At 41.5% G+C, this 203,272-nt stretch overlaps 8 protein-coding genes and 6 long non-coding RNA genes across 24 annotated transcripts; 10 read left to right on the forward strand and 4 right to left on the reverse strand.

Annotated features, from left to right (window-relative positions):
• Positions 1-19,497: 19,497 nt before the first annotated feature.
• LOC136017531 (uncharacterized) lies at positions 19,498-20,916 on the forward strand. The gene is made up of 3 exons (XR_010613948.1): positions 19,498-19,723; positions 19,868-20,002; positions 20,696-20,916. It is a non-coding gene; the product is annotated as an uncharacterized LOC136017531 (long non-coding RNA).
• Positions 20,917-24,916: 4,000 nt separating this feature from the next.
• Positions 24,917-44,431, forward strand: SPTY2D1 (SPT2 chromatin protein domain containing 1). Its single transcript, XM_065682841.1, has 6 exons — positions 24,917-25,266; positions 33,875-33,989; positions 35,429-37,051; positions 37,839-37,992; positions 38,634-38,711; positions 40,785-44,431. Exons 1-6 carry the CDS (start codon positions 25,207-25,209, stop codon positions 40,879-40,881), a joined length of 2,127 nt encoding a protein of 708 aa, XP_065538913.1. The 5' UTR covers positions 24,917-25,206; the 3' UTR covers positions 40,882-44,431.
• On the reverse strand, positions 31,756-48,969 carry LOC136016127 (uncharacterized). The gene is made up of 3 exons (XR_010613503.1): positions 48,817-48,969; positions 32,884-32,957; positions 31,756-31,909 (listed from the first exon to the last, which is right to left on the reverse strand). It is a non-coding gene; the product is annotated as an uncharacterized LOC136016127 (long non-coding RNA).
• A 10,159-nt stretch (positions 48,970-59,128) lies between these two features.
• Positions 59,129-79,305, forward strand: UEVLD (UEV and lactate/malate dehyrogenase domains). Of its 4 annotated transcripts, none has more exons than XM_065682842.1 (13): positions 59,129-59,235; positions 61,397-61,481; positions 62,114-62,176; positions 62,922-63,085; positions 64,071-64,206; positions 65,375-65,499; positions 66,120-66,225; positions 70,141-70,311; positions 71,246-71,419; positions 71,994-72,078; positions 72,544-72,667; positions 74,013-74,173; positions 79,221-79,305. In XM_065682842.1, exons 1-13 carry the CDS (start codon positions 59,194-59,196, stop codon positions 79,237-79,239), a joined length of 1,455 nt encoding a protein of 484 aa, XP_065538914.1. In that variant the 5' UTR covers positions 59,129-59,193; the 3' UTR covers positions 79,240-79,305. The 4 variants fall into 4 exon arrangements, with proteins under 4 accessions (XP_065538914.1, XP_065538916.1, XP_065538917.1 ...); XM_065682843.1 differs by lacking the exon at positions 59,129-59,235 and adding an exon at positions 59,508-59,526; XM_065682844.1 differs by lacking the exons at positions 71,994-72,078; positions 72,544-72,667; positions 74,013-74,173; positions 79,221-79,305 and having other exon boundaries at positions 70,141-70,517; positions 71,246-71,333.
• On the forward strand, positions 76,121-95,079 carry TSG101 (tumor susceptibility 101). The gene is made up of 10 exons (XM_065682847.1): positions 76,121-76,268; positions 79,221-79,305; positions 81,096-81,161; positions 81,741-81,904; positions 82,885-83,011; positions 85,574-85,640; positions 87,314-87,405; positions 91,596-91,798; positions 93,231-93,470; positions 94,742-95,079. The coding sequence occupies exons 1-10, from the start codon at positions 76,227-76,229 to the stop codon at positions 94,829-94,831; spliced, it is 1,176 nt and encodes a 391-aa protein (XP_065538919.1). The 5' UTR covers positions 76,121-76,226; the 3' UTR covers positions 94,832-95,079.
• A 1,641-nt stretch (positions 95,080-96,720) lies between these two features.
• LOC136016130 (L-lactate dehydrogenase A chain) lies at positions 96,721-103,344 on the reverse strand. Of its 2 annotated transcripts, none has more exons than XM_065682848.1 (8): positions 103,253-103,344; positions 101,607-101,741; positions 100,748-100,865; positions 99,805-99,978; positions 99,182-99,355; positions 98,239-98,356; positions 97,702-97,825; positions 96,721-97,532 (listed from the first exon to the last, which is right to left on the reverse strand). In XM_065682848.1, exons 2-8 carry the CDS (start codon positions 101,730-101,732, stop codon positions 97,368-97,370), a joined length of 999 nt encoding a protein of 332 aa, XP_065538920.1. In that variant the 5' UTR covers positions 101,733-101,741; positions 103,253-103,344; the 3' UTR covers positions 96,721-97,367. The 2 variants fall into 2 exon arrangements, with proteins under 2 accessions (XP_065538920.1, XP_065538921.1); XM_065682849.1 differs by having other exon boundaries at positions 101,607-101,738; positions 103,253-103,342.
• An 8,406-nt stretch (positions 103,345-111,750) lies between these two features.
• LOC136016136 (uncharacterized) lies at positions 111,751-116,619 on the forward strand. Of its 2 annotated transcripts, XR_010613505.1 has the most exons (4): positions 111,757-111,823; positions 112,440-112,574; positions 112,845-113,014; positions 114,904-116,619. It is a non-coding gene; the product is annotated as an uncharacterized LOC136016136 (long non-coding RNA). The 2 variants fall into 2 exon arrangements; XR_010613506.1 differs by lacking the exon at positions 112,440-112,574 and having other exon boundaries at positions 111,751-111,823.
• An 11,609-nt stretch (positions 116,620-128,228) lies between these two features.
• On the reverse strand, positions 128,229-153,567 carry GTF2H1 (general transcription factor IIH subunit 1). 3 transcript variants are annotated; one of them, XM_065682853.1, is made up of 17 exons: positions 153,254-153,566; positions 152,219-152,309; positions 150,149-150,222; positions 148,960-149,128; positions 146,919-147,111; positions 144,258-144,420; positions 142,529-142,622; positions 141,631-141,780; positions 140,040-140,119; positions 138,623-138,750; positions 137,395-137,482; positions 136,011-136,096; positions 135,062-135,179; positions 134,123-134,213; positions 132,538-132,653; positions 131,569-131,661; positions 128,229-130,957 (listed from the first exon to the last, which is right to left on the reverse strand). In XM_065682853.1, exons 4-17 carry the CDS (start codon positions 149,111-149,113, stop codon positions 130,871-130,873), a joined length of 1,641 nt encoding a protein of 546 aa, XP_065538925.1. In that variant the 5' UTR covers positions 149,114-149,128; positions 150,149-150,222; positions 152,219-152,309; positions 153,254-153,566; the 3' UTR covers positions 128,229-130,870. The 3 variants fall into 3 exon arrangements, with proteins under 3 accessions (XP_065538925.1, XP_065538924.1, XP_065538926.1); XM_065682852.1 differs by lacking the exon at positions 152,219-152,309; XM_065682854.1 differs by lacking the exons at positions 150,149-150,222; positions 152,219-152,309 and having other exon boundaries at positions 153,254-153,567.
• LOC136016138 (uncharacterized) lies at positions 147,641-149,939 on the forward strand. Its single transcript, XR_010613508.1, has 3 exons — positions 147,641-147,707; positions 149,437-149,561; positions 149,815-149,939. It is a non-coding gene; the product is annotated as an uncharacterized LOC136016138 (long non-coding RNA).
• A 405-nt stretch (positions 153,568-153,972) lies between the features above and the next one.
• On the forward strand, positions 153,973-180,647 carry HPS5 (HPS5 biogenesis of lysosomal organelles complex 2 subunit 2). Of its 2 annotated transcripts, XM_065682851.1 has the most exons (23): positions 153,973-154,289; positions 155,499-155,665; positions 156,163-156,273; positions 156,964-157,028; positions 157,650-157,842; positions 159,310-159,447; positions 160,734-160,945; positions 161,278-161,349; positions 161,581-161,669; positions 163,385-163,563; positions 163,790-163,948; positions 165,378-165,537; positions 167,828-167,951; positions 169,721-169,867; positions 170,936-171,010; positions 171,528-172,135; positions 173,466-173,589; positions 173,751-173,906; positions 174,433-174,552; positions 174,870-174,983; positions 175,305-175,411; positions 176,105-176,390; positions 177,395-180,647. In XM_065682851.1, exons 2-23 carry the CDS (start codon positions 155,558-155,560, stop codon positions 177,453-177,455), a joined length of 3,408 nt encoding a protein of 1,135 aa, XP_065538923.1. In that variant the 5' UTR covers positions 153,973-154,289; positions 155,499-155,557; the 3' UTR covers positions 177,456-180,647. The 2 variants fall into 2 exon arrangements, with proteins under 2 accessions (XP_065538923.1, XP_065538922.1); XM_065682850.1 differs by lacking the exons at positions 153,973-154,289; positions 155,499-155,665; positions 156,163-156,273; positions 156,964-157,028; positions 159,310-159,447 and having other exon boundaries at positions 157,700-157,842; positions 160,730-160,945.
• LOC136016135 (uncharacterized) lies at positions 172,388-180,681 on the reverse strand. The gene is made up of 2 exons (XR_010613504.1): positions 176,948-180,681; positions 172,388-176,813 (listed from the first exon to the last, which is right to left on the reverse strand). It is a non-coding gene; the product is annotated as an uncharacterized LOC136016135 (long non-coding RNA).
• Positions 180,682-184,194: 3,513 nt separating this feature from the next.
• LOC136016134 (serum amyloid A protein) lies at positions 184,195-185,913 on the forward strand. The gene is made up of 4 exons (XM_065682859.1): positions 184,195-184,302; positions 184,648-184,766; positions 185,086-185,224; positions 185,696-185,913. Exons 2-4 carry the CDS (start codon positions 184,664-184,666, stop codon positions 185,835-185,837), a joined length of 384 nt encoding a protein of 127 aa, XP_065538931.1. The 5' UTR covers positions 184,195-184,302; positions 184,648-184,663; the 3' UTR covers positions 185,838-185,913.
• An 89-nt stretch (positions 185,914-186,002) lies between these two features.
• SAAL1 (serum amyloid A like 1) lies at positions 186,003-195,895 on the forward strand. 3 transcript variants are annotated; one of them, XM_065682856.1, is made up of 12 exons: positions 186,003-186,457; positions 186,657-186,770; positions 188,065-188,148; positions 189,627-189,706; positions 190,082-190,141; positions 190,315-190,430; positions 191,540-191,723; positions 191,981-192,063; positions 192,208-192,396; positions 192,918-193,114; positions 193,661-193,753; positions 194,306-195,895. In XM_065682856.1, the coding sequence occupies exons 1-12, from the start codon at positions 186,296-186,298 to the stop codon at positions 194,396-194,398; spliced, it is 1,455 nt and encodes a 484-aa protein (XP_065538928.1). In that variant the 5' UTR covers positions 186,003-186,295; the 3' UTR covers positions 194,399-195,895. The 3 variants fall into 3 exon arrangements, with proteins under 3 accessions (XP_065538928.1, XP_065538929.1, XP_065538930.1); XM_065682857.1 differs by having other exon boundaries at positions 186,003-186,442; XM_065682858.1 differs by having other exon boundaries at positions 186,003-186,409.
• A 1,426-nt stretch (positions 195,896-197,321) lies between these two features.
• Positions 197,322-202,146, forward strand: LOC136016137 (uncharacterized). The gene is made up of 2 exons (XR_010613507.1): positions 197,322-198,029; positions 200,842-202,146. It is a non-coding gene; the product is annotated as an uncharacterized LOC136016137 (long non-coding RNA).
• The last annotated feature ends 1,126 nt before the right edge of the window (positions 202,147-203,272 follow it).

The following is a 203,272-nucleotide window of genomic DNA, read 5'->3' on the forward strand; positions in this document are numbered from 1 at the left end:
CAGGGGCCCACAGTGGACACCAGCCACAAGGTTTCCTCTGTCAGCTTGGCCCCTGGGTTACTCATAAGCTCTCAACCTGTCCATCGCTATGTTTCAAAGACAGTTCTGTGAAATCAACCCATTTTTTTACATGGAGGGCAACCCCCCTGCCCCTTCATCCTTGCCTGTCCATTCTGAACAGTTTATAGCCATTGACTGCAGAGCTCCAGTTGTGTGACTGGTCCCACCACGTTCCAGTGACAGCAAGTGACAGCAATTAGATCACAGCTTTCTAGCTGCACAGTGGGTTCCAACTCCTCCTGTTTGTTACCCAACAAAATGTTTTATATCTTTGCACTGCCCCTTTAAAGCTATTGCATGTAGCATGTAACAAGTTAAAAGCAGTTGAGAAGAGTTCCGCACAAGCTCTTAAATAAAGTTAAAAATCCAGAACAGCCTACCTCGAATAAAAATTCTGATATGGTTACAGTTTCTGTTCCATCCTCAGTCAGATGCCCCATTTCCCAGGTTAGAAACCCACCAGAAAGAGCTCTGATTCATCTAGTGATCAATTCATGTGTGATTAGTGATATATTTCTGTACAACCAGGAGGTGATCATAGCTGGAGAGTTACAACATGCACATACAAAAAAAAAAAGAGGTGAAGGCTAGTCCTGGGAAACATCAAGGGATTATTTGTAGGGAAAGAACATGACACAATTAAATGGTTAGATTACAAACAGAATATAGGTAGGGCAAATGCTTTAATGTTGGTTTTCGTTAAAGCAATCTAACTAAGCATCTGGCAGAAAAACTATACTCGTGATAGAGCCATAGAGTGGTTTGGGTTGGAAAGGACCTTAAGATCGTCTAGTTCCAACCCCCCTGCCATAGGCAGGGACACCACACACTAGAACACGTCACCCAAGGCTCTTTGAGGAAAAAGATGGAGAGGATCCTAGCCCAACCCAACACTAAGTGCCAGTTGCTGGTGAATAAGACAAACTTTTGGTAGTATTTCAGGTTTTGGTGGGCTTACACCCATCATGAATACATGGTGTCACCCAGGATGAGGGCCAGCCAGAAGCTGGGAGGGGAGCAAGGAAGTGGCCTGGAAAAGGTTCATGGTGGTCATTAGACACATAGTAACCTGATGTTGTTCATCTTAGGTTTTCAAAGGTGACTGGTGGCTTTCAGTGGATGGTCTAGCTACCTGAAGTACCTATTTTTTAGAGAGCGTTTTCAGAAGTTCTGCTCTGTTATCCAGCATTTTCCAGTGGCCCTCTATAAATTGCAGTATCCAAAGTCAGTTGTGACTTCAAAGCCTTGTCTGTGAGCAACAGGTATTTTCTGAACTACCCTAAAATCAGTGTGAGTCACTAATGAGTTCAGATAAAGTTTTTTACCACAATGTTTATTTAAAGCCAATCACTGTTACATTTCCCAAAGGAAAACACTGCCAGCACTGTCAGCAAGCGATACATTGATTTTAAATCAGCAAGGCTGCCATTGATCTTAGCAGCTATTTATTGCACTTGTTCCCTGCAGCCACTTTCTAATGGAATTTTAACAGTTCAGTAGGGCCGCTTGAAGGTCTCGAAGAAGCAAGGGAAAAATGCATCTCTGTCAGGAAGAACCTCCCCAAGATGATGTCTTCGCTCACAACCATCAGACAATAAGAGTGGTGCACTTCTTGAGTTTTGTTGAATCCTAATGATTCATTTTCGAGACATACATAGTTCTTACCTTATTCAGCTTGTCCTGGCAATATATACATAGTTTCCCCTCTGTCTCATTAAATCCCTGCACTGCTGTTTGCTGGAGGCTGGGAATATACAAAGCAAGTACGTGTAGCCTCCTTGCCTCTTCTGGGTTCCACAGGAGTTAGCTGCTGTTGGCTTCAGGATAGCCAAACCCTTAGACTGGCACAGTACATCTGCCCTTGCATTAGAAATAATGTTGTAAGAACTGGTCTGAACATGGCTCTGCTTTCTTTCCTGTAGAACATTGCCTTTTTCATCTGAGTTAAAATCTTGCACCAGAAGGACAACTTTTTGATTGGGTATTCCATTGCCAGTGGCTTAACAAGAAACAACATGACAAGCATTCTTCTATGACAAAAACTATGACTGTTACCAGTCTGACCCTGTTTTCTTGCTTGTGATCTCAGCTCTGAAAGTGTTGCACAGGTTTTCAGGCAACAAAGAAAAGAAGTGGAAAGGGAACAATGAATGTAAAATATTTAAGAAAAATGTAGTTTATGGTAAAACTGAAAGGGATAGTGCTTGGGTTGGGCTGGAAGAGGTGGCCAGTGTACACTCTGAGTTGCGCTGGTGGCCTGCCTTCGGTGTCGGAAGAGCAATGGCCAGCTTCATGCCGTGGCTCCTTTCTGTTTTGAAACTGCTACATGCACAGCAGTACTGCTGGGGCCATTACATCCCTGTGCCCATCAGGCAGGTGTCCATACCCCTGTCTGGTTGGCCGGGTCTGCTGAAAAGCAGTATGCACACCAAACGGCACCACAGGACACAGAGACCCTCCTTGATGTACATGGCCTCAGGCGTTCCTGAGGAACAATGTAAATGCCAAACCTAAGGAAAGGGTTCATGAGGTCTGTACAAATAGCACAACCACACTTTCCTTCTTACACATGCATAATGTACATTACATACAAACTACAAGTAACATAAACACTTGACAAGTACCTGTAATTTTAGCTGAGACGGCCTGTAAGTGTGCTGTGTTGTATTTCTTTGCATACTGTAGACTGCAATATAATCTAGCAGATCATGAAGCATCAGGGCAAACTCACACTTTGACTAAGTGGTGGTGTCCATCACTGGCAAACCTCCACCACCTGGCATTGAGCAGAACCCAGTAGATGTTCTGAGCCACTCTGGCACTATTCTTGCATGTTATGGCAAGGACCAGAAAAATAATAGGATTTTGTGAGATTTCTGAGCTCCTTTTGGGAGGTCTGGTTTATACGCATGGGTAGAAGGATGCCATATGACAGAGAGCAAGAGGGAAGGTAGGAGGCAGCGTGTTCTAGTAAATAAGAATTAGATGGAACCTGGGTTTTCAGCCAGGCTCCTTTACTGACTCGACAGATGATCATGAGCACACTTTGTATTTTTCACACCAGTCTACATCATGAAACAGTGGTTGAAAGCTGTCTTCAAGCCTGTCTTTTCCCTTTGTAGCAAACTAAGCTTGAATACAGCTAAACCCAGATAAAGCATATTCCTTTTTTTTTTTTTGGAACTACTTGTTTCACCTGTGATTAAGCAAAGCTGTAGTGCTCAGGGGTACAGCCCACAGGCGGCTAAAAGCGTGCTGGTGGGCAGTGGAGGCGTTTGAAGCAGAGCCCTGCTGTGAACACAGCAGGGGCTGGGGGCAGCTGCTCTGGAGCTGGCTGCACTGCTCAGTTTCTGGCTAATACCCGGCCGTGGCTTTTTGGACCTTCACAATGGTGCTACAGTTCCCTGTCACTATGGAAACCGTTTCTTGAAAAGGGACTAGTTTTAAAAAAGTGAATTGAAACCAAAATTTGTCCTTTGTGTCCGTCCCTGGCTCTGGGGTTCCCCTGGGAACAGGAGAAAGCTCCTGGAGGCTGGCCTGCCTCCTCAAAACCCAGACACAGGTTCCCCTTCGGGAGAGAGCCACAGATGAACCAGCAGCTCATTTTTCCACAGATATGGGCAAAAACCATGACAGCTGTCAAGTCAGCAGGAAAGAAAGACCCCCAAAATAGCTTGAGAGAAACCAACACCACTGTCAAAGCAACATAGTGCCTGTCCCTCCTGCCATGACACAGCCCACCAGGGAGAGCCCCAGGGCATGCAGTAAGACAGTGTACAGCTCACACAGGTTCACCTGAGAGTGTTAAACAACTTCAGGAGATGTTTCTTTAAATTGCTCTGTTCTCTACAGTCTTTGCAAAGCTGAGATATGGGAGCAAGCAGAACTGTGCAGTTATTGAAGGAACAGGATAACGGGGGGGGGCTTTCCCCTGGGTATGTGCTCAGCATACCTGACTGCTGGCCTTTTACAGTCTAATTCAAACCCATCAGAAATACAAGGTAACCAAAAGGGTTTTCCTCTCCATGTGTGGGCTGTTAAAAGGTCCTTACTGAAAATGGCTTTGTCTCAGAGCCTACAGTTCAGACTTAGCTGCGTTCATAAGGCTCTGGATAGGTCGTGCTTGGCTCCAGCGAGCCAGCCATGAGAAAAGAAACCCAGCATTTTAGGCCTCACTGCAAAAATCACACAAGCGACCTGCATGTGGGTGCTGGTCCCACATGGTGGCACAGCCCTCATTTTTGTGGTCAGTATGGTCACTGCCCAGCATTAGAGGATCACACCTGAATCTTAACACTAACACCATCACCTGGGAGTCACAAAGCACTTGTAGCCTGTATTGTCAGCCCTTGAGGTGTTGCTGGAACATGGAAGCCCTTTGCAGAGGCTCAGTGACAACAGACAAGCACCTCAGTCCATGCCATGCCTGCTCCTTTCCTTCATTTCGTAACTGGGCATGTAGCTCTCTGTGGAGCTCTGCTGAATTCAAGACTAAAAACTGAGGCCTGGAGAAGGCCAGGAGGGGGCAATGAGCAGCCTGAGGTGGAGAAAGGAGAGGGAGGGTTTCATGTGAACTTTGGCACTGGAGGAAATCCTCACATTGCTATCTTTCTGAGATGAGTTCAGGAAGCCCTTCACAGGGCAATACCCCACTTGCAGCCCTTACAGACACCTAATCAGAAGGTGCCAGGGAGCAGGATGTGAATCAGAGTGATTCATTTCCATATACAATTGTGACACGGAAGTGAAGACTCCCCTAGGGAAGACTCAGAAACCAAGCCAAGTAACTACAAAGAGCTGGAAGGACAAGGCACAGTATTTCCTTCTCCCTCTGAAATTTCAGCACCCAAACCCCATTCCCTCGTCACATCCTGAAACAATAAATTCATGTTTAGGACAAAGAAGTGGGGGAATAGAAATGTCACAGCCCCATACAGTACTGACCCAGTAAAACCAGTAGAAGCAGAAGGCGGGCCTGCTTTTTCCAACAAACTTAATGCTGCTCAACTATCATGTGCCCATGCTGGATGGCTTGGACCTCTCAAGCCTTTTCACCATCCCTTCCCACTTGCTGTGCCAGCATCTTGCCATGGAGCCCACAGCTCTGCAAAGAACCTGCAAGAAGCCTGGAGAGAATTGTGAGTCCATGTGGGAAGATGCCATTGCAATGAGGCTCCTGCTCCTGCAGAATTACGGTGCAGAGCTTGCTCCAGAGCACAGAGTTGATTCCCAGCCCAGATGTTGGAGCCTGACCCTTGCCGAAGGCCAACACACCATCCCCAGGGCAGGTGGGAACCTGTATGATGCAGTCAGGAACTGCTGGAAAGGACAAAGTCAGTGATGGAAAGGGCTTTCTGAGCCCCAGGTACCCCCAGGAACCCATGGACCTAAGGCATGAGCCAGCAGCTGCCAACCCATGTAAGGGAGCCTTTGCAGGCCCCTTCTGCTCGCATTTATTTTTGGTGTGTTTTGCTTTCTGTCCCTTAGGGCTTTGTCTGTTCCTGGGCATGCGGTCAGGCCCTGGGCACTTTGCCAGCAGTGCAGTTCAGCATTGCTGGTCACGCCGAGCTCCAGCCTGGGAACTTCTGCTCCTAGCATGGTTGCTCCAGTCTCTTCCAGCCAGAGCTACATGGTGGCAGTTTTCAACAAGCAAATGCAGACTGACCTGCACCCCTGCAGCCTTTGTGGTGATGCTCATTGCTCATCCTATTCAGAAGCGTGTTTGGAAAAGAGAAGCAAGGCAGGATCCACATTCAGCTCTTCTCAGTCTGCCAACATATCAGGAAAGGAGAGACTAGAGAATAGTTTAGGACAGCTACTAGCATTGCTCTTCTACCTGGAATAGCACTTTTTTGCGTAAGAATGTCCTAGATGCAGCGATACACAAACCTGGGAGGAGCTCCTTTTCCATCAACACTGCTCCTGTGCTTCACCTGTTTTGAATTGCTAAGCTGGAGGGCATAGCCTTGAATTCAGGCCAGCATTTCTTTACCAAAAATATCTGTGATAGCAACCTCAAAGACAATGATTTCCCCTGCCACCCGTAGTGGGGTTTGTGTTAAACATTTCCGTATGCTACTGAGCCATTAGACTTCAAAGTACTTTAGCATATGTGGTTCCCATATCTGCACAGGAAGGACAAATAACTGCAAATAGAGGGCATGAATCTCCTGATGGGAAGGAGAGACACTGACTCTGGTATCAGTCCTTTCCACCTGGTGCACCAAGGCTTTACCATAGCTTCTAAGAGCAGAGAGTGAAGCCAGTAGGAGATTTTAGGTTAAGCAGCAATGCAGTAGCAACAGGCGGGCACAACAAGGCTGCTAGGCTGCCTTACCACCCCACCTCCTGAGGCATCAGCTAGAGGAAGGACAGCAAGCTCATGTTTGCCCCCCTACAGGCTCTGTCCCAAGACATCAGAATGAGAGGTAATTCAATCTGTATTTTTTGTTCTTGCAAATATGGAAATATTTTAAGCTCATCTGGGACTTTTTCAGCTCCTTCAGGGTATGCCTTAAAAATGTCCAAGCTTCAGACATTTGCCTGTGGGCAAAATGCAGAGGAACATTAGAAATAAGATCAGAAGTAGGCAAAGCTGACATACCTGATGTCTTTGGAAAACAGTTTCAGGCCCTGAAAAAGATAAAAATGTGGTTACCAGTGGCTGCCTCTGACTGTCTTACCAGAAGACTGCTTTTTAACAAGCACTTTTCATTTTAGGAAAGAGTAAAACAGTTGCACCTTGCTCACTGGACCATCAGCAATCTGTGTGATCGTTGCCCTTTTGCTTGTCCTGTGCCTCCCTTTTGCAAGACTGAGGTGGTTAAATGAGAATTTTTATTTAGACTCTTGAAGATTTTTAGCTAAAGAATAAAAAGTGTTTTACAGAGGAGGATCTGGATGGTGCCTACTAATTCCTGTCCCTATTAGTAACCAGCTGCATGAGGCAAGTTAATTTAGAAATCCCTATTTTGGCAGTTGAGAATTAGGCAGCTTTTAGGAACTGAAGTCTAAGACAATTATTCAGAAAGCACGAAGTCACTCTTATTGATCAGGTAAATAACATGTCCTTGCAATTACCATCTTCTGTATGTCTGCTAAGCACAAAGCTAGGTTGGCTTTCTCCTAATCTTTCCTCCTTAGGGCAAAAAGAAATGCAAATAGAAGATAATGAAGATTATCTTCTTTGGGAGAAGTCCAAATGAGACTTTAGAAGTCCAAAGTGCTTCTCTGCACTAGTATCAGTATTTTATATCAGATAAATAGTATTTACAAATTCTGGAGGTTTAACAGTCATTTGTTTTCCTGAGGTGGAAACAGTCAGAAGATGACAATGTGGTTTTGCTGTGAAGTGAATGTGCTGAGGGCAGCTCATGTGTCTGTCCAGAACTGCTGACTTTAGGGTGCACTGTTAAGTGCCTGCTTTCATCTTATGATAATTCATGTGTGTTCGTGCTGCTGCTGTGAAAAAAATACAGCTCTTTTAGCAGTTCAGGATAATGTTGTATTTATGTGAGAGCATGGTATACTTTCCAGCAGGGACAGTGCAGTAGCACTAATGTTTTGGCTTGAGTAATTAATGGGAATAAGGATTTGCCTCAACTTGAGCTGGGATTTCTATGTTTTTACTACACTCAGTCACAGATGGCTGCTTTCGAGCAGAACTTCTGGGCAGCAGAAGTCCCTTCAGCTCAAGCCTCTCCAAGGCTGGATATTGCAGTGCATGTAATAATGTTGAAAAGTGGAATGGCAAAAGGATTAGGAGACTTTGAGCCATGTGAGACATGGACACATGATCTCTTGCGGTGACTCTTCTTCTCAGGGAACACTGGAAAGTCTTGTTCATTGCTGTCAGTCGCCGAGTCCGTAATGGCTGCAGTGCAAGCATGGGATTGACAGAAACACCCAGGAGTGAGCCCTTCCTTTTGGATTAATGTTCTGCCTCCTGTAATCCTTGTGTAAGTTAAGGAAATGACTAGAGAATCTTGTACAGGTACACATGCTGTTGCGTCTCAGCAGAACGAGGCATAGGTGGGAGCGGGGAGGGGGACAGACAGTAAACCTGCACTTACGTTACCTGCGTTTACATCTCAGTTCTGCCACAAACCACCCATTTGTCTCTCACTGTCTCTCTCTTGCTGGGTACGTGAGAGAGGCACAGTGCAACCTGTGCTGTGGCTGGAATTTCTAAGTCCTCTTGTGATAAATGTAGTATAGACATTTACGTTCCAGCGTTGTGCCTACAAGGGTTTGCATTTCTGTATCGGTATCATCAGTTCAATGAAGCCAGCTGAAGTAACAGTAGAAACACAGTAAAACAGATGTTCTCCATTTAAACTCCTTGACCCGTGCCTATTAAAGCATTTAGTGGAGGTCTGATCTGTAGCCTACTCAATTTAATGCAAGTCTGTGCATTCACCTCCATGGGCCTCAGATCAAAACCAATGAAATTAATTACAGAAACTATTTTCAGGAAAGAAACAATAAAAAGAAAAGCATTGTACTGGAGGATGCAGAAGAGAATGACAGCAACAAAGCTTAATCACTCAGAACTGCTTAGAGGCTTTTTTTCTAGTTAACTATCAAAAATGTTAGTGAAAATGTGAATAGGATGGCAGGAAAATTAGATTTTTTTGTATAAAATTATTAGATTAGATTAGACACTACACACTGACTTCTGAATAACTGCATATAATTGACTTTAAAGCAATAAACGGACGAAGACAATGACCAACCTGTTGTTAAGAATAAGGCTGCAAGCAAAGATGGAAAGATGGAACAGCCTTGCTAAGGTACAGGCCAAAGGCACTAATTCGACTGCTCTTGTCTAAGGCAGTGGCTTCAGAAGATACAGTATTTGGCAGCAGTATCAGTTACTGATATTTTCCTTCTCAACTCCTGGGGTTCCTTCATTTCACCCCTTGCTCCTGCCTGCCCTTGTGCCAGCACAGACCTCAGTACAGCCTTTGCTTGAGCCACATGGGGAAACTGATTCCACTTTCAAACTTGCATACACAGAGACAAGCAAACATGTTTTGCTGGGTTATTTTTTAACCCAAATTGCATCCCAGTCTAGCTCAGAGCATGGGCTTCCAAGAGCTGGTGTTGACACCAGCACCAGGATAGCACAAGGTGAGGACAGGCAGGGTGGCTGGGATGAGCATGGAGCAGGGGCTGGCAGGGCAGCCCTGAGGCACCAGCCAGCCTTCAGCATTTCAAATCAGCCTCTCCTTCGCTAACAGGTCCAAAAAGCTTTCACATGATCCAAAGATCACCAGAGAATTCTTGGTTTTCCATTTGTTTGTTTGTTTTAAGGCAGTCAAATGGTGGTTTTACAGTAACCATTTACTTTAAAAATTGTTTAACCTTGTAGGAAGTGATGGAGTGTTGATTACTCATTCACTGAAATTCAGGAGTCCGAATATAAATTCTCCTCACACTCCCATTCCTAGCATGTCATTATTCCAATTAGGAGAGTGTTTAAGGTATTTAAATCATCTCCCATGCAGCTACATGTATGAGAAAATGTATTCACTCAGTATAATAATGCAATTGTGCCTTTACTCTCAGATGGCAAAAGAGGGTTCTTGGAGCCATTTTGAGAAACAGTAACTGAAAAGCAAAGGCAGTTGAACAGATTGGGCATGAGAAAACATAAAATCAAATAGCAAATGTGAAAAAGCCCCTCCACACGTGCAGACAGCAGAGAGCAAAGCAGCTGTGTGAGATGAGAAACTACATCGCTCCACCAGCTAAGGAAATATGTCAGTTTGAGTTGACTCTTTCAAACTGGCCAAGAGAACAGAGCATGCGTGGACTGATGCTCTTCTGACTTTCACTGATCAAAGCAACTATGCTCAAGCAACTAATTTCAGTACAGGTACACTAACGTAAAAATTATCTACATGAAAAGAGGCTCAGGCCCAAAAGAATAGGTGCAAAACCTGGCAGTCAGCCCGTGTACTTTTGTAACAGCCATAACATTTTTGTGGTGCTGACCTAAAAAAACACATAGTCCCAGCGACAATTATTCACAGCACAGGCACTGGTACGTTTACTGTACAGCCAAAAGAGCAGCAGCAGAGGAGGTCTGTATTTTAAGCAAAGGGAACAAAACAACATTTTTGCAGTTGTTTATGTTTGTTTGCTCTATAAATACTGAGCCAGGATTCCTTTCGGGCCAGTCTGCGGATCCAATTAATTTGCTTTTCAGTTTCATTTTTGTGGCTATAAGTTAGGAGGTGACTTAAGGTTGCCATACACAGCAGCCACAGCTGCTAAAAATAGACCGCAATAACGTAATAGATACAACAGTGTTTAACCACCTCATTTCCCTATACCTCAGCTCTTTGAAGTCCCTGTACTTAGGCAGATCCGTGTATTTGAAGGCATGTAAACCTGCTGTGGCTGTGAATTATCATGTCCAGAGTAATATGGGGAAGGAGATGAAAACAGCATGTCCAAGAGGCATCCTGAACTGCTGAACAGACACATGGCTGAACATCATCCTGTCCCATAGCAATTGGTGGGGAAATGTTTTCCTTTGGGAAAGCTGGGATTTCAGCCTTTCCAGTGTTACATGGCATTGATTTCAATTGAAAAGCTATTAAAAGAGCAGTCTCTAAAATTAAGACAGAAAAGAAAGAAAAGGTTGTGATGGGAATCAACACAATGTGATTTTGATGGATTTTTTCTTGCAAAGTCACAAACCTAGAAATAGGTCTTACAAAGCAAACTAAAAATTCTGCCCCTTCCAATAGTGGGCCATGGCCATTTTTACCCTTAAAATTTTCAGGCCATCAGATATAAAACAGCTCTGAAGAAGAGCTAGTAACTCCCTGCTGGGCCAGGGGACTCCAAGCAAGGTCTGCAGTGGGTGCCCTGAGCAGAGAACAGTGCATCAGTGCCCTTGGAGCAGCTCAGTAAGTAGCCTGAGACCTTTCCAGCTGCTTTCCAGTGGCAGAATCAATATTTTACCCACTCCCTGCTGCTCTTCTCTGGGTAACTGAGATCCAGAAGTGGCCTGGATGGAGCAGAAGAGCAGCTACTAAGCCAGGATGTTGGGCCAAAAGGGACAGGAGAGCTATAGGAGGTGGGGATAATGCTGGAGAAAGTCAGGGAAGGTCTAAAATAGTGGGAGTAGAGGTGTTTAATTATGCACATGTGTCAAAGTAGACACAGGAGAGGCCAAAGTAGGGCCAGTTAATGGGACCTCCTGCCCCAGAAGCTGCTTTCTGATATTGCAACTAGGAGCAGTTCGTGACTGGCAAGCAAAGGTGACCTAAACAGCACTATTTATACTGTTCTGCTTGGCATGTTCTCTTTCTCAGACCAAGAAAAGAAGATGCTTTCATAGGAAAAGCACACAATGTTTGGTTTTGCGCAAGAAGAGGCAACATTTATAAGTTGGAAGGATGCCAGTCGGTAGGGTAGGGATGCAGCAGCAATCTCTGCCATTAATGGTCTCTCAATTTTTTCAAGTGGTGCCTACCTAAAGTTACTTGTCCAACTTCATCAGTAAAATCAGCAGCAGTGCAGGAGGTAGCTTGTGTTTCCTTGCTCTCTGACAGTTGTCATCTTCTTCTTTACGGGGGGAGAGGTAGAAATTTCTTGGTTGGTGGAGGGGAGGCAAACAGGGCAACACTGAGGGCCTGAGAGCATGGCAGGACAAATATTATCAGGAAGCCAAGGGTATGCAACTCCAGAAGTGAGCAATGCAGAACCTGTCATGATCCACCACAGCAGGGCTTTAGGTTTTTAGCTGCCTCTATTTAGGGTATTAATTTTGTATTTAAAGCCTTTAATATTGTGGTTATGGCACAGATTTGGCATTGATGCAATAGTCCTGGTGACCAGCTGAAGTCCTCTTTTCAGCCTCTCTTTCCTGGCATTTTTCTCATCTCTCTTTCTCCATCCCAACTCCATGTCTGGCTCTGCCAGTCCTCCCATGATCCCACAGGATCTCAGAGCAGCTGCTGACAGGTGGATGGAGATCCCTCACATTTGGTAAAATTGTAGCCTTACCTAGATGTGACATATCTGACAAAATATCCCATTCCTCCCAGACAGCCCTTTGCTCCTGTCCGTGTCTCCAGTGGCTGCCACCTAATCCATTCCTGCCATATCACTTCCTGCATGCAGGGGTATTTGCACGAGATGTGTTTGTAAGACCACATTGTGTGATGTGTTTGTGCTCTGGATTAGTTTAATGGAACCTGCAAGACAGTTTCCCATCTGGTAAACCATGTTTAAACAGTGAAAAACAAACACACTTTCTTATTGCTGCAGTCTGTTTACATCTGGTTGCTTAGCATTGTTCCTATCTGGTGTCCACTTTGCAGTGCTTCAGCAAGGTTGCCAAACAAACTGGCCAAAAATCAATTTAACAGAGATCAGAAAAAAATTAAAAATAAAAAAAAAAAGGAGAGATAACAGTGACTGATGGGCTGCACACACGGATCAATTTGGCACCTCCTCAAACTCCTCAGAGCCATCATTACATGCCAGAGTTGTGAATTTGCCCCAGACCTTATCAGCAAAGGTTTGAACGTGTCCCAGCTTGGTTGAAAGAGATTTTCTCCCCCCAATTTCAGGTAAGTAGATGAATGAGATGTCAATAGCAATGCCATACCCCAGGTTTAGCTCCAGAATCAGATTTCTCTGCCACAAAGCCAGGCTGTAGATTTCCCTTTTATTCCAAATAAAGATAAATCTTTTCCTTAAGTATTCACAGGTACTAGTCAAGCAGAGGCTCCCAAATCATAGAGATTTGAATTTAAATGCAGTAAAACTTTATTTTATAATGTTCATTTATACAGCAATGTAAGCATTTATATATACACATTTGCCTCAAATCTTTTCCCCTACCTTGCGGAAGTGATAGAGCTTCTAAGTGGGTTTTGGTGGTTTTTTTGATGTGGAAGATTCACGAAGCAGCAAACTTTCTGTAAGCACTCAAATTTGGAAAGAACAATGCTGCCCTTACTGGGGTTTGTTTTCTTTAATATCACAGCAGCTCATGTATTACATGACAACTGCCAGGAGGTGACATAAAATTGAGGACAACTAGAGTGAGGTAGAGAAAATTGCATTCTTCTAGAGGTCAGCGAAGAAAGAGAAAGAGCTCCCGTCGCCACTACCACTGCTGAGCAGTGGGGGAGAGGGCATGGCCAGCACAAGAGAGCTCCCAAGCCCTCTTAAGTTGTTCTGCACATCAGGAGATTCTCACTGCTTTAGGTTCAAAAAGCACGAACTAGAAGACCCAGTGGTTTGCTCTTTGTGTAGGCTTTGGAAAAATCTGGGGAGTTTATACTGAGCAGACATCAGGAAGGTCGTCTTTTTTGCACCTGACAGGGTCTTGACAATGATAGGATTTCAGTAAGGTATTATTCAGATTACAGAAATCAGTGAGGTCTCCCACTGACAAACTGGTTACCCAATGTTGCCTAGCTTGCGAAACACACACTTGGCTAAGAGCTTTACCTCACTAAGGACCTTGAGATTTGACCTTTAATTTTGAACGTGTGACTGTATAAACAAGCCGTCACAATTTGTCTGCACTGCGCTTGTCACAAAAACTATTCACACAGAAAGGACCTACAGGTAAGTAGCAGGCAGAGGCCATTCTTGTAACACCCTACCTTGGTGATTTCTCTGAGGGTAAGAGACCTCCTTACCTTACTACGCAGGTGGAAAGGTGCCCAGCTTTATCGCTGAGGCCCTAAGCACTCTGCAGGACACATAGGACAGCCTTTGACTTGGGTCTTTACATATCTGGGCATGTGGGACAATGCTCCGAAGTCAAGTGTTCCCCTGTTTAAGAGGTACTGTTGCTTCTGGAGTGCAGCATCACTGTTGCATAAGGCAAGAGTCACCATCAGTGGCCTGAGTAATGCTGCCTGCTTATATCATGTTTCAAAACATGCAAACAAATCTGTGGCCTTTGCTCCCAGCAGAAGTGTTGTGTGGATCTGAATGGAGATGGAAAGATTGGCTGGCAGGAGGGGACCTGTAGACCAGCTAAACCATTCACTACCGAGCAAGTAAACCAGGAAGCTTCTTAAGAAAAAATGCCTGTGTCAGACACTGCATTTCTCTAGCCCTGGACCCAACAGGGATCAGTATCCTTTGTTCCATTGCTCAAACATGGCAGCACCTTCAGGAGGAAGTGGCATTTATTAAGTGAATGCTGAGTAGCATCTGCAACATATATGATACTGGTGTCTTGGGTGTTATTATTAATATAATTGTTATATAAAAATATTAATTATATTATTTACCAGAAAGAAGGGTATCAATTCTCCACCTCTAGTTTGCTAATTATCAGGGAAGAGTTAAAACTGTAACTGCAACCTCAAAATCTGCAGCTACTTGTACCTTGTTGTTGGGTCAGCAATTTGCCTTATAAGGAGCCCTCACCCCCTCACCTCCTCACCTGTAGAGGAAAGTCCAAATACATATTCAGAAGGTTCTGGGGTAGTTCACCAAAAGGCAGAAGTGCAGAAACCCACGTAGGGGGGCAGCCTGGGAATACAGGCCAAAAAAGACACTGCAACATGCTGGAGACCTCTGCCTTCCAAGAAGACACTACAAGTCTTGACTTGTAACTTTGTAATGCCCCTCAACCATTTGAAACCCCAAATCATCCTTGGAGTGACATGAACTGAATCTTGCTGAATCTATGATTCAGTGCCATGGCTGTGCTGCTTCTTGCTATCCCTCTGATGCTGAAGAAAATGACTTGCCTATTATCTTTACTGCTAAAGCCTGGATTTCCTGTGCAGGGGAAGTCTTCATGTAAAACAGCAGAGAAAATGCTTTAAAGAAGAAGGAGAATGTGCTCAGATTGTGAAGCAGCTGATCTAAAGGCAACAAGACCCTTAGGGAACCCTGCGCCACAATAGTTGACATTTGGAGCAGGAAATGATGGTTTATTTAACTAACTGAGCTGAAAACTACCAGGGAATTTATACAAGGGAAACAGAATTAACAAGAGCATTTAGCTAGGACAGACATGAAGGCTAAAACCCCTATGATTGTGGGAAAGACTGAGATTTTTGCCGTCTGTAAGTGGAAGTGGCCTCTGCTTTGTGGTTAATCTATAAGACAGACCAGGTGGGCAAGAGATCCCCCCAGGGGTGTTCGTTTTGCTCATCAACATTGCTTCTTGCAGTCTCTGCTGCTTCTCTGCAGTTTCCCTTCCAGCCACAGACCTGCCTTGAAGCTTCTGAGATATAATAGCACAATTCTGCTCCTAAAGATGCATGTTTTTTCAAATGCTTCAGTAAAAATACCTTTGAACACACTTGCTAGTTAAAAGGGAGCTTTCTGTTCAAATAATGGTCTTTTTTCAGAGGTTTTCTTCACTCTTCTTACCAATATGCAGTAACTGTGATTTTTCACCTTCTGTGGTAGTGAATGATATCTAGGAGTTTGACTTTGCTAGAGGATCTGCCTACAGACAGCAAGGTGAGAGAAGAAAACCTCTCTAAATCAGATAACTTTAGTAACAGGAGAGGAAATGGAAGGAATGGCACAGCATAAAAGCATTCATTATTCATCAGTTAATATCAAGGGTGAAGGGGACAAAATATCTGTGAGCAGCTCTTGGGCTTCACAAGTGAAATCTGACTTTGCCAGAACCTGGATGTCTCTAGACAGAGATCCCATAGATGACGGGCTTGATCTATGATCTCCTCCATCATTGCCCAACAGGGACATTCCCATGGCCCAGCTTTCTTGCCTGTGTATCTCTCCCTTTCTCCCTCCATCCCTGCTGAGGGCCAAGGAGTCCGTGTTTTGGAACTGGCGTCCGTTGTCTCAGCTGCACTTGAGCCCATCCAACAGGCAAAATGGCAGGTAGCTGGCCTTCTGCAGAGCTGTCCTGGTTTCAGCTGTAACAGCTATTTTTTCTCCCTCCTAGCAAGTGATCCCAGCTGTTTGGCTTCCTAACCCTCAGAACCCTGCGTGGTTCTGACTTACTGGCTGGGTTTAGACCACGGCAAGAGCAGTGACCTTAACCTCCCTCTCCAGCCCCCTGGGAGAGCAGAGTTCAATGAACGACAGTCTGGCTGCACTGCTGAAAGCCGTGGCCTTAGGGGAACTAACTTGTTGTTGTTGTTAGGTTTGCTTCCAGCCGAATGGCTCCCAGTCGGCTTCATTGTGCAATCCTACAAATCCTGATGCCAGCACAAATAAGGGGTGATGGAAAAGCTAGCGATGCAGGCAAAGGGAGCAGAGGCTTCTTCTGTCAGCAGCTGCGCTGGCTTAGGCCATCCACAAACACATTTGGGATGCCTGCTCCAAGAAAAGCTTGATGCAATCATGTTGAATGTGAAACCCTGTGAGATGATTATTCAGACTTTCCTGCAGTTCTCACAGATCCTAGCATGGGCTTGCTTCTTCCTGTACTGCACTCGGCTCACTTTCCGTGTGCTGCATACTTTTTAGGTATTCACATGGCACTATCTGGAGGAGAGTGCTTCAAAGGGGAATGACTTTGTTACACCAAATCATCTTCTGCTGAGCACCACCAAATCATCGCAACCTTGGACAACCGATCAACTGACTTTGTGTTATTTATGCTGTTCTAAAGGCTACATTTCAAAACCGGAAATGTATGGATTGGCAAAGCTGACAACAATTCATTCTGCTCAAGCTGTTTAATAACATCACACAGACCCTGTTTGAAAAGCTTGCTTTCAAGGGAGGTAATTTAACCAACTTCCAGATTAACTCCCTCCTCAGTTACAGTGAACAAGAAGTCTTCAAATATTTAGCATCTAATTTACTCTAACAAGTCAAGGAAATAAGTGCTAAAACTCAAACTCCTGCCTGACAGTCTATTTGTAGCTCATCTTGTGGTAATGAGCCAGGTTCTTGCCTAGTATAAATGGACAAAAATCCACTTAAGCCATGCAAGAATGTTGATTTATGCTAGCTACAAATCTGACCTCTATTTTGGTATTTCATAGTAAGCTCCAATCCTCTTTGCACTGTTCATTTATTGAAATTGAGTTAGATTTACCGAAGTATGCTCTGACAAAATGGATGGCTTTTCCCTTAACTTTTTGTGCCAGGGGTAAAATGGTGGTCTATTTCAATGTAGAACTGTTAATAAGACAGTTTTGTTAAAGGAAAGTTGGAAATAATAGTAACATTCATTACAATGCCACACGTTTTTTATTTCTCAGTTACACCAAATGTGTACAATTTGATCCACAAGTTACAGCATCCTTCCATGAAGTCTGAGATAAACCTGCAGAATAGAGGTTGAAATAAATTTAGCTAACAAGCAATTCCGTATGAAGCCAAAGGATTTGAATGAATATACCCTTATGTTTGCTTAACTGAAACTACATTGCTCCAAATGACCTTATGTTCTTTATTTCTAAGTCCACAATCTCTGCACTGAGGCACAGACTTACCAAAGACAATAATCAAGAATTTATCTTATTAGTTTTAAATATCACACTCTCTATTTTTGACTATGCCAACTGCACAGTAAATACAGCTTAGCACTGCAGAGAACCACGCTGAGAAAACTGCGTGTGAGATTACACTGCTGTGACTTGCTCAATATGGGGGCTACACTCAAAAGACAGACCTCATGTGGGAAGCAGCAGCCTGTTCGCTAAATTCTGTTTCACATAGGTAACATCTGACGATGCTGTTTCCAGTCTGCACTACTGGCTTTTTATTAGCTTCCTGATGAAGTAGTTTGCGTTGAATTGTTTACAGCCCGGCCACTAGGTAAAGACTTCTCCTCTAACATGACAGTACACCCATAGGGATTTGACAAAGAAACATGAAGTGTGCCATGAATGAGGTATGAATGGCAATCTATTAGTGTGAAATCATCAAGAAATGGTAAGAATGGGCAAAGTAATGGCATGTGCAGCTTCTAAAGACACTGGGGTCTGGAAAACCAAGGGCTGCCTCCTGGGTGGATCTCAGACATATGCTGGAGGCAGTTTTTCTCCAGCCCTGACTCCTAGACCTATACCAGGGCTGGCTTGTCTCCAGCTGTGTTTCCTAGAAGCACCTTGGACTTACGCTGCAGCTTTGTCTTCAGCCGCACCTCCTGAGTGGACCATGGGCCTGTGTTGCAGCCTTGTTTCAAGCTATCTGTTTGTCCTGTCTCCTGCTACTCCTGGATAACCCCTGGACCTGATTCATTAACTTCACCTCGTTTGAGTCCATTGATGGACCCTTTAATCAATATGCGGATCTGCATGCCACATTAAGGGCATGTCAATGAAGGCACTGCTAACAAAGGGGTTCACCCTTGGTTCCTGGCTTTCACCTCAGAGTCCTGTCCAGGCTAAGAGGTCACGTGCATCTCCACCCTCATGCGCATGAAAGGAGTGAGAACAGTCCGTGAGAGAAAGTATGTGTAAAATCTGTTCAAGTATTGTGTCCAGCTCTAGGGACCCCAAGGTAAGGACATGTACCTGTCAAAGGGAGTTCAGAGGAGGGCCACAAGGTGGAGGTGGTCAGAGGGCTGGAGCACCTGCAGACAGGCTGAGAGAGCTTGTTCAGCCTGGAGAAGAGAAGGCTCTGGGGAGACTTTAGAGCAGTTTCCGGTAGTCAAAGGGGGCCTACAAGAAAGCTGGAGAAGCCCTTTTTACAAGGGCAAGTAGTGATAGAACAAGGGGGAATGGCTTTAAGCTGAAACAGGGGGGTTGAAACTAGGCAATCTTTAAGGTGCTTTCCAAAACAAACCATTCTGTGATTCTATGAAAATAAAATAATCTTTCCTTCTGTGCGGTTTTGCATTGAACTTTGCTATGTTAGGCAAACATAAGGAAAAGAAACACTCAGGCCAACACTGGTCTAATAGACAGGTGCAGGGTTTTTTGTACCTTTCATTCTGAAACTTGTTCCCTGATAATATACAAAGGAGACTGATTTATTAATCTTGGAGGGTGAGTGGTACTTAGTAATCTGGGCATGATTTTCTTCAAGACAGGGAGCAGATGAGATGAAGAGGTGCAACAGGTAAAGGAGCAGAGTTTCAAATAACAGTTCATTTTAGGTTGCTTCCATTTGCAGCTTATTATATTGTTTTTATTCTCGTGTAATATAGTAGAGATCTGTAAAAACAGCTAGGAGCCTAAGTTGCAGAAATGCCATAGCCCCCCAAAATTACACAGATCTTCAAATGAGGCTCTCAGCACTGTTTGGGAAATAAATCCAAATATTTCTCTAAGTGTTTGAAGAGAAGATGCTTTGGCTCCATAGCAATACGAGAAAATGTACAATCCAATTGATCCGCTTCAGATGCCACAACCATCTGCAACTGCATGTGGCATACACATATTTCTCAGCTTTGCAGGCATGTATGATTATGAAAAGCCTTGAATACTGTCAGTAAAATAGATAAACCTTTGGTGTGTTCTTTTGGTTGTTTACTTATGTCTCAGCAGCACTCTGTGGAAAGATCTCCTCCTGGAAGGCTCAGGCCGGGTGGCTCTGCGAAGACATTGTGTACAGAAGTGCCTGAGAAGCAGCCAATACGAACAACAACGGCTGGCACCGGGGGGGGTCACAGATGCTTGTCTGAACATAGTATGGTGCAACATCTCCAGGCAGCGTAGGCGCCCGCCGCCGCTGTACCAGAGACACGACCGCCATCTGCTGCCACAAACCCAGCCCGAGCCAGGTAGCGCAACCGAGGAACGGAAATCCCGCAGGAAGCCCCATGTCCGCGGCCCACCAGCGCTTCCCGTGGGCTTGCGCCTTAGTGTCTCGTCTGCATTATTTGTAGCGCTCCTCTCAGTTCTTACCTCTCATTTATTTCTGTCAGGTAGAAAAAGCAAACTCCTGTTACCGGTCGTATGAGCTGGCGTGCGGTTGGGCAGCTGGCCGCAACACTGCACTACATCCTCTGGGGATGCCACCTGCCATGTGCGATGGGGATGGAGAGGGACACATAGTCAAAGTAACTATACATATTCATATACCTACATATGTACGTATCTGTGCTCACAGCAGCTCAATAGTGCTAACAATTGCTTTCTATGCACCTGAAACACCATTTTCTCAGAGTTTATATTCCGTGCAAATACTTGGTCTCTTAGTTGGAAGCTTGGATGAAATGCAGACAGGGGTTTTGGTTGTGGGTATTTTCTAGGGCAGAGAGCTTGCCAGCACTGAATGCTGGATCTGATGGAAACAGCTCACTAAACTGGGGCAGTTGGCTCTCAGTCCAGGTTTACTTATCTGGATCTTCTCCCCAAAGGCTCATGTTTCTCCAGTGATCTAAATCCGCCTAATCACTAAGGAAAACCCTTATTGCTTTGCAGACTGTCTTACATATGTTGTTTGCTTTCCTATTAACTCTATAATATCTGTGCACTGTGCCTGCTGTTCAATATTTAGATACTGTTTTTTCCACATTTACTATGATGGTGATTTTTTTCATTGCCTTCTTTTTAGTAACTTTGGAAGGGAGTTTATTCTTATAAAATAATCCATCCTTTGCCTCATATTTTCAAAATTCTTATGAATATATTGCTTGCTTAAATAGCTCAACCTACTGTCCATGTATCCTGATACCACATATCAGAGAGGGTTTTTTGTCTATTTCCTGAAATAGTAGAAAATGCACAGATGCCAGATATCTCTGTTTTAGAAAGACTTCTAACACTGTCTCACATGGCCATGCATCTCACAAGCAAGTCCAGAAAAACACAAATGGATGAACACACAACCGGGAGGAAACTGGACCCACAGGATATTCGGCAAGAGTACGTTGTTGACTTGGCTGGATGCATCAAGCAGAATTCTGCAGGAGTATCTCCATTAAACAACTTGGATGGCAGAACAGACAATTTGCTTACCAAACCCACTGGCTTGGAGGGGCAGGAAGTTTTGCAGGATAAAGTTAGGATCACAATGAACCTGGAAAATTACGGGGGGGGGGGGGGGGAAGAAAATACAAAGGAGGTGCTTTCATTCTCTGAAAAATCACTAACATCAGGAATGGAGGTTGCGGAATTACTGGTCTGATGGCACCATTGAATAATCAGACTTGGTGGTTAGCGCAGATCACAAACCAAACAGGAGTCAGCCACACCACTACAAGAAAGGTAAATAGCACCAGGAGTTATACAAAAAATAATATCTTTTGCCATGCAAATGAAGCTATTCTTCTGTTATGCTTGGGGCCAGTAAACCTTCAGTTGGAGTACTGTCTTCTGCTTTAGGTAGAATAGGGAATTAGAGGTTTTATGAGGAAACATTGGAAGAATTGGAGTGGTTTGTCCTAGAGAAAGAGGAGACCCAGCAGGGGGCCCTAAATATGCGCTCTGTATTTCTAAGGGAGAGGCCAATAAATTCACCTGCTGAAAAGGCTCACTGGACAACAAAGATCTGGGTTAGATGTTTGAAACAGATGGCTCATGGTGCAGATAAAAAAAACAGTAAGAAAGATTACTGCAGGGCACAACAGCATTGGGTTTTGAGTTTTCAGGCACAGGCTGGACAAAGTATGTGTCAGAAATTACCTGAATACAATTGATCCTGCTTTTTGGCTGGGAGGAAGAGGGCAATTCCTATCCTTGTTTTTCTGATACTCCTGTTTGCACCCAAAGGTTGTAATTTAGACGTCAAGGTTAGATGTCAAAATTACATATTGTCAGTACCAGCTAATTACTATCCCAAGACTCTTGCTTTCCATTTCTGTTTAATATATCATTAGGGAAAAAAAAATCTTGTGGTTAATAATTCACATGAAAAGCAGTAATAAAGTAGGCTGGCACCATGCCATGAAAGCTTGATTTGTTCAAACCTGTGTTTTCCAAGTTGTAGGCTTCTTTTGAGCACATCCTGCCAATTTTGCTGATGCCTAAATGGCTGATGATCTAGAGACCTGTCTGTTGGCCATTAGGATGATTCAGTTCATTTAATAAAGGCCATATTGGAACACTCATTTAAGTTACTGCAGAAAGGATCCTGGGTGAACAGGGGAAAGGAAAACTAACACAAATATTACTCACCCAGAAAATGCTAAAACTCGGCCTCTGAACAGCTTTTGATATTTGACCTCTGCAGATGGCCTGTAATTAAGACTCTAATCCTTTTAACACTTAAGCACACTTCACTCAAAATTAATAGGATTAGTCACATGCCTGAAGCGTGCATGGCTGGGGTGAAAAACTTGTTGAGTGCAGCTGGTTAAAAACTTGCAGTGAAGACACTTTCTGGTGGAATACTGTCTTACGTTTTCTAAGTCTTTGCTAAACAGTTCTAGTCCCAAGTAATTTTCTAATGTGAAGGTATTTCATAAAAATTAACCAGGCTCCTGCTTAAAAAGTTACACACAAGAATAATAAATGGATCTGAACTTTTTCAAAAGCAGAAATTACAGGTTCTTGGGAGATTTGAGGGGAGTTATTTTGTTTTTACGGAAGATGTAGTTTTAAATTCACTGACTTTCATGAGTCTTTCAAAGTATATTTGGGGTTAAACATGCACAGAATCAGACAAGTCAGAGAGTTATGAAATGCGGAAGAAACATTTTCTATGTTGGTGCTTATTTAACAGGAATATCAGTTTGGCTTAAAAGCACAATTTGCTTCTTCTCCTGCTGCTGATAGACCAGCTGTAGTTGGGAATCCTGACAAGCCTGGTCTGGATCAGTTCATCACATTGAAAGCATATGCAAAGATTACAAAGAGTGAACACGATTTGGGAAGTGATTTAAGCCACAGGGAGGATAGAGCTGTAGGCATACATGGCATGGAGGTTCCCACTTGTTGTTGCACATCTGCCAGAAAAGAGACTGGACCACATCAAGGCATTGTGCTGGTGTGTGACATGCGCTAGAACTGGATTTAACTGCCACAGGTGCAATCTGAGAATCCTGACACAGCTCAGCGTCGCTTGCTGCTGCCCTATAAAATGCCTGCAGCATACATTTAGACAGCACTATTATTTCCCCCATTGGCCCTAACACAGATATGAACCCCCTCTGCTGAAGGACATGTGGTATCACACTATTGTCATAAACAGGAAAAGGTAAGGACTGTGGTTAAAGGTTTCCCAAAAGTGGCATGCAACAAACAGCTGCCATGCCATTTTTCCCTGATCTCTTTTAGATGCAGGGAGAGATTTTCCTCACTCATCTTCAGGACTGCAATCAGCAGAATAAAGACTGCATTTAGCCAAGTATTCCTGCCAATTCTCACAGGGACCAAAGTAAGCAAACATAAAAGCCACAGAGCAACAACCATGCTCTGTCAATACTGCTGTTGTTATACAGGAATCTGAGTCATACTAAAAGCCCTCTCTAGGAAGCAGCGCAGTGGAGATACAAGAAATTCAAGACAGAGCAGGGAAGTTCTGATTCAAGAAGCACCACAGCAGTGATGGGGTGGCAGATAAGACAACCAGAAAATGGCATCGTATCCTTGACAGCACCACCATGGGTAACAGAATGCCAAAACTGAGAGAAAGTTGGTGAACCACTCACTGCCTGTGAAGACAGGCTGGAAAGTCTTACAATTATAAAAATACTTAAACTGAAAATTTAAAGAAAGTAAAAATATAAAGAGGGCGGTAACCAGAAGAGGTGATCTAGGTCTGAGTCAGAAGTAAAACGTCAGTGCAGTGTCTTATGGAGGTAAGAATTAAAAGGGAAGAAAGATTAAGTTCTTACGGGACAAGGGTTTAAATCAGGACCGTGGCCCAGGAGAAAGCAGTGAGAGATCAGCGGAAGTGTCACCCTGCTTGCAATGCAAGCATCACAGAAACAACTTCAGGTCTCCCTTAGCTCAAGAACTACAAAAGCCCTGTGAGTTAACCGGTGTGATGCCTCACTCCAAATATTGTCCTGTTCCTCATCTCAGTTAGAGCCGCACTGGACACCTTTATGCCAGGCTGCAACATAGCTTATAGCTACACGCAGGAAAGGCATTTCAGATATGGAAAAAATAAGGTGAAGGCAGTGAAGAGGCAAAGGGAGATAGGAAAACGCAGGAACCTGGAGGAACAGAAAGTGAAAAGTGGTCAAGGAATAGCAATGTTAAAGAAGAATTTATGTTAAAGAAGGATGAAATAAAGAGGGGAGGGAAGGGAGAGTTTCCTTTCAGTGCCTGTGTTTCTCTAGAAGCAGTGCGTAGTAGAGGAATTTTTCAGAGGGATCTCAGGTAACAGCTCCTGAAATGAGCTGACAACTGGTACAAGGGAAGAGTCTTCAGTCAGCTGCATTCTTGCAGTTTTCCGGGTTGTGAGAGGCTTGGAAGAGTATTCAAACACACACAGAGGGTTTTGTTCGACCCCTCAGCACTGCTCTGGGAAGCCCTGTTTATCAGGAGGTATTCACGGGACCCGGGGCGTGCTGCTAGTGCAACCATGACATGCCTAGAAGCCAAGCGCTGCTTTTCAAGCCCCCATCAACCAAGGAGGGTCGTTGCGGAAACCTAGTACATACTTTTGGTACAGGGTTTCTGCTCGGCCATGGTCAGCTCGGCAGCTGACCTCCCTCCCCGGGAGTGCGAGAGGCACTGGGGCAGGTGCTGGGGAGCACCTCACCCCTCCCCCCAAACAGCTTTTCCCCTTCCAGACCCTACAAACCCCGCTGCCACCGGAGGAGCACGAGCTGTTGCTAAATCCAAAACACAACACTCGCCACCCGTGCTGCTCTATTGACCCGTCCGGAACAGCCAGCGCGCTGTTAGCCTGGGTGACACCGAGGTGCACGGCGGGCCGGCGGGGCACACCGCGGCCGAGGGCGGCGGACAGCGCGGGCCGGGGCGGGGCGGGGCGGGGCGGGGCGGGGCGGGGCGGGGCGGCCCCGCAGGCCGTTATTAGGCCTCGCCCGCTCCAGCCCCGGACCTCGCTGCTCCGCGGGGCCCCCGCAGAGGCGCCGCTGCGCGCCCCGGCGCGCCCCACCGCCCCGCCCCCTGCAGCGGACGCGTTTCCTGGGGCTAGGCGCCCGTCACGGTGGAAGTGACGCACAGGGCGGGTGACGCTGGCGCGAGGCGAGGTGATATAAAGGGTAGGCGGCGGCGGCCGGAAGCGAGCGGCGCTGAGCTGAGCTGAGGCGAGCGGCGGCTGGCAGCCGGTGGGCAGCGCTTCTGTCGGGCGCGGAGCGGAGCGGGAAGGAGGAGGGCGGGTGCCCCGGCCCCTCTCGACCCGGCCATGGATTTCCGCAATATTCTTGTGAAGGCCTCGGAGCAGCAGGGGCTGAACTCGGTGCCGGTGAGTTCGGGGGTCGTCGGGGCTGTTGGCGGGGAGGGCGGACTGTGTGAGGGCCGGGGCACGGTGACCGCTTACAGCCGCTGGGGCGGCGGTGCCCCCGGCTGCCTCACCTCGCGTGGCGCCGGGGGAGCGGTTACCGGAGCAGTGCGGGCGGAGCTGGTGGGCCCGGCAGTCCTGCGCTCCCCGCGCCGGGCGCTGAGGGTCCCGCTCGGGCCGCTGTCCCTCTCGTCGACCCCTGCCCCGGGGGCCGCCCGAGGAGGCCGGTGTACGGGCCTGGCAGGCCTTCGTGGAGACTGCCCGGCCGGCCTGGGGCCGCGCCTCCCTCCTCGCCGGCCGAGGTACTCGCTTTAGGGGACCGGAGAGGCGCCGGCGTGGGGGGGGCGATGAGGGGCCCCTCCTGTCAGTAGGTCCCGGCACGCTTGGGGCTGGGAAGGGGCTGCCGGGCTTTACGCTTTCTGGTCGCCGAAAACGCCGAGATCCCCAGAGCGAAAATGGTGGTGAAGGGGTTGTTGTTAAAAGTTGGATAAGCCCTTTTGTTTCCTCTGAAAACAGAAGTCTGCCACGTCTCAAATGCAGGTCGGAGACAAAGAATGTCTAGTTTGGGATGAATGTGCTATGTTGTCCAGTACCTTTGTATCCATTGCTAAGGAATAACAATTACATGGGGATGACTGGTGAAAGGCATTTGATTTGTTACGAATATTATTCTGAAGTTCGTATTTCAGCAGTTTGTACTTTAACTCGAGCTAAAAGTTTTATGTTGATTCAGTATGAAATAACCCACTTACTTGGCTGAATGAAGTCTGCTGCTAGGAAGGGCCTGTGGCCTATCGGTGCATTCATATACTGGATTTCATTCCTTTGACAGGACCCAAATTATAAGCCATGTGCTTATTTGGATAAAAAAAAAAATATTTTCTTTTTGGTAGCCACCAGTTAGAGAAACACTTTTCCTGTCTGTTCTTTAACTGGGTGCCAGTGTTCCATGTTTCTATGATTAGCTTGCTTGTACCAGTGTAAATGGGAGGGGTAGTTGTTTTTCTACAGTTTATCCTAAAAAGCAGAAAAAAGTGTACTCTTCAGTTCTGACATTGCTGAAATGGAGACAGTGTAGAGTTGAAAGTATCTCAGTTTCTGTACCACTCATAAAACTTTGGTAATGTTCACCAATACTGTGACTAGTTGACAATATGGACCAGCCATATAGTAGATAACTCATCAGCTATTACTGTGTTTTAAAAATCTGATAAAATCTATTCAATATTTAGCTTGATTTAGTTTGCCTCTTGACTCTACGTAGAGGTCTAGTTTGTAACATATCAAATGTATAAATACTTTAAGATAACTACATGTCTATTTATGAATCTTAAAACAACTTGTTCCATCAAATTGTCATTGGGATGTTGTAGTTCTTACTCCAGATGTTTAAAACTTATTTTTATCTACTTAGTTTGCTCTTGCAGCTTTAGTGTAGTATACTGCTATTTTTTGTCACAAATAGTTACAAGCCATGATGATGAATTGATGAAATCTGCTATGTTCTCTATTGCAGATGTGATGATAGAGAGAAGCAATCCTACTCATTGTACAGTGGATGACAGTTTTGTTACTCTTTTTAGTAAAGGCAAGATTAGGATTTGCCTACCTGATTAATTAAATCCATAGCTGGAGCAGTTCAGTTCTAGACCATGTAGCTTTTAACTGAAAAGCTGGCCTTAGTTTTCGAGCAAAAGTGGAGCTACACTTGGCACTGCCTGAGGTTGTCTGCAGCTGTTAAGCTTCAAAAGGGGGCTTGATCAATGGACATCAAAGTAACTCCAGATTAAAGCTTGTACATAAAACGTGCATATAAGAATATAATTAATCTTAAATATTTTTTATTAAAAATGCCATATAGGCCAATAACAAAACTTACTGGTGTGTCAAGTTAGCAGGTTTCCAGCAATGTCCATTCCTGGGTTAGTCACCATATTGCCTGAGTTTTTCTTTGAGATGCTTAGTTTAGTGCACTGTAAACTTTAAACATTCCATGCCTCTTTTAATGAAAAATAGTAACATGCACTACAGTACATATCTCAAAAGTAGAAACTATAGAAAAACTCTATTTAAGAGATAATATGGTCTTGTACTGTGGAAGAGGGGCCTGCATAAAACAGGTATTGCATCATGTCCCTGGAAAAACGGATCTGTTTGTTCATCTCCCTGTGGAAATCCAGATTCAGAAGGAACATTGTTGAAATCAGCCTTTCAATGCCCTATTAACTGCATCAAGTTTTGTTTCTAAATAAAACAGCAAGTATACGAACTAGTGTAAAGCTATTAATGATGTGTTGCTAATAATCTTCATAGCAGTTGCTGGAAAGAGCCCCAGTTTTTCCTCGCATAATGTTCCATAGGGACTCCTGTATTTTGTGTGTATATCTTGTTACATGTGTTCATGCTAGCAGCTTATTAGATTTCCAATATGGTCTTGCTTTGGTTAGACATGATGTCAATTAGGAGATCTAGTGTTTATTTTAGTAAGATTTTAATACTGTCTATGTTGCTCTTCACTTCTCTGTGAAACTGGTATATTCTGTTATATTGCAGTAAGTTTTATGTGACTTGATGGATGTGGGGAAGCACTTTGAGATGTTTGAATGGAAGAGACTCATAAAGCATAAAATTGTATTGCAGTTCAAAGAAAAAACAAAAGAACAAACACACACACACCCCCACTGAGCATAGTTGGAACTGTCATTCTTTTATTTCACCTTCTTTCTACTGTCATTAATAATTTATTAGAAATGATCTTGCATACCTTCCTGTTCCTTTTGACTGAGGCTGGATCTCTGGTGTAAAACATCTGGTACAGAATAGCATTCAACCCAGAACAGGTGACCCAAAACTGAAACAGCTGGGCAGCCACCTCAGCACTTGCTGAAGTCTCATTTTAAGTTGGACTAATAAGTAGTGAGTATTCAAAGTTACAAAATACCCTCTGGTAAAGTTGACAGATACTCCCAGCAACAGGGAACTAAGTATTTGGAAAGTAAAAGAGTAGCAAAGTCCCAGAGTGTGTTGAGAGGACCCTGTGTTTTTCAGAGCCTGCCCATGAAAATTGTCACCTGCAAGCTATGTTTTCTCCCATAGGGAAGAGAAGCTCTGCAAGAGAAATACTGAGAACAGCTGTGAAGTACCGATTGCTATTGTAGAATCAGACTCCTGTTTGATCGGTGTGCATGTATTTATTTATTGTTAAAACTTGTCTCAAAACGGGGCCTACAAATGCTTTGTATTCTATCAACATCCACACCAGGAGAACTGCTAGATACGTAATATAAAAAGTTGGCAAGGGTTAGAAGGGCATTTACTCTACTTGACAGAACTTGATAGCTAAGTTACAGGCACTTGCAAACATTTACTAAAATGCATAAAACTGTAGGCTTTTCCTATTCCTGGTGTCTACGTAAGTGAATAAGATGGGGACCACAATACCACTACAGAAAGGAAAGCATGAAGTGTTCTTCTGTTTCGTTTTCTTTTTACTGTGTGAAGCAACATTTAAGGGAAGAAATTTCTGCATTATTTTCAGCTAATGGTTCAGCACCTGTGTGGTGACAGCAGTTGCAAAATCTTAAGAAAACTGTGTTTGCATGTTTAGGAGTAAGAGGTGTGACCCTGTTGAATTGGCTTTGGGAGGTAACAGTATGAGCTGATAGTTAAAATACTCTTGTCAGTAAAGCCTTTCTCTTGGTATGGGTTAGAACCTGCAAGGAATTGAACAATTTTAAGTAAATGCTTGATAACTGCCATCTGTGTTGTCATAACTAGATATTCAAAACAGTAGTTGAGAGAGGATTATGTGCACATATTCTGATAAAGTCTAACTGCAGAGCCAGCTGTTGATTTAAAAAAAAAAAAACCCACAAAAAAAAACCTACCAAAAACCCAGCACGGTGTCTGCAGGAGCAGGCTGTGATAAGGCAGAGGCCCCTAGGCTGTTAACACAAATGACCACTTACAGTTTGGAAAACTGCCTTTTGAGGAACTAGTATTAGAGCATTGTGAGATGAGTGACACAAACAAGGATATATGTGTGGCTTAACTGGGTGAATGAACTGTTAGTGATGTTGCTAGCAAGTTATATCCTGAAGAGTATTTCAGGGGAAACAGGGACTTCCCATTGGAGAAGGCTGCATGTCTTGATGAATGGTAAGGAAAAACAGTTAAAGTGGTGTAACATCACACAGGGGCCACAACTTGCCAGAGAAAAACAAGCAAACAGAAACCCCCACCCTCTGGGAGCCTCTGCAACTTGCCCATGCTGGCTAGCACAAGTAGAATTTTCTTTACATTGTATATGCAAGCACATGGCAGAAATTATTAGCTGCAGAGGTGCTCTACCTGAGAATCAGGTTTGGCAGAATTGATAACTCATATCTTGTGTTGTTACCTTTGTAAATATTGATTCATGTGAAAAGCAACACTACTTCTCTTGCTTATATCTGGGTCTAAGCCTTTTAGGGCTTCATTTGGATGCCATGAAACTTACAGTTATTTTACAGAATCTGTTTTACAGTCCAAGATCTGATAATTGAATGCTGACCTCAAAACAGCTGCAACTGTATCAGGATCGTGTGCCATCTTTTAAAGAAAGTTAGTGATTTAAGTGCAAAACCTTGGCTGCAGGTTGCACAGTTAAACTTGGGACCTAGAGCTTACCTGTGGCTGACCACTAGATTGCTGGCATCTGCATTTAAGGGATGGATGTCTTGTGTATATGTACCTAAACTATATCTGATATATATCTCTCACAAGACAGTATGAATGTCTGTGAATGTGTAGGCACATACAGCCTCGTGAGGTTTTTAACTACCCTACCATATTAATACCAGGGATTTTTTTTTTTAATTCATTTCTTTGTTTTGAGGATACTTCTGTGCTTCTTTGTTACTCATGTAACTTTTTATGCTATGTAGCCCATGGAGGGCAAAAAATATTCAGGTTTTAGGGAGAAAACAAGTAAGATTTAGCACTGAAATGGACCTTACACCATACTTTAATTCTAAAAGCCCCATTAGTCAGATTCGGGGAGAGCCAGTTACTGGGTAAGTAGTTATGGCAAGATTTGCAGAGACGAAGGTAAAAAAAAAAAAGCGAAACCTCAGGAGAAATACTACTCACAGGTAGGAAAAGACTTGCTATTTCAGGAGAGTACACAATTGAAGAAAAGCACTTCCATGGCCTTTACTTTTTCCTTTGGGTAAAACAGTACCCACTTGGTGTATCTCAGCAGTATAGAGTTAGAGGTGTCATCAAGTGCTGCCCAGGGAAATCAGTGTTCTGGGAACAGTCTGAGCTGCTCTCTCCTACAGGCTAAACTTTTCTGTTTCTCTGTTGATTTAACCAACTTGGCAATAGCTATAAAAAGCCAGAATAGTGCAGGTGCTGCTTGGATGATAGTGATAAAGATTTACAAAATCAGTTTTCACAGTGTGGTGAACTCACTTGTGCAAAGATGAAACTCAGTAAATGAGCTTGACAGTAGTAGCTCCTTAATGTGATGAGGCAACATGTCAGGTTTTATGACTGCAGTGTACACTGCAGTCATATCTTTGTAATTTGGTTTTAGTAGTTTTGGAAATTACTTAAGGTGACTACAAGTAGGTGGGATTGCAGCTGCTGTTCCTGGAACCAGTTTTGGCAGCAGCTTAGAAATGAGTCTCCGAACCTTGCTTCTTAGTGCATGTATGTACAAGATAATGTATGGGTTTGCATGTTAGTAATTGAAGTAATCCAGGGGTCTCCTCATGTACTGCTGTTTCAGTAAATCAAATTAGAATGAAGGCTTCCATTGTGTGATACTGAAATCTAGGAAGCTATGATACTAGCTTGCCTGATTATTATTGCTTCTAAAACATTTGGAGGTAGGTGTTTTAACCACCAGATATTTTAATTTAAATTTTTAGTTAAGTTTTATAAGGCTACATGAGGATAGGAAGATATTTATGAAATCCTGACTTGTGTGGCTTTATTAATGATGTTGGTTTTATTTGGACCATATTTTATAGCTCTCATTTGGTGAGGCTCCAAACTTGCCATGCAGAAGATCTTGGCTTATGTTGTAATTTGTCTTGCTACTGAAATAAAAAGAAAAAAAAAAGAAAAAAAGAAAAACCCTAAGCCCTAGGGTTATGTTGGTTTTGTTGTGTGGCTTTTGTTGTTTTTTTAACATACTTTTCTGCTTTCCATCTGCTTCAGGGTTTAACTGGCTTCTATTGTATTTTCCTTTGCAAGTGTCTCTTTCTCATTGATTTTTCTTCTCCAGTCTGTTTGTGGAAGTTCCAGTCTGTTTCTTTCCATGTTATTCCAATAATTGGGACATTTAAGAAAGGTAATGTCTGAACAGGTGTAGCACACTAGTACAGGTGTTTGTTACAGATCTCCATAAGAAAGCTGCTTTCACTTGTAACATCGATTAGTATTTATTGGATATAAACAGGAGAAGCAAAAAAGGGGGATAGTATAGGTAACTTTACATCTGCACTGGACAGGCATCTGGGCATGACAAGCTGTGCAGATCATGTCTGTGGTGAGGATTGCTAGCATCTTCATAGCTCTTATAGGATGTTCTTGGAAGTAAGCAGCTCTGTTGTTTACTCTGCCAAGCAAAAGGGTGTTACATGAAAACATCCTGCTTTGCTTTAAGAAACAGACATAGAAACATACAATAGTTTGGGTTGAAAGAGACCTTTAACAGTAATCTAGTCCAACCTGCCCACAATGAGCAGGGACATCTTCAACTAGAGCAGGTGGCTCAGAGCCCCATCCAGCCTCACCTTAAATGTTGCCAGGGATGGCACATCTGCCACCTCTCTAGGCAGTCTGTTCTGGTGTTGCGCAGAGAGTACTCTTATAAAAACTTTTTCTTATATCTAGTCTGAATCCACCCTCTTTTAGTTTAAAGCCATTAGCCTTGTCTATTGCTACAGACCCTACTAAAAAGTTTGTCTGCATTTTTCGCATAAATCCCTTTTAAGCATTGAAAGACAGCAAGGTCTTCCACTGGAGCCTTCTCTTTTCCAGGCAAATTGCACCACATGCAGAACGTGTGATAGCCAGGTGCTATGTGGGAGCCGCACATTCTGTTGCCATTCGTCTGCTGAGTTCATCCAGTTGTCTTGGCTGATAAGTTATAGTAGTGTGCACACCTGCACCAGTTCAGGTCAGCTGGTATGTGGATCACTTAACTCCTTAATGTACAATAGTCTAAGATCGCTGCAGCAACAACTAAAATCAGTATCCCTGGGTTTAGATCCATCTACTAGTTCTGTTGGTGAAGTCAGTTCCAATTTACTTTTGGAGTAATTAATTTTTTTGAGTTGATATATTTATTCATTGAATAAGGCAACCTGAAACTGAGTGTCCACAAACAAAGCTGAAAGCCCTAATGGACCTGGAAACCTGTAGCCTGGGATTACACAGACTCTGGCAGCTTGGGCTTTAGTCTGCTTTTGTTTCTTGCTTGATTTAGAGACTAAAGCTGGACTGAAATATTTGTATTTCATTACTGATACAGTTGTTTCATTCCTTCTCAGTCCAATGCATTTCACTCATTTCTCTTGGTTTCCCTACCTGTCTTCTGGTTTCCTGTTCATTCCTTCAAAAGCTGAGTGGGCTCTTGTTGCGGATGACTGGAATGCACCTCACTAGAGAGAAGCAGCAATGTATTTTAGTGAGGTAAAGTAATAATTTTACAGAGCTCAATAAGTTCCATGGAATTTAACAAAGTTTAACAGTGGTTTGACAAGGTTCAGTAAGTTTGATGGCAAGGTTCACCTTATTAATTACTGCATGGAAAAAAAAATCTGAAGGAAAATTGAGTTCAGGTTGGGTGAGAATGATTCACACAGGGACCAGAGACACACAGAGTAAGGAGGTCTCTCCCATTGAATCATTAGGTTCAGAGTTGAATCCCCTTGCTTTCTGAACCACTTCTGGAGCCCAGATGTGGCTGGTTCCAGTCTTAGTCTCAGATCTGGTCCATGGTTTAGGTGTAATAGAATTATCCATGTAATGCTTATAATAACATTGAATAGCTATGTGGATTAGTAATGTTTCATAATACTAATTCAGCATGCTGTCAGTCACTGAGGATCTGTTGTAGGTAAGGGATCTCTCCACCTTGGGTAAGGAAGGATCTTTTAGTCTTGGGTAAGGGATCTCTAACCATGAGAGGTGTCCGTGCTCGGAGGAGTCACCAGACATGCAGTCCAGCTGCAGTTCAGGGAGAGCTCAGACTGGGCCCATCCTGATAATAGTGTTTTTTAGGGTGAAGTAAGTAGTTGGCTGCTAGTCAATAACATAAACAAGATGGGGGGGATTTCCAGCTTGCAGGTTCACCCCAAAGATATGAGGCCTGTTGCTCCTTAGCATGAAGCAAAGTACAGCTGGGAGTTTAGTGTATCCATCACAGCTCTGTTTCAGTGGGAATTCATGTGTGTTTATCCTGTACCATCCCTGCCTAAAGTCAAGTACATGACTGTTATGCAACTCATCAGGTTTAAAAACTTTTAAGATTTTTACATTTCTTAATTTTGCTGACATATTTCTTTGTTCTTTACAGAAAAGGTACAGTTTGGCTGTTGGTCCTCCCAAAAAGGTTCCAAAAGTCAAGGGTGTAGAGTCTGCAGCAGTTCAAGCATTCCTCAGACGGCAAGAAGAAGAGAAAAGAAAGAAAGGTAGCAGCTCAAAATATTTCCTGTGGGAGACTTCCATTGACCCTGAGACTCTGTCACCTTACTAGAAGCTCTAGCAAATACAGCTACACACCTGTTTCTGGAATTTATGTACCTAACATGCTGAGGGAAAGCCAGGACTAAGTAAAGATTAGGGACTTTTTGCATGACTTAAGTATCAGCTATACTAGTATTTACTGTTGGAGATGAGTAGTTAAGGAGAAGAGGTATTGCAAGAAATCATCTGGACTTTTGGTAACTTAACCTGGAAAAGCTTTGTGCATGATAAAAATGGTAAAAGTTCCTGTTGTTGTGTCTTAAGCTAGTGTATTGATACAGTCTGAATTTCACATTTGTAAGGCAGCAGCTTTGTTTGAGCCACAGTTTTTCCACTGTGGTGTATTTCCTTTAAATAGTCTGTAAAATAAGCTAATACTGTGTTGCTTCTGATGTTAATGCTTTGATAGAGGTAACCAAATCTGATGGACTGGATGACCCAGGTGTTATTCCTCCTCTTCTGGTCCTGTAATGAGCCTGCTCCTTATCCCTGTATTGTGGTCCAGCCAGAAGCAAGACTGAACATGAATTCCACACAGGCATGCATGCACGCACACTCTGTACAGTCATGGCCCTTGACAACAGAATAAGATAGGTAGGAGGTGGGGGGTGGTACCTTTACAGGCACCCAAAGCACGGGTAGCCCAATCCATTTTCTAGGAATTTATGCTTTTCCTGAGTATTTTCTGGTATTTGGCACCCACTCCCCTGGTCTGCCCAGTATCTGACATTCAGGCCTCTCATCCTATTCACCAGCTAGTTCAGCCTGAATTTTACATCAGCAGATCACATGCGGACTTGAGCTAGAGACCATAGCTGTGAAGAAATTAGCTAAAAACAGTTCAGTAAAAATATAGGACAGACTGTGGAGATAGGGCACAGTTCTCTGTCAGACAAATGTAGCCACCACCAGTTTGCTTATCTGCGGCTAGCTCCTCTCTCCCCTACACCCTTCTACACACACTCAGTGTGTTTTCCATTTCTTATCCCCCCAGTGCTCTCTGATTTTCTTGATTTCCTCATCTTCCCATAAACATCTGACAGTAAATTCTGTACTGTCTCAAGGTTCTCTTGCTCAGTCTCAGAACTCCCTCCATTACCCAGAAATTCCATAAGTCCTGTACCTCTTCACACAGTAGTTCTCCTTAGTTTGCATAGCTTTCTGGAGAGCTGCTTTGGTTGAATAACCTTAATGGGTTTTGCAGTAGCAGTATTTGACTTAATTGTTCACCTTTGTAAGAATAGCTTGTTCAGGTGGGTTAGCTATGGTCTGTTTTGAATAGCTGTTAGCCAGATATCTAAATTACTGTCCTAAATGTCTTATCTGGAAGAAATTTAAATAAAGGAGTGCTTTTGCATAACTTTCTCCTGGTTTTCTTGTACAGCACTGGAAGAAAGAAGAAAGAAAGAACAGCTCTTGGCTAGGCGCATTGAACTTAAACATGACAGAAAGGCAAGAGCTATGGCCTCACGGACAAAGGATAATTTTTATGGTTATAATGGCATTCCTGTTGAAGAGAAGCCTAAAAAGAGGAGGACTTGTGAAAATGTTGCTCAAGCTGCAGAGGCTGAGTATGCAACAGAAGAGGAAACTGAGCAACCTGAATATAGTCACACTGAATCTGAGCATGAGCAAGAAGAATATGAAGAGAAACCATCCAAAGCTGCAGTGAAACCAAAGGCACCTCCCAAAAGTGCACCAGCACCTCTGAACTTTGCAGAGCTCTTAAGGCTTGCTGAAAAAAAGCAGTATGAACCAGTGGAAATAAAACCAGTGAAAAAAGTAGAAGAGAGACCCAGAACAGCAGAAGAATTGAGAGAGAGGGAGTACTTAGGACGCAAAAACAAAAGAGTAGAAACGCACAGGAAAAGCGAGAAGGAGGTTAAGAATACAGGGATATCCAGTTCTTCCAAAAAAGTTACTTCTCAGAAAGAATCTGTGAATGCAAAGCTTAACAAAAGCTCAGCAGATAAACATTCCACACCAAAAAGCAGTCTGATGTCTTCTATGAGTGGTACTGATAAGAAATCCAAAACACCAGCATTGACTGAAAAATACTCACGGTCATCATCTTCCTCCAGATTTGATCAAATGGGAAAAAACTCACAAAATGGGTCCTTAAAAAGCTCTCCTGGTAGCAGTCATGGTAAATTACCTGTCAATGGTATTGGAAGGTCCGGCTCAAGTTCTCGTGTGCCACCCTCAAAAGCAGCAGCCAATGGGGCTCAGAGGCCTCTGTCTGCTAAAGAATCCAGCCTGAAAAAGTCTGCTCATATGAAATCAGTAAATACTGCATCTCTTCAGCATGGAATTAACTCCAACGCAAAGCGATCAGGCAGCAGCTTAGGAAAAGGAGGACCCGGGCATCCAGGTGGTGGTTCAAGTGCAGGACCTGGGCGATCGAGCAGCAATTCTGGTGTGGGACCTGGAAAGCCGGGAAGTGAATTAAGCCCAGGACCTGGACGACTGGGCAGTGGCTCAAGCACGAAACCTGGAAAGTCAGCAGGCAGCTCAAGCACAGGACCTGGGCGACCAGGCAGCAGCTCAGGCACGGGACTTGGACGACCAGGCAGCAGCTTGGGCACCGGGCCAGGAAGGCCAGGCGGGCCAGGAAGGCCAGGCAGGCCAGGCATCAGCACAAGCACAGGACCTGGGCGACCAGGCAGCAGCATGGGTACAGGACCAGGAAGGCCAGGCATCAGACCAAGTACTGGACCTGGGCGACCAGGCAGCAGCATGGGTACAGGACCAGGAAGGCCAGGAGTCAGTTCAGGCATGGGAGCCAAGCGACCAGGCAGCAGTTTGGGAACAGGACCAGGAAGGCCAGGCATCAGCCCAAGTGCGGGACCTGGGCGACCAGGCAGTGGTTTGGGCACTACTGTAAAACCGAAGTGTACTGTTGTATCAGAAACTATTTCTTCTAAAAACTTAGTAACAAGACCTAGCAATGGACAGATAAATGGCATGAGATCGTTTCAAGGTCATAGACCTGTGTTTCATCCACAAGGTATGAAATTCTAGAGCAAATATTTTTTCAGTTATTTGGTTTATATTTTGAATGTGTGTATGTCACTGAGGGCCTTTGACAATTAGAAGTGCAATTAGGAAGTCTTGGACAAAATACCATATTTAACAGTAGAATGTTTTTTTTCTGCTTTGCAATTTCTAGTTTATTTTTTACCTATGCTCATGTTTCTTGAAATCCAGACTGGGATGTGAAGTATTAACATGAAAGAAAACTAAGCAGCCTATGGTGGATGTTGATAAATGAATGCTGTTAGAAGGAAAAGAATTAAAGGATTCACTTCCTGTATTGTTTAATTATGCTTAGTCTTTGAAATTCTAGTGTCTTAAATAATGGGTGTTTAAAGTGGTACATAAACTAAAACCACAAAGCAAACCTGTGGCTGAAATGTACATATTTTGGAAAATTCACCTTAACAGTAAGCAAGCTGTTTGGAAAAGTTGTTTCTGAACAGGAACATGCAGCATGAACTCTAGCAAATAAGTGCCTAGAAAGCCCTGAACAAGAGCATAGACTTCTGCCTGGTAGTTTCCTCAGGATGGCATCATTGGTGATACTAAGATGTAATCTTCTAAAGCACAACTTAGGGGAAGTATTTCCTGTTACTGAGTTTCTGAGAATTGTTAGTTAACTTGGGGCAGAAGTTTTCCACCTTGAAGCCCGGAGCTGTAAAATTGCTGTGTCCAAAGCATACCAAGGGGAAGTACTGTCAAATCAATGTTATATTAATGCTATTAATTAATGATTTTTTCACTCTCCTGTCAATTAGGGCTTGGGAGACCACCTATTAGTTACAAGAGACAAATAGATGATGATGATGATGAATATGACTCTGAAATGGATGACTTTATTGAAGATGAAGGGGAACCCCAGGAAGAAATATCAAAACATATTCGGGAAATATTTGGCTATGACCGGAAGAGGTAAGAAAATGTTAATTTTAAGGTATTGCAGAACAAGCAACAGAACAACAGAAATCAATAGAGTTCAAATACAAATGTTTTTGAATTACAGGAAGTGCTGGTATCCAAAACTGGGTTTGCATTGCAGAAATTTAAGTCATTAGATCTGCTTCTGTGCTAAAGGGACCTTGAATTTTCACACTGCTGCCACGCTCAATAAAATTTGATGTAGTAGAACATAATTGGAAAACAATACGGCTTCCTCAATGTCTCACCTGTATAAATCATAGTAACTCCTTCCTGTTACTGGATTTAAAATGGTTTCTATAGCAGTCTGCAGTATTTCAGAATTCATCAAATGTAGCTGCCTGAATATGAACTGCTAAATGTAATAGTGTTAGCTACTCTGTAAGAGGATCTAACTTGATATGATTAGGACCTGCTGGGAAGCGAAGGCTGCTCTTTGGCTTATTTAAGTACTTCCCTCTCTGACAAAATATAAGAAAGCAAGCATTTTAAAGGCTTGTAGTTTAGATTCTTTCAAAACTTTAAAATCTGTGTGTGGCAAGGTAGTTACTTCTAAGAAGTGATGTGAATTCATAACTGAATTGTATGTGATTCTAGTTTTTTTAGTGTGCTGAAAACTAATATTTAATTTCCAGATACAAAGATGAAAGTGATTATGCCTTACGTTATATGGAGAGCAGCTGGAGAGAGCAACAGAAAGAAGAAGCTAGGAGGTATGCGTGAATTTAAAACTGATAGAAAGATGGAAGACCCCATTGCCAAGGCATGGGGCTGAACTAGAGTGGATATTTGCCACTTTTTATTGTGGAGATAAATATGCCTTAGTGTCATTTGTAAGAGAGCTTTGGTAAAGATAAAAGCCAGCCTGTGGTGGGTACAGTAAATGAATCTTGTATGTTCATTCTCATGCATCACGAACTCTGCTTATTAAAAACAAACAGAAAACCCCACGCAAAAATGCAAACTTATGCCCAAAAATCTGTTTAAAAATACTTGTGCTGAAATATGAAACCCATCAATTTGTCCCAAGCTTTAAAATATTCTGCTAGTTTGAGGACTGGAAGGAGGTGATTTGGTGGGGTTTTTTTGTTTTTTTTTTTTGGGGGGGTGTTATTTGTAGATGTGTTTGTGTGCATATTTCTTTGTCTGAAATACTCTGAACTTTTGCAATCAGTGATTTAGAATACAAATATTATATTTTCACTGGTTTTGCCCTCTATACCTATGCAACTCTTGTTACTATAAACCCTGTTCATAAACTGATTTACTTTTGATGGAACAAACTTTGTGTAAGTTATAAAAGGTTTTTGTAGATAGTGGAAAATATTGGAATATACTGAGCTAACAAATGGGGTTTGTTCAACTGAAACTTTTTTGTTATTCAGAAAGTGCCTTGAGCAGTGGAAACTTGCATCTTTTTGAAGTTACAGTCAGTGTCCTCATTTCTCCTTGTTCCTGGTGAATAGTTGCAGCTCATGCAAAGCTATAGTCTGTTAAATGGAGTTAAGAGGAAATAACTGTAATATTACAATGATATTGCTATTCACTGTAGTCTGTGAAGACCAAGAGTGAGGTTTTGTAGAATTGGAAATCTATGTGTGCAGCATAAAGGAAGGGGAGATAAGGAGCTTGAGTAAAATTGAGTTTAACTATTTTTCCATGCTCAGGTGCTTTTTAACTGGGAGTTTGGTTAAAAGCAACCTTGAAATTAGGAACTACTTCTAACCAAACAATCCTGCCAAAATTGTAGTTAAGTTCTAAGTTGAAATGAAAAAATGTTTCAAGCCAGTTCCATCACAAAAGATCCCTGATGTGTTTGTTTCTTATTCTTAATTGAAATGACTGCAGTTTCCTGAATTCGGGATAACTTTGCAGTGCTTGTTTAGGCATAAAATCCATTTTAGAGCCTGTACTGGAGCAGTTTAGCCCAAAAGAGTTGAATCCTCATTGTCATGTGGCTCAGCCTTTTGCATTGAGGTGCATGCTATGTTGGCTTATGTTGCTTCATAATGAACTATAAGTGTACAAATGCACTTGATAGGGCTGCAAAAGAAGCAATAGCTGATAAGGAAGTGGTAACTTTGTCACACCCGTTCCTAGTATCAAACCAACAAGACTATCCAGCCCTTACTTGTTGAAGAGGAGAACAGCTGTTGCAGATACTGTTCTCAGTATCACTTTCAACATACTGATCTCTAGGAAGCTGCAGAAATTATGCATGGATGTAGCTAAACATGTTTCTTCCATGGGCCCGTTCACAAGAGCTAGGTGGGGTGAGGATGGAGCAATGTTGTTTGTAGCTACCTCAATGGTGCCTCAAGCCAGAAAGCTGCAACAAATTGTTTACTTCACTACTGTTTGACATTATCTATTGTCTCCCTTGCCCGTGTAAAAGGTCTATTTAGGTGGCTCTCAGAAGGTGATGAGAGTCAGTCTATGACTTGTATGTAAGAGACACATTGGCAGGAATTGATGGAAGTGTTTCAGCAGCTTCTTTTCAGAAAAAAAAATACTTTTCATATTAAAATCACTTTTTGACCATCTTACTTTCTTAAAGTAACTTTTCCTTCCAGAGATTTTATTCTAATTTCATAATATCTTGATTTCTTAAAGCTGTATTCTTGCTATAATTTAAAAAAAAAAAAACAACTCTGATTGTTGAACTTTTTGAAAAGTTTTTGCTCAAATCGGATGTAATTTTAGCATTGTTTTTGTTGGGGGATGGATAAAAGTCAAGCTTCATGTTTCTTGAGTAGTAGTGTAAAGAATTTAATCTTATTTGGCAGCTTAAGGCTTGGTGTTCAGGAGGACTTAGAAGAATTGAGACGGGAAGAAGAAGAATTAAAACGCAAGAGACAGTCTAAGAAGATGAGGACACATTAACTGACTGGTGTTGACTTTGTCATGTTTCTGTTACCCTCTGCTTCCATACATCTCTTATTCTACTTCAGTTTCCATTTGCTTATTAGAGGGCAAATAATATTTAAAGGGATAAAGTACTGAAAAGCAAGGCTTTAGTTTGACTTAAATAAGATATTTATTTTTAATACTTGCCAGGGTTGTTTTTTATGAAGAAGTTAATGCACTAATGCATATTAAGTGGAATAAAATGAATAGATATTTCCATTGATTAAACCTGTTCAAGATGCCAGCAGAAATATTGACTAGCTATGCACTGACTCAGAACTAATCGGCATATAGAGGTAAACCAATTTTACATTCACTTGAAAGACTAGAATAGCATTCTTGTTCCTTAATATTTCTTGAGATTTAGAGAAATTGCTTTATATCCTATTCTCTCTCTCAACTTGAGCCTCGAAGTATTAAGATGTCGCCATCTCTTCAGAAGCAGCTCGGGTGTAAATTCGGCCCTTGCCACAGATGTTCAAAGCAATAAAGTGCTGCATATTTTCTGATTTGAAGACCCATAAAAACAATTTGAATCTCTTTATTTCTAAACCAAAAAGTGCATATCATTTGCAAACTGTTACAGACATGGCCAAAAGATTACATTGGGTTTTGCTGTGTCTGGAATTCCAATACAAATCTAATTCAGGATGATACATACACACCTTGAAAACAGGAGTTCCTAATGCTTGTATGTAACATGTGCTTTTGGGCTCAAGCATATGCTTGGAAGTTCTTTTCCTGCCCTGTAAATCTTCCCATTTGCTTAACAGCTTCTGCTGCTTTACAGACTGTGTTTGGTGCACGTTTTTTTCTTGCATTAAACATCCGATGTGTTAAATGATTTACAATGTGAAGCAGTCATTTATCTAATTAGGTTTACTATTTAGAAAGCACATCAGAATTAAGTTTTGTTAGAAAGTATTGGCAGCTCTTCAATATTAACAACTTCTTGTTGACTGGTTAATACTTATGATTAATTTCATCAAGCCAAAAAGCTAAAACGATATGTGCAGCAGGAAATCTAGTTCAGTTACTTACCTTAATGCCCATATTTGCACATTATTTCTAACTATGCACTTAAAGACTGTTTGTTTCAGTAACTGAATTTGTTTACAGTCAGCACAGGGCTTATGTAGGTCTACAGGAGTTGTACTGCAAGTCTGAAGCTCAAATCTGATGTTGTACCTACTTTTGATTTCCCCAGGTCGCCCTTCAAAGTTCACCAGTACCACTACTCAGCTTTGCCTCAAGCTCCAGGACTCCTTGATAGTACCTCTGGCTTCAGCTGCTGAGGCTGTTATGTTTTAATGCTAGGTGTACTTGGAAAAGTACAAAAAGGGAGGAAGTAAAGGAATACAAATGAAAAATTATTCCATAGGAAAGGTTCCCTTGTTTTTGTTTTTTTTTTTTTAATCAGGGCTATTCTGAACAATGCTGCTTTTAGGAAGCAGTTCAGATAGCAACCTGTAAGGAACGATCTTAGAAGCTGCTGAAGTTTAAACATCTGACTCTTAACGTAAGAAAAAACAGATTTGCCTTTTTAAGATGTTTTCTCTCAATGGTGTAGCATTTCACTGCCTCAGTAAAACACTGTCCTGAGTAAGCTATTGGCATAGATTCTATAATTCAGTATTATCTGACAGGGAGCCCAGATAAAGATACCATCACCCTTGCTCTCTATGTATTTTTTAACTTTCTATATTAACTAACAAAAACCATTTATCAGTGTATGCACTTGAGACCATGCAAGATAGCATAACGTTTCTGCTTGTCTAGAAGTGTGTTGTACTCACCCTGCTACATTGGGACTGTCTGAAAGTTTTCTGTTGTAGTTCCTAGAATTATCCACTCAAGACCGTGAACACTGGGACCATGATCAAGTTACTGGGTTTTTGCTTTTTAATTCTTTTTAGCTGGAGAAGGGCTCTAGGTCTGCCAACCCTGATAGCTAGATCAGCTGTGAGCAACTTCCTGCCTGGCTGGGAAAAGTCTCTTCTGAAGCAAAAGAAATACATTCAGAATTGGTTCAATTGGAAATTGAATCTGCATTTCAGATAAATACAGGTTAAATAAACCCCAGTTATTTCACCTTCCTGATTTTTATTATTTTTTTTTTTTAACCATGCAAGTTCAGTTAAATTTCTTAATCTGTAAAGCACTTTGTCATTTGTCTTTTAGATGGTGACTGGAATGTACTCTGCTAGCCTCCCTAAGACACTGTTACAACTGTTTCTTCACACAATGATCATTGCTTAAATTTTGTTGATTTCATGTGAAAAACTATTCAAGGACACCTTTGTAATTTTACAGTCAAGAAGTACTTTCTCATAATTGGCATGGGATGCTAATGGGTTTCAAATTTTGTACAAATGTTTGGGTTTTAATGTGTTTGCATTTGCTGCATATTTATAAATTGGCTATGAAGGAACTAAGGTCCTGGGTTCTAATTCCTGATCTTGTATCCAAAAACATGTTTACTGTTTGCCAGATTAATAGTATTAATCTAATGAGAGTACTTCAGTACTTGTCCAAAGTGCATCTGAATTTGAGGTTAAGAAAAACTGGAAGAATGCTTATATTGGTTTATGAGGATCTGATGTTAAACTAATGGTTTAATTGTATTTAATGAGATTCTGGTTTGGTTTTTAGACTCTTAATTCACTGTTTGACAATGTGCCTTTTTCACTAAATTGTGTCAAAAAAAAAATAATGAATGTAGGAGTATAAAAAGGTTGGTTGGTTTCTGCTATCTCAGATTCTATATCCTTAAACTTGATAGCATGAAATTACATACTTTTCATAAAACCCTTCCAGGTCTGGATTTGATTGCACAATTACAGTAGCTACTCCTTTACTGCTAATGCTAAATCAAATGAAGGGCACTTTCTATTGATGACTACTTTTTGAAAATGTCTTGTATTTACACTTGAACTGTATTTCACTTTACAGCGACGTCTTTTGGAGGCCAGGGTTTTGCATATCACAGGAAGCCTTAGTGTGCAACTCTGTGCTGTGCTTTAAAATAAAAAATCTTTCAAGAAGTATATGAGATCTCTATGGAAATCTGGATTTATTTTTGTGTAAAGCCCAAAGTATTGTCCAGGAAAACAAATTTTCTATTATTTTTGCATTTTGTAACATAATCTAGTAACTGATGCATATTTCTAGATAGAGCATATTTCTGGAGACCAAAACATGTCAGAAAGAAAATAAATATATGGAGAGACTGGTGTTTAAATTGTGATGAATGTACTATTTATTTTGGTGAGTGGGTTTGATGCAATATTAAAGCGTTAGTGTGTAAATAAGGGTGCTTCTAGTTTTAGCCAATGATTTTTTTTTTTCCTTTGGGGATATCATTTGTGCACAATGTCTTTTTACACAATGTGACAAATCAGGTTAAAAACTCGTACATGGCTTAACTGTTTTCCGGTGCTGTCAAAGTGTATACTTTTGCACACACCAAATGCATATAAGTTTTGCAGAGTATGTATACAATAAATTACAGGCATTAAACATTTTATTGCTATTTCTCACTGGTTTACTTTATGGAAGAGTCTTCAGAATTCTTCTCTCCCGGTTTCTTCTGAGCTGTCACGTACAACAGCATTAGGCTGAATGTCCTCCAAGAATTGTTCTCTTGTTCTCACGCAGCCAGCAAGAATGTATGAAACATTGAGTCATTTAAGCATTTGGAAAAGATCTGAAAATCATTGACATCTGCACTTCAGGCTTGTGACAGAATATATATTTGGAGGTCTATGCGTGTATTAGCATTCTATAACACAAGTGTACCAGTTGCCTGTAATCTTTTCTGTTGGGGTGTGGTGTTTCATCCTGTAGCTTCACAAAGAGTGTCCTTCTCAGATTCTCTTATTCCCATGTAAAGATTCTGAACCTTCTATGGAACAGCTTGCTGTTTCAGTGGGTGGAGGTAAATACCACTGACTGTTCTGATCAGCTAGTGCTGTGACCCACTTCCAAATAGATAAATGAATGCACATCAAAGAGAGCCCATCTGCCGTTCCTTTGAAACAGCAACACTTGCACTCTCTTGTGATTAAAAAAAAAAAAACCCAACCAAAAAAAACACTACTTTTAAATTATATTGCAAATTAGCATTTAGGCAGTGTCCTATGAGTACCTTGTTTTGAAGGCATGAAGTCTCACCTTCGTTGGAAATACCTGGTATGAAATTCCCTTCATTTTTAATGTATCTTAAATAGCTGTAGGCAGTCATTATCACTCATTATTTCAAAGCATATATATTTTGTTCGTGTGAAGGGTGATTCTACACTGTTAGTTGAGCCCAGCCATTAAAGCTGTACTTCTCTAGGAAGCAATAAATTATTTTACTCGGGTTTGGGGGGAAGGTGAGGAGGTGGAATACAGGTTTCCATTGTTTCAGGACAACTTCTTGTTGTAATTTATTTGAAATAACATTTTTAGTTCCACAGGACAGAACTGCTGTTTAGCCATCCCATAGAATGCCTTTTCTTACCACTTGAAAAGAATATGGAAGTGTTTCATTTTTCCATGCACCTATGGATCCAAAAAGCCTGTGACATACCATGCTTCACATGTGGGATGAAATCAGAGACAGAAGAGGTTCCTGAAGTAATATAACATATCACTAGTTGAGTCCTAACTTCTCTGTCCATAATGGATGAACGGTTTTGTTTTCCCAAATCATGTTTAATTTGCTTTGGGGACCTTCATGGGAGTCTTGGGTTTTGCCTATATCCTTTTTCCTGCCAAAATTATAATTTTTTTTCTTTTGCATGCTGACTGCAACTTCTGTCCAGTTTCTCAATGTTCCTCAGCTGAGGAAAGGCAAGTATCTGATGCCATCTCCTCTCATACTGTCTGTGTGAAAGCTGATAGCAATTGACAAAGAGAATTGAGAGCTTTCATAATTTTGGGGGTTTTTGTGTTTTTTGTGTTTTTTTCCCTTGTTAAAGGAATGGGCTTGACTCTGACTTAAAAAACACTGTGTAGTGTTCCAGGTTTTATAGCGCACTCAATAACTATGAGAGCGTACTTATGCATGCACTGAGTGCAAAAGGAGGTTTTTGAATGCCAATTTACTTAATCTCTTTTGTGGGCTCCCTCATGAGAGGTAAGTAGCTTCCTTGAATGATACAGCTAAGGATATATTATGTTTGATATGGATTTGTCCTCACTTGCATATCACAGTAACTCCTCCTTGTCAGCTTCTTCCAGATGTTGCGTTGCATGAATGCTCTGTGCTCGCTCAACACATCCAGTATGCCATAAGATGCGTCCAGGCAAAGAAGTGGTGTACATGTTAGAGCATTGCATCTGTCAATTGGCCTGCTGCTCTGCAATTGATAAAGTACTCTGCTTATCGTTGGTTTTGCACAGGATGGGCACTAATGTGACACAATCCACTTTACCTGGGTCTTGATTTCTAAATGTGCAGGAAGTCCATTTTTGAGACCTCTACAGTGGTGTCAAATGTGACCATAACTGATGGGTGGGCAGGCAGCCCAGTCATGTAAAGTGACTCTTCAGAGTTTATGCAGAGTGATGTGCTGCTGTTAATAACCCTCTTCCCCCAGTCAAAATGAGTGAACCAGCAAAGCCTTTATTAACCTGGCTTCTGTTTGCTAGCTGTGCATACAAAGAGAATGCGGTGATGGCAGTGTTTAGTCTGTGATCTGGCGCAGGGCTAAGGGGAGCCTTGTTTGTGAGTGGTGTGAGTTAATTTTTCCTGCAGGTTTCAGCATCTGTTTTGCGGGAGAGTATTTGCTGCTGTATGCAGTTGGCAATGAGGTCTCATGTACATCAAAACGGCTGGTTTTTATCCAGCCTTGACTGGATGGTGCTTTTGAATTGATAGTTATGATGTATAAAATGGTCACGGTATAGTTCACACATGCAGGTGACTTAATGGTTGTTTGGAACAAAGGTAAACACTGACATAAATAATGCTTTTGTAATATTTCCAAACCTGAACCAGTTTGGGTTTTGTGAGGAAACTGGCTCCTGCCATTTGTGTTGCAGTTAGTCTTCATTTATTCCTCAAACTTCAGTGTCTGTGACAATCACTCTAGCATATTTCAGAAGTGCAAATCTGCCCATTGCATTTCATATTTGTGTGTTCAACTTGTAATTTTCATTCCATTACTCACTACTTAATTTGGACAAATTATAATAATGTGTTATTTTCTCCACTGGAGACAATTCTTTGAAATGCTTCCTAAATCATAGTTTCAGGTTATTTAGGACCTTTTTCCCTTGGCTTTGCTCTAAGCTCACCTACCTTACAGATACAGGATGCCCACAGTAAGCAGAAGAATGAGACTAGTATTTAGAGTATGGAAGTTTAAGACAGTAAAAATGATGCTGTTTTGTGTGGAACTGAATAAAACTCAAAAGCCATGCTGTAGAAATTGCTCCATGTTCCATGAGATGGTAATTTTATTTTGTCTTCTCCCTTAGCACCTGAGAAACTGCAGCCTATTTTCTGTATAATTAAGCCATCTTTTCTACCATGTCTCAAAGAAAATATCTGAGAGGACCAATACCCCTGGTATAATGCTATGTTTTTCAATACATAGGGTGAGCTTTTATGCAGAACAGAATTATAATAAAATATGAGGTGAATGTATTGCTTGACAAATGCCCACTTGGAGAATTTTCTCTACCTTCTTTGGTAGGAACATATACAAAATGCTATGACCTCATTTGGAAGAACACAGCATTACCAGTTGAACTGGCTTTACCAGTTTGTGTTGAAAGTGTTGATAGGCATTTGAAAGCTTTTCTAGAGCAGAGACAGTGTTTGATAATACATGACTTGATCCTGTGTAAATGGATGGACTCTCAACCCCCTTAAACAAACCAGCAGTAGTTTGGTGCAGGCTCCAATGGAGGTAAAGGCCTGAACCATAGCTGGGCCAAGAACTCCTCTAAGAAACCCACAACAGGGCAGAGTGACCCAGTGAGCATCATTGTGATGTGTACAAGCTTGAAACACTGATCACGCGATTAACACAAGAATAGTGGTTAGTTTTTCCAAGACTCATTTATCAAGGAAAAAAGAAAGCTGTGGCTACAGAGGGTCTTATGCATACCTTTTCCATTGTATGCAATTTGACTACAAGCCAACTGCTTTATCCCATGGCATGGCAGCCTTCTTGGAGCTCTCCCTGTGCTAGGCAGCTTGGCTGTATAGTAGCAATCTCTCCTTGAGCTCAAGATAGCATATTTCTTACTGAGACTGGAATATCTTTCCTACCCAAGGCAGAGACCCCTTACTTGCAGCAGGTTCTCAGTAAGCTGCTGACAGCATGTTAAATTAATGCTGATTAAATCCATGTAGTCAATTCCTTTAGACATAAACTGTTGTCCAAGGCTGAGACTAAGATTAGACCTAGCTGCACCTAAGCTCCATGAATTCAGAAAGGGGGGAGATCAACTCTGAACCTCATGACTCAACAGAAGGGTCTCCCTTACACTTTTGTTTCTTTGGTCTTTGTGTAAATCATTCTAAATTGATTCTAATTTGACTCTGTTAAGTCTCACTTTTACAAATTCATATTAAAACCACTTTTGCTGATACATTTAACAGTGATTCTTTCAGTGACCTAAACCACTCATTCTGCAAGAAACTGGCGTAGTCATCAGGATCCTAAATCAGGATTCACAACATCCTGAAAGCTAAGCTTCATATTTTTACCACTAGAAATTATATAAACCCAGAATTCACATTGACTCAAAGATATGTTAGTCAGAACTCTGGCCAATAGACAAACAAATAGAATAAAAGAATGAATCTTCTTGTCACAGATTAAAATTTAGTATGTCCAGTAAAGGACATCTCATTACCACTTTGCTTGGCGTAGATGGTGTAAGGCAAGGTGTGTTTAAGACTGTACTTACCAGAATATCCTCACTGCTCATAGAGCTGTTGGTATCTCTCTATCTGGCCATGTTCAACTTCAGCACTATCCTGAGTGCTTCTGGCTTGCCTTGTCCTGCTTTGGCTGATTGAAGTGAGCAAACATACACAGATGAAGTAAACAACTGGCAGAAAATATCTTCATAAATAACGGTTGTACTGCTGGCTTCCTCCTTGGTTAATGCCTGGGAGGTGCTGGGGGAGGGAATGAGAGAGACAGCTTCGGAAATATTAAAGATAACTTTAGTAACAAAAGCTAGAGATCAAGTGATGAGGCAGAGAGGAACTACTAGAGGACCAGTACAGGGTGGTGCGTGGCATAGGAAGGCTGCTGTGTGGTCAGAATGTTAGCCTGATAGCAAGATACTTAATTCTCTAGAGATTAGTTGACATTAATATCTGTTAATTTAATATGGAATTAGTCATTGCAAATGACATTCAGAGAAGATTCTGAGCTAGAGGGCACAGGTACAGAACAGTCTGAACAATGAGTACTAAGAAATGTGGATCTGTAGTTTGGGTGTGGGCTTAGTTAAGGGTGACCTCTCAGCCTTGCACAGAAATGGTATTACCACTCTCATTCTTGAGATGATAGTGGTGTAAAACTACCAAGAGTATGTTGTTACTGTTCTGGTTTCTATGATTATTTTGGTTATGCATGCACATAGAGATCTTTAAAAGTGTTTCTAAGCACCTAACCTACCAATAACCTACTAATAAATATCTATCAGACTTTCCTAGTTGTTTTTACTGTAAAATGGGGAGAAATTAAAATTCCAAATGTTTGAGATTAAAAAATTTAAAAGAAGTGATGTGTTCTCAAACATTAGTCTGTGCTAGGACCTCTCTGAAACAAAAATGATGTTTAAATTGTCTCTTAAAAGGGTTTAGATAAGTGTTTGTGTAGATCATTCTGTAACAAGTCATTATAGGGTTCACTATGCTTCAGCCCTTGAAAATTCATGAGGCTGCAGAGTCTGTAGGAAGCGTGGTGAAGGCCACTGTCATTGCTTGTGTCCCAGACCAGAGTTCTTGGGGTCCAAGTAAAGCTTTAATTTCCTGTTCCTCCTACCACAAAACTGAAGTTGCTCAGAATACTTTCCCCTGTTTACAAATGGTCTCTACCACAGCAACCACCACCCCAGAGAACAGTGTGTGAAGTTATACTGCTGACAGTCCCTGAGACAAACTTTCCCCCTCCCTTCTTCAGGTTAAGGGCTCCTCTGGGCTGGTGGAGTTAGGGACACAGGACGTAGGATGTTGCTGGCCTCATATATACATTGCAGAGAAGGGCCACAGTGCTGCTGCTGTTTCATGTATTCTGCCCCGCAAACACTCTCCTGGAGGCCGACAGCTCCTTCACAAAAAAGGTCTAGGAATGATAGGACCAAGCAAAGTGAGACCACCAGGAAAAAGGAAAGGTGTTCACTATATTTCTTATTCAGTCCATGGTAACTCTGGCATCCTACCCCATGTCTCACTCATTCAGCCCTTTCCCCCTTGCCCTGGAGTTCACAAAGCCCTAGCTGTCATTTCCTAGGAGCTGAGTGTCACCTGCCTATTTCCAGCACTCCCACCACTCCTGCAGCCAGTGAACACAGTCCTTCAAAATGCCAGGCTATGGTTTCTGCTTCTGAATGAGCTTTCACAGCCCCGAATACAAAGCACTGTTGTGAATTCACCCAGCTGGGATTTTCAAGTGAAAGAAAGATCGATATGTAATAGTCCTAGCATCCTATAGCTGGAAAAGGTGAGGTCAGTGTTTCTTTAAGCTAAGTTGGCTTTTAGTATCTCTTTCCTGAAACTTGGTTGCATTGAATGTAGGCAGCTGGAAGCTAAAGTACCTGCTCCGCATGATACATCAGCCTCCGATGTTGAGCATCGTGTCTGCGTAAGCAATATGTAAAAATAATCTGATGCTGATTCACTGTGTGAGAAACTATAGACTAGTGTATTGTTTATTAAGATATATGTTAAGCCAAATGTAAAGGAACTGACAGAGATAAAACACAGCTGGCCAAGATAAGATAGCCGCAAGATGTCCCAGGAACTGGCAGAGATAAGACTAACAACTCCCTGCAAAGACATATGGGTGAAGGATCAAAGGAGGAAGACTTCTCACCTTGGTCTCATCGATCACCAGGAGGCAGGAAACTACCCCCTAACAACAACTGAAGCATGCGCAGAGTACTTCCACTATTTCATGAACAAAGAAGTAAAGATGTATAAAAAGGGACTGTTTGAACTGCTCAGCACGGCAGTTGGCGGAGCGCAGACTCCCCTGTCGTCCAGCGCTGTCTTTGCTCATATTCTACTTGCTATAATTAATAAAATTTTAATTGGATTATGATCCGTTGTGGTCTCAATTTATAACACTTTCTGGTGCTGTGACTCGGATAAGGAACGGTGGGCTTTGGTCCTCCGGGGAGGCGCCCCGCGACATTTCGCGGCCCCGCGACCAACAGCTTACCTCATCCTTACCGACGAACCTAAATGCTAGAATAATGAGCAAAGGAAAAACCGGTAAAATCCCATAAAAATTCTGTGCACGGGAGTCCGGACGAAGACGCAGGACGCGTAAGTATATTGCGAAACTTTCTGCAGAGCGAAATAGTTCGCGGCGGAGGTCTGCAGAGTGAGATTGTTCACGGCAGGTCTGCAGAGTGATTGTTCACGGCAGAGTAGTTCGCAGGTTTGCCATTCGGGCGGGATTGGGTTTCCTGGAATATAACGAATGAGAGGTTCGATATACTGAACCAAGCGAGTGTGGACCCTTAAGTACTGCGGTTCCCATCTCCCGCGATGGACTGGGCCAGGAACAAGGGGGAGCGAGTGAGTGCGTGTTCGGAGATATTCCAGAAGATGGGGGCGAACGGCAGCAAGCCTTCGACTCCCATGGGAAGGGTACCCATTGTACCTAGGAATACCCCTCTGGCACATATCTTAGACAATTGGAGATGTTTCCCTGGAACCCTAGGGAAAGATAAGCAAAAAATGATAGAATATTGTACTAAGATATGGGGAGGGAAGAAGATTTTTAAAAATGTTTTTTTTTTTTTGCCAGTCTATGGGTCAGAAGAAGATTGGGTAAGACAGCAATTAAACCTCTGGGTTAATAATAAAAAACCCCTTAACCCTGAGGAGAGTCAATATGCGGAAGTGTGGCTAAAAAGACCGGGAGCTAGACTTTACCGGCTGAATGAGATAAAAACTAAACAAAAGAAAAAGAAGGTATAATATGAAGCGGGGACAGATACTAAATATGTATAGGCGTAAGGGAATAAATGTAAAGGAAAAACGACCCTGGGTGTGCATACTTTGGAGGAACGATCCCCATGCACCTCAGCGCTGAATAAAGCACACCTACTTTACAACTTTAACGAGTTGTGGAGTCAATCTGCATATCAATTTGGCGAGCCAGCCAGGAGGCCTCTGTTCGGCTGCAGGATCTGGTGAGGAGCGGATATCCTAAGCCCCCCCCCAGGCCGCTTGCCTGGAGGAGCTCCGCTTCTCATCCGCTCACTGCGGGGACAGACTGCGACCTGCGCCGGCTGCGGAGAGGCGGTATGCTTGGAATTTAGGTACTTTGGGGGGCCTGTAGGGCGTACGCGTGGCCCGGGGCTGCTGGTAAGGCGTGCAGAGACGTCTGGCGCACAGCGGAGTTCCCCGTGGCAGGTAGGGCTTGCAAGCTGGGGGCTCGTCGACCGATAGCGCGGCTGCAAGCGATCCTGGAGGCGGATCGGGCGAGCCCGGGTTTTCGCTGCATCCCAAGTTTTGGGAGCCAGGGCGGGCCTGCTAATGACCGTGTAGGAAGCAGGAGAAGGGCAAGCGGAACCATAGCGTGAGTGTGGGGGATCCCATGTGTTTCTGTGTGACTGAGACGTAGCGTAGCTACGAAGCGAGTGTGGAGTCCTAATCCGCGGTTCCGTGTCTCTGTGAGGGGAGCGGCCGGAGACGGACGAAGCGTTTATGTTTTTCTGTCCTGTGTCTTGTCTGTGTATAACCATCAAGCAGCTTAGAAAGCGGGGGAAGGTCCGGCTACCCCTCCCGCAGTGGATAACTTTACGAAATACAAGGGCAAGGGAATTTCCTATATGCCCTGTGAGAGTATGTGCCTTGTAGGAGTGTAACTGTATGGGACGGGTGGCATTTCACGTGGATATTGCCACTCAGGACACCGGTGGGGCAGATACTGCTCGGGGTGTCTTACAAAACACTGCCAGGTAGAAAATTGTAATTATCTAATCGGTGACCAGAAATAAAAGATTACTTTGTGGAGAAAAACCACAAAATCCTGGCAGACTTCTGGGAAGTTAGAATGGAAAACTGAGAAAGGGTTTATAAAAGGTATCAAAGAAAAATTTGAGAAGATGTGGTTACAAAGGAAAAAAAATAAAATGGGAATACAACAATTAATGTCTCTCTTTTTGGGACAATCAACGGGGGATATCAGGAAAACCTTCGTAACCTGACATATGAGTGCATAATAAGTTTTGAACAGTGGAACCTGCTGTGGATACTAGGGCAGTGTAAATTTTGCTGGAACTGAAACTATGTTCTAACGACAGGGGAGTTGATCTGCAGAACCCAGAGATACTATCTTACTGAATCCCCTGAGAATATCATAAAACTTGTGTGTAGGTGCTCTCATATTTTAAGTGCATTTGCAGAGCACTGGGAAAGAGAAGCTATAGAGATTTGTAAGAGATTGTTTGAAATGGGAGCCGGTCAAAACAAGGGAATTCTGAAGAAAAGCCCATTGGGTTACATTTTGGCACATTGGAAAGAACTGGGAGGTTCTTCTGGGGGCTCGGTAAACAAGAAAACATTGGTAAAATATTGTAATCAATGGTGGCCTTTATAAACTTTGGAAAATCAGGAAAAATGGCCTAAAAATGGAACTCTGAATTCTAATGCATTTTTTTTCAATTTATGTTGGTTTTGAGGTGGCCAAGAAAATGCAATGAAGTAATGCATGCAGATATGTTTCACTTTAAGAAAGCACCTGGAGTGGCAGACAGAATGTGAAATTAATATAACTCTGCCAGATCCCTAATTTTGGTTTTGGAAAAGGACAGGGAAAAACAGAAAGCTAAGCTGGAGAGATGTTGTTCAGCCTGTGATATTGGGACAGTCATCAAGAAAATTATATATCACAGGTACCTCTGAGAGGAGCACCCTCTGCCTCTGTCCTATCAGGTATTGATAAGGAGGAGGAAATTGCTGTCACTGGCAACAAGCAGCACATTCACATTCAGGGTTAAGAAGGGGTTAAACCGGAAGTGCTGTTGCAGAGGCAGGCATCTGTAACCCCTGCAGAGCAGGGTGAGCACCTATGAAAAATAATAAATAAATAAATAAAAAAGGGAAAACCAAAGGGGAAAGGAGGGAAGCTGCTGCAGTTCCTGTGTTTGAGCATGGAGAGTGTATAGGAATTGGAAATAGGTAGAAAAGAAAAAGCTGGGTCGTGCTACAGCCACGGCTGCGCTGGTTGCTTTAAAACTGGTGGAGGACGAATGTCGGACAGAAGTGGGGGAGTAACCTCCTCTTCTGTGGAACCGGATCGGTGTGAGTGCTATGAGGAGTTTGGACGCTGGGAGTGAGACTACCCTAGTGGGAGTGCCATGGAGTGGCTCGGGTGACTGAATTGGAACTAGGCTGACGGGACCAGGGGAATCTTCCCTAGCAGATCCACTGGTTATAATGGAATTTTTGGTTGATACAGGTGCAATGTATTCAGTTTTAAACAAAGCTTTAATACCTTTGGGGATGATTATATGATGATAAAAGGGGCGACTGGCCAAGGTGAAAAGGCTTATTTTTGTAAACTACTAAAATATCAATTGGGAAAACAATGGGGCATCCATAAGTTTTTGTATATGCCTAACTCCGCAAAAGCTCTTTTGGGGAGAGATTTGTTAGAACACTTGGGAGCAACCATTACTTTCAAAGGAGGCGAAATCACTTTAAAAGTAAAGGACCAACAGTATATAGAGATGTTAAAAGCTTAATTTTGATCACTAATCATGTCGAGGGAGAAGTCAGATTGAAGATATACTGGATCAGGTATTCCTGGGATATGGGCTACAAACATACCTGGAAGAGCTCTTAAAAGAATACCAGGTACAAACGGGGAACGTGCTGTTACAGTATGTAGATGATCTGCTCATAGCAGGGAATAATAAGGAGGATGTAAGAAAAGAAAGCATTCGATTTCTAAACTTTCTTGCACAAAAAGGCCTACGGGTATCACAAGAAAAGTTACAATTTGTGGAGGAAAAAGTGAAATATTTGGAACATTATTTGTTTAATGGCCAGAAAATATTGGAGCCAGTCACATTAAAGGCCCAGTGACGAGACCCCACTGGAAAGTAATCAGTACTCCAGGGGACACCAAGATAACCCTGAAAAGATAACGTAATGATAGAAACTTTATTTAATTATTTTGCCGCATTATCTTTTGGTATAAAGTGTGTATTGCTGTTTATATTTGCTATAATTATTTCTCCTCTTTTCTATTATATATGGAAGCGTACAAAGTGTGTTGAAGGAAATTGCTAAACTTATGCAACCACACAATAGTGAATATAGAAGATATGCTGATGTAAATAATGTATGTACTCTAGATATACGAATTAGGTGTAATAATTTGAATTGCAATTGTTATCCATTTGCTTGTTTTAGGTGTAAGGTATGTCAGGATAAATGGTGGACACACTGTGAATGTGGATGCCCTCCAATAGGAGTTTGCACACAGTGTTGGAAAATCCAACGAACTCTCACTGAGTGGAAATTAAAACAATTAGAGTCTAAAACAAGAAATTATTTGGGAATCCCATGAGTGGTGGGAGATTTTTGCCAAAGGAATAAACCCTCAATATTATTGCTACCACTCCAATGAACCAGTCCCCTTTATAGCCGAAATTTTGATTATAAAGTGTAGAAGGGAAGTACTAACTGTATCTTGCTTTGCCCCATTAGTTAAGGCTGCAAAGTGGGAAGCCTATGTAAACAGGCAGAAAGCCCGAAACAGCTGTTCTCCTGAAGAATTCCCTTGCTGCCGAGAAGATGGTACACCCCGTGGCTCGAAGCAACCGAGTCGAAGGGCGAGGCAGAGGAGGAACAAACGGTGGAGAAAAGAACCAGAACAATGGGATGCAAAAGCAGCAATGGCCGAACTTCCCCAGGATTGGTAAAAATATACTTAACTCGGAAAAATTGATAAACACCCTTTTTCCTGGTATATCGTTAATTTTGTTATTAATAATAACACAGGCAAATGGAAACCCTCATGAACCTATGAATTGGAAACTAATTCAGATGGAGACAAGCAAAGTTATAGGCGAATTCAAAGGAGTAGGTGGCCCAACTTTTAAAGCAACCCCTTGTCAATTGATAGGACAATGGAGGTGGACTCCTGCCTCTCGACCAAAGGATCAATGGATATGTAACAAAAGTTCAACTTACTTTTGTCCTGCCTCTAATCCAGGAAAAAGTTATTGTAATAGTCCCGGACATTACTATTGTTCATATTGGGGTTGTGAAACAATAGCCCTAGAATGGGAAGTCGAAACAGACAAATATTTAAAGGTTAAATGGGGACCTTCAAATTGTAAACCTCCGATATACACTCGTGATGGTGAGATATTCGGACCATGGACCTCTTCAGCGACAGGGTATGCATTAGGAGGAGGAACCCCTTCAGGAATAGGAAACTGTAATCATTTACTAATACAAATATTAAATCCAACAGAGGATGGCTGGCTAGTAGGAAAGATATGGGGAGTTAGATTCAGAGAATCTGGAAGAGACCGAGGAGGCCTTATTCTAATAAAGAAAGAAAAGCTTCCTCATGATCCCTTACCAATCGGACCAAACCCAGTCCTAAATCCACCCACTTTTCCCGAAAAGAAGGTTGTCCCCGTAGAGAAGGTTATCCCTACAAGTGTTACCCCCACCTCTCTAGATTCCCTTTTGAAAACAATTAATAGCACTGTGACTGAATTCTCCTTATCTAGGAATCTAGAGTTGTCAGAATCCAAAGACCCCTTATGGAATTTAATGCAAGCCTCTTATCGTGCCCTTAATGAAAGCAAACCAAATTTAACTGAGGAATGTTGGTTATGTTATAATATTAGGCCACCATATTTTGAGGCAATTGGAAAACTAGGTAGGATTCAATGGTCTAATGGTTCAAACCCACGAGAATGCCCATGGAATGACCAGAGGAACCATGCACAAGGAATTACTATTCAACTAGTAACTGGTCAAGGAAAATGTATAGGTACAGTGCCCAAAAGATATCAGCCTTTATGCGACCGAACAGTCACTATAGAAAAACACACTATAGAGAAACATAAGAATAAAAATGATAAATGGGCTATCCCGACACCAGGAGCTAAATGGGTTTGTTCAGACATCGGAATAACGCCTTGCATATCCCTAAAAGTGTTTAATCAATCTCAGTTTTGTGTACAGGTGATTATTGTTCCTCGTCTGATCTATCACACCTCTGAGGAGGTGTTACGCCACTTTGAAGGAGACCTGAATAGACAAAAACGAGAGCCAATTACAGTGATAACCCTAGCTACACTGCTGATAGCGGGCGGAGTTAGAGCAAGTACAGGTATAGCCTCCCTGATAAAAGGTCAGGAATTACAAAATTTACAGATGGCTGTAAATGATGATTTAACAAAAGTAGAACAATCTATCCAAAATTTGGCCACTTCAGTAAAGTCTTTATCAGAAGTAGTGCTGCAAAATAGAAGAGGATTAGATCTATTGTTCTTAAAGGAAGGAGGGTTATGTGCAGCTCTCAATGAAGAATGTTGTACTTTTGCTAACCATACGGGAGTAGTCCTGGACACCATGTCTGAACTCCGAAAGAGGTTAGATCAACGTAAAAAGGATCGTGAGGTGGGCAGGTCATGGTATGAAAACTGGTTTAATGTCTCACCTTGGTTAACCACTTTGTTGTCTGCTCTAGCAGGACCGCTTATCATGTTGATTCTGGGACTTATATTTGGGCCTTGTATATTACGCTATATCTTACACTTTGTTAGAGAACGGTTTGACATAGCTAAGTTGCTTATTTTAACTACGAGGCCTGGAGAAAAATATAAGAGTGTATCTACTAGTGAGGATGAAGATTATTGTGAATGTATAATGCCACATAGAAATCATGACAGTGAAAAATTACCTTGTGAATATTGTGTTTACAGTGCCAAGGATGAGAACAGTGTTTAATAAACAATAATAGGATAAAAAGAAAAAGGGGGGATTGTGAGAAACTATAGACTAGTGTATTGTTTATTAAGATATATGTTAAGCCAAATGTAAAGGAACTGACAGAGATAAAACACAGCTGGCCAAGATAAGATAGCCGCAAGATGTCCCAGGAACTGGCAGAGATAAGACTAACAACTCCCTGCAAAGACATATGGGTGAAGGATCAAAGGAGGAAGACTTCTCACCTTGATCTCATGGATCACCAGGAGGCAGGAAACTACCCCCTAACAACAACTGAAGCATGCGCAGAGTACTTCCACTATTTCATGAACAAAGAAGTAAAGATGTATAAAAAGGGACTGTTTGAACTGCTCAGCACGGCAGTTGGCGGAGCGCAGACTCCCCTGTCGTCCAGCGCTGTCTTTGCTCATATTCTACTTGCTATAATTAATAAAATTTTAATTGGATTATGATCCGTTGTGGTCTCAATTTATAACAACTGGGAAAGCTCAAAGGGCCAGAAAGATCCTCACAGAGGATCTTGTGCAAATCATCGTTAAGTCTGCTGAACGACAGCAACTTACTGTGGCAGAGGGGAGGTGCTCCAGTACTTTGTCTTCTTCATGGCCTTCCTCTGGACTTGCCCAAGCAGCCAGAGATCAACACTGACCCGCTGGCTGCAACTCTTTGATAACCCTGACCCATCAGGTCTCAGTCTGTTCTGTTATGTCCGTTTTGCGGTAGGCTGTAGGGATAGGACTGGCATTTATCTCCATTTACACAGCTGAACCCGTTGTGTTTGCCACTGAATCGGTCATCAGACTTGTACCACCCCCTGGCCAGAAGGCAGTTTTTACCGTGTGTTAGGCTTAAAGGAGGGCTTAAAAAAGTGAGGTAGATTAATGTAGGAGAAGAAGTTAATTCCAGACTTTTATTTACCTATTTGTTTGTTTGCCTTGAAGAACGTCCGTGAGTGCCTCAGAAAGGACTCTCCGCGTCCCCGCCCCGCTCCTCCCCTAGGGCAGGCCGGGGAGGGCCGCGGTCGCCGACCCAGCCGCCCAGGGGGCGGGCGCGAGCGTCCCGCGCAAGGGCTGCTGGGAGGCGGGCGGGCGCGCGCAGCCGCCGCCGCCATGGCGTTCTCGGAGGAGGCGCTGCGGAAGCAGCTGGGCAAGGTGCGCGTGCCCGGGCGGGGAGGGGAGGGGGCGCGCGCGCCCCGCGGCCGTCGAGCCGAGGGGGAGGAGGGGGAGTGCGGAAGATGGCGGCTCGCCCGCAGCGGGAGAGGTCGCGGAGCGCGATGCGAGCGCGGAGATGGCGTGCTTGGCGGCACGCCGTCAGTGACGCTTCCCGCGGGTCGGACAGCGGGGTGCAGGCAGGGACGGGCAGAGCGGAGGCGGGTCAGCACCAGCCGTGCCGCCTTCCGTTGCGTGGTCATCGCGTGTAGAAGGCTTCAGTCCCGCTCAGTGGTACGGGGAGAGATGGAGCTGTTCAGTGTGGAGAAGGGAAGGCTCCGGGGAGACCTTGGAGCAGTTGCCAGTGCTCCCCCTGAAGGGGGCTTACAAGGAATCTGGAAAGGAACTTTTTACAAGGGTTCATAGGACAAGGGGTAATGACTTAGAGTTGAAGGGGGATGTATTTAGATTAGATCTTAAGAAGAAGTTCTTTACTGTGAGGGTGGTGAGGCCCTGGCACAGGTTGCCCAGGGAAGCTGTGGCTGCCCCATCCCTGCCAGTGTTCAAGGCAGGGCTTGGAGCAACCTGCTCTAGTGGAAGGTGGCCCTGGCCATGGCAGGGGTTGGAACTGGATGAGCTTTCAGATCCCTTCCAACCCAAACCGTTCACTGGTTCTGTGATTTACATTCACTTACTGCAGCTGTTTAAATTTCTACCGTGTATAATTTTAGTCCTGTGGTTCAGGACACAGTAACGTGTGATGCGCTGCATGCGACTGAAACGTCACTCGGGAGGAAGTTACTAATTTACTTGGGGGGGCTTTGTGACAATCCCTGCGTTAATATCGTCACGATTTATACAGATTAGTTTTCACAGCATCCCTCTGAGACAAAGATGTTTTCATTTCAACGTGAGAAACGGAGGTATGCATATTTAAAAAAATTTAGGTGCAAAGTGAGAAAGGTCAGTCTCTGACTCACCTTAGAAGCCCTCTGATCCTTAGAAAAGAACTAAATATTTAATAGGAATGTCTCATTTTGCATTACAAATAAGAAGGGGGTCAGCTGGGGGAAAGATGGGTTTGATTTCACAACCAGCTGTATCGACCTAAATGTATTAAATTGTATAGACATTCCTAACTTAGGCACTTTTGGTTATTTCTTTTTACTGCTTGACTTCCCAGTACCCTGTAAGACTGAAAGGGGAGAAGCTAACTAAAAGGTGCTTCTTTTCAGCAGCTTTGTGTTTTCTTCCAAGAAGCAGAAAATAATCGTGCCATCCCCGTAGCTGTAGTATTGCTGCTGCTTCTGAGGGGGTGCCTTACTGAAGAGATTAAAGATTTTAGCTGCTCCTTTGTGACAAGCATTGCCGCGCGCAGATCTTTAAGCCACTCTCAGGCTGCAGTTGTGTTTGCTTAGGCAAGGGCTCCAGGCCAGCTCCAGACTTCCTTAAACGAGAAGCAGATGCCCTAATCTAGGAAATACTCTTCATACCTTTCAGATGTGGGAGGATGCTAAATCTCTTGGAAGTGCAGGTATTGGGCTGGCTGGGGACAGGCTAAATAAAGTAGGAGTGATTCATGAGTGCTGATAATTACTTTCAAGATCCCATTTCAAGCGCTGGTACTTCAGTTAATCTGTAGGCAGGTTTTCTGCAGGCAGGGAAGAGAGATGTGTTGTTGGAATTTTCTTAGCTCTCAAGGACAGTTTAAACATGGAAAAAAAATTCCCAGAGGCTAATGACTTACGCTTAATATGTTTGTGGAAATCGACCTTATGAAACTAATAACTGTGTCAGTAATAAGGTGACTTCTTTTTTTTAAAGAGGTTTATATTTTTATATTGTTCTGAATTATTGAGTGCAGAGGAGACTGAATTTATTAGGCTTCTTCTCATACAGCTGTAAAGGGGAAGAAATGCTATATAAGGAGTGATGCTCAGAATTTGAGCTCTATTGTAGCACCGGCAGACTTGTGATACCTTTAAATCTATTTCTTTTTTTGTATAATTTTTTTTAATTTATTTCACATCAAAACTATTTATAATGTACAAGTAATTGCTACCTTCCCCTTGTTGTGTTTCTACCTTCTCTTGGTTCCTTTTCCATATCTCTGGTAATGAAAGAAGCTTTCGAAGTTCAGCATTTTTTTTCTCTCCCTTCCCAGTACAAGTTCAGAGACCTGACCATAGAAGAACTGAAGAATGTTAATAAGACCTACCCAAACTTCACATTCTCCATGAACACATACAGTAAGAAGTGATGCAGTTACTTTGAACTAATTGTGGAGATTCTTAGTTGCCATAAATTTAGGCTGTGCATGGTAGAATGTAAATAGTGTTAATACCTTTCATTGTGTTCCAGTCTTTATTTTGACTTGCAGTAAAATTTCTTACACCATGTGGCTCTTTTTGAAAGTTCTTCCAAGAATGCATACAAGTAAAAAAGTGAAGCAACTCATTCACTAAATTTAATTGTATTTTAACTTGTCAGTAATTACAGAAGATTGCTATTCATTCAAATTCTTTCTATGTAACAGCATTTATCTCATGATTGTACTGAAAGCATTTTGATGTCTTTAGCTTATCAGGCATAACTTCCAGAATCCCTCAGCCTGAGTGAAAGTCACCAGAATTACCCAGGACAACGATGTTCAGACATCAAACTGATGGTGTGTTGAGTTGTACCAATGCAATTTTCATCAAGATTCTTTTAAGGAATTATATCAAAGGGGAAGGGGGGGACGACCTTGTAACATTTAAGCTTTGGTTCTTTCAGCAGTGGTTTGATTTCTGAAGAAAAATTTGTTCTGTATAGCGGATTGCTATGCCAGATTCAAAAGGATTTATTATTACTGTTTTTTAAAATAGCATTTTACTTTCAGCCTTCAAGGATGGATCACAGAAGGACCTTCTGAATTTTAGTGGTACTGTACCAGTGAAATACGGTAAGATAAATCGAATATAATCTCTTTGCAAGTTATGAACCTAAATATAAAGTATGTTGGGTACTACCTCTTAACAATACACTGTGCAGCTTCATTAAAAATGGCTGTAAAGGATTTTGTATTAATCGGCAGAAGCCACTTCTAGTGCAAGTGCCTTCATGCACACACAGATGCTGAAATAAGGTGTTATTAATTAGATGAGTCAACTAACTGTAAAAAAAAAATGTCATTTGAGACTGTTTAGGCAAACTCTTTGGTTCTAATGAAGATTGCATGAACTCTACAAACCCTTTGCTTGTACAGGCAGTGTCCAAAAATAGCTAGTAGGTAATTCTTTATTTTTTAACTTGGAGTCTGAGATAAAGTTCTTGGTAGATTCCTCTTTGCATCAGTTGTTGAGTCCTAACATAAGTACAAAATGGGTAGCTGTAAGAAATTTCTTTGCCCAGAAAAGGAGACACATTAGGTAGATAGAATAGGCTGATACAATACTCTGGGAAGCAAAACAACTATGAAGCCTTATACTGAGAAACACACAATGGTAGCACTTTAAGTTGATCCAGACAAGTCTGTTCCTATTAACTAGCCAGAGTAACAAACACTTTCCAGTGTGAATCTGGAAAGTGATCCATCAGGCTTTTTCATTTTGTTATTATGAAGTGTGAATCACATGCACACATGCCTGGTTTTTAGTGCCTCTTCTCAATGCAGAAGGTAGTAATGGTTTTTATTTTGTGTTGCACAGGTAATTCCTATAACATACCTATTTGTCTGTGGATTTTGGATTCTCATCCCTTTGCTCCCCCCATTTGCTTCTTGAAGCCAACTGTGAACATGGGCATTTCAGTAGGAAAGCATGTTGATGCTCATGGCAGGATTTATTTGCCATACCTGCAAAACTGGAGCCATGTAAGAGGTGGAGTGGCTGACAGGGGAGGGGGAAGTATTTGGGAATAATGAACGGTATAGTAGGTAGGGTTCAGGGCTTTTTGTTTTCTGTATTTTTTGGATAATCTTAATTATGTAATGATTCTGCAAAGAGAAGCAGAATGTTATGTTTCTTGAAATTACAGCTTTCAGACAGTCTAAAGCAATTGTAAAGAAGTTTAAAGTGATTGTAAGGAAAATTATTTTAAGCTGAGGAAAAGAGGACTGACTTTATTACAAAACAATGTAAGCCTCTGTTTCTATGAATAGTAAGTAATAATACTACATCAGTTGAGTGTCCCTCAGGAAAGTTCAGTGGAAGTTTCTGTCTTTTGTGTATGTCTCAGCAGAACTCTAAAATGTTAGCATAGAGATTCAAAAGCCAATGCCGTTCCCAAATGATTTTATGCTCTGCATTAAATAACTTACATAAATGTGACTGCTAGGCCAGGCCAGTAAAAACTATTTAATGAATGCTAGTTTTCTGAAATGGATGGGATGTATTTCACATTATTGTTATAGAATGGGAACTTTTACTGATTTCTACTGTGTGATTTGCCCAAAAGAGGATTGAATTGCGAAAGCTCCAGACAGCTAAGCTTGTCTGAGAAGACTGAACTATCCTGCCTTGAGCTATGATTTGTCCCATTTATAATATTGGATGTGGCTATATCAAAGGCTTCCATATGTTCGTGGATGCTTTCAAAAACTAGTTGCACTAATAATTTAAATTTTATAATTCCTTTTTGTTAAATTCCTTTTAATCTATACTCCTGTTTGGAAACTACCTTCTTGTAAAGTAGTGCTTTTTTTTCCCTTAGGTGTTTATGTGTTAAGGATGTCAAGATTTATAATTTGAATAAATTTTTTATAGCTGGTATCTTTATGAACTACTGCTGGTTACAGCTGATACCACTCCATGGAATAGCTACTCAACTGTTTTGTCTTCTGTATTGCTATATTTCAGCCTAAATCAACTGTCATTGGATTAATCAGGGAAATGATTGCAAAATTTGAGGAAGAGCTCCCTTTGTATTCACTGTCATCTTCTGATGCAGCTAGGCAATCGGAACTTCTCTCCTACATTGCAAAGATTACTCAAGGTGTGGATGTTTTCATATATTTGTTAGTAATGTTCTTACCCAGTGTACGCTTTGTTTATTGTTATTACTTGATACCGCAAAGATGCCTATGCAATTTTAATATCTGAGGTTTTAGTGTTTGCATGTCCGTAGTGTTTGGTATTTTCCTTTGTATAATCAAAAGTGCCTATTTTTTAACAGAGAGCTCAGATTCTCTTCATTTGAGTAAGCAGCTCGTTTTGCATTTAAGCCTACTGAAAAATTCTGTAGACTTGTTACTACTCATTTGCTGGAAATTACTGCAGCAAAGCTCAATATGAGATCTTGTGTAAGAGAAATGTGATTTTATTATAAACAAGTTGATTTTACCAAGTTATAATCATTCATTCTCTCAGATATCATTCACTCATACTCTCACATCCACAGTCATAAGCCCTGAGACCCATCTGACCACAGTCACTGGTGGGCAACACTGAGGACAAGGAGTGCTGTCTGTTGAGTCCATATCATGTCTCTTGGGTTCTTCTTGTTCAGTGGTGACAAGCTGATTTTGGACTTGACTTTTATACCCTTCAGGAGTGGATGCCATTTGGCATTTTTGCCTCATTACTTTATCTCGCCCATTGTAAGTCTTGGGCAAAATTCCTGATTTTCACAGTTCTCATGTTTTCTTTATATGGGTATTTTATGGGTCCAGTTCTGTTGTTGTTCATCCTGACACATTTTCTTTAGTTCAGTGTTTTCTTCTTCCTTCTTTTAGTGAAATCATGATGGTGATCTGCAGCACCTAGTGCAAACCTTCCCCTTTAACCCTTTTCTGCTATTTCTTCTGATAATTATGTACACACACATGCTTGTGAGCACACGTGCATGTCCACACAATTCACATTCCTAGGCAGTCAATGTTTCTGTTACAAATCTCTCTGCCTTATACTCAGAATTGTTGTGTTATCAGTAGCATTGGCTAAAGAACCTCAGATCATTGTATTTGAATAAAACTCAATTTTTCATCAAATTCCAGTCTCTCTCTCCTTATCCCCTTTCACCCCCCTGCAGGGATGGGGAGGAGTGAGAGAGAGACTGCATGGTTCTGATTTACTGCTGGGCTTAAACCACGGCACGTCTTCTCATGCTTGTATTGATACAGTGTGGACCAGTACTAAAGTCTGTGGTTTTCTTTTAATTGTAGGAGAGACTGACTTGAAATCAAAGAGTAAAATTGGTGGAGGCAAAAACGAAGGATGTATTAACAAAATTACTATTGTTGGAGCTGGAGAACTTGGCATTGCATGTGTGCTAGCAGTTGCAGCAAAGGTACATAATTATTATAAATAGCAACAGCCCTAATTAATAGACAGGTTTCAGTTTAGTTCTTAGTGTCTGACTCATAGAAATAACTCAGCAGTTTCAATAACTTGTAAGCCATGTGACTGCTTCTCTCATTCAGCTCATCAGTTAACTCATGGACACACAGAAGTGTTAGTTTCTGCCCTGTTTTCTCAGTCACCTTTTAAATACAAAAGGTTGAATATTGAATTCACCTATTTTGAAAATCCTTACTTAAAGGATTCTTGCCTAAGTAGTAGCCTCTTACCATCAGGATCTTCTAGTCCCCTGGAAAAGGATAGTCTCTAGAAGGTCTGCACTTCATTGTGGCTGTATGCTCAGAGATATCAGTCACACCAACATTTAGAACTTCCCAGAGATGGTTTTGTGAGGTTTTTGTTTGTTTCATAATAAGTTATTTTGCAATTAAACTCACTAAACTGAATTGTTTCTTTTGTGATTTGGCAGTAATTTTGATCAGCAATTTTGTTATATACACAGTACAACAAACACTGAAATTGGAGCGACACAGGGATATGTTCCTTGCCCCTACAAGAACAAATTTTTGTTTGTTTTATTGTTGATCTGCATTGCTTTTATTAATACAGGGTACTGCAGACAAGGTGGTTCTTTTGGATCTTTCTGAAGGTGCAGCAAAAGGAGGAACCATGGACTTGGACATCTTTGATTTGCCAAACGTGGAGATCAGCAAAGGTATTAGATGTTGTTTCTGGAATGGGAACAAATATGTACTGTGTAGTTGTGCTCATTTTAATGAGAGCAGGACATCTGGGGAGATACAGACATTCTGGCGTATAGGCCATCTTTTTAAAATCAGGATGTTATTTTTCCATAGCTTCTTATTTTTCTTCTTTTCAGGGTAGAATTGTTAAGAGAAGGCTCAGCAAAGCTTGCATTGCTTTCATTTCAGGCTTTTTTCATCCTGTTTATAGAGGTAGAGGTGTGTGAGCATGTACTTCCAAAGTAAGAGGCTAATACTGAAATTGGACTCCTGCAGAAATATAGAATCATAGAATAGTTAGGGTTGGAAAGGACCTCTAGATCACCTAGTTCCAACCCCCCTGCCATGGACAGGGACACCTCACACTAAACCATCCCACACAAGGTTTCATCCAACCTGGCCTTGAACACCGCCAGGGATGGAGCACTCACAACCTCCCTGGGCAGCCGATTCCAGTGCCTCACCACCCTAACAGGAAAGAATTTCCTCCTCCTATCCAATCTAAACTTCCCCTGTTTAAGTTTTAACCCGTTACCCCTTGTCCTGTCACTACAGTCCCTGACAAAGAGTCCCTCCCCAGCATCCCTATAGGCCCCCTTCAGGTACTGGAAGGCTGCTATGAGGTCCCCATGCAGCCTTCTCTTCTCCAGGCTGAACAGCCCCAACTTCCTCAGCCTGTCTTCATACGGGAGGTGCTCCAGTTCCCTAATCATCCTCGTGGCCCTCCTCTGGACTTCTTCCAGCAGTTCCATGTCCTTTTTATGTTGAGGACACCAGAACTGCACACAATACTCCAGGTGAGGTCTCACAAGAGCAGAGTAGAGGTGCAGGATCACCTCCTTCGACCTGCTGGTCACGCTCCTTTTGATGCAGCCCAGGATACAGTTGGCTTTCTGGGCTGCGAGCGCACACTGAAGCCGGCTCATGTTCATTTTCTCATTGACCAGCACCCCCAAGTCCTTCTCTGCAGGGCCGCTCTGAATCTCTTCTCCTCCCAGTCTGTAGCTGTGCCTGGGATTGCTCCAACCCAGGTGTAGGACCTTGCACTTGTCATGGTTGAACTTCATCAGGTTGGCATCAGCCCACCTCACAAGCGTGTCAAGGTCCTTCTGGATGGCATCCCTTCCCTCCAGCGTATCAACCGGACCACACAGCTTGGTGTCGTCGGCAAACTTGCTGAGGGTGCACTCAATCCCACTGTCCATGTCAGTGGTGAAGATGTTAAACAAGACCGGTCCCAACACCAATCCCTGAGGGACACCACTCGTTACCAGTCTCCAGCCGGACATCGAGCCATTGACCACAACTCTTTGTGTGCGGCCATCCAGCCAGTTCTTTATCCACCGAGTGGTCCATCCATCAAATTGATGTCTCTCCAATTTAGAGAGAAGGATGTTGTGTGGGACAGTGTCAAACGCTTTGCACAAGTCCAGGTAGATGACCTCAGCTGCTTTACCCTTATCCATCAATTCCGTAGCCCCATCATAGAAGGCCACCAAATTGGTCAGGCAGGATTTCCCCTTAGTGAAGCCATGCTGGCTGTCACCAAGCACCTTGTTGTTTTTCATGTGCCTTAGCATGCTGTCCAGGAGAATGCGCTCCGAGATTTTAGCAGGCACAGAGGTGAGACTGACTGGTCTGTAATTCCCCGGGTCTTCCATTTTCCCCTTCTTGAAAATGGGGGTTATATTTCCCTTTTTCCAGTCGTCGGGAACTTCACCTGACTGCCAGGATTTTTCAAATACGATGGCCAGTGGCTTAGCAACCTCATTCGCCAGCTCCTTCAGGACCTGTGGATGGATTCCATCAGGTCCCATGGACTTGTGTGCATTCAGATTTTGAAGATGGTCTCGAACCAGATCCTCTCCTACAGTGGGCCCAAGGTCTTCATTCTCAGAGTCCCTGCATCTACCTTCTAAGACCTGGGTGGTGCAGTCAGAGCCTTTGCCAGTGAAGACCGAGGCGAAGAAGTCATTCAGAACCTCAGCCTTCTCCAAATCCTGTGTAGCCAGTTCTCCCGAGAGCTTCCTCAGGGGGCCTATTTTGTCCCTAGTCTGTTTTTTGTTTGCTACGTACCTGTAGAATCCCTTCCTATTATCCTTAACATCCCTGGCTAGTAGCAGAGGCTGAGGGGCTGTGGCTCGAAAGCTCTTCCACAGGGAAAGCTAGAACTGAATTGAGCAACTTCACCATTCTTCCTCACTTGCGTGTTGTGGTTTTATGTCTTTGTGCCCTCTGCAAGATGAAATATTTTTTTTCCCTGTGCTTCTGATGTGCTTTTTCTTATTTTGGAGACAGGAACTTGTTCTGGTTCCACCAAGCTTCTTAGCTGCTTATTCTGCACCTGTCATTGCCTGCTCTACATCCTTTCATCTGTCTTGCAGGTTTTACTGCTAGCACATTTTTTTCCTGAACCCTGGTTGTGTAACTGTACCACAAATCTCTGTTTGTGCCTTTGTAGTTACCTATTACATATTTACATTTGGGTAGAAAAAGCTTGTTGCTAGCCATGCTGTTAATAGTGTTAAAATACTACAAAATGCTTAAACAGTCACCTGTTATTTTAGTATGCTTACATCTAGGTTTGGGGCAAAGTGATACTAATTATATCCTGCTTAGTACGCTTCCAATATGCTTCCAGTGCAGTAGGCCTCTGCTTTGGCTTCAGAAGTGGTGTGACAGTCAAATTACATTGTTTCTGTGCCCAAGCTGATCACCTGTGTGGTACTTGGATATTCAGTTCCTCCCTCAAGGTGTTGCTGAAAGTTGGGAGAATAAAACTCCTTAATTACCAATGTAGCATTAAGAAGCAGGCAATTCTTTATTGCAGTGCTGGGTGCTAGGTGGGATTTCCACAAATTGAGCACATCCAATGCCGATTTCACCATTACAATGTGTCATTCTCTTCTGTTACGATGCTTGCATGGAGGAAGGGTCTTCACCTGGGCAAGGGTGTTCTTAATCCATGGGTGTGTTTTTTAGTATTATAATAAAGGCAGTTTTCTTCAGGACACCTTAAAAGCAAGTTTTGTTGCCAAGTTGTCAGATAACTCATCCTGTATACAATAGACCCTAGGTGCTCTGGTTATGGTCTAGAGAGTATAAGGACTAAGCCTAACATGTTAGAGAGAACAGGGATTTCAAGCAGTGCAGCATCTGATTTCAAGCAGCACAGCAACCCATGCTGACATAAAGGCTAACCTAAATCAAGATGTTCCTATAGCTGTTTCACAAACAAACACAAAATATAAAATGATTCAGTAAAAGTTAAGATAATCTGTAACAAAGGCAGTTTTGGCTTAAGAATTTCTTCAACAAATACGGTTGTGTCTTATCTTGAGCTATAATGAATACATGCATTTTACTTAAATAGACTTTTGGAACAGTTTTTATGATTGTCTACATGCCCTTGCTTAAGCTATAAAATAAAAAAAAATAAATTACAGAAACCTCAGATAAAGGAAGTCTTTCCCCTTATTTAAAAATTGGAATAAAAATGGAGACTTTTCATGGATGATTTTCATGGGTAATTTTGTTGTTGGGTTGGGTTTTTTTTCTTTTCTTGCCAATACTTGGAAAACCATATCTGTCAACCCTGTATAGATGTTTTCTGGTCTCTGCTGTGTAACCCTCGACAAATTGCAGTCTGCTATCTCTATTTGCCAGCTATGAAATGAGAAAGTAGTTCTGCAGGAAACCTGTGGTTTACAGGTGCTGTGGAAGCACCCAGAATTCCACACTGGAGGATATGGGGGGGAAACAGGACGTGAAGAAGACCTAATTAAGCTGGATGCTGCAGTTTAGCCTTCGGGACACCTCTCTGTTTTGCCTCCAAAACTTGGTAGAATTACATAAATCTTAAAAAACTATTTTCTTTATATTTTCAGATTTTTCTGCTTCAGCTGATTCAAAAGTTGTGGTACTTACAGTTAATTCTCTGGGTAATGCTCAAACTTATCTTGATGTCATACAAAGCAACGTGGATTTGTTCAGAGGAATTATTCCAGCAATATCACACTACAGTCAGAACACTGTTCTCCTTGTTGCTTCTCATCCAGGTATATTGGTACTTCACCTAATGTTCTATCCCTCAGCTGGCTTTTTCTTTTGCCTATTTAAAAATGCTGCTGAATACACCCAGCAGTCAAAAATTCTTGCTACTCTAAAGATGTTTTCATTTTCAGCTTTGAGCAGGACACTGACTTTGAGAGTTTTTTCTTTACTGTTACCAAGATAAAAGAAAATAGTGTACTTTGAGTAAAAGGTATGTATTTCTGTGTGTTTCTGTGCCTAGTTTCAACATGAGTGTTTCAACATGATTAGCATCCATTGGGTGTTGTCTTGTCAGCTGTGAGTTTTAAATATGTTTCTCCTGTGCAGTAAGTATAAATGCATGTGTGTTATGTGCCATATCTGATCACACACAAAGACTACTGATGTCCATAATACAGTCTTGATAGTAAATATCGCATCTATGTTTTGGTGGAAAGTTTAAGTCTGTTGCACCAGTGACACTGTGAACTAATGCAAAGCAAAAACGCTACCTAAAAAGGAAAGAAGAAATGTGAGCCTCTCTGTCCTGTAAACACACTGAAGACAGCCCTTCTCTATATCTCAAGTGCTTCTTGCCCTTGCTATCATTTAAATCTGTGAAGATGGAAAAGAGAGTGCTTGCCAAATGAAAAGAAATTAAACACTGCCTCAACTAAATTTAGAAGCATGTGAGATTTTTGGTAGAAGGAAGCGTGACTCATTCTGAAATTCCATTAGACTGCTCTTTAAGCTTTATTTGGGCTGTGAATTTTCTTCACCTCTTCCCCACCAGACTTGGTGGTTTAGGTTGAAATAAACTACTGATATGTCCTTACATGCTCATACCTTTTCTAAAGTAAATTTGGTCCTGAGTTTTTCAGAATTGTGAGTCTAGTTCACAGTTATGTTGAATTTTGAGTGGTCTTTCATTGTCAACCTATTTTTCTTTTCCACATACAGTTGAAGTAATGACATATGTGTCATGGAAGCTGAGTGGGTTTCCCAAAAGCAGAGTTATTGGAGTAGGTGCTAACCTAGATACTGAGAGATTTCGGAATATACTGGCAAACCTTTTGAAAGCACAGGTGGTGGCAAAAGATGCTTGGATCATTGGTGAACAAGGGGAAGACAAAGGTAAAGTGATACTTTATGACTATGAGTATATAATGTCCTGGCAGTGCTTAAGTAATGGAGTAATGAATGAATAATTGAGAAAAATAATGCATGCGGTTATAAGCAGGGTGGTAGATTTTCATAATAATGCTTCCAAATAATGCAGTTTTGGTGTGTGCCCAAGACTGTGGACCTGGAGTGGTAGCAAAAGTATTTGACACTTGTCATAGTTAAAAAAAAAAAGAAGATAATACAACCTCAAATGCTTTATATTTTGTAAAACAATACAGGTTAGAGGTACTGAGAAACGAAGGACATATAGTATAATATATGGTAGGTTGCTGCTCATGTAGGAATTATTACATATTACTTCATTTTTTAAGCAAGTCTCTGGCCAGATGCTGCTATGGAGTTTATTTCAGTAGCCCTGGGAGCCTTAGAAGGTTATTAGCTATATTTGGGATGTTGTGCAGGAAGGGCAGTGGGGAAAGCTTGAATTTATTACTAGTATGATTATTTTTTTTTTATTCTCACCTTATCTGGTACCTATTTTAGTCACTGCTTAGATGTGCATTTAAATATTGATTCTATTTAGTACCAGCGTGGACCAGTTGTAATTTCGTCGCAGCTCAAACAGAAGGAATGGCTGCTCGTAACTCAAGGGAAACGGTGGCTAACAGGTAACACCATTACAATCTCAATTATTTTTCTTCGCATTTAGGCACTTGGTGTTTGCAGAGGCTTTCTCTTCAGCTCCTCATGAAGAGGAGGAAGTTTGCCCTAAAATGTTCACACATTGAGTCTACAGGAATTTGTAGGTCTGGGTGTTACTCACTTTTAGATATGTGTATACGGCCACTCTTTTTCTGAAGTTCTTAATAATGTTGTGCCTGTAGTGATCTAAGGACAAGACAAGCTTTGCAGAATATACACTAAAAATATCAGAGCTGCCAGGTCAATCGTGTGTGGGGTTTTAAAGTAAATCTTCATTCTCTTCTGTTGTTTTCCAAACCAGAAATCATGTTTTTATAGTACACTTTACTTGATATGGTGCCTTAATCTGTCTATTGAGTTTTACATATAAACCAGATAGAAACAATTAAAATCTAAGCATCATGTTTTTCTCCTTTTTCTGATTTATACAGAGCTATGGAAGTTCTAAAGGGAAAAGGTCAGAGATCTTGGTCTGTTGGGCTCTCGGTTGCTGATTTGACTGACAGTATACTGAAAGATAAAAGAAAGGTTCATTCTGTATCAACTCTGGCAAAGGTAAATGTGTTAATATCTTTTGGTTGGCACTAAAATTTTATTATTTATATTGGATATGACTATTAATTTTAGCAGCACAGACATCTCACTTAAAGAGGTGTTCTGAAGTAGCACTTTCTTTCAACAACAGTTTCAATTCCAGTCCAAAAATGAACAAAATTCAATTATTGTGTTAATCTGAAACCAATATAAAAAGTGGATTATTTTTCCAAAGATACAGGACTCCAGAGGGGAAATATTCAAAGTTGCTGACCAGCTCTCCCAGAATAGCTGGATTTGGTAAATGAAATGTGTGTGTTGCAGTCTCACAGTGCACTCAGTATTGAATGTAGACCTGTCCAGGGGCCAGAAGAGTTTAGTATCTTTTATGAAAGTATAAAATGCATTTTCTGCCAATATTTTATTTGACCAGCTTTGAAATGGCTGGATTTTTTACTCAGTGATACTTTATATTGAGAAGATCATGAAGCTACATTTATCTTCAAACAAAGTTCTGTCTATAATTTTAAGTTTATCCTAAGAGGCTTCATTAAAGCATGAAGTCATTTCATGTAAGGAAAGTAAATCTCATGTAGAAACATGTACTTGTCACTTCTATTTACATGCTTCAGAAGGGTGATTTACAGGTCCTGGTGCAGGGAAATTGAGCAGGCTGCTTATTGCATTGAGTGCAGAGCTATACCTAATTTCATCATTATGCCTTCAAGTAAAGTTTTAAATCATTTATGAATGATTAGTTTATGAATTATAAATGCAAATACAGAGGAGTAACAAGTCTCTTAAACTGCAGAGTAACTACAGAATGTGAAATTTCCCATACAGATCCTAAGAAGAAACAAAATTTACAGTGTAAACTTGAATTACAAGGATGTAAGTTCACTGAAGGCTCTCACAGAATGAATATGGGATCAATAATTGAAAAACGTTCCCTGGACACCGTTCTTTGGCTGCATTTTTTAATTTCATCTGTGAAGTCCTGAAAGAACTAATGATACTGTCCTAGCAAGCGTCCCTGCTTCTTCTACATAACAAACTGGTTAAACAGTTTTTTGTAGGATAAACTTTGCCTGCAGTGTAGAGGTCTGCTTTACCTGTATTATGAAACTCCTCCAAATGTGGCATGGTTCAAGATATTTTTTTTATCTGTACAATAATATTTTACAGTTTCTGTTCAGTAGCCTATTGCACAGGATTTAAAGTAACTCACATTTGACCTATAAAAAACCATGTCACATGATGGAGTATCCTTGCATAAGTAAAATCAATTTATTCTATGTAGTTCCATGCTTCAGGCAAAGCTGAAACTAAGTAACTGTGTGACAATGTACTTTGCATGTTGTTTCAGGGATGCTGCAATATAAACAGTGAAGTATTCTTAAGTCTGCCATGTGTTCTTGGAACCAGTGGGATGATTGAAATGGTCAAACTAGAAGAAGATCCACTAGTGCAAAAGAAACTGCAGAGCACTGCAGGATCAATCAATGACCTTCAGCAGCAACTGAAACTGTAAGCAAGTGCAAGGGAAGCCACAGCGTCTGCTTGCAGAAGTCAAAGATTAGCTAGGTGGAAAGGGTTGCTTAGTATATATGGACTTCTATGTAAAACAAGGTGGTTTTTTACTTTACTGTCAAAAAATGCTTTCTCACTTTTGATTTAAATTATTTAATACTGCACAGTAATTGCTTATTTTAAAAGTGCACTTTTGGTAGCCAAAATGAGGAGGGTAATGTGGAAAAATGTTTACCTAAATTCAGGTGACTTCTGCCTGTGTTTTTTTGTTGCTAGTTATAGCCTGGTTCTTAGGTTATTCTTAGCTCTTTGCACCTCATGAGGAGACAGCCTAGAAGTGGGGCTTACCCAGCTCTGCAGAAACTCCAGTTACCATAGCCCACCAGAACTCTTCCTCCTGGTATTTAAGTGCTTCACTAGGGGCTCATTTAGAACATGGTCATACTCCAGGTCTTCAGGGCACTCGGAGATGCAGTTAGATAGCTCCATCTTCCATGCCTATTGCTCTTATGTGGACTCCTGCTTGCTACTAAGGGATAAAAAGGTAAAGGCATGACATTAACAATAGCCTTCAAACCTGAAATATTGGGTATGAATTTCTGTTTAATGATGTCTGAGACTTTCTGATCATGACTTGTTCGCTCTCATTTTGGGAGGAAGTTCAGAGCACTAAAGTATCTGCAGTTCTTGGTACATACATGCAACACACCCCTGTGTAGCACTGGAACAGGTGCTCTTCCTGAACGGGAGGAACAGGGGGTGGGCTTCAGATAAAGAATAAAATTCTGGCAGTTAAGTAATGCAGAAGTATCTGTGAGTTCAGGCCTTCATCCTGAGCCAGCTGATGTCAGTAAGCTTTACATCAGCCCAAGGAGAATACAACTGCTTGAGATGGGAACAGAACCTGCAACTCACGGGAAACCAAGTATGAAGTGAAAAAGCAGGATGTGGATTTTTAAGTATATCAAAGAGCACGTTTTTCAGATAAAAGGTTTGTTGGGCTCTAACCTCTTGATTTGCTGCACTGGTAAAATACTATATTCATCCTAACCATACCTCAGCGCTACACTGCAGGCAGAGGAGGCATGTGAGCTCCGCTTCTGCTGTGGGCAGTGTAGGAATGTCATTCCACATCTGTACCTTGAGGGCTGACTGGTTAAATACTGATGAAGCTTTCTAAGCTCACGTAGTATCTGTGTCAGTGAGAAATCTATTCCTTAGTGCCTTCCAGTTGTGTCTCACAAAGAGCCAGCCTTACACAGTATTCTGAGTTATACTGATTTCTGAATTAAGATTAAAATATAAAGAAAAAAAACTTAAATAATTGATTTTTTTTTTTTTCACGGAATACTCAAATTTCCTCTTTGTGGTGGGCACTGATATGACAAAATTAGTGATGGATACAGCTGGCCAACTTTACTGCTATATTATATATCCCAGTACAACGGCTGGACTTTGGGGGTTGTTTTTTAATCTCTTACTTCAGCAAAAAACAGCATAATGTACTTATGCTGTTCTTTGAGGTGTTTAGCTTCCTATGCTGACCGCTTATTCTCATGTGAATAGCCAAGGTGTTTTGTTTGTTGGGGGGCGGTTTATTACTACTTTTCATCATAAGAAGCTCCAGACTGTTTCAGGTATGTTTTTTAGATCGATGCTTCTGCTCGTGGCTTGTCAGTGGTGTTTATATTGAACAGCAACCGAAGGGCCCCAGCACTTTCCGTTCTCGCATGCAATGAATTCCCAGAAACACTCTCTCACAATAAACCGCACTTCAGAGCCGCCTTCCGTGCACTGTTTCCGCCACACCGAACACCCTCGGGGCGCCGGCTGACCCTCAGCCGCGGGCGGCTGCCGCCCGCCCCGCTCTGACCCGTCGCAGAAGTGTCGTCACGGCCGGGCGGAAGCGGGGTCGCTGCCGGAAGCGCTCTTGGGCGCTTCCTGTTTTTATGTAGCGGGGGGGGGGCTGGGCTGGGCCGGGCCGGTGCGTGGCGGTGTCGGCGGCACCACCACCGGGAGCGGCGGCTGGGCGGCGACGGGACCGGCCGCCATGGCGGTCTCCGAGAGCCAGCTCAAGAAAATGCTCGCCAAGGTAATGGCGCTTCCGCGAGCACGGAGAGCTCCCTACCCGCCCCACATCCCCGGTCGGTAGCTGCAGGCGTCTCCTCCGCGCCCCCTGCCCGGGTCCGTCCGGTGGGGCGGCCGCTGTGTCGAGGCGGCGGCAGTTTCAGCCCGGGGGCTGTGCGGAGGGGAACTGGGTGCTGTCCGCGGCCTGGTGCGGGCCGTCCGCGGCGTTCGGCGGGGGCCCCGTGTCTCCTGCGGCCTCGGCTCTGGCCTCGGGAGCGGTAGGGTCTCTTTAACCATTCTCCTCACCGCGGGTGGTTACGGACACTCGCGAGCCTGCGAGGAGCTCCGGGGTACTCGTATCGGCGGCCGGACCGAGCAGTGGAAAAAGGTCGTGTTCAGCCGCCTGGAACCTGTAAATTGAGTTAGTTTGTAAAGGGAGGCATGATGCACCGGAATCTCGGATATACTGTTACTTCTAGTCTTGTCAAACTTTAGTTCTGGGTTAGGATGTTACCAGTAAAAGCTGACTAGAAACCGTTTGCCTAGCTGGGGCTGTCACACAGTGAAGTGGATCAGAACTGCAGTGTGGTTGTAGGGCTGTAGGGCATCATGTATGTTCACTGCTCAAATGGAGGTGGAAGGCAAGTTCAGCTTCACTGACTAGGATAAAGGTGGGCTTTTTTGTCGTCCTTGTTTAAGGAACCAAGAAAATTTCTCGAAAGGTAAATCACTAATCACTGATTCATACAGAGCCATGCAGTGTTGTGCCAAGCTTCAGGTGAAAACAGGGCTATGGCCAGCAGCCCGAAATGAAAATCCCTATGGCTGAATATCTATGGGGAGTTATGGTTTTGGTTGGAGGAATTCTTTTAACAACAATTAATTATCACATTCACACAACTTTAAAATGAAATACATAGATGAGGATTGATCAAGTCTGAAGAAGCCATATTAAGTGGTCTTTCACCTGCATGGAATCATAAGCAGATTTGTTCATCAGTTTGAAAATGAGTGCTAAATACTAACTTGGTGTCAGCAAATTACATTGTCAGTGTAGTTGTATGTACCTGACTTCCCTAAATGAATTACTGCCATGCGCAGAAGAAACGGGATTGAAGATAGTCCCATGTCCTCTTTCCCCAGTGCTTGCCCATTTTGTACCTCCGTCTGACTTTCTCTAGGCACGTTCAAAATACAGTGTATGTAATAGATGAAGAAAAATGAAGTTACTATTTCTCTGTTTTTCAATAATAGTTACACTTTCTGTTCTATAGCAGCTTATTGATATTTCCCATATTAAATATTGCAGCGTGTGAGATAACAAAAGACTTAAGCCCTAGTTTGGGTGAACATTAGCATTTAAATTTAACTTCAGGTATTTATTTGCCGTTTTGTCCTGATAAGCTTCATCACTCTGTGATCTGTTCCTGACATGTAAAATGAGGAGGATACTTTGCCATCTGAGAATGAAGGAGGATAAAAAATTTAGAAATTAAGAATTTAAATTAATTGGGTTTAGTTACCTTTGTAGAGATCACTGAGATCTTTTATTTTCCAAAGAGATTTTGACATGTCTTGGAAATGCACAACTACTTATGATATGAACACAGGAAAAAGATTGCCTTATTATATACTCTAGTACTCTTTAGAACGGAAAAGAGAAATAAGCACAAAATAGTATCCTTTGTGCTTTAAATAATAAAAACAAAATTAGAAAAGCCATCATTCTTATTAGGAAATATGTCTTTATATGTCATTTTAATGTACAGAACTTCAATCTTCTATGGTTATTTGGATCGAAGTACTGAAATTAATAGCTGATGTAGCACTTGATTTTGCTTGTGGCAGTAGCTGGGATCTTACAAGCTTATCTCTACTTTCATAGTTTTAAGAATATTAAGCTTTTAATTTTGAGGTGTTTGACCTAATTTTTAAAAGCACCCCAGATAACCAGATCTGTGTTTTATCAGCCCTAACAACCACCATGCACCAGACTCCCAGTATGTCTGCTGAGCAGGGAGACATTGTTTTATCTATTCCTTGAGTAAAGTGACTTGAAACTCTTGTGCAGATGTTAACATCTGTGTGCTTTGGGCATGGGATGTTTCACCATGTTGGACTCTTTGTCTTCCTACCTTGGTTGAATGAAAGGATGCTGTCAGTGTTCCTTAAGACATCTAAAGATTGTAAATTTTTTTTTTAACTTCATCTCAATAAAAACACTGTCAAGAGACTATTTTTCTTGCTTTTCTTTTTAGTGGTGGTTACCAGGAAGAATGGCCATAAGGTTAAAGAGCTGCACTGCTTGGTGAACCAGCTCTCTATTTGCCAGGAGCATGCCCTTTGTTGTCTGTGGATTATAGTTCTGAGGTTGTTAAATTCTGTAGTAGTGTGTCTGGTTTACTGAACTTCTGTGCTGTGAGTTACTCTCTGCTCCTGATTAAAGGGAAGGAGTGAAACCAGTATTATGACAGATAATATAATGCCTTGAAATATCTGCTTTCTAGTTGATAAAATACTGATCAATGACTGATAAATACTGGGATGCTCTGCAAAGTTCTATGGAAGATACCTATGCAGTTCAGATCCTAGACAGCTGTGTATCAGGAATGTTGGAAACACCACTGTATTTGTTTGGAGGTGCAGGGATTTTTTTATGTTTTTTTAGATCCACATACATCTCTTAATACTGCTGGTTATGGTAGAATGTGAATGAAAGTGCTTTCCCCCAATCGCTTGATGTATGAATCATTATTTAAGACTAAAAGCACCTTAACGCCTTGTTAAAATTCAGTAAGTTATATAGGCAGTGTTCAGTTAAGTAATATGGAAAAATAGATTCGTATTGCAAAAGAAGAGGGGAAAGGTATGTCCATGTATCAATATAAACTCATAAATCTAGTCTGTTGGATAAAATAAAAGAAAATAAATTACACTGAAAATTTAGTCTAAAGTAATTCTTTGTTTTGTTTTCCAGTACAAGTATAGAGACCTAACTATACAGGAGACAACCAGTGTTATTACTCAATACAAGGACCTCAAACCTGTCATGGATTCATATGGTTAGTCTGTGCAATGAGAAAATTTTTATTATTGAATTGTTGATGGTTTAGATATGTTTGGTAGGTTTTGTGGGGAAAAAGCAGATTAAAACTAGAAAGCATAATTTGTTTCTCTTCTTGATTATCAATACTTCCTTAAAAACACAGTTATTTTCCAATATATTTTCTAAGATAACCTTTTTATATTACTGAGTCAGTGTAACGTGCTAAGAAGTGTTGCGTTTTTCACAGCTTAACTTTAGCTTGATTGCTTAGTGATGTCATAGCAGTTGGTGTCCTGAGACTGCTGGGATCTTACAAATTCAGCTTTGCTGTCATATAAAGGTATTTTTAGAGTTCTATTTAGAAAGAGCTGCAAAACTGTGAACAAATAATTCATTAAATAGAATTGTGGCAGTCCTTAAGACTACAAAGAAAACAATGTCAAATACATAGAAAATTGGCACAAAGCGGTTTTTAATGTAAATTAATGATGACAGTCACGGTTAGATAGCTACTTTAAAGGCTTTGGGTAAATTTGAGTGCGTTGAATTAAGATGATATCTAATCAATGATATCCAAAGGCTGAGAGCATTGTTTTATAAGATACAGTGGGCCAGCATAGCTGTCGAGGTCATCCTCCTTCTGATCGCCTTTATTAAGCTACCATCTGTGGGATTCCTCTGGGAGCTTATTTATATTACTAATATGTCATCAGAGATTTTAGTGTCTTCTGCTTTCAAAATTCTAAATCTGGATTGAGAAGTACTAAAAAGGGACATGGACAGGTGAATAGTTTTAACTTGAATAACTTGAATAGCTGCAAGCCAGCAGTTGTCACAGTGACTGGAGAATCAGAAACAATACTGTGGCTGGGACAGCGTGCAGTACACAATTTTGTATGTACAATACTGATCAGAATTCCATATCCCTTTGACCTGTAGCAAGAAGCGCAGTTGTGTTAACCTCACTCTTTCGAAGCTGCCTGGGAAAGGCTACCAGTTACAGATAATTGGTATTATTTGAAGCAAAGAAATGAGCAACAAGAAATTGGGTACATTGCTGTTGAGATAGTTTTCAAGTTTATATTAATAATTAAATATAGAGCCTTATTTAGGTAATCTAAGACTAGAAACTTTCAGGTGAAATTAGGAAATTTAAAACCTTATTACCAGAAGTTGATTTATTCAGGCAAGAATAGCGTATTGGATTGAAAGTATGGGAAAACTAAATCCAGCAGTTCAGTAAACTGAGGTCAGGGTTCCTGTGCAGTTTGTCAGCTAAGATTAAAGCTTTGGCAGCAAGTCAAGTGCTACACATTTCTGTCTCTTCAGTGTATTATTGTTAGGTTAAATTACCTTTACTGATTATATAATAAGTGCCTAGAGTCCAGAGACTGTCAGTATTCTTGCTGACTTGTTTGTTTGGAGAAGGCATAAGGAATTCTTTGTAACCTAAAATCTCAGGTGTTTTCTAAATTTAATTTGAGTTGAGATTATCTTTGCAGCAGTTTGTATGCTTTGCAGTTTGTATGGTTCCAACATGTTTTACTTCTCTGAATGAGGAAACAGTTTTATTTGCAGTGAAGGAAGTTTAACAATAATGAGTCACTCATTTCTCAGAAATACGTTATTCATAATAAGTTACCAGACTACAGACAATCATTTGCTAGTCTATAAATGTGCAAGAGCAGAACCTTTCAAGCTGAGTTTGGTATATGTGAAACTTCTGAAAACTTCTGCTAACAGATGGGGTATAAACTGAACAGACATTAAAGTTGTTTGTTTTAAAAATGTTTTGTTCCCTTTCAGTTTTTAATGATGGTTCATCTAGGGAGTTGATGAGCCTCAGTGGAACCATTCCTGTGCCTTACAGAGGTATGCATTAATAATTATCATCACCATCATTATTTTCCCAGATTACATGAAAAACTATTTAGATTTGTCGTGATTCAACTTCACTACTTCAGTGATCACTGTTTTCTCACAATCCTTTACTTGTCCAAAGTATAAGGTTTTAAAGAAATTGTTCCCTATTTTTGCTGCAGAATAAAATTTTAATGTTGAGCATTGCTTTGTCAGTCTTGTGCAGCTCTGCAACATTTCTCTCAGTACTGCACGTTTTTTGAGCTTCCCAGTTGAATGAGGGTTGCAAACCATTTATTGCTGCAGTTAGCAGTTCAGGTTAGGGTCTAGTAATGTTGCATTGTAGAACAAATGAGATGGTTTATTAGTGGTAAATGATTATTGTAAATCAAAGATAAATTGTTTTGAAAAATGTTGACTTCATAGCCATATTGTGAGCTCTTTATTGAATGTTACTGGTAGAATTAAGCTTCAGCTTCTGACTCTGTGCAGTTGAAATTACTGGAGTTAGGAGTTTTTCATAAATCTGATACAAGAGGAGAGTTGAAGTGTTGGAGTAATTTAAAATCTTTCAAAATATATCTTTTCTAGGTAACACGTACAATATCCCAATTTGCCTGTGGCTGCTTGACACCTACCCTTTCAATCCCCCAATTTGTTTTGTTAAACCCACTAGCTCTATGACAATAAAAACTGGGAAGCATGTTGATGCAAATGGAAAGATATACCTTCCTTATCTGCATGAGTGGAAATACGTAAGTATAAGGAATTTGAAAATCTCAAATTGCTCCGTTCTGAATGCCTTTAGATTGTTGTGTTATTTTTAGCAAAACCTGTAATCCTCTTTGTTTAAGGTCTTAAAACTGTTTTTTTTTAATGAAAACAACTGCTTATTATTTGTAATGTCCTAAAGTTCAGGATGTTGCATTCTGTAGTTCAGCACTTGCATGATAATAGTGGAAAATGAGTGCCTAGATCAGGATGCAGGATGCAGGTCTTGCACAAGCAAGACGAACATCTAAGATACGCGTGATACAGAATTCATTCAGTTTGAGAGGTTGCTAAAAATAAGTAAGTGGATTGTAGAGCTAAGAAAATTTGGAAATAGGATATTTAATCAGGTGATGCATTCATGATGCTTGTCCTTATTTTGTCGAAATGAAATCATGCCTGTATTAAATATAGTTATAAACTGAGAAGCCCAGCTTAGCTATATTTAAAGGAGATTTGTGCCACTCCTTAGTGGGTTAGAATATTTTTTCTATTGAGTCATTCTGAACCTAAGCAAAAGCTATATGCTGTATGAAATCAAAATGTGTGAAAACTTAGTGATCTGTACTTGTTTATGTTGGAGAGTGTATTTAAGTTTTTAAAAAATAATTGTAATTCATCATTGCACAGTCATCTTCAGTCCTTTATTGCAATGTATTCCCCAGTTTATTCTGAGTGCAAACACTACTGTAGCTATACTTTGCTATACAGTTTTGAATACCAGCTGGCTAGGTTTGGTATCAGTAAAGGAATCCAGAAGGGAAGTTATAAGTGCACATACACGCACACACGCTCATACTCGTAGACACACACATACATATGTATAAAAAAAATGAACAGGCCCCAAACCACACAAACAAAAGGATGGTTTTGAGAGCTGATAGAATGATAACATTTTGTTATTATAATTAGTTAAACTTTCTGTCAGCGAAATCAACACGTTGTGATTTGCTTACTTTCACAGCCCCAGTCAGACTTGCTAGAACTGATTCAGGTCATGATTGTTGTGTTTGGTGAGGAACCACCAGTCTTTTCTCGGCCTACGGCTTCATCAAGCTACCCACCATACCAGGCAACAGGCCCACCGAATAGTAAGTGGTCGTGACTACTAATTTCTATAAATACTCGTATTCCAAAGTGACATTTGCTCTGCAAAGTTAGTCAACAAATTATGTATTCTACTCTGGAATGACCTTCTGTGTTACTGGCTAATGAAGTCACCTGTGCTGTACTTGCCCTGTTTGAACTATGTTGGAAGAATATATGTAGTTTTTTGGCTTTTGAAAGAGAGAAAAATCAAGTTTGTTTTAAAAACAAACAAAAAAACAACCCAAATTCCCGCAAACACACCCCCCCCACACCAAAACCCTTAAAATAACCAGTAAACGTTACCGTTGCGATATAATTTAAAAAATTATTCAGATAACCATCTCTGTGTTTTGTTTCGGGTTTTTTTATTCTCTTAATACAAGTCCATTTGCTAAGTTTCCTTCAACTATTGATTTCGTAAGCAGAATCACACTGTGTTTCTTATGCCCACACTCCTGTTTTTCGTTTGGTGTTTGTTTTTTAATAATTGCTGGCTGAATATAGAAATAAAAACTGCATCATGGTTTTTATATTGTTCTCTGTCGATGTGGTACTCTGACACGGTACCCAGTCTCACTTTCTTGCAAAAATTCTCAAGACTTTTTAAATCCTTATTTAAATTTCTGGAGGCATCTTATTTTAAAGACTGAGGGTAGGTGGATGGGGGGAAAGAGGAAGTGAGAAACAGAAAATCCTTGAAAATCTTCCGAGACTTTGCCTTGGGTGGAAAAACCTGCCAGTAGAGTAGACCTACTCAAGCCAAAGACTGAGGCAGGAGGGGAGGGGGAGCAGATTAGCTGCAGATTGTTTAATGATATTATGACAGTTCTACAAGAATTTAATAGTAGAGTAACTGTATTTAGGGTTATATATTTTTGCTGTATGTTAAGTCTGTGTCTGTTTTCTGTTAAAATATGGCTTTTATCACATCACAGTGTTACATCCGAAAAGCTAAAGTCTATTAATTACTTTTTCCAACAGAAACCATTTTTAACAAGGACTTAGGTTCTTAACGTGAGCAAAAGGGCAACAAACATAAACGGGACCATTAGGCATAGTTGGCTGAAGGTGTTTGGGACTATTTAGTTTGTCCAGAACTAGCTTAAGTATAGGAGCACTAGATGATTCTGCTGTTGTGATTTTCCAAGACCACAGGGTGTCAGTGCAAGTATGGTTTTAGTAGAGATTGTGACCTGTTGTGCTTCAAGGAAAGTGGCTTGATTATTCTTGTAGGCACTCTATGATAGCATAGCTGTAGTAATTCTAGTGGAAATGTTTCAGGATTTTCAAATTGTTAATAGCTACTTTGGTTTACTAGTGTAATCAGTTTTTCCTTATTTTACAGACATTTAGGTTGGTTTGTTTGTGTTTTAAAGTTCTAGGTGCAGTGTTTAAGTAGAAATGAAGCCCAGGTTAAAAAATTGAATCATTTGAAAGTATTCAAGGATAAAAAATAGCTTGGGTCTTAAGACATTTGATACAATATCCCTAAAATTACTAGAAATATGGAAAAAATACATTAAAACCAGAATTTTTATAATAGAATTGTAAGATTTCCAAGAAGAAACTCAAAATTGCTAAGGCCTTAGATATGTATATGTGCTGTTAATTTTTTTTAAAGCGTAACTTCTAAATAGCAGAAATGACTGGATAAGCTCATGGTTGGATTGTTAAACTGTTGCGAAGTCTAGCTGCTCTGAAGGTACAGAAATTACACACCTTATTGAATGAGTAGAGAACAATGGCTACATTTGAAAGGTTATTTTGTTTTTCAGCTATACATATTAGCAATGGAGACAGCTGTTCAGGTGTGTCATCTTTAATAACATGCTTTCTTTTTTTCTGAATTCCCCAGCTGCAGATACTCTTTCTTGTATATCCACATTTTACTTTACTAGTTCAACTATTTGTTATGCATTTTTAAATCAATATCCATTTTTATCCATGCAGTGGTTAGTTTAAAGTAACAGTTAGGAAACAAAATACACAGTGAAAGGTGTTCTAGCGAGTTGATCTAAGGAATGTGTAAATTACTTAAATTACAGTTCTCATACTCTCTCTTCAATCAAAATACTCTTGCAAATATTTTAACCACAGTTGATAGGTGATGTAGAATCTTCAGACATGCAAAATTTATCTGCATTTTGTGAAAATGTGCTTGGCTACAGAAAGGAAATTCTTACTGGTCAATACATGGAGGCTAGGTCCGCTGCAATTTAGCCCTTTATATGGGGGGAAACAGCCGCTTGGGCAGTTGGCACAGAGGTAGCAAACAACAAACATCTGCATGTATCCCTCTTGCCAAGCTGCATGACAGCAGCATGGGAAATGTCTGGGAGTGTTGTGAGAAGTGAGGATGTTAGAGGATACAGGGTAAGCATTCTTGAAGGGGTTTGGCCGTAGCATGACTTCTCTCTGAAACTTCTTGTTTCATTGTGTTATACTGTATTTACTGTTCAATAACATTTTGAGAAGGATCTTACTGCAGATTAATATATATGTGACCGTAATATATTCTTAAACTCCTGAAAAGTAAAAATATGCAAAATCATTATTTTATTTAGCTTCGTATGTACCAGGCATTCCAGGTGGAATATCTCCCTATCCAGCAGGAAGCACTCCAAACCCCAGGTAAGAGCCCCGTGACACCATCATCATTTACATGATACACAGTTTCACTGGATAGTATCTAGTATTAGTTTCATTTTGGTTATGGTGTATTTCTTGTATAATTATTGCATTAGCAGTTTTTTTTTTAAAGTGAGGACTGAATTTTTGTTAATAGCCAGAAGAAAGTTTGAGAAAGAGCTAGCTTTCTTAGTGTTGCTTGCTCAGATACAATATACTTGATAATATAGTTTTGAATATATATATATAAATAATATATAAAGTATATATTATACTTGAGAATATATTTTGAAAGTTATTACCTAATTCCCAGATGTTATCTTGTTTCACTGGTGTATCAGATTAGATTTTCTAAGGTTGATATGTTTACATGATATAGAAAGAAATGTGCTCCTACAGTTTGGGTAATCTATTAACATTATTAGTGTTATTTGGGGTAATCAGCAACTCCAAACATTGAACAAAACAGTTGCTGGATTAACACAAACCTTCACTCCAGCATAAATGTAGATTTAATTCAGAGCACTCCAAGAGAATTTGCAGAGAACAAAACTATTTTAAAAGCTTTTTATTAATACAAAGCATGACTTTCCTAATTAAATAAATTTTATAGGAGTTTGGAATAAAGCTTTTCCAGAAGACTTGCAGTTCTGTGTTAAGAAACAGTAAGATGCTGATTACTGCCTCCTAGTGTATACCTACATTTTTTTTACACCATAATTAATTATTCTTGTTATTAATGTCCTGATTTTACGTTAAGAGCATATGAGGGGTTGCTCATAACCCCTCATATGCATTTCGATTAAAAAATAAAATAAACCCCTGTAAGCATTAGGAAAGTGGGGTGTTACGTTTAAAGAAATGAAAATGAGGTTTTGATAACTTTTTCTGGTAAGCTGTTTCCTCCTAAATACATTTATTTAAAGTGATCTTGATGTTTGAACAAAAATGAGTACTAGATCTATTTCAAAAATTAGATAATTTAGTAATAAACAGAAAAAGTCTCAAGAACTATAAAATTTGCAGCTATCTGGAGAGGCACAGAATATGCGTATTTTGTATTTCACAGGTTTTCTTGGACTATTTGGTTTACTTACAGTCTTGGTTAATACTTTGCTGTATATAGATGTTTGTTAGTCTGTAACTGGTTAGATTGAGTCCTTGTTTCAGCTGATAGTAAATGTGTTTTAGAAAGGTAACATAGCCTGTCTCGTTATATGTTATCTCACAATTGTTTTAGTGAACAGATGAATACTTCTGCTTCCTTCGTCCTTCAGAACAGGGCTGAGAATTTCTGGAGGAGTTTCATCTTGCAACTGCACAACAGTTTTAGGTTTACATAAAGCAGTTCAGCAATCATGTTGTTAACTATTCACATATTAAAGGTATTAAATGGAAATTGCTGTTTGTGAGTTTTTAACTAGAATAATTTCTTTTGGATACATTTGTGTTTTCATATGGAAAGTTATAAATTGCATGGCAAGACCAGGCAATAACTAGATAGGATTTCAGATAAAGTGATTTGTCTTCTGAAATCATACCACAAATATAAATTGTGGAAGATGTTAATATGAACAGGAAAAAGAAGTAGTATTACTTGGCCTGCAATTTAAACTTTCTGGTGATATTTTACAAATAATTACATAACACTAGCATATCTGTCTTTGTCAAAACAGCTACCCAAACTATCCTTTTGCTGGTGGTGTTCCATTTCCAGCAACTACTAGTGTTCCGTACTACCCTTCTCAGCCTCCTGTGACTACTGTTGGTGAGTAGCTTTAAAAGAATTTCTCTGAAGTGAAATAAAGAAAGAAAATGGAAAAAAGAATGTATTGTTCTTAATCTGGCCTTCCAAAGTATTTATATTCAATTCTAGAAATTACTCAAAGGAAGAACAAAATACAATTTATGTCCTTCACCTTGTATTTTATTAATTTAGGAACATGATAAGTTCCTGGGTTTGTGCAGTGCATTGTGTGTGCTCTATGAGTATTTTGAAGAACACTGGATGTAACTACCTTAAGTATTTTATTCTCACCCTTTAACTGTAGGTGACTTCAGATTGTCCTCATTGCTCTGTTCATGGTCATGGTTTATAAAAATGCTTTTGTCCTCATTTAATCATCTACTGGACTCACTCTTTTTACTCTTTATTTATACTTTCCTTACTCCAGAAGTCATAGCTGTCTAAAGCAGAGGTTTCCAGCACATTTGGAATGAGCTTCATTTTTACTGAGCTTCTTCTCCAGCCTCTTTAATGTTGCTTCTTAATAATCTCTTCTTGTCACTTCTTTCTTTCTTCCCTTCAGCAGCAAGATCTAGAGTATTAACGTGTGTCTTTTCCTAGTCTGCTGCTCTGTGGCCCTTTGCTGGCAAAATATATTAGCTTGGTTTCCACTCAGCACCTCAATTTTAGTGTATGTGTAACAGATTGGGAACCAGGGATAAGGTCTAAGTGATATAGTTAAGTAGAAAGTTAGTGCAATAACTTTCCAATTGGATGATAGTCCTTTTGGAGCAGTTATGATAAGGACATAGACTCTTTTGTGACCTTGTTCAGAGTATCTATCATTTGTAGTCTCTTGCACCATAATTTAAAAATGCATCCATAGGTTCTTCATTCATACTCATTCAGAGTAGCTAAGGTTTTAGTAATAGCTGGTTTTTCAAAAAGTCCTTCAAGATTTTCTTTTTGTTCAGCCATCTGCCATTAATTACCTTTCTGGTGCAGTTAGTAGTTTGATGATTCTGTAAGGTCACTTCTGAAACTGGACTCCACTTGGTAAATGCTAAGGGTTTCAGTGCTCTGTGGGTTTAATGGCTGTGCCATAAAATTTTCCCCAAGCTGGGCTAATTATAGAAGTGACAGGAAATGCTGAGGGTTCATGCTCTTTAAGAAGATACATAAAATCTAATTGAGCTGTATTAAAATGATCCTTTATATGTTCAAAGACCTCTTTCCTATCTGTTGGTATTTCTATGTGAACTTTCAATGTGTTAGGTGCATTGTGATTTTATTTTTCTTTGTTCTGTGTCCTGCTTTACTGTTAAAGTGAGCCTTGTACAAAATCTCCTAGCATGAGGGATATCAGAAAGAGGGGAAAAAAGTAGAACTGGTGGCTGGTTCTGACTTTGTATTAGAGAATAATTCATTATGTAAATAGTAACTGAAATTATCCTAATTTTGGAGGGGGAAAAGTAGAACTGGTGGCTGGTGTTCTGACTTCGTGTTAGAGAGAAATTCATTATGTAAAGTAAATAATAACTGAAATTATGCTAATTTTAGAGTGAAACTGGACCTTTTTGTTTTGCTTTGGTACCTCTGTATTTACAATTGTCTGCCTTAAAGAGTGAATAAACAGTGAATAATTCCTAAACAGTGAATAAACTCTTTGTCCCAGGTAGTTTGACTGACCTGGTCTAAGTTTTACTTCTCAGTATGGAAAGTACTGTTCTTTTCTCATTTCCATAAGAAGCAGAAGTGATGAATTGCTAGGTTTGTGTGTGTGGCGCCATTTGACGGCTTATGTTGCTGATTCTGCTAGTTAGGTAACCAAATATTGAAAATTATTTTATTGGCTGGTAACAGGGTGAATTGCTTAAGACAGAACGGTAAATCAGATTAGACGTTGGGATATTTATATTTTCATAAGGCAATCTTTGCAGCAGTTGATTAATAATTGAGCCTCTTTTTTCCAATAGTAATTAACTTTGTAATCTAAAAATAAAACAATAAATTCTGGTGCAGTCTGTATGTAAGGAAGGTGCTCATATATTAGTAATTATCAAACTGTGATGCTTTCTTAATTTTAGAAGAATTTGGTGGATTAGTAGTGTGATGTGCATCTTCCCATGGTTCCTTTCATGTTTGCATAGCTTTATTTTTCCACATATCTGGTTTGCTGTAGGTTTTGTGGTCAGGAATAGAGTAAAAGGCATAGGGAAGAAAGGTGAATTTGTGCAGTCTTGTTCTGTTAGCAGAAGAAGCATATAAAAAAAAAAATCCACTGGATCTTTTAAAATTCTCAGGTGTGCAGCCCTCTCAACAGCAGTTTGCATTTGTTAATGTAACGATAACAACGGACACTCCAAGTAGTTATTTTTTATTTTTATAATGATGATGTTACTCTAACAGAAAACTGTTAATTTTCCATTGAGACGCTAGTTTCTAAAGGCAGTGTTTAGATTTTTAAACTTTGTCCTGAATTGTTGCTAATTATCAGGAAGATACTACACCAGTAACACTGTAATGCTGAAATTTCACTGAATAGCCGTCTTCCTGAACAATTGCAGTAAAATTATTGAATCTTAGTTGTAGTTAATCAAATTTTAGTTACTGAGCACTGTCAATAACATATTGAAAATTATATCTAGCACTATTCATGTTAGTTAAATTTACTCTAAAAAATGCAGTTTTAATTTACTCTAAAAATACAGTCTCTGAACTATTGTGTTTAAATGACAAAATTTATGTATTGTTTGAGTTACTTGTTTGCTTTTGCTTCTTCTGGGGGACTGTGATTGCTAAGAAAGGTGGAAGAGGTTGATTGGATTTCCACTGACTTAAGTCATTCTTCTGATCCTTTAGGAAGAAACCCAAAAGATATCCTAATGGTTTTGTCTTAAGCTAGGTAACAACCATGGGAGCCTTGATGTTTTTTTTAGTTCATAATTTTTCGAGATCTAGGCTACTAGGTATTGTAGTGTATGTTACACTGTAACAGCTTCAGGGTTTTGATAACTGTCTCAAGATAAAAAGATACTCTGGTGTCTTTCTGCAAGTTTTCTTTTTGCAAATTTTCTTTTTGCAAGTTTTCAGTTACAGAGCTTCAGATCTCCTTGTTTCATCCATAAAAGGTGGAAAGCTTAGGCACAAAACCTGATATAATTCTTCCTTTTTTAGTAGTTGTTACAATTGAAATTTCACTGGTCTAAAAGGCATGAGGCACAAGCATGAGGAAACTGTGACATTCTGGTTTTTCTTGTGGAAAAGTGGTTTAAGTGGTTTGTGATAAATTCAGATACAGTTCTGCAACCAGTAGCCACTTCACATTCTCTAAAGCAATTAGAGTTTCCTGGTAATCTCATTGAAAAGCTGATTTGCAAAAGCAATAGTAATATTCAGGCTTAAATGTGAAAGTCTCTAGTGTTTCAGAGGGAAAGGGACTATTATATTTTCTAGTATTGCTGCATCAAAATGTGATTTAATAAACTGAAACTACACGTTGTACCTAGCACTCAATCAGAAAAGGTCGTAGCCTCAGTTGTAACTGTTAGATCTATTTTTGGTCTGCTAGAACATATCTATAAACCATGTGCCAATGCAGTTGATTATAATTTCTCTCTGCTTTGTAATCTTTTAATACATGTTACTTTTTAAAGTAAGATTGCCTCAATAACAAATGTTCTGTATGAATGCTGATTGTTTTACTGGCCTCCCATACCTGCCCTAGGATGACTGATAGATAGTAATTGTAAAAACAACCACACCAAAGCTGTCACTTGGCAAGCCTCAAGATAGAGTACCTATAGGCAAATTCACTGTCTCAAGCCAGCCATTACATTAATTGTGGTTGAATATATTTCTGCATAGTTTACCAGAACGTAAGTCTTTTTTAAAAGGACTCAGACTAACCTTTGTAGACTTCGGGGAGAAATGGCCAGCCCATGTTTAAATTAAAAGATTGTGGATACTGGAATAGTAAAGTGAATGAATACTCTATATTTTCTATATTCATAAAGTTAATGAATACTCTAAAATTTACTTGTGAACATCGTAATGTGTTTTATCTCACTGTGGTCTCTTCACTGCTTCTGGAAATTAGTATGGAAAATAGTTTATTTTACTGTTATCTTACTGTCTTGTATTGCTAAAGTACATGCAGCTTCTGAAAATTATTGCTGAAATAGATACGGAAGAACAGAGATAATCTTCCACTTGTGGATTTTCTTGTGCAGGACCCAGTAGAGATGGAACTATCAGTGAGGATACCATCCGCGCTTCCCTTATTTCAGCAGTCAGTGATAAACTGAGATGGCGGATGAAAGAAGAAATGGATCGTGCACAAGCTGAACTCAATGCGTTGAAACGGACAGAGGAAGACCTGAAGAAAGGACACCAGAAACTGGAAGAGATGGTAACTCGCCTGGATCAAGAGGTGGTAAGCTGAGATGAAACACTGGTCTCTCTGTACCTTGATCATTCCTAGTAGCGAACAGAGGCATGTAATTAATTCATTTTAAACATGATAAAAATATCAAAACTTCCAGTGTATTGCTTTTGAAATACATATTCTCTTTCCCAGTTGAGGTGCATGTCAGAAATAGCAGTGACTGTAAGATGCATTGTCCTGCATGTATCTTACAAACATCATTGTTCAGAGGTAAAGGAACAGTGCTATTTTTTCCCCACTCTCTGTGCGAAAGATGTCAGTGGTGTGAGATTATTTCATAATTTCTGGATAATAGTTTGTAACAGCAGCACTGCAGAACATTTCAGTGTCTTAGTGCAGAGATGCTGATTTTGGCCACAGCCTCCTTGTATAACGTGCAGACTTTTTCAGACAAAAGCCTCTCCTGCTCTGCATGCCCATAAATTCCTGCAGTTTTTCCTTAAGGCCTGACATCTGCTTAGTCCATCTGCTCCTTACATGACTGCCCAGGAGTGAGATTTTTGGGATTGGTGATCAGTTTCTGAAACCAGCTCAGTGCTTGGATAAGATTTAAAAAAAATAAAAATAAGAAATTATTAATCAGAACTAGAGAGCAGGGGTTACCATTATTACCACCATATAAATCTGTCATGTGCCCACTTTAAATGTAGCGTGTAATTCTAGCCTTTCCTTTCTTGGAAAGAAAGGACATAATAGAACTGCAGATGTTTTGTGCAAAGGCAAGAAGGATGATCCAGCATATCAGACAGCTTCCATATAAGCTGTCTGATAAATAAGCTAGGATTTCAATCTGGAAAATAGTGGACAGAGAGAGTGGAATATGATAATAGTCTGAATGTCATGAGAAAAAACAGTGCTGTACAGTCTCTTCCAGTGTGTTAGCTGTTGGGATCTCAAAAATATTGGGAGGCAAATTCAAAAGTAGCAGAAGGAAGTACATCTCATACAGATGCAGTTACATTATAGTTAACCATTAGTGGGTAAAGCCAGCATACTTTTTTTCCTCTCCACACAGTTTGCTTGGTCCATAGTCAGAAAACTTGTATATGAAGTTACTCCAAAAGGCATATTTTCAGAGGGAATGCTTTTTTTTGGCTTTTATTTTATTACTGTTAGCTAGTTTGAATGGCTTTTTTCCTTATATATGGCATATTCAGAATACATAAAAACTGTTAGCCAGCCTTCTCTACAGTGACAAATTGATAGTGGTTTGACATTAACTAAAACAGCCTTTTAAAAAACGAAAGAATCCCAAAATCTGTAGATTGGTAGCTCTTTCTTTTGCAAAAGGTCATAATAGAGGTGAGTGAAAAAAAATCAACCAGCATGTCTAAAAATCTTTCATCTTGACAGCTCTATCACAAGAAGACATTCAGCTCTCAAGATCTAAGAAATAAACAAAAACCTTAATTGTTTTTAGGCTGAAGTTGACAAGAACATTGAACTTCTCAAGAAGAAGGATGAGGAGCTCAGTTCTGCCTTAGAGAAGATGGAAAATCAATCAGAAAATAATGATATAGATGAAGTTATTATTCCTACAGCACCACTTTACAAGCAGATCCTGAACTTATATGCAGAAGAAAATGCAATTGAAGATACCATCTTCTATCTTGGAGAAGCATTGAGACGTGGAGTGATAGATCTAGATGTCTTTTTAAAGGTACGCTTTCTTGGGGTGTTTTTTAAGATGTGCAGTTTAAATGTCTTTAAATACTTTGAACTCTTTTGTTCAGCTTATTAATGTTAGTGATTTCTTCACTGAAGGGTAAAAACATGAACACTTTTCTGTTGAAACAGTTTTAAAGAGGAATTTCAGAATTAAGATAAAAGACCAATTGTAAAAGCATTATAGGTACGAAGTGATTTCTCATTAGACAGGTGCAAGTGTCCACATAAGCTTTCCATCTGGTGGGCATACTAATTCTGGAGAAACCAGCTTTAAGAGTGATGGGAGCATTCAGACAGCTTTTCACTTGAAGTTTGTGGTTGCCTCTGCTGATGCAGCCAATGGAGTGTTAGAATCACAGGGCAGGGAAAAAGCCAGCCAGTTTTGTGTCTCTAGTAGAGACCTTCTTAGACATTTTGTTCCCTTTCTTTGCTGTCCTTAATGCTGAAAGTTTTCATACCATGTCTGATCTAATAACCTTCATTTATTTTGAACTTACGTGCATCGTGATGGCTCATGAAATAAAAACAGATCTGTAATTTTGAAAATATTAAACCCACTTTTTAATGTGGAATAAAACTACAGAAAATGTGTATCTCAGTAATTAATATTGCCATGGGATCTGGAAAGATGAGTATGCAGAAGTGTTAATGGTCTGTACTGGGGCCACTGGGTAACAAGAGTTACCAGTCCTTCCTTCTAGCGGCTGAGGTTCTCCCAGGTTAACACTTAAGCTTTAAGATCCAGTGTACAATGCACATAGAGACATGTTATTTCCTTATGTAGTTCTGTTTATCTACTGTTAAAAGAACTGTTCTCTGCACTGTGAGAAGTGCATTACTCTATTTTCTTCTCATGTACTTTTCTCTTTGATAAGATTATGTGTAATAATCTTATAATCTAATAATATATAATAATACATATATTATTATATGTAATATTATATATAATAATATAGAATAATATATATTATTATATGTAATATTATATATAATCTAATAATATATAGAATTATATATATAATCCAATAATTAAAATAACAAAAAAATATACTGTAGTGATTGCATTTGCTAGCCCTCTGCAAGTCATTTTAAGCCAAGAAGATGCCATTTAGTAGACTAATACATTTAATGTTTCCAAAAAAACCAAACATCCTGTTTGGGTCATGGAATGTGTAAAAAAAAAAAAAAAAAAAATCTGTATTGTAATGTAATTAAGATTTTATCAAAACTTTCACAATAGCCACCTGTTCTTTCTTTCTGCAGCATGTACGTCTTCTGTCTCGCAAGCAGTTCCAGCTGAGGGCATTGATGCAGAAAGCAAGGAAGACTGCTGGACTCAGTGACCTCTACTAAATTCTCAGACTTTCCCTGGGAAGTTAGATTTCATTATGAAGCAGCCATTCTCTTGGTATTTCTCTTAATCAGTAGGTGCCCAGAATAAGTTATTACATCATTCAAGTGTAAGATATTTTGAATCAATAATATATTTTCTTTTTGGTAAAGACTAGCTTTTATTAATGCACTTTCTATCTCCTGTAATCTTTGTGCTGGTGGACTAAACGCTGAATAAAATTCATTGCATATTTTCTTCCTCTACAGAACTGTGTACAGTGCACTTTCTTTACAAACAAGGCCTGGCTTATGCAGTGTCAGCTTAACCATAGTTTCACTTCACTTCTGAGATTTGGAAGACATTTCAGTGTCCTGAGCTGGAAGAATTCAGGTTTCAGTGTAACTCACCATTATGACTAGTGAAAGTGGAAAACTTGGAATTTCAAGGCCCTCTTGTTTGACCTAGCTGTTGACATCCAGGGATTGTTTGAAGTGAGCTTAGTAACTGTTGTATTGACTTGCCTATTCTACCATCATATCATGGTCATTGGGGAGGAGTATACCTTATGGCGCGTTAAGAAGCCACTAAAAAATGCTAGGCAAAAGAAAGGCTGCTACAGTATTTGCAAGGCAGAAAACACAACACGCCAGCGTGCCACAGGAAGCATGGGTTTAGGCTGTTTGCTGGTTCAGACCGTGTAGTGACAAGCCTGGTGCTTAAACACTGCAATGTCTGCAAAAGAAGGTATGTTGTACAGATTATCTCCCAGCGTGGAGTGCTGTAGGGATTCATGGTGCTGCTCTTGTCACCTCAACAGCATGCCGTTGTCCTTTTCTGTTTGCCTTTGTAGGCTGCCACAGCAAAGCTAGCTTGAAAAACTGAAGTGCAGTAATCGCTGAGGCTCAAAACTGGTTGTCATGTTACCACTGGATCTGAAATGGTTGGAGTTCTTATTAAAAAGATGGGTGACACCTCATGTAGTAAAAAAAAAATCTAAGTCCTGTGCATCTTCTGAAAGCTTTGAAAATGGCTTCATAACATGTTTCTGTCACCTGCATAAAACACCACTCTTCATAGTCACTTGCTATGTACTCTCTTTCCAGGTGCTATCATTTTGGTCATGTGGATACAAGAGAAAGCAGAACAGTAGCTACAGCTTTTTGTTACTGAAGTTGCTTCATGAGCACTTTAAGCTTGCTGTGACATACTTTGTTCTCAGAAATATCATCACCTGCAGTCCATACTAAAAAAAAAAAAAAACCAAAAACCCACAACAAAACCCAAATCATGCCCTGGACTTAATCAGGTGATCTGTTTCCATTCTTAAGTTACATGCTGTGGCCTAATGTTAGAAAAGGCCTTTCCCTCTTCATTGTTATGAAGTATGTTTTAAAAATACTATTGATGAGGAAGAATTAATCACCTTCTCTATCTAACTTACTGTGGGCTTTGAGGAGTAACTCTGGTTACTGTTTCTGTGCCTGGCTGCAACTGCAGAGGAGATGCAGCAAGCTGACATTCTATGGATGTGAAGTACTTGATTGGGAGAGATTTCTTCCTATATGTATTTTTGTGTGTACATGGAAGGAAGTTTTAGTTGCAGTGTTTCTCCACTCCCCTAACGATGTCAATAGAGCCTGTTTCCTTTGTATTAAGATGGAAATCAAGTTTAAGTTCCAAGTATTTAAATACTTCTGTTACTGTTTTCTTCATTCCTACTTTGAGTCTGTTAAGAAAGTTCACTGCATAAATATGTGAGCTGGAGCCTGCAAGTGAGTACCTGTACACAAAACATTATTACACAAGTGCAGTTTGAGTTACTGTGACTGAAGAAATAGAATTGTTTGTTTGATTTAGATATGTGCAGTTTGGAGACAAAGGGACATAAAGGAAAACAAGGAGACAGAAATAAGTTTGTGGTTTATTTGGTGTTGGACAGTCACTGTCTTGTTGCACACAGAAACCTTAATGTTTTTTTTAAACATGCTCAGGAGACAGACTTACTTACAACTAGGCTGATATAGTACACAAAAATAAGATTCACTAAAAAAAGTATACACAAATTCCAAAGCAGTGTTAGGAAAATACATTTGGACCTACCAACAGTGAAATATTTAAGCTATTTAGCTGGCAGAGAAGGTTGGTCAATTGGCTTGACAATCCTTTAACTGCAAGAAAATAGTCTTTGGTTTCACATTGTGTAATAATTAGTTAGTTACTGTTCTGAAGCAACGTTAAGCGACATGAGGAAAAGGCAAGGGCTTTTCCAGGCAGTGCTGCTTTGAATGCTGGATTTCTGTGATACTGTATCACTGTACAAGACCGACTAGGTTATCTAGCTCTGGCTAAGAATAAGAACGTGGGTGTCTGTGAACAGGGAAAACCCTAGAATAGTTTCCTAATGCTATCTTCAGGAAACTCATTTGTTCAGATTTCAGCTTTTCGTGTGTTCTAGTTGAGATACATACATTGAAAGATTTGACCTACTTGGAAAGTGCAACGTAAGACAAACCACTAAACCCGTTAAACTGCAGAGAGTGAACTACATGGGCAGATTTAAAACTGTAATTCCTTCTGGATCCCCCAGAGTGTATCTGCACTCTTCCTTAATTTGTCCTCTTCCTCAGGTTTTAGGATCATCTTCACTACATCAGTGATGCCAGTGTTGCCTAGTACACAAGGAACGCTTAGGAAGACATCTTCTTTTATTCCATGCATGCCCTGAAAAGGAAGTAAGGACAGTTAGGCTAGGCTGTGTATGTGTGTATTTCACAGAATATCCTATCAGGAAAACTCAGTTGAAATTAAACTGGAAAGTGATCACTGTTCTTCAGAATTCCCAAGGTTTAGTTCTCAGTAAGACCAAAGTTACCATAAGGGGGCTGCTCACCTTAACAACTGTAGAGATCGGGTGCACTCTTCTCAAATTCTTCATAATAGTTTCGGCTAGATCTGCCACAGAAAGGCCAATAGCCCATGACGTGTACCCCTTTAGTTTGATGACCTCATAGGCACTGTGAAGACAAAGTTACTCATTAAACAAACAAGTACCATCAACTGCAATATTGAAAGTTTGTAAAAGAAGGGCTTTTGGAGAGGCCTTAATCAATCCGAAGACATCAGAAAGTTGGCTGATTTGCTGACAGAACTAAAATGAAGACTGAAGGATACTGTTTAATTTTATACTACCTGCAGTTATATAGAAAACTTGGAAGTTAAATCACTTTCCTAAAGTTCATTAACAGTGAAAAATTTAGCTCTGCCAAATCCGCATTATTCCTTAAAATTAGTTCAAGTTCTGTTATGTCTACAGATCTGTTTTGAGCTACTACAGTGTCTATGAATCCAGATATGGACACTGCAGTTCAGAGATTTTATAGCTCATTAGCACTTGCTTCTTGTTTTAAAAGCAAAAAAAAGTATTTACCTGTCCACCACCTGCTTGTGGACCTCCTTCCAGTGTTCCTTGTCTGCATCAGTTCCCAAGTCTGGATGAAGAGCCTTCAGGGACACACCAGCAACATTCACGCCACTCCAGACAGGTACTGAGATTTGCACACAGATTAATTATCTCAAAAGAAAACTTAGTTTTGTTGTCCTCAAATTAACAGTTAACACAAGATCTAGTTGAATTAATCTGCAATGCACATCACTATGATTTCAAGTTCAAATATAGTGACCTATGAGGCCAACTGCAGACTGAGAACCTAGGAACATATGAACATCTTTATATATGATGTCACAAGGTTTAAATGCACCTTTTTTAAAGCAAAATGCCCAGGCAACATGAACTAAAATGACAATAAAGGACCTCTGTATTTTGCAGAGGTTCCCCAAAATAAGAATTGATTCCAAATGAGTCCTGAGTGTCAGGAAGCAGACAGTACTGCTCTGGTGCTGCTAGAGATAGCATGGGTTAAGCAAGGATAAAGTTGCACATCCTGCTGTCCTCTAGACTTGCCTCTGCACTTCACTTCCTATATATAGTTTTGAAGTAATCAAGAGATGCCAGTAAAGACAACTGACTACCAGTAGGGTCCAGTGGAGATTTTTGGGAGTCCCTTGCAGAGACCTTTACCCTCTCTTGCCTTTATTTTTTTTTTGGGAGTTATGGGAACAACTTAGCCTAGAACTTTTAAGCCTCCTCACATTACAGTTATGACCTTTTCCAAGTAGAGAAACCTGGGTCAAATGTAGATCATCTAGGGTTACTCTGTGCAGCAGAAGACTTAAAGCAGGACTTGCAATTGAAAGGTGCTGCAGTGCAAAGGTTTGAGCAACATTTTGCCATAACTTGTAGAGATCTTTCTTGCAAACAAACTATTAGGGAAAATAATTACATGAAACAGCCAGACAGATTTCACCCTTACCACTGGAATCTCCATGTTCTCCAACAATCCATCCATGACAGCTCAGAGGATGGATGCCCAGTCTTTCTCCCATGAGGTGGCGGAAACGGGCAGAGTCCAGATTGCAGCCGCTACCAATAACACGGTGCTTAGGAAAGCCACTGATCTTCCAGGCCACATAGGTCAAAATATCCACTGCAAGTTGAACAGAAAGGATAACAAATGCCACTCAGTTCGATAACTAGGCTGCTATCTTCTATTCATCTGTAGCGATTTTATCTGCATGCTAGTTATGCTGGACAGAGCATAAAGCAATGCACATGGGAAGGCCCTACAGTGAGCTAACATAACTGTTTTCAGGGCAGAATTGAGGGGCTGTTAATGCTACGCATGCAATTATCAGTGCCCCTTGCTGTGTTCTGCGCTAACACTTAAAAGCTAATGAAGACCCAAGCAGGAGGCAACTTCATTTCTCAGAGGACCAGCCTGCTGAGTGTAGAGAGGGAAGATGACATTTCCTGCTACGTAGCATAAAAATTCTCTAAAAGCCTATCCTTGGTCATACTAGTATACTAATGCCACCTTACTGAATAAAACACTCTTCTGTAAGCCAAATCCTTTTATTAAGGCAACACAAGACAAACCTGGGTTTGAAACAATAAGCAGCTTGCAGTCAGGACTGTATTTAACAACATTGGGAATGATGAATTTGAAGATGTTCACGTTGCGCTGGACCAAATTAAGGCGGCTCTCTCCTTCTTGCTGACGGGCACCAGCAGTGACGATGACCAGCTTGGAGTGTGCAGTCACACTGTAATCTGCAGACAACAGGCTATGTCAAACATGACCTCTTTCTGCACATGGTTCAGAACAGAAGTTCGTGGTTCCTTTTAGTATCAATGCCCACCTAAAACTCTCAAGTTTGAGAGTGTGAAACTTCGTTTGATAACTTACCCTAGACTTTGCTTCTACTGCAAGTTTTCCTGTAGAAGACTGTGGCTCATTGGCACAAGTGGCAACCTTAAGGGCACTTCAAAATCTTAACATGCAGAATGTGGCAGTGGCATTCCACTATTTCTCAGGCATAGATGGGTATAGGGGTAGCCATCAGGATAGCATCCAGTGCAAGTTGCTGGGTAGAAGAGGAAGGCAGCTCTGCCCTTGTAACCTACTACCTGTGGACGCTGTGGCTGCATATTAGCTTGAGTATGAGGGTGGCTAACATTTGCGCTAGTCAGTTTTTCAGTAAACTTAAAGCTATCAGAAATTTGTAGCAAAGAAGCAAGCAGGAATGCATTCAGAAACTAACTGGCTGTGAAATAAAATTCTGAAAGGTGCAGGAGTACTTAAGAAATTCATCCTTCTGTACCGAGTGGTGAACTCTGGAAGAGGATTCCTAGTTGGACTGGCATTAAGGTACATGAAACAATGTCAGCTGAGTAGTACTTCTGTAGGAGAAGAAATAAATGAGCTTTCGTCCTAACAACCAGGAGGACAGGCTAAGTGCTGGACTTGGATGACCAGTTTGAGATCTGAAGTGTCTATCTCCATTTGGAAATAATGAGCACATTGGAGCCAACTACTTGCCTTTGCCAGAGACAATCTTCGGTGTCCTAAGGAAGAGGCTGCCATGCTGGAGATCCAGCATCTCTCCTCTGAGCTTGTCCTCCACAACATCAACAAGGGCAAGTTCATCAGCTAAGTCCTATGAGAGACCACGATTAAATAGTAAGCTTATTGCCTCTGAGCAAAAGTACCCAATTCGTAGACTGTGAAGTTACAATTGCTTTAAAAGCAGTGATCTATTTAAGCAATTTTGCTCATCTGTAACATCTTAGCTGTTCCCAGAGTACTTTAGTCTACTTTGTTGAGTTAGTTTTGTACTTTTCACACCCACATTTTTTGTGGAATACTTCTACTATTTAGCAGGACAATAATTAATAATTTAATAGCTGTTCATTAGCAACCTATTTTGCAGTTAAGAAAATCAAGTCTGGTGTTAACCACAGCATTTTCAACATAATGCAATGCAGAGGACAAGTCATTCAGAGTGTCTAGGACAATTTTTTTCAGTCTACATGGCAAAGAATTATTCCACCGCACACTCTGCTTTAGACAAAATGACTCATGAGTTCTTAATCCTTTTGTATGTTTAGAGTGCTAGAGGACTCCTATGTAGGACAGAGCATGGAAGTCATTCAAAGGCAAATGCAGTTCTTAAGTCAAAATGATACATAAAGCACATTCTGTCTTATACTGGAGTAAACTTGGTTTACAAGGTTTGTTCTCTGTCAGTTGCTTGCTGCTTCAATTTCAGGCTCAGACAAAGGAATGTACAACCAGAAGTTCACCTGGTGTGCCAGCCCAATTTGTCTAACAAGGGAGATTACTTTTTGCCTCTCTTTTAGGCCTCAGTCACAACTGTGCTGCTAAGCTTCATGCTTACCTTCATCAGGATGCTGATAGCACAGGCCATTCCAACTGCCCCCACACCAACCACACTGATCTTATTGTGGGCATGACTCTGCTCCTGTTTGTGGACATTGTGGATGAGCTGATCCTTAAGAGACATGGTGCACTGCTGATAGGAAAGGAACAGATTATTTCTCAAGTTCTGGAGCTTTTACTGATATCAGAGTATTAAACAAAGAGAGATTTTGTTCCAGGATAATAAGAAAACAGCTATACATCACATGCCTAAACTGTCTGGCAGTACTGAAAAATTATTGAAAAAATTAATTATTAATGACAATGCACTGTTTAAGCTCACTGTAGAGCTTTCCCTTTCACAGCCTGAAAACCACCGATTATATAGCTGGGTGGCACTCCAGACCCATTAGTGGAATGTTCTAAATGATCATCCATATTACATTTAGGTACAGGAAGCCATTTTAGTACTTCTAAGCACAGCATGGTCTGGCAGTCTGCATTCTCCTGCCCTGAAAAACCAGTACTCTGCCCTGAAGCCTTTCCTGAGGTGACGCTGTTCAACACTTAGGCAAACCCTTCCTAAGTATAGCGTGATCCTCAAAGTCAACATTTATGAATTTGTTTTAAAGCAACTGTAGAGTCTTGTGTTACCATCTCTCCCACCCTCAATTATTTTTTAGCGACCAGCTGCACAGCAGTTACATGGGTTCCGATCCGACAGCCACGCGTGTGCTGAAATGGCACAACGGAGATGGAGTATTGAGCTTTCACACCAGGCTCCCTGCAGGAGACTATACGGTGCTTTCCCGGATGGTGCTGGCAGCAGCACAGCTTCTGCCTTGCCAGGAAGAGCTGGAGGCAGCGGCAGCCTCACAGATTGATGCAAGTACAGCCACAACGTGATTCTCAAGTTAGTGGGAACAAGCAGCAGCTCGTTCTGAGCACAACGGGCCAGACAGCGTTGGGAAAGCAGTTAAGGGCTGTGAGCTGGGGAGCAGGTTGGGGCATGGGGTTGGAAACCACCAGTGCCCGTATTTAGGAAAATCAAACCAACATGCAACACCAATATCAGCGTTCGGTTGCAAAGTCTCCTTAAGCATGGCCCACTATAGTGCACGCTCTCTCCATGTACCGAGTTCTCCCCTTGCACTGTAAGTACTTTAGTATGCAGGGCTGGCGAAGAAGTACACTCGGGCATCTCTCAAGTTACACTTGGCACTAGAAATTTTGGGCATTTAGAACACTCCCGAAAGAAGCAGGTTAGAGGAGAGCCAGGAGCAGGGGTGAGTATTTCAAACGCAAGCGGCACTTCGTTTGCAGAAGCACTCTCGATTAGGGGTAGCAACGGAGGCTGAAAGGGGCTCGGGGAGCAACGCAACCTCAAGGACGGTGCGGGGAAGAGATGCGTGGCAATCACGCCTGTCGCACCAGGCCGCCGAGCGGGGTGTGGTACCTCCCCACGCCGCACGCAACAAGGCGCCGGGATTAAGTCCAAGGCCCGGTAGCGCCTCAGCCGGGGGGGACTCGGTCGAGCAGGAGGCGCCGAGGGGACCGCGGTCCCCTCGGCGCCTGCTGCTCGACCGAGTCCCCCCCGGAAGGTTTGGGACAGCAGCTCCCCCATTCCCCGCCCCCGCTTAACCCGACAAACACGATCGCACCTACCGAGCGTCCTAAACCAAGCGCGGCGGCGACTGCAACAGCGGGGCAGGGAGCCGGCCGCTGCCTTAAATAGGGGCCGGGCAGCTGACGTTATAGCGGGCGGGGTGCCGCTGTGGAGACGTGCCCGCTGACACGTCGGGGCGGAGAGGAGAGGAGAGGGCGGGAGGGGGAAGTCGTAGTGGGCCGGCATGGGAGCAGCGAAAGGGGCCGGGGGGGGGGGGGGATGCGTGAGGTGAAGGGGTCGGTAGCGTTCGGGCCCTTAAGGACCGCTCTGGAATGTTCTGTCCTTAACAGTCGGCACCGTGAGGGAAGTTAAGGTGGGCTCCTCAAGGGGCTTTTAGGTGGGCTCAAACCAATCGTGAGGTAGAGGGTGGCAAACCTTGTGCTCCTTCCTCCTCAGCACCGCTGCAAGCCTTTTGGTTGTGGGTAGAGCCTCTTGTGTGCTGGCTAGAAAGCTGCTTCTGATTCCCATTCAAATCTATAAATGGGGGTTTGTTACAGGAAAACCTCTTGCCCTTTCCATTTATTTACATATCCTATTCCCACTCATTGTTAAGTTGCATAAGCTAAACCTTTTCAGCCTTCATGAGGCAGGTATTGGGATGTCCTATCTATGGGACTCTTTCCGTTGGAATGGTTTTATCTTGAGAGAGCTGGCTGCATGCAGTGTTTTAGACAGTCTTGCAAGTGATGCCTCAGACAGGAAGGAGCACTCATGTTTTCCTGTCAGCACTGGAAACACAGTGACTGAACTCAGTTTTTTCAGTCACGCCACACGCCGTTCCCTGTGGTTGGTTAGTAAAGCCAAGGCCTTCTCCGGTTACTTCTTGCTAGGATACCAACAAAGAGTAAAAATATTTTTAGTATTTCCTGGATGCCTGAAGTTACAGTTTTGTACCATGCTACAAGGTTGTCTCACTAAACTCCCTTTTAGTAAACCCATGCTACCTTTTATCCCTCTATTCATTGAATTTCACGTTTGCAGTTAAACTTCCCATTGCAAGTTTTCCTGGAGAACTGCACAGACATAAAACGCACACTTCACTGTGCCTCCCTTCTTAAACGCTTGCTGTTCTTTGGTCCTGTGGTAATGCCTCCGAGTCGGTGAATTCACTTTCAGTCTTTGCACCTACCTGGGTTTGTGGTTTACTGTGCGTCAGTGTTCTGGGACTGAGAATGACTGGTTCCTCTGGTTGGGGCACAGTAGATGGACTCTGCCGAGTTTTGCTCGACAGCTGGCTGTGTTCATTTATTATCTTGTATCAGTTTTTCCCTTCTACGCATCCCTTTAGGCATCCCATCTTCATGGATTAACATGTTCATTCTTAATGAAAATCAGGGAAGCATTAATTTAATCTCGTGTGAGTAGCTGAGTTAGCTTTATTTTCTCATCCTTGTTTTACAGTGATCCCACTGTCTTTTTTATTTTTATTTATTCATTTATTATTTAGTGTAGCTGTGGTACCTTTGTGATGTTTGTCTTAGTTTCCTTCCAGGATTCTAACTCTAGCTGATTTTTGTCAATATCTATTTGCAGTTTCTAGGATGTACTCGACTTTTGAGGTTCTTATCTTGCTATGGCAGAAGGCCTTCCTTTAATTCCTTTGCCTTCCTCTTCCCATATCAGCCTTTCCATTTTTGTTTTGTTTGGGATGTCTTTTCTGTCTTCTAAAGTCACTTTAGACAGTGTACTTACTCACTACACTTAGCTAATTTACCCATGAGGAGTTTGCCATGGAGGTCCTGATCTCCCCAGACCTCATCCAACTCACAGTGCATGCAAGTATAAAACAAGGCCCTTGGTCATGCTAGACCAGAGCGATGGTGTGAGGATAGATATATTTCATCACACCTAAGGCTTGTACTTACCTACCAAACTCTGCTTTACAACTAAAAGATGTTTATGCTTCTATTTAAGGCATGCTAACACCTTGTCACAGCCTATCCCAATGACAATTCCCTTCTGCTGTGGTGATCTTTCAGGAAAGGTAGTCAAAAGCCTCATCATTGCTTTGACAGTCCTTTGGCAAAACAAAAGATACTAAAACAAAGGTGAGAAAACATCTAAAAAAATCTTCAAACATAGAATAAGGAGGTTTGTATGAAACATGTCAGAAAAATAAAGAATTTTGGTTCTTATTATAATGATCAGCATTTCCACCAAAGGAAATTAAATATAATGACCCATCAATTGAAAAACTAGATGCTTTTTGTGTCCTGCTTCAGCTTGAGGAATGAGTGATGCTTGTGAGATATGTCATGAAATAGAAGACCAGTAACTAAGGAAGGGAAGGCGCAGTTGGATGCTGAGTAGGCCAAACACTGCATGATCGCAGAATAAAAGGAAACTATGTATCGTAGTTCTGTCATTCTCTGTTATGCTGGGTTCACTGAGCATCTTGTGTCAGAATTCTCAAGGGTGGATTAGGAAGTTTAATTTTGCATCCCAGGAATCTGTATTTACAGTGGGTTTGTATGAATGGGACTAAATATTTTATCCAGAGTTTGGGTTCCAGGCATCTGGCAGGACAGAAAATGACAGGAATGATGATTAAGAAGAAATATTTTCTCCCTCTAAAAGATTTTACTTCTGAAGAGTTTAAATGTAAAATAAGAGGCTTCTAAGACAAGACTGGCAGGATAGATTACTGAGCATTTTAAAAACATTTAACTAATGTAGAGCAAGTGGTATTTTCACAGAATCACAGAATGGTTGGGGTTGGAAGGGACCTCTGGAGATCACCTAGTCCAGCCTCCCCCACCAAACCAGATTCATCTACACCAGGCTGCATGGCATCGTGTCCAGACAGGTTTCGAATATCTCCAGAGAAGGAGACTCCACAACCTTTCTGGGCAGCCTGTTGAAGTGTTCTGCCACCCTCAAAGACGTTCTTCCTCACATTCAGATGGAATGTCCTGTGTTTCAGTTTGTGCCCATTGCCCCTTATTTTGTCACTGGGAACCACTGAAAAGAGGCTGGCTCCATCCTCTTAATGCCTGCCCTTAAGATATTTTTATGCGTTGGTAAGATCTCTGTCATTTCTTTTCCATGCTAAATAGGCTCAGCTCTTTCAGCTTTTTCTTATAAGAGGGATGCTGTAATCCCCTAATCATATTTGTAGCCCTCTGCTGGACCCTCTCTGGTAGTTCCTTGTCTTTCTTCTACTGAGGAGCCCAGAATTGGGCACAGTACTCCAGATGCTGCCTCACCCAGGCAGATCAAAGGAGAAGGATCACTTCTCTCAACCTGCTAGCAGCAATCTTCCTTCCTAATGCAGCCCATGATACTGTTGGCCTCCTAGGCACATGGCTGGCTCATGGTTAACTTAGCCACCAGGACTCCCAGGTCCTTCTCTGCAGAGTTGCTTTCCAGCAGGTTAATGCCTAATCCATACTAGTGTATGAGGTTACTCCTACCCAGGTTCAGGCCCCTGCACTTGCCTTTGTTGAACCCCATCAGGCTCCTCTCTGCCAAACTCTCTGTTCAACTCTTCAGCCTGGTCAGGTCTTTCTGTGTGGTAGCACAGCCTTCTGGTGTATCAGCCACTTCTCCCAGTTTTGTGTTTTGAAGAAGGCTGTAACTGCCAAATTTTTCCTTTTGTGTGTCCATTGTGATCTTAGTAGCAGCGGTAGATGCTCAGGAAGAGAGCAGTCATGTGGCATGATTGACATTGATTTTCTGCCTGGGAGAGCTTCAATCAGAGAAGGCTCAGAACAACACAAACAGAACTCGGTGGGTAAATTAAGGGCATTTCTCTTGCACTTAGAAGATCGAGGCCAGGTCTGTATAGATTTCTTTTAAGTGATTGACTTTGATTGTAGGGATGGGGCTGACTTTCCTCACTTGTATGCATAAGGAGTTTTATTCTTCCTCTTCTTTTTCCACTGCTGCCTTTCATCACAGATAGGAAGTGGTGTTGATAGAGTGATGGGAATGTTTGAAATGTGACAGGGTCTCTCTGGGGAAGCTTGGTCCTTCTTCAGCCTGCGTGCCCTCTTTTCCATATTAGCTTTCACAGATCCATAGAATCATAGAACAGTTAGGGTTAGAAAGGACCTTAAGATCACCACTTTCCAACCCCCCTGCCATGGGCAAGGACATGTCACACTAGACCATGTCATCCAAGGCTCTGTCCAACCTGGCCTTGAACAATGCCAGGGATGGAGCATTTACCACTTCTTTGGTCAACCTGTTCCGGTGCCTCACCACCCTCACAGTAAAGAACTTCCTCCTTATATCCAATATAAACTTCCCCTGTTTAAGTTTGAGCCCATTACCCCCTGTCCTATCACTACAGTCCCTGATAAAGAGTCCCTTTCCAGCCCCCTTCAGATAGTGGAAGGCTGCTATGAGGTCTCCACACCGCCTTCTCTTCTCCAGGCTGAGCAGCCCAAACTTTCTCAGCTTATCTTCATACAGGAGGTGCTCCAGTCCCCTGATCATCCTCGTGGCCCTCCTCTGGACTTGTTCCAACAGTTCCATGTCCTTCTTATGTTGAGGACACCAGAACTGCACACAATACTCCAAGTAGGGTCTCACGAGAGCAGAGTAGAGGTGCAGGATCACCTCCTTCGACCTGCTGGTCACACTCCTTTTGATGCAGCCCAGGATACGGTTGGCTTTCTGGGCTGCGAGTGCACACTGCTGGCTCATGTTCATTTTCTCATTGACCAACACCCCCAAGTCCTTCTCTACAGGGCTGCTCTGAATCTCTTCTCCTCCCAGCCTGTAGCTGTGCCTGGGATTGCCCTGACCCAGGTGTAGGACCTTGTGCTTCGCTTGGCTGAAGTTTATGAGGTTGGCATTGGCCCCCCTCTCAAGCATGTCAAGGTCCCTCTGGATGGCATCCCTTCCCTGCAGTGTGTCAACTGAACCACACAGCTTGGTGTCATCGGCAAACTTGCTGAGGGCGCATCAATCCCACTGTCCATGTCAGCGACAAAGATGTTGAGGAGGATTGGTCCCAACACCAACCCATGAGGGACACTACTTGTTACTGGTCTCCATTTGGACACTGGGCCACTGAATGCTACTTTCTGTGTGTGGCCGTCCACGATTAAACATGAAAAATAAAGAAGTTGCTGGATGTGGAAACATTTATATTTTCAGTCCAGGAGTTGCAAATGGCCTTTTCACTGGCCAGTGAAAAGGTGGCATTTGATCAGGCATTGTTTGATAACAGAGGGAAACGATGCACATTCTCATTAAACAATGTGTTTGTTTTTAAACTATAAGACACTGATTAAACTTTTATCACAAAAATAAAGTCCAGAGACAGCTATACAAGGTGAGTTCAATGTGTGTGTCTTGGTATTTTCAGTAAAAGTGCTAGTAAATTTCTCTCTATATTGCTGATATACAAAAGGGTTTATATGGTGATACTTAATTTCTACATTTGCTATTTGCTCAGGTCCTGACTCATGACAGACTAAGCCAAATCTCATGGTGCTGCTGGGGTGAATAATGACACCAAACCATGACCTGCACATACGTGCTGTATGAGCCACAGCTCAGCTAGGACGTTAGCGGTAACCCAAAACCACCGTTAATGCTGAATGGCCCTGGAAAGGTTAGTGGAATCTCTCTGCTCTACCTGAGATTTGAGGTTTAACCTGCCCCTAAAAATCATAAGTGTTATTCCCAGCATGATCAGTCCTGCTTTTGCTCTGACATTATCAAGGGCTTTGCTTTCATATGTCAGTGTGTGAGGGAAAGACCTGGCCCTAGACACAGCTATATCATGTTCAACCTGGCACTAGACACAGCTATATCATGTTTCAAACCTGTATTTCCCTTTTTTTATTCTGAGGCCTAAACAACTTCCTTTAGCTTTAACAGCTTCATTTCTCCTTTGTAAAATGGGAAGAGTCTTTATCTACCAACCTGATGGTGGTACTGTAGGGATTAGGTAACTGTGAAACACTTCAGCTTCATAAAGCAAAATGAAAATGATGGAGGTTTTTTACCTAAACCAGAAAGATCTGGACTCCAAAATGGAGGTTGGCATCAAAAGTTTGGTATATTCTGCTATATTGCCCACATCATAAAAGCTCCCAGAGCCAGAATTCTTGCTATTTTGAAATACTTATCAGTATAAGATACAGGAAGTTGGTTCCTACTCCATAAGAATCCATATTTTTGGTTCTTCAGATTTGGACAGCATAGCCACATCAATCCATTTGAGCTGACCTCCTAAGAAAACTAAAAGCTAAAAGATGAGTTTCACCTTGGCTTGCACTAATAGGTATCTCTGCACATAACTGGTTAGCCATGGTCCATATACAGCTGGGTCTCTCTCCTTGGCTGCTTCCATGCATGCATGTTATGGTAAGGATGCTGGTACTGCAAAGATCCAGTGCTTTTGCTGTTTCACACCCTCTTTTTTCTTTGCACTGTCATTGTTGAGGGGGGGCTAGTTGATGCAATTCTCATTTCCGGGTATTTATACATATGTGTTTCTGCAATCTGCTTTTAAATGTGCACCAGTGATATATGTGGAGACCTGTGTAGATAATTGTCAATTTCAGAAGATCCCATATTTCCACAATGCCCTTTTGACAGATGTATGTTTTTGATTGCAGACTGTTTTCTAGCAGACGTTTCAATACTTGCACCTTACAAGTTACACCGGTTTTTCTTTTTCCCCTTAAAAGGTTGGTTATGTTTGCAAGTACAACAGCAATGGGTTATGCATTCAGTTAGATAAACTAGATAAAGATAGATAAAGCTAGATTAAAACTGTATTTCTTGCAATGATTTTCTCAATACAGAGCTGAAGAAAACTATTTCTTGCAACAGCTTCCTAAACCATTGTTCTAGATAGCTGGACTAAGCAGAGTATCTGATTTTGCTTTACTTTTCTGAGGAAGCTTAGAGAAGCAAGCTACCTTGCTTATTTGCCTAGCTTACTCATGGAAGTATGAATCACTGTGCAGGATTCTCCAAGCCAAACCCTTTTCCCTGATGCAACTCTGATGACTTACCCAGTTACTTAGGAGCTGAAGGAAATGGGATGCTCAAATTAATCACATGGTCAGAGAGATGGAGAGACGCCCATGGACAAGGGCTGCTGTTCAGTCTTCACCTAACAAAATCACAAAAATATCCAGTTCAGCACCTGTTGAACATCAAGAGGAGTGTAACCATTAATGCATCCTTACTGCTGCCTTCTAAATTGGCTGTAGCAGAACTGTAACTGTTACCTAACTTGTACTTGGGTGCCTAGCAGGGTGCAGTAAGTGGAGACTTTCTATAAATTACAATAAGGAGCTGGAGAGATGCAGGAGGAGGGCTGCAGGCTGCTGCCTGGCTACTTGCCAGTCAAGAGGGCAGGCAGGTTTAGCACCAAAAGGTCAGAGGCATGTCCCTGCACTCCATCTGGAGCAGAGATCCTCTTGCCCTTATTTTAATATGCACATTAATTCTGCAGCTGTCAGTTTTGATTTCCCCAGGATCCCCACTCAGCACATCACATGCCAACAAGCCAGTTAGCTTAGGGTAAGGAGCTACAGAGAACTGCAAAGACAAGCTTTCAATGACACAAGATTGCCTCCCCTACAGGGGGAGATACTTTTCTGGCATTGCAGTTCTTTACCTATGTGTTTGACCCTCTTTGTATTCAAAATTATAGCAGGTTATATATTCTCTCCCATCCAAAAATCACTGTGACCAAAATTCCAAGTTACATTGCTGGAAACTTAGCATCCTACGGCTGAGAAGTTACTGGGCCATGCAACCACTGTTGAAAACTATAAGTACATCTCAACATTAAAGACATACAGACTGAATGCCCTGCCTGCTCTATAAAGACAGTGTGCAACAAAGATGTGAATTTGTCCCTTTATCTCTTTCATCCATTTAGGAGATGGGAGTGTCACGGTTGGGACTCTACAAAAAGAGGCTCTTGCTTTAGCAGTGTAAAGTTACAGGGTCAAGGAAGTCCTAGACATTGAAAACAGTTCAGTCTGTGTTTTCATGGAGGATGCACTTCAGCATTCAGGATACCTCTCTTCAAAGCTTTAATTGAAGAGATCAGTGCTATAATGCATAACTTTTACAGCTCCTGACATTTTCTGGAACTTGTAACGTATGTGTTAGTGTCTGTAGCTGTTTGTGGGTCCTTGTGAATAAAACCCAATTCTGTCCCTGGAGTGAAGTGAGAAGGCCAGAGATCAAGAGAGAATTACATTCTAGTTTTGTCTCCTTTTGGAGCCTGGATGCCACAACAGCCTCATAGTCTATCTCATGTTGGTGTTCTCAGATAATGCCCAATTAATATGGAAAATGTGTGTGCCTACAGATGATTATATCATAAATGACTATCTGGTCCTTAGGGAAGGAAGATGAAGTTTAATTTGCAGTTCCACAAACTTAGCAATAGAATGGAAGTAGGCAACCAGCTGCTTTCATTTCAGTGCTCACACTTGGTTCACACCTGAGGCTGTTTAAAAGAGCTGCAGCTGTGCTGGTGCAGCCCTAAGATAGCAGTCCTGAGGGATGACTTTGGCTTGTGTTATAGGGTTGAACTCTTCTGTTCTCAGATGGGAAAAGTAGGTTGGCTGTTTCTGCACAAGGTACTCTTTTAGGTCTTTCTAGCCTTTCTTAGAAATTTCTATTCTCTAGGCTTTTTAATTTTGTTCTGCTTTATTTTATAAGCAGAAGGTAGCTAAAGGGGGAAAAAAAAAAAAAAAAAGAAAAAGCTGTCATTTCCCTGAGGACTAAATTCTCCTAGCTTGGACTGTTAGGGATGTATGCCATCATCTAGATGTGTTGTAGCTGTATATTAGCTGGCCACTGTGGGTGTTCAGTGGCTTGTGCTTTGCCCAGGCTTGTGGGCTGGTGCTGAAGACCTCATCCTACTTACAGCAAAGTTAGATATGAGCCCTAAGGTCACATGTAGGCTCAAAGCATGGCTTGGTAGGAAGAGGAGGGTGATTGCCCATCCTTTTCAAGAAAGATTTTTCTCTTTTTGGTGGTCTTAATTTTCTTCTATTATGCTTTTAATTTTAAGTGTCTGTGTTTCTTAATTGAAATGTGATATGCTGCACCATGATTCAGTATCAAAGGTCTGAACTCTGGCAGTGATTCCAAAGGGAAATAAAAGTGCAGCCTGCATTGCTAACATGCAGTAGTCTTTTGACTCAGCCTCCATATGCAGCCGAAGTGAAATCATTCATATACTTCATGCAGGTACCAAGCTGAATATGTGTGTTGGGAGCACAGCTTCATAGCACAGGCACCGTAAAATCACCCAGCAGTTCTCCTCAGCAAAGAGTCATCAGCCAAAGAGGCAGAATAAACCAGGGAAATGAAAATGGAAGCAGAGTAAGGCAAAATGATTGCCAAATATGGTGCTGGTCTTAGTGCACTATGTTTTTCAAGAACATTACACAAATGCTGACATTTATCTCTATCAATTCAGGGTTTTTTTATTTTCACTCTAATTTTAAATAGAGAATGAAAGATTGCTACTTGCCTATGGACTGCCAATGAATTGTTTTCATAGTGCTATGTTAAATGTGGAGTTTCTGGCTTATAGAACCTCTGTTCCTGTATTTGGATTGAATTGCACTAATGTTTAGCAAACATTTGCAGGGCATGGCCTCACTGTTTTGCAAACTATGGTGAGTCGTGTTTAAGGAGGTGGATGTTACCAAAGGGAACAAGCACCTGACTTTGAGCTCCTATGGGGGGAATCCTGATACTTGCAGAATCTGATTCTTTAGCCTTAAAATAGGAAGAACAGCATGCCTGTGTCCTGGGTGGTAAGTGCAAGGTATTTCTTTTCTCATTGGCTATCTTCAGCCTTGTGTTGTTCTTCTTATAACTTGATCTAAGCACATTTATATCCCTAGACCCTATGCAGCTCTGGCCTTAAGGGGCAGTATCTCAGTGCAGGTACCCCTTTAAAACATGAAAACTATGAGGTGCTGGGAAAGTGTCATGGATTCTGTGTGTGCATGTGCACATACGTGCACAAGAGCTGGATTTCCAGAGGCTGGCTCTCCTGCACATTTCATCTCCATATATTTTCTGTATCCTTTTTCCTAGTTGTACATCATTTCTGCTTTACACATTCTATAGTCTATGTGGGGCTTAGTGTTTGTAGCTCTTTTAATTAATTAAAAAATTAGTATTTACTGCTGTGATGTCTGAAGGGAAAAGACAGTAGCATGGTTTAGCTTTTGCTCACTGTGTGAGGGTGAACAATTTTGGAGTTGCAACAGGGCTGCTCAGTGCCCTTGGTCTTTATTAACTCCTTGCCAGGTGACAAGCCTTTGGACTGCCTTCTGGGGTGGTGGGGCTCACCCATTGCATCACTCTTGGCCTCTGGACTGAAATGTTTGCAGACAGGGTGGTGCCACTTTGCAAAAATGTCAGTGTTGGGATTCAGGAGACCCAGGACAGAGCAGAGCCCAGGTTTCTGAGTGTCAGGATGTAACATGGTGTATTTGTATGTTCAGGCAGAAGGAGCTAGGTCTGTTACTTTTTTTAGGGAGTATTGTTCTCTGTGTGTGTGTTCGGCTGCAAACTCAGTGTTTCTTCATTTTTCATCTCTGTGCTTCCAGAGTAGCACAATGAGGAAAATAAATCTGTTTCACTTCGAAGCTTCTGGAGCTATGTAGTATTTCTGTCTCCCAAGTTTGGTCTTGAGAAGTGAGGGCAATTGAAGGCTGAGGGTATCAATAAACTTTGGAAAGTTCCGGATTAAGGGTATTTTCATACTATTTTCCAGTTTGTATAGGTTTAGCCATAATGTTGGAACATATTGATTCCTTGGGTAATAATCTCAGCCTTGCATTCCCTTTTAAAATATGATCCTTTGCAACAACAGCATCTGAAGGTTTGGAGTCAGTAGGGTGTTAGGTTACAGAGAGAATTACAATAATAATAATAAACCCCTCTGCAACATTTCATATCTCTTAGGCAAAGGTTACTTGAAAGCCAGTCAGTTCAGTGCATGGGTTCTGTAAGAGTTCTTAGGTATATAAGAGCAGCCAAAAATAGCTTCTTGGAAGGTCATGCATCTTTTCTGCATGCAGATAGCTTTGCATTTCTGACCTGAAACATCTGTGTCTTGTTGTAAGCAAGCAAGAATTGATGGAAAGAAAACAGAATAACAAAAATGGACTTGGAGGGCAGCCAGAGCCTGTGTAACATGTTCCTCATTCATGTGAGCCTGTATGAACCGCTGCCAGCCAGAGATTTTTCTGCACATGCAATGGAGAAAGTTTGCATTAACTCCTAAACCATGCTTCAAAGTCAGCTTAGCCAAATAAAGACTGAATTCAAGCTGTCGATAGATGAACAATGGCAGGAGGCACCCTTACGTTTTAAAATGGAGCCACAGGCTCACGTTCAAGTGATTTTAAGCTACTGGCTGGCTCTGGAGCCTAAAAGACGTTTCAGCTTGTCAGACTGAATGTTCTCTTTCCCTTGATATCTGCATGCTGAGACAGAGTTTATGAGAAGCTTTTATAGCAAATGCCAAAGTCAGAGTCACCGCAGAACACTTAGTATTGAACAGGCAAGAGCTAATGTGAGAGGAAAAGGCTCTGTTTCTCTGCCTATTAATCTTCCCCCTCCACCCCCCCCCTGCTTCCTACCCAAATCCCCTTGGTTAATCAGGTTATGTTTGCCCTATTTCTCTCAGGGAGTACACAGAATGCAGCGCTGCTAGAAGTGGAGGAAGGGAAGGAAGAGAAGGGCATGCTGAAAGGAAGAGTGGTTTGAGGATGCTCCAGAAATAAAAGCTTTGCTTTGGCAGGGTTCTTGAGATCACAGCAGGATGCCTTTGGGCTGTGGGATGTCTCTGTGACCTGTCACACTTGCTGACATGCAAGATCTCTCATCCCAGGCCATGTGTCGGAGGACAGTTGGGGAAGCTTGCCTGTGTGTGCTCAAACTGGAGGCACTGCTGGTCTGTGTGGCCAACAGCTCCCTCCCTGAACACCCACTCAACGGCCTGTTTCAATCAAGAGACCCTAGGACGGAGAAACTAATGTCCCTTGGGGAACACTGGCTGCCTGACATTGACTGAAGTGCAGTGCTTAATTCTGGAGGGGGTGCTGGGTATGTGTGCACGTACAGAGCTGTTACATGCTGCATGCTTCTGTGCAGTCATACAGCTTTCAATTCTCACTGCACTATTCCTCTTGGACATATGGCTGCAAGCCACAGAAAAATAGCACAGATGGACCCGCCGAAGTAAAATGCAGTTATGAGAAGCAGTTAGCCAACACACATACAGACAGCACCACTGACCTGGGTGCTGGTGAGTCTAAAGTTTCCTATAAGTGTGGTGATCCTGGAATTTAGCTCTGAGTGTGCTGAGATTTTGGGGGTACATCACATGGGTGCATGTCTTGGAAATGCTCTTATCTCCAATTGTAATGGGCAATACCAGACAATGAGACTGAAGTCCAGAGCTCTTTTGTGACCAGTTTCTAAACCCAGAGCTTGCAGCTGAAACTATTCCTGAAATGTGAAAAATTGCTTGTTCTGAGGTCTGTGTGTGGGAGGGCTTAGGAGAATAGGTAAGTCTTGATGGGAGAATTAAGGGCACTGACTTGGGTGATTTTTGGAAATGTGGCTAGTAATTCAGCAGGATGTAGACCTGCAGGTCTGCATCTGCATTCTGTCTTTTGGGGTTGAATTTATCCAAAAGCTCCAAGCCAAACCTTTCTAGACCAAATCATGAAGCTGCGGGGAGTTTATATGTAACCCTGCTTCTTTAATATTCCAATTCTGGCCCAGGATCAATTGCATGTCAGCCTCTGCTTGAGCTTCCATTTTGCCAGGAAGTGCCAAGCCACACAAGCATTGTCTGCTTGTGCCAGCTTCTTTGCTTGAATCATGGTCCTTTGACACAAATGTATGAGAAGAGATTTTTAGCAGCCCTCTTTAACAGCATGGATCAGAAACATTCTTGTAGCCCAAAGCCAGATGAATGCTAATACATTCTTCAAATAGTGTAAGCATCGGCGAACGCAGACCTGAGCTAGTAAATCCCACAGGATGACATGATTTTACATGTTCTTCAGCACAAAGCAGGGCTAACTGGGTGGCCACAGACTCCTGTTCTCACAAGAATGAAGGCAGGCAGGAAATAAACCACCAGGAACCGTTCCTTGGCAGGAGAGAGCAGTGTAGCAAGCCCTGGGCTGCTGCAGAGCCAGGCCTTGCAGGTGCCTACAAGTAAAGTGAGAACAAGGCATCGGGATCCCAGCAGTGCTGGCTGGCTGGCAAGCATGTGTTTTGGAACATGTCCAGAATTTGCTGATGCCCCAAGACATTGTGCTGCCATGCCCTGGTTGATATTTGCTGTAAGATGCTGGCTGGTGCTGTATAATATTGCAGCTTTGCTGTGCTTGGGCCTCCTCTGTACAATCCTTTGTAGCAGTGAAGAGCAGGAAGGCTGCTATTGTTTAACTGCAGTATGGGGGGTGGGGGCGGGGCTACAGCATCCCCCTGCCCTGCAAGAGTGACAGCTGATTGTGTGTGAGGAAGTAAGGGGAGAGAGCTGAGCTGCATGACGAGTGGCTTTGGTTCAAATCTGTACGTAGGGAGGAGTCTGCTGTGCCAGCCTGTGCGTGGGAGTGCTGTTGGAGCAGGTGGTTAGCAGCCCTGTTGCTGCAGGGTTAGCTGGCTTGTGGGGAGCTGCCAGCTCTGTGCAGGAAGGAGGGCAAGCTGCCTTTGGAGGAGGAGAATGGTGCACGATGAGGAAGCTTGGAGGCTTACGCAAACGCACAGGAGCCTGTCTGACTTTAAGGTTGAGCAACACCATGATCCAAAGAGCAGATCTCATAAAGTGTCTGCAGGTTAACAGGAGGCTTTTACTATGCCTCTCTGACACTGCCAGTAAAAAGCTGTCAGCTGTACAAATATATACAAAAATCTCTTCTCCCCAACCTCCCCCAAACTATGCTTAGGAGCCCAGAGTTATGTGACTGGCTTAAAAATTCCGACTCATAGGATCATAGAATAGTTTGGGTTAGAATTTACCATCTGTTGGACTTCTAATTGCCTTCCTGTCTTCCAAAACCTATATTCCTGTTTTCAGGCTTGGTTTTTTTGTATGTATGTTTGTTAACAGTCTATGCCTCCAGAAAGTGGAGCATTAAGGAGAACTGCACTGATTGCTCAGATCTAGTAGCACTGACAGGAAGCTGAGAGGCAAAGACCTGAGCTGAGAAGGTGGGCCAGGAGGCAAGGCTGAAACAGTGGCTCCATTGTCTGGCTTTTGCTGTGGCTGGTGGATGTGGCTGCATGTCCCAGGGTGTTGCGTATTACAAATACGTGGCTGATGGTGTGCGCAGCAATCAAATCATGAGGTAGTTACTGGGCCAGTGGGAGAGGCATGCAGGCAGTGGAGGGCGTTAAAAAAAATAAGTCGACACTCCAGATTTTCAAATTCAGAACTCTGCTCCTATCATCTGTTCTTAGGTGGGAAAGAAATAAGAAGTTTAGAGATGAAGAATCTTGAGAATATCTGCCTCAGCTTTAATTGCTGATAATGATTTGGATAGGGCCAGTAGCTGTACTGACCTCTCCCAGATAGTTAAGTTTTAACCAGTGAAGACATTAGCAGCTGATGCATTGAAGGTCTGATTCTGCAGAAAGTAGTGGTACAAAACACCCATTAAAGTCAGGGACTAAAAAGAAAAAAATCTTTAAAAACACTGACGTGACAGCATGGGGTCTGCACAAGATCCATAGGGCCTTGACTGATAGAAATTTGACAGTTGTAATCTAAAATCTCTCATCCTTTCCCATGCTGTTCTGCTGAACATATGACATGGAATTTGGGGAGTGAGGCATGAAATATTAGGATTTTAAAATGTAATGTATTAATGTCTCAGTTCTTATGTGCAGTTTGAGGTATCCTACATAGATCAGGTTCTTGGAAGTTGGATACTGCATGTCTGGAGAGCTTGTACTTCCTCTAAATACAGCCTTTTTAAGCTGTTGCACAGTGTTTCTTTGAAGTTTATTGTCCCTGGGTTGACTTAATCTGTCTGGAAACCTTGAGCAGAGGAATAAACTGTTTATTTCATATGTCATTTTTAACGTAGGGGTGTGATAAAGTTGGCTTGTACATTCAACAGTTTGTTGTATTTCTAGTACTTAAGGATGCAAGTGGCTTGCTTGTGCTAAAGCAGCTGTGAGAAATTTTTCATGTGCTAAGTAGAGACAAATTGCTTTTCATATGATTTGTATCCTTTTGAGGATCCAGCACCTTCTAGTTTCTCCGGAACAAGCATAATCTTTGCAATCTCCTTTGATAAAGAAATGTGAAAAAGAAAACTCTTTTTCCAAAACGTATTGATGACCTGCCAAGGTTACCTGAAAATACCTGTAATCTCAGCCTTGTACCGGGACTAAACAAGTCATTAAAGGTCTGCTGTAAAAATGGTTGTGCAAGACACAATAATAATAATAATAATAGGGAAATTAATTTGAACTTTGTCCTGACACCATTTCCTGATTCTATATAACTTGCAAATAAATAGAGGAGAGGAAAAAATGACATACCCCAAAGTAAGGTCAACCATTGGACCCTGGACTGCTTGTTGTAGTGGCTGCAAACATGCAAAATATATTTCAGGGTTAAAGATTTGCCTTCGCAATTCTCCTGTGAACTGCATATGCCTAATGAGCCTGAGGAGAAGCTCAGAAAGGTTACCAGCCATGTAGCAGTGGCATTGCCATTAGAGCTCCTTCCCTAGCCAACCAAGAGAAGTCGCTCTATGGATTCATCCTCTGGAAGAGCTGAATCTAGTCTCCTCTTTTGAAGTGGTTTTCACCCTTACAGGTGCATGTGTGGATCCCTGCACTGCAAATAGAAGACAGCTTGCATTACCTGATACTTCTTGCACATCTCTCACAATTATTCTGTAGACCTTCAGTGGTCACAGAGAAGATTCCTCTGCAGCTGAAGTTTATATCTTGTGTGAGAGTAAGACAGAGCCCAGCGCTGATGAGCTGAAGTTGGCCTTTGTCAGTATCCTTCATACTTCTCATCTCATCCACTCCATCTGCTATTGGGTATCCTTAAGTATGATGTTGGAATTCAGCAGCGAGTTAAGAAAAAGTAGCCAATCCTTGTGGGACATCTTGCTGAAAAACAAACCTCTGCCAGTGACCTAGATCCAGTTAAGTTTTGAATTATTTAGTTTCCATCTTGTAGATAATGCAGAAAACTTGTGTTTGGGAGAAATCTCAACTTCAGGTTGAATTAGGCAATCTCCCTCTGCTTTAGAAATGTTGGTGCTGACTAGGGACAGCTGAAGTACTGTCTTTGACCATTGGTACTGCTTTTTGGTTACGTGAATGTTCTTAACAGTTGATAGTTATCTTGGGAAATGACACATCTGAAATGTTGAACCTACTTTTTTTTTTCCTCATGTTGTTGTTTGGCAGATGCAGATTCCAAAAGAGCTGTACAGATTGGCTGTGCCTCTGGCAAGGCTTGGGCTTTATACTACCCAGTTAGGCTCTTGCCAAGTGAAGTCAGTGGAAGGGACAGCCCCAGGGCTGGATTTTTAAAGAACCAAGAAGTATTTTAATCCTGCTGCATTCAGTGAGATTTGGATGCACAAATACTTGGTTATAAACCGTAGCAGGTAGGTGGGGGAGCTGCACACAGAGCTTGTCTCTCTGCTGTCTGTGCTGCTCTTTGGACATGCCATACGGCTCTTGCTGCCACCAGGATCTATAGGCCTCCTGAAAAGCATGTGCTGCTGCAGCACGGCATTTCTTTACCCCTAGTTCTTTATAAAAGATGGAGCTGTCATTTTGTTAGTGAGCTGAAAATGGGTAATATGAAATATTTGTAGAGTTTATTGATGTTACTACAGCTTCCTGGTGCTGCTGTAGGAACAGATTCAGTCAGGAGCTTGCCTTGCTGCTGGGAAGAGAAAGTTGAGCAGTGAAGCCTTGGAGTTTGGAGCTGGGCTTTTGATTTGAGCTGATCCTTTAAATGAGTTAAAGACATTTCTTGGTCTGGCAGTAGCGCTTGGCGTTGAGATTTGCACAGGACTGTGACTAGCTGTGTCTGCATTAACGAGTTGTGTGCAATAAATGGGGTCAAACAATTGATACTAAGGACCAGGCATCCCTTTGGTATGTGTGCTGGAGGTTTTACTTCCGGCTAACTCTGTTCTAGCCCTGTGGACTGGCACACACTAGTGACTGGAGTTCATCTCTGGTTTATTGTCAGACCAGGGAAATCTGTTTGCATACTCTGAGATGGCCTTGTGATCTGAACCAAAGCTCATAACCAAGAACACTTGAGAGGCTTTGCTTTAAGAATTTGTTTGTGATGTGAATAAAATGCTAATATGGCTTCACGCAGTACCCAGCGCTCCAAGCTGTGTTGTATAACCCAGCAATGTGTGCATGAGGGGTGTCTAATTATAGCACCAGATTCTGGTTTCAGATAGTTTGATATTTATTATTTATAAGGGGTATGTTTAGGGGAGAGTAATAATGAAAAAATGTAACTTGAACTTGGGCAGTAGAATGAGTGCTGAAGCCGCAGAGCTGCCTCACTGGCAGGCTATCTGTGTAGCCTGTGCACTGATGTGGCAATGCTTCTTGCTGCACTGAGCCATCACTGCGCAGGAAGTGGAGCAGTGTTGCATAAGGGGAAGAGACGGCTGTGAGCCAGGGCTGGGGAGAGAGGCATTCCTGCAGGGGCAGAGCACAAAATGTCAGCACTTACCATGTGGAGCGTCTGGGCATAGCCATGCTGTGTGCTGTAGGATTGAATAGGAGTCTGACTAGGACAGAAACAAAACTTATTTTTGTGAGCTTCCCCCCCCTCATTTCTGTGAGTTTTTCTGTGCTAGAAAAAACATTGGGTAGTCCTCATGTAGGAGACATGAAGCATGATGCTTCTACCATCCCAGGAGCTGCAGGAGTGAACCAAATTGACAGGAAATCAAGACTGTATTGTAACATAGAGCTGTTCTGTCTGATGCTTCTTCCAGTGGAAGATTTCCTGACCACAGTCAGGTTTATTACCATTGAGAGTGCCACACTGAACACTTCTGTGGATAAAGATTTCTTTGCACAAGAGAACAAGGCAGAGCCCTCACACCTGCTGACAGGGACCCGTTTCTGGATACTGGACACCAGCTGCAGCCAGTGTCTTGCGGAGAGCATCAAGGCTCCAAAGCCACCCTTGCTGGAGCCAAATCCAAGCTCAGTCTGCAAAGGGCACTGTTAAGTGCTGCTGTGTCTCACTGCTGCAGCTCCCCCAGGAGCAGGGTCTGTGGATGTGAGTGCCTGTTCGGCAGAGCTCTGGCTGCACCCTGTGGCGATGCAGGCAGGGGACTGCATGTCAGGTCAGCGCTGCTTGCTCTTGCTGCTTGCGTGCCAGTCTCCCTATGAATATGCTATTTCTGAATGTAGGACAGTGCTTCATAAGCCTGTGTCATTCTTTGCGTGGGTACAGCAAACAGCTGCAGGGTGGAGGGGCCTGCTTTTGTACTCAGATGGCATGATCATAGAATCATAGTATACTTACGGTTGGAAAGGACCTTAAGATCATCTAGTTCCAACCCCCCTCCCATGGTCAGGGACATCTCACACTAAACCATACCACCCAAGGCTTTGTCCAAGGCCAGGCTTGAACACTGCCAGGGATGTAGCATTCACAACCTCCCTGGGCAACCCATTCCAATGCCTCACCACCCTAACAGGAAAGAACTTCCTACTTATATCCAATCTGAACTTCCCCTGTTTAAGTTTTAACCCATTACCCCTTGTCCTGTCACTACAGTCCTTGATGAAGAGTCCCTCCCCAGCATCCCTATAGGCCCCCTTCAGATACCGGAAGGCTGCTATGAGGTCTCCATGCAGCCTTCTCTTCTCCAGGCTGAACAGCCCAACTTTCTCAGCCTAAATGATGTGGTAACCTTCCCCAGAAGTAGCTCTGCACAGTGAGAGGGTTTTTTTTCTGGCTGGTCTTGAATGTGATCAAACAATTACTGACCCCATGGAACCTGGACTGTGTGTTTAGGTTAGCTCTGCTTCCATCACAGGCAGCAGAGAAACTATCTTCTGTGGCTCCTCCTAGGCTCTGTATGTCAAAACAAAGAGCCCAGGATATGGAGTCTGGGGGCTGGCAGTACTTTGTCCCAGCTCTCTCCCAGCTTGGGCACAACAGGGAGCTCCCAGGGTAGGGTCCTGTGCTGGGCAATGTTGGAAAGTGGCCTCAGAACCAGGCTGCCAACATTTAACAGGTGGAGTTAGGGATCAAGGCCATGCTCTGCCAACCATGCTGCCAAGGCAGTGTCTGGCCTCATGGTTCTCCCTGGTAGCACTGTGGCTCTGTTCCCATCACAGCCCCATGAAAGGCAATCATGATGGGGGAGCAGAGAGGAGACAGAGCAGCTGTTTCCCTTTGTCTGCTGGCGGAGCAAAGAATTAGATGTCACTAACTAGATGACTGTCATGGTCATGACTTTCATCAGGAGAGAGAGATCAGCACCAAGAAGTACCTTGGGCTGGCTGTGACCTGGGGATCATTTCCCTTTCTAGAACTAGAGGGGGTTTGTCTGTCTTCTATGGTATAAGGTCTAGAAACTGTGACATGAAGTGTTTGGTGTATGGGGGAGAATGATGAAGAGGAGGGTTTTCCCCCCTCATTTCCCCCAGGAAAAAAGTTACTCCTGGGAGAAATTAATCTTAAATCCCTGGATAGAGATCCCCATTACTGTAGCTTAACAGGGCCTATTTAAGGAGTGGATCAAAGCTTTGACAGCTGCTGCCTATTCTGGTTTTTGTCACCTGAGCATGTTTATCACAAAATCCAATAGTAATTCCTGTGTTTGTCTTTGGACTTTTGTATGTTTGCTTCTGTTAAGATAGGGTTGAGGAGCTGTGCCCAAGGGAGTGGCAAGCCATGAAAAAAATCACTTCCATTTCTGCAGCTCCCAGGATTCCTTCCCATCCATGACTGAGGTACCTAAAGAAGCACTCTATCTGCTGTAGAACAGCGCAAACCAGTTTGTGAGCTAGTGACAGAATTTTACATGGGGAAAAAAGTGGCATTTTGGTGAATTGGAGTAAGCTATAATGCTGGAGAGGAGAAGATCTGAGCTCTCCTGAGATTTCAGTAGTTCCCAGAGTGCTTTTGATCAATGTAAATTCTGAATTATGGCAGGACCCCTACTTGAAGAAGTGTATTTGGAGTCCAACCGAGATCTTTCTTTCCTGTCCCTTTTTTGAGGTACTGCTATCTTTCCCCATAACTGCCCCTTGCTGTCCACATCTGTCCCATGCAGAATGGTGCCATGATCAGCCCCTTAGCGTGCAAAACCTAGAGACCCCCTTTCCTCAAATAGAAGAGGTGTTAGTGAGATAGACAAGGCTTGGGTGTTCATTTCTTACGGGTGGGCTTTATCAGGCATTCTTAGTTTGGCAGCTGGCCTTTGCTGTGACTCCTTGAATTACCAATGACATCTCTGTCATCTTAATTCCACCATTTCTAACCAGTCATTTGGCACCTTGTCTTCCAGTTGCAATAATTGATGTGATTGGTACCATGCTCACCTTAACAGCACCAACCACACTCCTCGAATTCTTGTTGTTTGGAATTGTGGCAGGGTGTGCATGAGCACAAGCCAGGTTTTATGGGGCGATTCAGTCACCTGAAGGTTAGGAAAGCAGAAAGCCTTTGAGGGTGTAATTTCCTGAGCTCAGCAGGGCTTCAGGGCAAAAGGAAGCATTCTGCTTCTGGAAGCATTCTGCTTCTGGTGCCATAATGTCTCCACACAGAACTCGTTGAGGTCTGTGCTGTACTGTTGTGAAGCATTGCTATTTTTCATAGCAATGTGCTTTGTGTGGCATGCTGCTGCAGAACAGGGTGCTTGGTGCTTACCTGCTGTGTTGTTCTGGCCATGCAGTCTTTGCCCCTGCTTGGTGCACCCCTGGCATAACCATGCAGCCTGATGCTAGCAGTGTCCTTCCTTGGCCCTTGCTGCTGAGATTTCACTTGATCAGCTCGTGGCTGGGAGGGGCATGGTGCCTGGCAGGTAGCAGGTGGGGATGCTGTGTCAGACTCAGGGGTTGTCAGTCAGGAAGCACGTGGCTTTACATCTTAGTGCTTATTTCCTTAATGTGCTATCTGCAGAAGTAGGGCAAAGGTGGAAACTGGGGAGTGCTTACAGGGAAGTGGTTACTCTGGGGCTATTGTATCCAAGTTGTCAATTCTGATCATGGGACATGCTGTGTATCAAATAAAGCTATTATGATTGCTCTCTTATCTGGATCAGCCTGTTGGCTGCCAGTGTAGAGCCTGCAGGTTAGGTCAGGGAGGAAGTGAACATGCTGCTGTGTATCATGTGACAGGCTGGAAGTCCCACCTGAGGCCAATGCTCCTTGTGCAATACCTCAAATGAGGCAACTCCTGCTCCAGAAAGTCTCATCATCTCTGGTCAGTTTCCAAAGTGTTTGTGTCTTGTCTTTTTAGCAGAAGCTTAAGCTTGGGTATGCTCAAGTCCTTCCCTTTTTTCCCTGCATCTTGTAGTCAGGATCTTGTTGGGATGATGGCAGACTGGTAATTGTGGGGTAGAAAAGGGAGGATGAAAGTGTTGGCCAGAGCAGAACAACAGTTCCCCTTATGGTTTAGAGGATGCAATGCACAACTGTGGGTACATGTAGCTTGTGTTGGCAGCCGAGTCCTGGGGAGGTTATACTGAAGGCATCTGGGATTCCCAGGGTACAAGGTGCTTGGGCATGGTGCCAAAGTGTGGTAATGACAGTGTTGTGCCAGAGAGGTGATGGGCAGTCAGGTGGGTCAGCAAGCACAAAGGGCAGGCACTTGCTCGAGCAGGGTGGTACATGGAAGTGGCAGTTGTCAGCAGTGCTTGAGGATGCTTCTGCTAAGTGTGGTAATGGTAATAAAGGGCTGGATTGCCATGTGCTTTTGAATGAATTTGGGTTGGAAGGGGATGGAGTGTGGCTGTGAGGATGCTGGATGCTGATGCTTTGGAGAACAAAATTGTGTCCCAGTTTAGCTGGTATTTGGGGTGGGGGGTGCTGCCTTTCAAAGCTTCAGATGTAATTTATGAACGCTGTGGGTGAGATAATAAAGTAACCCCTTTGAGGGGATCCTTTGAGGCCCAGAGGATAGCCTTTGTGTACATCTGGGACACTTTTTCCTTAAGGGTATGCTGGCAGATACAGTAGATTGCCTTTGCAGGGATGAAGGATACGTGGACTTCTGTGGGGAAGGAAGACCAGAGGGCTGTCAGGTTTTGGAGGGGATGGGGATGTTCATTGTGTGAGAAACACAGCAGCTGAGGGCATGTAGGCTGGGAATGCGCCAGCAAGGAACCCCAGCCTCGGCTGTGAGGCTGTCTTCCATGTCACTGTTGCGACACTCTGCCACCCGGCTGTGAACCTAAAGCTGCCTAGAGGGCAGAATAAAGGTGAGCTGGCATTGCGTGGCCTGGCGGGAAGCAGGGTACGGACGCCCTGACCTCCCCCGGTGGGCGAGCCGTGGCTGGCTGTGGAGTGCTTGCCGCCCCTGGCTGGACAGATCCTCTAGCGGCCGCTGTGCTCCAGCCAGGCTGCTCCTTGTCAGACCATCCGCTGTGGCTGTGTCTCGCACCTTTCGGTCTTTCCTCTTCCATGGCAGACAGCCCGAAGAGCCTGGATATGTTATCCTCTAGGATGTTATCGAGGAGAGTGGTGAATTCTCTTGCTCTCACTGTTACAGACAAGGACTTGGATATCTTTTGGGGAGATGTGATGTGTTCAGAGATAGCTGAGGGGAAATGCAATGTCCTGATAAAGATCCAGGGGGTAAGGCTAGGTAATATAATTGCTCCCCAGGCTTTAAACTCTACTGCAGGAGCACATCTGACACTGGTTATCAGGGCTTATGGAGGATCAGTGTTACATCACCAGTGATGCCTGATCGCTGTTCCAACTGAAGTTGCTGTGTGGTGTTTGGATTGAGCTCCAGTTCTTGCTGCAAGGTAAGGGAGAGCTTGGAGACAGGTTCAGAATATCGCAGTTCACACACTGGATGTGTGCTGCAGTGCAAAGGTTCCAAAGCCACTTAGTATGCTGCCTGCAGATAGCAGGGATGCTTGGATAGGCTTTTCTCCTTAAGAAAGGGAAACAGGATGGACAGTGGAAAACTGAATCATAAGCTTTCTTGTCAAGTCTTCTTAAACAAGTGACTTTCTGGATAAAACAGGTGCTCAACAGCAGTTTCAGTGAGGATAACATAAGCTTTCTAGCTAGTAACAGTACCCCATCATAGAAGTTGTAAGGATTTAGTTACAGTATAAGTAAGGGACAAATACTTGTAGCCGTAAGAAAGCATCTTAAAAGGGCTAGTGGGGAAAGTCTACTCATCTGGGAAAGTGCAGGCCCTTGTGATGAGTCCCTCAGGGACTGGTGTTGGGACCGGTCTTGTTCAACATCTTTGTTGGTGACATGGACAGTGGGATTGAGTGTGCCCTCAGCAAGTTTGCCGATGACACCAAGCTGTGTGGTTTGGTTCATACGCTGGAGAGAAGGGATGCCATCCAGAGGGACCTTGACATGCTTGAGAGGGGGGCCAATGCCAACCTCATGAAGTTCAACCAAGCCAAGTGCAAGGTCCTACACCTGGGTCGGAGCAATCCCAGGCACAGCTACAGGCTGGGAGGAGAAGAGATTCAGAGCGGCCCTGCAGAGGACTTGGGGGTGTTGGTCGATGAGGAAATGAACATGAGCCGGCAGTGTGCGCTCGCAGCCCAGAAAGCCAACCGTATCCTGGGCTGCATCAAAAGGAGCATGACCAGCAGGTCGAAGGAGGTGATCCTGCCCCTCTACTCTGCTCTCGTGAGACCCCACTTGGAGTATTGTGTGCAGTTCTGGTGTCCTCAACATAAGAAGGACATGGAGCTGTTGGAACAAGTCCAGAGGAGGGCCACGAGGACGATCAGGGACTGGAGCACCTCCCGTATGAAGACAGGCTGAGGAAGTTGGGGCTGCTCAGCCTGGAGAAGGCTGCATGGAGACCTCATAGCAGCCTTCCAATATCTGAAGGGGGGCTATAGGGATGCTAGGGGTGGACTCTTCATTAGGGATTGTAGTGATAGGACAAGGGGTAATGGGTTAAACAGGGGAAGTTTATATTGGATATAAGGAGGAAGTTCTTTACTGTGAGGGTGGTGAATGGGTTGCCCGAGGAAGTTGTGAATGCTCCATCCCTGGCATTGTTCAAGACCAGGTTGGACAGAGCCTTGGATGACATGGTTTAGTGTGAGGTGTCCCTGCCCATGGGAGGGGGGTTGGAACTTGATGATCTTAAGGTACTTTCCAACTGTAACTATACTATGATTCTACATAGTCTAGAGATCTACTCTGTGAGCATCGAAGAAACTACTGGCAGGAATTGCTCCAGTGAAAGATGTCACTTTCTGTCCTTGACTGGGATACAGCTCTTGTTGAGAGAGAAATAGCCCAGCCTTTTTTGTGGTGCATCTAAGTATTTTAATCTGCTGAAATTTACAGGCTACAGGTAGGCTGAGCCAGACTGGTCTTAGTATCTGCTTTAAGTCGTCCCTTCTCCATTACTAGCAAAGCTTGGATGTGGGTGGCTGTGGATGTGGGTGGCTGACAAAGCAGCCTGTACAGCTCTCCTGAACCAACAGCTGCTCTATCAATATATGGAACAAGCAGGGTACTAATCCCTTGAGACTTAAACTGGTGTGATCAGGAGCAGAACAGTAGCATTTGTAATGGTGTAGATTCCCTATGCAGCAGAAAAAAATCTCAACCCCTAAAAATGAAATAATTTGACAGTAACTGTATTGTAGCCCTCTTGCTCCTGACCTCTTCTACCAGCATGAAGGGATAGCTGAGCTAGTGCTATACCCAGCACTCTCAGTTTAGACCTGAATGGAGCCTGTTTGGGATTTAATTGAACATGAGAAAACACAGCCTAAGCATTAGAGAAGACTTCACTTTAGAATTCAGTAGGGTTTATTCTACAAATCTTAGATCAATGCCAATGATACAAGTTTTATGTATTCTCATTAAAAATACAAGTCAGTATAAAGATTCCAATAGTAATATAATGCATGATGATTCAGTTTCAAAACTTAAGGAATGAATCTGCGTTTTGGACCATGCTACAGAAAAGGGGAACACAATGTAGAAGAATATTTAGTTTACCTCCTTTACTTTAGGAGGGGCCTGTGCCTTATTGCCACAATACCTGAAAAATCAATATGAAGTGCATAGCAGCCTTGCCTGTGGAGTCTCTAGGCAAAACTGTTGAATTTAGTATCAGTCCTCTTCCTTCCCCCCAGTTCTGTTAATTAAGGTCCAGTTTGATAGCCTGATATCGCTATAATAACTTAAAGCTATTGCAACACCATCCCCCGTAATGATTATAGAGTCCTTTGAACTGTAAAACGCTCCTGTGATGCACTGAACCACTTCCACTGTGCCAACCATCTTGCCCAGTCCTTCCAGGAGCACTAAATACTGATTCAAATCAAAGGTGAATATTCAAAACCCTCCTGTCCATGATTTTTTTTTCTTTTAAATGAAGTCTCAGTACAGTCTCATACTCAAATGCTTTGTTCATAGCTTCAGGCACAGTTACAACATAAATCAGATGTATTGTCTTGAACCTAGCCCTCTGGTATCATGAAAGGTGTTACAGCTTTCAATAAACAGTTGAAATTTGGCCACAGAATTGCTAGATCAAGTGCTTTGGAGTGGGGGAGAACAAAACTACCCTTTCTTTCTGGGAGCTGCCTGCACTTACAAGAGGATTAGGCTTAATGAAGCCATACCCTAAACCTAAATTTTAGAGAAACAGGTTATCACAAGAGGTAACTCTTGACAAGATACACACCTCATCCCCCAATTGCTGTACATACATCTGTTTATTCCTAATGACACTTTCACCCTGTCAAAAATAACTCTTACGGAGCCCAGTCATTTCTGGTAGCAGAACCATATTAACATCACAGAGCAGGTATCATGTATCTATCTGCAGAAGCAGACAGGAAAACTAGGCTTAACAATATGCATTACATTTCCAAACAGAATTTTGATGCAGACAGTGACATATACTGAAACTCAGCTTTTACCAAAATATTAGCATCATACAAAAATAATAATTAAAAAAAAAATTTAAAAAGCAGCTGCTGACTTCCACGCACCAGTTGAAGAAAAAAACCCCTCTTGCATAAATGGAGCAGCAGCACAGAACAAGCACAGACCTGGCTATACAAATACATCTTCTGTAGGAATTTCCAAGTTATCCACCCAACATCACAATATCATGTTTCAGCTTCATACCAATGGTGGCAAAATTTAATATTAAAGCCATCATGCAGGCTAAGGGGAATTTCTTCTGCTGTGCTGAACACTGCTGTGCTTGCTTTGAATACATACTCTCACTCTGATTTGTCTTTGTAGTAAAAGCATCTTATACGCTAACAGTCACATTTAGTCAGAAGTAAAAAAAATTCTGTAGCCCATACTGGGCTTTAGTACAGTCAAGCTGACAACAAAATACAAGGATGTCATTAAACTGCATATATTATAGATAACGGGTTCACTTTGCATTTAAGTCACATTTAATACAAGACATGTTGGTCTGAAACTGTGAACTGATTCTATTTGGAACAAAGTATGGCACAGATTCCCAGTATCTATGGACACTGGATAAATAACACATTTTTCTCTTTGCAATGATTATCAATTCGCCAAAAATAGTGTAACAGTCAAAAGGGAAGAGTGAAGGAAAACAGACTTAGGAGAAGAAAAATGTCTAAGAATTGAAAATAAATGCCTTCTTTTGTAAGAAACTTTATTTAACTTCATTTTTAAAAATGCATTATCTCCTCAGAACAAATACCACCATAAAAAAAACCCCAAACTGCAGTAGCACACACTTGCACTCAAAGGAAAACATGCAAAACCCATGGCTGGAAAAATTCTGCATAAAAATCCAAGACTTCGGGCAAACGTTTGCCCCCATGTGCCTTTAGGGGCCCCAGACAACAAACAGCTTTCAGTGCAATGTCTCTTGTTTCCAATTGGTGGGGAAACATGGCAGAAGCTTGTCTTCCAACAGCTATACTCTCCCAGATGTTTGAAGCAAAACCAGTCTCAGCTGTACTTCAAAATATCATTCTTAAACTGTTGCAGAAAGTACAGAATTCAGTAAAATGTCAGAATCCAGTGAAGGAAAGGTTTTGAGTTCTACCCTGTGCCATACACTTCTTTAAAAAAAAAAATAGACAGAAAAATGGGTTTTTATTAATACACCCTCTTTAAATTTTTTATTTATGAAAGCAGCTCTTTATGCAAATCAAAAGCAGTTCCTGAGTAACTGCAGTAAACAGTGTCTTTTAAATATTTTTGCGCCTCGGCTCTTCTGTTTTGGTTCTTTCTTGTTTTTTTCTCCCTAGTTTTCAAGTTTAATCTCAGTTCTTTTTCAAAAATGTGCAAGTTCAGTTAGCATCATTTCCAGAAGTCCGCAGTTTGCAGGTCTTCCTGCAACAACTACAAGATCTGCACATATGCTAGGTTGTACTCCTATACCTATTGCAGATTTTGCTCTCAAACCTGTACAGCATGCACTTTCACGTCTTCTTCAGCATACGCCGGGACTGCCATGTATGGAACTTATTGTAGGCCGTCTGTAGCATCTCTTCTATATGACTTACCAACTGAAACATCAAGAGGGAATTAAATGTTCCAGCTACTGGAAAACACATCCCCTCCCCTCCCTTTGATCACATACTGTTGCCTTCTTCCTTTTATTGAGTCGAAGTAATCTTGCTAAAAATCACAGAGGTATGCCAAACAAAGAGAAAAGGATCTGAGGCTCTATTGTGAAGTATCTGTAGAGGGAGCAGTTCAGATAGCTACTAAACTGGGATGGTCACAGGGAAGTAGTGACACTTGAGTGTGCTGTCTGCTCCAGTATTTACTCTGTGGTCTGTGACCACTTCAAGTCTGACATGGTGTGAGACAGTTTTGAAGTTGTTACAGTTCTACTTCATGGTGGAAGTGAGAAGTGAAACATGACTTCTGCTTCTTGCTGTCTCACTTGGGCAATTTTAAATTATAGTTCTTGATAGCTTTTGGTATCATTCAGAAAGTTTACAGGGAGAGGAGGCATGCTTAACTCTGAATCCAATCTCCCTCTGCCCATTTCCTAGTTAACAAAAACCTTAAATGCCCTAAGATAAGAAATAACAAAGCTACCATCCTCTTGATAATTATGATTCAAATTATTAATAAGCACCCACATAATTAAAGAGTATTTTCCCCTTACATTTGTGCTTAAATACTGTCTCCGAATCTTTTCTTGGAATGGGCAGAGCTTTGCAACCTGAAATCTTTCCAAGTTGCTCTTCATTTTCACAACCTGAAAGAGACAGAAACCAACATTATAATCACTTTGCACAGAAGTTCTCTTTCCCTTAACCAACTGTTCTCCAACCAAGAACCTCGTAACTAATCCTGGGGGCTACTTTAAGTATGTGTAGTTTGAAGAAGAAAAGTTATTAAGACATCAGTGTCTAACCATTCTGGACTGCATACTTATTTTTGAGGCGAGTGCAACGTGCCACTGTGATCATTATTACTTTGTCAGTAAATACTACAGAGAAGATAAGTCACCAAAACATGTTTTTGCTTCAGGCAAAGACTGCACCATGAATTTTCAGGCCATGTTTTGCAGCACTAAATCCAACATATCTGCAAATTTTTATCTTTGTGATCCACGTGAGGTCAAAAGAAAGAACAGCAACAGAAAAATAGTTACAATCATATACCTGGTTGCAGCAGACATCTCTCCTCAAAGGCAACTTTGTTCTAAAAGGCAGTGTATGTTTTGAAGCTATGAATGAGTGGTTTTTGCAATGGATAGAAGAATAAGGAAAATTTTCTTGTAACTGTCACTGTGGAGGTGTCTTACTGTGGGGGAAGCGGCTTTAGTTTGTGTGTTTTAAACTGGCAATGAGAGATCTGCAGCTGAATATAGCTGACCATTCTGTTGAAATTAGCTTGCAGCAACTGCTCCTGAAGGGCACCAACAGGCATAAGGTTGATTCTAATAGTTCCAAAAGAACGGCTGAAAAAAAAGGTAATATTTTACGTTGTTGATCTTCACTTCTAGGGATGAGTAACTGCTGCACTGATTTAAAGCATACCTATTAGTTCTATACTCCAAGTTAATGACAGCCATCCTGAACCATGATCTGGCCACATCGTGATGAGGTCCACACTAGGAAGTTCTTACCTTTTCTTCTAGGAATGGCGTGTTAACAGGAAAGCAGGACCAGAAGTGTCGTAGCAGTTCCCCTACTGCCACATACAAGTGTTTTAGTTCAGACTGAATGTCATTTGGCACCATCTCTGCAACAGGAAAAAGATTTTGTTGCCATGACTCAAAACTATCATATGAAAACAAGAGAATGTAAGGCTAACAAAGGACACCAGCAATATACATTTCTACCAGAATTCCAGAAAGGTTGGCTGGGAGGGAACAATGAGGTGCCTTACACCTGACGTATGACTATCGGCAGCATTAGATCAGGTCAGCTGCTATTTATGACTATATAGTTAGAAGTTTGTATGTTATATATGGGGAGATCTATGTTAGCCAAAGAATGAATATAAAACTTAATCCAGGATTAGAAGCAGTATATTTGTACTGTTCTAATGGCGTGGCAGTACTGCTTCTGGGACCAGCATCTTGTTCTCTTCACAGCACAGCATTAAATACTGTGTGGTGGATACTGCAAGCTCTTCTCTCTTTTACTATGGCAATGAGAACATGGTCACAGCCTGTGGAAGATGAAAAATCCAGGCAGGAACAAGGAACTGATCCCAGATACTCTGAAAGAAGAAAAGGGCAATGGGGTTCAAGAGAAGGGGGGAACCACAATCATAAAAACCAAAGAAAAAAAGCAGTCATTGAGGATGACAGGAGCACAGTTAACTGAGCAGTGAACAGCAAACTTGAGGATGACACTGGGTTTGGTTTCTGTTTGGTTGGGTTTTGTGGGTTTGGTTTTGTTTGTTTGTTTCTGTTCTGGTTTTTAAATTAAAAAAGAAAAAGGTGGTCAAGCTCAAAATGTGTGCAGCACCCAGTATGTCAACTGGGATGGGTAAGAAAGCCTCAGTACTGCTTGCTGACTCCTTTTCTTTCAGTACCATAAAGAACTTACACTTGCTTTTTCAGCTGTCTGCATTAGCTTCTGTGGCTCTTCACACCAAGTAACACAAGTTAACTGGAAACCTGTTATAAACACTGCCTTTTGAGAACAGGGATTCACCTGCTGCGATGCAAAGGAAATGAATTTGGGAATAGCTGAAGAGATGCAAGAAGGAGGAGCTGTCTGTTTTGCCCTTGCAGACTACAAGAAAGTTGTCCTTTTTCACAGCAAGCTGTGGATCTTAAATGCAGGCTGCAGAAAAACCTAGTTCCAGACAATTATCTTGACCTCACTTCCTTTAGAGCTCTGAGTATGCCTTTATTTTCTAAAATCCAGGAAAAAAAAAAATTGGAAAAGAGAAATGCTGAACAAGCAAACCCCATTATCTATATGAGGACTTGATATCAACTGCAACCTTCATCACTTGCTTTGTACAATTTTCTCTCATTCAGTTGCCTCAGCAGTGGTGTAGCCCGTACCACCCTCATGGTGTGGCTCTGTTATTGCTTTTTGTTTGTTACTGTAGCCCAGTATTATTCCAGCTGCATGTTTCCATAATTTCCTTTATCACTGTAACATTCCAAGAGGCAGATGAAACAGCAAGCCAGGTACTGCTGTATAATGCAGTAAGATATGATTAAAGTATTTTACGTCCTAAATCCTTACGGTTTATGGCTTGCTGTGTTCCACCCTGCATAAGTGCTCCTCCAGGTGACAGGGCTGCAATAGTGCTAGCAGCATCAGCACTTGAAAGGACCTGAAGGGAGAGAGGGAACAATTACTTCATATCACTTTCTCCAACAAAATCTTTTTAAAATTAATTATATTTGAACTCCAATGGCAAAGATACAGTTGGGCAGATACAATGGAAGTTCTGATGAAGAGTCTGCTCAGTATTTTCAAGTGCTATAAGCTCACATTTTCAGTGAAAGCTCTCCAATTAGTTACAGACAAACAAACCTTTTCTTTACCCAGTATGTGAACTGGCTATGCAGCTACTTTGAAATGAGACAGAGAATTACTATACAAAAATGTGACACATTTGCATTTGTGGCTGCTTTACATCTGGCCAAATCTGGGTTTACTAACTAAGGAAGTTAAGATACTGGCTGGAGAGACTGGCTACCTGGCTGTGCTGCACTCCAGTTGCCAGAAGACGACTTCTGGGTAGCCCACAGTGAGATCTAGATCCTACCTAAGTGCATTTAGGAGCGAAAGACCTGTTCAGTTATAAATTTGCTTACTATGGACCTCTGAAGACCATTACATACTAAACTTCAGGGGGTGGGATCAATAATATTGGCCTGTGTTTCACACTGCATAACTGTCCTGCTTTACTACTTTCTACCTTTTACCATTTCCTCAAAGAACATGGTAACAGTAGAATATAACTCAGAGTATCAGGTCCCTGTTGTTTAGATTTTAAACTCAGTAACTCAAAAGGTATTGGCTAAAATTGTAAAATAAATTGAGTAACATGAAACTATTGGAGATAATTAAGTCTACCCTGAAGAAATAAAATTCCAGTAGATGGGAGGCACAAAATTACACAGAACGCAAGACGCTAACATCAAGAAGGGTATTTTTTTGAGTATTCTTCCATACCTGAGTTAGTTTGGGTACATATGCTTCCATTTCTTGCCTAATACTATTAAAAGAATTAATTATATCCTGACTGGTTGCATATTGCTGTGATTGAATTGGAGTTGGACCATGATAATACCTGTGAGGTGAGAAAACATAAAATGTATTAATAGGAGTGTTGGTAAAATAGAGGCCAAACTCAGTGTACAGGTCTTCAAATGTTTCCAATTTTAGATGCTTTATAATTGTTGACATTACTATCTAAATCTTATTTACTGACAAAGTAAAATATATTGCCACATCAGAAGAAGCTGGGTCAGGGATGGTATGACAGCAAAATAAAGAGTTTCTGTTGTTGAATCTTCGAGCATCACTTTGCTAATAAGAAGCTATCTGTGCCACTGAGTTCTGGGAGTATTATTAGAGGAGAGGAATTCATGCCATTTTGGATTGAAACTGAGCACATTTAGTATCACTTCTTTTCTGAAGTTACATTTATGGTTTTCAAACTCAAAAAGTCTAGAAAACAAGAGGACTGTTACTATAAAAACAGACCAATGAGCAGTCCAAACTATCCCAATTGCCTTTTTTCTTTTTTTTTCGGGAGTGGATTTTCCTTGGAACTGAGTATATTTTCACATGTAACACATTTTTCCACTGTAAGCTACAACAAAGTGCTGACCTGTGAATGCAGGTCTGTTAGCCTTTCACAGAAATTACAGGTCAAAGCTCTTCAAGCAGGCTTACAGAGACTTAGCTTGCTGGAAAGCAAGATGAAATAAAAATACAAATTTAAATGGGAATTACTTGGAAGCTGGTTTATGCAGAAGTTCATATTAGGTTTTTAAGCTTAGCCTAAACATACTTGAACGTGGCACAGTAGAGACTAAATCAGCTGATTCTGTGCAGGCTGTGATGAGAGACCTTTTGTACTGAATATACCGAAATAACCATGTGTATTTTAACTTACCTATCAGACTTCAAGTTTAGTGCAATAGTTTTAATGCTATTATTCTTTGATAAATCTTCATATTCAATGGCCTCCTGCAATTTCACCTAAAATAAGCAAAATAATTATACACCATCACTAATGAGGATACACTTTGATGCATCTAGTGCTTTTTTCCAGTTCACTGAGTTTGAGCAGAAGTTACTAAAACCTTAAAGAAAACCAAAGTGTGGAATGATTCATGTCTACCCTTCAGAGGGAGCAGTGCCCAACATTGCTTAAAGGGTGCACTTGGAAGTCTTGGCACTACCGCTTTTCCTGCAGGTTCTAGCCAAAATGTGCAGTCCCTGCCACTTCAAAATATGTTCTACTATATATAGATCATTCTTTGTGCTCTCTATGTCCGTCTAGCTCTAGCTTAGCAGAAACAGTAATGCTTTAATGGCTGTAAGGAGTGTAAGACTAAACAGTGTACAGGAGTGTCACACTAAACCCCTAATAATTACACAAGCTATCTGTTGACTGTACAGCTAGAGCATTAGTGGTGAGAGATAACAGCACAGTGGTATTACACTTCGTACAATGAGAAAACTATTTTTGAAATCTTTTACTTCCTCCTCTTTTCATCACATTTATTCTAGTCCTGATGTATCATTTTCTCTCCAGTGAAAATTGCAGTTTTCAGGACAGTCAAAGCAGTTGACTAACTACATTTAATAACATGAGTATTCTACCACCTTTTCTCACAACACATGCAGGTTTTAAGTCCCCTTCACATGTTCTCTTTGGGCTGTCAACTTTAGCAAAAGTATTCAGTTCAGTTTTGCAGCAATTACAATACTCTCTTCCACTTTGTGAGCTGCTATAGTTAGTCTAAAACATGCTGTTGCCCTGTATTTCAGTGTACCAGGCATCTCTATGCTTTCAGTTTAACGTTATTTCAGCTTATGACCTTAGGATGAAGGCTGCAATGTGAAAGTTTAATCATCCCCTTTACAAATGATACATTTGATAGGTTAAGATTGGTGCCTGAACACCACTACCCCTTTCAGATGGATGTTCTCTAGAATTTTTCCAGCATTTGGCAGAAAGGCAAAGGGGAGTTGGGCAAAACCAAAAATGCACTGTATGGAAAGAACCAGATTTCTGGGTCCAATCAGAAGCACCTTGGAAATTTTTTACTTTCGTTAGGCACTACTGAAGTGCAATACTTCAAGGTGTAATTTATTTGTGTTTACTAAGAGCACAAAACTTCCTACAGCCCCTCAGGTTCTTATTCTATATACTTCTAAGCAAAGCCAAATCACATTAGATGCATCATAAAACAAGTAAGGAACCTTTAGCAACTTTCTGACAGACAGCTTCCAGTTTCATTCAATTAGAATTGCATCAGCTAACTTTATACCTTTTTAATTGGTGGCTGAAAGAAATCTGAATCCCTGGAGTTTCCATCCGTACTGCTGGTCTCACTGTAATGGTCATTTTGTGCTTCTCTTAAAATAAAGAAACAGCATTAAGAATACCTCACAGGAAACTTAAGATACAAGCTAGAGGCAAAGTAAATACATCTGTTTAAAAAACTTTATATGCATGTTCACATACTGTATGTCAACTTTTTTCCCCTTACATCTTCATTTCTAGCAGTTGATCTAGATAGAAAGAACCAACTCCTCAAATAACCCTGTTTGTCAAGAGGGAAATGCAACAGCAGTGGAGGGTGATTCTCCCTCTCAGAAATAGTAGCATGCCAGCAATGCAAGTGGGACACAGCAAAATCATGACTAAATTAGAAACACTTTGCATACACACTTATGTCAACCAGGTGTTAGCAGAGATACGGAGCCCCAAGATACTACTGTTGCAGAATAAGAGCTATTGTTTTGTCTTTCTGAACTGGAACACACATTACATAGAAGAGACAGTTAAAGGTCCAGTGTTCAGTCAGACAGAATAACATTATGACAGAGCACAGCTAGACAGAAGGTATTAGGATTTATCACAGATAAGGTCTGCAGGATTTGGGAAGAGTAGGAATCCTGTGATGTTTGTCTATAAACCACTCGTAAAGCAGACCTCACATCAAGCCCATTTCATTCTTCTTTGAAGAAGTTTCACTCATGAAGTTCGCTGCAAATATACTAAACCACCTGGTTATTCTTTTCTTTTTAGTCTGGGGCAAGGTACTGCACTAGAGGAATCTTTCATCTGATCCACCTATGCCACGCTGTTCTTTTGCTTCCTCCTTTGCTTATGTCCATGCACCCAATACAGGAAGCCTCAGCAGACCTGCTCCTGGAAGGCAGGCAGTGGGACTCCCTATGCCAGACCTCCCCTCCCCTCAGCAAATGGAATACTACTTCTGCAGCCTTCATCAGGGATGTAGAACTAAGGCAGAAACATCCTTTCCTTTTTTCATCTGCTTTGTATGGTAACTCAGCTAAAACTAGCATTTGTCATCTCAGAAAAACTTTTAAAGTAAAATGGAACGTAAAGGTTTTTTCATTTCTAGAGTGAAATATTTCATTCATAAAAATTACAAGAAAAGGTTGGATGTGTAATGGAAGACTTATTTTCATTTTGGAAATTCCTTAAAATTCGTTACAAACCAGCTTTTACACGAGAGTGAAACTTACTGTTTCCTGAGGCTAGCTGCAAGGACCATGGCACTATGATGATTAAAGCGTTTTATAATGGCAGTGGTGCTACTTTCTCTAGCAGATTTTGAGGCATTTGATGTAGAGGCCATAGAAGCAACATATTCCTACAAAGAAAACAACATTAGCTACCTCCTGTCCCAAAAGCAGAGGGACTGAGTCAGGAATCTTGCATGTCACCCCCTCTGAGCTCTACTGAGTGATACTGCCTCATCATGGGAAGCAGTATTTTCCTGCCTAGCTCCACCATCACATTATGTACTTCGAAAGATCACCACAGACTATTTTATTCTGCTAACACTAGGCAGTTCAGGTGTCTGAGAGAAGAAAAAAATTGTTTTGAAAGACTGTAGTCTAGTTATAAGTAAAACCAGAACTAGCTTAAAAATGTGAGGATCACCTGCATGAAACAGACAGGCACTGATGGCAATTAAGAGCTAGCAACTGTTTTATTGATGTCTTTTTACCAGCCTGTGGGACAACAGCAGCCCACAGGCTAAATGACACCTGTCAGGAGGATGCAGTATCACTGGGAATTCAAAAAACTTCAAGCCCTAATACTGGCAGTGTTCCTTGGTTGCCAGGTGGCTAAAGGCAACTTGCTTTGCCCCATGTGCAGTTTCATGCCTGCAGTTAACCAGCCTCAAAAAGAAAGTAAGGCATTTTGCATAGCAATTCAAACATACCTACCCTAAACTCCTAGTCCAGTTCCAGACTGTTGGCTTTGTACAACTCTTACAAAAAACAAAACCAACTTAGAAATGCAGCATCATTAGTTAAAACTCCAAAGTTTAAGTTAGATCAACTGCAGAAAAGCACATTTTTAGGTAATTTCACATTATGGTACACCATTTATAAAAATTGTTTTAATTTGTACTTGGAGACAGGTAACAGATCAGTTCAAGTTCGTCATATATTTAGCAAAAGATGGTATTTAAAGCTAAACAAAAAAAACTGTATAAAGTGTCAGTAAAATTAAGCTGAATCAAGCAAATAGCCATGTTTAAAATGAGAACAAATGCAAAGACTTTTTCATTTTGTGCTACTTTCTGTATGTTGTCACAGCTTCTAAAAGGCAGGAAGAAAACAGAATGTCCACTTCAGACAAGAAAAAAAACAAAACCAAACCATCCAAGTGAAATAATAATTATTTAAAAAAGGGAATTCCTGCTTTTATAGCCAGCACACTAAGGCAAACAGGAGACATACAGGACCATGGGCAGAGTGTCCGTTTCTTTACACACACATGTGCAACTGTGTAAATGTTGACTACCCAATCATTGCAGAACCCTAGTAAGTGATGTGGTTTATAATTATTAAGAGGAGAGGGACCCTCTTTTTCCTTAAATTAAGCTAAGGTGGGGGCTGGGTGGGGTTTTTTTTGGCAACTACTTACTTCATCTAATGTGTAATCATGCAAAGCTGTTAAATCTATCAGGGGGTTTTTTACTCCTTGAGACACCATTGCTTTTAACCCTGTGTAAAACAAAGAAAAAAATCATTAAAAACTGTATCTAATCTAGGGATTATTAGATTATATTTAACCTTTAAAGGAAAAGACACGAGTTCTGCAGATCCCCAAATATCAGCATAACTAAAGCTTTCAACCCTTTTCAGAGTTCCATTTAAAATTACCAATAAACTTGGAAAGGTATTGTTAAAGATCATCCTACTAATTAGCACAGCTTTCATCAACTTCTACATGTCACTGTTTGGTAAAAAAAAAAAAATAAAATTGAATATAGTATTAATTAGTAGTTATGTTAGTTGTATTAATATGGGAACTGGGAAGCTTTAGTTGTGTGTTTCTTCTAATTTTGGCACTGTTTTGTTGTCTTGGGCAGAATGGCAACGTACATCTGGAGACAGCTTTTACTTGTGTAGGGTTATGGATTTCATTAGTCAATAAGTATTAAGGAATGGTGTTAAGTGATCTCAACTCTGCACATCTCTGTATCACCAGCGCAGAGCCACAAAGATGATTAAGGGAGTGGAACATCTCCCTTATGAGGAGAGGCTGAGGGAGCTGGGTCTCTTTAGCTTGCAAAAGAGGAGACTGAGGGGTGACCTCATCAATGTTTACAAATATGTGAAGGGTAGGTGTCAGGATGATGGAGCTAGGCTTTTTTCAGTGATATCCAGTGATAGGACAAGGGGCAATGGGTGTAAACTGGAGCATAGGAAGTTCCACGTTAACATCAGGAAGAACTTCTTTACTGTAAGAGTGACAGAGCACTGGAACAGGCTGCCCAGGGGGGTTGTGGAGTCTCCTACACTGGAGATATTCAAGGCCCGCCTGGACAAGTTCCTGTGTGATGTACTGTAGGTTACCCTGCTCTTGCAGGGGGGTTGGACTAGATGATCTTTTTAGGTCCCTTCCAACCCTTGGGATTCTGTGATTCTGTGATTCTGTGAAAAGTTCAATAAAAACTTATGTCAGATGGTATTTCAAGATTTCACATTAAAAAGGCTAAGAGAGAACAGGGATGGCAACTCCTCTGGAAAATTTTAAACAAGATCCACATTTTTCTATTGCTAAAAACTGATCTATAACAAAAGCTATATGCGCTCTAAGTTGTGCACATACCACAGAATGAAGCCTTACATAAACAAAATTATTCCACAGCAACTGATGGCACAGAATAATCAATCTAGCATGATAGCATATAAGAGAATTTATCACAGATTTTCTGTTGCACGAGTTGTAATAAAGCTGGTTTCTAGTGCTACCACTCTCCAAAGGCTACTTGGAAGTTTCAAGAAAGGTGCTCTCCATGAAACATGTCGAAAATCCAAAGCTATAGCTAACTCAGTGGCCATCTGTACCTTTCACTTCAGTTTGACAAACAACACGCCTAGTAAACAAAAGTAAGAAAACTTAACTTCAGCTTTGCTAGATTTACTAGCCAGACCTCCTGAGTGTTGGGGTCTATGAGGCAGCTAAGACTGTTCTGTTGCAGCCTATTGCACAAAGTCAAAAAGCTTACCTTTTTCATCCAGTTTGGCACACTCCGTAAAGAGGTCTTTTGAGCCTGTATTGAGCCTGTCCCGATGGAAATAATGAGACTGAAAAAATCGTGTCCAGAATTCCTTCTCTGTCATGTTATGTGGAACATTTTCCGCATATTTCATTTTTACTGTGAACAAAACCAGCAGTGATTGCAAACTGTTCTGCAAATCTTAGTATGGTATTTTACACTAAAATTTCCTTGCTTGCTTCCTTCCTTCCTTGTTTCTTGTCTAATGCTGCTTTCATTCATTCCAACTAAACTAAGGGAACACAGTAGTTAAGCATAAGCAAACAGGTACTCCTTTTATGCCCTGCAATGCTAGCTAATACTTTGAAATAAATGCACATAACAGTGGTCTGAATACTCTAATCTGAATTGCACACACACAAGAAGTCTGATTTGCCAGAATTCTAGTAAATCAATATAGTGCAGGGGGATGATGGAAATCAGATTAGTTTCTTCCCAAAGGTGGTTTAATGAAAAATAACAATTAACTGAAATTCTGAGTAGGAGAATACACGGGAACCAAACACCTACTCACAATCTAAAGAAGAAAAAAAAAAAACCCAACCAAAAAACACCAACACCCCCCCCGCCAACCAAACCAAAATCCCAAACAACCAAAAGTTCAATACACAAATTAAAATGTTTTCATTTAACAAAATCAGATTTTCATTTCACATGCATGTTTTAACACATGCTTCTTCCCATCCCTCAAACGAGGCAGGGAAAATCATCTAGAAGACTGAATATATAGTGCTTTGTATTTTCAGTCTCAGACTAACATTTCAGTCTTCCCACAGCAAGATGGTAAAAAACCCCAAAGAAACCAAATCTTAATGTATGTATTTGTTTCATAAAGCACTATTCTTACCTGCAGGATATGTTCGAAATATGGATTCAATGATATCTGAAGTCAAATTATACCGCAGACCATTGCAGCCATCTGTTTGAGGCCGTACATCAGCCTGAGAAAAAGCATACAGGGAAGAAAACCAGTCACGTCTGAATGCCTCTGTAACTGGAGAAGGGAAAAAACTAGCATCTTGCAGTCAAATTCTGCTGCAGATAAAATAATCTTCTTAATCCAATAATCCATAGCATATTTGATTATAAATAGGTATTTTTAGAATTACTACATTTTCCACTTAAAGGCAAAATTCTACAAGTAGATTATAAGTTTTAGAAGATGAAAAGCAAAGACCATTCTATCAGTCAAAAGAATGTGTGCTTAGTTTAATATATTCTTGTTTCACAGTAAAAATAGGCATGTTTACTACATATGCTTAATCCATTACTGTGTGTGCAACAATTCAGCTAGTGATTAATCAGGGATGATAATGAAGTGACAAAAAAGGATCTATGGTTTTCATACCTTATTTGCTTACACAGTGAAAGCATCTCCATATAACTGACAAATAGCAATGAATTTAGAAACTGAGGATAAGCCTCAGTCAGAACTTGCACGTTAGATCTCAGTGATCTCTTTAGGAAGCTCTGGAGCAAGCAAGTGCTCAGACCAATTCTCAATAACAGGAAAAAGTACATGATTGCATAAACTGCCTTCTTTTCTTCCTTTTCCTGTACATCTAAATTCTAGGTTTTGTCCCAACTTCTTCCTAGAGACACACTCATTCTGGGCAGAGCCAGATGGTTATTTTAACTTGAACTAGCACACACAAATATATGAAATTCTTTTCCACTAACACAACCAGTTATTTAAGAAAGTTTTGGTTTTGAAAGTCTCTGTGGGTGTGGTGCTTTGCTTTTTTATTGTCAAGGTGTAAGAATAATGAGAGAGTGGAAATCGGAGCCATCAAGTTCACTTGGTAAATAATTCAGGTACTTCTAGGAGGGAAAAAACAAGTATAGCAGCTAAGTCATAAAGCTGCTCCCACCTCCTGTTTCCCTCCCAAACCCTTGATGTGTGTGCAGTTATTACAAAGGTGGAAATGGGATTCCCACTAGAGACTCATAGTATGCGTTCATTCTGTTGCAGAAGTAGAAATACATCTGTGGGAGGAATCTAAAGATTGTACCTAGGTTACTTTTAGACTGCATTGAGATTACTGAGGCACGGTTTCTACAAATGGGTAACATAAAGATGGAAAAAGAGAGAGAAAACAAATTTTCATACATACAAGTTGCTCTTCAAGTAGCTGAAAGCATGTACTGGTTTAAGAAAAAATGGGGAGAGAGTAAAACTGTTTGTGTGGAAAAGCTCTGCATCTTCATTTACGTATGTCAATGCTGCAGCAGAGATACTCTTGAACTTATGGCGTTAATACAATGTAACCTAGTGACTGTAAGTTTACCGTTATTCTTGTTTAACAGGAGGCAGAAGTATAAAGAACAATGGCCTATTGTCAATTTAAAGTTCAAATTGAGCAGATTAAATTGTCAAAATGTTCAGGTTGCAGATTTGCAACTCAAACCTTCACTTCTGTTCTTTTTTCTCCTTTATGATTGCAATAGTCTTGCCAATGTGTGGAAATATCTGAAGGAACCAGGAAAGAACACTATTAAAGCATATGGGAATAAAGTACGTGAACAGAACTCAGAACACTTTCCCCAATTGTTTAAGTTAGAGAAGTTCAACATACCAGAAATGCTGCAGAGATGCCCACATCCTGCTTACTAGGTCCTGCAGAATTATCCCCTGCATTCAGGCTTAAACGGTTGGCCCAGAATTCTTCAGCACTGATTACTTGGCTCACAACAAGGTCTTTATAGAGCTGAAACAAAACAGGATCTTCTTGCAGCATTCTGGTAAAAGAATGTATTGAACAGAATTGAAATACTGCAGAATAAGTTACTAGGATTTCCATAACTAACATGAGTTCACAGAACGAACAGAAACCAACATTTCTTTCAAAATGCTGTGCATTTGTTAACAAGACTGTGTAAGCAAACAACCTCAATAGCTGTATTTGTCCTAAAAGACTTCAGGGCTAAAAAGAAATGTTTAAGGAATAGTATTACATGCTAGAGAACAACAATGCCTAGGAAAAAGTTAATATGAGATTAACATCCTAATATTCTTTGGTGCTCTTGTGTCTTTGCGCATCCACAACTGGAGTCTCCTGAACTGTAAAAGCACAATGAAATTTCCTGAACTTCTGTAACAATGTTCTCATAGGGCAGGAAGAGATTTCAGCACTGTCCAATTCCTGTTTAATATCTTAAAATTCTGTAGTTACATGTCTCTCTTCTATTGCAAGAGCACACATAGCAAAATGAGAGGGATAAGGTACCTTAAAACACTTATTATCCCGAGTTGTTGGTTCATTTGTGTTTCTGTTGGTGACAGTAGGATCTCCATCACTTAACTACGACATGCAGCATAATTGCTACAGAAACATTCAGAAACATACAGAAACTACTTCCACCACGGAATAATGTTTGCAAAAGTTACCATCCAAATATAAAGTATCACCCTTACTATCCAAAATGCAAAGAATGTATGCACCTGAAACTTAATTCATGTTTAAGCAGTTTTCCAGACAGCTGTGTACTTGATTTGAGACCCACCAGGCTATTTTCAGGGCAACATGCATGCGTGTTCATAATCAGCCAATAACCTCAATGATCTTTGACCTGTATCTAAGGGTCTTGATCATTTGCAAACAAACAAAAATAGGAATCTTATGAATACCTAGTAAATGGTCCAGGGAAGAACATGGATAAACTGCAATCCGGACTGAATGAAAGTCTGTAGCTGCTCTAAGGATGAATAGGATGAGGTGGAAAAGAAAACTTCGTGCAGGACATCCCTACTATATTTTAACCACCACTGTTTATCCAGTTTTCCTTGTTGGTACCAATATGGATTAGTGGCCATTTTTACAAATTAGTGCAGCAGGAAGCAGTCTTATTTTAATTATTCCATTAAAACTTGGAGTATTGGTATGTACCTGACCCCTACATATCAATAAATGGAAGAAGAGCCATAGGGACTCTGGATGTAGTATCCCTTCTACAACAAACAAACTTTTTTGCCTTTCAGTTGAAAATTAAGCTAATGAAGCCTTGCCACTAGACTTGGACTTCTAATCATCAAAGTAACAGACTGTGACCAAGTATGTGCAAAGATTCTGCCTTCCCTGTAACTAGAAAAGCTCTTATTGCCACATGGCATAATACTGTAAAATCTCATTTAGGGATACAAAGATCCAGAGCTAAGACTGCCCATACAATCAGCATTAAAAGTCTTAGAAAAAAGGCACGTAGTATAAAGAAACTAGTATGGTGATAGTGCCAAAGCAGTCTGCACTGCTGCAGACCCTTGTTGTCCCTGCAGTACTAGAAACAGTTAATCCTGCATGTGTCAGAGCTCCTGCACAAGGCTCTTGCCCTTCTGCTGGGAAATCTCCTTGTAAAGACCCTACCTGCCCAATGAGCAATGTTCCTAGGTTTTTAAAAAATCTAGCTTTAACTTACCTAAGTTCAAGCTAGAACAGTCTCTGGAAATGGAAGGGAGTAGATAGAGGATTCACAGCGGATGCTAGAATAAAGTGAAACTCCTCTAGGGAGATGCAGAGAAGTGTAAGCATGCTCTATGGCCACAAGGACTGGTTTAACACAAGCATTTTAGAGGAACGGAAGCGTATCTTAAAAGCCCTTTTGGGAAAAGTACTTTGGCCCCAAACATCTTCTCAAAATATTTTTAGAATAAACATCCTGTATCCCAAGTCACATACTACTGCATCTCAAGTGATGCAGCATGAAAACACCTAGCAATTTAGTAAAGCATATAAAACACCAGGAAAGATTTGAGGGAAAACAGGTCATAGAGGGAGGAGGGAGGGAGGGAAGGAAATCACAAATCAAAGGTGAGAACTTCTGGAAAAGAATAAAAAAAATAAATAAATCTTTAAAGTAGACTTCCTAGCTGATACATATATACTTAAGAGACTAAAGAGACAGGCTGCCAGTTGGGTACTTTTGTCTCATAGCCATGGATAACAGACTGGGTGGCAGCCAGGTTGGCTGCCTTTACACCTCAGGAACACGTCACTGAGAACACAGGTACAGTCTCAACATGTCACAGTGATGTAATTCTCAGTGAATTGCCTCTAAATTGGAAGCAGAGAGATTTACACTAGGAAAACGAATGCTGTATCACTAACAATGTTGCAATAACAACTGTTAGCAAAACCACACTACAGTTAGGTAACAACAAAAAAAAAACCCCAACAAAAAACAACAAAAACAAACAAAAACACGTTCAAGCAAAGCCAACATTAAGGTTCCTTTCCCATTACCTGTTCTTCTCCTCAAGTTCTTTATTAGCTTTCCTTTTGAACTTGGGCAACAGTTGTTGAAGAAGATCCTTTACTGCATCTCGCTCCTTCACTGCTGTGCTTTCATTGGAGAAGTGAAAGTTGGTTGTGTCCCCTGCATGCAGCACTAGCTGAAGCTGAATTTTAGCTTTACCTTCTGGACTGATTTTCTGGCCTAGATTACACAGAGAGTATTAATTAGCCACAGACAGTAAGCTTATACAAGGAACACTCTTCCCTAGAGTATTTGCTTATAAGCAGTTATCCTCATAATCCAATTAAATACCATTATCCTGTGTGTGAATTCCAGCCATAAAAGTGGAACATAGTCTTCCCCTTAAATTAGTTTGAACTCAGCACCTTGCTCACTCTAAAACACAAGACACAGACACCAGCAGTCTACTGCTCAGTATCCTTCAGCTACTGCTCAGAAGCCCTCATTTATCTTTGCATTCCCCACATCTTCCATTAGAGAACTGCTGCAAATTATGTTGTCATCACCTGGACACTTTAGCCTGGTACCAGTCCAGGCTGCTGCTGAAAGGCTACAACCTCATTCCTCCTTTCCACTTCTTCCTGCTCTCTTTCTTGTATGAGTGTTAGTATTTGTGCAACAAGCTGAACCAAGGAACCAATCAACTGAAAAATGACCCCCTTTTGTTTTTCCAGCTGGATCAGTTCCCACAGAAGAAAAGTAGTAAGAAAGCAGATGCAGGGTGGGGTAACAGCATGTCTATTGACAGTAAAGGTACACTGGTCTGAAGTGGTGTGGTAAGCATATTTAGCTACTAGTACTCCCAGAGTTGATCACCAATGCCTCCAAGGTGCTATTACACCCTCATGACTCATAAAAAGAACCCTAACTCCTCCTTCCTTTCTCATAACCAGAGGGAGCAAAGACTAAAACAACTGCTTTTATGTACTGCTGTGCTATACTGACTTCAGTGTAGCACTGCAAATGGCACTAACTTAACTTTGAATCTTACCCCTTTCTTCAGTGCAACTGGGAGACAGAAACCAGATGTCACCACTGAATCATCATTCCTATACAAATTTACAAGTATCTCCCCCCCCTTTTTAATTTTAGATGACAAAAAAGAGCATCTTTCATCTAAGTTGACTTCAATGCCTATACATGTACATTTTTAAAATATAAGCTGCTGAAGTCTAAGTAAATAGCTAAATAGAACCTTCACAAAGTTGACTACCTGAGGTGAACATAGCTTTTAAACTCCTTACTACATCTGTATTTAAGAAAACAGCGTATTAGTTCTGATTCTTCACACACATTTTTGATTATGCTGCAGTACTTGTATGTAACTTTAAACACCAATAATCATTAAACCTTTACCAAGTGACACACACAACTTTATTCCTTCTTTGGCATTACAGCACATGGAATATGAGCACTAATTGGAGCCAGAAAGGCAGCATGCTATAGACATTTACTGTTCAGTTTTGACTTGCAAGTACTCTGCTACTGCAACAGCAAACGCTTCATCAGAATGTTACCAGTTAGGCCAAGCTACAGAAGCCAGTGCTTCTGAAGCTATGGTCTACTGGATGAAAATAAAACAGCGAGGTTCCTTTTATATGAAAATTGGAACAGCTTTAGATGCATAGTTTAACAGATGACATGTCAGATAGTTTCTGTGTTAGACCTTGAAAATCCTATACTCTTCCTCAACCCTCCTCCCACCCTTCCCTCCACAAGCAGATGGTATGGATTATTTCTCCATTTAATTTATTGCAGAAGTTTATTAAAATTTAATAGTAAATGACGTATAACTTAAACAGCTGGAGACTACAGAAGTCCTGTAGTAGGATCCTTAATAAATTGAGTGATACTTCAGCATGGTTCTGACCTCTGCTGCTACACAGAATAACCTAGTCAAAGCTTCAGACCCTTTTAACCTTCCTAACTTATCCGCCAGTGTACTATGGCAAATATGCTTTGGGTTGTATTTAAATATTTATCAGAATACTGCTTACTGAAGCTGGAATAGGGAAAGTGTTCACTTACATTTTATGTCTGCATACATATGGCTGACTGTGAATCGGTCTTTGCCTTCAGGTGCCCATGCTATCCTTTCAGCCATAAGGTAAAGAGCTCCATCCTGCTTCTTCTGACGTACCTTCTTTACAATCAGTAACACTTCTTCAGATGATGTTGCCATTGTGGCTGTAAGGAGCTATTAAAAACATACAGTTGAGCTAGTTAGTATAATTATATTTGCTGTAACTCTTTCAATACTCCTATCTATATCCAAGTATTACACCCACATTTACCTGTTAATGCCTACATAATTTTTGAAATATTCCAGATAAACATGCTTCTCTCTGTAAGTGCAATCAGGAAATTTATTTAAATAAAATACTGCCAGCTATCTAAATAATTCACCTTATTGCTGATACTGCTTTTGCTTCAGTAAAAGACCTGCAAATCTTAAACCAGTAACAAAATTTTCCTGTTTTAATGTTCCTTTACTGTTTTTTCAAGCTCAGAAGGATTCCCAAGCTCAAAAATGGAACAAATTTCAAATCTCCTCTGGCATTTGGCAGCAATTCTCTTCTTCAGTGTGAATGGCAGATGTTAAGTCATTTCAGAAAAGGGAAGGATACAAGGTATGTGAAAAATAGCAGTTCTCTGTGCTAAAGATAAAGTAGCCCAGCTACACTCCTGTTCTTACTGTGGTGGGCTAGAACAATGTTTTGCACACTTTATTCCAGCTGGGCAGTTTCCCATTCCTCTCCTCTGAAGTCTGAGGGACTGATGTTACACCTATTTCATCACAGTGGTAATTTTGTCACCAGTCTCACATCAACAAGCCTTTTGCATTCTTCTCCCCCCAGCAGTCACTATCATTCCTCTCTGCAGGTTGAGTCTACAGCCTTAAATTTCTCATGAGACAAAGGATACAGCAAGTACCACCACATTCTGTGAACATACTGTCCTACACCTATCAAAAGGTTCCATCTTTGGTATGTTCACTGTAAATGCTTAGTCTGTCCAACTGCTGCATTTTGTACATCATAAACTTTACTATCAATACGTGAAACACTGTTCAAATGCTGATATGAATGTTCTTTGGCAACATGGTCTAGTGTGGTGTGTCCCTGCCCATGGCAGGGGGATTGGAACTTAGATGATCATAAGGTTCTTTCCAACTCAAACCATTCTATCATTCTATGTTTCACGTGCTTTAGAATACCTGTAATATTTGCTGGGGTCCGCATCAAACTTCCATCAACAATCTGCATCAGCTATTGCACTACTAGTAGATATCTTTAAAAAAAAAACAGAACAGCAGCAAGACAGGATATTTACTGTGACAACCTGGACAGCAGCAGAACATTCTCTCCAGCAAGTCTTACATACCCATCTCTGAAATTAGTTAAGTAAAATACTAAATAGAAAGACTTAATGGCAAAAGGGCTCTGCACTTAAGCTTCACTCCATCATTTCAGTCCTCCAAAGCTTTGCCAGAGACTTCAGTGATGCTGAGCTGAATGTGGGGTTGCACATCAGCACTACTGCAGCAGTCACTGGAACAAGTTGTGCCACATTCAGAGCAGCTCTGCTAATACTTCTCTCTCAAAGAGAACTGTATAGCACGATTTCAGGACTGTTTCCTAGCATAATGCTTTACAGTCTCCCCAGCATCATTATTCTCTTCCAGTGCCATTCACTCTACCATTTTATAGTTTCCAGTTGCATGTCTGTAGCCTCTCATCAGGTCCTTATCCTTACTGGGAAAAGGCAGCTGGCCACAGACTAATAATCAATATATGCAAGACTAAGGATTATATATATACACATATACGTAATATATATGTAACCTATATATATATTTTATATATACGTATGTATATATGTAATCTATATATATATTTATATATATGTATGTATATATGTACACACAGAGCTCAATATATGCAAGAGTAAGGATTTTGACTTTTTTCTCCCTTTATTACTTTACAGTCCTTTAAGGTCATTATTACCCAATGCAGTAGAGACAAAGCCACAGAATGCGAACGAATTAAACCTGTACTTAACACAAAGAAAAGGGAAAGTGTTTCCATAGCCTCATTCTGATGCAAGTTGCTTTGCTTTTCTGCCATGCTATTTCACCCACCTACAACCAGTCTTTCTACTACAGAAGACAACGATCGGCACCTAGCAACTTCTCCTTTACAAGCACAACCTTCTAGAACAGTACCCTGCAGTGTTCAATCTGTGAACTCACAATTATCCCAGGAGAAGCTCATTCTACCTTCTGGGAGGGTGAACACACTAGCTCACAGATGTTCTTATTTGTGTCTTTGCTCTGCATCCTTTCTCATGCAGTAATTTACAGTGGCAGTAGGATGATACAACTCACAAGCTCAGTAAGCATTACCCAAAATGGAGAAAACTCCAGCTGTCTTTTGAAGAGTACATCAGAAAGAATAAAAAATTGAGGAAAGTTACCATCTCTCACTAATGAAAACAAAATGGCTTCTTGTTACAAGTAGTACAGGGAAACTTCTAAAACAGAAATCTCACCTAGCTGCTAAAAAAGCAGGAGGATGCTCCCCTACCAACTGCACAGGGCAAGGCCACGTCCTCACTAAGGACACACAGCACACAATTATTTTCTTTCTTAAAGCTTACTATGCAGTCGGTTGAGAGCCATCAATGGTCTATTTGTGCCTGCCCAAATCTCCTAACCTCTATATTTAACAACTCGAGTTTCCAAGAATGAGTGCTGCGGATGATGACACTGCTGCTCGAAGGGGCAAGAACTGAAACGTGAACACAGAGAAATTTTCTTATTTTACAGCATTAACTATAACGTTAACCTGCTGCTAAAACCAGAAGTATTAGAGTTCTTTAGCTGCAGACTTTGGAAGACAGATATTTCTCTGGTTTCAGTATCTTCCAGAATAGGGAGGTCAGAAATGCTTGATTTTGAATTCTCCAGCAGCAGAGCTTTTGAAATTATGATTAGGGGTTCTAGAAAGCACTTGGATCAATCCGTAGCCCTAACCCATGGGGTATGACCTGTCATCAGCCATGCCTCGAGGGTATTAATCTCAGGTGCAGTTTACAACTGGCAGGGTCTATCAGGAAGTCTCAGTATTGGCATAAAGTCAACACGAGGTCCTCGTGTTTGCTCACCCACCTACAACCTCCCAGCTCTATGAGAGTGGAGAGAACTTCTGGAAATACTGTCCAATTCCAACAGCTGCCCTTCCTCTTAATGCAGCAACTCTTTCTAACGACTTTTAAAATTGGGTACCTCTCTTGTGTGTTCCTTATAACACCTGTTCTGAATGCTCTCCATTACCAGCATTTCACTCCAGTCTCTTCCCATGTGGTTTTGTTGACCTCTAGTCAGAAATAAAGGAAATATTTACATATTGTAATAATCCTGATCCGGTCAGGGTAGGTACAGGCGGGCAGGCAAGCTCTGACAGAGCTGATGCAGGCCCTGCTGCTAGGTTTCCACTCCCTGCAGAGAACAGCAGAGTATCCACGCTAATGGTCCAGACTGAACCGCAGTGGCACAGGTACGCAGCAGAACTCTTGACAGTTTGGGTGGGGCCGGGAGCCGGCAGAGCAGCACCCCGAGGGGCAGCACCGGGCCTGCCAGTGGAATACAGCCCACGGTAACGCTGGGAGCTGCTAAGTGCCATTCGTCTTGGATACCGCCAAGCACTGCGATAAGTTGCGGGAATCCACATGAGGTTTGTGCCCCTGAGCCCATCTGAAGGGTCGATTAGGCTTTCCTCCGCGATCCGTACCACCTGTGCTTCATACAGCATTTCTGCCTGCAGCGAAACGTGCCCGAGGACATCCTGCGCGGCCCCGGCCGGGCACTGCCGGGGCTCCGTCCGACTCCTGGCGGCCCCGGCAGACGGTGGCCGCTGACCGGGAAGGCGCTGCGAGGGCACCTCTTTGTCTATCGCCCGCGCCCGGCGCCCAGCGCTCGGGTGAAGCCCACTGCCCCCCGCCGCGATCCCGCCGGCGGAGGGTGGCGTCCTCCCCGCCGCTCCCCTCCCATGGGGCACATGCCGGTGGCTGCAGCCGCGCCACCCGGCCCCGACCCTACGGCACCCGCGGCAGGCCAGGCCGCCGCCGTTAAACAGCCACAGCTAGGACGGGTACGGAGGAACAGCGGGAGGATAAGGACCGCCGCGCGCCTCAGCAGGCGGGAGGCACAGAAGGAACCGCCGGGCAGCGCGGCCACGAGAAGGATCGGGCCCCACTGCCCCCCCGAGAGACAATGCCCGGCACCGCCGCCTCCCCAGCCCCGCGCCAGCGCGCTCCTTACCGTGCGGGCGGTGCTGGGTGCCGGCTGCTGCCGGCGGGAGGGGCCCAGGGCGGGTGCGGGCGCTACGGGGGTCGGGCTGCTACCGGGGCCATGGGGCGGGCAGGGGGAGGCCACGTGACCGGAATAAGCCGTGGGGCGCTAGGAGGGGAATGGAGCCCGCCTCACGTGACCGTGGAGCGGGCCGTCGCTGCGCGTCCCCTGCCATCACGTGGTGCGGGCCCGCTCCCCTCCCGCCTCCTTCGCTATCACGTGACGGCCCCTCCCCCGTCGCCATGACAGTAGAGGCCGGAGGGGGGAGTGACGGTGCAGTAAACAGCGCAGCCACCGCCCCCCCCCATCCTCCCCGCCGCTCCCGGCCCTCCCGGTCCCCCGGCGTCACCCGACCCCGCGGTACGCGGGCCCCGCTCGTTCCCCGCCATCGGCCCGGTGCTCCGCTCCCAGGTCGGCGGCGCCGCCGCCACCGCGCTGCGGGGGAGGGGCCTCCCCTCGGCAACGGCCCGCGGCGGGAGGGGGCGCCGCGCGTCAGCGTCACGTGGCCAGGGCAGGCGGGCACGCGTGACGCAGCTTCCTCCCGCACGGGCGCACCCGGCGTGACGCTGCCCCGAGCTGCCGCACGCCCCCGCCCCTCCCGCTCGTCACGTGCCGCTCTGCGTGGGGGCGGTGCCACGGAGCAGGGGCGGCCGGGAGGTGGCGCGCGGAGCGAGGGGGGGGGGGGGGGGGATCCGTGCCCGTGGCCGGAGCTGTGTGCCTGCGGGAGGGGGGCCCGGCCCGGGGAGCCGCCGCTGCGCACCCCGCGGTTTCCCGTGCTCGGGCTCGCAGAAGCTTTGGCTCTGGCAGTCGGGGCGTCTGGAGCGCTGGTGCGGGCGTTGCTTCGCGGTGGGGCGGCCGCTGGGGAGTGCTTGTTCCCCGGCGGCTGTGCTGCTTCGCCGCGCCGCGCTGGCCGACCCTCGGGCGCTCGGTGTGGCGGGCTTTCCGCGGGCAGCTCTGCCTGAGGGTGCTTTCGGGCTCTCACTCCGCGTATGTGAGGGAAGACAAGGTGGGTTTGTGGGCCTGCCTTAAGGACGGAGGCTGGCGGGCTGGGAGCGTGTGTCCAGGGGCGGGTCCGAGGCCAAGGCGATTGCTGGCTCCGGGAGCCGAGTTCAAGGCAGGATTTAGCATCTCAGCCTGGCTTTCTTTGATCGAGGCTATCTGCCGCCGGCCTTACGACAGTGTGTAAAGCAGGCACTGGGGTGACTTTCTGGACCAAATACTATAATCCGGAAAAATACATTTGTTGGTTGTTGGGGTTTTTTTTTGTCACCAGAGGCGGTCTAGTCTGTACCTCGGGGGCGAAGTTGTTGTCAGATCCCATCGTACTACGGTTTTGAGAATTTTGAAGAAATAGGTGTAGTCCCTGTAGCTGAATGGGTATCTCCCCTTTTCCTGGTGCCCGGTCAGAGTCAAAGTTCACTTTTCTTGTAAGGAAGTGTAAGCTTTCACATGGCAGTATTTCTGGGAGGGGGTTAATTTATGGTGCTGCATACAGAACATTTAGAAATCCAAAGGCTTGAATATGAAGTATATAAAGGTAGGGGGGTTTAAGCAACATACAGGTCTGAACATTAAAAATTCCTCAACAAGAGATTATTTTAAAGTATGTGCTCTTTAGGAAAAGTATATGAGGTTGCAGCTTTGATAACAGTGAAAACCAAGAATTAAGTAGTTACTGATCTTCTATACTGCAAAAGGGGTACTGTGGAAAGGATAGTTCATACATGTTTATGAGTAGTTCTATTAAAAATGCACAAATGCAGATAATCCTAAATTTGGTATCAATTGAGGATGATACTCCTTAAATTTGGTTTTGAGGGAGAAGATGATGTGGGTATAAAATGCTAATGCTGAATGTTTTCCTTGAGAAAATGAGTTTCAAATCAAGTGTGTATGTTGAGGGGGGGGGAAAGCCAAGGGTTTTTCTATAGGCAGATGGAATTTGTTTCACAGGTAGGTATAAATGTATCTTAATAGCTGCAATTTAAAGTATTTCTGAGGTTGGTGTCTGATAGGTTAGAGTTTCTGAAATGAAGCTCAACGAAAACTCGCAAATGAAGCAGGAGTCTAATTTGCAGCCCTTGGCAGTCTGAAACCTGATGTTTTGTGAAGGGGAAGACATTTAGTGTAGTTTTTTGTTTGTTTGTTGGGGTTTTTTTAACAAATGTAATGCTGAAAAGTGGAACAAATCAAGAACTGACTTTATTTGTGGCAGGTATAGCCGAAAGCCGAAGCTGTAATACACCCATGAGCAAGCAGCACTAGTGTACATCAATGGCCTCTGCACCAGTAATTCCAGACTCTTATAACCATGTGTTGGCAGAGCTTGAATGTTTGGATCCGTTGCTTTCTGCACTCAGGCTGGATTCTGGTCGTCTGAAGGTGAGTTGTGGTGGGTGAGCTTTTTGGGGTGTGTATGTTCCTGTTGTGTTTGTTTTGTTTTGTTTTTTTTTCCTTAATTCAAATAATAACCTTATTTGCTTTATTATCTGATTAACCCACAGAATGAGATGATCTTTAAGGTGCCTTTCAACCCAAACCATTCTGTAATTCTATGTATCATCTTGTTCTTTTTGCGTGTGTGCTAGCTTATGGAGGGAAAACTTGGAAGAAGAAGTGAAGACAAAGGGTCTGTGTGTGTGTTTTCTTAATGCAGCTGTGGGTAACAGCACAGCTCTACACAGTTGGTGCCTTATACCGTTTGCTCTAATAGTGGAGTGTGTTGTTTTAATATCTGACTGTGCTGCCAGTGTTTCAGGAGTGGTACACCACTGGCAAACAATGAAGCCTTTAAAAATAACATAAAAATGCAAGCAAAAGGTGCTGTTATTAGTACTTACAAGCAGCCATGTTATACATTATGGTTTTTATTCCTTTAGTGCACATGCATAGATGTGTCAAAGAGATGGCTAGCTCTGGGCAGTTCAGGAGGAGGACTGAACCTTATACAGAAAGATGGCTGGAAGCAAAGACTTTTTCTAGCTCATAAGGTAAGGGTAAAGAATTCTGTAGAAAAATTTCTGTGGAAAATGGGACTGGGAAAGAGACACTGTTTCAAGTTAATTTTTATTAAGAGTCGGCAGGCATTTTCTGCTTGCTGAATTGTCCACATAAGGTGATGTTTTGGACTGTTCCATTTAAGAAAGTTTGTGGCATTGGAGTACATCCCGGGAGTGTGTGAGGTAATAGATTCCACGAGGTGTGATGGAAATTGCTTGACAGGGTCAGATCTTTGTTTTTCAAATTCTTACTTTTAACAGCAGCAACCAAGTTGCCTAAATATTTAAACCAGAGCAAATCACCTGTAGATAACCACCAATGTTTGGATGTCCGAACTATGAACTACTTGTGTAAGCAAAGAAAGGATAGGCTGTCTTTTAAGGCTGGGAACATCTCACTTTTACTTCTGGCAGAACAACTTCCACAGGTGTGAGGACAGGAGACCGATTTCCGTGTTTTCCAATTTGGAGCATGAACTGCAGTAATTTCTCTTGATGATGATGGCTCCCTCTTTCTAGAGCAAACTCAATGTTTGCAGACAAACCCCAAACTGCATCACAACAAAGTGGTAGTAGCTGTTGACATGAATCTGTTCTATGTCTTAAAGATGAAAGTTGCCTAGTGGTAGAGGCAGTGTAAGAAAAACTTCCACCTGCACTTACTCCTGTACTTGCTTTCAGGAGGGTGCTGTTTCCCAGGTTGCTTGTTGTTTGCATGATGAAGACTATGTTGCTGTTGCCACCAGGTGAGTGATGTACTCGCAAACCTGAATGCTGGATAAATATTTTGAAGTAGCTTCTAAGTCGCACATCTGCTGAGAACTTGGAGGGGGGCAGAGGTGGTAGAAGCCCCTACAGAATAATTCTCTGCACCAACAGTTTGTTTAACTTTTTTTCTGGAATAATGGAATAATTGTTCCAGAGTAAGTATTTTTCCTGTGACAGAACATTGGTGGGAGAGCTAATGCATTTGAAGTTATGATGGTAAATTGCTCTTTTAGACTTTCCAGCATCAAAAGAAGTATCTTGATTAACTTGGCAGAATGAGATTGGTAGTTAATACCTCTTACATTGTTTAAAATCCATTTGAATGCTTATTTTTCTGCATCGTCACTGGCAATTCCAGTCAATGTCAGAGTAGCCTTCCAAAGAAAGCTGCTGATGCACTGTGATGTAAGGAAGGACACTTACTCTTCTTGAGAATTAAGAATGTGACACTTCTTGAAAGCATGCAGCCTCAAACACAGCCAGCTCCGAGATGTTCTACTTTCCTTAGATTTTCTGTTTCTTTGGAATAATGCGTCTTCACCACTAATAAAACATTAGAAGACAGTCTCAGTTTGTATTTTCTTTTTTAATTGTTGTAGCCAGGGTCTTATAGTAGTCTGGGAGCTGAATCAGGAGCGTCGTGGGAAGCCAGAACGGATTTATGTTTCCTCTGAGCACAAGGGCAGAAAAGTCACAGCTCTGCGTTGGGATACAGCTGCTCTTCGTGTTTTTGTAGGAGATCATGTGGGAAAAGTATCAGCCATCAAGATTAACACATCAAAACAAGGGAAGGTAAAATGTCTCATACTTTGTTTGAGAGGGTGAGGTTCACAGGGGATGATGTGTGGAATTTTTTTATTTTAATAAAGCAGAACAGAGGAGCACTTACCAGCTCATGAAATTCTGGTAGCTCTGACTGTTGAGATGAAGATTCAGTCTCTTGAGACATCTATAGTAATCCTGACCTATGAGCTTCCTCACCTTCTCTTTTAGCTATTTTAATAATGCAACATAAAAGTACTTGTAAATGTACAGAATTGAAATCTGGCAGAGCTTCTTTCTCTTGGAATTTACAAGTATACAAGTTCAGAGTCTTGGTGTTTCTGAGCTTGCTGGATTCCTTAGACTCCAACTACAGGTTCAGCTCACCTGTTGGTCTGAGAAAGCGGAATACCAGTCTCTGATTTTTGTCTATCTCTGGATATTCTTGTTCTTAAACATGCGGATTAGTTAAAAGGTGGATGTCAAGCTTACATACATTACATCTTGCACAAAGGACACATCTATTAAGTGATACTAGCCTGATTTTTAGCCCCCGAGTGTTCTTTGTTTTACCATTACTAGGTCCTTTCCCTTGGCTTTTAATGTGAAGAAGGAACACAACCTGGAAGTAGGTGTGTTCCACCAGGTCCTTTCTAGCCCTTATGAAAGCTTTTTGACACAAAGTTTTCATAAAAGTACCAAGACAACAGCATTTAAATAGGAGCAAAAAATTCAACTGCAGAAAAAGAAGGAAAAGAGGGGGAGAAGGGCACGGCTCACAGAATATGTGTTTGCTCGTGTCTGCTTAAGGACTTGGATTGTTGAATTTCTCATGTCACATACTTCGGCACTTTCCTAACAAATAAAACAGCTTTAAGCTGTCAAAATGATGACTGCTAGAAAATGAGTGCAGTTCCCAGCAGATTCTTCTAAATAAGAAGTCTGCCTGTGACTTCCTTCTTTCTTTCTGCCACCCATGCAAACTGAGACACTTGTTTAATAAATAGTATTCAGGTAATTCGCTGCAGGGCAATAGAGAAAGTGAGTTAATGTCAACCACTTAAATCTAATGGAAGGTTTGTGGGGGTTTTTGTATCAAGTAATCACACCTGTCTCCCTAAAACTGTTTGCTGTTTGAAAGTACTTGTGGGAAGAATGACAAGAATTTGCAGAAGCACAAAGCTTGCAAAAGCAAGAGTAAAACTTCTCTAAATGTTACAGAAAACACACTCCTTATAAAGAAATGTCAGGATTCTACAGGGAAGTGATTTTTTTTATTTTATGTTTCTTTCGGTAATAGTTTTGGGAAAAGGAGGCTGTAGATTTGTATGCCTTGAGCATTGAAGCTTTGTTTTGTAAAGAGAGAAAAAGGGAACTGCTGTCTTATGCTGTGTATTCATAGCATGCGTGAGTCTCTTCTGAATTTTGCAACTTAATGAAATAATCTGTACTTTGAACTGAGGACCAGTACGTTTTCTTTCTTTTTTCTAACTATAGGCTGCTGCTACCTTTGTGATGTTTCCTGTTCAGATTATAACAACTATAGATTCTCGGGTTGTTCAGCTCGATTATTTGGATGGACGACTGCTCATATCTTCACTTACACGCACTTATTTGTGTGATACTGAGAGGCAAGTTACATTTTACTTGTAAAATACTGGACTTGAGAGAATCACAGAGTTTCTGAAGTCACCTCATTAATCATCTAGAAATCATCTAGTCCAATTTTCTTGCTCATGGCACAGTTGGGTAGAATAGATAGATCTTGTAGGATTCTGTCTGGTTAGGTTTTCAGCATCTCCAGGAATACAGGGATGCCACAGGATCTCTGGACAGCCTTTGCCCGTGGTTCACCACCCCCACAGTAACAGCTTTTTCTTATGTTGAAATGGAATCTTCTGTCTTTCCATTTGTGCCTGTTGCCTCTTGTCTTTTCACTGGGCACCACTGAGACTAGTCTGGTTCTGTCTTCTTTACTCCCCCGTCAGGTATTTATACATGTGGAATCAGATGAGTTTCTACCCTGAGCCTTCCCTGTTTCAGGCTGACCAGCCCAGTGCCCAGCTCTCTTAGCCTCTTTTAAGACAGGTGCTGCAATTCCTTAGTTGTCTTTGTGGCCCATCACTGGACTTACTCCAGTATGTCCCTGTCTTTGTTGTCCTGAGGAGCCTGGAACTGGACCCACCACTCCAGATACCTCACCAGTGCCAAGAAGAGGGGAAGATCATTTCCATTGACCTGCTGGCAACACTCTTCCTAATGCAGCCCAGATTGGCTGCCTTTGCCAAAAGAGTGCACTGCTGACTTATGGTGAGCTGCTTGTTCACCAGGACCCCAGGTCCTTTCCTACAGGCTGCTTTCCACCCAAGTGGCCTGTACTGATGCCTTGGGTTGTTCTTCCCTCCATGTAGGGCATTGTGTTTATCAATGTCTGTTTGTCTAGCCTATCCTTTCTCAGCTTCTCTGTGAAGATGTTAGAGGCAGTGACAAAAGCCTTACTGAAGTCAAGCTAAACAACATCCACTGCTGTCTTCTCATCTATCAAGCCACTCATCATGTTATAACATGATTTCCCCTTCATAAATCCATGCTAATCATACATAATCACAGTCTTATCTTTCATGTGATTGGAAATTGTTTCTGTTATCATTTGCACCATCACCTTCCCCATGACCAGGTTGACCAACTGGTTCTGCTGTTAAGAAACCTTTTAATGATCTAATTATTCAACCTAATAAATATTTCTGCATTTTTTTGTCTTTTATAAGCTTCATGCAGGCTTTATAATATCAATGACATTATTTTGAGCACTAAAACCAAATCACCAACTAGGATTTAGTATTTTTATTCTTCAAGAAAAATATAAAATTAATTAGAGCCTTAACAAGTACTGTTTTTTTTTGGGTTTTTTCACTAGAGAGAAGTTCTGGAAAATTGGTAATAAAGAGAGAGATGGAGAATTTGGAGCATGTTTCTTCCCTGCTGGAAAAAATAGTGGGAATCAGCAGCCATTAATATATTGTGCTCGACCTGGCTCAAGGATGTGGGAGGTGAACTTTGACGGGGAAGTGCAAAGCACACATCAGTTCAAGCAGCTGCTGTCATCACCGCCTCTCCCTGTTGTTTCTCTCAGGTAGAAACATAAGTGTTAACTGTGATAAATTTGGTTGGGATTTCTAGACTAGCTGAGAACAACTGCATAAGGTTGGGAAAGTTAAATAAACTTCTAGTGCAGTCAAGTGTTAATCCTAGTTGTTATCTTAATACACTCTCCTCTAATAATAGAAGCCAGTAGTCATCACAAATGCTGAAACTTTGACTCTGCAGGTATGCCTGTGTGACTGCCGCAATGAATGCTGCTGTCATAAGACTGTGTTTATTTAGCCAGCCTTGTATTTGCAGGGTTAAGAATATTAAGAAAGTGATATTACTGTAGTTGTAACAGATTATAATTTTGCTTTACAGGCTGGATCCTCATTATACTAGTTCCAGCTGCTCTCCACAATCTTTATCTTTTCCCAAGCTACTGTATCTGAGGTGGGTATTTGTCAGCATAGGTTCCTGTTGATAAAACAGAGTTAAAAAAGTTGTATATTTTCCTAATTTATACTGCCAAGTTCATCTTTTTGCATAAGAATTTTCCAAGTATCAATGCTGAACAACTGTCTCGCTTTTCGTTTCCTGTACTTGAGTCACTGCCATCCTTGCGTGTTTTACAGGGGCTAACACAATTAACTGTTCTACTGTTAATGTTTGCTTTGCTTGCAGTGAGCACTGTGTGATGACCTGGACAGAACGAGGCATTTATATTTTTCTTCCCCAAAGTGTTCAAGTCTTACTCTGGAGTGAAGTAAAAGGTAAACTGTAAAAATCTTTGCTTTGTAATATCATCTGTTAAGTTTGTCACTTCTGAAGTCCTTGCCTAATATGGAGCCTTTTCAAGCTTAATTTTTGTAGCTGGGTTGTAGAACATTGATCAGAAAACTTTTTTTGTTGTCGTTTGTCAGGTATAGCCTTGAATATTAACCCTTTCCATTCCTCTGCTAGACAGCCCCTCCCTCCATACTTCTGAAAATATGCTTGGGAAACAAAATGTGGTGTAGAGTGCATCTTAAAATACAGTAATCAAATAGTGAGAGGTGGTAACCTGCAAAATCCTTTCCTTGTTTCTGTTTATTCAGATTGTCCTGGTTTCAGTTGGGTTAATTTTCTTCCTAGTAGCTGTGCAGTGCTGTGGTTTCAATTTAGTGGGAGGACAGTGCTGATAAAACACAGACATTTTAGTTGTTGCTGAGTAGCACTTACCCTAATCAAGGACTTTCCAGTTTCAATGGTCTGCCGGTGAGGAGGGGCACAAGAAACGGGAGGGAGCAGAGACAGGACACCTGACCCAAACTAGCCAAAGGGGTATTCCGTACCACAGCACGTCATGCCTGGTATATAAATTTCAGGGAGTTATGTGGAAGGGCCAGATCACTGCTCAAGTCGGGCTGGGTATCAGTTGGCGGGTGGTGAGCCTGTGTGGTGTACTGTAGGTTACCCTGCTCTTGCAGGGGGGTTGGACTAGATGATCTTTTGAGGTCCCTTCCAACCCTTGGGATTCTGTGATTCTGTGATTCTGTGAGCAATTGTGTTGTGCATCACTGCTGTTTATTGTTTGGTGGTGTTTTTTTTTTTCCCCTTTCCGCTTTTAGTTTTCTTTCCTTGTTATTTCACTTATTATTACTACTGCTAGTAGTAGTATTACATTGTACTTTAGTTACTGGACTGTTTTTTATCTCAACCTGTGGGGGTTGCATTCTTTCAGTTCTCCTCCCCATTCTGTCGGGGCAGGGGGGTATGAGTGAATGGCTGCGTGGTTCTGAGTTACCAGCTGGACTTAAACCATCACAAAGGTTTATTGTCGGGTATCCTGTGAAGGATAATCTGGCTGCTGAAAGCTTAAACCCCAGTTTTCTGATAACACCTGTCTAAACCAGAGCCAGAGAATGTACTTATTTGGCAGATGAGTTTAACCCTCAAATGGTTTTGTGTGTATGAGTATAGACATAGTCCTAGAATGGTTTGTTATTGTCTGTCAGTCTTTTCCTTTCCCTTCTCTCCAGTCCATTTGGTGTGACATTTCCAGTGCCCTTTGTCGTGGAATATTTGCATGTAACATAACTATTTCATTTGGAAACTGCTGAAAGTTCAAAGCATTTTTCTACTAGCAAATGGTTTTCCTTCCATTTCAAAGCTAACAATGACGTATTTCTCATCTTTATCCGTCTTGAGTTTTTTGTCCTCCTTCAGAGGAAAAGGGAGCTTTTCAGTAACTGAAGTGTGCTTTTTGAATGCTTTCTAGAAATGCATCTCTGGAAAGCTTTGTAGCTGTGCTGTGTAGTCATTAGATGCTAGCTTAGCGCTCTTCAATGTTTGTTTTCTCCATGCCTCTTCCGCTGCAGTGTATTAGGCTTTTGTACGCATTTACAGTCAGATAGGGAATAACCTTTTCACCTTCTTTCAGGAACAGAAAGGAATATTGACTCATGATTTCAGTCCTTTAGATATTTCTGTGCATCTGGTTTTGCAGATATTCAGGATATTGCAGTTTACAAAAGTGAGTTGTTCTGTCTGCATACAAATGGAAAAGTTGTTCATCTCTCCCTCCTGCTGGTAGACCGCTGCATAGAGCGTCTGATGAGAAGAGGGTTCTGGACCCTTGCTGCCAGGGTCTGTTGTCTCTTCCAAAATGCAATTATTTCTTGCAGAGTAAGTAAATACCTCTTTGTAAATGTGCAGTGCCATTTCACTCTGTTTCTTGCCCCCATTTTTCTTTGAGTTTCATAGGGTTTTGAGATTAATTTTTTTTGTGTTTTTAAAAAGTATTCCAAGCATTCTAGTTTAAAGATGAAAATTAGCCTGCATGTATGGTACTTTCTGCTTTTCACATGTACTTTAGAAATAATAATGCTTCTATTTCACTGTGTACTTTTAGGCAAGAAAAAATTTGCCTTTAGACAGACTGGAGCACTTAAAGTCTCAGCTGGATGCCTCAACCCAACAAGATCTTACTCTGCAACTGGAAGAACTGATTTCAAAGTTGGAACCTCTGGATTCTGCATGCAGCAGTAGAAGGAGTAGTATTTCATCTCATGTATGTATATAGGTAGTGCCAAATACGTTACCTGCGGATTTTATCTTTAGGGCTTAAAATCACTTTGAGGTTGAGGCTTTCATTTTTACCATATCTACTATAGTTGATAATGCTATTTTCTAAAATTAGGTGGGGTAGAGAGGTACGAAATACTACTGCTTGCATTCTTTAAGCTTTCAGATCACTGCCTTTTTTCCATGTTATTTTGTGGCTAATGGTTGAGATATAGACAAAGATTGATCAAAGAAGGCTTTCTCCACAGCTGAGGTTAGTATCCTAACATGCTTCATTTAAGGTCATCTTGACTAAAACTGTAGTTTTCTGTGGTGAAAACTGAATGTCTGAACCCACAGAACAATCCTAGTCCTATGAAACTTAAGCAGAAAACAGTTAAGGAAAAAAAATCATAGAATACTTAGGGTTGGAAAGGACCTTAAGATCATCAAGTTCCAACACCCCTGCCATGGGCAGGGACATCTCACACTAAACCATGTCACTCAAGGCTCTGTCCAACCTGGCCTTGAACACCGCCAGGGATGGAGCATTCACAACTTCCCTGGGCAACCCATTCCAGTGCCTCACCACCCTCACAGTAAAGAACTTCTTCCTTATAGCCAATCTAAACTTACCTTGTTTAAGTTTTAACCTGTTACCCCTTGTCCTATCACTACAGTCCCTAATGAAGAGTCCATCCCCAGCATCCTTATAGGTCCCCTTCAGATGCTGGAATCAAAGTATGTGTCTAATATTCTTTTACATGTACATCTGTGCTTTGTCTTAGCTTCTCAGCAGCTTTTCAAGAAAAGGGAAATATTTCATAGTTAATACAGTATCAGCTGCCACTTTCACTTCAACAGTGAAAAGTTAACTTTTCAAAGTAAAGTTAAAAAAACCAAAGTAACGTAAATTCTATCTTGATGTGGTAGACAGGTGTTTTTTTCATTAGCAGATGGAAAGTAAACCTCATAAACTTACCATAAGCAAAAGAATGTATGTATGTCCTGGAACTAAAGTTTAGTAGGATCTGTAAGTGTGCTAAGTGGGTATGGTTAACAAGCAAAAAGGAATATGGGCTCTTGGGTGCACAGGTGCAAAGGGATAAAGTGACAATCTTGGATTCAGGACTTAAGGAGAGATGATTTTGCCTTGTACCAACCAAGTACATCAGTTGCTTGCAGGCTTCTTTCCTGAAAGCAGTTGCAGCATATACATCTTTATAAAGTCACTGGGCTGCACACTTAGTGCCACCTGTGTACTTTTCCATTCTGCATATGTCAAAAATACGCTGTTATATAGGACTTTTCCAGACTGTGAATTGTGAAGTGCTGTGAGGTTACTTGTGTGGGTATGGTTGGTTTAGTTCATTGCAGGAAGTTTAACAAGGAAGTACAACCTGTACAACATCTAACTCTTCTCCCTTGTCTGACAGGAAAGTTTCAGTGTCTTAGACTCTGGAATATATCGTGTTATCAGCCGAAGAGGCAGTCAGTCAGATGAAGATTCAAATTCTCTCCACAGTCAAACATTCTCAGAAGATGAGAGACTTAAAGAATTTCCTGCACACCAGGAAGATGAGCAAGTAGAACTTGGTAATGTTTCTTAATGAAAATAATGTTATTTGGATGCAATTTCTACTTAGTTTATAATAATTTGATTGGGTTGGCTCTATATTCTTACTTTCCATTATCATGATCTCCATGATTTAAATTCTGTAATTTAATCAATGGGAACAGTCACCCCAGCTTCCAGTCAAACTCTTTCCTGAAACATTGTGGTGAAATGCTGGCTTCACAGAAATCTTAAGCTTAAAAAGAAACAAAACCCAGAGAAACAAGACAAAAATATCCAGAGGGCTTTTACCAAGCTGGGACTTCACTCAAATTTCACCTTCCCAATCCCTCAATGTGCAATTCAGCATTAATGCTAAGATTCTTTCAGCAGACTATGTCAGTGTTAATTGAGCCTTGAATGAGGTACTTTAGCTGGTGCTGTCCTTACAGTAATATTTGTACCAGGAAAGAATTGCTTAATCTTGGCTCTGACTTTATATTTCTTCAGGAAAACCAGTAGGTTTACTGTGTTCTTAACTTCATTCCAAGGTTTCCTTTGCAGGGGGACCGTCTCTTACATGTGTAGAAGGGTTTATAGAATGTTAATAACTAACATTTAGACCATCCAGGGAGCTTTTTTTTAACTCTCTCCTAAAAAGTAGCTGTTGCTGGACGAAAGCTAAATGGACAGTAGTGGTCTTGTTCTCTGCTGTGGTTGGGATGGGGAGGGGATGCAGAAACCTGGCATGATGAGGAGCTGGCTTAGTTCCAGGTATGCTAGAGAGGCTTTCCAATAAAAAGGCTGCTTTTTAGCTTCTGCAGAGAGTAGATGCCAGTTGAGGATGGAGAGAATTTGGATGCTTTTCTGGGGAAAACTGCACTGGGGAGGGAGAGCATAAAGATTAGTATTTACTTCCCTATTTGTCAGTAGTGTTGTCCTGCTGACTAAGCTGCATGCTGTTGGTAGCACTTACTTTTACATGTGCATCTTGTATCACCATAAAGCCAAGAAAACTTGGAAGGGTGTGTATAATTTCCAGTATTAAAACTAAAATGAAGGGATTCAGTTTTTTAATTTCAGAAGATAGAGAAGTTGTATCTGGTCAACAAGAGACAACAAATTTGCTGATTATTTCCAAGTATAGAAGTTCTATATGCTTCTTGAAGCATGTGTACTTAAACAGGGGAAGTTTAGATTGGATATAAGGAAGAAATGCTTTACTGTTAGGGTGGTAAGACACTGGAATGGGTTGCCCAGGGAGGTTGTGAATGCTCCATCCCTGGTAGTGTTCAAGGCCAGGTTGGACAGAGCCTTGGGTGGCATGGTTTAGTGGGAGGTGTCCTTGCCAGTGGCAGGGGGATTGGAACGAGACGGTATTGGGGTCCTTTCCAACCCCAACTATTCTATGATTCTGTTTAAGAAAATGGATTTAGTCTTTCCCTGCTCACATTTACGCAAGATGTCATCAGTTTTTACATTTCTAATATGCATAATGAACAAAAGCAGCCTTATTTACAGGCAATCATATAATCACTTGTGACATTTAGGCACTATCTAGATGATGTGGATTCTCATGGTAGAATTTCTGTAACTGCAGAGCATCTTTCGCTCTCAACAGTGCAGGCAGTGTTGACTGTTGCAAAATGCACTGTTGCCCTTACTTAAAAGGATCCTTTTTTCTTTTTTACATCACTTAAAGATACAGCGTGTATGTTTGTACCAGGAAATGATTACTCAAAACACATTGTAGATACTGCCAGGGATATAAGAGAGAAAAGGCAATAGTCAGTGATTCTGTATTTCCTGTGGTTCTTATCAAATGCCAGAGAGCTATGGGCTCAATTATATCTTTAAGTCTGTTCAGATAAAAGGGTGATATATACCTTAACCATGGCTTTTATGTCTCTGTGTGCTAATACATGATTTAGATTTTAGGAAATCATGCATTGTAAATTACGTATGCCATAATACTTCATTTTCCTAGATGTTTAAATAACTGGCAGTAGATAAAATCAAGATTTTTGTCCCTTAAATGAACTGTAAGTCTACTTGTAGAAGATCATTTTCATACAGTTGTTGATCATAATTTGCTTTGTTATAGAGCCAAAAGACTGTTAACAAAGCAGACTTACTAGGTCCAAAGTCAGTAATAAAATGGCCCTTGAAACCAAGTAGCACTTTTCTGGCTCCACACATACCTGAATATTAAAGAGAAAAATATCTCATGCAGGTTATCCATTTATGAATTAGTGACTTGCAGTTTGTTTCACTGTTCCATTTTTGTCAGGTCACTGTTTCATGACTCTTTATTTCAATTCCATTTGTTAGACAACGTATCTCATACATCTGTGACGGTTGAGGCTGACCGGAATGAGACATTTCTTCCATTCAGTATTCCTTTGTCATTTCGTTCCCCATCTCCTCTCGTCTCTCTCCAAGCTGTCAAAGAAAGGTAAAACTTGCAGCAGGTTCACCCGTCCATTACATCTTTCCCTTTTCTGTCCTCTGAATTTGTAGCATTGTCTAGTTCATGCTGTGTTCTGCAAAAATGTAACATCTGAACTGAAACACTGGAGATGCAGTCAAGTTTGCTAGACTATTTAGAGCTTCTCAAATGAAGTTAGAAAGAACTGCTGTTAACTTCAGTGGAGCCAAGATTTCAACCTCTGCTTTGAAATGGCTAAGGATGCTTAAATGACTGAGAATGTTTAACATTGCCTTGTGAACTGTGGTTGTGGTTTGTCTTTAAAGCAAACTTCCTGAATATTGGTTTGGGATTTTGCTTTTCTGGTACTTAGATTTCTTATGAATGAGTGAAGGCTTCTGATGTTGTTTAGGGACAAACATTAAAATATTCAAAGCATGCTAGATAGTGCTAAAACACAGCTGCAAAGTATACTGCATGGTCTGCTCTTTCTCCATATGCACCTTTCAGTGAAACTAAGCAATTTCCCAAGTGTTTATGTAGTTATAGTAGCTTATGCCTAGTGCAAGTAAATATGGTAATGTCTCTTCTATGCAAAAATCAAATTGCTGTTCTAAAACCTGCTTTAAAAAGCAGGGACACACACACACTCATGTAAAGGAGATGGCGTTAAAAACATAAAAAATTGAAAAAAATTATGTATGTTAGTTTCTGAGGTAAAATGTTGCTGGCCCATAATGATGGTGTGAGAAGTTGCATAGCCCTCCCTTAATAACTTAGGTATGTGAATTATGTCCTGCAACAGAAGACTGTAGCTGCTGTCAATTGAATAAGGATCTCAGAATAACCTTGTTTTGAATGTTTTGAATTCTTTAAACTGTAAGCAAATTTTAGGACTTTACCAGTAAGAAGTGTTTCTGTTAATAATAATTAAATATTCAAGTATTTATTCAATTTATAATTAAATACATTACTATCACACTTAAAATTGATTTTTAAGTTGACCTTTAATCCTTCTGTATATTAAAGTCCAATTGTTTTGTGCTCTCTTCTGCAGCAGCCTTCATCTTTTGCTATACTGCAGTGTAGTAAAAGATGCCATATGCTCTGGCAAGCAAGTAAATGGTTGCTTTTTTCTTTTTTCTTGATGCTCTTAAACTAGTTCTTGGCCAGAAAGCAAGCAGCTGATTTTTATGATCAACTGTGGATGACATAGTTCCTTTCATGGCAGTGGTAGAAATAATTGGGTTTTGGTATGTTCACTGGGCTTCCTCTTGAATAAAATGTTCACTGGGCTTCCTCTTGGATAAAATACCTGAAGGGTTAGGAACTGATGACATGACAAGGACATTTATAGTGAGCTCTGTAATCTGAAGAATTAATTTGGAGTACTGTGAAACTGTTTCTTACCCCAAGAGGGACATAATTTCCTAATGATGCTTTGTTTATAAGCTTTAAAATGCAGTGTGGCTGACCTGCATTTATTTGCATTCAAATACATGTCCTGATATAAGCACTAATGTTAATATGTGATCCTGTCTCTCCAGCAGCAAAAAAACCAAAGTCTTCAGTACTTCAGGTTTTTATTCTGTGCTGAAAGTATGGACCATGACTGAAGTAAGAATTTTGAGCAGCTTATTAGTGAGTTTTGTTCTTGTTGGTCATTCATGCTCTCAACCTTTTCTCAAGAATTCTTCAGATTATAAAGTTTTCTGAAATCATGGTTTGAATGGAAAGAAAGTGATTTGTTCGTATTTGTACTCCCCATTTTAAATGTTTGAACTTCTGACTCCTAGTGTTTCCAGCTTTGTACGCAAAACTACTGAAAAGATTGGCACACTTCATATAAGCCCTGATGCTAGAGGAAGGCAAGAAGCAAAGGATGACGAGCAGCTGCAGGAGTTGAATGTTAATCTGGAAGCACCTCCCCAGGAAAAGAAAGAGTGAGTACAAAAGTTATCTTTTCTTAGCAGATGCGTTTGCTGAATGTTCTGAGGATAGCAGAAAAAGCACTGTTTCAGGTAGAACGAGGAGCTGCCTTCATTACTATGCCGGGTTTCACTGGTTCTCCCTGAGTCTTTTCCTAGAAGCGGATTAAGCAATGAACACTTCAGAGTGGTGGAGCACAGAGTCTCCACAGTGCTGTTAATGACTAAAGAGCATGAACATAGTGTATTCAGCAGTTCTTATATAGTGTATCTGTGATGCTAGTTATAGTTATGGGCATGAGTCCAGCGGTTCATTTCCTGTCCCTTCTGAGTGGGGGGGTAAACACTTAGCTCCCTGAAAACATCTTTCTATTTTGTTTTTGTTTGTGTGGCTTATGTCTGTTCGTTGGGTTTTGTTTTGTGTGAGTTGTGTTGTTGTTGGTTGTGTTTTGTTAGCTTTTAATAATGGTAGCTTTAAAATGCTGAACTTCTTTAATGGTTGTCTAATTCATACAGAGCTAAGTTATTTTGTATTCCAATGTTCTGCTAATTTACCATTTTGATATAGTGGCATGATACTGATTTTTATTCACTACCTGCAGAAATCTACTGTAGAAGGCTGCAAAAAACAGTATTACAGGTTTGCTCTTCATGCCTATTCGTAATTTCTGTTTAGCTGTTCCTTCTTTACAAATCAAAGTGGTTTTGCGGTGTTTTTTTTTTTTAATGAAGGAATTAATGTTGTTTCCTCACAAACTTAAGGAAATATATGAGGAAATTCCTCATTTAAATTATTGAAGATAATCATGGAGTGGTTTGGGTTGGAAGGGACCTTACAGATCGTCTAGTTCCAGCCACTCTCTGCTGCCCCTCCCCTGGGCATGGCGGAGTTGAAACTAGACCAGGTTGCTCAAAGCGCCATTCAGTCTGGCCTTGAACACTGCCAGGGATGGGGCAACCACAGCTTCTCTGGGCAACCTGTGCCAGTGTCTCACGATGTTATACGAAATAATTTCTTTGTAATGTCTAATCTAAATCTATGTTATACTTCAGATAAGACTGAAATTAATGTCTTTTTTCTAGGTTAGAACCACAGAGTTACCAGCTTCCAGAGGAGGATCATCTAAGAGATCTCAAGGCTGCAACAGCAGAAGCTATGTAAGCAGTGAGACCTTTTAGTGTATAGATATTGGGCTTTGTTAGAAAAATGATTTTTTTTTCTTAATTCATTACGTACATGTAAGTGTAATGCTCTTAATGTCTATTAACATGATCTGAAATGATCTCATTTGGTTAGTTATTTGTTTCCCCTGTTTAAAGCTGAGCAAAACCCACTAAAGGCTTATTTAGGCACTCTAATGTTACCTTTTTGTCCTAACTGCAAACATAGTTTAAAAAAAAAAAAACAAAAACAAAAAACCAGAACCAAACCCATGTAACAAAGAAAAATCCATTCTGAAAGAAACCTTTGGGAACTTGGAATGTACTAAGATAAAATGTAGACAGCTTGAGTAGCTTAAATTCTGTTTGATGCACTCAAACCCACAAAACCCCAACTAAGTCAAGTTTAGGAGTATGCTTTGAGTTACACAAAATACACATAATATTTCACTTGTGACATCTTATAACTGTTAAGCAAATTAGCAAACTTCTTTTTTTTTTTTTTATGCTTTAGAGCCAAATTCCAGGATCCCCTGGTTTTGTTAGAACCACAGTGTATGAGACGGGTTTTGCAGGAATGGCTTGTCTGTCTAGAAGAGAAGTTTGGCAGCAAAGAGCATTCTGCTTCTGCTATCAAGAACCACAAGACTGTGTGTGCTGAAGAACAGAATGCAGTTCTGCAAGCAAACCTACGAGTAGGTCCAACTGATGGAGACCAAAAAGACAAAGAATGGAGTAGTATCTTAGAAAACTACACTGAAAAGGAAAATACTGAAGAAACTTGTGTAAGCAAGGCTATGTGTGAAAATAGTACTGATTTTAAGGGACCTTTGGACTGTGGCTTTCAAGTGTCTCCTCCATGTGTCATAGAACCAGATGTTCAGAAAGATCTTTTTGAATTGACAACACTGTGTTTTGAAATGTCTGTGTTTTCTTGTGGAAGTGGTGATGCTGAGGAAAGTTCTGATGGGAGTCTGCCACTAGCAGCTTCGTGGACCTCGGCTTGTAGATTTATGCGAAGCTACTTCTTTCTTTTGGATTTAAAAAGACTAAAGCAATGTATTATAACCATACATGCAAACAGTCCTAATGTATGGAAAACATACATCGCAGGCTTGAAAGGTAACTAATGACAATTTTATTACTGGTAAACTGAAAGTAAGAGTGCTTAGGAGAAAAAAGTCAAGAAGCTTGAAGACACTCCCATTTGTGTCTGCATATTTTCCATCTGCAGATGTAGTGTGGGAGGGGGAGGATGGTTGGGGTGTGAGAGGTTTTGTTCCATTTTTGGTTTATTCAGTTGGCTGTTTTTCCCTCCAAAGGCTAACTTACGAAGAATTGCATTTCCTCTCCGACATTTTGCAATTCTGAACCTTGTAATTTATATGGAGTTTATTGATTGAACGCTGTAGTGATTACAGACCAGACCTATTTAAAAACAAATGTGCTTCAAAGAGCAAAGCATCTGAATTAGAATCAGATCTTTGTGGAAACAAGGAAGAAGCAAGGGGAGGGGCTTTGGTATTTGCACTGGAAACAGAAGATTCTTTAAGCTTCTAGAGGAATGTGGTTAAACAAAACTGAATGGAGTAGATGGTTCTGTGCAAATGAGTACCTTATGATCACTTCAGACTTCCTTTGTCCACAGAAATCATTTCTGATCTTTTTGATGCCTCTTTAGCTTTATTGAACCAAAGCTTCCTGATTATGTTGGAAAACAGAACTTTTTTTGTCTACGTTCAGCTTCTGCTTTATGCATTTTTTACAAAAGTGAATTCAAGTCTTAGCATTGATTTGGTGCAAACAGTAGTTGAACAACAGAATCTTGTTTTGAGGGTTGGCATCTAATATTTGGGTTTCTGGGAATCTGTTCACTATTTGGATTTGAACAGCCTTAGAAGTGAAAGTAATGTATGTGTTCCTTGTTTGTCCCCATTTTGACTGTCCTTGTTGCCTGTAGATTAGTATCTGTATTTCATCAGGATGGAGGTTCATGCTGAATTCTACATTCTGTGATGTCAGTGTCCAAGCTGAAGTTTTTATTTATAGAGGCAAATTGTAAAATACAAAAACTGCTCCAGATCTGCATTATATTCAGCAAGCCATAAGTCCTGCAGTGGGCTAGGGTTTGTGTTTTTGTTTTTGTTGTTTTATTTTTCCACACAAGAGAAAAATTAACATCTTAGAAGTCTGAAGGAAAGGAAAATACATCTAGAGTATTATTCCATACCTTAATCGTATCATTTCGTAACTGCAATTTGCTGTAAGCGCAGATGAGTGATGTCGATTTCTATGAAATGAACATGTAGGAACTGTTCACTTGTTAGCTAGAGTTATCTTGTTGTTAGAGTTAGTGGTAACTCTTGTCCTTACGCTTAGCAACAGCTCTGTGTGTGTGTGAATTAAAAAACACCAACTTGCCCTGACCTTGTAACTTGTGCGTTTATTTCAGAACTAACTTGCCATAGCCCAGTGGCTTTAGCAATGGAAAATGAAGATATGTTGAAAATACTGAAACAGCTGCAAGACCTGGGGCCTTGGGATGATAGCCCACTCTTACTGGTACATGCTCAAAGGTTTGTAGCTAAGTGGGTTTTGTTTGGTTAGTTTTCTTCAGCTCACTGAATATTTCATGAAGCTGTCTGGAAATCTTTCATACAGATCAGCTTTCAGTGCCATCTTGAACTTGCAAGAGATCTTGGAAAATTATAACTTGCTGTTTTTCCCCTCTCTTTAGGCTTTACGAAAGATTTGGGGAAACAGCTCTTCGGCCCTTGATCAAGTTCCACCCCTCCCTCTTGCCCTCTGATATCGAACAGCTTTGCAGGAATGATCCAGCTCACTTTTTAGCATATTTAGATAGTCTGGTGAAATCAAAGCCAGAGGATAAAAGGTAAAGGGAATACAGAATCTTTTTAATCTGTCTGCTGTCTTAATTATGCAGCTCTGTGGGGTTTGTTTGGTTTTGGCCTTTGGAGGCTTTTTTTACTCTTTCTGTATCTATCTTGATGTTCTTCAGCAATAGATTCCAGTTCATTCTACCAGTTTTAGTTGGTCTCAGTGTTGGTTGGGTTTTTGTTGTTTTTTGTTGTTTTGTTTTGGTGTTTTTTTTTTTTCTCAGATCAGATGCTAGGTTTAAAAGGGTTTTTCTAAAAAATGCTTGCAATGGAGCTGACTATTTTTGGTCTAAGGTCAGACAGCATTCTTAAAACAACCCCCTAGGTGAACCCAACCTGCAAACTGAATGGCTTTTTGTGGTCCTCTCCACATCTAAAAATATGAATCATTCAAAGCTTTTCCATATTTCATATTATCTCTTTTGTTTCTTCCTTTTTTTTCTTTTGTCCACACACAGTCTCTGCTCCTCCGTGTCTGGTATATGTAAAACTGGCAGTTTTTTCCTGTGTTATGCTTTCTAGGTCATCTCTCCTTAGATCTCTTCTGCAGCCTGAATCTGTACGACTGGATTGGTTGTGCTTGGCAGTTTCTCATGATGCACCACAAAGAGCAAATACTGTGGATGCGGAAGGAAATCCCAGGTAAAGCAGGGGTCACTGAAAGTCCTGAGTGCAGCAAAAAGCTTTAATTGGTCTGTAGACTTTTGGCTTAAATTTTGTATGATAGTTTGGATGTCACTGAATCCTTGGAGCATTTTTTGTGTTACAGAGTTCAGCAGAAGCAATGAGATGGTTAAGTAACCTTATCTGTAACACTTCTGAGTGACTGCTCTACTGAGACTGTACACAATGTTTAATTCACTTTTCCTTCTTTCTTTTCATACACCTGCCTTTCTTCTGAAAAGGCATGTCCTGAAGAAAATTATTAATGCTTTAAAACTGAATTTCTCATCTTCTAGGCCACGATCACATTTGTTTACATGGGGTTACAGCCAGCTCATTCTGCTTTTGATTAAACTCCCAGCTAACTTTGCTACAAAAGAAAAGATGACTGACATCTGTAAATCACATGGGTAAGAAAAAACTTAGTAATTCATGATTAGCTAGCGTTCTGACCCCCAAAAGATACAAATGAGAATGACCCATCTGCTTCTTTCTTGGACAAGTTTTACTTAAAAACCTATCCTATTTTGAGAATTGAGTGTTCAATTTAAGTACCAAATACCCTTTTTGGTTAAGGGGTATTCCCGTGTCCCCACTCTGCAGCGATTTCTGGCATTCAAGAAATTCAGTTGCTTCTGTCTACACTGATATTTAAATGAGCATTTATTTATTGTTGACTGTAGTTTAAACTGAGTATTTGATTCCTGGAAATCTTTACTCTCTTATTCAAGATTTTGGACTGGATATCTTTTTCTCTGCCTGGAGCTGGATAGAAGAATAGAAGCCTTTACTAGTATTGCTCATTTGGATGATTTGAGCCTGTTGAATGGAGAAGATGGTTAGTGAGTCTTAAGCTGTGTAATCATATGTGCATAATATAGGAACTGCCCTTATTATGTTCTGATTTGTCCAAAGTTGAGTTGAATTTTCATTTTTTTTGAAGTGTTTTGGTAGCACTAACTGTGTGGTGCAGCACATTTGAAACACATTAATGTGTGTAACACTCATATCTTCACAATTTGCTTTGTGAAATCAGTTGTGCTAGAAAATGCTTTGAAGTTCAAAAATGTAGGATTACTTATCAGTTGAGAGCAAAAGCTAAACTTGGAGTGGTAGATAGAGGAATAGCTAGCCTCCCTGAACAGTGTGAAACTCCTCTGCTACACATGCGCACACACACACACACAGTTACGACAAGTAAAGCATTTTATAATATGATGGAACTTAAAAGGAAATTCCCAGTAGCCCTAAGATGGACACAAAAAACAGTTCTTTGTCTCTTGACTTAATCCAAAGCCTTAAATGCTGAACTATTGAGAAGCTTTGTGTGTAGTTCACTGCTGAATCTTTATACCAAGTCAGTCAAGGCAGTACACTTCTGTGCACAATTTGCTTGTTGGTAACACTTGTTAAAATTTCACAGAGAAAAACAGAACAGCTAGCTTCCCTTTTTAAGTACAGATTAATTTAAAAGAGTAGACTAAGAATAATCATTGTTTTACAAATAATGTAACATTCATTTTACATTTAGGTTCCATTCCAGAGACCATAGAAGAATGGAAGTTTCTCCTGCATCTCGCACAAAATCACAGCACAGCTTTCCACCACCATGGCCCACAGAATGGGAATGCTGTTGGCAGCAGCAGCCCAAGCTGCCCGGACTGCATCACTGTGGAAAACGTAGCACTCTTGCTGGCAAAAGCCGTTGGCCCAAACCGTGCCTTGCCTCTCTTGCAGGAATGTGGCTTGACACTAGAATTGTCTGAGAGATTTACTGGTGTCTGCGAGATACTGAGAATTGCTGAGAAAAGGCAAAGGTAAGATGACACATCAACAAAAGATCCACATTATTCATTTTGGATCTTTAAACTCTTTTCAGTTAGCAAAAAGATAAAATAATTCACATTTTTATCTCAGATTTTAAACTTGGCTGAAAGCTTTTCTGTTATTTAAGAACTATGTAGTGTGCGGTATAGGCACTTGAAAACGGAAAAAGGGGAAACAGGAAATTATACATGAAAGATGTGAAGGAGATAGCTGTCTTGCTGAGTCTTGCACAGACTCTGATCTTGCCTGTCCCTTCCAGAGAAGGCATGCAGGTTGATGTCATGATATTACTTCCAAAATACAATCGGTTGTCATAGCTTAACACCAGCTGGCAGCTAAGTACCATGCAGCTGCTTGTTGACTCCCTACATTCGCAGTGGATGGGGAGAAGGACTGGAAAAAAAGTTAAAAACCTGTGGGTTGAGATAAGAACAGTTAGAAATAAAGTTAAACATAATACTAATACTAGTAACAGTAATAATGAAAAGGGAAGTAACAGAGCGAAAGCAAAAAAACCCCAACAGTGTTGCACAATACAATTTCTTACCAGCCGTGATTGCTGCCAGACCTGTCTCTGAGCAGTGATCAGTCCCTTCCTGCAAAATCCCCTCCTGTTTATATACTGGGCATGATGTGCTGCAGTGTGGAATACCCCTTTGGTTAGTTGTGGGTCAGGTGTCCTGTCTGCTCCCTCTTGGCTTCTTGTGTCCCTTCTCACTGGCAGAGCATAGGAAACTGAATAAAGTCCTTGACTTGCTGCTAAGAAGTGCTTACATTTAAAACATGAGTGTGTTATCAGCATTATTCTCTCACTAAATCCAAAGCACAGCTCTGTACCAGCAGCTAGGGAGAAAATCAACTGTCCCAGACAAAACCAGGACACATGTTTTTGACAAACTTTTCTTTAAAATGCGAACAAAACCTGGTTTTCTTTCTGTCGTTTTTTACTGTTTGACTTCTGGTTTTGTTTTTTTCCCCTTTGTTTTAATTGCAGAGCGCTGATTCAGTCCATGTTGGAAAGGTGTGACCGGTTTTTGTGGTCTCAGCAAGCATAGGAAACAGCTTGGAAAACTCTGGGAACATTTTTTTACTGTAATAATTGTGTATTAAAATGCCTCTTAAACTTAACAGGCTCTTAAAGAAAGAAACTCCTGTCTAAAAGTTCAGTTGTCTTGAGCTACTCTCCATTTGGCAGGTATCTGACCAGCAACTGCTGAGGGTTCTTCCTTACGTGTTTGGAGAGGAGTTTTGAACTGTAGAACTTAAATGAAAACAATCCCATATTTACCTTGAAATTAAGCTCACAGGTTTCTGAGATGGAAATTCCTGAATTTATTTTCTGAGTTTGTATGACTGAAGTGTTAATGATATGAGCCCTGAAGTATGAAATTATGGTATAGAAATCTTTTTGTTTCCAAACATGAGAAACCATTCTTCAGAAATGCCTAAGCCAGTATTTGTATAATTTTCCTGTAAATGGTATTACATTTTCAAGTTACTGTAAAACTGCTTGTTACTCTACCTGGTTTATTCTCTTCTTAAATTATATGGACTGGTTTTGGCCATTTGAAATGTATGAATTAAACCAAGTCTTAAAATAGGAGGGAAATATGTTTCAGGAGTGGATTAATGGTTAAGAATGCTGATTAGCATAACTTGTTAAATGAACTCAGTTAAACTATAAGCGTGGTATTTCCAAATTGCCCCATTCTGCCTGTGCAACGTGACTATAGACATTAGTTGTGATGGTTCAACAAATCTCAGGTCAGTGGAATAGAATCATAAACTCATTTAGGTTGGAAAAGGCTCTTAAGATCTTTGAGTCTAAACTGCCAACTTCACCATTAAACCACATCCTGAAGTGCCACATCTACACTCCAGTACCTCAGCCATGTCCCTGGGCACCCTGTTCCAGTGCTTGACAACTCTTTGAGTGAAGGAATCTTTCCTGATCTCCAGTCAAAACCTGCCCTGGTGCAACTTCAAGCCCTTTCCTCTAGTCCTATCACTTGGGGAGAGTCCAACACCCATTTTGCTACAACCTCCTTTCAAGTACTTGTAGACAGCAATAAATGTCTCCCTTCAGCCTCCTTTTCTCCAGACTAAACAACCCCAGAGCCCTCATCCAGTCCTCCTAAGACTTGTTCTCTAGACCTTTTGCCAGCTTTGTTGTCCTTCTCTGGACACACTCCAGCATCCCGATGTCTGTCTTGACCAAAAGTGAACACAGTACCCAAGGTGCAGCCTCGCCCGTGCAAACTACAGGGGAGATGATCACAGCCCTGGCCCTGCTCGCTATGTTGTTTCTGCTACAAGCCAGGATGCTGTTGCCCTTCTTGGGCACACTGCTGGCCCGTATTTGGCTGTCAAACAACAACCCCAGCTCCTTTTCCGCTGGGGCAGTTTTCCAGCAACTCTTCTCCAAACCCGTAGTGTTGCATGTGACCCAAGCACAGGTCTCAGCACTGAGCCTTGATGAACCTCATATAACTGGCCTTGCCCATTGATTCAGCCTGTCTCCATCCCTCTGTAGAGCCTTCCTACCCTCAAAGAGATTAACGCTCCCACCTAGCTTAGTGTTGGCTGTAAACTTGCTGGGGGTGCATTTGATGCCCTTATCAGATCATTATTAAACAGAACTGGCCCCAGTCCTGAGCCCTAGGGACCACCTGTAACCGACCGCCAGCTGGATTTAACTCCATTCACTTATGGGGCTCAGCCACCCAGCCAGATTTTTTACCCATCAAAGAGTAGGCCCATCCAAGCCATAAGCAGCCATTTTCTTGAGGAGGATGCTGTGGGAGAATGAATGGTGTCTGTCAAGGGCTTTACTGAAGTTCAGGTAAGCTTTGGCATTTTTAGATGGGTGCTGTCAAAGAACAAAGAACTATGCTTTGTACCAGCACTCTTTCTGCACTTTCTGCACAAAGTTTCTTTCCAGGCTTCTAGTTTTGGGCCTCTTTATTGTTGGACTCCCATTTTCAGCAGAAAGCCATGGTGCCTAGTCAATATCTGATTTTCACAAATGTCATTTAAAGAAAAAAATTCATGCATTGGAACTAAATTTTGTTAAAATCCGTAATTTTGTCATGAAACTACTCGAGAGTATTTCTTTATAAAGCATTTTTTAACGTAGCCTTATAACACTTGTGCTGCAAAATAATGCTTTTATTTTCATGTAAAATAGGTCTTAGTAATACAACTTTCAGACTTCTGAAAGGTGCAGTCACACTGTTTCATCTCAATTGCAAGAAAGAGGGTTGGTTGCTTCATTAGAGGAATGAAGCTACAGCGAGAGAGTTAGTGGCAGGCTTTAATCTGTTAGTGTTTCTGGTGGGAAAGCCAATACAGAACTACTTCTAAAGAAAATAAATCTTTGGGGTTTGGATTTTACAGCATGGATCCTTCTATTGGAAACACCCCATGCTCTGACAGTAAGACTTAGGAGGCGGGCATCTGTAGCGCGGTTACACAGATCAGATAATGCTGGTGCCTGTTCTCTTGCCTGCTGGATGCACATGCTGTTATTTCCATGACTTGCACTTAAATAACTTGGTTTCATTCAGTGTGTGAATGTAATTCCTTTTCAGCTGAGTACTCATGTTGCCCTCCTTACGGGAATTCAGCTGGCTTTCCAAGAGCATACCTGGCTTATCTCTTTAAGCTAACGGTTCTACTTCATTTGCTCTGTGTAGTTTGTGTACACAGCAGTCTCTTTTGCTTCTGTGGTTTTTTTGTACACTTGGTTGACTTTGTGTAAGGGTTGAGGATTTTTACAATTAATGTTACTTTCCATTCAGAGGGTTTTTTTTAAATTTTGTCTCTGAACAGTCAAATAAGTAACAATGGGAAGTGTTTGTTCAAATATGGTGGCTAAAGTGTACTTGATTTAATGAGTTCAGATAACTTGGCTGTCAATAAAGTGTAAAGATATACTTTCTGAAGAAGAGTTGGAAAATCACTTGTTAATGTGTTTTCATCTCGTATGGGTAAGGTGAAGGGACTGTAATGAGACAGTTGTTTGTTGAGAAGTTACAGTTATACAGAGCGGTGCCCTCACCCTAAAGCTACAGCACCTACCAGCTCTTGGTAGTTGTGCATACACCACTGACACTTTAAGCCAGCCTGTGCTGGAGCAGGTTTGCTCCAGCTCATCTTTGGGTTTAGTGACTGACTGTTGGTGGAGGGAACCCTTGAAAAGCAAAGATTAATAAAGGGGGCTTTGCTCTGAACAACTTCAAACAGAAGCTGTGTTGGTTTTGTTGTTTCTACACCTCTCCCCTCCACCACCTCCCCCCCCCCCCCCCCAAAAAAAAAAAAGGCTCATACCTACCTCCAAATGTTATTTCACTGTTAGAATCATCATTAAAACCTATGGGGAGATCAATTTTATTTAAGATAAACATCTGCATATGCAATCTGTTTCTTGAAGAGGGGTAAGTCTGCAGTCATTCTATACATCTGTAAGCCTGAGGTCAGTGCTAGTAGATATTTCATACAGCAGCATGGCAAAACTCCCTGAAGTGAACTATTGCCTTTGTAACTTTAATGTGCTATTACTTCCCAGAATAAGCAGTAACTGCATCTGTTATTGTGCCTGAGCTGGGAATTCACCTCATCCCCTTGCTCAATCTGAAATTTACTTGGATTGTGAAATGCCTACATTGCAGAATGTTTGTGGAATGTAGCTTGCATTTATACATATTTAGAATTAAAGGGTAATCAGTTTGAGGTTGCTTTTATTTTAGCTATATCAGAATGTACACTATATGTGTTATGATCACGCAGTGTACACATGCAGCCCATTTCAGTGCTAAGCCAAAAAGGAATATTCCATTGAAACCCTTCTGTGTGCTCAGAGGTGGCTTGCCTATTTGTGTTGCAAAAAGCGAAAGTTTTTGGCTGCAGCTTGTTTCTGTGGGCCAAGGGCTGTGACCTGGAATGCACGCCAGAAGGATACTGGAAAGCAGTGCTGGGGCACAAAGTGTGCTTTATCCAGTTACTATAGGGAGGTCCAGCACTGTCACTGCTGCTGCCTTCCTTGTTGGAGACCAGTCAAGGGGATGCAATCCAAAATCTAAAGATCTCCTCCAGTGCCTGCCTTCTTGCAATTATCTTCGTGTTTGTGCTCTTTGCACAGAATTTGGGTTTGGAGAAAATGCAAAACGCATCAGACCACATCATAAGACTCGGAAATATCCCTTATGGTCCTAAATTTTCACAAAGTTTTGAAGGCAATGCTCTGTTCTACATCCCTGGGCAAAACGGCATATGCGTTAGTGAGTCTATACTCCAACTTATAGGAATAATTTTCCAAAGGGTTTTTTTTTTTTGTTTGTGTGTGTGTGGTTTTGGTTTGTTGTTGGTTGTTTTGGTGGGGTTTGTTGGTTGTTTTTTTCTTTTTTAACTCGAAACCAAAGAGGTGAGCAACAGGGACTACTTGTAGCCAACAGAAAAGGCACTTGAGCTGACATGTACTGTAAGGGCATAAGTCATCACTAGGACATGAATAGCATTGCAGCAAAGCACAGCACTCCATTCTCTCCAGTAACTGAGCTGTTACACTGTTAAATACCAGGATCATATGTAGTAGGGACAAAATTACCTGCCTGGTCTGCTGTGTTTTGCAAGGTTTCCTTGTCCTTTGGGTTAGAGTTTGGATTCTTGTCTCAAATTGCTCCATTCAGAGATAAAGTGTAGTAGATAACATCTGTCCTGACACTCTAGGCCTGTGGAAAATGTTCTGCTCTTAAGCTAAATTCTTGTTTGAAGTCCAGTGATGCCCAAGGAAGTTACCTGCTGGCACTTTATTAGCTGACTTGGTTAGTGTCCCTCTTGTACCTCATATCCCTGCCCTTCATCTCCAGCAGCTAATAGTTTGAAGTGACAAGGTTGTGAATGGGCCAACTACACATACCTCTTCTGTGGAGAATTAAAAAAAGCTCTCTTGGATTTCTGTGAGAGACTGATTAAAATAAGACTCCACTGTCCCTTGTCTCAAAGATTGGTATGAGAAGCTGAGATGCGATTCCACCTATCTTTTGTCTCAGAGATTGGTGGGAGGAGTTGAGGTAAGACTCTTCCACCATCCAGTGCCTGAGGGATGAGTGGGAAAGAGCTAAGACTCTTCCGTCCATTACCTTGAGGATTGCTGTGAGGAATTGCTGTCCATTATCCCAAGAATTGGTGCAGACAAGTGTGTGCAGACAGGTGCAGTTGAAGAGCTGGCTGCAAGACCGGGGAAGCTGGTCCACCAGGAACATGTAATACACGACATGAAGAACAGCTCCCCCCAACTCATTATAAAAGGGGGAAAAGCTAATCGCCAAGAGGAACATCACCAGGGAGCCATTGCCATGAGGATGACTCCAGAAGGACACCTCCATGAGGACACTCTCCACTGATGACTACTATGGACCCTTGAGGGACACCCTCCATGAGACATCACCATGAGGGCACCTCCACGAGACACATTCCACAGGGTACCTTCAAGGGGACGACTCCAGAAGGATGCCTCCACCTCCAACAGGCTCTTGGGGGACACTCTGCTCCAATACAGACTACAAACCCTGAAGAACTCCCATCACTGATGACAATGGCAACAGATCCCCGTGACACCGCTGGATCCACAGTGGTGACTTTTTCTCTGCATCCCAAATCCTTGCTTCATTTTTCTACCTTTTTTCCAATCTGTCCTATCACTATCCCCTTTATTACAATAATGTCCCTTTTTTGTAATAACTGTTTTATTAATAAACTTACTAATTGATTATGGTACTTGACCTCATTTGCATCTTAATTTCACTCTTGGGATCACAAACTGAAGGAGGGTGTGGCACTGGGATTTTCTCCAGCCGGACCCTGACAACTTCTTAAAATCATGGATGAGACCATGCAATCTGGAGACATTCTGCACATTGATTCTACAGTGCAACTGCACTCAAACCTAGAGCTTTCTGCAGGGAAAGTAGTGTGTCAGTTATTAACCAAGGAAAGCAAGCAGCAAGCGTGCTCATAAGCAGAAAGAGCATAGTGGGTGCTCAAACTGTACCATGTCAGCAGGGCCTTACTGCTTAAAATCTAGTGGAGTTGTGGCTCCATGGATCTGAACTTCCCCTTAGGTACAGTATTTACCACTGCATCAAAAACGCTCCTTAGTTGAGAAAACTTGGGCCCTACTGAGCTCAAGAGGAGCTACAGGATGGCTGGAAGTCCCTCAAGAGGGATCTGTGAGAGCAAGCAAAGGCACAACAAACAATTCAGGCCTCCCTTAAGGTGGTGTGTGTGTGTGCTAATCTAAAGTATTATCAGCAGGACCAAATGGAGTTAAGAGCAACACTTCAAGTTTTTCATTCCATCAACTCTGTGATCCATCACATTATCCCAGCACGCATGGGAATTTCACTTGGCAGTTCCTGCAGCAATTCTGGTAATGCAGCTGGCTGTTCCTTGTGCACAGACACAGACCCGATCTTGTGTTTCATGATACAGCACAGATGATCAGGCACCTACTCCTCTGAGCTCTGTCCAGCACAAGAGCTGGGCAGAAGTGTCACCCTTAAGTCAAGTGTAACACTTCAAGCAGACAGAATGCTTGAGTCTTGAGGCAGCTGCTCAGCCTGCTTGTTATGAAGAGCAAACAGTCTCGTGGACAGCTGACAAAGCACCACATACTTTCTAAAAATTGTGTAACAGGAACCATGAGCTTTCAGTAAGGACAAGGACCGGTTTACTGTAATTTCTCTGTAGGAAGTGGAGTGGTGGTGGGGAATTCCCAACCAATGAAAGTTATCTGCTCCAATTTCCTCTTCTGAGGGGTTTGAATTCCTTATAAATACCCTCTCTGAATCTGACAGCACACAACACAAGCCTCATCTCCTTTGGCCTTACCCTTCTGCAGTGGTGAGTGACATTCTGAATTTGTGAGCTCCTTGAATTTGTTAGCTAGTATTCTGGAACACGACTAATGCTTTAGCATGTGGGGTTTCTCTGTATTCATGATAGGAGCAGCAGAGAATGCTAAAACCCAAGTTCCTCGTGTTCATCTGCCTCTGTGCAGAACTGAGCACGTGGTCACACAGAGGGCATCACTCCTTGGGGTTGGAGGGAGTGGGTTCCTCGGCTAGCCATCAGCACTGGGGCAGCTGCATGGGCACAGCTATGGGTCTGATGGACACTGGGGCAGCAGTCTCTCAAACATGCTCCATAACTCTTCATCCCTCTGATTGTCTCACAACTCTGTGTCAGGCTTGGGCCAGGAACCATGAAGCTCTGTGTCTGCTTCGTTCTGCTCTCCATTATTCTCTGTGCAAATGCTGACTCACCACTAGCCCGAGGTGGACGATTTGTCTGGGATGCACTGGGAGGTAAGCTGCTGTTATCACAGGCCCTTCTTTCAGGACCCCCCTGCCTGAGCACAGCTTATTGGCATTTCAATGGGTGCAGTCCTCGGAGCTCGGAGGACCACAGCTCCACATTAGCAACCCTGCTGGTTTCTGCTGCTGAAGAAGGCCTTGATCATCCCCCACAGGTCCTTTCCATGGGCACATCCCTGTGCAAAGGCCAATGTGGAGAAGTGCTTTTCTGTGTTACTAGGGCCTTTTAGTTCCTGGCTGAAATGGTACTTAGTATTTCTGGGATGACACTTTAAAGTCAACATCATGGCTGTGTCTCTGCTTTCCTCAGGGGCAAAGGATATGTTCCGAGCATACCGGGACATGCGTGAGGCAAATTACAAAGGTGCTGACAAGTATTTCCATGCTCGTGGGAATTATGACGCTGCCAAAAGAGGACCTGGCGGTGCCTGGGCAGCAAGAGTGATCAGGTAACGGAGCGAATTTGTGTCATTAACACGAGTTACTAAGGATCTAGGCATTCCAGTTAGAGTGACATCCTTTCTGACTTGTACTCAGCTTTTGACCTAGGACAGTGGAGGGGAAGTAGTTAATGTGTGTGCAGCCTGTCTCTATAGGAATGGTGTCTCTCCTTCACATGAGTGTGAGCCTTTCTTCTTGTCCTCCTGAGATTCCTTACCTCTGTGTTGAGGAACTCTTTCTTTGTGTCCCTGCTCATGGCAGGGGGTTGGAACTAGGTGATGTTTAAGGTCCCTTCCAACCCAAACCATTCTGTGTTAACAGTTACGGATGCCACTGTGGTTCTCAGACAAGGACTGAGTATGTGCTTGATCTCACTTTGAGAAGCACTGTGGAAAAGCTAGTTTTACATGAGTGGGGAAACCAAGACAAAGTGTGGTTACGTACGGGTTGGTTCACACGGCCTTTCTTCTTCCTGCTAGTGATGCCCGGGAAAACTGGCAAAGCGGTGTGAGTGGCAGAGGTGCAGAAGACACCCGAGCTGACCAAGAGGCCAATCGGTGGGGTAGAAGCGGTGGCGATCCCAACCGCTACAGACCTGCGGGCCTTCCCAGCAAATACTAACGCCACTCCGGCAGAGCCCCTCTGCTTCCCTGTTACACCTCTTCTCTGCATCCAAATAAAGAGTTTCTCTTGCAAACTGCCCCCCCCCTCCTCGCTGCTGCCTTACCTTGTGGGGTGTGGGGACCCCGGGTCACAGCGCTGGCTTCGAGAGAAGCAGGGTCCCTGTCAGTTTGTGGGGCGGTCTCAGCACACCACGGCGGCTATCGGCGCGGCGGTGCTCCTGCGCACTTCGGCTGCTATGGCAGCGCGGCAGCCGCCCGCCAGCCGCGACGGGGTTCTGCCGTCACGAGCTCTGCGCAGACGCGGAGCGCCGAGGGCTCCCGCCTGCCTGCCGGGAGCGCTGCGGAGTGGCCTCCCGGCGTCCCAGGCCGGCAGGGGGCGCTGTGGTGTGCCGCCCAGGCGCCGCTCTCGCCGCGGACGTCTCGTTGGCGCCGTCGTTGTGGTGGTGGTGTTCCGCCATGAACCGTAATCCCTCGCCACCTTCCAGCGAGGTGGAAGAGGAGGAGGACGCGGTGGGAAACACGGTGTACAGCAAACACTGGCTGTTCAGCATCCTCACCCGCCTCATCGAGGTGCGGGCCCGGCGGGGTGGGGGCCCGGTAGCGGTGAGCGTCTCGCGGGTGAGGTGCGGCTGTTCCCGGGTCCGTGGGGGTATGCACAAGTAGGCTTCCTGCTTGCGCGTTCAGGGTTTGATTGTGGTTATTATGCTGTGACCGAAGCGGTAGGTCGTTGTTAGTGATCCATGGCGTTTCTCGGTCGTTGCGTACATACTGCCATACCCCCAGTGCACACACACCCCCTTCCCCCGTTTTCTGTCAGGTCATTAGCCCTGAGAAGACGGAGCCCATCGTGAGTCCCGAGGGAACCCAGATGGAGCTGGACGAGGAGATGGAGAATGACATTTGTAAAGTGTGGGACATGTCGATGGATGAGGTAGGAGCAATACGTGGAAGCCAGACCTCGCGGGTGGTTCATAGCTGCGGGTGGCTTCTGTCCTGTGTGTTCAGAGTCCTTCAGAAAGTGGGAGAAGGCACAGAATTATACGGACTCGGCCAGCTTTCTGATTTTGGTGGTACTGATTATTCTGGTTTGGCTGATAGTGTGCCATGAGTCATTAGGCAGTGCAGGTGTGCTGAACTGTGCAAGATGAGCAAGTATGTTTTGTACATTCTTAAACCCAGCGCTAGTTTGCAGAAGTAGGCCTTCTGTTGTGTACTAGCTGCTGGGGCCCATGCCGCTGTTTGAGGATGTAAAGCCTATATATGTTTGAATATAAAAGAAACAAGGTGGTCTGTCCCATCTTTCTTCCAGGTGTCTAATGGATCCTGCGGTGCTGTTGTTTAGGGTCAGCTGTCTTAAACAGGGCTGTATTCACACCTGTTGATATTCTATAGAAAATCAGGAGTTGAGCCAAAGCTCAGTGTTACTAGAAAAGAGCAGCTTAGCTGTAGCAGAAATTAACTCAGGTGCATAGCCTGTTCTTCAGTGGTTTGATTACAGAGATAATATTGAGGCCATCTCTAAATAGGTATGTTTTTCCTCTAGTAATTGTAATGCATCTTGCTGGTAAGCATAGTTTCTTCTGAATGACAAGGAACCTTTTAAAGTTTAGCCAGAGACTTGCAGTGGCAATGTGATATAACTTTTTGATATTTTTTTCTCAACATTCTCAGGTGCTGGGTCCAATTCTCAAGTAAGAGATACACATACACTTGTATTTATTATTTTATTTCCGAGCTCATTGGATATTTTAAATAAATGTGGAAGATGTGTCCTTTGCTCACAAGTAGAGAGCTAATCTTGTGTTTTAATGTGGTAAAATGCGAAGCAGTTTTACTCTTTTGTATGGTCTGATCAAGTATTAATGGTAGTCCCTACCCTGGTTTCTTTTTATATGCCTGCATCATATCAGTCTGAAAACATGGTGTTTGCTGAATTCTGAGTTGGTGTCTCTGACCCTGTGTTGAGACAGAGGGCAGAAGACACTAAATGTGGCTTTTTGGCCCATTGTATAGCAAATCACTGGCACTCTGACTCACCACAGGGGCTGGCTGATCTTGTTTCATTGAGAAGCAAAGATTATTGGTATTAACTGTTGGGAAAGAAGTGATCTCTTTTAGGGAGTTTGATATCTCTTTGATCCAGGTCTTGTGCTGTGAGAAAAGGTTTGATTTTGCGTTTTGAAAATGCAGAAGTCCATCTACATTTTCCTTCACTTTCTCCACAGGATGTCGCTTTATTTCTTCAGGAGTTCAATGCCCCAGATATATTCCTGGGAATTTTTGCCAAGTCAAAATGCCCTCGTCTTACTGTAAGTATGGTCTGTCAAAAAGCTGTCCCATATTAATAGCAGTAGTAGGTAGCTGTGTGCATGCATTTGCACGTAACTCCCTCCTTCTCTCACTGCATGCTTGGATACCTTAGGGGAACAAGAAGAAAATGCAAAATCAAATTCTAAAATTCTTTTTTTCAGTATTTTTAACAGAGTCTAATCAGTAAGTATTTCAGTGATGCTAAAGCTGATATATGTCATTATGATGGACTAAGTTCATGAAACCTGGTTATAAGGTTTGTTACAAAACCCAGGAAAGATTGCCCTTTTATTTCCGCATTATCTGTTTCAAGATTACTGAACAGAAATGGTCATGAAATTGTTTAGTCAGACATACGGAAGTGTGGTGGGTTGACTGTGGCTGGACACCAGGTGCCCACCAAAGCTGCTTTATCACTCTCCTCCTCAGCTGGACAGAGGGAGAAAAATATGGTAAAAAGGTTCATGAATTAAGATAAGGTCAGGGAGATCACTCAGCAGTTACTGTCACAGGCAAGACAAGACTCAGGGAAATTAGTTTAAATTATTATCAATCAAATCAGATAATGAGAAGAAAATAAGATAACGAGAAGTAAAGCCAAATCCTAAAACACCTTCCTCCACCCCTCCCTTCTTCCTGGGCTTGACTTTACTCCTGATTTCTCTCCTTGCTCCCACCCCAAGCAGTGAAGGTGGATGAAAACAGGGGTTGCAGTCAGTTCATCATGATTTCTGTAATCACTGCTTTCTTCTCACTCTCTTCCTGTGCTCCAGCATGTGTCACTTCCATGGGAGACAGTTCTCCATGAACTTCTCCAACATGAGTCCTTCTCATGGGCTGCAGTTCTTCACAAACTGCTCCAGCATGGGTCCCTTCTATGGGGTGCAGTCCTTCAGGAGCAGTCTCTTCCAGCGTAGGTCCTACATTGGGTCAGAAGTCCTGCCAGCAAACCTGCTCCAGTGTGGGCTCTCCACTGGGTTACAGCCTCCTTTGGGCATCCCCCTGTTGTGGCCTGAGGTCCTTCATGGTCTACAGGTGGATATCTGTTCCACCATTCACCTCCATCGGCTGCAGGGGGACAACCTGCCTTACCATGGTCTCCACCACAGGCGACAGTGGGATCTCTGCTCCAGCAACTGGAGCACCTCCCTATTGATTTAGTAGTAGGGATGCCAGGTTAGCTTCAAAACAATATGCGTAGAATACACAAGCAAAATTGATTTCAAGATGTATTTGCTTTTATGGAACACCGTAACACCTAAATATGTGACTAGTACCTGTCATGAGTATATTTTATGCCAGTCTAATGGCATCCTGTAGAAAAATCTGTACCATCTTGGAATCAGTGCATCATAAGAACTTGGAAATCAAACTGGAAAATGTCTTTGAATCTCTCTTACCTTTGTCTTACGGTTGTGGAAATAAAATTGTGAGCTATGTTGCAGTTGCATAATTATACTGTGTTTTGACTTCTCAGGAAATCTGTGTGGGAATATTAGGAAATATGGCCTGTTTCCAAGACATATGCATGTCCATTAGTAAAGATGAGAATCTTGGGTAAGTGTGTATGTGCTATATATATGCATGCTGCTGCCTTTCTGGACTCAAAATCGTGAAATGTGTGTTAAAGAAGGAAGTAAATTTGCCTGCCATCCCTCGTGTTCATTCACACCTTTTGGCTGACTGTGTTTGTGTAGAAAGTGCTCAGTGAAGGAAGAAAAGGATACAAACCACTTTGTTTTTAATCAACAGTGAAGTTGAATCTTTAATTTCTAAATTGAACAATCTCGAAACACTGGAAATGTGTGCACGGTCAGGAAAGGCTGGGTTTAACCTCAGAACATGACTACAGCTATGAAATTCACCTTTTTGTAACCTTTTCTAAACAAAAATACATTTTATTAACTTTTATCTTGTGTTTTCTCTTTAAAGCCAGGTATTACTGCAACGTTTGTGTGACACAGACTCCCCAACTCTTCTGGAAACAAGCAGGTAGGACATCTCAGAACTTGATGCATCATTAGTGTAGTTCTGCTATGTTCTGAGGCCTGGAAGAAAACTGACAATGTTTCTGTCACATCGTTCTCATTATTTTAAATTTGCACTTGTACAGCTGAAATGAATTAATTGGCTTCTAATTTGTTAAATGGGCAATTCTTGTCTAGGTTGTTGTTAACTTGCCTCTCCCAGCCTGACGTGGCCAATATCTGGGTTGAGAGAATCCGAGAGAACCCTTCTGTGTATGACTGTGTGTGCTTTATCATGTCCAGCTCTACAAATGGTAAGTTGCCAAAACAAGATGGGAATTAGTGGGTGCTTGCAGAACAGAAAAAACCCCACCAAAGTGTGCAGTTTTAAAGCCAGGTTTTCAATTGGGAGTACAGAATTTCAAGTAAAGCTCATGAATTTAAAGGATACCAAAATAAACTTGTCCTGCTTTTGTGGGTTCACAGATACACCTAAAACCAACCGGGGAAAAAAAAAAAATGGAGGAAAACAAGCTCTGTGGGGGAACCAAATAAGTCTCATAGAAGAAATTGCTATTTGTAAAGTAAAGGAAAGGACATCGTCCTCATTCAGGAATATGCGGATGTCATTTCTGATCTCAAAAAAGACCTTATTTAAATTCCTTTTTCTTTTTTTTTTTTTTTTCCAAATCAGTTATGTATGTGCATGTATATATATGTGGAGGTAGATATATATGGAAACATATATGTGGAATATGAACTGGAAAAATGACTCAGTTACCCTGAATGGCAGCTGAGTACTGCACAGACTTTGGTACACAAATCTGTCTTAGCAAAAATTTAGCAAAAACCACATTAAGCACCTAATAATGGAAGTATTTTGAATAGCATTTGTGTTTTGCATCCAACTCCATTTTAACAGCAGTTATTATTGGTCTAGGAATCCTAATAGTTTATTCTTTTCAAACTTCTATGTTTTTTTTCATGAGAATGCTCAGGAATCCTGCTCCATCCAATTGCAATCACAGACCTGCTTAACTAAAATGCAGATTGGCACGTGTAAGGTTAGCAGAAAACTGCATATTTCCAGGAAAATCCTGGAAAGTTTTACTTCAGTATAGTTTTAGTAAAGTAAAAGTAAAGACTTTTCAGGAATGTGATTTTTCTTTGCAGAATAAAGTTCCTGCTTAATAAATGGCATGATAAAGTAGAAGTCACTGCACTTTCCAACAATCTCTATTTATCAAGCTCTTCACCTGATCTATGCCACAAAAAAGAGTAACAGTCTTTAGTAGGCCATGAAAGAAACTAATACATTTGAGCTGAATTTACTCTGAATACTTTTATATATTAGCATTTTGAGAGCTAATTTTTGCTTTTTGTTTTTAGTCTTGTTGAGATTTATACATTCTCTCTTGTGCAGTTTTATTGCTGGTAAAAGTAGGAGAAGTGGTGGACAAACTCTTTGATCTAGATGAGGAGTTAATGTTGAACTGGATTAAAAATGGCACTTGTCCGTCTGTGGGACCATCTGTAGATGATTCCCCTGAAGAACTTCCAGATTTTAAGATTGTGCCTTGTATACTTGAAGCAGCCAAACAAGTCCGGTATGTGAGATTTCTTTACGGTTTATAGGCTGGGGAGGCTCCTTATAACCTTGTTAAGGCCTGTGTCTAAATTCTTGATTTCAGTGGGAGCTGCATAGTGTGACAGGTCACTAGAATACATTTTCCTGTACTTACAATTTGAAGTGAATCAGCTAGTTTGTTAGCAAAGAGAATGGCAGTGATTGCTGATAGTCTTCTGTGTTTCCAAAACACACAGAATATATAATCTGTCTTTGTTTTTTATTTGTTCTGTGTAGATCAGACAACCCGGAAGGACTTGATGTTTATATGCATATTTTGCAGCTCTTGACCACGGTGGATGAGGGTATTCAGGCTATTGGTAAGACGCTTGAATTGCTACATATGATGGCACCAAGAATGGCAGTACCTTCTAGGTCATCAGATATTTGATAGGTAGAAAAATTATTCATGTACCTAGATTAAATTTGTTGGGTTGGTGGGTTCTTTTTCTTTCTTTCTCAAGTGCAGGTTCCTGATGGAGGAAAAGAGACCTGGAGTTTGCTGTATGACCTTGTTTGCCATGACCTTTGCCAGCCAGATGATCCACCGATCATTGTGCAGGAGCAGAAGACTGTATTGGCCTCTATTTTGTCTGTGCTGTCTGCTATGTTTGCTTCACAGACAGAACAAGAATACACCAAGATGAGGAAGAGCAAGTTGTGGTTTTCTTTTCTGGGTTTGGGGGTTTGTTTTAGGGTTATTTTTCAGTTATTTTCACAATTGACTCTATGTGGGGTGAAGGGTGATTAATTAATTACTTTTTAGTACTTTGTCAGGTCTTTAAAATTGAAAGCCTACCTGGGGAATGGGAGTCAGGGTCATCTGCAGGAGAAAAACGTTGGGAGTTTGTTTTATCAGAGTTACCTGGATGCAAATTTAACATTCTAGCCTCTTGAGTCACTACTGGAGACACTTTCCTTCACATATTCCTTACCATTAGAATATGTTTTATAGACAAAGCTTAGCTCACATTAAAAATGGTTTGGGTTTTCTGCTACATTTCTGCTTGCTTCTTTAAAAAGTCTTTGAGTGATAATACACAACAATGTCAGTATATACATTTCTCTGGCTTTTGTATAAAACCTGGTGGTGTGTTTCAAAATCTTAATGCCTTGAAAAGATGGGGAAAAATTTTCAGTGTTAAGCTTCCATTTTCTTGTTACTTTATATTAGATATGCCTCTGATTGGCAGCTTGATTCGTATCTTACAATACATGGAGGGCTGTGGGAAGAGAGCTGGTGATAGCTCAAAGGAGTCTGAAGAAGAAGAGACTGGAACGGCTGATGTAAATGACGAAGATTTCCATTTAAAAATTTTGAAGGATATTTGCTGTGAATTACTTTCCAATATGCTTCAAGAATTGACCAAGGTAAGGATAAACCAAATTCTGAGAGGGATTTCTGGAGGGTAGGTAAGAAAAGAGATGCTACTATCAATGTGAATATTTTTCTGTGCAAGTGAAGTTGCGTACTGAAAATTCATTAGGAAATTAATCAGAAGGTGGGTAGCACAATGTGTGTTAGATGGCAGGGACACACAGGCTTTCCGAGATGTGTGCCTTTAGGGTCAAGACTCTGTGTGATAAATTCTGTAGGTGTATAATGCCCTTTTCTTTGAGTGAAAGTCAATTTATTTAAGAAAAGGTAAGAATCTGAATATGAAGAACATGTAAATTCGTGTTCTCCACTGGACTTTTTATTATGGGAGCATTCAGATTAAGAGTCTTACGAGGTGTGAGCTTTCACACCTTTTGTATTTGGTGTGGCTGATATTCTCCAGGAACTCTTAAGTTCTGGTGGTTTTACCCATTTTTGAGAACAAAGCACATACTGTAGAGACTGTGTGCACCATTTTGAGTTTATTCTTTCACAGCTGTTCATGACATGCTAGTTGTAATTCTTATTTTATTTGCCAGGAAAATACGTTAGAAGGACTACACCAGGGACATTTAAATGAGCAGACATGTTCCTGTGCATTTCAGAACCTCTTACCTCTGTATTTTGCATCAGTGAGTATGTGACAAGGACTTTAACGTAGGTGAAAAAATACTGCTTGGGTGGCAAGACCTTTCAGAGCAGATGTAGCAGTAGGACAGAATTGCTTGGACACAGATAATATGCCATTCTAGACAGTCTTACCCTCTCTGTCTCTTCTGGCTTACTTCAGCCAGAGCTTTGTCTAGATCATCAGGTGATGTAAGGGTAAACTGTGCAGAAATGAATGGATAACTGAAATTTATGCTAGCTGAAAATATGTCCTGTACATCTTTATAGAAAAATTATTCTAAGTATTTTTCTTTGTCTACTTCTAAACAATAAAAGAAGAGTTTGGGGAAGGCAGTAATATTTCAAAGTTTAGACCAACTGGAATTGTGGGGTTTAGGAGGCAGGCATGTGGGACATTATCCAGTGTTATTTGCAGTGGCTGCTGGTGGCTGCTGTTGGTGGGAAGGTACAGAAACAGACCCCCTATACCAAGTGTAATAATTTTGTGTCCCATACAAGTTATTTTTTTGTCTTCCCTTTCTTCTTCCCTTTTTGTGTTTCCAATTTATTTCCAGGTGGAGAGTTTCCTTGAAGTTCTGCGTGAGGCTGATCAGACACTTGCTGATAATCTAGAAAAACGTTTCCCAAGCCTGAAGGTTCACTCCTAAGAATGTACCTGAAATGTTTTCCTTCTTTGGAATGAAGATTTTAACTGTTCTATTACAGTGTTTCAGAAATCAAGTTTTCAGTAAATGCAGAAGAATGAGGCAATCTCCTTAGCAACAGGTGGCTTTTAAGAAGTCTTCCAGGTAGCCCTGATTAACCTAGGGTTGATTTGTTATTTATGAGGAAGGAAACAACTGTATATTCAATTCTGTATCTTCCATCCTGTTTGCTCTGGTGGTGAGGGACTGTTGATTTCTGATTGCTCTTCTGTAGCATAGGTTTGTTTTGTTTTTTGGTTTTTTTTTAATAGCTCTTGATTCTATGCTTTTCAACTTAAGTTGAAACAGCAACATGAATGAGCTCCACCGAGTAGTTATTTGTAACGTGATGCTGGTTTCTTCTAAGTTGCTGTTGGCAAAAGGGTTGATAGGCAATCCTGGATGTCCTCTGCTTAAGGGTCTTGAAGCACCTGATAAAAACAGAGTTAAATTACACAGAATTATTTGTGTTTTCCTTATTTTTTTTCTTTTTCTTTACTCTTACAGATCATATCAGCACCTTGAGCAGATATTCTATTAGAAATGTTTCATCCTGGTCCTTTAAAATCTTCACACTTCTTACACTAAAACGTCTTCTATACTGCAGCTCTGGGTTGTGGCATCTAGGTCCTGTGCAGTTTAAAGGACTTGAGAATATGGTTGCCAATGGTCTATGCTGCAGCTTCCAACCATTGCAGCCAGTTATCTAGAGTTAGACTTGTAGGTCAGGTTTGTTTTTAACTTGTGGCGTACTTGCAAACTTCCTGCTTTTTTAAAGCAGTCTGCACTTCAGTTTCAGGGGAGATTAAGTGTTAGGTCCCTATCAGTAAAGCCTGTCTAAATTTTTCTAAAAATCTCATTTTTAATTATATTCTATTTAACTGCATTACGTTTTTAGATCACATGCCTGCATGCAGTGCAACTAACATTTTCTGTGTCTGAAAAGACAGTACAGTAACACATCAGCTTCACTGATTCTATAAATGAAAATGGAAAACAGTTGGTCTTTATAAGGCTTGAGATGTAAAAGAATGGGAACCAGAGCATAGAGAATAACTTATGACCATATACATATTCTCTGTCTCTCCAGGTTTTTATAGAATTCAAGTACTGGGCCATGTTTTGTTTGCCCTGAGTTACCTGTACATATGGTAGAGTACAATATGTGTATATGTATATAGCCTCTTCATCCAAACTTCCAGTTTTCAAAAACTGGTATTTAATCATTCCTTTGGGCTGCCAGCAGCATCTTAGTTGTCAGCAAGGGATTTAGAATTACAAATATTTGGCTAGTGTCACCAAATGGAATTGTCATGGTTTCTATCCATTTTTGTATGTTATGCTTATTGAGGAAAACTGGTAACTGTGAATAGGATGACAGCATTTTTCATACTACTTTGACAGTTTTGGGATATTTTCTTAAACCTACAGATTTGTAATAAAGTTTCTTTTTAAAAAACACCTGTACACTTTCCTTCATTTTAAGTGTCAATTAGATTTGTTTTCTGAGCCACTGGAAATGTCTTACTCTCAAGTAGGAAAACTGAACCTCTTCATAGTGTTAATGTCCTGTAAAATATGTTATCCTCCGTTGGATATTCATTTTAACTGTCCCTTGCTACTTTCTGAGTAATTTCTAAGGTGTGGAAGTTAATGTGTCTTTCATCCAGTTGGTAACATTTTTCTCATCTCAGTTTGTCCCCTGGTGTATCAAAAGTAACTTTATGATAGTCCACCATAGTTAAGAATTATTTCTGGTTTGTGTCTTTTGATATTTGATGTAGTTGAAATTTTTCAGTAGTTGTTTAATACACTAAAAAGCTGAGCCGAGATCTGTTATTTTCTTCCTTCTTTTCAATACACAAATATCCAGTATTGGCTGATTAACTGTTAAATGTGGTATCACTAATTACAACAAGCAGGTGAGATACATGATTTCCATGATAAAATTATTGCCTGAGTGGGATGATATCTAATGCTTGTCATGCAGTATCAAAAATGACAGATGTTAGTGGGAAACCAGCTGAGTCCCATCTTTGTGCTCTTCTGTGACAGAAGAAGCTATAGAAACGGGTCAGTCGGCTTTGCTTCAGCAGGATGGTAATTCAGGTATGCCGGGAATTTTTATCTTTGATAAACATGGTGAAATGGAAACTAAATTCCCCCTTTGCCCCAGCAGACAGCTGTTCTTTTGTGGTCTGTGCTGCATGGGTGGGCCACCATTGCCTTTAGGAACAAGGGACGGGTGCCAAACTGAATGCAAGGTAAAGGCACAATGGTTTTGCCATTCAGGCTGGGAAGAAACAGTGGTAACAGGTGAACGGTGTGTTTGGAAATGCTGTGCATGTATTTCATCATCTTGCCAGCAGGGACCTCCCTTAGCATGTGCTTCATGAACATCGTGTCTTTTTTTTGAGGGGGTGAGGACTGTGTGTTGGGGGCATGTTTGGTTTTTTGTCGTTTGGGGTTTCTTTGTTCCCTCTCCTAGCTGTGCTTTGACAACAACTGGCAAGCCACATCTGTCTGAGCTAGTTGATTGAGAATGGATGTCTGCACAAGCAGGTGAGCAGCTTTCTTCCAGACCCAAGATCTGATTACCTCCATAACATTGTCCTTTGGGGGAAAATGAGAAGTGCTTGTCACTGCAAAGCTCTGAACAAAAAGCAGGTATTACAAGTATTGAACTAAATTAACCGAAACTCAGTTCTGCTTGGGTAGAACAGGATGTCAACTGTGACATGGGAACACCTAGAAAATAGGAAGGCCTTATTTTAAATTAGACTTAATAGATCCACATAATAATTTCAATCAAATATAGCATTCTAACATTTTTTGACTCACATTTTATGTATATTTGGCAACTTTATAGTAACTTTATAGTAACTTTTTCCTATATAGTAACTTTTTTTCTGGTGGGGCAAAGCACTGTAAAACCAAATAAATTTAGTATTTGGAGAAAAACCCAATTATATTAGAATGCTTAATTTGTTCTCTTGATGGTGTGAGGTTGCTGCTGCTGTTGATAACCTAATGCTTGCCCAGTATTCGTGTCACAAACCTGTCCTTTCTGGTAGACTGAACCATATTCAGGTCACTCTTCCTTTTTGCCATTACTTTTTTAGTTCATATTTTCTTGTAACTGCTATGGTGGTTAATTTTTCTGTAAGATTATGTATTAAGATTGACCTCTTGTAACTACCTTTTGCTGTAACTAAGCTAACTGAAAAAAAATAAAATCCAGAAAAAATCTTTATTTGCAAGTCAACCATCTTCCTAGTTGATTACACTGGTATGAAAAGGGATGGATGTTACTGTAGTTTTTGTTTGTTTGCTTTGAAAATCCATGCTCTTTCCCACTATTTTGGCTGTTGCTGAGAGCTACAAAAGCAGCAGTTAACATTTTACGCTCAGGAATTTGCTTTTGTTTTTAGAGAGGAATCCCTTGGTCACAGCAGTTCCTTAGCATATCCTTTATTTTCCCCTCAAAGTTAAATTTTGGCCATTTTTATCTTTTTTGATGCTTGTTTATTATTTTGTTCTAGATGATGATGAAATTCATGTGCTCTGCCAAACTCAATGAGAAAGGAAGAACCAGGTACACCTGGGGCAAGGACCAGTCTGCTGTAATATTATTCAATTTCTCAAAACTCCTTCATGTGAAGGCAAACAAACGTAGTGAGCAGCTGCGTGTTTGCTCCCCAGTCACAGCCGCCTGCATCAGCCATGCAGTTAGTGTGCCTCTCAGTCAGAGCTGACAAGGCATGTGCTAAGTGAAACTGACATCACAAGGTTTGTAAAATAAACCAGGTTATCTCTAATAGCTATCAACAGAGGTTTTGCAGTGGGAAATATGCCTCCTATTCCTCCTTTTATTTGTCTCCCTGATTCAATTATTTAGCTCTTAAAAAGGTTTTATAATGCAAGGAGCTGACACATCTGAGATTGTTAATAGAAAAGATTTGTTTCTGAGTTGCTGTGTTGTGGTGAAGAAAACTAACAAACCTATGAAAAAAGCCACTGGGGTTCTGTTTGCTTGCTTGCTTCCAGTTCAGGTCTTTGGGAGTTATCTGCACATCTTCATTATGTGTTAGAAAATTCTGAGAGATTAATTTTATACAAAGACTAATGCAAAAAAGAATGACTGAAAAGGTAACAGTGGTAGGATGATGTGAAGTAAGACTAATACTAGGGAAAGAAAGATGAAGAAGAGGTGCTGGAGAAAGAAAGAAAACAGGAAGAAAACCACAAGAATAATGATAAAGGGGATAAATAGCAAGTGTGATGTTGAAGAAGAAAAGAATCGTCAGTAACAATGTTAGCATTGTAGATCTGTCCAGGTGGAATAGTTAGTGTGCAGTCACCTATCAAAAAAGTACAATATTGATTACTTTTTGTGTTTTCAAAACTGAATCTCCTTTGTAGTTTTTCCTGCTCTCATGGAAATGAGGCAAATGTAAGGTGAAGGTGGGGTCTTAAAAACCACAGCAGGTGGGCAATCTAATATTCCTTTATTACATTATTTATTTACACTCCCCCATTCCCCTCCTCCATTTAGCTGGCTAGCTGAGGTATCAGGGAGCTGTTTCACGGTGGAGGTGAGGCAATTTCAGGTGTTGCATGCCATTGCCCTGCACAGGTCTTGAACCTGCCAGAGGTGAAATGTGAAAGCAGAGTCCTACAGAGTTGATGCTTGTGTTGCACCTTGATCTGAAATGAGCACAGCAGACTGCAGGATGCTCCTGGATTTGCTAACTAGTTAGGTATTGAGGGAAGGGACCTGCTTGATAACTGCCTGTTTTTACTCAAGGAGAACAAAACCCTGCTCAGTCTGTAATAGCAGTCAGTAAAAGTATGAATTTACAATCTTGCATTTGACTTCAGAATTTTTATATGAAAACATATTTATGCAACATTAAAATTTCTGTGTGATTAATATATTCTGATACTGCAGGGATATAACATGCTCATACATCTATGGTAGTTTATTCATATATGTGGAGTAGGTATAGTGACCAGCTGCACGCTTGTGCCTGTAATAACTGAAGTCCCATGTCTTTGACACTTCCCCCAATTTATGTCCCTTCATCCAGTTTCCATGGAAACCTTAAAAAAGCAAATGCACCTTGATATTCTGTGTTGTAGTGGTGGCAATTATTTATTCTGTGCTTTGGGTTATGCAAACTCCAGTTTAATTTTGCAATGAGCTTATATCAATATTATTTTTGTTGTCGTGCTCATCGTTTTTGGTGGCAGCTCTGTTTAAAGTTGTAACTTTAACAAGCCATCTGTTAACCTTACTCTAATGAAATCACAAAAATCATTTCCTGGTCTCTACCTGTAGACCAGTCATCCTATCTCCTGTCAATAGGAGGATATTGAAACATACAGGAAAATACGTGCACACTTTTATCTTACCCTGCAATATAGCCACAGTATCATACTTCAGTGCAGCAACTTGTAATTAGCCAGTGATGTCAAGAGGTTTTATTTTCCATTAAAAATTTTCTATAGTGCATGAACTCTTGTATTCAATATGAGAGTTTCCTCAAATCAAGTAGGAAGGCTGGGCACAAGAACTGTGTGGGAAGACATTTCAAGTTTGTCAGCCTGATTAGTGAAGATCTTGATTTCATGAGTTAAGAGAGTAGAAAGGAAAGAGAAACACTTCATCTTAGGGGAGAACAAACAAACCTGCAAAATAACTCACATTTTGTCACTTGGTATGAGGCCACTAGAATGGCTGAATGGAAGGGGGAGAAATAGTGAATAGAAAAGGCTGGAGTAATGGGAAAAGGAAAAAAATACACTGAAAATGTGGAGAAGCAAGAAAGGACTCCAGCTTTGTGAGCTCTTTAGGTAGAAGATGTTTTTGAGGTGATGAAGACACACATGGGATATTGCCTATGAGGTGGCAAATCACATTAAGTCCAACGAAAGTCTTTGGACCTGAAAGTACTGGCACTGTGCAGTGGGCACAATGAAAAAATCCCAAGCCCAAATGGAGGGAAGATTTGTGCGTTTTCTCCTCTTGGGGAGGTTTGGCAACTCTTATAAGAAATTGGGAGATAGATGCAGAAGACACTGTAATGGAGTTGCTCTGGAGTTGGAGTTGCCCAGGCTGATTCTTGCATGGTGCTTGCGTTTACAGATACAGGGGACAAACCCAGCAGGAGCAGCCAGGTGTAGAGCCAAGAGACAAACTTCTTGCAGTGTTCCTGCTTCTTCAACCTTTCTGGATGCCAGAGCAAGTGGGCAAGGACAGTATCCAGCACCGTGTTGTGGCGGCATCTGTGTATGTCTTGGAGCCAGTCCTGCTCACTTACCTCTTGACCAGTGCTCTCAACTATCAATTTAAGGATCAGAATCAGATCTTTTATTACAATGTTATCACTAATTTTCACCAACAGGTCTGGAGCAAACCCTCAAGATGGAAAATGCTGAAAAGATGTTGAAAATAATCACAGTGCTACTCCACAGCTGTCTTCTTTTGTATTGGAAGAGCTCTGCATACTGCAGTACCCTCTGTGTGGTACTTATATTTGGTCTACGGTATAAAGGTTGAGGGTGTGGTTTTGGAAGCATCTGCTGGATGCAGCATAGCACGATGTGGTTGCCTTTATAGGAAAAGGAACTGCTGTCATGATTTAATTAACCAATCATTCTGCTGATTCTGGAGTTTACTTAGACTTGAAAGAAATAAACTTAATTAAATTAAACAAAGCTTTTTCCTTCCCCCACATGCTCTAGGTCCTTTGACTTCTTCTGAGAGACAACAAAAAGCTTATGAATAACAGGTGCAGTCTTTTTGTTGTTGTTGGCCTGTTGCAGAAGTCTATCAGGAGAAAGATTATGCACAGGTGCAGTATGTGCATGGCATCAGAGGAAGAGGATATATGGGGGTTTGAAATCTGTTTGTTTTTTAAGTTCCTGTGTTAGGCTGACAGAAGGATAAAAACCATCAAGGCTTCAGTGTTGCCTGTTGCAGGTCAAGTTAATTTGACAAAAAGTGGTAATGCTTGAGTTGAAACCTTCTCAAAACAAAGGAAAGATGTAAAATAGGTTTGAATTCAGTTCTCAGCTAATCCAAAGGTGTTTTGAATTTAACTACTTTAAGCTGTGTAATTGCTTGGTGCCTTGTGATGTGATTCAGCAGCAGATCTGGATTAAGTTTTTCCAACAGCCAGAAGTGGCTGTTTGTTCAGTTGTGCTGCTCAGTCTCTGTGTTTTTGAGAGTATAGTCACAAATTTAAAGTGGTTTCTTTGTCCAGCTACAGATGGAGAGCGTTGTGTAAAAGCACATCCTTGTTGCAGTGTGGAGCTGTTCTTGACAGCAACTTAGGCCTGCCCTCTCCTAACACTGTTTCTTCATTTCTAGTCTTGTTTATGTGCTGGAGAAGTTTGAAGAGGGAGATGCAATCACAGGAAAAACAGTTCCCTTATGTTCTACTACATACACTTCTGTCATGTGTTCATCATTTCCAAATGACACAGCATGTGTCTGTGCTATCATTTATGTAATTTATGGTGTGCTAGGCCAAATTTACCAGCAAATCTCTGATAACTACTTCTACTGTGTGCTTTTTTTTTCAGATGAATTTGTACCTGCTTATCAGGAAATTCATTCTGGACTGTATTTGCTCAATTGTTTGTACTAATAGCATAAGAGAAAGTGGGTGGGGTGAAAAAGATTAATAAAAGCAAGAAATATAAAATCCGTTTAATCCCCTTTGTCCTCTGGAGCAATTCTCCCATCAATTGAAAACAAAGTTGATGAAATGCAATTTGTTCTCACCAAAAAACTGATTTAAAAATAAGCAAATATTTTGTCCACTTACTTTGCCAGATACTAGAATTAGTTTGACTGATGCAGAGTGAACTTTTTTCCCATCTTTCTAAAAATTAGTATTCTCTTTTCCCATTCCTAGCTCTTTTCCATTTAATTCCTAAAAGCACTGTGAACAGATGGGAAGGTGTAGTGTTAATTCACTAAATATACTGTTGTGAGTTGTATGAAGCTCTGCATGCACAAACACATCTTTGTTAAATCTTCATTAACCTGTTCTGGTCTACGTTTGTATCCTCTTGTCACTGTTCAGTTATATGTCTGCTCACAGGTTACCACCCTGACTTTTTATCCATTATCCTGGTTACTGTTCAGCTGGCGCTTTTAGCACTGAATATTCTTATAATGCTGTATTCCTCTGAAACAAAAGTTTGCACCAGGCATTACTAAAAGCAAAGCCCTCTAATCAGGCAGATGAAACTCATTAGTGTTACATTTCAAGGAGCCTTTCTTTGATGCAAACTAATTATTTTTGCCCCATTGCAAAATTGTCCTAACTATAATGGGAGCTAAAATCTAATAAGATGAAAGAAACTCAGAGGGGAAAAAACGTCTGTCATGAGAACACAGTGAGATGAACAGCTTTTGCCAGTCTTGGAAATGATGATACGTTTTACAGCTCCGAGGCTGAACATTCTGCAGTTGCTGATGTGTTTAAAGTCCCTGCTGTAAATTGATGGGTTTACATTGCTTGCTGGTTTTCATCCTTACAGCGGAAAGTAACTATGATTTAATTTACTTTGTTCATGCTGGCCAGTGTTAGTGCCTAGACCAGAATCTGCCCTCAGTAGTCTGTTTTGCTGTGTGAACACCAGGGTTTCAGTGGATAGGGGAGCGTCTAAAGTTTGCAGACTGAGAATGGTCCTGCAAACTCTTCTCTTTGAAACACTGATGGAACATAACAGATCAGCTAGGAATGAAAAATCTGGCTGTATCCTCTGTTTCAGAAAGGCTGATCGTTTACAGCAAGGAGGTGAAATAAATACAAAAAACCT

Source organism: Lathamus discolor, chromosome 6 (genome assembly GCF_037157495.1).
Source record: "Lathamus discolor isolate bLatDis1 chromosome 6, bLatDis1.hap1, whole genome shotgun sequence".
NCBI classification, from domain to species: domain Eukaryota; kingdom Metazoa; phylum Chordata; class Aves; order Psittaciformes; family Psittacidae; genus Lathamus; species Lathamus discolor.

What these genes read in the sequence shown, in the direction of transcription:
- SPTY2D1 (XM_065682841.1), top strand. Translation starts at nt 25,207, where the DNA reads ATGGATTTCCGCAATATTCTTGTGAAGGCCTCGGAGCAGCAGGGGCTG. An exon ending in AGAAGAGAAAAGAAAGAAAG is followed by an intron (nt 33,990 to 35,428) that starts GTAGCAGCTCAA and finishes TTTCTTGTACAG; the next exon opens with CACTGGAAGAAAGAAGAAAG. An exon ending in CAGAAAGAAGAAGCTAGGAG is followed by an intron (nt 38,712 to 40,784) that starts GTATGCGTGAAT and finishes CTTATTTGGCAG; the next exon opens with CTTAAGGCTTGGTGTTCAGG.
- UEVLD (XM_065682842.1), top strand. Translation starts at nt 59,194, where the DNA reads ATGGCGTTCTCGGAGGAGGCGCTGCGGAAGCAGCTGGGCAAG. An exon ending in ACCTGCAAAACTGGAGCCAT is followed by an intron (nt 63,086 to 64,070) that starts GTAAGAGGTGGA and finishes GCTATATTTCAG; the next exon opens with CCTAAATCAACTGTCATTGG. An exon ending in CATTGCAAAGATTACTCAAG is followed by an intron (nt 64,207 to 65,374) that starts GTGTGGATGTTT and finishes TTTTAATTGTAG; the next exon opens with GAGAGACTGACTTGAAATCA.
- TSG101 (XM_065682847.1), top strand. Translation starts at nt 76,227, where the DNA reads ATGGCGGTCTCCGAGAGCCAGCTCAAGAAAATGCTCGCCAAG. An exon ending in TCAAGAAAATGCTCGCCAAG is followed by an intron (nt 76,269 to 79,220) that starts GTAATGGCGCTT and finishes TTTGTTTTCCAG; the next exon opens with TACAAGTATAGAGACCTAAC. An exon ending in GCCTCCTGTGACTACTGTTG is followed by an intron (nt 87,406 to 91,595) that starts GTGAGTAGCTTT and finishes TTTCTTGTGCAG; the next exon opens with GACCCAGTAGAGATGGAACT.
- LOC136016130 (XM_065682848.1), bottom strand. Translation starts at nt 101,732, where the DNA reads ATGTCTCTTAAGGATCAGCTCATCCACAATGTCCACAAACAGGAGCAG. An exon ending in AGAACATGGAGATTCCAGTG is followed by an intron (nt 98,357 to 99,181) that starts GTAAGGGTGAAA and finishes TGCAAATCTCAG; the next exon opens with TACCTGTCTGGAGTGGCGTG. An exon ending in CGATCTCTACAGTTGTTAAG is followed by an intron (nt 97,533 to 97,701) that starts GTGAGCAGCCCC and finishes CTTCCTTTTCAG; the next exon opens with GGCATGCATGGAATAAAAGA.
- GTF2H1 (XM_065682854.1), bottom strand. Translation starts at nt 149,113, where the DNA reads ATGGCAACATCATCTGAAGAAGTGTTACTGATTGTAAAGAAGGTACGT. An exon ending in ATTTCGAACATATCCTGCAG is followed by an intron (nt 141,781 to 142,528) that starts GTAAGAATAGTG and finishes TTTTGTTCACAG; the next exon opens with TAAAAATGAAATATGCGGAA. An exon ending in ATGATTACACATTAGATGAA is followed by an intron (nt 138,751 to 140,039) that starts GTAAGTAGTTGC and finishes TTTTCTTTGTAG; the next exon opens with GAATATGTTGCTTCTATGGC.
- HPS5 (XM_065682851.1), top strand. Translation starts at nt 155,558, where the DNA reads ATGGCCTCTGCACCAGTAATTCCAGACTCTTATAACCATGTGTTGGCA. An exon ending in GACTTTTTCTAGCTCATAAG is followed by an intron (nt 156,274 to 156,963) that starts GTAAGGGTAAAG and finishes ACTTGCTTTCAG; the next exon opens with GAGGGTGCTGTTTCCCAGGT. An exon ending in ACTCTGGAGTGAAGTAAAAG is followed by an intron (nt 161,670 to 163,384) that starts GTAAACTGTAAA and finishes CTGGTTTTGCAG; the next exon opens with ATATTCAGGATATTGCAGTT.
- LOC136016134 (XM_065682859.1), top strand. Translation starts at nt 184,664, where the DNA reads ATGAAGCTCTGTGTCTGCTTCGTTCTGCTCTCCATTATTCTCTGTGCA. An exon ending in TGTCTGGGATGCACTGGGAG is followed by an intron (nt 184,767 to 185,085) that starts GTAAGCTGCTGT and finishes TGCTTTCCTCAG; the next exon opens with GGGCAAAGGATATGTTCCGA. An exon ending in TGGGCAGCAAGAGTGATCAG is followed by an intron (nt 185,225 to 185,695) that starts GTAACGGAGCGA and finishes TCTTCCTGCTAG; the next exon opens with TGATGCCCGGGAAAACTGGC.
- SAAL1 (XM_065682856.1), top strand. Translation starts at nt 186,296, where the DNA reads ATGAACCGTAATCCCTCGCCACCTTCCAGCGAGGTGGAAGAGGAGGAG. An exon ending in GAAGCAGCCAAACAAGTCCG is followed by an intron (nt 191,724 to 191,980) that starts GTATGTGAGATT and finishes TGTTCTGTGTAG; the next exon opens with ATCAGACAACCCGGAAGGAC. An exon ending in TGCTTCAAGAATTGACCAAG is followed by an intron (nt 193,115 to 193,660) that starts GTAAGGATAAAC and finishes TTTATTTGCCAG; the next exon opens with GAAAATACGTTAGAAGGACT.